The sequence below is a fragment of the Chelonia mydas genome, chromosome 3 (genome assembly GCF_015237465.2).
Source record: "Chelonia mydas isolate rCheMyd1 chromosome 3, rCheMyd1.pri.v2, whole genome shotgun sequence".
Lineage (NCBI taxonomy): Eukaryota > Metazoa > Chordata > Testudines > Cheloniidae > Chelonia > Chelonia mydas.
Window position 1 is genome coordinate 199,911,126 of NC_057851.1, and position 247,026 is coordinate 200,158,151.

General features: G+C 42.9%; 6 protein-coding genes across 13 annotated transcripts in view; 2 read left to right on the forward strand and 4 right to left on the reverse strand.

Moving 5' to 3' along the window:
• MALL (mal, T cell differentiation protein like) overlaps positions 1-8,129 on the reverse strand; it is an 18,634-nt gene extending 10,505 nt beyond the window's left edge. Inside the window, exon 1 of the mRNA XM_037893520.2 lies at positions 7,771-8,129. Coding sequence (XP_037749448.1) covers positions 7,771-7,878 — 108 coding nt within the window. The 5' untranslated portion in view covers positions 7,879-8,129. The remainder of the gene's footprint in view (positions 1-7,770) is intronic.
• A 5,117-nt stretch (positions 8,130-13,246) lies between these two features.
• NPHP1 (nephrocystin 1) lies at positions 13,247-50,389 on the reverse strand. 4 transcript variants are annotated; one of them, XR_006289990.1, is made up of 21 exons: positions 50,098-50,251; positions 49,145-49,218; positions 46,604-46,664; positions 45,452-45,588; positions 44,285-44,513; positions 42,565-42,666; positions 41,633-41,733; positions 41,087-41,129; positions 40,657-40,741; positions 39,955-40,049; positions 38,468-38,596; positions 37,301-37,375; positions 35,519-35,629; positions 32,119-32,201; positions 27,643-27,719; positions 26,021-26,120; positions 24,216-24,328; positions 17,972-18,003; positions 17,500-17,573; positions 15,653-15,697; positions 13,763-13,793 (listed from the first exon to the last, which is right to left on the reverse strand). XR_006289990.1 is itself a non-coding variant. In XM_037896244.2 (20 exons), exons 1-20 carry the CDS (start codon positions 50,275-50,277, stop codon positions 13,515-13,517), a joined length of 2,193 nt encoding a protein of 730 aa, XP_037752172.2. In that variant the 5' UTR covers positions 50,278-50,389; the 3' UTR covers positions 13,247-13,514. The 4 variants fall into 4 exon arrangements, 3 of the variants coding, with proteins under 3 accessions (XP_037752172.2, XP_037752173.1, XP_043400073.1); XM_037896244.2 differs by lacking the exon at positions 17,972-18,003 and having other exon boundaries at positions 13,247-13,793; positions 50,098-50,389; XM_037896245.2 differs by lacking the exons at positions 13,763-13,793; positions 17,972-18,003 and adding an exon at positions 13,247-13,724.
• Positions 50,390-52,218: 1,829 nt separating this feature from the next.
• MTLN (mitoregulin) lies at positions 52,219-58,422 on the reverse strand. Its single transcript, XM_037896246.1, has 2 exons — positions 58,183-58,422; positions 52,219-54,289 (listed from the first exon to the last, which is right to left on the reverse strand). Exon 1 carries the CDS (start codon positions 58,368-58,370, stop codon positions 58,188-58,190), a length of 183 nt encoding a protein of 60 aa, XP_037752174.1. The 5' UTR covers positions 58,371-58,422; the 3' UTR covers positions 52,219-54,289; positions 58,183-58,187.
• A 6,645-nt stretch (positions 58,423-65,067) lies between these two features.
• LOC102945057 (two pore calcium channel protein 1) lies at positions 65,068-96,148 on the forward strand. The gene is made up of 19 exons (XM_007063177.4): positions 65,068-65,222; positions 68,062-68,144; positions 70,582-70,696; positions 72,107-72,235; positions 72,716-72,832; positions 76,847-76,965; positions 77,247-77,348; positions 78,226-78,352; positions 81,872-82,073; positions 83,252-83,396; positions 85,292-85,477; positions 86,604-86,668; positions 87,306-87,393; positions 88,169-88,238; positions 88,967-89,186; positions 89,448-89,538; positions 90,271-90,384; positions 91,359-91,477; positions 93,140-96,148. Exons 1-19 carry the CDS (start codon positions 65,184-65,186, stop codon positions 93,283-93,285), a joined length of 2,277 nt encoding a protein of 758 aa, XP_007063239.3. The 5' UTR covers positions 65,068-65,183; the 3' UTR covers positions 93,286-96,148.
• Positions 94,886-105,533, reverse strand: TMEM178A (transmembrane protein 178A). Its single transcript, XM_037893560.2, has 4 exons — positions 105,121-105,533; positions 99,687-99,800; positions 98,406-98,543; positions 94,886-95,900 (listed from the first exon to the last, which is right to left on the reverse strand). Exons 1-4 carry the CDS (start codon positions 105,482-105,484, stop codon positions 95,659-95,661), a joined length of 858 nt encoding a protein of 285 aa, XP_037749488.1. The 5' UTR covers positions 105,485-105,533; the 3' UTR covers positions 94,886-95,658.
• A 4,470-nt stretch (positions 105,534-110,003) lies between these two features.
• MAP4K3 (mitogen-activated protein kinase kinase kinase kinase 3) lies at positions 110,004-242,367 on the forward strand. 5 transcript variants are annotated; one of them, XM_037896248.2, is made up of 35 exons: positions 110,226-110,261; positions 127,533-127,590; positions 129,928-129,996; positions 136,210-136,300; positions 142,962-143,026; positions 146,660-146,715; positions 149,800-149,847; positions 152,036-152,078; positions 153,592-153,664; positions 156,937-157,068; positions 157,334-157,396; positions 157,483-157,564; positions 157,678-157,788; positions 166,202-166,274; positions 167,584-167,642; positions 169,818-169,880; positions 181,472-181,530; positions 183,163-183,201; positions 183,490-183,543; positions 189,956-189,998; positions 193,496-193,658; positions 200,979-201,091; positions 206,495-206,536; positions 212,131-212,215; positions 213,511-213,590; positions 215,587-215,647; positions 215,733-215,850; positions 218,005-218,063; positions 220,799-220,902; positions 221,828-221,999; positions 226,079-226,147; positions 226,240-226,332; positions 229,300-229,370; positions 235,823-235,878; positions 240,989-242,367. In XM_037896248.2, exons 4-35 carry the CDS (start codon positions 136,245-136,247, stop codon positions 241,074-241,076), a joined length of 2,493 nt encoding a protein of 830 aa, XP_037752176.1. In that variant the 5' UTR covers positions 110,226-110,261; positions 127,533-127,590; positions 129,928-129,996; positions 136,210-136,244; the 3' UTR covers positions 241,077-242,367. The 5 variants fall into 5 exon arrangements, with proteins under 5 accessions (XP_007063224.1, XP_007063225.1, XP_037752176.1 ...); XM_007063162.4 differs by lacking the exon at positions 129,928-129,996 and having other exon boundaries at positions 110,004-110,261; XM_007063163.4 differs by lacking the exons at positions 129,928-129,996; positions 169,818-169,880 and having other exon boundaries at positions 110,020-110,261.
• Positions 242,368-247,026: the final 4,659 nt, after the last annotated feature.

Here is a 247,026-nt window from a genome sequence, read left to right on the forward strand (position 1 = left end):
CATATCCCAGCCCTATGTTCAGAGTTGCGAACACCTGTAGCTCCCACAGGTCCCCTGCTGGGATTCAGAGTGTACAAAAAGGGGCACAGTTGCCAAGGTGTCGTGCGAGGTGAAACACACACACACTACATGGTCTCAACCTGTCCCCTCTCTTCCTTTCAGTGCTCCCCTACACGCTTTATCCAACCCCTCTGCTGTCTCTCAGCAACTCCAGCCGCTAGCAGAGTCCTTCCGCCTTCTTCCCCAGAACGGAAGCATGCCGGCACTGCACACCTCTGTAGCCTTCCTCGTTTCCATGCAGAAAGAAACCCCCCAGCTCACGCACAGACTTTCTCTGCCTCAGCAGCATATCTGTTTGCCGTACCCCTAATAGTTGTTTACGAGGGTGAGTGGGCCCTAGCTTATACCTTCTATTTCTAAGCAAAGGTGGATTTCTAGTGGGTAGAAGCACAGGGCTGGGAGTCAAATGTGGGTTCAATTCTCAGCCCTGCCACAGACACAGTCTATCACTTAATCTCTCTGTGCCTCAGTTCCCCATCTGTACAGTGGGGTTAACCACACTTCCCTGCCTCCCCGGCATATTACAAATGCTTCATGCTGTGGCTCAAAGATGCTCTAGAAGTGCAGGGCAAGATTATTATTGATGCCAGGTCTTCATAAAGCATATGTTTCTCAACCCACACTCAGCGCCTTCAAAAACCAGTTGGGTTTTTTGCGCCACTGCTTTCCTGTTGTATCATTACCCTCCTGCGAAGGAAGGCGTTTCCGGGAGGTGTGCCTAAGGCAGGAACGTTCTCATGCTTACCACTGACTTGAAGGAGGCTTGCAGGCAGGCGGTCCAGGATTTCATACCAATAAATCCTACAGTCGGTGCGTTTGCTACGATTAGCTGATCTGTGACTACAGGAGCCTGTTCTGAACTGTAGTGCTAAAGATGTGCCCTACCCTTGTGGAAGGGAAAGCACGTCACAGAGAAGAGAGTCCGGCTGATGTACAGGGTTTCACACTGTGGGTCGTGACCCCTAGCACAGTCAAGGGACGTCGTGCAAAAATTATAAAATCTGGCAGGGACCATTGCCTAATTTACATAATGACAATAAATGGATACACAACATAAAGCCTAGAAGGACGTGTCCCTTGAAGACCACCCTCTTGCCGTACCTGGGAATCCTGGCCCGTGGCTCAGGGCAGAGTGCAGGCTGTGGGGGATGGCTCTTTAAGGCCACCATAGAGCTGTAACCCATAGGGCTCCCCGGCTGGCCCCAAAAGGGAACCGAGCCTGCCCTCCAAGCTCCAGCTGGCGACAGGTCAGAATCAAGGGATTCTATTCTCAGGTCTGCCCTTGGGTAACACACCTGTACCTCAGCGACGGCAGTGCCGCTCTCAAACGGATCTAACCACAATTGTGCCTCCGGGCTCAGTTACTTGTGCCTAAGGTGCTCGGAGATCTTCAAATAAAAGGTCCCAGAGGCATGCAACAGGGGACTACCAGTCTTTTGCAATCAGCCAGCAGGCACCGGAGTAGGAGGAAGTGAACAATTCTTCCCTCACCGCCAATCCCCTTCCTTAGGAGTTTGCACTGCATGGTCACCAGCCCTGCCGCTGCGGTCACTGTGAGCGCTTGGGTACCACAGCGTGCTGGTAACTGCACCAAGCCCCCTGAAGGCAAGTGCCATCACCACTCCAGCTGTTAGAGTCACGTGGGCACCTCCCACCTGGGTTCACCCAGCCTGGACACTCACCTGCAGGGGGACACGCACTAAGAGGCCCTTGCTGTCCGTCCAGCAGAGTCACGCCATGAGACATGGACAGGGTAGCTCTGGCAAAGCAGCTGTGCTGAACGGTGGATACCCAAAGGGCATCACACAGTTAACCAGCCTGGTCATGACCACATGGTCACAGTCACCCCGTCTGCTCTGGCCTGGCCTGCTGGCACAGGTCCCTGCTCCTCATGTTAGCCCAGTGGATGTTTGGGGATCTGAGACCCACGTCCGTATGAGTCAGGGTTGCAGCACTCTCCCAACATATGCTAATCCCCCCAAAACTAAGTTAAACTGGGGTGTTTCATTTGCGAGACCTCTCTGGAAAGTCTTCACTTTCTTCAGGTCCAGGATTAGGCCCAGGTCATCTGTCACCCTGGGGCACAATGACCCAGCCTACCTGCTCCTTCTGTCTATGGCAACATGACATAAAGACACCCTGTCTCCACCACATGTCCTGGCTTTGAACGGTAATGTCCATTTTCTACAGATGGTTCAGTCTGAATGGGATGGAGTAGGGGGACTAAATGAAACAATCAATAATCACCTAAAGCAGCACTCTGTTGCTTAAAATGGGTATGTTGCTGCCTAAAATATAGGCAGAGCTGGTATTGCCTAGCGTTACGGTGTCCCGACGCTTTCCATTTCCCTGTGTTCATGGGGACAATGAGGATAAAACAAAATATTGACTAGCTGCTCATGAGCTCCGCCCAGCCTGTGCACGGCCTGAGGCAGGGTCCTCTGGAAAAAAACCCAGCATGAGATCGTGTAATTACAGACTGTATCATCATGAATACACACATGGGAGCCAAACTGCACAGACAACCTTAATTCTGGCATTTCCGACTTCTGGGGCCTTGGTTTGCAGCCTTAATGTTCTTTTGATGTAGTTTTTTTGTGTGCGTGTCATTATATATTTAGGGCCTGAGCCAGCTCCCATTGGTGGCCACGGAAAGACTCCCATAGGAGCTGGATCAGGCCCTGAGGGTACATCTACGCTGGGTAGACAGACTCGCGCCAGCTCCACTTGATCGAGCGTGCTAAAAACAGCAGCGTGGCTGTTGCCGGGCGGGCGGCTGAGATGAGCCGCCCGAGCCCGCGCCTGCCCAACCCACTGACTCTGAGCGTGGGCGGCTAGGCCAAGCCACCGCCCAGGCCCAAATGTGCCCACACAGCTATTTTTAGCACACTAGATCGAGCGACGCTAGTGCACACTTGTCGACCCGGGCAGGGAGGCTTGCGCCCAGCTGGAGTGTAAACAGACCCTTAGGGACCTAACTCTAGGCACCCTAGCTTGAAAACCGGGCGAGGCCCGTAACATCCCGTGTTATCGAGACAGCCCTGCAATATCTAGGCACAACAAGATGTCTTAAGGCAGAGCAGTGCCCAGACTGCTAGGTCTGCCAACACTTTCCGCTACGACTCAACCGTTTTACCCTCACTGATTTCTGTGTTTTGCTTTCTCTGCGGTTTTGGAGCAGCAACTAAATAACTCCCCTGGCCCGGCAGGTTAACATTACAGACACAGCCGCCCAGCGCGAGGTCACAAGAGCGTGACGGTCGCAATGCCAAGCCCTCCGAGGTTAGGCAATGCCAGCGTTCCGTGTGCGACCCTGGACAGCAAGAGCACCACGAGCCTGAGGAATAATGGAGGGGGGTGTGCTTCGCTGCAGGGGTTCTCAACCTTTGAGGGCGTGGGAACTATTTGTAAATGCTACTGGCCTGCCGCCACCCAGTACATAGGCCAGGGGGGTGTGAGGGTTGGGTCCTGCCCCTGGGTATGAAGACCCTGGGGGTTTGGGTCCTCTCCCCAGGGGGGAGACAGGAGTTGCAGAGTCCATCCCACGCTCACTGCAGCAGTGGCTCCTGTGGTTCTGGTCCTGAAGGGATGGCTGAGCTCAGCTGTCCAATCCAGGCATTGAAACCTCCAGGGTCTCAGCACTGCATGGGTTTGGCCCCATGCCCTGAATTTGTAGGAGAGACATTGCATCCTGGAGCATGGGGTCGCAGCGCCATTCACTCAGATTTGGCCCGGCCGGCCCCCCTGTCATCATGATGACCCCCGAGCTTGTAGTGATTGGAGCAGGGGCGCTGAGCCCAGCCTGCCACACAGGACCAGAGCTGCAGGAGCCCCCATGTGACTCTTGGAAACATTCTGGTGACTCAATTTGGAGTTGTGACCCGCAGTTGAGAAACCCTTCAGCCCCTATCCCCATCTCTACATCAATCCCTCCAAGCTCCTAGCCCCTTTGCCCCTCCAAAATCCTGTCTTCTTCATCCCCTTCTGCTCCTGTACCTCTCCCCTGAGCGTCTACCCCCGTTCCAACTCTGCTTCTATCCCAAATGCCCCCAGCCCACACTCCAGCTCCCGTCTCTCTCTTTCCCGAGCCCTGCCCCCCGCTCATATCCGCTCCCACCCCCTGGCTTCTGCTGCCATTCTGTCCCCACATGTCTGCTCCTATCACTGCTTTCCTAGCTCCCCTCCCAGCTAGACATCTCATCCTCCTCTTCCCCAGGGCCCCGTATCCAGCAGGGGGCACTGAGAGCACAGCAGGGCTGTCTCCCTGCTCTCAGTTCCAGTGCCTGGGGCCACAGCCGCCTCCAGCTGCCAGGAGGAGCATTTGTACGGAAAGTCCGGCTCAGCTCCTACATTCCTATGATGGTACACGCTCAGTCATCACACATAGGTGCTGGGAGGGGGAGGAACATGCTCAGTTAGGGTTGCCAACCCTCCAGGATTGCGTCTCCAGGAATTAAAAACGAATCTTTCATTAAAGATTGTCATGTGATGAAACCTCCAGGAATACATCCAACCAAAACTAGCAACCCTATACTCACGGCCAACGGAAGCTTTGAACAATTTAGCTGTCCAACTAAAACAAGCCTCTTCTGAGCCTTTATGAACTGCAATTCGCAGGGGCTCATAATCTGGGCCAGTTCTGGCAGATTTTCATAGGGATGGCAATCGGCACATCCCAGACACCAGTGTGGTTCCCCCACCATGTTTCAAGTCCCTGCTGCAAAGCACAGAGTGGCTGGAGCTTCCCAGTGAAATCACTGTACGCTTTTTTTTTTTTAAAAAAACATGGGCAAAACCACGTATTTTTCACTAACCTAGTTCTTGGGAAGGGCAGAATTCTTTTTGCTAAAACATTCCCATAAAAATATCAGCCTGAGGCAGACACCAAGTGTGGGAAAACCTCAGCCCAAATGGTTTGGAAAAGTAACAACTGAACAGAGTCTTATAGTGGAAAATGGTAGGCAACCTTAGCTATAAGCATTGATCCGGTCCCCCAGTTAATGCTTTACACATGTGAAGTAGCAGTTCTGTAGTAGGAAGTTTTGACGTGGCACAATGACCGTCTTATAGCAGCTCAAAAGCAATCGTGATGTGTCCATGTAGGCTCCTTTTATCCTACATAACGTGTAATATCCTCTAATATTATGCATCTGTTACTGGGTATTATTCACACACCAGTTCAACCCCATTGGGCCCAGTTCAGATCTCACACTGAAGTCAGTGGGAGCAACATCAGTTTAAAATTGTTGAGAGGAGACGTGAACTCATTGACTTCAGCCAAGGTCACTCACTTCTGGTTTATGTCTTAGGTTCCTAAAAGCTCATGCTTCAAGGTTTCATCTAGCCATCAGCAGGGGTCAGGAAGGGATTTTTCCCCCTAGTGTATTCTGGGAGGGTTTTTTTTTTCCTCTCTCCTTCCTCTGAGGAATCGGAGTTGGCCACAGCTGGAGATGGGACCCAAGAGGGGGAAGGCTACGGCTCTGAGGTGGCACTGTGCATTCTTGCTCTCAGGTGCTTAGCTGGTTGGTTCTTGCTCATGTGCTCAGTGTCTAAGTGATCACCATACGTGAGGTCGGGAAGGAATTTTCCCCAGGTCAGATTGGCAGTGACCTTGGAGGTTTTTGCCCTTCCTTTACAGCATGGAGTGTAGGTCACTTACCAGGATCATCTTACTTAAGCATTTCTCTGCCCCTGCACTGGTGCACCTGAGTCCCTCCTGTTCTCTGCCTGTCTTACCATCTAGTGTCCTGTGAGCTGTCATACTTTGGTCTCATTTCAGCTGTTGGGATGAGTGGGCAGGGGCTGGATGGTAATGGTGGCCTGTGAGATACAAGAGGTCAAGCTAGGTGAGCTGGAGGCCTTAAACACTATCCTGATCTATAGCAGTGTGAGTGGAATATCAGGCCTTATACATTGTACCAATGAACAGTAAGAATGTATGACGGGTTAGGACTTTAGCTTCTCTCTTCCTGTGTCTCAAAAGGAGAATACCTCCTAAATAGGTATACAATACATAACGTGAGATTTAAGAACTTCAGAGACGACAGCTATTGTGTATACAGAGCACTGGCAGAAGAACATTCTTCGTCTAGAGATACCGTCCTCTCATCTCCATGAAATGGGATCCAATCAAGGGATAAATTTTAGCTAGGCACTCCCACTCCCAACAATATACGGTGCTTGCAAATTTTAGGCAATTCAGGTCATTTAAAATAATTTTAAAGGTGTCCAAAGTCACTAGTTCATACTAAAGAAGCATAACACTGCCTCTGTTGAGACAAAAAAGTACTTAAAATGAAAGATAACACATGCTACAATGAAAGGTATTTCATGATAATGACCTCTTCAGCGTGGGACCTGTGATGAGCATTGGCAGCACTCTGCCAAACACCCAGGTAATGGGAAAACCGCTTTGGTTGTGAGTTCAATCCTTGAGAGGGCCATTTAGGGATCTGGGGCAAAAATTGGGGATTGGTCCTGCTTTCAGCAGGGGGTTGGACTAGATGACCTCCTGAGGTCCCTTCCAGCCCTGATATTCTATGATTCTATGATTCTATGATTTACCTCATCAATGCTCAGACTGAGGTTCGTGAACTGAAAGTGGCTCATTAATGTGTCTCCTGCAGCTCTTTGCAGCACATAATATTAAAACACCAATTTAATTATTAACCAGTCTAAGTAATTAGACAATCAGGATGCCTTTACTATATTATTAACCAATTGTAGTTGATAACATAATAATACTTGGTCAGTCATTGTGCTGTAAGAATTTATATATATACACACATACATACACACACACACACACACTATTTTCCCTCTCATACTGTTTAAATATGAATATATAACACTATAGTAAATGAAAATGAATTCACACTGCTGTGGCTCTTTTGGGTTACGCTGATCGCTAATTTAGCCGTCAATGGCTCAGGAGCTGAGTATCACTCCTTGACATGTTATTTTATCAGTGTTGTGTTCATGGTACCACAGTCAGCCCTCAGTTTCAGCACAAAGCCAACGATAAAGACAAAATGCTGACGTTTCTAATGGAAATGTCAGCTTATCTTTTCCTATGGCTGTCTGAATATGAAGCTGCAATTAACAAATATGTCAAATAATTGTTTGGGTGGGTGGTGCGGGCTCTGTGTTATCGATGTAATGACTATGAACAGACCTGAATGATGTATTGTATATCAAAGTACATCAATTGCCATAATCTGACTAGATACTGGAATGCACGTCCAGGACTCTGTACTCAGGAATATTAAGAAAATCTGCCATTGCTTGCGTATGACAAAAGCCGACTGCATGACTACAACCTTTGAGCCCCAGAAAACTTCAATAAAGCCAGAGAAATACAGCCCTGGAGAAGAAAATGACAGACGCTTCTTTAACTTCCAAGATCTGACTTAATAAAAAGATAAAACAACTTCTACACCATGGAAGGATGACAAGCTGATTTCAGTGCTTTACGTTATTTTGGTTGACTCAAGCCCTGACACAGACCTTATGATTTTTAATGTAAGTAGCTGCAGAAGTAAACTTTCCCCCCACATAGTTTTCTTCTTATCATGGTTGTTTTTTGTGCTAGTTCTGGACGCTCTCCCCCGCCACTGCCACACACACACACCCCCACCAATTTGAAATAGCTTTTAGTTTTTGCCATAGCAATCAATCAATCAAACAAACCAAAACTTTCAGTATACTTACTAGCTCTGGTAGGATAAAAGCATATGGCACGGTTCTAAATATTTTTGCTCCAGATGGCATGTCAGGTTCTGTGTGGGTAACAGATAGAGGTGGATCTTTTGACGCCATCTCTTCTCTGCTTAGACGGGTAGAGGGTCTGCTCCACTATCCTTGGTTATCTGTGCAACACCATTGGCATGCACAGCTTAAAGTACTAGCCACTGACACGCCCATCTGGTTGTAATCAGTAAAACCAGTTCCAGCCTGGCAGGTCATTCCACTCCTTGCAGCCAAAAGAATCATCAGCTACTCTTTGGCTAATTAAACAAAGGGCTCAGGTGAGGCAAGTTGTCATAAATATAAAGGGAACGGTAAACACCTTTAAAATCCCTCCTGGCCAGAGGAAAAAACCCTTTCACCTGTAAAGGTTAAGAAGCTAGGATAACCCCGCTGACACCTGACCAAAATGACCAATGAGGAGACAAGATACTTTCAAGGGGGGGGACAAAGGTTCTCTCTGTCTGTGTGATGCTTTTGCTGGGAACAGAAAAGGAATGGAGTCTTAGAACTTAGTAAGTAATCTAGTTAGATATGCGTTAGATTCTGTTTTGTTTAAACGGCTGATAAAATAAGCTGTACTGAATGGAATGTATATTCCTGTTTTTATGTCTTTTTGTAACTTAAGGTTTTGCCTAGAGGGATTCTCTGTGTTTGGAATCCGATTACCCTGTAAGGTATTTACCATCCTGATTTTACAGAGGTGATTCTTTTACCTTTTTTTTAATAAAAATTCTTCTTTTAAGAACCTGATTGCTTTTTCATTGTTCTTAAGATCCAAGGGTTTGGGTCTGTGTTCACCTATGTAAATTGGTGAGGATTTTTATCAAGCCTTCCCCAGGAAAGGGGGTGTAGGGTTTGGGAGGATTCTGGGGGGAAAGACGTATCCAAGCGGGCTCTTTCCCTGTTATATATTTGTTAGATGCTTGGTGGTGGCAGCAATAAAGGTAAAATAGTTTGTACCTTGGGGAAGTTTTAACCTAAGCTGGTAAAAATAAGCTTAGGGGGTTTTTCATGCAAGTCCCCACATCTGTACCCTAGAGTTCAGAGTGGGGAAGGAACCTTGACAAAAGTACATTCCTTGGAAAGGGAATAAGAGCATGAGTGACAAAGTGGGAATGATTTGTAATATTTTTAGGATTCTGATATGTGCCTCAGTTTCCTCCTATACCTTGCACAGCTACCTGGCAGGGAATGGGAGGATTAACTCTGCTGTCAGGACAAAATACAAGCCATAATGGGTGTGTCACCTAGCTGTCTGGGCTATTAAAGAACATGCTGAAACCAACCCAGATCAACAGAGGATCCAGCAAGACAAAGACACCCCAATGACTGAACAATCTACACTGAACAGCAGGAAAACCCAGCAGATGGGACATGTGCACTGAGCTGGAGAACCAATGGGGAAAGCACTAGGCGATGGGGACAAGGACTGCCCTTTGGAGGGACTCGGGAGCAATCACCTGGGTGGACAAAAGGGACGAGAGAAGGAGCCAGAGAGGGAGACCATCACCTCATGGCACTGGTTTGACCACAATGGACTATGGTGTAACATCTGCCTCTCTGTGCTAACCCAAAGGACTTTCAGACTCTGTAGCCAGGTGACTCATAAACAGTGACCTTGTTTTGCAAAGGCTGCCTGTGTCGCTCTGAATACTCACTGAGAGAATTATGCCCTGAAGGGGCACAGTACGATATTCGCGCAGGACTCCCGCTTGGCTGGATTCGCTGCAGGGAGCCACGGAGACAGGAATCCCAGCTGCCAAAGGCTATAGACCAGACCCTGGGACTCCATAACAGCGTGTACTTACACACATATATGTATGCACCAGGGCCCCAGGAGTTTGCTTGCAAACCGGCAATGCCACGCAGTGTGTAATCAATGCCTTAATCTTCTCCAAGGTTTTGCTGACTCTTAGAAAAGAATAACAAAAATTAGAGAGGGAAATGTATTAAGAAATCCAGTCTATCACCCTGCCAGGGCAGGAATGTTTCCTACAGTGCGTTATCTGCTAACTCTCAAACCTCCCAAGTTCTGGGTCTTCCACTCCTCCCATTAAGAGATTATTTCACCCAGGCCTTGCCCCTCGGAATACCCTAAATAACAGTTCTCACCCTTTGGTGTGTCCAATCTGTTAACTCCCCCCACAGCACTGCCCTCTCCTCTGCACGTTACAGTACATCTGCATCACAAATTAAGGTCTGACTGCAGCATGGGTGGGCATAGCCACGCCAGTTTTAATGTAGCTGGTAGAGGTAGCAGTGATAATGAGGACATGGCAGCATGGATATCAGCCCAGATCAGCTGCCCCAGGATAAGCCTGCCAGGGACCCTGAGTACATAGGTTGCTGGCCCATGCCAGGGGCCACACCGCCATGTCTTTACTGCTCTTGTTACCCATGCTAGCAGGATTAAAGCTGGCACAGGTATGCCTACTTGATTTGCAATGCAGGCCTACCCTGGACAGTGCTTACCCAATATGTAAGAGAGACACAAAAACCTACATTAAAAAAACATTATTGAGGTTGTATCACGGACTTAAAAGTTAGGAAATGCCAGAGTTAAGGGTGTCTGTGCAACTTTCAAACTCTTGCCCATCTTCTCCAACCTGTCTCTGCCCCACCCCTGGTTCCAGTGCAACCCTTTACCTAGCTAGTCCCAGTATCCATTCTCAAGCTACTCATCTCAGCCCCGATGTCCTTGCCTAGCAAACACTAGTCCCACCTCTCTGGAAATACCGTCCCAGGCTCCTCACTCCCGGTCCCACTTTCCTTGCCCAGCCAGTATCAATTCCATCCCCCTTCCCCTCTGGCTCCTCATCCAATCTTCTCTCCATTTCCCCCTCCCCCACTTCGGTCTTTCAGTGCCGCCGAACACACCGGGAGTGAAGGACCCGCCGCCGCTTCTTCTGCTGCGGGTCTTTGGTGGAAATTCGGCGGCGGGGGTCCTTCCGCTCCATGTCTTCGGCGAATCCCTTTCCAATCTCCTCCAAACTGCATTCAGGCCCTGCCCCCAGGCTCCTGGCACTGCTGGCTGCCCCCACCTGTTTCCTGGGCACTCCAGACAGGCCTTGTGCCAGCAGGGAGAGCAGAGAGACTGCCTGGTGCCACTTACTACATCAGTTCCTGGTGACCAAATGCAGCACTAGACTCAGAACAACTCAAGACAATACCAATAACTGATCTTTTCCCAACAAACACATTTAACACCATCTAACAGACTGTCAAGCAAGGAACTTTTCCAGTAAAAGGCTCTATCCAGCGAGAGGGAAAAGAAATAAAAAGTTGTATAAACACTTTTTCTCCTAAGTTTCTAATGCAAGTCTGGGCTTTTCCTTCTTCTTCCAGGAGTTTAATAAAAGATTAAAAGTTGTTAATGGCGGTGGTTACAATAGAAGTAAGTCAGTGATAACTTGACACCAAACCCCAAAACACAAGTATCTGTTTTAACATTGTAAGAGTACAGAGGTTTTATTTATCCTGTTGAGCCCCTGCTTAGCAACAAAACCAGCACACCTTTTCTGAGTGTCCTAAGAAAACACTAAAAATATTCTTCTAAAGTACAGTAGTATCCTGCTGCTCGTTACCTGGGAATGCACGATAAACACTTATTTCTCAGCCTGATTGACTTTGCTAAACTAGTTCCCTAAAAAAAGTATTTTATTGCTGTTTTCTTTGCATACTAATTTACCTGGTCACTTGGGCACTGTGCCTAGATTCCTGCATTTTTCTCATTAAGGAGACGCCCATATTGAAACTGAGAAGTGAACACAGCCATTCTAAATGAACTATAGAAAATATTGTTACATCTAAATAGTTGGCTCAACTTTATGGTCCACGCTTCATTAATATTATTTGTTATGGGATAAGAGGGAAGGCCCTCTCATGGATCAGAAACTGGTTAAAAGATAGGAAACAAAGGGTAGGGAATAAATGGTCGGTTTTCAGAATGGAGAGAGGTAAATAGTGGCGTTCCCCAGGGGTCTGTAGTGGGACCAGTCCTATTCCACATATTCATAAGTGATCTGGAAAAAGGGGTAAACAGTGAGGTGGCAAAATTTGCAGATATAAAATTACTCAAGATAGTTAAGTACAAAGTTGCCTGTGAAGAGTTACAAAGGGATCTCACAAAAGTGAGTGACTGGGCAACAAAATGGCAGATGAAACTGAATGTTGATAAATGCAAAGTAATGCACATTGGAAAACATAATCCCCACTATACATATAAAATGACAGGGACTAAATTAGCTGTTCGCACTCAAGAAAGAGATCTTGGAGTCATTGTGGATAGTTCTCTGAAAACATCCACTCAATGTGCAGCAGCAGTCAAAAAAGCAAACAGAATGCTGGGAATCATTAGGAAAGGGATAGATAATAAGACAGAAAATATCCTATTGCCTCTCTATAAATCTATGGTATGCCCACACCTTGAATACTGCATGCAGCTATGGTCGCCCTATCTCAAAAAAGATATATTGGAACTGTAAAAGGTTCAGAAAAGAGCAACAAAAATGGTCAGGGGTATGGAACAGCTTCCATATAAGGAGAGATTAATAAGATTGGGACTTTTCAGCATGGAAAAGAGACGACTAAGGGGGGATATGCTAGAGGTCTATAAAATCATAACTGGTGTGGAGAAAGTAAATGAGGAAGTGTTGTTTACTCCTTCTCATAATACAGGAACTAGGGGTCACCAAATGAAATCAAGAGGCAGCAGGTTTAAAATAAACAAAACAAAGTATTTTTTCATACAACACAGTCAACCTGTGGAACTCTTAGCTAGAGGATGTTGTGAAGGCCAAGACTATAACAGGGGTCAAAAAAGAACTAGATAAATTCATGGCAGATAGATTAATCAATGGCTATTAGCCAGGATGGGGAGAGATGAAAACCATGCTCTGAAGTGTCCCTAGCCTCTGTTTGCCAGAAGCTGGGAATGGGCAACCGGGGATGGATCACTTGACGATTCCCTGTTCTGTTCATTCCCTCTGAAGCACCTGGCATTGGCCACTGTCGGAAGACAGGGTACTGGGCTAGATGGACCATTGGTCAAACCCAGTATGGCCATTATGTTCTTATTATTTGTATTATTGCACTGCCTAGGACCTCTAGTCATAGACCAAGATCCCAAGTTGCTAGGCATAGAACAAAAAGATTGTCAGCTCTTTGAGGCAGGGATCATCTAAATATAAGTCAAGAGACAACAGATGGATGCAGACAAACCCATATGGGAGTACAAGGAAACAATAAGGCAATATTGGTCTCAGCATGACAGGTTGTGGTCTCAGCACACCAGCAGCCTAGCCGGTTTTTGTAGGCATCACGGCAAAGGAGAGTTTTAAGGAGGGTTTTTGAAGGAGGATAATGGGTTACTTTTGCTTCACAACACTCAGCTACACAAAACAGGAGGAGCAATGGATTTCACTGATAACGGTACTCATTTGAAAATGAAAACAAAGCTTTTTTGTAAAATCATGTAGATAAGGAGATAAAATACTTGTTATACACCAGTAGTATATGCTGTGTAAAAAAAAGTTGGACGTGCAAATATTGTTATGTACAATACAATTTGCTTGCAAAATATGCTTTGGACAAACAATAAACCCAACCCATGTGGTAATATAATCCTCTCTCATTTTGGTAAGATGATCAGTTATGTTTTTAATTTAGTCTTGTACACGCGACAGTGTAAGGGCCTTAAAGTCCACTCAAACTGAGGCACTGCTCTTCCTTGCTTGCCCTAAGAAGTCGTATGTGATCTCTGAAATATCAAAAGCTTTGTGAACATTTTCTGAGGAGAGCAGAGAGTAGAGTGCACTGTCTTTTTCTTGGTTCCGCTTCAGGAAGTCAGCAATCACTTTCCAGCGCGAGGCTTCAGACTCTTCATCTGCCCACTTGTGCTCTGGGAGGAAAGTGGACTGGAGAAGAGGGAAGACACAGTCATGGTACACCAGGAAAAACACAGACTTCAGAAATTCTTGGTCTCTCTAAAAGTAAGAAAATGAAATCGTTCAGAAAGACCCCCGCAAAAGCCTGTGTGGTTTGAAAGCATTTCTAGTGAGTCATATGTACAAAACTAAAATGAGAAGATACAGTAATTCTGCTGACTGTTATTCCCAGTTCTCAGGAACATCTTTAGATACTCGGTGTTGACAAACCCACGATGCTTCAAAAAATTACTGTCATGTAAATGCCAGCAGTGTTGTTATCATGTACACTGATGTTTAGTGTGCCTAATTTGGTTTATTTTAAAATGTTTAACCCTAACTTTTCTTGCACTATACTTTAATGCACTAAAATACAGTGGGACCAACAAGTACCAATTCTATTTCATGACACTCCTGATAAAACTGCCTTGATACAAATGGGCTCCTTTGTGAAAGGAGCTTAACTGAAAAAAAGAAATAACATGAAACTGTTAAGTGTAAAGGGAAAAACTGTGTGTGTCCTTTACTGCTCCTTTAAGATCTACCATATAGAGACAGTCTTAAAGCCCCTTTTCTTTTCCCCCAGAAAAATGTTTTTCCTGTTTGTGTTTTTACATTTGAAATACCAGGGATTTCCAGTCTTGTCTTCACTGGTTTTGCTGGAGGGAAGCTTATTTCTTATGGGAAAAACTGGTGTAATCTTTATACAGTATGTCAAGGACCTGATCCAAATCTCCCATTGACGTCAATGGCCTTTGGTTCAGGCCCCAACAAAACTACAAGGGGTACCTTTTTATTCTTAGCAGTTCAACTTTAAAAGCATGTGGCCTACAGCCAATAAAACATGTATGTTCAGTGTTATTTGTTTATAAAACAAAATAGTCCGTCATACTACACTGACCAAAAACCACTAGGGGATATTTACATTTATGGACTATGAGGGTTGCAAAGCAACCCATGACGATCCTATATTAACGCTGAGGCAAGCTGGCTATAATTACAAGCTAACATCACATCCCTTCTTTGTTGCTTTGATACTATACTACAAGTGTGGATGAAAAAAGATGGGAAGAACTGCATTTATAGTACTTAATTCTTCTCAACCCATTTCTGTTAATGACAGAAATCAGTTTAGAAGTAAGTACTATAATCATTTTAGTGACAGAAATTATTCCAGTTAGTTACAGCACTGTAGCGGGGTCATCACCCCGCTCCTGCCAGGAAGGGGTTAAAAGCAGCCCCGGGGGAGGGCTGTGGCTGGGGAAGACTGAATGGAGAAGCAGCCTCAGCTGTGGCCATGCCCCAATCAGGGCCTAGCTGGCCCTTATAAGAGGGCAGTGGGCCAGGAGCAAACAGTCTCTCTCTGTCTCTAGAGGGAGAAGGCCTGGCTGCTGGGAAGCTGAATAGAGTACCTGAGGGGAGCAGGGCTGGGGAATATGGCAAGGGAGCTCCCGCCTGGAAAAGCCCCAGGCTGCGGCCTTGTCAAAGGCCAGAAAGGTGCAAGGATGCAGCCCAGGGTAGGCAGAGGCAGCTGGTCCAAACCCCCCTTGCCTGTGATGATTGGCTTTTACTGACTGCAGTCGGCCCCAGTGAAAGGGGGCTAGATGGTGACTGGCAGTAGCCACTGAAGCGAGGTGGGGATAGTGGCTGGGGGTTCCCCTGTGTGGAGAGACCCAGAGAGCGGGTGTAATACCAGAGGGCAGCGCCCAAGGACAAAGGTCATCAGGTCTGGGAGGGACACGGGGGCCAGGCGCAGCAAGGCACCAGCCTGCAGGGGGCACTCTGGGTCAAAAGAGCTAATTCCCAGGACGACTGATAGGTGGCGCTGCAGGGGTGAGTCTCGCCCTGTTACAAGCACTGATAGTAATACCTTTGGCTTGGATAAAATTTAATATCGCATAGAGAAAATCTGTTATTACCTTTTCTGATCGCTTTAATGTGCTTTCCTTTTCTGCCCAAGCACTCTAAAATAAAATGCAGAACTTGACATCAGACTGAGTTTGGAAAACTGTGAAGATGCATTTAAGGACATTTTTTGAGCTGCAAAAGACATTTCTTTGACTTGATTCAATCAAGTTGATACTTGGAGTATTGTCCTCGGACATCAAAGAGCAGACGAGGCCACAAAGCAGGATGCAGAGCTTTCTAGCACAAATCTGGGATCTGTCCTCCCTCCACCTATCTTTCTAGTCACTGCCATACATTCTCCAGAACAAGCGTGTTTAGCAGGACAGGACTTGGACTGGAAGGATGAGAGGGAAATGACAGTAGAGAGAAAGAGACCAGGGGGAGGAGAAAAGTTTTTCCTGGAACTTTTAAGTACCTCTGGGAGACCAGAGAGTGACCCCCCCACTCAATACTCTAACATTCTTCTCACCCTCTGGGAAATGTCATGGACCCAAAGAGGACAAGGAGGATTCAAGGAATAAATAAAGGTGGTTTCCATGTTCCTTTTGTCAAGAGGATGCATAATTATGGTCATTTCCAGGAGCAGTGGTAATCTGCAGGGAGTTTTGATGAAGTCAGCTCAGTCTATTCCCAAAATCAATTAGATTTCATTGGGGGAATTTTTGCCAAAATCTACGGTATTTCAATGGGGAATTTTATAAGAGTTTATTTTTTTGTTTAGTTCACATCTGAACTTGGCCTTCCTTATGTTTAAGGAATCTAAATGTGTATTATCATTATTTAAACGAATGACTGCTGGACCAAATTATATAGAAACCACCAGAAGTTGCCCCTAACTAGTTAGAACCCCATTAAAAATGATCTAAGGTCAATCATTTTTTAAGAAAACAATTCTAACACAGTTTGGGCCTTCTTCAGACTGGTTGACCAGTGTTTTAACATTTAACTTTGGTTCCTTAATTTGGACTGAGGTGAGTGTAGACAAGGAGAAAACCTGAACACTGCAAATAATTGAATTTATTTAAATTGTCACTATTTAAATGTTTTAAATTAAAAAAAAGTTGTAAATTTTTAATTTGCAACCTTATTTTTGAAGAACATCAACCATATGGCTGAACAGTAAATGTTTCTGCTAAGACGATTAGCAATCAACTTGCTTAATACCACTTTGAGATCATCATGGCAGCTCACATCTCAGAGTTACTACTACAGTGTGTCTGCAGACTCAGGAAGACAGCAGTGCACTGGTTTACATCTGCAAGGTTATATTCACAAATACACAAGTTTAATATTTTTTATTGAAACCCTACATTTTGCAGATAACATTGGAATGCCAAATACTTTCTGATGCCACAAAAATCTGCATTTTACTTGGTGGGCGTGTCCATTTCTCTGACAGAAGAACACCTGTTGTGTACTGGTTAAATTTAATCTGTTAACAAATTGTGAAGAGCAGTAAATATGAAAAAAAGAAAGATGTTAGTAAATTTAAAGTCTGCTTTTAAACTGTACTATTTCAATTCATTTGTTCAGTTCTTTCCTGTTAAATAGTTCACCCTTGCCCCCCTCCCAAAAGAATCCGTCTCCAGACACTATGGGAAAATTTTGAAGTAGTATTTATACATCTTTCTGCTTTCCTTCTGTCACATGTACTTGATTGCCTTCCTTAATTATGATGTAAATGAGTAAAAAAGGAATGCAGGCTCATTGAATCTGCACATGCTTGAAAGAACTGTAGTTTCTCTGTCATTTGCTTTTTCCATTTACTACTTACAAGACAACAAAAAAACCTCACCAAATCACTTGTAATACCTTAAAAGCCTACAAGTGTCATATCAATATACTATGTATTACATACCCTAAGTGCATCCATAAGGTCAGGCTGCTCCATGAGTTTCGGGAAAGTTGCTAAAATAGGATTACTGATTAAATCTGAAATGGAAAACAATTATCTCTATTATGATTAATGAGATTTTAAATAAGATTACAATTACATCCGCACTAAAAATGACTCAGAATTTCAGCATTAAAAATATCATTGCACTTTCTCATGATTTTGAGTACCCCTGAACACAGTAACAAAGAGGAGTCCGGTGGCACCTTAAAGACTAACAGATTGAACACAATGTAAACTATTGTACTGTTCTATTGTATCCACATTTTAAAGGTGAAATATTCAAGGTTTAGTAAATATTAGTAATTGACCATTTTCAAAATGTATCAGGAAAATGAAACACTGAATTCTTTTTATAGAGTTTAATAGGCATTTTAAACTGCCTAATTCAGGAGTATTTGTTATTTAAAAAAATATACAAATAACTTTTACATAACTCTGAACAACATCCATCTTGCCTGGTTTTCCCTACACAGAAAAAGGTATAATGAGATCCATTGGTTGGAAGCTGAATCTAGAAAAATTTAGACTAGAAAAAAAAGAGTTACTTACCTTTCCGTAACTGTTGTTCTTCAACATGTGTTGTACACGTCCATTTCACTGTAGGTGTGTGCGCACCTCATGCACAGTTGTCAGGGAACATTTTCCCTCAGTTAGAATGGCTTGAGTGCCCTCTGCCACAGTGCACCACTGCAGAATAAGGGAGACGTGGGCTCGCAGTCTACCTGACTAGTGATTGCAAAACGATCTGTCCAAAACTGGCATCATTCCTAAACTAATGGGAAATGGCATAATGAGCAGCAGAAGTGTGAACTGATGATCAGGTTGCTGCCTGACAAATGTCTTGAACAGGAATTTGCACTAGGAAGGCCCCTGATGCTGCTTGCGCTCTAATCAAATGAGTCAATACTCTTGGGGGTGTTGTGACATTAGCTGACTGGCAGCACAACCGAATGCAAAAGGAAATCCATCAGGAAATCTTCGGAGTGGAAACCGATTTGCCGTTTGCCCTGTATGCAATTGCAACAAATAACTGAGGACCAAAATGGTCCGGTGTGGTTGAAGTAGAAAGCCAATGCTTTTCTCATGTCCAACAAATGAAGCTTTTGCTCACCTGTGTGCATATGAGGCTTTTGGAAGAACATTGGCAAATACATTTCCTGGTTCATGTGGAAATTGGAAACCACGTTTGTCAAGAATTTTGGATGAGGACATAGGTAAACTCTGTTCTTATGGGCAACTGTGTACAAAAGTCCTGAGACCAAGGCTCTCAGTTTGCCCACTCCCCTTGTGAGGTTATTGGAACCAGAAACACCACTTTCATAGAGAAGTGGAGTAGGAAGTATGCCACAACAGCTTCAAAGGGAGGCCTCATTAACTTTGTTAGCATGAGGCTGGGATCCCATGGCAGAACAGGTTGTTGAACCAGAGGGCATAATCCGTGCAGCCCTTTTAGAAATATGATAGTTATGGGGCTGGAAAAAAACAGTCTATTCCCAGTGGAGGGTGGAATGCTGAAATAGCTGCCAAATGTCCTTTAATGGAACTAACCGATAGGCCTTGATGTTGTCGGTGCAACAGATAATCCACAATGTGGTTAATGGAAACCTGCCTTAGAGACCTCTGCTGAAACCAGACAGTTTCCATTTGGCCAGGTAAATACACCTAGTTGAAGGCTTTCTGCTCTTCAGAAGCACCTCCTGAATGTTTTTCGGTTGAGTCACTTCTAGTTAGCCATGAAGCATCCATGCCATCAAGTGGAGGGCCTGTAGGTTGGGATGGAGAAGGCAGCTGTGGTCCCGAGAAATCGTATCAGAATCTAATGAGAGAGGTGAAAGAGGCCTCACCAACAATGCTAGCAAGGCCATGCTGGTGCTATTAGAATGAGGCAAGCACGATCCTACCTGGCCTTGAATAGAACTCCGGATAGTAATGGTTTTGGAGGACAGGCATACAGCAGGGAGTTTCTCCATGATAGCTGGAAAGTGTCCATCAAAGATGCAGGGCTGTGACCCCCCTTGGGAGCAGAACTGATGGCATTTTCTGTTGGTCTTTGTTGTAAACAGGTCCACTTGGGGAATTCCCACAGCTGGAAGATGGGCCTGGCTGTGTCTGGATGCAGCACCCACTCGTAGTGAGCGGAGAAAGATCTGCGTAGGTGATCTGCCAGTGTGTTCTACTCTCTCAGGCTGTAAATCACTTTGAGGTAACGGAACTGGTTATGCAGATCTCCCAGAGTAGAACTGCCCCCTAATACAGTTGGGAAGAACGCACCCCTCGCTGTCTGTTTACGTAAAACATAGGTGCTGTATTGTCCATTAACACTAGCACACTTTCCCCCAGAATACTTGGGCGGAAGGCTGAACAGGCTACACAGATAGCACATAGTTCCCTGATGTTTATATCAGCCCTCGGCTCCTGTGAAGACCATAGCCCTTGGGTTTGTAGGGTTCCAATATGTGCCACCCATCCCAGGGGTGGGGCATCTGTGATCAGTGTGAGTGCCAGCTGCAGAAAAACGAAGGGGGTTCCCACACTAACATTCTGAGGGCCTGTCCACCAATCCAGGAAGGACAAAACTACCTCTGGAATGTGAATCGCTTTGTCTAAACAATGTCAACGGGGCATACTTTGACGCTAGCCATCCTTGAGGCCTCCTGAGGTGAAGGCTGGCATGCTGTACCACATACGTACATGCTGCCATGTGCCCCAGAAGTCTGAGGAAAGTGCTCACTGTGGTAATGGGATGCACTTTTCGATGCAATAATAGGTTTTGGAGAGTTTGGAACCTTTACTGGGGCACAAACGCTCTGGCTTGTGTAGCATCCAGTAGTGTTCTGATAAACCCTATTCTTTGCACAGGTTCTAGAATTGATTTGTCCTGAGTAATACTTCCAGTGCACTGAAAGTCGACTGAATGATTGCCATGTGGGACAGAACTTGAGATCGGGACCTGCCCCTTACTGGCCAGTCTACCAGGTAGGAAAAGACATGGATTCCCAATCTCCTTTGATACATAGCTACCGGCACCAAGCATTTAATGAAAGATATTACTTCACCATCTTATCTCTCTAATATCCTGGGACCCAACACAGCTACAACTACACTGCATAAAGCAGTTCTTGGTGAGCCTTGTAATCCTCTGGCGGGGGAGAATCGCTCACTATCTCTACAGCCTCACCTCTTGCTGAGGATGCTGAGGCAATGGCTGATCTGCCTCTGCTGGAGGAGAAGCTGTCTGAGCAACTTCCAGTTGCCTGATACTGGGCATGGGGGAACATTGTGTGCAGTGCCAATGATCTCTGTGCACCCTCGAAGAAGCCAACTCTGATGGATGAGGAGAGGTCCTAGCAGGGGGAGAGACACCTCATGGCATCCAGAACAGCCACTGATATGGTGATGGTGGTGGGCCCCATAGCTGTGCTGGCTATTGCCCCTTACTGGGACTGTTGAGACATTCATGGACCCTACAGCTCAGATGGAGGATAAGCTTCCTGTCTGGTATGGGACACGAAAGATCCCACTTCAGAATCTGATGAAGATGACTGAGTGCCGTGACAATGGTGGAGCTGAATCCATGTGGACCAGGGATATTAACAGTGGCTTTCCCCTGGAAAATATCAGCCTCCTAGGCACTGGAACTGGCATTGGTACCGCATGTTTCTGCAGGGCTGGTGCAGGGATTTCAGTTGCTGATACCAGCTGAAACCCTTCTTGCATTACTAGGGACACTGGAGCCGAGAGAAGGTGTCTAGATCTCTGGCGGCAGCATAGGCTTCCGGTGTCGTCAGTACTGGAACTGGATCCTGGGTTTGATTAATAGAAATTTCAGGCGTTGGCTTTGACGGACCTGACATAGGTTCCAGAGTCAACTAGCCCCCCTTTGCAGGAGAGGAGCACTCTGGGGAATGCTTTCCCTCAGAGTCCCTGGCAGGGGCCTTGCTTTTAGCGGGCCTTGGTACCAAAAGTCTTGCTGAGCAAGGTACCATGTCTTTGGCAGCTCTGTGTCTCTCCTTTGGTACCAGAGACACTGAACGTGGAGCTGAAGACATCTCAGGAGGCGCACTAGCCAGGGCTTTGGAGCTGTGCTCCGGCTCTGCTCCAGCTCCAGGCAAAAACCTGCAGCTCCACTGCTCTGGAGCTGCTCCACGCTCCAGCTCCGGGCTCCGCTCCAAAGCCCTGGCACTAAGTACTGATGCCCCTCTCAGAGAATGCTCTGAACATGACAGCTCCAATGGAGGGCCAAGTGCTGCCTTCACAAGGAGACACTTAAGCCTCACTGCTGTATTCTTTTTTGAGCACAGCTTAAACCCTCTACAAGCGTAACACTTGTCACTGACCTAGGCCTCCCCCAAACACTTTAGGCAGCTGGGGTGTGGATTACTGACAGGCATCAGTCTGGCACAGGACCAGCAGGACTTAAACGCTGGGGAGCAAGGCATGACTCTGGTCCTGAAAATCAAATCTGGTCCAAAACGGACCTAGCAGCTAAAAGCCTACCACTAACTGAATACTAAATAAACTCACTACTAAGCATTAAATGAGAAACAGACTATAAACAAAGAGTGAGCGAGATAAACTTGCGATAGCAAGAGTGGAAGCACTCCTACAGTCACTGGCGATAGAAAGAACTGAGGGATGGCTCTGCCCTCTTATATTGGCACACGGTGGCACGTGGCGACAGAGGGCATTCAACCCACCCCAACAGGTACTACTGAGGGAAAAAGTTCTCTGATAACTGTGCACAAGACTCAATCACTTGAGTGCAATCACTCAAAGAAGAATAAGGCAGAAACTTTTAACAGTAAGGGTAATTGACCACTGGAACAACTTATTAAGGATGTGGAGGATTCTCCATCACTTGGAGTCTCTAAATAAAGAGACCGTGTCTTTCCAAAAGGCATGCTATAGCTCAAACTGAAGTTATTAGTTATTGCAGGAATCACTGTGTGAGATTCTCTGGGCTGTTAAGCAGGAGGTCACATTCAATGATCACAACGGTCCCTTCTGCCCTTAAACTCATTTAGTAGATTATTGGATTTTTATCTTCAGAGTCTAATTTAATAAAATAATAATGAGAGGTTATATATGCTAAAAATTAAAGAAAGGGTCTTATTTTAAGATGTGCTGAGTATCCACAACACAGATTACCTCTCTGGAAGCCATGATGGGAATTATGACTTTGAGCACCTTTGAAAATTAAACGTATTTGGGTATCTAAATATGAACTAGAAATGTTGGCTTCATTTTATTGGTACGAGCACTACAGAAGTCCTTACCCTGGGAGTAGCCTGTACATTATTTAGAAAGTCTAGGGGGGAGATAGAGAAGAAAGCCTCATTCTAAAGTATGAATAAATATCAACCTACTACACCATGGTTAACAATCGTAATGTATTACATTGTGGCTTTTTTAAATAGTCACAATTAGAGAACACAGTAAAATTGTTATACTTTTACTGAAAGGAATATGTCTGAACCTGTATCTATTAAGATTCATTGATTTTATCCTTTCTGCTGTCAGACATAGGTTTTAAGAGCTCCTCTACTCCTCTCCTACCTACCGTCATGATTAGGGAAACATGAGAAGAATTATTAACCATAATGATAGAACCACTCTCCAGTTTGCTTGCAGATATCATGAGAATATACACATCAAAAATGAACAAGTTAGGTTTGGATCCTGACAGTTAAAGGCCCTTGTAAACACTTTCAAGAGTGAAAAAAGCCCTCCTTTAGGGACATTCCCTGTCATGCTGTACACTGCAGAAATGCATACTCAGCATTGTTAAAGCATTGCAGCAGAATTTGGAGATAACCTGGAAACATAGGAAATGCAACATTGTGATTCTGAGCGATGAGGAATTCCTAACTCCTCAGTGAATGTTTGGTGAATAAGGACCACAAGTGTTGCAACAAATACTTCTTTTTCAAAATAATTTTTTACAGTAGACTTTTACACTTCACTGACAAAGCTATGCTTGCAACGTTTGCATTCCACTGCGAGAACTTTAGTCAAATATGACAACTCATTTGATGCAAGTTAAAATATTACTAGCCTGAAATACAAAGAAGTACTTAATAAACTTTAAAAAAAGACTCTTGAGTAGAAACAAGGGACTCTAAAAATGGCTGAAGGAGAAGAGAACAGGAGTACTTGTGGCACCTGTTCCTTTTGCGGATACAGACTAACACGGCTGCTACTCGGAAGGAGAAGAGGTTTCATTCAGTTTCCTCTGGAAACTGCAAATGAAGTTCCTCCAGACTGAATGGTTATAGAATGTCTATACACTCTAGATACGGTGTGCTACTTTCATTCATACTTCTTAAAATTGGAACATGTAGGTTAAACAGCATAAGACGGCAGGAAACATAAGGCAGTTAACACAATGGGCCCCAGATCTTTCTTAAACTGGAGTTAATGACAAATGATTACATTACAAAAACAACACACTGCCATCCTAATTGGCTGAGATCTATTACATTGTGCAAATCTTTAAACTTCTTTTTAGAAAAGTAAAATATATACAAACTTGGGTGCATGTAATTTACTATATTCTGCTAGGCCTAACTTCTAGTAATTCTGGAAACATTCTCTTCCTGAAAAAGTGACCAGAAGCAGAGAGTACCAACACTACCTTTTCCCATCTGACTCTTTTTCACTGGAACAACAATTCTTACCAGCACTTTGCATGCTTATTCTGTCCTTCAGGAGCACATCACTGAGAATTTGTCGATAAAATATCAAGAGATGAATGTAGCACATACTGCCAATTAACGTTTCTGGTAGCAGACTGTTAGAAAGAGAAATAAAAAGTGATAGATTTGTTTTCAAAACAAGTCATGCAATGCAGTCCCATAAGCTGGAAAACATATTACAGCCATACAATGTATGTGAATAAACATATATTATATGAAGTTACAGATTCACAAAGCCATCACTATGACCATGTGTTTTATACATAGACTGTGAGAAGCAGTTCAGTGCCACCAATAAATGACTCAGACTGTTTAGAATCAGGAAAAAATTGAGAGCTAGTCAAAAGTATTGTGAGTTTGACTGTGTAAATGGAAGAACAGTCATTAAAATGCACATCTAATTTCAGATTTTTCCCAGGCAGCAACATATTTAAACCCTACACAGGAGACACTTTGGAGAGACTAAATTGTTCTTTAAAGGGTCTGATTCTTCTTCCGATGAAGTCCATGGCAAAACACCCATTGACTACAAAGGAGGAGGATCAAGCCATAATTGCCAAATTAGTTTATATAGCAACTGCTGCAGTATTGTCAGTCTAAATTCAGATCCCACTCTCAAAGAAGCTTACTCTCCAATACAAAGTATAAATTATGTATGAATCTTGAAATAGTAACCATGTACATTCTAAGGGCCAAAAGAGTTCTCCATGTGCCTATGTTTAATTCACACACATGCCATATGCTGACCTTCACCAAAGCACCAAAAAATATTCTCTTGACTTCCAAAGTCTAGGCCAGATGTTCAGTTGAGGTAAATGCCTTGGCTCCTCTAGCTTAAACCCAATATAAACCCAAAGATTTGTATCAAGTTTGAATCCTTAAGTGCCTTCAGTTTCACACATTTTTTTTTTTTTGCTAAAGAACTCTAGTCCCTCAAAGAGGACACCCCAACTCTGTACATCCAGAGGCAAAGCCGAATGTGAAGCCAATTGTTCTCTATATCATAGTAATGCCACCAAGTAAGCCACAGCATCTGCTGTTTTATAGGAGAGCGTGTTTGGCCATTTTCTTCCATTAATGCCACTCCCATTTTTTAGATTCCTCCACTAAAGCTGTTCTAGGGAAGGAGATCTTGTCTTGAGAGAAAAATCACAGTGGGCCAATAATATGTGATAAGTCACTATCAACATTTGTAGTGTTGCTAAGGAAATGAATCTTAAGGGAGCTAACTTCCTTGCTTTCTCATCCTTTGCAGTGGTCTTGTGAGTTCTTCCTAGTCCTGCTTTCATTAGCAGGAGACTCCGCCAATGATCATCATGTAACCCTGAACCACACATTCAGTTCTTTGAGGGGAACATACATAGCCGTAATGGTCACTGTTTTCTACAGAGGTTACACTTCTGGAGTAAGCACTCTCTCCACTAGGGGACCTATAAAGAGGAAGGATGCTCTTGTACTTAAGGCAGTGGACAAGGACTTGGGAGGCTGGCTTCAGTTTCCAGTTCCAGCAGTTTTCCTGTGTGACCTCAGGGAAGTCACTCAATCTGCCTGATAACAACACTTCCCCAACTCATGAACTGTATGGTTTGATTAACATTTGTGGAATATGTGTTTATACTATGGTAACTGAGGCTATGTAAGTACATAGAGAGCTTTCTAAAACAAAAAACACAGACAAAACTTGGTGATCAACTTTTGCAAGTTATGCATTAAATTAGAATTGATCCACTGACACAAAGTATCATGGACAGATCTTCACTTTATTTTTCCATACGTAGAACACTTACTTCAGGATGCCTTTTGATCGTGTGCTTAATGATCTCAGTTTCACTAGAAGTTGAGGCTGTTTCTTTAGTGTTATCATCTGATGGAAAACACCACTGCTTGCTTAAGACATAAACAGTTGAAATAAACATCAAAAATTGAATCAGATGTTTTGAAGCTAGAGTATTATAAAATGAAAAGGAACATTTAAATATGCACAAGGCAAAGTGAAGCTAAGTTTCCAAGTCCACTTTTCAAGCATGAAAAGGAAACTTCCTTTCTGATATTGAACCAAGAAAAGAAATAATTTAAAATTAGCAAATTCTTAAGTCAACATCTCATAAGTGCACTTGCGTAACCTCATGATCTAGGCAGCAAGTACCAAAGAACTTTTTTCTGATTTGTTTTAAATACATGTGTAGCCTTGGGTGCATCTTATGCTTGACAGATGCATAGCACAGTCAGTGCTTATCTATGAAGGGAAGCTTGGCACCAGTGTATGATTTTTCAGTAAAAGTAGAGACATATGCTCTTTCAGCCTGTTGATCCGACCCTTGAAACAATGGTAAGAAGGGGAGGGGCAAATGAGACAGAACAAAGAGAGAGAAGAGCAGGTCATTTGTTTGGAGGGAGTTGGGAGAGGCCAAGGTTGTCCACGGCCTGCAACAACAAGCACCTCTGGCAAATAGGTTTATCACAGTGAAGGAGGAACACAGGGGGCACCCCCTAGTTAAAATATAGACAGTGCATCATTTGAACCCACTTACGGTGAAATTTAATTTACCGCAATGGAGGATATGCACACACATGCTACATATACCATAACAAGTAACTTATTTAAGGCTGCTAAGTGCAATTCAAGAAACAATACACTATTGTATGCATCCATTTTAAAACAAAAAACAAAAAAACCAAAACTCAACTATTAAAAATCATGAAACTCTTAAGACAAGGTAAGAGTAACATTGGCTGGTGTCATAATTGTTTAGGTCAATGTTAAGATCAAATTCACTCAGACACATAAACAGAAGAATGCTCCTAGCCAGCACTCAAACAACCTCTCTCCGCCCCTTCATTTGTGGTACTATTTAAAGGGATAATTTAATGGAAGCTGGGTTGTGCCCTCCACTGCTAAGGTCTATTTAAGATAATCAGGGCATGGATAGCTTATTTGGAAGGATATGTTATAAAAGAAAAAGTTTGCCGTTTGTCTGAGGTAACCTCATTCTGATGTGAGTTGAAGCCAAGTCTGAATAATGTAGGTTATTACAAAAAAGTGGCAATAAAAACTATCATCATCCAGCCACATATTTGTTTTATTACAAGTCTCTTCCTGCTTATGTCCCTTTGAAGAACATAATTGTAGATACTATAGATAATGGTGATAATACATTGTCATGAATGACGATCAGTAACAAGTTTAGAAAAAAGTCAATTTCCTCATTGTTTGTAAAATAAAGCTGTTTATGAGCTCATGCCTGCTCTTTTTCCTCTCCCTGCAATTTGCCAAGGGAATCTGAATGTCAAGCATTGTTACACACTACACTCAGAACCTCAGAAGATATATAAGCGTGCAAAGGTGCAAAATACAGTACCCAATTGTTATGTGTCATTTCATTTATGTAATGTACATGTGAAACTGTACCTCTTCTTGATATTGATGGGTCCACCTCAATACCTCTCTCATAGGGTGTGCCACCATTCAAAAGAAGCTCATATGTCCTGTAAATAAACAGTAATATACTTTAATAAACATAACCAGGGGGAAATGAAAACAACAGCATCACTTTTCTCTGAAAATAAAGCAAAGATCTCTCTTATTTTTAAAGAAAAGAGATCCAGTTTTTATTATTAATATTTTAATAGGAGCTGATTTTGCTTAATCACTCACAACAGGTGAAACTCAAGAAGCAAACCTGAAGCTTCTCTTTTACAGTAACAAATTAGCCACATTTCAAAATAAATATTAGCAATAATTCTCTTAAATGCAACTCCAACAGTGTGGTTTAAAATGAAATATAACAAAAAATTCATCATGTTTTCGTTCCCAAAAACCTGTATATCTGCAGTCTGAACTAAGGTCTCGTCTCACTCACACATTCACAAATCGCAGTCTTCATCTTGTGTCAATTGTATTTGTTCATTCAAACAGCAACCAAAAGGTATTTATAAAAATACATTTTAATAATGTGAAACTGATTGTGTTGACACTGCTCAATCATTCAGAGATGACATTTCTAATGGACAATTCTAGACTCAACTTTCTGACATATCTCACGTTTCAATAAATTTGGTAACTGAACAGGCTCAAGATTTCTGCTCACTTACTACTTGATACTTCTACTACTACTTGAAAAGGAGGACTTGTGGCACCTTAGAGACTAACCAATTTATTTGAGCATAAGCTTTCGTGAGCTACAGCTCACTTCATCGGATGCATCTGATGAAGTGAGCTGTAGCTCACGAAAGCTTATGCTCAAATAAATTGGTTAGTCTCTAAGGTGCCACAAGTACTCCTTTTCTTTTTGCGAATACAGACTAACACGGCTGTTACTCTGAAAACTACTACTTGAGAAATTTTAAAATTTGTATAACTTAAGTTAGGCTCCTAAATCCACAGTGACTTTGGTGCCTAAAGTCAATCTCCTGAAACCATATTTAATTTAGGCATCTAAATATTAATTCATGAGTCAAACTTTAGCCATCAAAGCTTTAAAGTTTTCAGCCTGAAGATAAACATGTAGTTTCAAAATTCTAGACTCTGTATTTACATCACTGTATTAGCAGCAGGGCAGGACATGAGTCTTATGGAAGGACCACCAATAGAGAAAAGAAAGAGAAGAAAACTGTTTTCTCTTGTGCTGTATGCTTTTTATTGTTAAAAGGAGTATTGACAGAGCAGACACTAGATTTCTTTTTTATTCTTCAAAGCTCACTTCATCTTCTACCCTATTTTACTCCATTTGTCAAAGCAGATATAACATTTATGGGAGACAGAGCAAACAATGCAGTCAGCCAATAAAACATTCATTATGCACAGGAGGAAACTGCACATGTACAAGCAAGATTTTTTTTAAATGGTTTGGACCATTTTAGATTTGAGTCAGGCTAGACTGAGCCATATTTCAAACAGCTCAGTGTATGTCACTATACTTTATACACCCATTTAGCAAGTGTGATATCTCAGAAGCTGCTGACAGAGTGGATACGTAACAAATGACCCCAAGTTTCAGTTCTAATCCCATTCCATTCAGTTATTCCACTATTGGGTCTTTTGGCATAATTTGACTCAACCTAGAAGAACATGTGGCGAGAAAGGCATGCTCTACAGGACACTTCCTTGGGATGAGCCCACGGAGCATAAGACCAAAAGAATGTCAGTGTCTGAAAGTGCTGTTAAATTTGATTAGTCAGTTTTGTCTTGCTTGGCCTTTTTTATTGAAGTACTGAAAGAAACAAACTGTATGTTTACAGCTGTGAATGCTGGGCAACAATATTCATACTGGAGTAAAACCCCAACTCAAAATGACTTCACATCTCACCTATCGTTTTAGGGTTGATACCATTTTGGAAGGAGAAGAAAGGAATGTGCACCTATATGAGAGAAGGACAGAAAGTGCAGGTGTTGATAATGCAACCCAGAGGTGTGTCTGTTTGCACAGTTTTGCTCTTAGAAACTGCTAGTTATTGCATACTTATTGCTAACATTTCAAATCGATATAATTTATTCTCTTTGTAAGGAGGACTAGCCATGGCATTGGAGTGCAGTGAAGTTATAATACCAATACTTAAACTATCCTGAGAAGCAGTGATTCTGAAAAGGATTTGGGAGTCATGGTGAATAATCAGCTGAACATGAGCTCCTGGTGCGATGCTGGGGCCAAAAGGGATAATGCCATCCTGGGATACATAAACAGGGGATTCTTGAGCAGAAGTAGAGAGGTTGTTTTATCTCTGTATTTGGCACTGGTGTGACCACTGCTGGAATACGGTGCCCAGTTCTGGTGCCCACAGTTCAATAATGATGTTGATAAACTGGAGAGGGCTCAGAGAAGTGCCACAAGAACGATTAGATTGGAAAAAATGCCTTATAGAGTCCTAGACCGTAAGACCAGAAGGGACTTCCTTTATATCACAGACCTCTAATCTGACCTCCAGTATATCACAGCCCACTAAACACCACCCAGCACCCGCACACTAAACCCAACAACTGAAATTAGACCGAAGTATTACAGCCCACAGGAGACCAGACCACTATGTGCCACAGGCAGAGAATAGGAGGGACGAAAACCACCGCAATGGCACGAAAATGGTTAAATTAGATAAATCTAGATAATCCTGGCATATGACCCACACCAACACTCTGCAGAGGAAGGCGAAAAAACTCCAAGGTCACTGCCAATCTGACCTGGGGGAAAATTTCTTCCTGACTGTAAGGATCCACAGACTAGAACCTAGGTCTGCAGAGCCTGAGATCACTAACATTCCCACAGTGCTACTGGGAGGCCATGAAGAGCCCTAACCAGGGAGCATGGGGAGTAGGAGCCACAGGAAGTACTGCCCAAGGGACCCAGAGTGACAATACTCTGCAGCCCTCTGACTGGCCAATTGCACTATTTAACCCTGGAGGGTGCCCCAGGAAGCTGTCTGGGCAACCCACACAGACTTCTGGCCTGCTGCATCTCCAGATCTCACCTCATCTCCTGATCTCCAGTCTCTGACCCCAGCTCAACATTGACCCTGACTCTTGCCTCCTGACCCCAGCTGGTGCTATCTCTGATCTCCAGTCTCCGACGCCAGACTGACTCTGACCCCAACTCCTGCTTATGGAACCTGGCCTTAGCGATTCCCCAACCCCTGCTCACCAACTACATTCCTTGATGTGTGAATCCCAGCTCAGCTTTGAGTGCTGAGCCTGATTGCCTATGCCCTGGTCCCCTACGCTAACCCCACTTATGGTGATCAGTTAGCCCCAGAGCACGTGACCAAGAACCAGCCAGCCAAGCATTGAGAGAGAGAGAGAGAGAGAGAGAGAGAGAAATGCTTCGTGCCACCTCAGAGCCATGGCACACCCTGTCCAGTGTTCCATCTCCAGCTGTGGCCATCTCTGATCCTTCACAGGAAGGAGACCAAAAAAACCCAGAATACATGGGGGGGGGGCATGCAGGGGGGAATAATCCCTTCTTGACCCCTACAGGTGGCTGTCTGAAGCCCTGAAGCATAAGCTTTTGGAATATTAGACATAAACCTGTAAACAAAAGACACAATGATAGGAGTTCAATCTATTCAGTTTAACAAAGAGAATGTTAAGGAGTGACTTGATCACAATTTATAAGTACCTGCATGGGGAACAAAAATTTAATAATGGTCTTTTCAGTCCAGCAGACAAAGATTTAACAAGATCCAAAGGCTGGAAATTGAAGCTAGACAAACTCAGACTGGAAACAAGGTGCAGAATTTTAACAGCGAGGTTAATTAACCATTGATACAACTTACCAAGAGCTGTGTGGATTTGCCATCACTGACCATTTTTAAATCAAGACTGGATATTTTTCTAAAACAAATTCTCTAGTTCTAACAGGAAATAATCCAGGGCAGTTCTATGGACTAGATGATCAGAGTGGTCCCTTCTGGCCTTATAGACTATGGATCTATGAAAAAGTTAAAGTGACCAAATTGATTTTCACTGTCTAGGCCAAGAGAAATGCAAAAATATAAACAGAGTGTCAAGGGGATTAATAAATTGGATTTTTAATTTTTTCCCACTTAACCTAATATCTCTGTAGTAATCTAGATAAAAAACAATCATTCTGTAAACAAAGATTTGCAAAATACACTTGCATTCCAGTTTTTGGATACTTAATTTTGAGCCTTTGAAGGGTGGGATAGTTAGGACAAAAATATTCTGATTAGAAGTTCCAGCATCACCTGAATATTAGAATCCCAAATCTGATTAATTTTTCTGCAATTAAATACATATGCCCTTATACATACAGTTAATACATGTGAAATTCCAGCTCTACTGCTAACTGCAACAAGAATTTTTACATCAAAAATGCAAGAAAAAGTATGAGTTTAAAAAAGAATCTTCATACTCTGAGAGAAAATACAGCCAGCTTACTTGGAAGAAACTGGAATTCCACTGGAGTCGAAGAGTTTTAGAAATGTCCAACCACAGCTTAACTCTCCTCTTTCACCAGTTGACTAGAAAGTAAGAGAAGAATAAAACTTCTTATTCAGCCAGCTAAAAATAGAAAACCTAAGAGATGAATGACATTTTGTGGAACCACAGATAAAAGATCTCCCTTAAAAATATAAAAGGTTCCAGAACTATGTAAATATACCTTGAAAATTTCAGAGGATTGAGTATTGATCACAACATTTTTGAGTGTCTTTTGCCCTAACCTTGTGTGTGTTATGTATGTGTTTGCAAGCAACCAAAAAGTTAAATAGAGATTATGGGCCTGATTTTCAAATAAAGGTTGGGCTGGAATTAGACAATTGTGCAGCTATTATCACAACATGAAAATATCTATCCAGTTGTGTGTCCAAAGTTACCCTTAGTCTACGGTGAACTTAAAAAAATACAAACAACAAATCCACTCACCCACAGGCCTTTGAAATTACATCACCAGACAAACAACCACCACCACTAGTTAAACTGGAGTTGAGGTTGAGAATTCATAACAGTACTTTAAAAGTGTCAAAACCTTACAAAAATGTTGTAATTATAAAAAACAAGCTTTAGAAAGCCAGGAAATTCAAAGAGAAGATTAATTCTAAAGAAAGCAAGACATTAAAGACTTGCCTACACAGCACCAGCAAAGCACACTGGGTTAACATGACTAGGTTAACACAAGCTAAGTACCTTTTAGAGCACACTGGTAGGGTCTACATGGGGCGGGTAGAGTGCAACACATTACTAAAAAAAGAAAAGGAGTACTTGTGGCACCTTAGAGACTAACCAATTTATTTGAGCATAAGCTTTTGTGAGCTACAGCTCACTTCATCGGATGCATACTGTGGAAAATACAGAAGATGTTTGTTTTTATACACACAAATCATGAAAAAATGGGTGTTTATCACTACAAAAGGTTTTCTCTCCCCCCACCCCACTCTCCTGCTGGTAATAGCTTATGTAAAGTGATCACTCTCCTTACAATGGCAGGTTTCAGAGTAACAGCCGTGTTAGTCTGTATTCGTAAAAAGAAAAGGAGTACTTGTGGCACCTTAGAGACTAACCAGTTTATTTGAGCATGAGCTTTCGTGAGCTACAGCTCACTTCATCGGATGCATAGCATATCGTGGATATCGTTTCCACGATATGCTATGCATCCGATGAAGTGAGCTGTAGCTCACGAAAGCTCATGCTCAAATAAACTGGTTAGTCTCTAAGGTGCCACAAGTACTCCTTTTCTTTCTCCTTACAATGTGTATGATAAGCAAGGTGGGCCATTTCCAGCACAATCCAGGTTTTCTTCCTCCCCCCCCCCCACACACACACAAACCCACTCTCCTGTTGGTAATAGCTTATCTAAAGTGATCACTCTCCTTACAATGTGTATGATAATCAAGGTGGGCCATTTCCAGCAAAAATCCAGGGTTTAACAAGAACGTCTGAGAAAGGGGAAGGGGGGTGGGGGTTAGAGATGATCAAGGTGGGCCATTTCCTCAGACGTTCTTGTTAAACCCTGGATTTGTGCTGAAAATGACCCACCTTGCTTATCATACACATTGTAAGGAGAGTGATCACTTTACATAAGCTATTACCAGCAGGAGAGTGGGGTGGGGGGAGAGAAAACCTTTTGTAGTGATAAACACCCATTTTTTCATGATTTGTGTGTATAAAAACAAACATCTTCTGTATTTTCCACAGTATGCATCCGATGAAGTGAGCTGTAGCTCACGAAAGTTTATGCTCAAATAAATTGGTTAGTCTCTAAGGTGCCACAAGTACTCCTTTTCTTTTTGCGAATACAGACTAACACGGCTGTTACTCTGAAACAACACATTACTGCACTTCACAAATCTCACTCCTTTGGCATACTTTGCTGCACCATGTAGACAAGCCCTCAATAAGGAAATGCATAGTTGCAAAGCCTCCAAACAACCTCTAATGATATCCTGAGAAAAAAAATTAACTGAGTAAAGCTTATCAATCTATAACAACCATTTTTTATGATATCAGTGACCACAAACACTAGAATATTTTACTTGTAATGGAGGCAGTGTTACTTGGTGGATAGAGCACTGGAGGAGTCCTATTCCCAGCTCCATCACTGGCCTGCTGGGTGACCCTGGGGAAGTCACTTTGCCTCTCTGTGCCTCAGTTTCCTCAAGTGTAAAATGGAGCTAATGATCCCTACCTTCTTTGTAATTTGCTTTGAAATCAACAGATGGAAAGTGCTATACAAGAGCTAGGTATTATTAAGACCAACAGGGTGTTTGCACAAACTCTAGCCCTTATACAACCATATTCTAGCCACACATCCTTAATAAAATCCTGACTAGACAAATAGCATAATGAAGGCCATCATTCCCCAGTAGGTCCCTCCAGACCACCAATGATCAAAAGACACAGAGCTAGTCTATTTATATATACAATTCTCCTAGACCTAGACCATGAGATGATACCGGCTACAGGGGGACGGGGGGGGGAAATCACAGTTAATGTGGTGACTCAGCAGAGCAGGACTATATGACCCATGTGGAACTTGTTATATTCTGCCCTGAAACAATGGCAAAAAGTACTGCTAGACAGAGGAACAAGTGATTCTTCAGAGCCAATATTTCATGAACCTTCAGAAATGAAAGCTAGGAATCTCTGCTTTCCAGCAGTGTAATTATTTGTTTTTATATCTCAGAGTTCATGGGAGCTCATGCCTCTGATAACTGGTTCTCTGCACATCACCCTCTAGTCTCAATCCTTATAAGTACCCAATCAGACAGATAGTAACCACTGGAGCTAGAAACCAGTATGTTATACATTTTTGAAAGAGTTTGCAATTTCAGCTTTCAAATTATATAAAAGATTATTCTTGAATGATTTGATTATGAGCTATTAATCATGCCAAAATTGGAAGGCAATGGGGAAAGCAAGATGATAACCAGAATGACAAGAAATTGGTCCTTAATAATCACAATTAATGTGAGATCTTTGGAAGACCAATAAAAATGTTTTCAGGACAGGTAAAACTTTCTGATGACCAGTGATCAGAAAGAGAAAGTGTTCTGATCACTAAACAAGGATCAAAAACTACCTCTCTATTCCTCCACAGATGGTAGTGGGTGGGGTGAGATGGATATTATACCTTTTCTGTGGAGAAATAGGACTTCAGTTTCCATTGCTGTCAATCTAACATTTGACTAGCACTAAAAATCACTTTAAAAAACCTAGTAAATCCAAGGAAAAATAAAAAACAAAGTTTTCTATTGTACTACAATTATTTGATGTTGAGATTCTGGAAGTAATAATAATAAAACATTCAGTTTTGAAAATGTATCCATCTTTATACGCTTACATTGCGAATATAAGTGATGCCAAGTTCAAATAATATACCAATGTCTGGAGATGAAGAATTGGACCTGATAAAACAGTCACCATCAAGCAAGCTGGGTAAGATGCCTGTTACCTAATAAATTAAAACAAAAATAAGATGTGAGTGTAGATCTTCAAGATTCCAATTTTTAAAAACCTCTGAATACATTGACTCTAGCATCTTCTATAAAAGACTCAATCTCATTATTCATCATTTTCTTTTAACTAAAAAGATTCAATTTAAGGCAAAAATACTGTTCTGTTTTTCCATAAAATGCTGCTAATCTGTAAAGGTAACTCCTTTAGTAATAATCGGCTCTCAAAGCATTTTACAAATAAAGAGACGATTTTTCCCACCAGAGAAACACAGCCACCACTGGAGTTAACATACAGCAGCAATTTGACAGCGCACAGTGATCCTACACAACATCAGTTGAAGGCAGGTTATCAGTCATAAGCTATGATAATGAAAATACAAAGGAAGTTTATTCACAACAGCACTCTCCTCCTTTCCATTGCTAATAACACATTCTAGTGTTCAAGTTTATACTGAATCCAAGCACAGAGTGCCACCTGCTGAATAACTAACATCAGTTCCTCACAGCATTTCCTTGGTACACACAACTTTATCTGTCAGGATTCGATTTAAATTGACAGATGTTGTCAAATGTCAATTTCAACTTCACACTGAAATCGACAAAAAAAAATTATCCATCGGCAACAGACAGCACAAATACGGCCTCCCCCGCGCACCTTGTGCCTGCAAGAATGGCATGTCGCCGGCCCTACAGCAACGCAGAGAGCTCTCTGCTGCCTGCTGTCACATGAGTGAATAAGTGAGCTGAGCCGTGACTGCAGAGCTGCATGGCTACAGAGCTGGTGACAATGAATCCCTGCAGATGCAAGGTGTGGGGGAGGCTATGATCGTGGCCAGCCAGAGCAGAGACCCCCTGGTCAGGACCGGGAAGAGAAGGACAAGCCCTGCTGCTGAATGGCTCCTCCCTAAGCCCAACACTATCCTCCCTTAATTTTCCACAACTGTAAAAATAAAAATAATTAAAAATTGATAAAAATAATAAAAATCAATATTGTTGAAACAAAAAAAAAAATGGAATTCTGCCAAGCAGACACCTAACCCAGTCCTGATTAGCTAATAAAACCTTATCAGTTCCACTCTGAGGTGGTGCAGCTGTGGGTCTTACAACATTTACCGTATCTTCGCTATACTGTACTTGTTACCTTGGGTATGTCACTTCATCTACGCGCATCAGTCTTTCCACAGGTAAAGCAGGAATTACAATGCATACCCACTTTTGTAGAAGGTTTTGAGATCTATGGGTGGAGACTGCTAGGTATTATCATTAACATCACATACTTCCCCCAAACTGAAAATTTATTGGGTCAGATCTGTTGGCCCAGAGAAATTGGAACAGTCTTGACTTAAGTGAGCCAACAGAGACCCTGTGTTAGGGCCCAACCCTGCAAACACTCCCAAGCAGAGTGCTTTAGGGTTACTGGGTACGAAGTGCTATACTCGATAGCAAGTATTTACAAGATACGTCCCTTCATTCAGAGCTAATGCTTTTGAGGGCTAAATGCCTCAGGCACAGTACAATTAGTCCCATTTTTACCTTTCCAATATATGAAGAAAATGTAAGAAGACTAAAATGAGATGAGCCTATTAGCTGACAACATCTAAATACGCTGTATTACAACTAGCAGATACACATACTGGCCAAGGCCATTTGCTATGCTATATACCTACCCGTGGAGAGAAGGTCCATGTTTTGGGATTTTTAGGTTGCCATGTAGCTCTAACTGTATGAATGTTACTCAGTACCTAAAATGAGATAGGAAATTATGGTGGGGAAAATATTAAAAACTAGTTTTCTGGAAAATTATGTAGCTCTAAGAAAATATAGTATCATGCAAGGCTAGTCCAGCACTCTGCATTGCAATGCAGGATCAGACCATGTCTGTCCTTCACCCTTCTTAGCTAGGACGTGTTAAGAGCGCTGCTGAGGAATCACATTCCCTGAAAGAAGAATCACCAAGCACAGCACAGCCTCTCTAGCAATGCTTCTAGCAATTTAGCAGCAGCTGCAGAAGGTGCAATGCGACACTCCCTTGCCATGAACATACATGATTTGATGTAGGGGTGAGAATAGTGGGGTGAAATGAATGAGGAGAGTCCTCTGAACTCTGAGGAATCCACAGAGGTTGGTGGCAGATTATAAAAGATTTTCAGAATTTTGAAACTCTGGATTATAAGATTTTTATTCATCTGGATTTAAGAAACGAATGTTTTGTCTAAAATTTATACAATGGTATAAGTATGTTTGGTGCTTTTTAGACAAACAGAATCAAATTTGTACTGAGAATTTATTTACTAAAATAATGTGAGTTTACATAAAGCTCTTTAAAAAAAAAGTATCTGAAATTGGCCCAGTTATAGTCAGTTTATATATTTCATTTCATATTACTTTTTTAAAGGTGTGTAAACTGCAATTAAGATGAAAGTACAATTGTACTCCAAAAAGTGACTGTAAAAAATAGCACTTACTCAGCAGATCTGTTTCTTGTGTGTAAAAAGCATCATAAATGGGTTAAATGAAATTGGGGATCTAGGGTAAAATTTTCAAAAGAATCTAGGTGACTTAGAAGTTAAGTCCCATTTTCAAAAGTGACTTAGGCATTTAGAAGTCCAAGTCCCCTTGACTTTCAATGAGACTCGGACTCCTAAATGTTTCAGTCACTTTTAAAAATGGAACTTAACCTCCTCCATCACTTAGGCACTTTTGAAAATGTTACCCATTATAAGAGGTAGCCCAAATGTGATCATTTTAAATCCATTCAGAAATCCCTTAAATATATCATGTTTTAACCTCACTGTTTCTGGAACGTTACGTTTTATTGCATCAGAGCAACTCACCCTGTTACCATCAAAAAGACAGAGTCGAACATGTCTACTGAGAACCTGTATGCTCACTCCTGGAAGAGGAATCATTTTACAACTCCATAAAGTTAAAATCAGTGACACTCGAGTTGGTCTTGGCTGAATCTATGAATCAGACAAAATAATAAAAGAGAGAATTAAATCTACATGGTCCTCCTAAATATAGTATTGTGTGTGTGTGTGTGTGACTTGTGACAGGTGTCACAGTGCCATGGAGACTGGAATACTCTATCCACAGAGCAGGTATAGCACAAGTGGCAACAGCAAAGCTTTTCCGCAATATCTCAACCCTTTTGTGGAGAGACCCCTTCTAAGGGACAAGTCAGTCTCCATGCCATTCAGCTCTTGGCCGCTCTGCTGAGACAACAAGTGTGCTAATTAATGTTAAGTGTGATGGTGCTTTTATGAACACAGGTCTACCAGGGTCTGGCTTGAGACCAGCTCTATTTCACCTCCATCAAGTTATCACACAGTATTTTTATAAAAAGCCATCTAACAAGCCCTAGCAAAAAGCACTCTCAAGTTACAGTTAAGGTTGGACACAGGCCACTTATTTGCACAACACAGATTGTTTTTAATAACTACAAACATCTGAAGCTTAACCACCATGCCACAGTGGGCAGGATACACCAACTCCACCCCACTCACCCTTCAGTTTTGTCCACAGACCCACACTCCAGATACAGGCCAAAGTTCAACACTCTTCCATATCCATCCTGAACATGTACCAGGAGTCTGTGTCCTATAATGTACCCTCAGACAAGACACAGGGCTGAGAACATCCTGTCTATCCAACATAAGCTGGAATGGTTGGTGAAGATCATCTCTTTGTCTTACGGCAATGACATTGTACTGTAATTCACATCCATAACGTGGAAGATGAAAGTTAATTTAATGTGACAAACAGTAGGTTCTCCCATTGATAACAAGATAAGCAAAGACCCAGGAGGAAGTCTCGCTTTTCAATTTTCTGAGCTACTCTCTTCTAAATGCCAGGCTTATACACATTTTTGCCACTACAATATTCAAATGATGTTGCAAAGTTATGCTAGAAAATGAACAAAAACCTCACAGTGAGAAACAACTACTTAACTGAACTGAGGGATTTCACAATGTCAGACAAAAGTTTAAGATCTAACTAAAAGATTAGTTCAGCCTTGTACAGCTGTTTCACTTGGAAGACAGGAAAGCAACAGGTATGCTCAGCTGGAATTGGCTCTGATCTGGAGTCTGACATCACATGTTTCTTTTGACGTTCTGTCTGTCAGCTAGTAGGATGAGATAGTATCTACTGCCTGGAATGCCCAGGAGTGACACAGAAGAATGTTAACATTTAATTCACTTCAAAATTTACTAATAACATGACATTTGTTTTGTGGGCTCTGGACCTCTTCATCTAAAGACTCTGGTCATCTATCCTGAAAGTGACAGCGTTCAGAGCTTTATCAACAGAAATTACTTACAGTGTCTTTTTCAGGGTTCCACACTATGTCTTTGAAAGCCAGTTGTGAAGGAGTCAATTCAGGCTGTATGAAGTAACTGGCTTGAAACTGATTCCCTAGAAAAACAACCTTTTAATGTTTTATTATATTGTTTACACTCCCTCACCCATCACTCCTAATGGCATAGATTCAATTTAGTTATAGATTTCATCATTACAAGGAAACATCCATCTATGGAACACAGTGTTTTCTACCCAGACCATCTTATTTCTTAGGACAAAAGGAAATCAAAAAGTACAATTAATAAAAAACATTGCTATCAACATTCTTCAAGTGCCCTCTTAAAGAAATGAAGTCCACAATTAAGCTATGGTTACAGAAATTGTGGCAGGGGAGGGGGAAAAAAGGCTTTTTAGTATTCTTATCCTACACTGCCTACAGGAACTGCCTTGGAGATTTCTCCCCTTCCCGGGGTGAAATCATCAAGGTCACAGGGAGTTTTGCCATTAACTTCAGTGGGGCCAGGATTTCAGCCCAGATGAATAAAGAAAGAAACTAAGAAGACTCCTACACACTACTGAGTCATATACAACCAGTATGGGCAACCAATCATGGATAATTTAAAATGAAAGAGACTGTTCTTAACAGACTAGTAATTTGGATCAGAAACTCATCACAGATGATAATGAATCCTGCACTGCAATTACTGCAAGAAAATCTTACCTTTTTCTAAGAGCTGGGAGAGAGTTGATGGTCGGAATCCTGCAGGAACAGCTCCCATGGTTGCTAACACATCAATGGTATTATTCTGCTCAAAACATAAGATTAGTTTTTTTTCTAAATTTGCTGCAGTTTTCACTAACCACCAACTAGTTTAAGTCCTTATCCGAACTTCCAATCCCAGGGCAGCCAATCACAAAGGAGAACACACAAATCTTGGGATTCAGTCACCTGTTCCCCTAAGTTATCTTAAGAGCTATTTTGGCCTCTCAGCACAAAACATCCTTAGACTGACCTCATGGATGATTACACACAATCTCCCATTTTGCTATACCACACTTTCAGAACTTGCTTTGTCGAGAAACAGTGTAGCCACGAATTACACTGACATTACAACATTAAGGTAATATTACAAGAAATATGGTATACCCACCTCTGTGATAGCTTTTCTAACAGCACTCCAGTGAGAATCTGTTCTGCAGGTAGGGTAGGGAATAAAAGGATATAAAGCAAAACAATATGAATGCATTGCCAACATATGGATGCATAATGAACAATTACTATATCTATAAGACACATGTATCTGTCTCTGAATGCTGGAAGTCTAGTACATCAGGTGGATGTGCCCATCAACAGGTAGCTGGGAAACACATTACTATTTTGCACTCTGTGGAGTGGTTTATGAAGCTAGGACAGGAGTCACTCTTTGGCTGCATGAGGCAAAAAAACAGAAAGCAAAAAAAAAACATAGTAAAGAAAGAAATGACTGGAAGTTGAAAGCAAAGTTCAAACTGGAAATCTACACAATAAATACAGCTGCCCCTGTACTGAAAAAGCCATTGCTACAGACCAAGAGAAACATAACTAACAAAGTATTGCATTTCAAATAATTTACCACCCACATGAAAAAAAAAAAAAAAGATGACAAAGGGGGGAGGTTACATTTCACTTCATTTTCTCCAATGCAATCTCATTTTACCTTTTTTTAATTTCGGTTCTATCTGCTGTTTCATCAACCACCTCTATGTCTTCCTCACTTTCCTCTTCACTTGGCTCTTGGCCAACTCCTTTATTGCATGCCTGTAATTCAGGATTAAAGTTGTCAACTGTTTTACCTACTTCATAGTTATGACTTTAAAAACAATATGAACGCTCATCATGATGTCTCAATAGCTTAGAAGTGGAGCTTAGCTGGTTTTAATGGTCAGTGAACAAAATGACTGACATCTACAGGGTACCATGAGAATATGATGTTATCCTCGGTTCTGCAGCTAAAGTCAATCATTTAAAAATTTTTATGGCAGCAAGTTTTTGCCTCTTAAAATAGTAAACAAGAGAGCTCATTTCCAGAGCAAGCCTCCTCAGAGAGGAAAATGCATCTGAACCTTGAAGTACAAAGTAACCATAGCTACTTGATGTGCTCTGTGATTTGGCCCTACAAGGGTCTCTCACAAGAGAGAAGAACCAGTGCAATGCAACAAGATACAAAAGGTCAGACTTCAGGACAGGACTCAATCTACCCAAGTGGGGTAATTAAACACAAATTTATGCATCATGTTTTCTCATTAGACATTTACCCAATTTAAGTGCACAAATGCCAGGTATGCACCTAAATAAGTCTCATGGGGCACAAAAACTTTGGTACATAAAGTTAAAAGGGGCTTTTGAAAGTATTCTTTAAGCTCTGAATATGAATTACTCTGTAGCACTCCTAGGTATTCACAGCTGCCCTTACATGTCAGACATCATGTTTCAAGGGCTCTGCTTTTGTTTACAAAAAACTAACAGCAATACAATTTATCTTTGTGAAGTGAGAAAAAATGCTTTGCTAACCATCTGTAGCTTTATACACTCTCACCCATCATATTTCTGATGTACAAATACAAAGGAAGAAGATGGAAGCATACTAACCATGAGATAGGTTTTAGGAACAAGGCCTCTCTCCCCTTTGGAATTTTTAGCCATCCACCAACCATCAGGCTTTTTGTCAAGTATGAGCAACACTTCACCTTTCTTCAGTAATGGAGGGTGGGGGGGAAAGAGACAAATGCATTTATATTCAGATGTTTAAAAATTACTCATGGAACAACTGTTGGTCACATTCTGTCTTAGAATAAAATGCAACTGCCTTTTAATTTGTTCTTAAATCTAATATTTATCTAGGACTGGTTTACCCTGATGATTTCAGATTCTGGTTTATCATGAATTCTTTGAAACAACTGCAGTTTTAGTGAACTAGTTTACTTTTCCCTGATATCCTATGGTGGTAAAAGCTCAACTTTATTTTTAGGTAAGAAGAAAAACTTAGAAGGCATTTCAGTAGAGCTACAGGCCAAGCATTCTCTAGAATATGCCTCCAAGGTTTCCTCTTGCTCAGCTGTTCTTGAAGGTAGATTTGGGGGAAATGTAAACAAAGATACTTAACCTTACAGAGTCCGGCCACAAAGACTCCTTTCTGAGCTCATCTATCAAATATGCTCCTGAGTCAAGGGGAATGGTTGCTAGATGGTTCCTCACATTCAAAAGGCCAGAAACAAGAGACGGAGGTCCAAACACCCATGTGCCACATGGTAGCTCATAGCCCCACCATGCTAGTTCATGCTTTGGCATTCTCCAATTTGTTAAAGTGATTTTAAAAGCACGGACTGATTTCACTGTTAAGTGTGCATCTGTAAGGAGTTTTCTTGACTGCTTTGCTCCAAACAGTAGTCTGAAAAAGCTTCATCATAACATTTCCAACCAGATATTACTAACCATTTCTGACGCGCACACACACTGCTCTTTAACAAAGATAAGATACAGCCCAGCCCCAAATAGTTCACAATCTAAGACAGAACATATGACAGCACATCAGATAATGGAGGTTTTGGTGAGTCTTTGTTAAGACCAGTGTAGAAAGGATTCATAGGAAAATGGATATCAAAGGAGTATGGAGGAATGCTTAGTGGACAAAAATAAGAGGCTACCCAAGTTTAAGGGAACATGAAAGGCACAAGGGCAAGAGTGGGAAAAGGAAACAAAGGGAGCAACAAGGAAAGAGAATTAAGAGGGACATAGGAAGGGCTGAGGTTTATGTAGAGATCTGAAGATGTGCATAAGGAGTTTGAATTTGATGTGGAAAAAAAAAAATCAGCAAGTACAGGGAACTGGGTGTGGTCAGAGCAGCTGGATAGGAGCACTACTCCAGAAGCACTATTTTGTATAGACAAAATAGTCTGACAAGATGGCATGCCTAGAACAGTGGTTCTCCAAATTCTGTACTGGTGACCCCTTTCACACAACAAGCCTCTGAGTGCGATCCCCCTTATAAATTAAAAACACTTTTAAAATATTTAACACCATTATAAATGCTAGAGGTGAAGCGGGGTTTGGAGGTGGAGGCTGACAGCTCGAGACCCCCCACCTAATAACCTTACGACCCCCTGAGCGGTCACGACCCCGAGTTTGAGAACCCCTGATCTAGAAGAAGAGATGGGCAATTGGAAAGGAGGGACTGAAGAGAGCAGTGGATTTGCATTAATTTCTTTAATCGGAGTTCTGAGGCGTCAATACACACACAGTCATTTATGATATTCGGAGGATGCAGTATGTGTTCAAACACATTTTATAATGTTTTCAAAGATATATGTACCTTAAACGTGAGATCCCCGTCCTGCTGAGCAACAAAATCACCAACTGTGATACATTCTTTAATTGTTGGTTGATCTTCCAATTCATCATCATCATCCTCTTCTTCATCATTATCATCATCATCATCATCCTCCTCTTCAGCATCTTCCTCCCCACTACTTTCTTCATCCTCCTCCTCCTCTTCCTCATTTTCCTGTTCTGTTTGAGGACTATTTTGACATTTCCCATCTCTGCACAAGACAAACGATACCCCACGTTTACCACAATTTCTTATTTTAATGGGTCATCTCCAGATTATTCTACAGCAGATAAATGAGAATTACTTTCCTTATCATTTAGCATCTCCGAAGTTACCTTGCAGCAGGATTCTCATTCCTGGGTCTCAGCTTCCTAGCACAAAGAGGCAGAAATTCCCAAACTCTAAAGGTGTGCAGTGGTCCCTATGGGCAGGGGTTGCAGTCCAGCAGATAAACGCCCTTTCCCAACCCCTGATGGTCACATTCTATTTTGGACCTAATCACAACCCATGGAATCTTCTAGTCAGATCCTTCTTGTCTGCAGTCAACAAAACTGCTCCCCACAGGAGCTGTGCATCTTCAGCCTGCACAGCGCCTACCTACTTACAGTATTCTTTTATGTGCCTCTCCCTGCCTTTCAGTCAGGTCTGGCCCTTTTAACGTTTTGGTTTATTTTTCTGACCCCACATTCCTGATCCTCAATTTTCCCTAAGTGCAAAGAGGGCTCCAGCCTCCAGGAACCCCAGAGAAACCTCTTTCCCATGGCACTGCTCTCCAGTTTAGCAACTTGTGCTTTTCTTTCTTCTTGGTGCTAGAATGCTTGGGGCATAAAGAAGAAAGTTTTCTCTGAGGGAATAGGTGAGCAGTGGCCCATGCTTCAATGTCTGGAAGGGGCATATTGTAAACAGACAAAAATGAAAAGGATATGAATGCTATAGTGACCACATTTCAGAACAGTTGATATGGAATTTTTTGGTATTTTATCTTCAGCTTCTGTCATATGAGAATGAGTCTGTTTCAGCTGTACAAATGAATACATTTTTATAAGAGTATGAAAACAAGCTCTATGGGTATATAACGCAGCCACCTGTTCCCTAATATTTCTTAACAATAGGCTAATTAAAATGTATTTGCCTGTTTATACTACTTACACATTGTAACCCTTGGTCACACTGTCCTGACTCAGGACTGCAGCAAGTTTCTGTAGCTGCTGAGAGAGTGTTAACAATTGTTTTTCTTCCTCTTCTTTTCTCTGATTATAATTCCCCACAGGTGCAGGCTCATCAGCCTAAGAAAGAAGAATACACCAAACTGCTGAAGGAGTCAAATGACGCTAAACCCTCAATTAAAAAATTGTGTTTTCTAATCATTTATGCCAGAATGCACAAAAGGAGTTAGGCGCCTAAATCCTTGTTTTGGCACCACTGCAATGCACAACCCCCCCGCACCACCACCACCAAATCCTGCAGGTGCCTAAATTCACTCAGCACCTAAGTTTTTGCAGTAAAAGTTCCCTAGGCCCCTAAGTTTCCACCTCTGGGCTTGCACAGTACTGCCTCCCTCTAAGCATCTGGGCACCTATCTTCTGCCTAAGCCCCAGAGCAATTCACAAACCAGGGGAAGATAAGTATTCAGCCACCTAAGTCACATGCAGGGCCTGATCCAGTAGGCGTGCTCAGAGGCCACCTACTGGATCAGGCCACTCCACTGAGTTCACATAAAACAGCCAGAGGTGGGCAGGGGAGGGGGGCGGAGAAGGAGGAGTATAAGGATTGAATGCATTCAGGCCTTAGCGCTCTCAGCTAATTTTAACTTCTTGTTTGATCAATATGTTCTAGCTTCTTGCCTTGATATCATTTAAGTAACTAAGCACAGGGATGGCCATTTTCCCATTTCCTGTTTAGATAATATCAGCCCTGAAATCTATTACTATAAAGTTTCCTTAATATTTTTCTAGATCTTCCATCTAGCCAAGAGGGGGGTGAAAATCTATATTCTTATTCTTCAATTCCATGATATTTTCCTATTAAAAAACCCACTAGAATATTAAGTAATGTTAAGAAACACTTAAACCACAGAACTTTACATTCTAAGGCATACAGAAAAATATATAATTATTTAATATTAGACTAATCCCAAAGGACCTCAGTCAAGATCAGGGCCCAGACAGACTAGCTGCTATATAAAAAGTCAGGGATGGTGCCTGTCCTGAAGAATTTACAATCTAAGAATATTATCGTTCTCTGAACATTCTGTACAATTTATTTTGGGAAAATAGGAAATGCTTTAACCTCAGAACTTACTTTTTTCAAGTTTTGAAGAACAGATGTATTTTCATCCACTGATTTCTTCAACTCCATACATCTATATTGGAAACAAATGACATAGGTTGTATGATCTCTTCTGATGTATGAACAACTAAAACTGTGTATAGTTTCTGAAACATGTAAGTTAGCCCCCTGATCCTGAAAACACTTATGTACATATGTAACTTTACAAACATGAGTAGTCCCACTTAAGTCAATGGGGCTATTTAGTGCACAAAGTTAAGCATGTACTAAGTGTTTGCAAGACCTTAGGCAAAGGGGCTTTTCACAGGTGCAAGGACCTGGATTAATCCAGGATCAGGACCTTAGATTTTAAGCTCCATAGAACAGGAACTTTGCCATCCTAAACTCTCTGGAAGCGTCTATGGTGCTACGTAAATAATAGCATAAGAAACAACAAGTATTTGCCTCGTGGTAGGCTAAAGCCAACATCATCTGACACACAAGCAGAAAGAGATTACAACTTTTTAAAAAACAAAACATTTTTTAAAAGGAGAGCAAGCCACAAGGCATCCATATGTCTTTTTTCACACAATGGAGCCACACACAGAGTGCCTCAGAACTTTGGCTGGAATAATTTCCACAAGAAGAACGGCATTATGATGAGAGGGAGAAATGATGACTGGACTCAGCACATGGCATTGCAATACATGTGAAATTCATTTACTCAAGCTCTCTTTCCTATGAAAAGAGCTACATCTCTCTGCTACAGTTTTGTGCTGCTTTTTCTCCGAGCAAAGTGGTCAATCCACTGCACAGAAGATATACTATGCCTGCCAGGGCTAAGCACCACAAAGTTGAATAGAACACTATCAATTTCAAACTCGTTGTTTTCTCTTGCACAGTATAAACCTGTCAAAAAGACAACATTTTAGCACATCAGAATAAAAGTGCGTTTAAAGGGGTCTCATTGTATTATTAAAAATATTTTGATTCTGTCCTGAGAAAATGAACTGATTTAACAAATATTTTATCTCATATATTTTACCAAAGAGTGCACTGGAAGTGTAGATCCCAGTTCTGCACTGTGTAGCATACAGGCCTGCACCTGCATCGAACCCTGCTGACTCCCATGGGGCTCATGCAGGTGCAGCAATCTGCCTGTGCCCTACACAGCAAGACTGGGGCCTTGCTCTGTTAAATAATAAGAAATAACCTTATACTTGAGCTACAGCCTTTATAGCAGAAATTCTATCCAGCAAGTATCACATTCCCTGAGCATAAAAATATATTTTTAAAGTTAAGTAGCATAAGACCTTTTTGAGACCTGTTCACGTCTAAAAGGCTTGATTTTAAATCTTCACTGCATACGTGAATAGTTCTCAATGACGCTTTCTGGTGCGGAGAGTTGAACAGGTTTCTTTCAAAACTACGCAGTTTTGAAAGAAAAAAAATGGTTTTGTGGATGTATAGAAAAACTCTGTACTAAGTTTTAAGCTATATAATTGGCAGAATTGTACTGATGCAGAATGTGATCTGCACAATACTGCAACTAGGTTGTTTATCAGCACACACAAGGTAAAAACGTCAAACACAGCTGTACTACACCAGTGTCACAGGTGGATTCTCTTCCTTATTTATTTTTAACAGAAAATTAAATGTAAAAGGTTTCTAGTATAGTATTAGTTCACAAACAAGAAGTAAAAATATTAAAAATCTAAGATTCATGGGGCAACCTTAACTCACTCATACACATACAGTATGCCATATTTAAATCCTTTATTATTTATGTAGTACCATAGGTGTCCACTAATAGTGCACACAGTCAAGTACTAATTAGGCCACTGAATCCCTGATCCTGCACATACTTCTGCATGTGCTTAACTTTGCTGCTAAGAGTAGTCCTATTGATTTCAGTGGGACTACACACTGTAGTAAAGTTAAGCACATGCGTAACAGTTTGCAGGATCAGGGCCTAAATGCGTATAATATTTTTGTTTATGCATATGTTGTGTGAGAGAGTTAACATCAACCTCTCATATTTTACCGTTTCCATTGCCTGACTTGGGAGTTCAAATTTGCCACTTCAGAATAGATTTTTATATTTAATGTTTTGATTAACTGAATATTCTAAAATAATTATATTAGGTTCATCAACTGAAGCTTCTGATCCATGGATAACAAAGCAAAGGAAAGGAAGAACAGTATATAATCCTCATTTTACAGGTGGGGAAAAGAGGAACAGAGAGGTGAAACAGCTTGACCAATACTGCATAGGAGGTCAGTGGCAGAACTGGGATTAGAACCCATGTCTCCTGACTCCCAGCCCACTAGTCTACTCTGCCACCCAGTAATTCATTTACATGGGCATCCCTCCACATCACTGAAGATGAATTTATCAGCAAAATAGATTAGGAAAATTTCTATCAAAACCAGCTACAGCTATCTTTCAGTGGCAAATTGCTTAGCCATGAGATAGCTAATAGAGCATCACACAAATGTTACCCCCACAGCCTAGATTTCAGATACAGCAGTGCGCTTTGCCTCTATGCAGCGTGCACTGTTAGGGTTAATTACCTCTGAAAAAGGTACTTCCTTTTCGCAGGGTCTAGGGCCCCCCTCTCCTTGCTGTCAGAAACCAGTGCCTCCACCTGCATGGTAAGAGTCCAGCATTCAGACGTGCACAGCAGTGGGCAGACAGGCTCAGTGGCTCAGATATCAAAGTTGTTCCCAGTCCCCACCCACAACATCAGGGGCAGACTAGATCCCACCGACCCCACCAGGAGGGGGCACCACTCCCCCCCCACAGGATCCCCCCCGCCTCTCCAGCAGGGGGCACCGCCCCTCCTGCCCAGACTGGATCCTCCCCCCCGCCCAGACTGGATCCCCCCACCCGGCCAGCAGAGGGGGCCGCTCCCCCCGCCCAGACTGGATCCCCCCCACCCGGCCAGCAGAGGGGGCCGCTCCCCCCGCCCAGACTGGATCCCCCCACCCGGCCAGCAGAGGGCGCCGCTCCCCCCGCCCAGACTGGATCCCCCCACACCCCACGGGCAGAGGGGGCCGCTCCCCCCGCCCAGACTGGATCCCCCCACCCGGCCAGCAGAGGGGGCCGCTTCCCCCGCCCAGACTGGATCCCCCCACCCGGCCAGCAGAGGGCGCCGCTCCCCCCGCCCAGACTGGATCCCCCCACACCCCACGGGCAGAGGGGGCCGCTCCCCCCGCCCAGACTGGATCCCCCCCACCCGGCCAGCAGAGGGCGCCGCTCCCCCCGCCCAGACTGGATCCCCCCACCCGGCCAGCAGAGGGCGCCGCTCCCCCCGCCCAGACTGGATCCCCCCACCCGGCCAGCAGAGGGGGCCGCTCCCCCCGCCCAGACTGGATCCCCCCACCCGGCCAGCAGAGGGCGCCGCTCCCCCGCCCAGACTGGATCCCTCCCCCGGCCCAGACTGGATCCCCCCACACCCCACGGGCAGGGGGCGCCGCTCCGCGCGCTGTAGCTTCGGGGCGGGGGTGCGCGGGACGGGCGGTACCTGCTGCCGTAGCTCGCGGCCCCGCCGCTGAACCCCCTGCAGCGGGCTGCGGCCCCTCCGCCCGGACATCGCGTCGCTAAGGAGACGAACGCTTTGGACGTCGTCATCGCCGCGCGTCCGGAACATCGGAGGGCGGGGGAGCCCGCTGTGGAGCCAGAGGCGAACTACGCGTCCCAGCATGCAACGGGGGCTGGCGTGCTTCTCGCGGTCCTGAATCACCGGCAAAGACTACGCGTCCCAGCATGCAGTGGGGCCCGAAAGTCGCGCTCCCCTACCCCGGGCCTCGCGGTGGAGCCCGGTGAGCAGTGCATGCTGGGGGTTGTAGTCTGCGCTGGCCTCGCTCTCCGTCTGGGCGCTGTGCGGCCAGGTTCGCTAGGGGCCTGGAGTTGTAACCAGTGGGTGCTGCTGATTGCACCTCCGAGGCGGCTGTGGATGCGCACACGCCAGATACTCCCCCTGATAACTGACGGGTCAAGGGCAGCAAAGAGAAATGCTGCTTGAGCAGGTCTAGGGTCCCTCGCTGAATAATGACTGTCGGCCCCCACAACCGTGACAATTTAGACAGATATCCATTTGACAACACGCCCAGAAATAAATATCCACATTATCCCCCCCAGTTCTACAAAACAAATTCTGCCAAACTTGTTTTTGTTTTTGCCGTAGCACTTACGAGCTCCACTCATGGACCAGGCTGGAGGGACCCACCCTGCTACAAAATGAGTCCGCACAGCAGAGCTGTGTTGCAGGCAGAAATTCTACCCCTGCACCTGCCCGAGTTCTTCCCTCTCACACCCACTGAGCCATGGAAGAAGCAATTTAATTTTCTTCATAGCCTTTTCACATTAATTTGACATATTCAGAAGATTTTTTTTCTAGCAGGTGATCTAGGAGACTGCTTCCCTCTGAACTCTGAACCAGTGGTTCTCAAACTTTTTTTTCACAGACCACTTGAAAGGGTCTTGACGGACACAGGGTGACCAGATAGCAAGTGGGAAACATCGGGATGGGGTGGGGGGTAATAGGAGCCTATATAAGAAAAAGCCCCAAATATCAGGACTGTCCCTATAAAAATTGGGACATCTGGTCACCCTAGGCGGACAACTTAATAATCTTTCCAAATGTTGTTTGTACTGTTAGCTAACTCTTGTAAAGTGCTTTGGATAAAAGCGCTATATAAAAAAGCCCCTTAATAAACTTTTTTTGTTCTACAAATAAAAGCACACAACTCATATTTTAATATCAGTAGCCTTACCTTTCTAATACAATGGATGTGCCCTCTCTCCCCTGCCGCGGCAGCCCCCGAGCTGGGTCTAGGAAGGGAGGGGGGGTCTTTCCCCCGCCACAGCAGCCACAGAACTGAAGCTGGGAAGGAGGCAGCTGCAGCCCTGGAGCTGGGGAAAGTCGCCTCTTTCTCTGGCCGCCATAGCCCTGCACATCCCACATTCCCCCCCTTCCCACCTACCTCCTATTCCCCCCAAGGTCACCACCTCACCTTACATGAGCATCTTCTCCAGGGTCCAAGCACCTAATTAGTGGAGCTATGCTTGCACAGCTCCACTAATTAGGTGGGTGGCCCTTCATTCTCTTGTGTGCAGCCACCCAGCCACGCAACTTAGAGGGAACTATCTGCGGATCACCTGAATGAAGCTCGCGGACCACAGTTTGAGAACCTCTGCTCTAAACAGCTCATGCACTTAAGTATTTGCTGTTTAATCATTTTCCAAGTATTAGATAAGGAAATATAGCAGAGATGTACAGAAATTAATAGTGTTGTCAAGTTACAACCTGTACTTAAGTGGGAGGAGATCAAACTATGATGTGCACTTTTCACATGAGGGTTTACTGTTTTTATTTAATGATTTTTTAAAAACACTTTTAGGGTTATTCACAAGGCGAAAGAAAAAACTCCTTTGTAATTGTACTAAAATGAGTATTTACACTGATATATGCAACACCGGATTTAGAAAAACTATGCTGATGTATCCAAAGAATTATTCAAGCCACTATACAGAAATCCCAAATTGTCATGTCTACCATCTCCCTTTTTTCTTCCTTTTTACCTTTTCCAGAAATAAATACTACGTACACATTAAAAACATAAATAATCCACTGCAAAAAAAATTAAAGCACCCAAGATTTTTTAATAAATATAAGTACAACTGTATTTTAACAGGTCAGTGAGTGCAGACTTTGAGCTAGCACATGAACCATGTCTTCCAATTAATGACATTAAAATACCTGAGCTCAGCTCCATTTGGCACAGGATGCCCACAAATGTATGCCATATCACCACAAAATCAGCCTGATACAGCATTACACAGAAAACTTCTGTAACCAAGTTACATCTCAGCTCTAAAGGACACAAGATTTCCAACTTGGGAAAGTCAACATTTCAAGATTCTGAATGGCACTGTAACACAGCAGCTAGGTTCTTTTGTTGACCCACCATGTTAGAAGGCATTGGAACTCTGATGGGAGATATTAGTTAAAAACCTCTTCATTCATTGTGACAGGTGCACCTCATGAACTATTTCTGGGTACAAGTGAAGTGAGAGTGCCCCCTGATCAGAGGGGGTCTATGCCAGTGTTTCCCAAATGGTGGGTCTCAGGAAGATTCTAGATGGCTCACCGTGTCCAGGACCAGGTTTACGCATCACTGGGCCTTGAACTAGGCAAACGTACACTTTACCAGCCAGGTGCAGAGAGGAGGGGATTGGAAAGCGAGGCTATCCCACACTCACCCCACAGTGGTGGCTTCTGTCCTGCGGGGCTGGTCCTGGGGATTGCAACCAGACACATGGGGTCGCAGAGCCACTCAGGTTTAGCCTGGCTGTCCTCCAAACCTGAGTGGTGCTGTGACACTGTCCACCAGGTTATAACACCTGGAGGAGAAAGCTAGGCCTAGTGCAGCAGAACAAGAGGCAACTCAATGGGGTAAGTGCAGGGTGGGCCTGCTCTCCAACCCCCTTGCCCCCAACTTCCCCTCTGCACTGGGCCAGGATTCAGATTGCAGCACAAAGGCAGAGGGTGCATATATGTAAGAGTGGGTTGCAAAAAGAAGTTAAAATGCAGTTGATGGGTCACTTTAGTAAACTGTTTGGGAATCACTGGTCTAAGTCTCGCCAGTCCTAAGAGAAAAATCCTAAGAACAGCCAAGCTTGGGGAGAAGGCATGGGCAGGAGTCTGTTTTTTTTTCTTTTTGCATTAGCCTATTAATAAAGTCAAAGCTAAGGGCAGGGGATGAATTCTGAACCTACATAGCCTTTAACTATTCTGGCACAATGTGGGATTGGCATCTGCTTATAAACATAAAAGGAGAACAAGACAAACACTTTAAAAATGCACTGATTAGGAGATTTTTTTTGGAGGGGAAAGCTGTGCACGTATGAATGGAAGTAACAGAAAGATAGGGATAGCTGACATATGTAGCATGAGGCCCAGCCAAAATTAATCAAAAGAAGTCCCAAGGATTCTAATTCATGATGTCCAGCATTTTTGCTGGAAGTGATGATGTGGAGTAGTAAGTATAAAGGGCTGATATATTCTTAGTTAGAGAATTCTATGTCTAGATCTCTTACCAACTCCATGAATACTTTTGCTGAATTTCAGACAAGAACCCCAGCATTACTGATTTAATACATGAATTTATCTTATCACTGTACGCTAGTATGCTTTTGCCTTAATCTGTTTGACTGACTCTTTTGGGTTGTATACTTTCAAAGATCTAAAACATTTAACATCAGAATCTTTACGTGTTTTCACTCCCCACTTAACAGACACTTTATTACAAATTACTAGTAAGTAACTTAAATTATATCATTTTTAGTTTATTAAAATATAAGGGTCAAATGTAGCTCAGGATGAGCCTTAAGAGTCACAAAGCAAAACAGACACAAATAACCCTTAAAAACATAATGTGACAGGTTTGCACAGTCATAATGCATATGAATTAATTTAGCTCACCCCATAACATTTTGGTAGATAGGTTATTCTGATACATCTGAAGATAATTTTTGCTGATGTCAGTTTGGGCAAATGAGATTGTATGATACCACAGATGCCTTCTTTTTTAGAATACGGTTGCTTATCACAGCATTTGTTTTTAAAGTCCATCTTTTAAACTGTGTTTAGATACCAATGCAGCAGGGGTCCAATTATTTTCATTCAGTTGTCAGCTTTCATCTGTATAAGGCTGTTAAAAGAAAGTGAAATAAATTACAAATTGCACACAATTTCACGTTTGTTTTGTTTTTTTTAATTTAAATTGCAAAGGTGCTCAAAACAATGTTCAGTCAGATTATAATGTATCAAAAAGAAAAGAAGAAAATCAGAAGTAAGAGAGATACTAAAAGGGGACAGACAGAACATTCAGTAACCAAAGGGAACAGCGCAGAAACAATATTTTATGTCAAAAATATTAAAGTAGAAACACTTAATTAAAAATGTACCCAAAATCATTGGTGTTCCCTCAAAATTTCGTTAACAAAAAATTCCATTATTGGACATTTTTGGGGTGAACAAAAATGTTTCCAGATATGTACCAATACAAGCCCATTGTCCCTAACAGCTACATCTCCTCAGTGTATGCTCACAACCAGAAATCAACATTTATGCAAGAGCAAAGGTAAATCAATCGATTTACAGCACCATTACAATATTTCAGTTATTAAGAGACAAGTTTGTGAAAATTAAGTTTAGTATATGGCGTTAAATAGTAAGTCTCAATGCTGCTAGCACTTTAACTGAGTATTTCCAGATTGTCATTTAGATTTATGGACTACAATACAGCAACCTGGACAGTTAGGAATTTAGAGTGGGCTCTAATAAACTATGTTGTAATAATCTAGAATATATGATCTATTTACATTTAATATCTGACTGAGAAAATTTCACTACATTTTGAAGCAGAGGACAGTCAAAGACAGACAAGACTAGGATATATACAGGAGTGCCAGCAGTGCATTCCCATGTCAGGCCACATGGAAACTTGAAAATGGGAGCTCTGTTGCATTTCAAACCCTTGCTGAGAGAATCAGCTCTGATTTTTCAAATGGTCCCATGTCAGTAACATCTTTGTCCAAATACCAACCCTCCCCTTTCCAGCCCCCTACCCCTGCCCCACACAAAAGCGTATCCCCTATCAGAGGTTCACACAGTTTAAGTTTTTTGGGGGAGGGAGAGGTAGATGTATCTATTTTTAAAATCAGGCTCCCAGTAGAAAACTAGCCTGAACTAGACAGTAACTGAAGTGAGATACAATAGTCTCTCTGTATTCAGTAATACAAAACAAAAACCCACAATGCCCTCCCATATGCAAAGATCAAGTAAAGCAAGTTTTATATATGGGAGAAGTGTAGGGTTGGAGGGAAACAATCCTTCTCCCCCCCAGGAGGCTCAAGTTGATTCATTATTCCTGGTTCCTCTTACGTGGTACCAGTTCCTTACCGTATGGTTACATAGTTCCTTATTCAAAGGTCAAAATTACCTTAAAAATATATCAATGTACGATTACGTTTTTAGAAATGCCATCAAGTTAGCATGATTGGGTGTGATAAAAATTCCTAATTACTTCATTATTTATGAATTAAATAATTAAGGCACTGGGTTTTGACTGGCTGTATGTGACAAAATTAGTCTCAAATCATTCGATGTGACTCATCCCTGCTGCCATTGGACTGTTTTGAAGTAGTTGGGACATGCCATTCATCAACCTGATGCTTAGTTTCTGGACAGTATGCTCTGAGACATCATGCCCTCACTCCACTTCCATAGGGTACTTATGGCTTAAATAAGGAACTGTGTCTTTAATTCACTGTACATGACAAAACGTGTCTCCACTCACCCAACAGACACATCCCTGCGACTGTTAGACTGTTGTGAAGGAGCAGGAACATGCCATTCCCTACCCAAAAAGTTGTTCTTCTGCAATATGCTTCCTCACAACATTTCCCCCTTCCACTTCCATATTGCAAATAGGGCTTGAATAAGGAACTGTATGTGACAGATAAGTCTCAGGTCTGGTAATAACTGGGCCGACAAGTTTACCTTTATTGTTAGCTCAACTGTGAGAAGTTAGTGAAAGTTTGTATGATCTCACAATAATCTATAACAATAAATATTGATGGAAAAAGATGCAAAAAGAAGACAACAATTAAATTAGTCCAAACAAAGCCTTCTAATATAATTCAAGGACTGTGTTAAGATCATTCCTGGTAAACAAAAACCATGTGGAACCAGAAATCAGTGGACGAAAATTCATATGTCAAAAATTAGACCTAACTGGTAAACAAAACAATGAGGGTATGGGCTATTAGGGGGTGATAAAAAAAAAAAGAAAAAAGCTTCTTGATTTCCCCACCAAAGTAACAGCTATCTGCCAACTACCACTGCCACAAGCTTTACTATCATAGCTGCCACTCCCACCATCTCCCAGGATTCTACTGTAACACTGTTGGGGCCTTCATCATCCTGATCCTGAGATATGTCCTGACCAGACTGAGACAGAAAGTGGGACTGAGATCACATTGCCACAGGCATTGGCTCTGGCTAAATCCCAAAACATCAACTGGAAGACTGTCTCCCCTCCCACATGTCCTTTTCCTTCCCACCTTATTTCTTCTCTTTTTCCTGTTCCTCTCTTTTTCCTTCTATCTAATAAGAGCTTGGCTTAGCCACCTAAGACTATGTACAGTAGAACCTCAGCGTTACGAACACGCCTCATTTGGAACCAGAAATACGTAATCAGGCAACAGCAGAGAGACACACACGAAAAAGCAAATACAGTACAGTACTGTGTTAAACATAAATTATTAAAAAAAGGGAAAGTTATTAAAAAAATATTTGACAAGGTCAGGAAACTTTCTGTACTTGTTTCATTTAAATTAAGATGGTTAAAAGCAGCATTTTTCTTCTGCATAGTAGCTTCAAAGCTGTATGAAGTGAATGTTCTGTTGTAAACTTTTGAAAGAACAACCATAATGTCTTGTTCAGAGTTATGAACATTTCAGACTTACAAACAACCTCCATTCCCAAGGCGTTCCTAACGCTGAGGTTTTCCTGTACTTTGCCACACTGTTGTAAGCCTGTTACCAGAAAGAGGCAGCTAAAAGCAATGCCTTCACCCCAATACCCATACAACTTTGCTAGGGTCTCGGAGTGGCTGGTAATTGTGATCAGCCCCTTATTCAAGAAAAAATCCGAGACATTTAAAAACAAACTCTTTGTATGACAAATTGTGAGTGTTTATAGATAGTAAAAAGAACAGGAGGACTTGTGGCACCTTAGAGACTAACCAATTTATCTGAGCATAAGCTTTCGTGAGCTACAGCTCACTTCATCGGATGCATCTGTAGCTCACGAAAGCTTATGCTCAAATAAATTGGTTAGTCTCTAAGGTGCCACAAGTACTCCTGTTCTTTTTGCAAATACAGACTAACACGGCTGCTACTCTAAAACCTATAGATAGTAAATTATTCCCTGGTATTAGGACATGAGAACAAGAGGACCGTCTCAAGGAAACCGGCTCCCGAAGAAGAGGGCTTTGACCCTGAGGGACCAACAGAAATACAGGATACATCTACACTGCAAAGAAAACCATGCAACAGCGAGCCTCAGAGCGCGGCTCAAGTGCCTTGGGATCATGCGACAGGGCTACCAGCAGCAGCGTAGCCATTCCGCTCAGGCTGGCGCCTGGGCTCGGAAACCCAGAGGGGGGTACAGTCTCGGAGCTGGAGCAGGAACCTCTACGGCGTTATTTTTAGCCCTACACAAGCCCTAGCGAGCGGATCCCAAAGCCGAGACTATTGGTTTTGGGCCCTGCAGACGTGCCGCCCTCAGGCCCGGATCTGCGCTCGCTTCCACAAGCGCTTCCCCTCGCTTCACGCTGAGTTGGGGGGTGTTGCCCCACCCGTCAGAGGCTGGCCGCGTCTACACTAGCGAGAGCGGCACGCGGACCGTGTTCACACCCGCCCCGCCCCGGTCTGTGACACGGGCCGGTCACACCCGGGGCCAGCCAGGGCCCCGCCCCCAGCCAGAACCGCCCCCGAGCCGCCCAAGGTCACGGCCCCGCCGCCGCCGCCGCCGCACCCCGCTCAGGCCACGTCCAGCTTCTTCTGCGTGGCCTCCAGCAGAGCCTGCAGCCGCCGCTTCCTCCAGGCCAGGAAGCGCCTGCGCACGCGGTGGGCCTGCCAGCCCAGCAGCACGCCCGAGGCGAAGGCCAGCGCCAGCGCCAGCTGCACCGGCCGCTCCCGCAGCGCCTCAGAGCCCGCCGCCATGCTCCGCCGGCCGCCCTACGGCGGCCCCGCGCGCCCAAACTGCCGCGGCGCGCGCCCCGTGCCTCTCCCAGGCGCCGGCACGCGCCTGCCTGTCGAGTCCCGCGCGCCGCCACGTGGCAGGAGCGGCTCGTGCACACGATCCGCCCGGACGGTCCCGTGCAGCCAGCCCCAAGCTCGGGCCGAGGTGGCTCGTGTGCATGGTGGGGCGGGGGGACACAGCCAAGCAAGCGCGGCAGGCAGGTTGGGATCTGGCCGCTGCTGGGGCTTTTGCTGTGTGGAAGAGGATGCCCTTTTGGGCGGGGGGGAAGGGACTTGGAAATCTGGGGCTGTGGGGGGTTGTCTTGAATGTCTTGCTGCCCACCCTTCCCTTCCTTGGGAGCAACTTGCACCCTGCTGCTGGGCCCTTGCAGAGCAATGGAGCAAGTTACAGCTCTTAGTGCTATTGTATCAGGCTCTCCGCAAATTCAGGCAGACACCACTGCATCAGTTCCACCGGAGTCACATTTTCAGACATGGGAGCTAGAAAGATAAATTTTTAAAAACAAAATGTTTGTTTCATCCCTGTTTTCAAACCGAAAATGCAGACCAATGATTCTTGGTCCATTAAGACCACCCATTTAACACATAAGTAAATCTGGATTACTTCAGAGATGAGCATTCCTTCATTGGGTCAGACTTCCCTTTTCCTTTAGATAGCACATGCAAGGTGAAGGCAATTGCTTTCTAGCTGGCTGTTGCTTGGTCCACCTAAGAAACGTGGTGGGCCAGATTCTCCATTGGCGTAACTCCAGTGGGTGTAATGGAGTAGCATCAGCAGGTAATCTGTTTTAATGTCTGCAGAGGATTAGATCAACACCTATGATTGATGGGATGCAACTGTCATTTTTGATATGACAGTTTCACAGTATAAGATTCTTGTTAGATTCAAGGCTGCTGTTGGATCCAAGGATGCTCAGACAAGCTGGGGCATGGCCCAAAGCACATTTTCTAACATTTTCTCATAGGCTGTGCATTTGCCTTGTCTATTTAGAATTTAAAACTTGGTGGCAGGGACTATGTGTTTGTATAGCATCTAGCACATTTTGGGTGCTGCAGCAATGTAATATATGTAATATATATATATTTTCTGCACTGTCAGGTTCTCCTGCAATACCTACTTTCACATGTCACCAGTATCAGCACCCTATCTCTGTAATATCTGAGCACATCATACACATTAATGAACTTACTCTTGTCAGGGCAGGGCACTGCTATTAACCCCCTTTTACAGAAGGCGAAACTGAGGCAGAAAGAGAGCAAAGTGACTTGCCCAAGGTCACACAGGGAGTCTATGGCAGAGCCAGGAATAAAGTTCTGATTTCCTGAGACCCAGTCCAGTGCCTTCAACACGAGGCCTTGGGCCTCTCTGCCTAGGGCTAAGCATTAAGTCCACATCTACCCAAAAATGTAAATGATGGTCCGTTCCTGTCACATGGAACAGAGAGAGTGTACAGGAACTGGGTGCTCATCCCAAAAGAGATTGCCCAGGAATAGCAATAAGGCTAATTATCCATTGGCATAATTTACCAAGGGTCCTGGTGGATTCTCCATCACTGGTCATTTTTAAATCCAAGCTGGATGTTTCTCTGAAAGATATGCTCTAGTTCAAAATGAATTATTTGGGGGGGAGTTCTAGTGCCAGTGTTATCCTAGATGATGTCAGACTAAATGATCACAAGGGTCCCTTCTGGCCTTGAAATCTATTAAACAAGCCAACTCCAAAAGGAGCAGAGAATAGCAAGCTGGCCAGTGAGGACAAAATGAGATTGCTAAGGAGAGAGTGCAAGAGTAGCGTAATAAGAACGCTATTACCAATTTTAAAAAGTAAACCACTAGAAATAACCTCGCATCACTTTTTGCAAGATTAAGAATGATAATTTGGATGTCCTGGCCAAATTCCAACTCAAGTAATTACCCTCTGCTCAACGTAAGGGTCTGATCCTCTAGCTGGTTGACACTTGGAATTTCCACTATGGTGAACAGGAATCAACCAATAGCTCTAACAATACCTTTCTGTTTTTCTGAGTTGCAGTTGGGCAATATGCTCTCACACCCCTTCACAGTGTCACAGAAACTCACATTGACATCCATGGGGGCCGGATTGGGCCTAAAACGAGACAACAAAAATAGTTAATAGCGTTGCTTCACTTTCTTCAGATACCCCGTGCCTGAGTTTTCAAGGAGATTTAACTGTAAGGAGAAACTGAAGAGATAGTAGCAGGGATAATAGCAAGGTGCTTTTGAGCTCGAGGGATCAAAAACAAGCCAGAATTTCAAACTAAGATAATTTTGTGATCTGTAACTCAGATTGATAACATTTCTTCTCACTTTATGGAAGTATTCTTTATAAACTTTTCAGAGTAAATGTGACAATTTTCAGGCCAAATCTTCTGAACCAAAGTTATAGGAGATCAAAAAATGGGTTTGATAATGGAAGCTGGCTACAACCTTGAGTATAGAGAGTCTGGCACCTCTCCATAATACCAGACCTCTCCAGACTGCTGAATCCAGACACTCCCAAACTCTGGGGAAGTTCAGATTTGTTTTCCAACTTTGCGGCTTGGGCACATCTCTTAGCTAAATATTGTCAAAAGCGGGAAGGGAGAAACCTATTGAGGCATAATGAGCAATTCACTCAATTCAGTTATCTAAAAAGTGTTTCATTTTATTTTGCATTTACTACATATCTGACCCTATATTATCTCTGTCCCTGCATAGATAAATGCTTTCTCAGCAGACCAAAAGCATAGACTGCTTATGGAAATACCAAACAATCACATAGAAACAGGAGGGAGGGAAACCTCTAACTGCAAGCTGAGCTTCCTTTTCCTTTCTGCTGACACCACACTGGCAGAGGGGCCTTCTGAAGAGGAAGGGAGAGCTGAGAGCAGGAACTGATTAAGCCTGAATGTGAACCAGATTTACCACAAACCCAAGACGGCAAATCCACGCATGCATTTCCTCTGGATTTGATGGAGTCAATATAAATAACACCAACAATTTAGGTGACAATTAAGGTTGCATCAGGTCACACTCCAATGACCCAAACCTTCTGATTTCCATGCTTTTAAGGTTAATCATAGAGTCAGAGGTTAAAGCCAGAAGGGACCACAGGTCATCTTGCCTGACCTCCTGCACATCACAGGTCACTAAACCCCACCCAGTTACCCGTATAGTGAGCACAATAACCTGGATTTCACGAAAGTATTACAGCCCTCCAGAGACTAAACTACTGTGTGCCACAGGCAGAGAATAGGTGGGACTGAGGTGCCCAAGCCACCAGTGCCCAAGCCACTGCAATGCCAGGGAATTGATTTGGTGAGATATACTTAAGAGAAATTGACCTGTATTCCTTGCCACCTTTACATCACCTATAATGCTATTGATAATACACTCCAATATAAGGCTGTCACTTCTGTCTCCAACAGATACTGAAGAGCAATACATATCCAAACTTCATCAAGCTTGCAGTCTAAATGCAAAACCTTAATGGTGACCTGATGCACTCTCCTCATATCAACAGATTAGCACCTCTGACCATCACACAGTCCATGCACGTGGGAAGTTTCATAGGTTTATAGATTAAGGCCAGAAGGCACAAAGTATGATAATTCAGTCTGACTGTTTGCATAACACAGCCCACAGAGTTTCAGCCAGTAATTCCTGCATCAAGCCCATAATTTCTGTTTGAGCTATAGCCTGTCTTTTAGAAAGATATCCAGTGTTGATTTAAGGACTCCAAGGGATTGAGAATCGATCATATCCCTTGGGGAGTTCTAATGGTTTAATTACTCTCACTGTTAGATGTTTGTCCCATGTTTCTACTCTGAATTTGTCTCGCTTCAACTTCCAGCCACGGAACCTCATTATATCTTTTCCTCTAGATTCAAGAGTACTCTGATACACAATTTCTGCTCCCGTTAAGGTCCTAATAGATCATGATCAAGTCACCTCTTAACCTTCTCTTGGATAAACTAAATACATTGAGCTCTTTTAGTCTGTCACTGTAAGACAAGTTTCCCAGACCTCTGATTATTTCTTGTAGCATTTATATAGTGGCATTATGATATTTTCTATCTTATCTTTTCCTTTCCTTGTGGTTCCTCACACTGTTAGCTTTTCTGATTGCCGCTGCACATTGAGGAGATGTTTTCAAAGAACTATCCATGATGATTCCAAGATGTTTTTCTTGACTGATAACAGCTAATTTAGACCTCATCATTTGGTATGTATAGTTGGAATTGTTTTTTCCAATGCGCATTACTTTGCAATTATCAACACTGAATTTCATCTCCCATTTCATTTCATTGCCCAGTCACCCAGTTTAGTTAGATCCCTTTGTACCTCTTTTCAGTCAGCTTTGAACTTAACTATCTTGAGTTATTTAGTATTATCTGCAAGCTTTACCACCTCACTGTTTACCCCTTTCCAGATCATTTACAAATATGTTCAACACCACAGGTCCCAGTACAGATCCTTGGGGTACCCTGCTATTCACCACTTTCCATTGTGAAAACTGACCATTTACTCCTACCCTTTGTTACCTATCTTTGAAGCAGTTACTGATCCATGAGAGGGCCTTCCATCTTATCCCAGGACTGCTTACTCTTCTGAAGAGCCTTTGGTATGGGAGCTTGTCAGAGGCTTTCTGAAAGTCCAAATACACTACATCCACTGGGTCAGCCTTGTCCACATGCTTGTTGTCATCCTCAAAGAATTCTAATAGAAGAGGTGAAGCGTGATTTCCATTTACAAAAGCCATGTTGACTCTTCCCCAACTTACCATGTCCATCTATGTATGTGACAATTCTATCCTCTACTATAGTTTCAATCAGTTGCCTAGTACTGAAGGAAGGCTTACCGGCTTGCAATTGCCAGGATCACACCTGTACAAAATTTATATCCACGTCCAATCTGCGATCCACAAACAGGGTCCGCGAATATAAAGCGAATAGCTGCAGATTTGCAGGGCTCTACACATTTGGCGCCTTTTTTCAAAAATACAGATATATACAGCAAGTTCATAGTATCAAGCAGAATTCATAATTTATAGATAGACAGACTTCCCAGATCATCACACCGATACACGTTCAAGTGTTCCTCCTTATTGTCCTTAACTCTACTGGACACAGATTTTTCAGTGATACGTTTAGCTTCCCTATCACTGTCTGCATTTCATAACTCCTAATTGATCATAATTTCTCCTTTTTTCCCCATTTCATAAAAAGTTAATTCCTAGACAGTGGGGTCTAGTGGATAAAGTGCTGAACTGTGACTCAGGAGACCTAAGCCCAGCTTTGTCACTGATCTTGGGCAAGTCACTGCGTCTCCCTGTGCCTTAACTTCCCCATCTGTAAAATGTAAAGTGCTTTGAAATCTACTGATGAAAAGCACTATGTAGGAGATGTAAATAATAATAATAATTCCTATTTCTGTCTTAACATTGCTGATGCCTTTTAAGTTTTGTGTATGCGTTCGATGAAGTTGTACAACCCTGAAGCTGCTCCTACTTAAGGGTCAGCCAGCACCACAAAGTCACAGCTCCAGCACAGTTGATAATGGGCCTATTTGAACACATATGGCAGGATGTTTCCTGGTATTAGTGTGTGTTGCCTTGCCTTAGTGTTTGACTCTGTGTACGTGTTGTGAGGGGAGTGAGAGAATAATGTGTGTTTTGTTGTGTGTGGGTGCTTGTTCTGTATGTGACTGTGTCCTTATCTGGGTATGAGAGTTTGCTCTGTGTGTGTTTCCTCTCTGTTGTCCAAGGTGATTAGGTGGATCGTTGTGTAAGGGTATGTTGTCTTTCTTGTGCCCATGTCAGTATAAGCCTCCTTCATCCTGTCTGCCTGGCTCTCCCCCAGCCTCCGTGTCTATCCCTGGCTCATCTCTGCCTGTCCATCGACTTCTCCTCCCCTCAACAAGCATTTAGTCTCTGTCCTGACCCTGACTGGGATCACCTGTCTGACCATGGCTGCCAGTGCCCCCCTATCTGTCTGTCCAGCCGCTCCTGGCCGTCCCTGGGTGGCCCTTGTCTGTCTGTCTGGCCCTGGCTGAGCTCCTCCCTCGGCTCTCCCCCATCTGTCTATCCCCTGTACCTGGCTGAACTTCCCTTTCCCTGTTTGTTGTCAGTCCGTCTGTGCCTTGTCCGTCTGTCCCGGTCTGCAACCCTCCCCCCCCGAGTCTGTCTGTCTCTGCCTGGCCAGAATCCCCTCCCCCAGTCTGTCTGTCTCTCTGTCCCGGGCCAGGCTCCCCCTTTCTGTCCGTCTGTCCCTGTCTGCCATCCCCCCACCAGTCTGTCTGTCTGTGCCTGGCCAGAATACTGCCCCCCCCCCAGTCTGTCTGTCTGTCTGTCCCGGGCCGGGCTCCCCCTTTCTGTCCGTCTGTCCCTGTCTGCCATCCCCCCTCCCAGTCTGTCTGTCTGTGCCTGGCCAGAATACTGCCCCCCGCCCCTCAGTCTGTCTGTCTGTCTGTCCCGGGCCGGGCTCCCCCTTTCTGTCCGTCTGTCCCTGGCTGCCATCCCCCCTCCCAGTCTGTCTGTCTGTGCCTGGCCAGAATACTGCCCCCCCCCAGTCTGTCTGTCTGTCTGTCCCGGGCCGGGCTCCCCCTTTCTGTCCGTCTGTCCCTGGCTGCCATCCCCTCCGCCCCAGTCCGTCCGTCCCGGCCGGGCTCGGAGCCGTTTCCGCTGCCCGGAGTCACGTGCGGGCGGGGTTAAAGCTCGCGGCGGGGCTCGCCGGGGCTGGAGCTCGCAGAGTCCTGAGCGGAGCAGTCCCGGCCATGTCCGCCGCAGCCCGGGACCCGCCGCTCGCGCAGGAGGTAACGGGGCGGGGGTGCCGGGTCCCCCCGTGGGGTGCAGGGTCCCCCCGGGGCTGGGCTCCGCGCACCCCTCCCTGGCTGCTGCCTTGCAAGCCGGTCCCCGGGCGCCAGGGTGGGTGCTGTGCCCGCTCCCTCCCCGGAGCCTTGGTGGGCAGGTCTGCACCCCCCGTGCACGCTGGGCAGGAGGGAGGGGCTCTTTGGCTATAACCCCCCCTTTTCCCCTTTGCAGAACAAAGCTGGCAGTCTGCCCTTTGCCCCCTGCGGGCATTGCTCATTGCAAAGTGCCCGCCCTAACCTCCTGGCGAGGGGGCCACCTGCAGGGCGTGTCCGCTGGCCACGCTTCCCTGCTCGCCCCTGGCAAGAGGGGGAAGCCCTCTCTCTACCCTTCGACCTCCCTCTAGGGAATCTGGGGTCGCAGGGCTAGCCATGGCGTGTCCGGCTTTGGTTTGCAGAGGGAGAGGGGCCTCAGCAGCTCCAGCTGCTTTTGTAGCTGTATTCCCTGTTAAGAAACTGGATGGAGACCTCCGTGTAAGGAGGCAGTGTGGTCCAGTGGATAGAGCATGGGATTCAGTCAGGAGAGGGACCTGGATTATTTCCCTGGCTCTGCTACTAGCCCTCTAAAGAGAGGGGAAGTGACTCGGTCAGTGGGTGGGGATGCCATACCATTGTATTTTAAAAATCCGTTGCCCATGGGATTGCAGGAAGGTGATGGAGAAGATAAAGGCCCTTTCTACATGGCAAAATGTTTGGTCTTCTAACTGCATATACAAGCTATGTTCTAAGCAACACCTGCACTTGTCTCCTGAACTCGGGAGAGCCGGGTTTTATTTCATAGGGAATGTCTGCGCTGCAGTCATGGGGTGTGATTGCAGCTTGTGTAGACCTATACCGAAACTAGCTTTAATCTCGTGAGCTGGGCACTGATAGCAGTGAAGTCTCAGTAGTATGGGTCTCAGCGTGCACTGTGCGAGACCTGGGGCCCTTGGTAATTACGCAGGCAGCTAGCTTGTGCTTTTCTGCTCCAGAACCTGAGCTAGGTAATGTTTAGCTTGGGTCTGTCTCCATGAGCTGCTGTTACGCCCATGATTGTGGTGTAGACATACCCATAGTGTAGCTGGTGTGCTTTTTTTGACGCGTCTACAGTCAACACAATTCAGCACGTCCACCCAGGGGTGCTTTTTCTGACACCACTGTGTTAACCTGCCTGTTTCTTCCCCCCTGTGCAGCGGTGTTTGTATCCACACATGCTGGGAAGTTCTGTGTGACTATCGCATGTTGCCACGCAAGAGGCAGCAGATGTGTGGGTGTTCTCCGCACGGCCCAGTGTCTTTTGGAGTGGCCTTCTACCTAGGGATGAGCTGGGAGACAGAGGAATGGCTAAGCTGTCTGCATAGGTGTTGATTTGTGGGTCCTGTCTACTCGGTGGAACAGGCTGAGACCCAACTCATGGCCTGAGAGTTATGTTGCAGCCCTGGTCATGAGCAGAGTTGAAATACAGTCCAGAGACCTGGTTAGAAACCATGTGTTCACCATACTCATGTGTCTATGTGTGGACCTGAGCTATGTGTAGTCAACCATGTTACAAACTCACTCGGGGGGGACCCAAAACACCTGTAGAGCCGGTGGATTAAGAGAGCGTAGAAACGAAGAGCAGGTGTCTGGGAGCAAAGAGGCTTCCTTTGGCACTGCTGCAGTTCTTTGTGAGATCCACTAGATGTCAACAGGTTCCTTTAAGCAGTTTCTTGAGAAGAAAGACCCTCAATAACTGCATTTTAATAGTTAAGCCATTAAACTACAGTACCCACAGTGTTCACCATTAAGTCCTGTTACAATACAGACTTGCAGACGCAGCCAAAACTTCCTCTCATGCCCTCTGAACTAGAGAACCTGTGTTGTTGCTCTTCCATGCCACATTAACAAGGCAGGTGACTCAATGCCTGGGTCAGTTGTCAAGTGCAAGCTGCCAACCTGACTCCTCGTTTAAAGGTGACCCAGAATGCTGCTGAGCATTGGCTAAACAAACTCAGTGTGGAGCTAACTCCATCTGTGTGTTAAATACTTACACTGAACTCTTCTTTCTTTTGAGAAGAGCATGATAAGCGAATCAGCCCCCCCCCCCCCCCCCGTTCTGAGTCATTCATGGAATGACATAATTGACAGAAAGTAAAGGGGGTACTGTATTGTAAATAGTGTGTATATGGTACAAACGCAGTGAGATGGTAGGGTGATAATTTACACGTTTCCAGGAAACAGAATTCAGGTGTTTGAAATCTATTCTAGGATGGCAGGAATCCTAGGTAGCTCATCCCTTTGAGAACTCCGCTTCCCCATCAAGAGTACTGCTAGGAATACTTAGCTGTTGGCTACAAGAGAGGGGAAAAAACAAACATCATTTTCTCTGCAATGAGGAAATTAGCATAAGTGCTCTCTGCACACAGCACTTACCCAGCAAAGTATTTCTAAAGTTAGTAGGCAGTTACTAACCACCAGGTGACCTCACCTAAACCTCTCCTTGCATTGTATATTTCTAGCTATTTTAAATGTATAGTAAATAATCTCACAACTTTGGGTTTCTCTTCCAATATGAATAGGGTGAGGAGAAGGCTGTATGTTTGCTTGTGCTTTTATAAATTAGAATATATTTCAGAATCTACATGTCATGAAGTCTCTTTGTAGCACCATTATTCAGAGCACCATTTATATTCACCTAAATGGAATATCTCAAGATAAAAAGATGCTTCCAAGGAAGCACTCTTTGGAATTGCCTCTTTAAAATGTAAGTTTCAAATTCTGACTAAATTAAACTGTGTCACGTTCTCCCCACCCCGATCATCAACAGGACCTTCTCCTGGCAGCAGCTTATGTGTATGATGCTCAATATAACAGAAACATTCCGTTTGAAACCTCACCGCAAGCAGTCAGGTAAGGAAACACTCCAACATCCAGTACAACAATATTCTGTGTGAAGAATTAAAATATTTAGCTGGGAAATATTTTCACTTAATTGGAGTGAGGGGGACACTCGATACAAAGGAAATTTTGATTTAAATCAAGTTAATGTATTCACTAAAGCTCATCTTGCACAAATGTTTATGCACATGCTTAATCTAGCAACAAAGAATGTAGGCCATACTTAAGTGATGGGGGGACTCTATCCTTGAGACGTTGAGAACAAAATTAATCAAGGAACCAAAGGACAGGAAAAAAAGAAATTCTTGAATTGCCTGTACACCAATGCTAGCAGCCTGGGTAAACAAGATGAATTGGAATTACTCATTTATATGCATAAATTCAATCTAGTTGGTATTACTGAAACCTGGTGGGATGATTTGCATGATTGGAATGTTAAAATCAATGGTTATAACATATTGAGGAAGGATCAAGTGGGCAAACAGGATGGGGAAGTGGCAGTCTACATCAAAAATGGCGTTATCTGTTTCTGGGTGACTGGTAACTCGGAAGAAAATTATCTTTGTTCCATAAGCATTAATGTCTGAACAGACAAAGCACATGATGGTGTACTCATTGGTGTCTGCTACAGAACCACTAAATCACACTAGGGAACAGGGTGACCAACTCCTTACACATCTGTCTAGAAAGTGTGTGTGTCGGAGGTGCGGGGGGGGGGGGGGGGAGGGGCAGGGGCAGGAAGGACCTGCATGATCCTGGGGCACTTCAGTTTGAGTGACGTCCTGGAGGTTCGTGCTGCCCTCACTAAAACATCCTTGCAATTTCTAAACATAGTAGATGGCAATTTCCTAACTCAAAAAGTGTTGCAGCCAACATAGGACAAGGTCTAATGTAGAATTCCCCTAACGGATAAAGAGCAATTGATCACACAACTAAAAATTAATAGTAGTTTAGGTACAAGGGATCATAACTGCTCACATTAGTCCAGGCCAGTAACATATGCACACAAATCAACATGGGTTTATGGAAAATAGAGCCTATAAAACATATTTTTATGAGATCAATAGATACAGGTAATAGTGTTTGTAATAGAAGTCTGTAAGGTGTTTGTCATGGTACCACTTGACATTAGATTACAAAACTAAAGCAATATAAAACTGATAGATCTCAAAATGTGATTGTAAATAGACAATCCCCATCAAGTGGCTGTGGTTCCATTGCAGCCCAGCAGGGACCTGTTCTTGGCCCTACCATATTTAATGTTTTTACTAATGACCTGGAAGGAAAAACTAAAATAATCACTGATAAAGGTTGCAGATGACTCCAAAATTTAGGAAGTGTCAAATAACGAAGACAACAGGTCATTGATTCAGAACGGTCTGGATTGCTTGGTAAACTGGCTGTAAGCAAGCACTATGCATTTTAATACAGCTAAATGTAAATGTCTACATCTAGAAATAAAGAATGGGGGCCTCCATTCTGGAAGCAGTGACTCTGACAAAGATTTTGGTGTCATGTTGGATAATCAGCCAAACATGAGCTCTGTGTGACTCTGTGGAGAAAAGGACTAATATGATCCTTGGATACATAAACCGGGAAATCTCAAGTTGGAGTAGAAAGGTTGTTTACTTGATAGTAAAATATGGATCGGTAACTGTTGGCAGGCATGTAGCCTTCCCCGCATCTTGTTCCTGGAGGGATCCAGTGATACCAGCCCAACAACAGTGCAGGGAGCCCTCTGCAGCCTGGCTGTCATGGACCCACACTCTCACTCTTGTGACAGCGGGGCTGTATAGGGTTCCCTGCAGGCGCAAGGCATGGGGAAGTCTGGGGGCCTGGCCTGGCGGAGCAGACAATGCCAGCCAGTGCCATGAGGAGGATGTTGAGCCCAAGGCTGTGTGGGAGGCCACCCTGCTGCTGTAATGCTTCTGCCTTGGGATGGAGCTGGGAGCTCATTCTCCTTCTTGTGGTCCTTGCCATGGGAAGGCATCTCTGCTCCGCCAGGCCAGGACTGCAGCATCCCTTGCACTCAGGTGTTTTGGGCCCTTGGCTGTGCTGGGAGCCCCCTGCAGCCCCCCTGTCTGTGCTGCATGAACCCTTATCCCTGCCTTAACTTCCAGCAACTGCAAAAATAGTTAAAAATTGGTGGGTGGGGGGGAGATATCTTTAATAAGTTATATTAATTGTCAAAATTAGAAAAAAAAATGAATTCTGCCAAGTCTATTTGCAATGTAGAAAGACAAACTCTTCCCAGAGAGTGTGTTCTTGCCCTCTCTTTCTCACCTTAATAATGTAAAGTCTTGATTTTTTTTTTTTCCCCTCCTTTTGCTGGAGAAATCGTCAGAGAATCAGCATGGAACAGCAGTGTCTTTCTACCATGAAAGAATAGTTGTATCAATACACATGTACTAGTGCCCTAATTTGTAATATCTATGGTTTGCCTCCACAGACTTTACTATCTCTATAACCATTGGACTATGCAAGCAGCCACCTACTTCTTCATCTTTGTAGACCTTTTCCTTGCTGTCTTTGAAGATCCTGCTGTGTACCCACTCCCTTTCTTGGTAAGCATTTGGGTAAAAGGGAACAACAGCTTTGTCTTATTGATGGATGGAGAAAGTTCAAGTCTTCTATACTCCAGCTTGCTGTATAAAGGAATATTTCTCTGCTTGCATTCAGTAGAGGAGGCTGCTGGATTTTTTTTTGTAGTAATATCGGTGATCCCTGATACTGCTGAATTAATCTGATCTACAGAACTCTGTGGGAGCATAGCAAATATAATCCTGTGCAAACAAGGAATGGCTCTCCCATCGATGTGTGCAAGCCCTGTTAGTGGTGATGAGTGCTGGGCATCCATCAGCAGTACCATGGAGTGCCCCTCTGCTCCACCACCAGGTTCAAAACATTGTTGGCTCACTTTCCGTATTCTCGGCTTTCTTCCATGCTGCCCCTCTGCACAGCACATCTTCCACTAACCTCACCTCCTGCAAACTCTTCAAGAGAGTGGCCGGTGAAGACACTTAACTATTTTATTCCTTATTTTAAACAAATGTCTGTCTTCCCTCACACTGTGTGCCTAGGCCTTTTTGAGTAACTAGTCTTCTATTAAAACTGGCCCAACACCCTTCCTGCGGTCTCGTCACGTCCAAGGTTGGCTTGTGGCAGGGATTATGTCTCGAGCTGCTTAGCGCACCATTGAGATGATTGTTTAGTGTTGACTTCTGCTCGGGGGTTCTTGTGTGTACATCAGAGGGCAGTGTTGCCTAAGGGATAGAGCAATTAGACTGGGACTTCAGAGACCTGGATTCTGTCCCAGTTTGGCCATTGTCAGGGGACTTGAGGAAAGTCACTTTGCCTCTCTGTAAACTGGGGGTAATGATACTGGCCTCCTCTGTAAAGTGCTTTGAGATCTGGGGATGAAAAGGTCTCTAGAAGAGCTAGGGGTACTATTTCCAGAATAGACTTTGATACCAGTGCAGTATGGTTTACCTTGACAGACATCCGTAGCCAAATTCAGCATACATGAAAATCTACTAACTCCCTAAGATGTCACCCTCTTTAAATTCCTAGTGTTACGTGAGACGCACAAAATAATAGCAGCCAACATCAGACAGGTGACTTTATTTCTTTTTAAATTTTATGGTGAGAGACAGTTCAAAAAATAGCTCAATCATCAGCAAATTCCCAGTGAAAACCAATCTGACATGTCCTCCTTTCTGTGTTTCCTGTGACTCCACCTTCCCTCAGGCTCACTCTCTGAACCTGTCTGGTGGCAGATAGAGAGTAACATAGCTAGGGAGAAAGAAAAGGAGTACTTGTGGCACCTTAGAGACTAACCAATTTATTTGAGCATAAGCTTTCGTGAGCTACAGCTCACTTCATCGGATGCATAGCTAGGGAGAAGATATGGCGGTAGCCTAGAAATACAGTCTTTAAGCCAAAACAACCCCACTTTGTTTGTCCTCCCTTTGTAGGCCACTTCCCTGGTCGAGGTATTGTGCCTTTTGGTGTTCTTCGGGCGACTGGTGCATTTTGCCAAAGTCACCCCTCGCAATGTGTTTTGGAAGGATACAAAGAATATCTGCATCATGATAGCGATACTGGTGAGTTGCGACTGTGGTCACTGTGATGTGAAGGAATTAGGTGTGTGAAGCTAGATCACCTGTAGGCTTTTTTCCTACTTCCACTGTCATTGTGACAAGGATTGTGTGAAATGATGATGGGGCTGGTTGATAGCCAGGTCTACAAACAGCCTGTTGTATGTTCTTCCCATTTGTACAGCTCCAATGTGTCCCCCTCTTCTCTTAATAGATCGGTTTCAGAGCATGACTTGCAACAGAGGCATAGTTTCTGAAATTCTGTTGAAAGTACATGTGGCAAGTGCAACTTTTAAAATTTATTTATGCGTTGTCCGTCTTAATGTCATAACATGGTCTAATCTACTGAAACTTCCATCTCCTGCGGGAGAGAACGCTACCCCGTGAAACTGTCGTCTTTTAATGGTCCAAGAATAGGTCCATGTGTTATAATGAGTAGTAGACCAAACCCTTTCCTGTGATTTGTTGCTGCTCTTTCTTCCACAGGTGACCTTAATTGACCTGATTATCTATGGGGCACTTAAAATCTCGAACGTAAACAGCATTAGATGGTCAAGGTTCCTGAGACCCATTTTCTTAATAAACTTTGCAGAAAGTCGTCAGGTAAGCAACACTTGGTCATCACATGAATGGGTTGGGTTATCTTGGAGTAAGAGCATTGGGCAGAGTGGCCGGAAGGTAGCACTTACGGCTCTGTTTTCTTACCGTGTCTGCCAAGGCCCTCTTCTTCAAAGATACCCTTGTGGTTGGTCAGCGTGAGCAGTGTTGGGTGTGTGCAAACACACCCCTCTTTCCCTTTGGCGTGAATCCAAAATGCTTCTAGAGCTTCATTATCCCTGACAGTTGAGCTTTTGGTGCCTGGCTGTGGCAGAGCAGAGGGAGTGTGACAGGGAACTCTTGTGTTCTGGGCTGTGAGAGAGGGAGCATAGGGTGCATATCGGCAGGGTTTCTCTCCTACGCTGAGTGAAGATCGCTCATTCTCAGCCAGGTGAGAAGAAAGTGACTCCTGCTGGCAGTGGTTCCATGCCTTGGGAATGGTGGAAAAAATGGGGAATTGCAAGTAGCTTCAAAAACAAGGCTCCATCTCCTCCTCTATTAGCAGTAGGGGAAAATCCTTCCCCGCTCATGAAGAGCGAGAGTGCCTTCTACCTATGCGGTGACCTACCTAATCACTGCCGGCTCTGGGAACAGGACTGAAAAGCTTCCGGCTGGAACCTGAATCCTTGCATGGTCCCAAGTTCTTTGGGGTCAATTCACTTTGTTTGGATTCTTAATTTAAGTTTGTGTCCTAATTATTCTTCCCTAATCCTGCTTCTGTTGCCTGCTCTGCTCACTTGTCAAAAATTACTTGTTTCTAGAACCCTTTTAGGCGAGCGAGAGCACAGCTGTGCTAATTACGCTGTCACCTAAACCGCATATGCTGCCCAGACTTGGCTCATTCACTCCTGTGTCATGAACAGACTGAATCATTGCCTCCAACGCTATCTTGGCTGTTGCTTGAAAATCAAGGCACCGCCTTTGCTGTGGGGAGAAAGCAGATTCAAAAGATGAGAGCATGGGACCGGCAGCCTGGAGTTACAGGTTCTAATCCCAGTTCTGCCTCTGAGTTACCATGTGATCTCAAATTGTCTGTGGCTGTGAGAATATGGATGCTACCTACCTTGTAGGGATTTGGAGGGTTAGCTAAGATTTGTTAAAAGCATTTGAACTCTGACGGGGCTCCAAGGTGCAAAGGGATGAGTGTGTATTTGGTGTAGGGGCAATTATCATTCTGCTGTGCTAGGTGAAGGGGTTGGGACATGACTGATTTAGCCATTAGGCTGCCATTGATGGGGCTGGTGGAAACCAGGTGTGGCCAGAAGATGGCACAACTCTTCCTCTTCAGGCAGTGCAGGTGGATTGCTACTGGAGGGCAGCACGGAAGCCATGCTGTCTGTGGAGGGCTGTCAGTGTGGCAGTGACTAACGTGAAAGAAGGGGCTTCAGAGACTTGATGGGCAGCACTGTAGCCCCAGTGGTGAGCCACATGTGACTAGCAGGGCCGGGGGAGGTAGCCTTTTAAAACTTGGCCTGGTCTTGAACTGTGCCCATCACCGTGGTATCTGAGCACTCTCTAACCAGCAAAATAGAAGATGGGAGTATTTCTTCCAATGTGCACATAGCATTGAATTTCCAACTGTACATACAAAATGATGGGGTCTAAATTAGCTGCTACCACAAAGAAAGATCTTGGAGTCATTGTGGACAGGTCTCTGAAAGCCTCTGTTAATGGGCTGCAGCAGCCGTCAAAAAAAGCTAAGTGTTGGGAGCCATTAGAAAAGGGATGGAGAACAAGAGACAAATATCATCATGCCACTATATAAGTTCATGGTACACCCATATTTTGAATACTTCCTGCAGTTCTGGTTGCCCCATATTAAAAAAAAAAAAGATTAGAATTAGAAAAGTTGCAGAGAAGAGCAACAAAACTGATGAGGGGGATGGAACAGCTTCCGTATGAGGAGAGGTTAAATAGACTGGGACTGCTCAGCTTGGAAAAGAGACGACTGCGGGAGGGATGTCCTAGAGGTCCATAAAATCATGGGGTGTGTGGAGAAAGTGAGTAGGGAAGTGATATTTACCTCTTCACATAACACATGAACCAGGGGCCACCCAATAAAATAGATTTAGCAGGTTTGAAAGAAACACAAGGAGGTACTTCTTCAATCAGCACACAGTCAACTTGTGGAACTCCCTGCCAGGAGATATTGTGAAGGCCAAAAGTATAATGGGCTTAAAAAAAGAACTAGGTCCATCAATGACTATTAGCCTAGATGATCAGGGACACAACCCTACACTTTGGGTGTCCCTAAACCTCTGACTGCCAGAAGCTGGGACTGGGTGACAGGATGTATCACCTGATGATTGGCCTGTTCTCTTCATTCCATCTGAAGCATATGGCATTGGCCACTGTCAGAAGTCAGGCTATGCCACGTGCACCATTGGTCTGACCCAGCAAGGCCATTCTTATGACTTACCATCTGTCATGTGTGGTCCCATCTCCATTCCTCTCTCCCCAAAGGGAAATCTCCATGTTTTTTTTTTTGTGTAATCTTTCATCCCTCCTCCTCTGACTTAGAATACAGCTCAGTTCAGCTGTGGCTTATGAAGTGGCCTACGCATGGTTCGAACGTGACTGCCTAATGTTGAACAACTCTTCCTCTGCCTGCCAGGGAACTGTTGGATGAGAGGATGACTTGCTTTACCAGCTTGGTGTATTTAGGGTCTTAGAGCAGGCTTAGGCTTTGTCTACACTAGCACGTTTGTCGGTCAGGGAAGTGGGGGGAGGGGAATGTAAGTTTCACTGACAAAAGTACTGGTGTGGACCGCGCTATGTTGGCAGGAGACGCTCTCCCGCCAACACGGCTACTGCCCCTCACTGGGGGTAGTTTAATTATGTTGATGGGAGAGCTCTCTCCCGCTGGCATGGAGCAGCTACACGGGAGACCTTACAGCGGGGCAGCTGTGCTGCTCTAAGACTTGTAGTGTAGACCTAGCCTTAGACACGTCTGTGCCATGACACAGGCTTCTGGGTAAAAAAGCTTTTCTAAGCAGTTGTACGGAGCAGTGACATGCATGAGAATGATGGTCATGGGTTTAAAGTTGATGCAGTCCAAGACCTTCTGGTGACCGGCAGAGTCTGGCACTGTTTGTTCTTCTTCAAAGACTGAATTGTGCATGGGAACACCTTCGGGCTGGTGTAAGATGAGAACCTTTGCTTGCTTCCCCTTTGCAACAGTGTGTCTCTGCTGTACATAGGTAGGGACTCCTCTTCTGCCTCTCGGGGATGGGGGAGGAAGGCCCTGGTATTTTCCCAGGCTCTACCTACGTGAGATGCCATTCGGATTGTGCATGCTCAGTTGGCCAACAAGCCCATGGAACCCAGAGAAGACTCCTCCCATAGCAGTGCTTGTCTATATACCAAGTGTGAAGTCGTGTCTAACACTGTTAGTTGAAATGTGTTGTGTCCCCATCCCCCCCGGCCAATTTTCCGTGATGAGGCATTTTCCTGGTGGAACATACCCTTACAGCAGACTGTGCAGATCTTCCTAGGATGATTTCCCCCTCCTTCCTTACGCACTTCAATACACCATAAAATAGCTAACAATATTGTTAATTAAATCATTGTCGCGGAACATCTGGGGCATTACCCCATTGAAACAAGGCATTGGGGGCCTCTCAAAGCTATCATCTCAGGCTGCCTGCAGACTCAGGCAGATATTGTTGCACCAGCTTTCACTTGGCTCATCTTTGGACGCCGGAAGGTTTTCTTTGCAAACGTAAGGGCTAGAGACTTAGCTTTGACATTTTGGGGACCAAGATGGCATCTTCCAAAAACCAAGTACCAGACAGCCAACCTGGCTTGACCTGACCCAGCTTGGGCCCTAGAGGAACAGGTGGTGTAAAGTTGCGGAGTGGAGTTTGCTGTTGATTGGTGGCTAGATCCATTTCTCTCAATGGAAAGAACTCCTGTGTCCTGCTTTGCCTGATCATGGGGGAGCTACAAACTCCGGTGTGAAAGCCATGGGGAAAGCTGGCGCAGTTTGGTTTCTAAACGCTCCCTGTTGTGTCTTGGCAGATCCGGAGGGTGTTCCGCAGTATACGAAACACACTGCCAGAGATCACGTATGTCTTCCTGCTCTTCATGTTCAGCGTCCTCATGTTCTCCCTCATGGCTCTGAAGCTGTTTGGTGACAGGTGAGAGCATTTTCCGCCCTGGAGTTCCCCATGTGGGTTTCAAGCTTTGGATCCGAGGGACTCTGCCAGCTCCAAATCCTGCAGATGAGGAAGTATGGCTGGGGTTCCAGAACTGCTGAGCAAACATGACTGTTTTATCATCTGTGGGTACTGGGGACTCCAAAAAATAAGGCCATAGGGGATCTGACTGCAGTGTCAACTGCTCTACTGATGCCCTGCAGTAGCTGTGTGTCAGTGATTTGGTATCTGCGTGTAATTTCATGGTGCCTCTTCCTTTTCAGGAATCTCCGGACAGTGGAAGGATCTCCATATTTTACAAACTACCTAGAAATCGTATTTGATCTCTATGTGCTGGTGACGACGGCCAACAGCCCTGACGTCATGTACGTACCCTGCTCTGCAAATACCAGGCGATCGAGGTGCACGACAGTATCTCTGGGCGACAGAGAAGCGCTGCATAGTGCATAGAACTGGAGCAGCAGTCCAGGGCCCAATTCAGAGCTCGCTGCAGTAGAAGGAGAGACACGCTGAATCTGTCACCATATTTGACATAAAAGGATCTCTCTGTTTTCTGGGTCTTTAAATCACAGATGATAAAATCTAGGAAATCAGGAAGTCTCAAACAGCACAGTACTTCTAAAAGCCTCCGTGTACCGTGTGATCCGACTGGCTTGGGTGGACTTTGCATGTGGGGAGGTGGGAGCATTTAGCCTTGCCCTGATGCTGAGTGGCTTGACTTGCTCCTCACCCTGCACTGCAGTGGGGACTATCCCCACCTCCAGGCAGCACCCAAACCCTGATGAGGGTTTTGTGGCTTTTTAGCCTTTAATTCAGCGTTGCATTTACCAGTGAGAGTATATCTCTTCCCTCCCCCACACCAGCACCTGCATCCCTTGTACAATAGCCTTGGGACCAAGAGAGCTGGAGAGGATTGCAGCATGGGGTGTCCTCTGCTTTCCCTAGAAGGGCCAAATTCTACACTCCCCTTCCCACCCACCCCTATCCACCTCATTAGCAGTTGCAAATGAGCACCCATGGGAAGAATTCTCGCTCAAAGAACATGCTGTCTGTGATTTCTTATGGAGTGATTGACTTGTTGAATTTCAAACTGACCTGCTCCAACACTGCATTCAGTCTCATGCCTAGAAGGTGCGATGTATCCTGAGACAGCATTTTGGAAGCTGTCCCAGAGGTTTTATTGCTCTATATGAATCCCTGCTTTCACTGCAGAATGACTAAAGCCACTCTCTCCCCGTCTAGGATGCCGGCCTTTGACTTCAGTTGGTGGTATTCCCTGTTCTTCATAACCTATGTAGTAATCAACACCTACCTCTTCATGTCTGTCTTCCTGGCTGTTGTGTACAACAATTACAGGAAACATTTAAAGGTAAAGTGTGTGTGTGGAAGAGTATCTCCTGAACTGGGCAGAGCAATAACACGACTATACCTATCACTGCATGGAGTGTTCTGCTTTAACATCTGTTTCCTCTTCCGGTCCTCTGAATCTCAAGTGTTTGTGAATCCAGTGCAGAGTCCGACTCCCAACGCTAGGCCACTAAATCATTGGGACGGTGTGTGTGTGTTTGTTTTTGGTGCTAGAAAACATTAAGTGGGGTTTTGGTTATCCAATTTAGAGCGCTTCTTATGGTACAGCTGTAAGGTGCTGGCATTACGGCAAATCTCCTGTTACTGCCTGGTACTGGGGTTGTACCGCAACGTTGTTCAGTGCAGGGGGTGGAAAGAGGGGAGAGACCCACAGAGCATCTGCGGGGAAAGGATCCTCAAGGCAATGCCCTGCAGCCAGCCACTCCTCCTTTCCAGGGGACAGTACGATTAATCGGCTGCTGATTCTGAACCATCCTTTAGAGCCATTTAATGAGGTTTCCATATGTCACTTCACAGTTATGCTATCACTGAGAGACCCTATGGGATTAGGCTTGGTATAAACCTATGGAAACATGGGCCCTGCCCTGAAGAGCTTACCGTCAAAGACCAGGTGGGGAGAAGAGGGAAGCTCTCTAGGCAGGGACTGTCTCCCTGTTCTGTGCCTGTCTGCCCAGCACCTAGTACCACGGGGTTCTGGCCCATGCCTGGGGCTCCTGGCTGCTACTGCAATAAAAATAAACTGCCCAATGCAGAATGATTTTACACAGATAGTGCCATGACCACCACTTGTGTTGACTTTTCACAGTAAATGTCCCATGTGTGCGCTCATCAGTAGACAGGGTGCAGTGATCTGTGCACTGTTCCTGCTAAACATTAGGCAAACCTCCCTTCTGGAATGTCTCTACAGGGAAGACAGCTGCTATCCAGTAGCAACTCTACATACTGTGTGGTTGCTCTGTAACAGGTCGGCAACCTATGGCACGTATGCCAAGCACAGCACGCGAGCTGATTTTTAATGGCAAGCTGCTCCCTGCCGGGTCCCAGCCGCTGGCCCTGCTCAGCACCCGCTGCCAAACCCAGGCCGGGACCCCGGCAGGCTGTAGCGTGCCGTTAAAAATCCTGCCTGCCCCGGCCCTCTCTTCTCCGCCCCCCCCCCCCACACACACACACACACACACACGTGGGGGCAGGGTGAAGAAGCTTGGTCCTGCCTGTTGCAGGGCAGGCAAGTTCCCCCTCCCCTGCCTCTTCCCCCAGCCTGCTGGGTTCCTGCCCCTCCTCCTCTCCCTCCCTGCCACCGATCAGCTGATGGCCCTTGCGAGGGAGTGGGAGAAGCGGAGCCGCAGCGCTCTGGCTGCTCCGGGGAGGAGGCAGAGAAGAGGTGGGGATGGGGCCTTGGGGAAGGGGGGTGGAATCAGGGCATATCCCCTCCAGCCCCCTGCCGTGAAACCGCTCTGGGCAGGAGGCTGGAAGCACCCCCACGACCCCAGCCCACACCCCCAGCCCTCTGCCCTGATCTCTGCACTCCTCACACACACTCCAGCCCCCCCATGCCCTGACTCTTGCACCCCCCCCCACATTCTTACTCCCCACTGTGAGCACCAACCAGGAGCTCCTGGACCCCTCACACCAAATGGGAGCTGCCCAGGTAAGCACTCCACACCCAAACCTCCTGCCCCAACCCTAAGCCCCCTCCCGCATTCTAGCTCCTGGCCAGACCCTACACCCCAACCCTCAGCCTGCTCCCTCACCCCCAGCCCTGTGCTCAGTGCACTCCCCCCCTCAGCTCAGTGCAGACAGAGGAAGAGACTGGGCTAGAACCAGGGAGAAGGTAGGTACCCACTCTATGCGGGCAGGGCCAGGATCCTAGACTGGCAGCAGGCTGAGGGGGCGGGGACCTTGCCCGGCAGAAGCCGGCGGACCGGCAGGGGGTTGAGTGGCAGCAGGCTGAGCTGCTCAGCCCACTGCTAGTCTGGGGTCCCGGCCGCCCGCCCCACTCAGCCCACTGCTGGTCTGGGCTTCTGGCTGCCGGCCCCTTGCCAGCCAGGGTCCCAGCTGCAGGCCCCGCTCAGCCCGCTGCCGGCCTAGGTGAACAGAACCCCAGGCTGGCAGCGGGCTGAGTGGGCCGGCTGTGTAAGATCAGCATTTTAATTTAATTTTAAATGAAGCTTCTTAAACATTTTGAAAACCTTGTTTACTTTACATAGGACAATAGTTTAGTTATATAATACATAGACTTATAGAGAGACCTTCTAAAAAACGTTAAAATGTATTATTGGCATGCAAAACCTTAAATTAAAGTGAATAAATGAAGACTCGGCTCACCACTTCTAAAAGGGTGCCGACCCCTGCTCTGTAACGTACCCTTAAAGCACTGACAGGAGGACAGAGCAGGGGGCACTATATTCAATAAGAGCGGCGTACATCTTCCCTCTTCCAGTAGCACCCACCAAATTTTGGGGTAACTGAGGACACTGTAAGCATGTCTAGTGCTTGCAATTATAGGGCTAATGCTAAAAGTTCCAGTGAACTTTCATAAATAGACTAACCTTCCTCTCTTATAGGCAAGGTCTCCTGCCATATGCACTAACAGGAGGCCACAAAAACCATCCCTGCATGCTGTCTGCTGGGCAGACTGCCTAGTGGAGGTAGGGCACAAAGTTGGCTGGCTCTTCTGCCCAAATTCCTGGAGCTAGCTGTTGGCAGGATCATCTCCCATCTGGATACCACAGAAACCGGACGGGTAGCTGCCGCTTTCCAAGTCCTCCCTTGTTAGTGTTGATGTGATGTCTAAATCAATTCCCTCTTCTCTTTTACTCCAACTTGAGGGCCTTCCAGTCCATGATAAAGCCCTTGTGACTCACCTCTCCCTGCTGTTCGTTACATACCAACACCCTTTTCTCCCTGCCCCAATTGCACACTATCTTCCAAGGCGTAATATAAGCCATCTAGATTTTTAATCTGCTAAGGGGTGTCCCATGGGAGCAAACTGCTGCAATGGATCCTACCTGGATATGTTTGGGAAGCTTTTGATAGACTGAGCAGGAAATAGGGGCTAGTGACATCTCTGCAGTGGAGGAGAGGGCAGGACTTTCCTGGTAGCCTGCTGCATCTGCTTCACAACTGTCCAGATGAGTCACTCTGGACTATTGAAAAGAATAGGAGTGCTTGTGGCACCTTGGAGCATAAGCTTATGCTCTAATAAATTTGTTAGTCTCTAAGGTGCCACAAGTACTCCTATTCTTTTTGCAGATACAGACTAACACTGCTGCTACTCTCTATCAGTCACTCTCTGCTTCTCTGGCTGAATGTAGCGTTGTCAGCTGGGAACTTTTTTGCTCTTGGCTCATTTCCTATAGAGTCCTTCTTGGCAGTCTGGTATAGAAATGCAAGAACAAATCTGGTGTTCATGAATATCCCAAAACTACATTTAAGTTTAAAAATAAGTGGGAGGTGGGGGAGAGAGAGAGAGAGAGAGAAACCCGTCCTCCAGGTATCTGAAATCCATTGTCTCCTCCAGAATGAGATCCGCAAACTTGCTTACATGAAGCGTCACAAGATGGTAGAAGCCTTCAACATCCTAAAGGTCAAGGAGGGCACAGAGTTTGTTGTTAAAGAAGCCCAGTGGAAGCAACTCGTCAAACTAGTGGCCCCAGATATCAGCACTTCCCATCGAGAGCTCCTGTTGAGAGTATCCGATGAGGAACAAAAAGGTTATGTAGGTGAGTAGCAGTAAACAAACACTTGTTGGGAAGGGGTTACTGAAGTAGGGGAGGACCTTTTTGTTTAAGCAGTGAGATCTGTATTTTTCAATGTGCCATATGTAACCAACTTGAAGTGAATGCTGTAAATCTACCCATCTGGTCACTTGGCTTTGTGTGATTTGGTGACACTGTCAACCAGGCATATCCTGCTACCTCACTTATCTAAGCTTGTAGCATTCAGTTTCTTTTCACACATTCTTTCTACTTAATTCTAACACTTAGGCCACTTTGTTTCCATGCACAGAGTGTCTTAGAGCCTTCATGACCTCAAATTAAACTACATGATAAACGTGTAGGAGAATCTCCAAAGATATTTGGCATTTAAAAAAAAAAAAACTTCTCTTGCCATACAGATGAGGAAATCTGTGATTTTTGCCATGGCTTTTAAGCTCAGAGATATAAATTCTCCTGCTGCCAGGCTGAGCCAGCCTCTCAGTGCAGCGGGTTAAGAAAATAACCTGATTGGAGAAGTTTTCCTGCTGTGGGGTTTCTTGCACCTTCCTCTTGAGCATCTTGTTCTCCTCACTTCTAGAGACAGGATTCTGGGAAAGATGGAGCTCTCATCTGATGCAGTTTGGAAATTCCTATGCACTCTAAACGTGCTTTCAGATTTTCAGGCTCTATCTAGGAACAAACCTCCAATGAGAACTACTAAAAAGCCAGAATTTATTTTTCTGCAAATTCCTCAGTTATCACCTGTTAAATAGAAAAGTGTTATTTGCAACCACTTATGTTAATGAATGGTGATTACTTAACTGTGGATGTGTGATTTGACCACTACATGTTTGCCTAAAGATTGGCCTTCTTGAGATGAGGTTTAAAATTTGGCAAGTAAGGAGTGAAATGAGTCCTACAGATGTGGATTTTTTTTTTTCTTTCTCTTTTCCTTCCAACAAGTCTCTTTACAACTTCATGCCACAGCTCCTTGCACAGGTTAAGAGGGCTCCTAGCTAGTATGGAGCTAGCATGGCTGAAGGAAGCTCCCTTTTTGCCCATGTGGTCAAGTCCTGTGTGTTCTCTGCATGTGGACAGAGTGAAGTACTGCTTTTTCACATAAGGACTGTATTTCTGCAAATATGGAATGCTGCCATTTATTATGCTTGTAGGCTAATGGGCATCTTTCCTGTCCACTGCAGACAAAAAATCTTTTGTGCGTCTGGCAGACCTTCTGAACATCCAGGTGATTGCAATGAGGATACAAACCCACCCCCTAGAGCACTGGATGCCCCACGTGTATAACTCGGCAGTGAGCCTATTCATACGCAGCATGGTTCAACACAAGTAAGTCTGTCTCTGCTCTCACAATGAGCATCTCATAATGATGCTGCAAACCAGCATTTACCTCTGGACCAGTATTCACCTGAATGGCAGGCTGGAAAATGCCAGCACTGCAAGGGGAACACTACAGGTGGGATTTTTTCAGAAGCACTCAGTCTGAGCCTAACTCTGCTCCCACTTGAGTCAACAGGAGTTTGATCCTTAGCTTGAGCAGGAGCAGTTGGACCAATGCTGAATGCTTCTGAAAATCCCCATCTTCAAGTTCCAGTCCTTCTAACTCAGTCGTACGATAAGCCTTGAATGATGTCACAAGTATTATCAGCTTGTAGATCTGCATCAGCTTGTATGTTCTGGCTTGAAAATACAGTCTTGCTCAAAAGGAGTCTGAATTCAGGTATGAGAACCTATAATAACAGCAGTCTCTGTTGTAAAGTGGTGTTACGCTCAGTTTCACCGACGCCTATTAAATCGGAATCAAGAGCTAATTTAGGGATCAGTCTGATGTTTAATTTTCTCCAATTCCTTTCTACTCTTCTGGGCAGTCTCAATCTATGAGTGCTGCTTGATTTGATGCAGACTGAACTTCTAGCTCTCAGTGATGTTTGATCTTGTCAACTGAGTATACACATTTGCGGTAACTGGCTTCTCAAATGTAAGGTTAAATTACATCAACTCTCCTAAATTCTCCATCGGGGGGAAAAGGCTGTTTAAACTGAAACACTGGCTGATGTATGGCAAAGCTGGTTTTGTAACTGGGTAATGGGGATGTGGATGGTAGAGTTGTGAGGCTTTCTCAGGGCATCCAGAACTGTATGTCCCTTTGTTACCTCTCTGCCTCAGCATCAACAGAATCTGCTGGTGCTAAACTCAGTGACCGCTCCCTGCCACTCCCAGTTTAACTGGCCCCACAGATTCCTCGGGACTCCTCCAGGCCTAACTTTGCCTTGCAGGCTAGTCCTTGGTGTGGATCCGTTCTCAAACTCTGCAGCAGTGTCTCCCTGCAACATTGAGCTCCATCAGTGGACGCTCACAAACTAGCAAGTCTGCTGTCTCTAAAGAGACCATGTACACACCAGCTTGCTTGATTTAACCAGGAATTCACACTCTGCTTAATATAACAGCAGTGATTTGTGCTTATGATAAAACAAGAAGCTTATTAACCAAGAACTGAAAGGTGATGCTAAGCAAGACTAATGGACAGAAATGGTTACAAATAAGACAGAGGTATAACACTCCAAGTCACTAAAACTTAACAGGCTACAATCCTTGACTAAGATAAGAAAGTTACCTAAAGCGCACATTCAGCAGCACCCACCCGCATGGTAGGGGATCCACCTTTCATGGATTAAAAAGAATGCTGGACCCCCTAAGTGATGGATAACAGAAACATCTTTTTGCTTGTCCTTGTATTCCCCAAAGTTTGTCTCCAGAGTCAGGATGATGCAGATGCCAGTGTGTTCCCATGCTGATTTCACAACCTCCTATTAATTTGTTCTTCCTGTTTTTATCTCTGATGCAAATGAACTGCCCATTGAACATGGTGATGCCAGAGACCGTTCCCATTAGAGATGGGGAAGTAACTCTTCTCCCTCTTGTCTGGAAGAAAACCTGGTTTTCCGTTTATTTGATCAGACTTTTTAAAGCATAATATCAACAAGCATCCATAATTCCTTATATAGTACGTGTATTTCACAATGATATTAATGACTAGCGTGCCACGGGCTTTCATTTGATATCTTAAACAACATTCAGAACAACACAACAGTGGGCCTCTTGGCCAGTTAGCATTGAAGGGCTCTTAAGGTCACAGGGGTATCTTCTGAGGGATTATTTATTTTATTTTTTAAACCTTCATAAACAGGAGCAAACAAACTCCTTTTCTCTCCCCCTTCTTGCAGGGGCTTTGTTTGGACTTACGATGTAATCATTCTAATAAACGCCGTATTCATTGCTTTGGATGAGGAAAACCCATTGATTTCCTATGCAGAGTGGGTTTTCCTTTCTTTATATATCATTGAGATCCTCTTGAAAGTGTACACTTATGAACCCAGGGCATTCTTTGCAAAGACCCAGTTCTGGAACTGGTAAGTAGGATGCTGAGTTGTGGTGGTTTGGGGGTAGAAGGGATATGGGAAGAATGTCTTGCAACTTTCTTCTCTTCGCAGCCGGAGACTTTATATTCAGCCTCTTACTAGAATTAGATTCTTCTTGTAAAAACACCCAGTGCTAGACTGTTAAAGTTCATACTTGCATAACCAGCATATAACTAAAGCTATTGCAAACCTTAGATGGCAAGAGAAATGCTCTTAACTGAAACTGGAGTGCAGGATTAGAAGACTGGACTGGACTCTGGATTCTCTTTTCATGAAAACATACATTCCTTTTTAAACAATTGGGTTTGTGCTGCTTTTTTAATACTACTGCAGGAAGGTCTGGAAGTGGGGTGGTAGCTCTTGTGTGTATCCTCTTTGCCCTAAAAATATTTGGAATGTCGAGCCATGGCCATCACTGACTTGCTGGCAGACCCATTGGGGCTTGTAGGTATAAGTTTTTTTTATCTTTTAAAATGTGGTGTGGGACTTAAATGCCTGTTAACAGAAACAACCGTTCATTCCAACAGTCAATACAAGAATCCCCTCACCCCTCTCATTAGCTGAGTTCTTCTCCCCCGTGATACTGGAACCCTGCTAGGTCTCCAGTTGTCCAGAGACTTGTAGCACAGACTGGGCCTGAATTTCTATTGTAAACAAACTAGTAAAGAACATTCTAGGTCTCCTTTATCCACTATAAATAAGGGGGGGAGCATAAGCCATTTTCCCCCCCTTGCAGGTCATGTTTGCAAACCACATGTCCAATGTAGAAAATTCGCTTAGTCCTGGATGGCTGTTTCAGTGCATGAAGTAACCCAAGGAGCTTTGACTAGGTCTGTTGTACTAGGCAGACTGTACAAACTCAGAATAAAATACAGTCCCTGCCCCAAAGAGGTCACAGTCCAGCCATTTAGGGCCCAAACCTGCAAACACTCCAGCACATGAATAGTTTCTCTGGCTCGGTAGGAATCCTTGTGTGCTTAACTTTAAGCACGTGTTTAAGTGTTTGCAGATTAAGGCCTTATATTGTGTCCATCACAATTAGTATCTAAATGCCTGCACTGCACTTCGATGTGCACTAGAATCATCCGTGTAATAGAACTCTTTCCCTCAACACTAGGTTTGATACCTCCATCATTATTGCTGCTCTAATAGCTACAATTCTCAACACTTCACTTAAATCAGGTAAGCAGGGCATTACGCTTTAAATCTTCTGTGGCATTAGCAGGCTGTTAATCTACAAGTGCCTGAGAAATTATGTGGTGGGCTTTTTGTTTTTGTTTAAGCTTTATCTCCTAATATCACTCTTGACTCATGGTTTCAATTGAAACTGCATGTTTTGGGGGAGGGGGAAGTATAAAAAGATTTAAATAACAATCCGTGGAAGAATGAATCCATAACCTGTGTCCTTTGCGTAGGTAACCTTGTTTAGATTACAACATATTTGTGTTTGTTCCAGCTAAGTATGTAATAACGATGAAAGGTATCCATTTAAATTAAATACTGCCTCTTATATTGGAGGGGCGCAGAAACAAACCCCTCTATTTTATTTTGGGTTTTGAAATACAAACCCCCCATCCCCGTCAGAATCTGAAGTGTTGTGTATGCAATTCCGGTACACGTCTTTGAGGATGATAGAAATAGAACCTTTTGTGATGCACAACCATCTCGGGGCTCTGTCTCATTCTGCTGTTGTACTGTGACTGATGGGGGACACTTTCTGTGCTTTGCCTAGTGATTGCATTAGCCTTTGTCTTAGGCAAACGGGGAAGCATTGGAGATCATGTGTACTAAAAGCTGCTGGTGCTGCTTTCTTCCTCAGCAAGTCAATACAACAGCCAGCAAGTGCTGGATATTGTCTTCATACTGAGAGTCCTCCGGCTCATTAGGATTGTGGATAGCATTCAAAGGTAAAGAATGTAATGGGGCTGTAGCCCTCTACCACTGCACTGAGCTGATCTAGAGGCTGGCAGGGGACCAGGTCTCCCAGCTAGCTAACGTCTGCTCAGCTGAGAAGATCGAGGCATTAGTGGTGTAGCTGGCTGCATCCACGCCGTATGGCTTTACAAGGGCTGCATGGCTTTACAAAGGGGCTTTGATACCCGTGTAGTTATTCCCATATGGGAAGGAGAATAAGCTGTACTAGAATAAGGCACCTTTATCCTGGTATAAACTGCGTCCTTGCTAAAGGATTTTACCACTATGTTGATGACACATCATCCCCTACCCAGCGTAGTTTGTACCAATGAAACTCAACTGTAGACTAGGCCTAAGGGCCCCAGCAGCCCTTTTCTCAAACAGGAATAAGCCCCACCACTCACCAAGACACCTAAGCGAGAGCCCACTAGAGCAGACACAGCACTGCCCCTGTGAAATTGGAAAGCCACACAAGGCCGCTCGGGGCAGGCAGGCAGACAAGCAGACGGTGTTAAACAGGATCAAGCCTACAGCTCAGCCCCGTTCTGTATTAATGTGGGACAGTGGCAGAGAAATGGCAGGCACCAACAACCAGCAGAGGCAAATGGGCCAGTGATCTCTCAGATCTGCCATCTTTTTTTCTCTCACCCCTGCAAAACAAAATGGGGGACTCCATTGCTCAAAGAGGCACCAACTATCAGGAATTCCTGGAATATCTCTTTAAATAAGTGTCGGGGCATGGGGCTCTCATGACTTGTCTTGTTCTAGATTCCGGGTCATCATGAATACGCTCATAAACATTGTGCCGACAATGCTGACCTTCGGTGGGCTGGCTCTGGTAAGCACCCTGGACACTAACTCTGAAGTGCAGCAGTTCCTGCTGTAGCATGACCTTGTTTTCCTTAGAATTCTGATTTTTATGTTCAAGAGGTGAACTATAAAGCTTCAGCACGGTCACTCTCTGGCCAGAATCAAGGCTGTATGGGTAGACCCGAATATTTTCAGGGTTATTTATGTGTAAAGCTATTTAATGGTCTGGTTCTCCCTAGGTGCCAGTTCAGGACTTTTTTTTTTTTTTTTTTTTTTCTTCTCTCCCTCTCCCTCCCTCCCTCCCTCCCTCCCTCCCTGATGCTGCTGTCCTATGCAGAATCCTGAATGCTGATCTGGGCAAGTAACTGACATGGAAACTCTTGATTTCTCTTCCCCCCCTTCCCCCCCCCCCACCCCCCCCAAATCTCCTGATAAATTGGAAATACTCAACTCCATCAACTTAGATTCCAGTTCAGTATTCTTCTCCCTCTGTTCTTAATTTATTTTTAAACCTTACATGGAATCACTACTTCCTGGACTAAGTCTCTGTTAATCTTCTAATACCAGCCATCCTCAAAGTGTCTCAGAGAAGCCACAGTTGGCTTAAGTGGCCAGAATCTGGGAAGTGCATTGTGAAATGTGCATTGGGGAATTTGATGATTGAATCTTAAATGCTCCCGTACTCTGCTGGGTAAAGCTGTCGCGTGACATTTCAATCTATGAGAATGGGTCTCTTTCTCTCCCCTCCCCCCCCAGGTAGTATACTACATGTTTGCTATCATTGGCATGGAACTATTCCAGGGGAAAATCCAGTTCTTTTCCAGGAATTCCACTGCCCATCATGCCCGGGAGTGCGGAAACCCTGCTTTAAAAGATTCTCTGTTTGCTCGAGCCAAATACTGCAAGAACAACTTCAATGACATCACATCTTCATTCGTTGTTCTGATGGAGCTAACTGTTGTCAATCAGTGGCATGATATCCTTTCTGTATCTATAACACAGGGTCCAATCCAGAGCCCACCAAAGTCAATGGAAAGACACCCCACACCATTGACTTCAATGAGGTCAAAATGGAGAAAGAAATGCGATCTCAATTCCCTTCAGTAAAGTTTTTAATGAGGAAGCATCACCAAGGGAAGCTCAAATGTGTCTTCTCTTGTCATCAGCCTGACTGTCTCAAGCAGGCTGTTCTCAGCAGGGAGAAGTTTCCTATCTGTCCTAGTCCTTAACTTCATACTTCTTGCCAATGGGTTTGCCCTGGTCACGCACCAGGCTGCCAAGCTGTACTTCATTGCCTTCCACGTTGTGGTGGTGATCATGATAATTAAGTAAGTTCAGTGACATTTCTATCTGTTTGAGGTGGGGAAGCATGGGGTTTAGAGCCACAGCAGGCTGAAGGCCTGAGGTAATGAGTTCACAGGGCTCTTCCTGCCTGGGCAGCTGGAGCACTGCTGTGTGCTTGGGTTGATACGTTTGGGCTCTGGGTTACAGTGGTTCCCCTGCAAATGCCTCCTGCTGACGGATGCGTGAAGAGGTACTGAGCCAGGGGATGCCTTATGGATGTAAAGGGTGATTCTCCTCCTTAGAAGATGGAACAGACTAGGCAGGAAGGAATGCAGGATTCTGTGTCCCTTGTGGAGAAAGGATTGGGGATGCTTTAGAGAGGGGAGGGGCATCTAGCCCTAAACAAGTCTCATGGACATCCGTGCTTACCTCTGTAAAGTGCTGGTTGGGGCTGGAATTTTAAAGAATAAGACTTAAACTGTGTCTAGCTGCAAATCTGACTGGGACTCTGCCGGTTCCTCCATTCCTGTTCAGTGCCAGGCCATGAAGACATGTTGGGGGGCTTTGGCAAATAGCAAAGGCTATCTGTTACTGTGGAAATGCCCCCAGAGCATCTATGCACTGACAGATTTGTACTGATGGGCCAGGAATTCCACGGTCTGCTACTGCAGAAATCGATGAATAATGTGAGGGCTTGCTCTGCAAAAACATTGTATAATCCTGCCTTTAATTAATAACATGCCCAAACAGCATGTCTTTCCCCTCCCCCCTTTCAGTATTCTCATAGCATTTATCCTAGAAGCTTTCTTTGTGGAGTACTCACTGGAAAAGAGTGAAGTAGAAACTGCCATTGAGAGGAAAATTCAAGAGCTGGGAGTAGGAATCCAAGAGTAAGTAAACTACAGGGGAAACATGGTACTTTGTGGGTGGGTCTCTCAACACCTCCAGTTATTGATGGACCGTGTAATCAGATTTTCCTTAGTGATGTGCAGTTGAGAGAAATACAAGAGTTCAGGCATCTGATCTAGGTTTCCAGAGTCTCCTGGGTGAGTTCAGTTCCATTTTATAGCCTCCCCACCATTGTGGTGATCAGATGCCTTAGAAAAAGGTGACTCTCTTCTGCATAGGATCTCTTACCTATACACCTCCACTTTCTCTCGCATTTCCCCCTTCCCTCCTGCACACAGACAAAGAGAGAGAGAGGGGCCTTTGGCAGAGAGGGGTGTTCAGGGAGCTACTTTAGTGAAATCAACAAAACTGCCTCGGGCTGCTCTAGACCCTGTATTCAGAGACAGTCCAATTTCCCTCATTAGACCAGCTGAGTGGCTGCAGTGGGCATCTGGACTCTGATTGAAAGGTGTGGTGTTAGTTCCTTTAAACCCTAGCCTAGAACATGGCTTGGGCAGAGGAGTGTGAGCTCAGGCAGCTGACTTGGCCCATAAGGGGCCAACAGCTAAAATGAGACCCTCTCTGGACAGACATCTCTGCTAATTCCCAGTTGCAGGGTGGGAGGCAGACAGGCATGTGCTCCTTGCTGTAAGAGGCCAGCATTTCACTGACCCCACTGGAATACTGTCAATAGCAGTTGTTGGTTTTATGTTTAGAATGGGAAAAGGTTGCTGTCCCCTTCTCTGCTTTCTCCTGCCAGCGGTGTGGGGGTTCTGCTCCTGCATTGCAGGGTCTGCTCCATTGATTCTGAGCCATCCTCTGCTTTGCATGCAGAGGGGCTTTTGGGGGAGGGACTTCTGGGGCTCCAAGCCCCAGTAGCAAGAGTCTGGGAGAGCCAGTCCAATTCATGAACTTGTGGAGAGCACTGGAGTGCATTTTTAAGTGGCTTCATAGGGATATATATTTTTATTTAAAGGGAAGAACTACGTGATGGCAAACTAATAGACAACATGGAAACCAACGAGAATGACCTTGGAGGGGAAGAAATAACCAAGAAAAAGTCTAAAGGGCTGATGTTTAAAATAGCTTCTAAAAGTAAGTCCATTCCCAAAGGCTCTTCTCTGGGGAACGAATCCACTGCTGAATTCTCTGCTGGTCTGTCAGGTCTCTCTTGAGATAACAAATATTCCAGGGTGATGAACTGCAGCTGGAAGACTCCTGGGGCTGGCAAACAGATTCTTACTGAGTTGCTGTGAATTGGCATTAATCAACCCACAGCAATGAGTCAGTGAGTGTACCCTCGCAGGCTATTGTGGTGTGTGTGTTTTAGGTGCAGTGTGCCTCTAGCCAACTGAGCCCCTCTCCAAACGCCTACTCGTGTGCAGTCACTATTACAGGATGGCATGTTCACTTGACCATTTGGAAAAAAAGCTTAGTGGGACTCTAGAAGCCACTCCTGATGAGATGAGCTGTTCAAAACCTTAATTCTCTCCTGATCTCTCAAATACAGGTTTCCAAAGGACTTCAGGTGCCAAGGCAGGGAGGGGAGCACCCCTGTGGAGGGGTGGCAGAGGAAGCTGATATAAGTGTAGCTGTCCCTTCAGCTAAAACCCACCTAGAGACTTCTTCTAAATCCCCTTTAAACAGCAGGCTGGGACCAAGAAGTCTCTTTAGGAGTATTTCCAACCCTCACATATATTCTCGTCCATGAAGTATGATGGTCACTGGCAGGGCTTAATTTTTTCCAGGGCTCTTGGCTTGGCCGTGCATAGCCCTGGCACCTCTATGCTTGCCGTGTCAGCTACGAAAGTAAAAAAAAAATTGCTTGAGCCCCCAGCACCTCTTTCATCTGAGCATGCCACATGTTTGTGATCAAATGTGGCACGATCAAGCCCAACAGAGAATCAGAACTCAGTTTGGGGCTTTTGGCACCCCCCCAGTCAGATTTTAATAGTATTTATGCTGTTTTTATTGTAGCACTTTCTTTGTCAAGCTCCTGGGCTTTACAGCACAAGCTCGTTGCCTGCAGGAGCTACTTACACAGGAACAGTCTTGGTGGTTCTGCTTCTCCAGATGTTAGGAAGCCTCTTTGTTGCTGTTTTCTCCTTGTATCCACTTCACTTTTATCCTGGCTGAGACTCTTTGGTAACTCTTTGCAACTCTTACTGCTTGGTTTAATGCTCATCCTTCCTCTCCAGAAACATTCTCCCTGTATCTTGTTGAATCCAGTTGAAGCTCACTATAAGCCTGGATTTGCTGTTTAACGCACAAACTGATTGAAAGCCTGAGTCTAGGGGCCTCATATGGCGCTCCCTGCTTCTTCCTCAAGTGTTCTATCAAAACAGCTTCATTGGAAAAAATCCCTGAAAAGGCAGCAGTTAATGAAAACTGTTTGCTCTTTCATTGTGGATTTGTTCAGGATGTTCAAATAGTTAGTGGACGACAAAGTGCTAGAAAATGTGTTGTAGGGACCAATCTTACAGAGGGAGGTTCTCGCATGTACATGTTTTTACAGTGGTAAATAACACATGCTGATTGAAAGAGCTGCCTTTGTTTGCTGGGGAATGGGGATGTAAACCAGCAGGGTAGACACCTCAGTGACTTGTCACCCAAAGTGAGGAACATATATCACAAAATGACTTAGCCTTTGAGAATAAAGTAAATTAAGGGAATGGCTAACTAGCCTAGGCCAGTATAGAAACCAATGTTGTGTGTGTGTTGTTTTTTTTTTTGTTTTTTTTTTTTTTCTTTTCTCAGGGTACAGGACAGTTGATGCTTTGCTTCAGCGTATGTTTGAGGCAGAGATACTACCAGAAGATGATGGGCCATCAGTGGATGAAATCTTAAACCTCTCCCCTGCTGATGTTTACCCAAAGAATCCCACCTTTGACAGCGCTGCATAGTGTGGAGAACAGAAGGGAATAGAAGTGGAAACACTAGCTCTGTCTCTATTAATTCTTAAGAGATCTCTGCTCTGACTCTAATTCATACAACTTTGGCACTGTCATGTACAAGATCTTTAGAGTTTTAGAGCAAGTCTGCACAATGATGCTCGTCTGCACATTGGACGGGTTATGTTTAAAGTGGCAGCACCCTGAGGTCAGAGTGGTCAGTTTTACCGGGAGTAAAAGTCCACCTATAAATCAAGGAAAGTATTTTCTAAAGGGAAAGCTCATGGAGTGTCTATCTTAATAGCTCGGTCAGAGATCATGCTACCTAAAACTATTGTAGCATTACATATACTGTTTAAAAGTCTGACCTTATTAAGGAGTATTTAGCTACTTGTAACTGGAAATTTTCTAGCACAGTGACCTTTTAGATGCATTACCAGTCAAGACTATGGATAAATGTGTAAGCTAAAATAAAAATGATACAAAAGCCATTTTGCAGTTTGGCACAAAGCTGCTACTTAGTGTGCTATTTCACTAGCCCTTGCCATGACATGCTTTCAAAGGGCTAATTAACTATGGCAGCTAAGTAGGGGGTGGGCAGAGGTTGGTCAGTACCTTAACCTTTCTCAGCTGCTAATATTCCACAGCTGTGGGCAAATCCAAACAGCTTGAAATGGTGTTCTTCAGAGGGGTGTGTGCAGATGAGCCTCTCACTTGTTTTCTAGACTCTCTGCTTTCATCAAAAAAAGCTCTAGCTGTTCTGGTTGCAAAGAAAGTCATGTCATGGTCTTCAGACTTAACTGATGCAGAGATGTCTGCCTGAGTTTGCAAAGAGCCTCAAACCATTGTTCACTAAAGCATGTGAGGAAGTATCCTGCTGTAAAGAACCACCCAATCTACTCTGAGTAAGCAAGCACTGATTTGGGATAAGCCTGTATCAACAGTGTTGTGAGAAGGAAGGTATAGTTGATTTCACTTTCATACAGGGGCCACGCAGCTTTCCAGGACTAGGGAAACCCTGCCCTAAGGGTAGAAGGAAACAGGAACAGGTTTTTCACCAGTTATTCTTGGAGGGAGTTGCCTGTGTACATACATGCTTGTGGGATGGGGGAGGTGCTCACCACAAGCCAACTTCAGGTTCTGTCTAGCAATACACCGTCTCCCTTTTTTCCACCCCCAAATGTTTGACGCTGAGGTTACAAAAGGGATAGGTGCCCCCTCCAAACACCTCTGTTCCTCCTGCTAAATCACAAAGGTCTGACCCCGGAACAGTGTCTGAGGGTGGGGAGTGAGACTGCGCCATGCCATGCTTTCGCACTGCAGTTGTAAATGAAGGATGTTTATACCTCTGCAGGCGGGGACTGTAGAGCTCATGAGGGGAATGGTGGGAGCACTGGTTCAGAGTCTAGAGGCTTAAAACCTGGGAGCCAGGGCCTGGATTGCCTCTCACAGAAGTCTGGTGAGAACCAAGAGGGGCACTTGACTGGATCTGTGACTACCCTGTCACTAGAAATCCTGCTGTAATGATTCATACTCAGGGTTAAGATGCATCAGCATCAAGAGAAAACCCAGTTCCAAGCCACTAACTTTTCTACTCAACACAAACACAATATTCGTAGAGGGAGGTGTTTTACTACTGAATTGTAGTTTAACACAAAGATGCTGAAGCTTCACAACAGGTGACTTCCAACGACATCCATGGGAATGGTGAATCTCTCCACACTGTGAATCTCTTAGCTATATAAGCAATAAACATTTTTTGGTTACTTATAAAGTACAAAGGGAAATAAAACCAAGGAGGAATCTTGTTTTGACAAAGAACATTCATATGGGGTACATGGACAGAGACTGGGTCTATCTGACAGCAAAAAACAAACACCCCCCCACCCCCAATTTAAAGTTCAGAAGAAGCTGAACTGAAGTGTATTAAGTATGATCCTATGGAAAGAAAAGCATTTTTTCTGACTAAGACTCATTTGGCAATGATTTTTTTTTCCTCTGATAAGTTACTTTATGTACAAACATTTGAAAAATAGAAATAGCCCTAAATTCTCATCACAGCTTTTCCTTCTCTTTTCCTGTGTGAATAGCCTCATCTCCTTTCAGACACATGTATACACAGTATATTGACTGAAGCAGTTAATACCCCCACTATTCTTGTCCTTGGGAAGGTGTTTCCTCTATTTGATTTCAGTCAGCTAGGAAGCAGAACAGAACTCCTCTTGTTTCCTGACTAGTAGATTTTGAAGGATCAGGTAGGTATTTGTGCATGGAATCCTGAATGTAACTTTCCTTTCACTTTTTTCTTTGTTGTGGTAAGTCCTTGAACAATATTGTTCACCTGTCACTGAACAAGGGTAGAGAACACCATCTTCTGAGAAGCAGTCATACAGAAGAGTTTCTGGCAGACTTTAGATGAATAATCTTGGTCCTGTGAACAAATGGATAAGCAGCACAAAGACATCCTGCTGCTACTATAAATCCTAAACTGCACCATGCACAAAATATAGACCAGCTGTATCCATGTTCCACATCATTAGGAAGGCTATATATGAATGTTGGTAGGCGGTTTAGATCATATGATATACTTGCTGCATAAGTGCACAGAGAAATAGTGCAAAATATTCCTGCAAACAAAACATATTCTCAGGGTTAGAAGATTTATACAGTCTGGGATAAATAAAAGAGCAAACACACCCCTGTTAAACATAGTTTTTATAAATCAAAAAACTAGGCAAAAGTTGTTTTCTTACTTGGATAGAACATGTGGTATTAATGCTGGCATTCGCAATGTTTCAAGGTCTTATCTGACTATACAAGTCTTTTGAGCGCTGGCTCTGTATTTTAATTATGAACTTAATATAACTTCTTGTAGTTCCTACTTGAAAAAAGAACAGGAGAACCAGCGTGGGGGGGGACCCTTTTGTAGTGATAATCAAGATGGGCCATTTCCAGCAGTCTCTTGTTGGAGTCTTTTTTTTTAAGTTTTTTTTGTTTTAATATTGCGACTTTTAGGTCTGTAATCAAGTGACCAGGGAGATTGAAGTGTTCTCCGACTGGTTTTTGAATGCTGAATTGGAATTAATTTGCAAACTGGACACCATTAAATTAGGCTTGAATAAAGACTGGGAGTGGATCTGTCATTACACAAAGTAAAACTATTTCCCAATGTTTAGTTTTCCCCCCTACTGTTCCTCACACGTTCTTGTCAACTGCTGGAAATGGCCCATCTTGATTATCACTACAAAAGGGTTTTTTTGGTTTTGTTTTGTTTTTTCTCTCTTGCTGGTAATGGCTCACTTTAACTGATCACTCTCGTTATAGTGTGTATGATAACACCCATTGTTTCATGTTCTCTGTGTATATATATCTCTTCCTACTGTATTTTCCACTGCATGCATCCGATGAAGGGGGTTTTAGCCCACAAAAGCTTATGCTCAAATAAATGTGTTAGTCTCTAAGGTGCCACAAGTCCTCCTGTTCTTTTTGCGGATACAGACTAACATGGCTGCTACTCTGATACTTGAAAAAAAGCTCTCGGTTTTTACAAGCAGTTTAAGGTTTGCTGCAGTTGTTATCCCAGAATTCTTTTAGAGCAGGCGTGTTAAGTGCCCCACCTGTGGATTCATGAGGCCTGTTTAACATATTCAGATTGGAGACTTCTCTTCTTGCACTCCTTAAGACCCAGGGCTGAGAGCAGCCCCTTCACACCTCACAAGATCCATGGTGGGCTGAGGCAATAGTTTTGTATGCACTTGACAAAATCTAGTCTGTACGTGTAATTTACTCAAACATGCATCCCCAGTCAGCCTTCCCCAGCATAGCTCTGATGTGGAGGAATGGGGTCCTCGTCTCTCAGCCACTGCACACCTGTCTGCAGGAGCTCCTCTCCCTGTCCAATGTGTCCCTCCTGGGTCTGCAGCAATCTATGGGGCTAGATTTTTCAGTATGCAGTGAAATTAGCTATACGCATCCAGCCACAATGAATTTTTCCTTAAGCTTGCACTTTACAAGTTTATGGAATAAAATCTATGGTGCATGCTCAGATGTGGTTTTCAGAGGTTAATAACTTGGTCAAATCAATATAAATTTCCTCCAGACCAGGGAAAATAATTGCTTCTTATTAAGGTCTTTTCCCACAATGAATTTAACCTTTCCTACCCTTTTCCATTTTTGCTAGTTACAAATGAAAGACTTTTTTTTTAATAATACGAACCAAATAACACCTGCCTACCTTCACTCTGCAAAAACAGCTGAACACTTTTCCTCAAACTTCCCCAAAAAGTTCATTTTTAGGAAAAGACCAATGATGGAAAACAGTAACGTGAGGGGTGAAAGTTTCAAGAAGTTATAAATGACTGGGACAAAAATAAAATTGTTACACTGACTTAACTCTACAACTGCTGCTTTTGTTGTAATTTAGACTTCTCCTTTGTTGTTTCAAGGACAGAGTTAAGAAGAAGGAATGGGGCGGGGGGAAACCTATTCACTCATCTTCCCCATTAACATGTGAAGTTTAGGGATAGATTTTTGTCTTTAGACCCAGTCTTGTGCAAAAGAGGGGATGTAAACTGCACCCCTCCAGGAATAGCCCTGGCAGACTTTGTAACTCAAACACAATTTAGTCTCAGCCTCCCTCTTTGCTTTGGAAAGAAATCATTTCCCAGCAAATTATGACACTCCCCCCATGCTGTCTTAGGTTTGCTGGCTGGTAAATTGAAGGCAAGGAGCCAAGGCTCTGCCCACTCTTCCTCATCCACATGCTCAAGCAGGGAAGTAAGCAATGGCACAATGCCCACTTGCCCCTGCACGCCCGGTCCTAGAGTTTGCATAGTCTGTGCAAGCGCTGTAACGGAGTGCCCTTACCCCTTCTTTCTCCCAGGCACAGGTATGGAGCATGAAGGACAAACTTTTTATTCCCTTTTTGGAAGAAGAAATTAAATGGTCCCTTTCTGTCTTATAATCTTGCCTGCTTTTCTGACATCTACCTGAATAGCTGCAGTGGAAAGTCAGTTCTAACTGGAAAGATCAAAGGAAGGTGTTCTCTGCTGATGGATAATAAGCACCGTCTACCAAAGAGAAACCTAATCAAGGGCTTCATTTGTAATTAGCACACAAAGATGGCACAATACCTGTCATAAGGAATAGAAGGCCTGCCACGTGCTGCGTGAGGCTTTCCTCCCAAAAGAAACTGACTGCCGCTACAATGCATCCACAGAGAAGAACAGCAGCTGCCATGCCCAGAAAACCAGCCGTGATTCTTCTTAAATCTGCTTCCATATAAGAAGTAGAGCAGAGATTAAACATCACCCTTTTGCTTAGAGCAAAAAAGAGAATGGCAAGGAACTATTTACAAACCCTGTTGGCAAATGCATGTTAATGCATATTAGAAGAATCTTTTGAGCCACTCATAGGCAAAGCTGGGTTCTAAATTAATTGTAACCACTCAGTAAGATGATGTGGGCTCCGGAGTGGATAGCTGACTAAACAACCTCCTCAGAGGACTAAACCCTCCTCAGTGTGTAGCAATGGTTAAAAGAGCAAACAAAATGTTTAGATGTAGATGCAATGGAACAGAAACTAATACTGAAAGTGTTCTAATGTCACTACCAGCACCAATGATGTGACCTGACCTGGAATACCAGTTCTGGTCACCGTATCTAAGAGAACACAGCAGATAATACAAGTGGTTTAGAGACAGACAACAAGAAGGATTTGGGTCATGAAAAAAATTAACTTTCAAGTGAGAAGGAAAAGATTGGGACTGTTCAGACAGGAGAGGAATAAGAGGGGACTTGACAGAGGTATAGAATATAATAAGCAGTACAGAAAAATTAAACCAGGGGTTGGTTCCTATTTACCCTTTCTCATAACACAGAATGAGGGGATATCTAATGAAATTGCGAGGCAACAAATTTAAAATAGATAAAAGCAAATACATTTTTACATATTGTGCAGTTAGCCTGTAGAACTCATTGCCACAAGATATAATTTAGGCCAAGAGTCTATCAGGATTCAAAAAAAGACTGACCAATTATCTGAATAACAAGAACATCCAGAGTTACATCAGATGGGATTTAAAATAAAAAAAAAGATTTAGAAGGGATATAAACAGCCATGCTTCAGGGCATAAGCCAACCTGTAAAGGATGGGGGCTAGGAAGATATTTCCCTGTAGGTAGGTTATTCCATATTTGCTTACTATGGGATTTCTTACCCCTTTCTTCAAAGCGTCTGATACTGGCCACTGGCCAGAGAGAGGTTACTGGACTAGACAGAGTCCTGGTCTGATTCAGGATGGCAAACCCTATCTACAGACCAGCACGTTGTCTTGCTTTTTCATGTGAAACACTGACAGAGTTATGGAGAATCTTGTGCATCCCCAGATGAGAGGCTGACAATTTGTGTACTTACGAAGCAGATGCCACTCATCTTGCTGGATGGTCTTGGTTAAATTGAATGGAATGTTTCGTAAGTGCATTGGCTGGGAGAAGTGGTATTTGATAGCTGTGCATCTCTGAACAATACCTTCAGGAAAGGAAGGAACAAACTTCATTAACCCACCTGCTAAAAACCAAGCAGGTTCCCCCAGAGAATACTGTGTTAAACACTGACAGCAAGGCTGTAAATTGTCTTCTAATATAATTAGTCCACAGTGCATTCTCTCCATTTGCTCTCCCTGTGCCCACAGACTACCTCGCAGCTTCTACCCTGCACTTCCAGTTCCACACCCAACGCCACCTCTCCCTACAAATGGCAGAAGCTTGATGCTAGTGAGAGATGCGCAAGCTCCTCGGGCTGGGAGAGTTCACCCGCGTGTGCACATGCACACGCACACATCCACCTGCTGGTCTGCGTTCACCCTGGGGTCTTTTCTAAGGAGCCCTCTCCCCTCCACAACATGTTGAAGGAAATCCAGCCCCACAAGGTCCCAGGAACTTGGGGACAAATTTTTAAAAGTGCCTAAGTGATTTAGGAGCCTGTCCATTTTTTTCAGAAGAGATGTAGGCAATAAGGAGCCCTAATCTCATTGAAAGTCAATGGAATACAGACAGGACCTAGCAACCAATGACTCTTGGATAAGGACTTCCCCATCTCTCCTTAGAGAACAACAGTCCCCCAGCTTGAGATCAAAGGACTGGAGAGGTACGAAGTGGGGAGATAAGTGTTGGCTGCTGGAAGGAGTCGGGACTCACCTGGGGTCTGATGAAGGAGGTCAGACACAGAGCGAGACCTTGAATCAAGGGGTTCCTTACAGCTTGGCTGGGCTCTGGGTTAACCAGAATGACCTATGCTTTAACCTTCAGTTCTCTATACTACCCTAAGGACTTCCTATGCTGTGTTCCAGATGACTAATAAACCCGACTATTTGGACAAAGCTGGGTGAGTGTCGCTGCAAATAATGGGCAAGGTGCATGAACCCCTGCAGAGTGGACAAGTCTCCATCAGGGATCTGTCTCAGCTGGACTTGCTGAGCTCACGGTGTGAAGCAGAGGTTCTGCAGGCCCAGAGGTCCAGTCTAAGGAGGTAGTGAAGCCACATGGCTTATCCTGGAGGAAAAGGGAGACCCCTAAGGGGTCTGGCACACTGAAGGGGTTCCTCCTACAGACCAATCCAAAGCTGGGGACATAGCACCAATCCTGTGGATCTGTGATGGGTGGGAAAACACATGACGCACCCATGTCACAGTATGTAGCAGCTGCTGCTCCTGTGCGCGCTCCCCCAGCCCATGTAGAGCTGTCTGGCTGTGCTCTCAGCAGAACAAATGCCTACTAGATCCGCCACTGGCGGTGTTCCCCGGCACTCCCCAAAAGGGGCTGTTGCTTTAACAGCCACTACCTGGCCCTGTACGGATAACCCCATGTTTGCTTTGCAATAAGGCAGTCTGGCTCCATTGTAAGGAAGCTGAAGTGCCCAGTGTACTGCCCTGACCGGCAGCTGCATAGCTGTTCTTAGGGGCTGATGGTGCAAGGTGCTGAGCACTCTCAGCTCTCATTGATTTCAGGTGGGGCTTGGGGTAATCAGTACTTGGCAGGATCCAGCCCTTACCCGCTAAGCTCAATGACATTGTGACAGGTTGCCTAGCATCAGTGAAAGGCTTCGTGACAGAGAAACCATGAGCAATTCTGTGGTATTTGTGAGGCAAACCTGCAGCCGGACCAGGGCTGCTTGCTCAGCTGCACTGAAGCATTCCGTAAGCACTCTGCAGTGACACACCCCTAGACACACTGCAGCAGCCTATCCCTGGGCAGGGCCTGGGTCAGATGTGTCTGTCTTGTCTATTTAGATGGTCAGCTCTTTGGGGGGCAGGGAGTGTTTCTTCTTTGAGGGGCCCTGTGCATTCCCCACTTGTGATTCTTGTGGGCTAATGTGCCCTGGCTTCAAGTGCAAATGCCAAGAGGAGAGGGAGTCAATCCCACAGGTGTGACTGCACAGAGGGAACTCCCAAAGAACAAGATACTATTGCAATATAAATAATAATGAAACTAAACTGGTTACATGAGGAGCTGAAAGTGAATCACCCAGGAAGGGGACTGAGTAAGAACTCTCTCCCTCCCTTGCCAAGGGCATCAGGGACAGGTCAGAGGACAGCCAGGCTACTTGGAGAGGTGCTGAATTGTAGGAAGCATGGGAGCTGGATGGAGATGGAGTCAAGGAAGGAGATGGCTGAACCCAATATGTGAACTTTGTCTCACATCCTCAAAGGCATTTAGGGGCCCAACTCCCACTGGTTTCACTGAAAGTTAGGTGCCTAAATACCCTGGAGGATCTGGAACCTTCCTTGTGAACCCTTTCTACCAGCACCTAGCCAGTGCGGTGTGAAGTGACCTCAGCTTGGAGCACTGGAATTTACTATTTTCCACCCACCACAATGGTTCCCTTTCACTATGTTTTTAGTTAAGATACTTTTGGGTCTCGGACCACAGTGAATTTGCCCCAATAACAGTCTATTTTCAAAAGGAAACACTCTTCTGACCTCTAGTGAGATGCACAAGAGAAGCAAACTTGGGACACTCAGTCAAGGTGACATCCAAGAGGTACTGGCTGTGGGAGATCAGCTGGTCACATGGGATGGCAGGAACTGGGGACCAAATGTTACTGATGTCCTTTTAGTTTAATTTACTATTAAAACAGATTAAACCCTTTTTAACTAAAAGGAGACAGCATATGGAAAATAAAGGGATGCAAGGTCGTGATCTCAATTTAACTATGCTGCAAAGGTGTTTTTTCTGAAGTGGTAAGCAACTGTAAATGCATTTGTTACTAACACACTTAATATGAGTCTCAGGAAAGAAGCCTATGCCTGAGAGAGCGGTGATGTTTATGGAAAGGAAAAAGTTACCTGTCTGCAGACACGATTATGTGTTTAGATTAGAGTTCATCTCTATGGGAATATCTATAAAAGGTCCTCTCATGCTAGTCAGGAATTAACGGGATGGACACACCAGTGTAAGACTGGAGAGAGAGAGGCAATGCAGGGTCTTTGTGATTTCTCTCATTGTACATATTAATATATGAAAGATACTCTCTGGGACATTTTGAGATGCATCCTCAGCTGGTGTAAATCTTCATATTTGCACTGAAGTCAATGGAGGGATGCCAATTTACACAAGTGGAGCAGCTGGCCCTTGGACTTTAATCAGAAGCCAAGAATGTTGGCTGCAGAGAACAAATGCCATTTTGGGTATAAACAGAGGCATGGGGAATGGGTTATGAGCAGGGCTGGCCCTGAAAAATCAACATCCATCCCAGGGAAGGTATTTGCATGTGCTCTAGGGTGTAGCTGACTCCAAATCCAAAATGTTATTCCTTAAGGCACAAGCAATGAAATGTCACAATGAGTCTGCTGATTATGAGCATAAGAACACTTAAAGCAATATCTATTTTTGCATTTCTCTACTAATTTGCAAGTGTATTACTTGGCTTAAGATGGTATGAAATGCAGCACTCACATGTGCATCTTCATTGCCATAATGCAAGCCATTTACCTTATTCTCAGGCCAATCTGGTAAACGAAATTTTGTGTCTTCAGAGGCACACCTTTGAAATGTTTCATTAAGTTACAGATATTTTGTGCAACATTCACTCCACCTAATGTTAACAATATAACTAACTACCCTATTCCTCTAAACAAGTGGCTAAAGAAGATAAAGTGATGTCTGCTCACCCTTTTGAGCATGAAATAGTGTATTACACATTATTTGTTGGTGTAATTAAAATGTTTATAATACCTATATAATATCAGAGTTAAATATTAGAAAAAAACAAAACAACTAACCAACCAAACAAAAAACCTGCATTAAGTCAATATGTGTAGTTTGAAAATGTTTAATCTATTGATGCAACATAAAAGAAATATATTATCTTTGTTCCCCAATATGTACTAAAGAAGAACATTAGCCCATATGTATGTGACATAAGGCTTGGCTGTTCTACAAAGGTCTAATTTAACAGATGACAATAAAGGGAGGAAGCAGAAAAGTCACATCTCAGATTGGGGTGACAAATGATGCAAATGTTTGTTGACGATTCCTTTTAATTTCTGAAGAGAGAGAAGTGTTATTATCTGGGCTACATTTGTTTTTTTCACTAAGGAGGAACAGAGGTTCTACTAGATGACCAGTGCATATTTTTACACAAAGAGGAGATCTACAGGAGGCCTGTTGAAGGCTGCTTCAGGTACACAGAGAAGTAACAAACAATGGCCTGCTTAATATTAGGCAACATACGCTCAGACGTACACAGCAGCCTAACTGCGGGAGCAGTAGAAGAGTAGCTACTGTAGGGAGTGGCCAGCTACTCCTGCACATAAAGCACTGGCAGCCAATCCCAGAGGAGGGTGGGTGCTGAGGGCCCTGCCGAAAGGGCCAGAGAACACCCCAGGGTGCATGTGGATTGGTGGGTAAGAGGGTGCATAGTTAAGGGGTGCATAATCCACAGTAGCCGTTCATAGGGGATGTGGGAGCATGGTGCATTAAAGGTGCACAGTGCCAATGCATTCCTAGGTCAGGGGATACATGGTGTTTGGGCAGGGGAATCTTGGATGCACACAGTGCCTGGGCACTGAAGGCACTGGGGGTGTACAGTACCTATGCACTGGGAGTCCATGGTGTACTAAGGGTGCATAATTCACATGCATCTGGAGCGCAGGGGTCTGCGCGAGGAGTGGTCTTGGGGGGAGGCAAGGCGCGCGGGGGGCGACCATGGGGGGGGTGCAAGGTGCACGCTGGGCGCGCAGGGGGTGGAGTTGGGGGTGCAAGGTGCACTGTGGCTGCGCAGTGGGTAGTGTTGGAGGGGGGTGCAAGGCACACAGGGGGCCGCGCAGGGGGGGTGCAAGGTGTGCGGGGGGAGGTGCAAGGCGCGCAGGGGGGTGCATGGCACGCGATGGGGTGCAAGGTGCGCAGGGGGGGGTGCAAGGCGCACAGGGGGCCGCGCAGGGGGGGTGCAAGGCGCGCGGAGGGGTGCAAGGCGTGCAGGGAGCCGCGGGGGGGGTGCAAGGCGCTCGGGGGGGGTGCATGGCGCGCGCAGGGAGGGGTGCAAGTCGCGCAGGGAGGGGTGCAAGGCGCGCAGGGAGCCGCGCGGGGGGGGTGCATGGCGGACAGGGGGGGTGCAAGGCGCGCAGGGGGGGACCAAGGCGCGCAGGGGACCGCGCGGGGGGGCTGCAAGGCGCGCAGAGGGCCGCGCATGGCGCCCGGGGGGGGTGCAAGGCGCGCAGGGGGGGACCAAGGCGCGCAGGGGACCGCGCGGAGGGGGTGCAAGGCGCGCAGGGGGCCGCGCATGGCGCCCGGGGGGGGTGCAAGGCGCGCAGGGGGGGGGGTGCCCGCTGCCCCGTGCCGCGCTCCCTCACCTCTCTCCACCAGGCTGTCCAGGTCCGGGTCGACGCCCAGGGAGTAGCATTTCCTCCACAGGCCGGCGTAGCTGGCGAAGAGCGGGCGGGCGCAGCCGGACTGCAGCACGCCCAGCCCCGGCAGCGCCGGGGGGCGGCGAGCGGGCTCGGGGCCGGGGGGCGGCCCGGCGCGGCGGGGGGCGCGGCGGCGCAGGGGCAGGGGCAGCAGGCGGGGGCGCTGGGCGCGGCGCTCGCAGCCGGCGCGGTGCCGCCGGGGGTCGGTCTCGTACCAGTGGTCGGTGAGGAGGGCGGTGAGCAGCAGCCCCAGGGCGCACAGGCTGAGGCACAGGCTGAGCGCGCTGACCAGCGCCCGCCTCCGCCCCATGGCTCCGCCGCCCCGGCCCCCGGCCCCGGCCCGCTGCCCTCACGCCGCCGGGCGCCCGCCGCCACAGCCCGGCCACATGCCGGCTGCAGCACAAAGGACAGCGGCGCCGCCGCCCCGCCCCGCCGCCGCCAGGGGGAGCCCGGGCCCGCCCTCCGAGCCCGGCTCCGCCCCGCGCCCGCCCCCCGCGGCCGGCCCCTGCCCGGAGCCCTCACGGGACCGCCCCGGTTCCCGCGCTCTGCGGCCCGGGGGGGTCCGGGGCCAGCCCCCCTCCCGCCGTGGGCGTGTGAGGGGCGGAGTCACACGGTGCCCCTCCCCCCGTGGGCCTGTGAGGGGCGGAGTCACAGGTTGGCCCCCCCATAGGTGTGTGAGGGTTGAAGTCATAGGGTCCCCCGTGTGAGGGGGGAGTCATAGGGTCCCCCCTGTGAGGGTGTGAGGGGGGAGTCAGAGGGTCCCCCCTGTGAGGGTGTAAGGGTTGAAGTCATAGGGTCCCCGGTGTGAGGGGGGAGTCAGAGGGTCCCCCCTGTGAGTGTGTGAGGGTTGAAGTCATAGGGTACCCCCTGTGAGGGTGTGAGGGGGGAGTCATAGGGTCCCCCCTGTGAGGGTGTGAGGGTTGAAGTCATAGAGTCCCCCCTGTGAGCGTGTGAGGGGGGAGTCATAGGGTCCCCCCTCACAGGGTCCCTCTCCCTGGGTGTGTGGGAGGGGAGCTCAGGGCTGGGAGGAGTCACAGGGTCGTCCCCGTCCCCCCCCATGAGTGTGTCTGGGTCACTCACAGAAGGGAGAGTCACATGGTCCCCCTCATGCTTGTGAGTGGCCTCAGAGTGGTGGGGGAATGAGCGCGTCCCCCCATCTGCGAGTGTGTGGGAGGTGCTCATGGCTGGAGGAAATCACAGACCTTCCCAGGAGTGTGTGAGGGACGTGTGATGCTGCAGATCAGGTGCCAGCTCATGCCAAGGCCCCCTAGGCATCACTGAACACTGACAGTTGTACCGCTGTAAACCAGTCTGGCTCATCTCTATGTTAGTATTGTTACAATAGTCATTAGCTTCATGGAAATGCGTTTAGTGTTCAGACTTTATGAAATGCTTGTAAGTTGCTGCATGCAGTAATCTCACTTATAATATCTGTGACCCATGCTATAAGATAATATTTAAGTATTTGCTCTGTACCTGTAAAAGTGTTTGCTCTAAAATTGTAAACCCCCATAGTTAGGAGAAAAGCATTACTGAGTTTGAAATACTAGTTTACCACAGGGAAGTGTTATCTCCTGACCAACAAAAGAAGACCCACAGACAAGCCATTGTGGAACATCAGAGGACAAAAACTTTGTTGATTGCTTCCCTCCACACCCATGAAGAGGAGAGGTGTACGGAGACTCATCCCATCCGTTTGAGCTCTGGGGGAACAGAATAAAAATCCCTGTCAAGAAAAAATTGTTATCCCTATGCAGCCTGGACTTCAGGGAGAGGACAAGACTTCTAAGCGTAAACAAGGGATCCCCGGTTGTTCAGCTTGGGTTAGCCCTAAAGGACACATACAGCTTGCATATTACTGCAGCTTCTATTACCTTTTGGAATCTAAGATTGTAACTCATTTGTGTGGTATGTTTACTTGCTTTAACTTTGTAACTAATTCACTTCTTTTTTCTAATTCATAAATCTTTACTTAATTTATTATAGGAGTGGCTACAAGCATCTTTGGTGTAGGATCTAAAGTGCATTGACCCGGTGTAAGTGATTAGTCCTTTGGGACTGGAAGTAACCTGAGTATTATTGTGATTTTTGGTGAAAGAGACCATGTATTGTAATGGCAAGCTTACCTGGGTAACAAGACAGATTGGAGTTCTCATGGGGACCGTCTGTGACTCTGTGTTGAGGTTGTTGTAATGCCTGAGGACTTCACACTTGGTTGGTGAATCGAAGTATAGAAATTACAGCCAACTTAGGGTTTGTGCCCTACTTCTTAATAGTCTGCCCTGAGGTTGGTACTCATGCTCATGAGCCACTCCAGACAGCTTCATAGAATCATAGAATATCAGGGTTGGAAGGGACCTCAGGAGGTCATCTAGTCCAACCCCCTGCTCAAAGCAGGACCAATCCCCAACTAAATCATCCCAGCCAGGGCTTTGTCAAGCCTGACCTTAAAAACTTCTAAGAAAGGAGATTCCACCACCTCCCTAGGTAACGCATTCCAGTGCTTCACCACTCTCCTAGTGAAAAAGTTTTTCCTAATATCCAACCTAAACCTCCCCCACTGCAACTTCAGACCATTACTCCTCATTCTGTCATCTGCTACCATTGAGAACAGTCTAGATCCATCCTCTTTGGAACCCCCTTTCAGGTAGTTGAAAGCAGCTTTCAAATCCCCCCTCATTCTTCTCTTCCGCAGACTAAACAATCCCATTTCCCTCACCCTCTCCTCATAAATCATGTGCTCCAGCCCCCTAATCATTTTTGTTGCCCTCCGCTGGATGCTTTCCAATTTTTCCACATCTTTCTTGTAGTGTGGAGCCCAAAACTGGACACAGTACTCCAGATGAGGCCTCACCAATGTCGAATAGAGGGGAACGATCACGTCCCTCAATCTGCTGGCAATGCCCCTACTTATACAGCCCAAAATGCCATTAGCCTTCTTGGCAACAAGGGCACACTGTTGACTCATATCTGGCTTCTCATTCACTGTAACCCGTAGGTCCTTTTCTGCAGGACTGATGCCAAGCCATTCGGTCCCTAGTCTGTAGCGGTGCATGGGATTCTTCTGTCCTAAGTGCAGGATTCTGCACTTGTCCTTGTTGAACCTCATCGGATTTCTTTTGGCCAAATCCTCTAATTTGTCTAGGTCCCTCGGTATCCTATCCCTATTCTCCAGCGTATCTACCACTCCTCCCAGCTTTGACACACCCCATGTCACAGGGTCTTTCTCATCCATGTGTGAGGGATGCTCACAGCTGGAGTTGGGAAGGGGGAGTCACAGGGATCATAGGGTTTTTTTTCCCTTGCTTCTTTTCTCCCTTTGAATTCAGGTCCCATCTCCTGTTTGTCTTGGGAGACTGTACGGGTGACTGGAGAGCTGCTGTGTTTAACGCTGTGCCCACAAAGGGCTGTAGCATGAGTAGAACTGGGAAAAGAAGTACAGGTAGGCTTGCTGGCCTGTTCCACGCTACCAATTTTCACAGTGTGGCTGTGATCAGTTATGCTTGCTTAGGGGTTCTCAAACTGGGGGTCATGACCCCTCGGGGATCATGAGGTTATTATATGGGGGGTCATGAGCTGTCAGCCTCCGCTCCAAACCCCACTTTGCCTCCAGCATTTATAATGGTGTTATTAAAAAGTGTTTTTAATTTATAAGGGGGGGTCGCACTCAGAGGCTCGCTATGTGAAAGGGGTCACCAGTACAAAAGTTTGAGAACCACTGTGCTTGCTGATGTAATACTGACTGCTGTATACTGGGGCCATGTCTACTTTGCAAAATTAAGCCAACCTAACTTACGTCAGCATACAGCTGCCACAGTAATTACATTGTTCATGCATATCTACACTTTGCTCCTTGTGTCAGTGGTGTGCATCCTCAACAGGAGTGCTTGTATTGTTTGTACTGTCAATGTGGGGCATTGTGGGATGGCTCCTGAAAGCCAGTAACAGTCAATGTAAGTAACACAGTGTAAAACGGACAATGCTGTGACCTAACTATATTGACCTTGACTCTACACTGCTGATGTAGCAGGGTAGTTACATTGGGAGCAACATTTAAGTGTAGACACTTCCAAAGTTAGGTTGATACAAGGCAGTTTACATCGACCTAATCTCAGTAGTGTAGACCAGGCCTGGGGCAGAGCAACCCAGGCTGTTTTAGGGGGAGAGAGTCTTGCTGGGTTTAGGGGTCAACTGCCCAGGAGAGGGAGTGGGGGCAGAATGAAAAAGCTGCAGGCAAGACCAGTGAACAGGGATGGGATGTTGCTGGCCACAGGGGCCAGCACAGATTGGGTTGGCAAGGGGAGATGGGTTGCTGGGTTTACGACCAGGGCAGCCTGGGATGAGTGGGGTCTTATTGGGTGTAGGTTCAGCCCGGCAGGGGGCAATGAGCCTGACAGGGCCTTGTTGGGTATAGGGAAGAGGGTTAGTGCAACCTGAGGCAATGACTGGGACGGGGTCTTGTTGGGAGTGGACGGGAGTCAGTGTGGCCCGGGGAAAGGGACGGGGCCTTGTTGAGTTGGGGGTCGGGGCGGCTCAGGGTTGGGGAGTGGGACAGGGCACTGGTGCGTGCAGGGGGTCAGGGCAGCCTAGGGAATGGAGAGCGGACTGTCCCGGGCTTGTAACGTGTTGGTTTCTCAGTTATGAGACGTGGGTAGCACTGGAGAGCCCACGGGCTCGGCCCCCCTCCGCTGAGGCCTCGCCAGCTGGGAGCCACGTGGGCAGCAGGGGAGGGGCGGAGCCGCTGAGCTTAGGGCGCGCGCCGCTCTCCTCGCCCCGCCCCATGCGCGCGCTGGGCTGTAGCGTCTCCGTCCCGTGCCTCTGGCCTGGGGGGGGGGCGGGGGAGAGGCGCGCATGCGCCCTGTGTCGCGTAGTGCGCCATGTTGGCTGAGCAGGTCGGGGGACGGCGGTGATCGGTCCTCGGTGTCCCCCCCTCCCCCAACCGGCCCCTCCGGTGACCGAGCGGGGCCCTCCGCCTCGGCGGCGCCATGAGCGTGGGGCGGGTGCGCGACCTCTCCCGGCGGAACCCCCAGGAGGACTTCGAGCTCATCCAGCGCATCGGTAGCGGCACCTACGGCGACGTCTACAAGGTAGCGACCCGGGCAGGCCCCGCACCGGGCAGCGCCTGTCAGCCGCCGGGCCCCCCCGCAGCACCGCCGGGGCCGCCCTCCCTCCCCGTCCTGGCTGGCTGGGCCCCCCTCTGGGCGGCCGCAGGGGTGGGGGTCCCTGCCTGGAGAGGCTCTGCCGGCTGCAGGGGGCCTGGCTCCTGTCACGGGGGCCTCCCCCGCGGAGCGCCTCTCGTCCTCGCTCCTAGGCGGGGGGCAGCCCCCGGCACAGCGACACAAGGGGCGGGGGGGTCCCAGTTTGTGTCCAGGGAGCAGAGCCCAGGCTGGCTGGGCTTTCCTCCGCCTGGCGAGCTGACAGCCGGCGGAGTCGCCTCGTCACTCTCGCCTCTCTGGGGAAGAGCCTGGTCGCGGAGGTGCCCGGGATAACTTTCCAACATGGCTGTAACAAGCCCGCTACCTCAAATGTGGGTGGGTGAGTGAGAAAACAATTTCGGGTGGGAATATACATGTCAACGTTTGGAGTCCCTCCGCTTATCCAGAACAGCTTGTCCAGTTCTGGGCCAACACTTCGCCCAGTTCTCTGGGATCCAAGAAACCAGTTCGACTCCAGGTTTTGTCACTCAGGTTCCTTTATTTGGTATACAACAAAGCTACGCTGAGTTAATCAGACTCAAGCTTAGGGCTGGGTCTAGAGCAGGGGTAGTCAATAGGCGGACGGTGGGCCAAATCTGGACACTTTTGTATGGACCCTGCAATCTTTTCATTTACTTATTTTATTATTATCATTTTTTATTTTCTCTGGAGTCTGGACCTTAACTATACGTTGACCAAGAAATTTGAACCTTGACAAAGTAATTGACTGCCACTGGTCTAGAGCATACCACACATCCAAAGTTACACAGAAGCACTCTCCCTTCATATACGTTTAAACATTTCATTGCATTTACGATACCTTAGATCACACATTTTTGGATTGTTTTGGTCACTTTGCAGGAACCAATCTCTGTACCGCATGCTCTATGGGCTGTTTATGTAGAACCTGATCTTTATATAATCTCTACATTTCTAAGTTACCTTGTCCATTTTTAGTAAATGGTTCCCTAGGTGTTCTCCCTCTTATCTTTGTTGGCTCAGACATTCTTTTTAAACTCAATGTTCTGTTTACCTCCCTAATTCTATCTTCCAAGAAATGAGACCTCCTTTCAGGTGTTAATTGCTCATTTCCATCAGGCCTCAGCTACATTCATATGTCAGGATCACATTTTTGTTCAAACAAATGCACCAGAAAACAAGTCTCAGAAGAAAAAGGATAACACAACCAAATATGATATGAGCACAGTAGCGTATGTAGCACTGTATTAATAACCTCTGAACACATGTATGCTAATTTTTAAGAGAATCTGTTAAGCTTTCACCCACATTTCCATTTAAAGCCACATATTACATTATGTAAAGTTTTAAAGAAAAGTCAAATTGATCTGAAAATGGGTAGATCAGGTCAGGATTGAGTTTGTGTGGAAGAACCTGAGTACCTCAAACTAAGCTGTTTTTGAATTGCTCATGCCTAGGAGAAAACTTGTGAAAGGAAAAAAGGTACATTGCTTAAAATATGAAAAGTTAGCAACTTTTTGGAGTTCAGAATAAGATGACAGAGGGGTATTGGTGCACTTATACATTGCCAGCATGGTGTGCAGACCCCTTAACTGCATTCTGACGTAACTTCAGCACCATTTCCACCTCTGAATTTAGTGGCAAACAAGGATCAGACAGATGAATATGTTGCTTGCTTCCTTCAAAATGACCTTTAGCTTACAGAATGTTCACCTGGCTGGGAGCCAGGAGACCATGAGTTCTAATATCACCTGTTCCACTGATTAATTTGTTAAGGTGAAGGTAATTTTGCTGCTGTATAACAGCGTCTCCCACTCCCTGTACCCTTCCAGAACTTGAGACTTCAGAATGTAAACACAGATCTTGGAAAACCAAGAAATACTTGGTTAAGCATACCGCTTAAAAGATTGTCAGTGTTATAAGACCCTCCCTAGTTAAGGCAATGTTAACCAGACAAATTTAACTTTGCTCCCTTAAAGATGCCACGAGGAACTCACTAAGTTAACATAAAAAAACACATATAATCACATTACCATTTTATGTGTGCAGCACAACTACTGACAAAGGCAGTGTTGGCTGCCAGTTCCCCAAGTGGCATTACACATGCATTCATTTTACTTTATCTCCATATGCTTGCATGTGTGGGGGGCAGAACTAAACTTTCTTTGTGTTGTGTTGGAAGTTTTACCTTAACATTTTTTTTTGGTTTTCTTGCAACACTAACGTTCTTTTAAGGTATATGTGGGGGGACCTTCACTAAGCATTTCTGGTTTTCTAATGTTTAATGCTCTGTTGTGTGTGAGCAACACTGATTCCATCTTAACATTTTTCAATTGCATATTCATAAAATCAGTTTAGGTTGGTGTGCGGAATCTCAGTTATACCTGATCTCATTGAAATATTAACAAAGATTTTGGGCCCTTTTCACCAAATCCCCTGCTCTTAATGGTAGCTCTATATAAAATGAGCTTGTTTTTTCCTTGTTCCTGCTCCTTATTAGTATGCTAATTTCTAGTCTGATTAGGTTTGACTTTTTCAAAGTACATTTACTCAGTGTTCAGGTCCTCCCTCAGTGTGCCACTTTGAACCTGGCTGAGCTGTCTTCCAGTGTAGTTCATAATTCTGAAACTGTTCCAGGAACTGGAGTGATTTTTTTGGTTTGTTTTTTGATAAAGTGTTTTCAGCGTTACGAATGAGGTATTAAGATGTATGCAAACCAGCAAACCTGGATCAATTGGTTAACCTTAAAAACCTCAAACTGTAGAATGAAATATTTCCAATTATAATACCATTATTTATGTATGTTACATTTAAGTTATTTTAGATTTGGCAAGGGTTTGTTGGGAGCAGTAGGGCATTGGCTGAGAGTCACCATAACCTTCAGTTCAATGTTCTGTTGGTGGCTAATAAAGTCAGTACCATTCCTGATTTGATCTACCTTCAGACATAGAAATTCCATTCTGAAAAATGGATTCATTTGTGTTCACCATGTACATGCAGTTTCCAGGATAAGATTAAATTAGATTCATTGTGCTGTGCAGGTACGCTGATTCTTTAATCTCTTAGAATTGGAGTTGGCCAGGTTTATAGTTCTGCCATGACTTCAGTATCCATGCAGTTTGTGACTACATGGGGGTTAACTTGGGATCGGCTGCCATTATATTTGTTACCTTCCTATGGGGACAGTCTCCTTAATGTGGACACTTGCTAATTGTTGACCTGACTCTCTCTCTCTCTTTTTTTTTAACGGGTTATAAAGTTGTTGAGAAAGTACAGTCAGGGCAATGTGGTATCTCCTGGAATCCTTAGATTTCCTTGATCTTTTTTTAGTTGGACTTTCAACCTGGATATACCACTGTATGGTTACTGTTTTCTTTATAGCGATAGATGTATTTAATGTGTTACAAAAATAGATATGTAGCTGTGTTTGTTCCCAAAAATGGAGTCCTTGCACTGGATATTTTACAATGTAAAATAAGAATAGGTAGTATGGACAGAGCTAAGGAGAAGGTGAAGAGAGATGAGGACGTGGGTCAAGACAATAAGATCCTGCTGCTGTTTGGGTCAGTTCTGGTATTTATATGGTGTCCAAAAATGTGCTAATGCACATTATTTGAGGAATGCACAGTTTTTCTTAAAGTTAATACATAAGGCTACATTTTATAAGCCCCCTTGAAGTGGGTTTTGAGAGAAGATTTGGAGATGATGATGGAATGTCTGTTTAAAAAAAAAAAAAGGATGTGTGAGGTTTTTTCTTGGTTCTGCAATAGTTTCCATATCAAATGTGCTTGATTTATAGGGAAGAATATATCTTTTCTAACCAGCAGCTATGCAAACTCATTCCAGAATATGCAAATTAAGATAACAAAAGTATTGCACATCAAATTATGAGGAGAGTGCCTTTCTCCATTGAAGCTATATTGCCTTGATGGTTTACATAGGTATAACTCATTAGGTCTGTAAATGGAACTTTGTAAATATTTCTGTGGAGGATGCAAAAGCAACATGAGACTCTTTCTCCCTTTCCCAGAGCTGTGTTGTGTCTGCAGTGCTAACAGGAGTAAAAAGTAATAACTTATTTTTGTTACCAAAGACAGCAGATATGACCTTGCCGAAACACAGAGCGGATCTAATGAGTAAGATATTATCATTTTTAGTCATTTTCAGAGTAGATCTGTAGTTCAGAGATTCCTGCAGGCAGCATCTCAGAGGTACCCTATAGACACTTAATTGTAACTTGTGGTTTCATCATAATATTATATACCTTATAATATTATATAGTTTTATATACCTTAATAAATTTGCCATTCAAACCACTTAGTCTACTCCATCAAAATTGCTTTCCTGGTTGCAGTCACCTTTGCCAGGATAATTTTTGAATTGGAACCTTTTCCATCAAATCCCAGTACTCCACCTCATTTGTGGAATTCCACAAGGATCAAATCTCTCGGGTTCTTTTTAATATCTACATGCAACCACAAGGTGAAGTGGTCAAATGACATGGATTCAAGTGCCAGTAATATGCAGCTCTACTACATACCACCACTCTTCTATCACCAAGATGTCCTGGTGCTTGGACAAGATCAACTCATGGAGGAAGAACAGCTGGCTGAAGCTGAATCTTTGCAAGACAGAAATTATGCTCGTGATGAGGAAGGCATTTTGAAGAGTTTGTAGTCGTTGTGCAGTCCCCTTTGGTGGAAGGTACATAGCCACAGTTGCTCTTTCTTTTGAATTCTAGGAGAACGCTTATATTCCTCACTAATTCTAAGCTGTTACGTAGCAGCATCTGTGAGTAATACTTCCTGTTTTCTCCAGTTGGCTAGGAGACTCGTCCTATCCTGGTGGATGATGACAGTGCCTCAGTTATTTACACCTTTCTGATCTCTCTGTTGGACTATAGCAACACAATGTTTCTGAGCATGATTTAGTACTTAGAAAACTCCAGGTAGTACAGAACACTGTAGCGCATCTCCTACTGCAAGCACATAACCTGTCCTTCACTCTCTACATTATTTTCCCACAGAATTTCAAATCAAGTTCAAGGTCTCAGTCCTTATCTTTGTGGTGTTCCATGCCTGGCCCCAGGGTTTCTAAAAGACCACCTAAAGCTCTTGGATTAAGACTGTGGTTGACAAGCATACTTCTGTGGCACAGTGTTTTACAATAAGAGTAAAATGCATATGTTAGGGACACAGAACTTTCTTGGGAGCTAGCCTGAAGTCCTGCAGGAACTAAGGACTATCCCAAACCTCACCACTTCCAAATGCAAAATGCATTTCTTTGACTGTGCTTTAATATAAATGCATAGCAACCTGTATTTAAAACAAAACAAACCCTATCAAAACAAGACATTCTAATGCACGTGCTTCCTTCTCCTGAGGAGATGAGAATAAACAAGACACAGCAGATGTGTAATTAGGCTCTACTGAAAGGTGCTCAGGTTCTACAGTGATGGGTGTCGTATAAGAAAAGAATAGAACAGAATTCCGTACAGAAACTTTTCTCAAGCCCTTTTTAACTGACACCTATTAGGCAGGGTGAAAAATACTTCTGCGGGCACATGTAAGTTTGTTTTCATGCATCTACTGTTTCTGGGTTTCACTGTTGTAAACATCTCAAAAGAGGAATTAACTAATGATTTTCCTTCTCTGAAAAAACAGTTTCACTTCTCTGTCCTACTGAGTTACAGGCAATGTCCCTTGATTTCAATAAGGGAAAGTTGTGGTTTTGCCCACTCTGCACTGTAGAAAATCTTTGCAAAAAATTTGCTCTTAGTTCTTTTGTTAAATCTCAGAAAGCATCCTATTTGGTAGTTAGTTGGAGCAAAGATGAAACTGATAATTGACAGCATCTTGTTCGTAACAAATTGTGGTGAAAGTGGGGAATAGTGGACCTGAATATTCAAGGAGAGAAAATTAACTTCCTCTAATTTTTTTTGAAGATGATTAACACTAAAAGATCATGTAATTACTTTAAGTGCCTATGTATGTGTACCAATAGGTGCCTTGTAGAGACAGCCCGTGGGCCCCCCCCCCCCCCCCCCCCCCCCCAGTTTCACCCACAGTTTAGTGGGAAATGATCCCACTTCCCTTGTTTGGTGGTACTGTGTATGGTATACAGCCCCCTAAGGAATGTAGAATGACCAGATTGAATCAGACCAGCAGTCCACCTAGTTCAGTGTCCTGTCCCTGATAGTTTCCAGTGACAGATTCTTCCGAGGAAGGTTCAAGAAACCTCACAATAGGGAAACCAGATTCGCAGTAGGGAGGAATGGGATAATCCACTCCACCATGGATGTCTCATTCAAATCCCTAGTAGAGATTGGCTTAAACCCTGAAACATGAAGATTTATATCCCTCCCAAATTTTTCTTACCATTAACTGCTATAACTCTGCGTATTCTTATTAGTATAAAAGTCCAGTTCCTCTTTGAATCTTGCAGCTTGGGTAGACAGACTTGTGCTAGCACGTTAAAAATAGCTGTGTGGACATTGCAGCACTGCGGAGGCTCTGGCTAGCCACTTGAGCTTAAACCCATCCTACCCCTGGGTCTGAGCTCAAGTGATTAGCCTGAGCCTCTGCCGGTGCCATAATGTCCACACAGCTATTTCGAGTGTTAAGCATTCATCTGCTAGCACAAGCCTGTCTGCTCTGGCTGGGAGGCTTGCTCCGAGCTGTAGTATAAGACATACCCAATGACTTCCTGTGGTAGTGTGCCACAGTCTAATTATGCATTGTGTGAAAAAATATTTCCTTTCTCACTTTCGAATTTGTCACTTTTCAGTTTAATTGAATATCCCCAGGGTTCTTGTCTTATAGGACTGGGAGCTTATGTTCTTTCTATCTGTCTCTTAGGCCATTCATTTTTTTATACCGTTACCATTTTCTCTCCTATTTGTCTCTTGAGGTAAACAATCCCAGTCTTCTTAATTTCTCTTCATATTACAATCTCTTTGAGCCCACTCTAATTCTAATTTTTGAGATAAGGTGACAAATGCTGTGTACAGTATTCCAGATGAGGTCTGACCATTGACTTATAATGGCATTATAATATTTCTCTAATTCATCATCCCTTATGCATCCTAACATCTTGTTTGCTTTTTTTGGCTGTTGCTACACAAAGGAGAAAGAAAAGGAGTACTTGTGGCACCTTAGAGACTAACCAATTTATTTGAGCATAAGCTTTCGTGAGCTACAGCTCACTTCATTGGATGCTCACGAAAGCTTATGCTCAGATAAATTGGTTAGTCTCTAAGGTGCCACAAGTACTCCTTTTCTTTTTGCGAATACAGACTAACACGGCTGTTACTCTGAAACCTGACACAGAGGAGAGTTAGTCACTGAGCTGACCACATTGAGTGATGCCCAAGTTCTTTTCCAGAGCTGAAACAGTTACGTTAGAACTCTGTAGGGTGTATGAGTAGGTTAAACTTTTCCTTATAACATGCAGCATTTTGCGTTTATAAACATTGAACTTTGCTATCTTGTTGCCCATTCACCTAGCTTACTTAGATCCCTCTGGTTCCTCATAGTTCTCTCTGGATTTAGCTAACCTAAATAATTGTCATCTGCAAATTGTGCTATCTCACTGCACACCTCTCTTCCAAAAACTGTTGTTAATTAGAGTAAACAACAACAGCTGAACCTTGAGGTACCAGCTGTTAATCTTTTGCCATGGTGAAAATTGACCACTTACCCTGTCTCTTAGCCTGAAAAAAGGTTGTAAAAATTGTCAACCAGTCGCCTTTATTTTCTATTTTATTGATGTGTTCAAACAGTTCTAATAGATTAGAGGTTCTCAAAGTGTGGGTCGCGACTGTATTTTAATGTGATCACCAGGGCCAGAGCCGAAGCCCGAGCACCATGGCCTGGGGTCGAAGCCTGAGAGCTTCAGACCTGGGTCGTGGGGCTCAGGTTACAGGCCACCATCTGGGGCTGAAGCCCTTGGGCTTGGGCTTTGGCCCCGCACACTCAGGGCAGTGGGGCTTGGGCTTTGGCCCCGCACACCCAGGGCAGTGGGGCTTGAGCAGGCTCAGGCTTCAGTCCCCCTCTACTGGGGTCATGTAGTAATTTTTTGTTGTCAGAAGGGAGTCGTGGTGCAATGAAGTTTGAGATCCCTTGGATTAGAGACACACTTTCCCTTTGTAGAAGCTCTGGTGATTAGACCTCATCATGTCATGATCTTCCAGGTATTTTGAGTTCCAACCAGTTTGCCAAGTAGACATATGGCTTTTTGGTGTGTAATTCTCTGGATAATTCCTAGAACCCTTTTAAAAAAAAAAAGGGTATAATACGTGCTGCCCTCCAACCCTCTGGCGCAAAAGTTGTTTCTGATGAAAAATTGCATGTTTTTGTTATCAGCTGAGCCACTTCATAATTAATCTCCTTCAGAACTCTTGGATGTATACCGTCTGGGTCTGGTGACATATTGCTTTTCATTATATGATTATTTCACACCTTTTCTTTTTGACACTTCAATTTCTGATAGCACTTGATCTTTATTACAAGAAAAGGACAGGTCTCTGACAACTTTTGTGATATAGACTGATACAAATAAATCTATCTTCCCAGCAGTGCCTATAGATCTTCCTTAATTGCTCCCTTTAACTTTGGTGATCCAGCAGACCCACCAACTCTTTTGCAGGCTTCCTGCTTCTGAAATAGTTACATAATTTCTTGTGTTTTTTTTTTTTAATGTCATTAGCTATTTGTAAGGCCTCTCATTTTCGATTTTTATTTTTTAAAATGTCCTGGGAATTTATTGGGTTTTATTAAAAATAGGAGAAAAATTGGTAAAAACCAGGAACAGAAGGCGGGTGGGGGGAGAAAGGAAGGATGCCCAATACTTATGGAGATATGGGGTGGAGGGGGAAGAGTGCCTGGTATCCATATGGGGTGGGGATTATTCACCATGTAGTGTTTGAGGAAGCCTTTCACTGCCTGAAGCAGTTGGGCAGTCTCAGCTACCAGGACCCAGCTCCCTGCCTTTCTTACTTCCCCTGCTTGCAGAGGAATGGAAGAGCCTGAATCAGGAGGGGAGTAGAAGTCTTTAACCCACACAGAGTCCTTGTGGTACTCTGTACCTCAGTGCAGCAACTTGGAACCCGCATATGCACCACTGTCATGTAGTTACGATATGTTTTGTACAAAGTATGCCACATAAGGAATCGGAACGTCATGATCTGCTAAAATCCACTGTTCTGTCAAAATATGTATATCGTTAGTATGTATGAAGTTATGAGGCTTAGCTGTATGGTTGTTTCTCAAACTTGCAACATATTTCAGTGTCACTCACTGCCAGTTCTCCAGTGACAATAAAGGAGGTGATCCACTCCCAGGAGGGTGTTAAGTGATCATTAATCAGTAGGGGAGTTGTAAACATGGGATTTACAGTGCCCTAAGAGGGCTGCACAAGCATCACTCAATAGGGGTTTGCTTCAATCTGATTCAGCAAAGCCCGCCAGGACATGTCTGGGCTAGTGTTTTCCAGGCACATGAACTGAGGATATAAAATAGGGGAAAGTGGTATCATGGTTTTGCCTTTCGCCTCCCCCACCCACGTTGAAATTAACAAGAGCACTGCGAAGACAAAGACTTGAACTCGGGAGACTGGTCCCAGGCTTAAAGGGGAAGTCTGTGTATTAAGAACTGTAACCTACCTGCAGCATCCAGTGGGGTGAGAGAAACTGCTTGATCCAAATACTGCCTAGTCTAATAATTTTAGACTGTGTGCTTACGTTTTATTTTCTTTGGTAACTACCATTTATAATCACTTAAAATCTGTCTTTCTGTATTTAATAAATCTGTTTTATATTTTACCTAAAACAGTGTGTTTTGATTGAAGTGCTTGGGAAATCTCAGCTCAGTTTACAAAGGTTAGTGCGTGTCCTCTCCACATCGAGGGAGGGGCAGACTGGATAATAAACTTATATTGGTCAGGCTTCTGATCAGGGCAAGACCACGTATTCTGGGGGTGCAAGGCTGGGGGCTTGAGAGACTTACTTATGCCTGTCTCTGTGTGATCTGGGAGTGGCTCAGGGAGCATTCATGCAATTTAGCTGGGTGTGGGAGTCCACACACCGTTGTGCTAAGTGATAAGAGCATCTGGAGGGTTTTGCTGTTTGTCACTAGCAAAGCATTGTGAGAGATGGCCCAGGCTGGAGAATTAAGGTGGCACAGCAGTACCCCAGTTCATGTTGTACCCCGAGGATCCTGTCACAGTCCCATCCTGGCCCATCTGGGCTTTCAGTGCTGCCCCATCTGCTTCCTGTGTACAGGCCATCTGACAGGGTAACGGAAGGAAAGCAGACGGGGTTCTGTGCCCTGGGGCTGATTGCTGCGGCTACGCAGGACGGCTCCATCGACTCCCATTCTGAAGGGCTGGCTTCGAAAGTGTAGGCTCTGTTCAGCAGGGAGACAGTACGCATGGGGTGCAGCCTTCCGCTCCCAACAGCCCTGTCACTGCAGCAGTCAGGTAGTACTGGCTTCCGGGTTCAGGAGGGAAGTAATAGTCTAGTCCATGAGTACTAAAACCCCTTTCCAGACAGAGACCCCTGCTGGACCCTGCCAGCTTTTCAGCAAAGCCCCATCTTTGTCTCCTGGGAAAAATTTCTGGGTCCCAAAATTCACGTCAAAATCGGTAAGACGTGAATACTGGCTTTTTCAAAAAACCAGTGGGAATATTTCTGGGAAAATTGGTAAATACCAATAATTAAGAGCCTTAGCTATTTGCTCTGACTTCCATTTTAACCCTTCTAATTTCCCTCTTACGTATTGCTTGCTGTAATTTATGTTCTTGTGTATTAGTTTCATTAGGGTTAGATATTCAAACCTGAAGGCTCTATTTGGCTTAATAACTTTTTGTTTTGCCAAATGGGTTTACTTCTTGCCATCCTGATTCCCTTTTTGTTCAAGAATGCCTGCTGTGATTTCCTTAAATAGCATTCATGCTACATTTAAAGATTTCACTTTTACTCTTAACTTTAGAGTCTTTGACTAGCCTCATTTTATTGAAATATATACCCTTCTAAAATTTGGTGTCCCTCTATCAGTTCTTGGTATCTTACTTCCTAGGATGTTGAATCTAATTATATTGTAGTCACGGTTACTCAGTGATTCAGCTACTGTTATTTAAGACTGTAAAGAATAGCCTCTGCTCTTGTGCTCTAGAACTAGCTATTCCAAGAAGCACTGGCTTCAAGTGTTGAAACATTGCTTCTTTAAACTTTGTTTTATAGTGCCATTTGACCAGTTTCTGTTGGTAGCTGAAGTCCGCCATTATTTTTTTCTTAGATTTTTGCAATCTCTGATTTCATAGAATCATAGAATATCAGGGTTGGAAGGGACCTCAGGAGGTCATCTAGTCCAACCCCCTGCTCAAAGCAGGACCAATCCCCAATTTTTGCCCCAGATCCCTAAATGGCCCCCTCAAGGATTGAACTCACAACCCTGGGTTTAGCAGGCCAATGCTCATTCAATATCCTTTTCTTGATCTGGAGGCCAGTAGAATAGGCCTACTAATTAATATTAATATTATTAAAATAAATAAATATTCACACGCACACGCTTTGGGCCTCATGTCCAGAATGGTGCAACTGTGTGGTCCTTTCCATTCAATTTTTGCCTTGCTAAATCCTGCAGAATCTTCTAAGTACAGTGCTACTCCTCCACTTCTTTTGCCTAGTCAGTCTTTCCTGTATAGTTTACAGCCAGGTATTATAGTACCCCACTGATTTATCATTTTACTTTTTTCAATAATGCCTAGTATATTAAGATCCTCTTCCATTGAGAGGCATTCTAGTTAATTTGTTTTTACTTTAAGCCTCTTGCATTTGTATAGAGACGTTGATAGTCTTTGTTTCTGACCAGGTACCTGTTAAATTGAACTTCTTAATCTGGAACCCTGCTGTTTTCAGAGGTTTAAGTGACTATTTTCCAGGGCATGTGTACGCTTCAGACTGAAGTCGACCTATGTTAGGTCAACTTGCAGTCACCGCAGTAATTACTGTGATGGCTGATGTCCACGCTCCCCTCCTTCTGTCGGTGTGTGTCATCCCCTGGAGCTCTTCTACCAACTGAAGAGGGGCAGTGTTGGGGGGCTGAGAGCCAGGGCTCTCAGCTCTGTGCAGCTCCCCACCAGGAGCCCTACTGCTTTCTGGGCTTCTCACCTCCCTGCTCCCCACAAGGAGCAGGAGGCAGCTGCCTGGGCTTCTTGCCCCCTGTTCACTGCTGAGAGCTGGGGGCAGCCACCTGGGCTTATCACCTCTCTGAACAGAGAGCTGTGGGGGCAGCTGGGCTCTAGCTACCCAGCTTTCTTGTCAATTTCAGGGCTCCAGTCTGGAGCCCTGAAATTGGCAAGACAGCCAACAGCCTATGTGCCATAAATATAAAGGGAAGGGTAAACCCCTTTAAAATCCCTCCTGGCCAAAGGAAAAACCCTTGCACCTATAAAGGGATAAGAAGCTAGGATAACCTGACCAAAATGGCCAATGAGGAGACAAGATACTTTCAAAACTGGAGGGGGGAGAGAAACAAAGGTTCTCTCTTTCTGTGTGTTGTTTTTTGCCAGAAACAGAAAAGGAATAGAGTCTTAGAACTTAGTAAGTAATCTAGCTAGATATGCAGTAGATTCTGTTTTGTGTAAATGACTGATTAAAATAAGCTGTGCTGAATGGAATATATATTCCTGTTTTTGTGTCTTTTTGTAACTTAAGGTTTTGCCTAGAGGGATTCTCTGTGTTTTGAATCTGATTACCCTGTAAGGTATTTACCATCCTGATTTTACAGAGGTGATTCTTTTACCTTTTCTTTAATTAAAATTCTTCTTTTAAGAACCTGATTGCTTTTTCATTGTTCTTAAGATCCAAGGGTTTGGGTCTGTGTTCACCTATGCAAATTGGTGAGGATTTTTATCAAGCCTTCCCCAGGAAAGGGGGTGTAGGGTTTGGGAGGATTCTGGGGGGAAAGACGTTTCCAAGCGGGCTCTTTCCCTGTTATATATTTGTTAGATGCTTGGTGGTGGCAGCAATAAAGTCCAAGGGCAAAAGGTAAAATAGTTTGTACCTTGGGGAAGTTTTAACCTAAGCTGGTAAAAATAAGCTTAGGGGGTTTTTCAAGCAGGTCCCCACATCTGTACCCTAGAGGTCAGAGTGGGGAAGGAACCTTGACACTATGTAAGGAAGTATGCATCGCCATAACTACACTGACAAAAGCCCCATGCCTCTTGTGGAGGTGGAGTTATGTCGGTGTAGTAGGGCACTCACATCGGTGGGACAAGGCTGTAGTGTATACACTGACATAATTAGGTTGACGTAAGCTGCCCTCTGTTGACCTAACTGTAGTATAGCCCAGTCCCCAGTTGATGAAGTAATGTGTCTCAAAGGTTACTTAGGATATGTCTACACTGTAGAGACTATAGTGTAGACACAGCCTACATCAAGGGAAAGGGTTTTCCTGTTGGTGTAGGAACACCGCTGCCCTGAATGATGGCAGCTACATTGACGGAAGCGTTCTTCTGTCAACATAGCTGCCTCTGCACTAGGGGAGTAAGTTGGCACAGCTATGTTGGTTGGGTGTGTTTTTCACTCCCCTGACTGAAGTAGCTCTGGTGACCTAACTTTTCACTGTAGACCAGGCCTTAAAATGCTGAGAAACTTCCTCAGATGTGAAGGTTTAGTCTATAGCAGTGTTGATCTCTTAGACTGAATTAGTATAGGTATTTTTGCTATGGTTGTGGAACATATCAAAATTGCCAGTATGACTGCATGCGGATGCTGCAGTTGGTAGAAAGCCATATAGGGCTGCATAAACCAAAGCCAACATCTTTAATTCCATCTGGAAAAAAGATAGCAGTCAACACAGATCATGGAAAATAACTGCAATATACTCATGGTGAGATGAGTCAACAAATGGACAGATGACTTCTGCATCAGTTTGATTTTTCTGGATGGATTTAAGATGCAGCTTTATGTGGAGCACATCACCATAAACCAGCGGTTCTCAGACTGTGAGTTGGGACCCCAAAGTGGCTTGCAGCCCGCTTTGAATGGGGTCACCAGGGCTGGCTTAGACTTGCTGGGGCCCAGGGCTGAAGCCCAAGCCCCACTACTCTGGGTGGCAGGACTCAGGTTGCAGGCCCCCCGACTGGGGCTGAAGCCCTTGAGCTTCAGCTTTGGCCCTCTGCCCAGAATGGTGGGGCTCGGGCTATGGCTGTACCACCCAGGGCAATGGGGCTTGGGCAGGCTCAGGCTTCGGTCCCCCCTTCTGGGGTCGTGAAGTAATTTTTGTCAGAAGGAGGTTGTGTGCAATGAAGTTTACGAACCCCTGCCATAATCTAATCTTGAGTTTAGAAAGGCATGAGCAACAGTAGTGAAGTCTGCATTTGAAAGAAACCATTGCAAGCTCCCACCCATATATAAATGGGGGCGGGGGGGTGGGCAACACACTTGGCCATTGTTATTTCTTGATCATCAGAAGTAACTGGGAGTCAGTTTGACTGCAAGTGCAAACAGAAGATGAATGCAGACCTTCCTATGGAGTGTCTGCATATTTCCTGGTTGCTTTTTTAACCAACAAATATTATATGTCTTATCCTGGTTGACCTTCAGCCATCTATCCCTTATGCAAGCTTTGGTCTCAGCCAAACACTAAGGGCTCGTTTACATTTACAGTGCTTCAGCGGCTCAGTGAAGACGCCACCAATGCCAATGGGAGAGCTTCTCCCTGGGCTAAGTAAAGTCATTGACTGACTTTTTTGCCTGGGGCTTGGTCGATGCTACAACCTTATGTCAGTATAACTACATTGTTCCAGGTGTGGAAAATTCAGACGTCTGGCAGAGGCCGTTGTTGGAAGACAGGATACTGGGCAAGATGGACCATTGGTCTGAGCCAGTATGGCCATTTTTATGTCCTTACAATTGCCAAAACTCAAGTAGAAAAAAGAAAAGGATTACTTGTGGCACCTTAGAGACTAACCAATTTATTTGAGCATAAGCTTTCGTGAGCTACAGCTCACTTCATAAGCTTATGCTCAAATAAATTGGTTAGTCTCTAAGGTGCCACAAGTACTCCTTTTCTTTTTGCGAATACAGACTAACACGACTGCTACTCTGAAACCTGTCAAGTAGAAAAGACAGCCTTTGTTCTGTATGTCATCCTGTCCATCCAGAGGCAGACAGTTTTGATCTATTTCACATGTTTTATAGCAGTGCCAAAAAAGTACTGCTATGCCAAGGAAAAATGAGAAGTTTAAAGTCTAGTAATGGGAACTGCTAAGGGTAGAAAACCAAAGATTGAAATCTGAGATTTTTGTGTTTTCCCACTGCCTTGCAGAATTTATTTCTAAGCTTGGCAGGTTGCCAGGCTCTCTTGTTTCACATATTGATTAACATCTTGCTGTTTTCTCAACGCCAGTTCAAACATGAGTTTACAAGCTCATCTTTCACACCACTACAGTTAGAAGGAAAGGCTTTATACCATTTGATAGGTAGAATTTCATGCTTTCACAAGCATAATGATGGAGATAGCAGCTCAGTTTTTTAAAATCTTCAAAGTCCCATTTTCAAACATGATCTAGTACCCTAAGTTTTATTGTAAAGCAGCGGGACTTAAGCTTCTAAGGGCCAGATTTTTAAAGATCCCTAGGAGCCTAAAGATACAGATAGATGCCTAGAAACTTTTAAAAATCCAACTCATTGATGTCATCTTCTTTAGGCACCTTAATACCTTTGTAAAGCTGGTCTTAAAATTTTCAAGTCACTTATCTGCTAACATCATGTTGTAATTGAAAGGGTGGAAAAGTGAACTGATAATCTAAACGTCGTTTGAAGGAGTATTATTATATTATGACTTGCCAGGGCTGGAAACACACTGGTGGACTTATACAAAATACTTTTAAGGACCAGTAAATTCTTCCAAGCAGTGGTCCTAGATGATTAGTTAAGGGGGGGGGGGGGGGGGGAAGGCTGTTTACCGTATTTGGGTTTCTTTTTAATGTCTTCTTAAAATTTAGCTTCTATTAATTTTTTACTGTAACATAAGGTACATTTTTGCATAACAGCACCCCAGTGTATAATGTAATTCTGATGCTGAGCAATTGCCATGTAAGTTTTCTAGGATGCTGCTCAAAATCAAGTTGCTACATACATATATTGGGCTGGGACAGTGGGAGGGCTGTTTTCATACTGTCTACTAACTCCTTAGCTGATTTTAGTAGCTTCACAGGCAGAAGATACTGTGGGTAGGTGGGGGTAGGGAACTAACGGTATGTAGTAGAATACAGAGCAGAAAAGGTTGAAGTACTGTCTTGAAAGCAACAAGATTCAAGAGCCTTAGATGGAAGCTGCTTCTCATCAAGGCAGTGTGCTTACTACTGCATACCTTCTGATCCCCCAGTTTGGGAGCCATGTAGGCTGAAACTATTTTGTAAGCAACCTGTCCCAATTCCCAGTATGTCACAAATTTATAGAGCATCAGTGCAGCATAATTCATGGCCCTTGCTGCATAATTTGTCTGATGTACCGAAGCGCACACTTTATTCCAAATTAACTTTTAGTGTCCTTGCAAGATAGTTTGCTTTTGTAATTAGAAAATAAATTTCTCTCGACTTTTTCATGGTAAATGTCCATATAAAACTCGTTAAAGATTTCCAGGTTGTGGTTGCAAAATTCAATCTTGTGAGCATGGTTAAGAATTAATGCATAGTTCACCATTTTGTTTGAAAAGATGGCAGGGCAAGAAGGGAGAGAAAAAGCTGAATTTATAAAATTTGGATTATGGTGTGTGGCTTCTTGAAGCCAGCGACTTCTCAACGACGTTTGGCTTATTGTCATCAGTCGGTCATGTGGATCGTACTTTAAAAGAAGTTCTAAATAGTGTAGTAGTGCTAACTGCACAGCAATGCTTATTTAGCTAATCAAAATATATGATTTATGACCAATTACATTTAATTACGGTAACACATTTAACTGAAAACCCCCCCCTAACCTTAAACTAATCATAAATCTGATGTAACACATAAATCTGCAAAATGTTTTAATTTAGTGCAGACTTGTAAAACACCACATTTGTATAAAAAAAAATTAATGTTTAGTTTATGTAGTGAGTTTTTAATTGCTCTGGCATGAACTCTTCACATTACTGAAGAATATAAAATTAAGATATACTTTTCTCTTTTCTTTTATAGGCTCGGAATGTTAACACGGGTGAGCTAGCAGCAATTAAAGTAATAAAACTGGAACCAGGTAAGTGTCCCCTCGTGGTGAAGCTTACCACTTTACAGACTTCAGATATTTTCCATGTTTTAATTGTGCTCATTTTTGTTTGCTCTTATTTTACAAAATTAACGTTTAAAAAAAAAAATGACCAAGAAGGATAGGGATAATTTTTGGTCCCCTCACCGCCAAATTTCCTGCTATGCATCCCCTCTTTCATTGACATGCATTTTTAAGGATGGAAGGATGAACACAAAGAAATGCAAAAAAAAAACCAAACAAAAAAGCGTAGGATTACTTTTAATTTTTTATTGTGTTGCTTTGCCTGCTGTTTTGCATTGCTAACTCTAGCTGTGGTACTCCTGTCTTGCATCTGTCTCTGCATATCGTGCTGCAGAAGGCGTATAGTATTTTGCGTTAGATGTAACCAATAAATATAAGAACAGCATTCTCAAATATTCCCACCATGCAGGTTAGTATCGGGAAGATAGGGGTGGCAGAGTGGAATCAGGGCATCCTCTTAAAGAAAATCAAGTGTCCAGGAATTATGTTTTTGTAAACATACAATCTTTTTAGAATGAGCATCAGATTGGACAAAGTCTGTACTGTGGGCATGTCTATGCTGCATTCGAAGGTATGATTTGCACCTTGGATAGGCGTATCTGTGCTATGTTTAATCTGACATGCTAACAATAGTAACAAAGACACAGTGGCATGGTCTTCAGCATGGGCTCTACAAACCTGCCCAGTCCCTCTGGGTACGTACACACATTCCTAGTCTGTGTTGCCATGTTTTCACTGCTGTTTTTAGTGTGCTAGCTAGATTAAAGGTGTCTGAGCTGCAAATCGCACCTTCAGTTGTAGTGTAGACACAGGTGCCAGCTTCCAACTTTCCCAAGGGATGCTCAATCCCTGCTCCACCCCAGGCTCCGCCTCCACTCCATCTCTTCCCCCAAGGCCCTGCCCCCACTCCGCTCCCGCCCCACCTCTTCCCTGCCTCTTTCCACCCAGTTCCGTCCCCTCCCTTCCCTGAGTTTGCCCTGTCCCCGCTCCTCCCCTTCTCTCCCAGCACCTCCTGCACGCTGCGGAACAGCTGGGAGCGAGCTGGGGGAGTTGATCTGCGGGGCTGCCAGCGGGCGGGAGGTGCTGGAGGGGTGGCCGGGGAGCTTGGCTGCCGGTGGGTGCTAAGCACCCACTAATTTTTTTCCGTTGGCACCTATGAGTGTAGATATAGTCTAAGAAACTGTACTAGAAATGAGCAAACAATGGGTGTGAAACATTTCAAAGGAAACTTTTTAAAGCTTCAGTTTAGTGTAAGGTGTACATTTTTTCCAAAATCATGAAGTATTAGATATTAACAATATTCAGTTAACGCTTTATCAGTCTGTATGAAATGAAAACTATGCACGGTAAGAGAAATGAAGACAGTGAGACAAAAGAGAAGGAGAGTGAGAGAAGGTGTGGAATACTACTCGAGAAAGATAGGAGGAGTAATAGATGACCTGGAAGGGTCCAGGACTTCAATATATTCCATGAGTCCAGAAATACTCATGAAGACCCTGACTAAAACACACTATAATTCACTGAGAAAAAACTTAACGCAGAGTTGAGGTTGTGTGAAAGTATCTCCTGCCCTTCAGCAAAACTCAAACTTCTGAAAACCAGGAAATTCGGAGTTAAGGTTCACCCCAATGCAATACTAAGGGCTTGTCTACACTTACGTTTTATAGTGCTCTAACTTGCTGGCTCAGGGGGGTGAAAAATCACCCCCCTGAGCGCAGCAACTCTGAGCACTTCAAAGCGCTGCCGCAGGAGCGTTCCTGTGGCAGGGCTGTGAAGTTTCCAGTGTAGACATACCCTAATTCTGTCTCCCAGAGCTGGGACTAGCCACTGGAAATTATCTGCACGCATTCCACTGCATTCCTTGTGTTAGGTGTCAGTGTACTGAATGGTGGAGGCATCAGTTGGAACAGCTTGGTAGAGGTGTGATTGTCATGTAAGAAGATCTAGGTCAGAGGCCCTCCCCCCAATGTGTGTGATCAGAGGAAAGAGGTGCATATGTACCTTGAGGGATCTACTGTTCAGCATTCCAGCACTGAATTGTGCAGGTTGTCACTAGGGGGCACAGGGGTCTTCTTGCCATGCAGATTATCAGCAGTGCGGTGGATACGAGAGCAGTTGATGGGTTTAATGATGGGTAAGTGAAAGTGTAGTGTTTGATGGAATATTTTGGATAAGAGTGAAGGGCTGTAAAATTTAACTGTTGGGACTGTTTTTGGGAGCAGACTTAGTGTTTGAGTGTGGAACAGGACAGAGAACTCCTGTTCAGTACAGCTCATCTAAAACAAATTTTGCTTTACCAAACAGGCGTTTGACTGTTGCAGGTGTCATGTGCCCTGTTCCCTGAATGATGTGCACGATCTGCAAAGGCAGAGTGTGAGTATGTGTGCTATGGGATTATTGGATCATTTCTCAAAGAAGCCAGAGTTAAGGTTGCTTTGGCATGTACCTTAGTTCTGTTTCCTGGTTTTCAGAGGTTTGAGTTTGCTTGACTCAGTGTTCTGGAAGGGTATGAGATATCCCTGGGCAACCTTAACTCTGAATTAATGAAGTTTCCTAGTGTGTGTTTGTTTGTTTTTTTTTTTTTTTAAATAGAAAAACGTTTGTTGCAGGAGTTAGTAGTCATTTGGGTAGCTGTAGTTCTCACATAGCTTTGCAGTTGATATGGTACAGGACTGTCACTAATTTAATTAGAAGATGACCTAGCTTTTATATAGTGTGTTGCATCAGTAGATTGTAATGAATTTTACATCCTTATCCCCATTTTACAGATGGGAAAGTGAGGTACAGGTAGGTGAAGTGACTTTCCCAAGGTCATCCAGCAGACCGGTGGCAAAGCCAGGAATAGTGCCAATTCAGTGGTTTCTCCACTAGGCCACACAGTTGTTGTGTGATTCCTCAGTGCTCCTCCCCTTCTGTATCCCCACTGTTGTGGAATGGGGACAATGGTCTTGCTTGGAAATACTTGGAGTGTGTAATTGCTAACAGGGCCGGTAAGAGAGATCTCTGCCAAGGTCGGTGGCCCCAAATCTTGACAGTTTTATCACATGGTGGTTACAATAACTTTAAAGGTGTCCGAGAAGACAGGTGTGTCTCTGTCCTTTGCCATCCCATTTCCCCACCATTTCCCACAACATGTAGCATCCTGTGCAAGATTTACCTTCCCCTTCCCATCCCATTAAGCCATTGTTAGCATAGTAGGAGCCTTTGGCATGCAAGAAGTTGCTCCTTGCTTACTCTTGCCTTCCACTGTTCTGCTGTGGTACAAGCAGCAGCTTAGTGGAGGGTTGCACACTTCCGTGGTTATGTAGCCTTGAACTGCACTAAACTGAGCCCCTCACCCCCACTACCTACCCCCAGCTGGGCTTCCTGCCTCTGCTTCGAGGCTTGCCAGCTCCCCTTATCACCCTCCACACATTGGTGACAAGTATCTTAATTGTTCGTTTCAGTGAATTTCAGATGTTTAAATTTGCATTACATTCTGCCCCCCCTTAGTTCACGGGCCAAGAAGAGGATCTCACACCCCTGCAAAGGGATAGGGCCCCCCAGATCCCAGCTCATGCAGAGGGACATGGAGAGTGGCTCAGACACCCCAAGTGGGGCAGGGTCCCTCAGATCCCAGGACACACATTGGGCAGGGAGCTGGGCTCAAACCCTTGCAGGGCATAGGGCTTCCCCATATCCCAGCACCCACCCGGAAGGGGAGAATTCAGGGCTGACGGGCCTCCACACTCAGAACCCCCAGTTCTTCTGCCACCCCTTACATTTGTCCAACCCCTTCCTTTCCCTACGACCATTCCAAATTTATCCTCTTCCCCGTAATACTCTATCTGTTGCTGCAGGCCTCTTCCCCCCAACCCCCCACTTTTCACTATTCCCACCCACTCTCCCACCCCAATCACCCTCTCCTCCCAGCAAGCATTCATATACGTAATATATTTTCAGACCACCTCGAGGCACAAGAGCCCCCAGATCCAAGCTGATGTTGGTGGGGTTTAGGGAAAGAGGCTCAGACCCCCGTAGATGGACTGAGGCCCCCATATCCTGGTACACACACACACAAGGTGGAAGGACTGAGACACCCCCAGAGGGGTAGCCCCACAAATCACAGCCCATATGGGGGAAGGTGTATGTGTGGATCAGATCACCACAGGGGGGTGGGACCCCCAGTTTCCAGCATATATGAAGGTCGTGAAGAGGGGCTTAGCCTTTCAAATGCTGGCCCACGCAATGGAAGGGAGAATGTGGGGTTGACAATGCCCCTTCCCCTATTTTCCCTCAGTCCTCCTGCCATTCACCTTCATGTTCCTTTCCCATAATCCCTTCACTATAGCCCCAAACCCCTCGTCCCTATTCACTCCTACTGCTTCACCCCCAATTGCTGTTCTGTTCAAGCCAACCTTTCACATGTGATTCCCCCCCACCCCGAATAACTTCGATTAAATTCCTCTTACATAAAATAAACTCCGTCCTCCCCTTGAAAGCTTTGAACAAGATGCCTACAAACTTTTTCCAGATTTCTTCCCCAGGTGGGTTTTGAACTGACACTGATGGGGTTCAAAGGACTACTGCTTATCCCATTGAGCTACCCAGCTGTAACAAAACTTAAAGGACTACAAATCCTGTTGGCTCTTCTGACCTCTGTGCTCAGTGTAATCCACTGAGTTTGTGTGCTAAACTCTTCGGAGAATATTTTACTGAATTTTGCTACCCCAAAGGAGTAGTGGGTGCCAAGAGCTAGTTGGGGCTAACTCTCAAGCAGTTGAGACCCCTGTGCCAGGATCAAAGCTATGGTTTGATCCCCAAAAAAACATTCAGGAAAATGTCAACCTTTAGAAAGCTTTCCACCCCTGTTTAAAAGCTGTATCTCAGGAACCCCTTGGTTAAAATAACCCCAAATTTGATTCTCACCCTAGCCAGAGAGCCCTCATGAGGAGGGATCCTAGTTTTCCATGATTAAAAAAACCCAAAATTCTCCAATAAAAAAGCATAAAAATCCATGTTTCACCATGCTTAAATGAAATGCTGAACTTTACTTTCCCTAGCCACTAATACCATATATATTTATATATATATATTTATCAGTTGACCACAATGTTTTGTTGATATATTTACAATTTTTAAACAAGTTCGAAGCCTACCAGTGCCATCAATCATGATAATAAAATTAATAGAATTGCTCTCCGGCCACCCTGCTCTGAAGGCAGCGCCGCCGCCAGCAGCAGTGGAGAAGTAAGGGTGATAATACCATATCATGCCACCCTTACTTCTGTGCTTGCTGGTGGTGGCACTGTCTTCAGAGCTGGGTGCCCGGCCAGCAGCTGCCGTTCTGCACTCTGCCTTCAGAGCGGGGCAGCCAGAGAGTCGTGGCTGCTGGTCAAGCGTCCAGCTCTGAAGGCAGTGCCGCCACAAGCAGCTTCTCATGCACCCTTCCCCCTCTCGCCCCCCTGAATACATAGTGCATCCCTCCAAGGGGGTGTGCTCCCCAGTTTGAGAACCTTTGGAATAAGTGACACTGGCACTTTCAGTAAAATTTAGTTAATGTTTTTATTTTTTTCACAAAATGTAAAGTAAATGTTCTCTGTAAAAATGCAGATTCCATGTTTTTTTGTGTTTTTCCATGGCAAACAGATTGATAGGATCTCTGCTCACGAGGCATACCAGATTTCAAATCAGTCTGAGTAACCATGCAGATGTTAGAGCACTTAGAAAAGTTCAGCTTTTTAATAGAAAGCTAAAGTAGACCGGGTGGGCCACTATAATAGAGCTATGTATTAATTGTGTATGTAATTGGATTCTACAAGGTGTATCTCATTTACATATCATCATAAAGTGTTTTAGGGCTGAGGACTGATCTGATTAGACTTGTTGAGCGTAACAAATACTGTAAGATGTACGTTTAGTTTATTATTTTTTTAGCTGTTGTGCTGTTTCACTTTAAGGTCCATGTTAGAAGAGAAAATCTTTTAATATTTTAACTGATTATATTTGTAACTGGGTATGTCTTGTATATGTGTATTGCATATACACATCTTATCCTAAATAGTAAAAATCAGTTTAATAGTAGGATAGCCCTAAACAAGACATGTTTGTGAAACTGGAACTATTCTCAGGACATCTTACACAGTAATATAAAGAGTGGACCACCACCACAGTAGTTGGCCTTATGTGATTTATATTGGGTTAATCTTCTGAGTAAGAGGTTCCCCCTGGAGCTATAGAGTAGACAAAGTCATGGGCAGATAGTTACATTACCCGATTTCTCAGCTTTTAGTAGGTGGAAAAGATGTCTTGCAACTCTTTCTAAATATGACCAAGCTTATACTCAAATATACTATTTCTGGGAGAGCGAATTCCAGTCTGCCTTCATTGTCTATGAACTTGACCCTCAGGACAGTGTTCTGGATTAATGTAAGTTGTATGGTGGTCCTGAAATGGAGAGACTCTATTAAAATTCTAATTTTCTTTTATGTCATGCTGGCCTAAATTATGCCTAGTAGTTTGTACTTCAATGTGGGTTTTTGGCAACTGATAGGTAGGGTGATGCATAGCTGTGATAAGTCCCAGCTGGCCTCCCTCCCTTATAGAAGCAGCTATCCAGGGCTTCTGAGTGAGTGACTTTTTGTCCCAAGTAGCAAAAGCCTGGCTCACGGGGGCAAGGTCCACATTTCAGAAGGATCACAGTCTGTCTGCTAGTTGCAGACTGGTTGTGGGGAGGAGAATAATTTCTAGCTGTTTATGCTGTCTGGGAGCAGAAACAGTATCGTGTGACTTAGGTAATCAGTTATACACTATGAATAACACAGCTGAATTTGAGCAGTTAATTTGCAGCCTGCATCTGATGAAGTGAGCTATAGCTCACGAAAACTTATGCTTAAATAAATTGGTTAGTCTCTAAGGTGCCACAAGTACTTCTTTTCTTTTTGCGAATACAGACTAACACGGCTGCTACTCTGAAATCTGTAGATTGAAACTTGCTTTCAATACACAAAATAAATGAACAGTTTTACAAGTCTGATGATAATTGTTTGCAAACAATTTGGAAATTTAAAGGGCTAAATTTGCAACATGTGATCTTCACAAGGAATAATTTAGTCAATTCTATTGGAAGTTCTTTAGCACTATAAGTTTAGTGTATGTCCTCAACTCCTGGACAATGGTCTTTTGTAAAATCTGGCTTATGGTTTACACAGTGCATTGACCAGAGACTTCTGCAATAACTGGTCATAACAGGATACCTTTGAATTTTCTTCATTTTTTTTTCAGTCTGTCTCTTTACATTCTGTTAAAAATATTTTCTTTTTTTTTTTAAAGAAGAAAATTCTTCATAGAGATAAATGTTGGAGGTCCTAGTCTGTCAGACACATTTTTATTTTACCAAGTTCTTAAAGCTATTTTAGACTAAGGAGAATCTGGGGACTCCTTTAAAATGTATTTTCTAATAGATAGTAAATAAGTCCTATAAAACTAGCTTTTCCAAAATACATATGGATACTAATTTGTCCGAATGAGCTTAAGAATCAGCTCAAAGCTGTGTTTGAAATTTTGGCTTGCAAAATAGTATCTGGGGGAAAAAAAGCTTTTTAAAAGGTTAAATTAATTCCTGTCCTATTGCAAACTCCCCCAAAAAACAAACACTGGCAGAACACTTTATTCCTATAGTTTGACCAAGTTTTTATAGCTGTGTAAACCTGGTAATTGGAGTCTGTAATGGAAAGATTGGCCCAACCTAGGTACCAGATAGCAAGGCTCAGATAAATGGCAAAGCAACAACATTGGAGAAATGCCTGAAAATACAACTTAGCACTTTCTGTATAGTTGTATGCTTGTAAGTTTGTTTCAAGGTCATTGAAGAGTGCTATGACATGATTTCTCTGTAGGAAGATAATCCAAGATGGATTTAGATGCTGGTTAGAGGTAACAAGTTTTGCTATATTTCAAGAACATAGATTATTGATAGTACATCTGGAGACCCACACAGCAAGGTGCCAGGGAAAAGAATTAAGCGAGGAACTTTTATATACAGCAGTTCCTGCCAAGGAGAGCAGAGACTCTTGAGCATACAACCAGGAAGCTGTTCACTTTTAGGACTGGCTATAAACGGGAACATTGTTATTAACATACAAAATTATTATTACCAACTTTTAACCTTCGTATAAATGTAAACTTGCTTGGTCTCTACTAGCAGAGCTTTCCACAAGAGAATCTACACAGGTATAAGAGTAAATGATTTTTTAAAAATCATTTTCTACCCTTTAAATAAAGAGTAATTGAATTTAAAAAGGGGTTGAGAAGAGCTGTGGCTACTGTCCTCTAAGTGGTGTCAAGTAGTGGACTAGGGCTCCATCCTGACATAGGAGTCCTCTGATTTTAAGAATATAGTTATCTATTATTCCCTTAGTCTTTTGGAACTTGTGTTGCCTTACAAAGTTCTGTATTATAGAAATGTACATGAATATAAAATGAAGTTAATTACAAATTCTGATAATGACCAGAGCTCTTCAGTTTAAAAAAAAACGTTGAACGCCAAACTCCGAGGGATGGATATTTAAATACAACGACAAAAATATCAATTGTTTTCTTCTTCAGGGGAAGATTTTGCTGTTGTGCAGCAGGAAATCATTATGATGAAAGACTGTAAGCATCCAAACATTGTTGCTTATTTTGGCAGCTATCTCAGGTACAATTTTTGTTTATTTTGCTCATTTCAAAAATGCTGTAGCACTACCTCTCTGAAAAGGAATGATCCATCGCAAAACATAATTTATTAACCACTGTTACACTGCCATATTTTCTGTGTTTCCTTTACCAACAGTACTAATTGCTAAGCTATTTCTCTATAAATAGACTGTTTCTACTGACTGGATCCTTCAGGGACATCACAGTTCAGTGTAGGTGACATTTAATCACATCCTTGGTCATGAATTGAGATTTCACAAACTCTGTATTGGGACAGCACTGAATGAATTCAGCAGGGCAAATATGCCGAATGTAAAGAGAACTATATGCACACAAGTGTCTTTAATTAGGTTTTGCTAGAATAGATTTTTCTCTTATTATAATAGCAATCTTTAACATATATCTTTTAGTTTGCATCAAGTTACATCTGCAAGTGATGTTTTCATGGAGTAAACTAGACTTTGCACCAAAAAAAACCTTGGCTATTTGACGATTGGAAATTGAGGAAAAACTGAGGAGGAGGTGACTCTCTTGCATCTGCAACAGTAGTTCTAAAATAAGTATTAATCAAGGACGTTATATTGTGGTACATAGGAAAACTGAAACTCTTAACATTTCTGAAGGCCACTAATGTTTGTGGTTTGGGGTTCCCTTTGAAATCTGAAGGTGATGCGTATTTCAGTTCTGTATTTTATTTTCATCCTGTCCTCTGATAGCACGGTTTTTAGCATATTAGGAGGTCTTGACGCTGTCACTTGTTAATAAATTGTAGTCAGTTGCTTGACCACACTTTGGTTCATTATGAAGTATATTCAGGTGACTAGCCTGTTGCAGTCAGGATTATTATTACAAGCCATTAATAATATAATACAGGGAAAAGGTTCAATATGATACCAGTCTCCAGAAAGCTGCATCATGCAGCATTGTTACATTCACCATATGCAGGTGTGCTCCCAAAGTTACACGTCTCAGCTGTTAGTATTTGTAAGATGATTTTATAAATTACACATCTCTTTACATGTCATTAAAGTCCAACCCATCAGATTATACGAATTCCTGAAATTATTGCTCTGTTCCTTCCCTTATCTTTGTTTTGGATACTAGCATTGGCCTGTGAGAATAACTCCCTACCTCTTGCTGTAGTAAAATAATCATATGTCCTGGTCCTGACAGCTTTCCTATCTACTTAAGCCAAAGTTTGCTTCTGCTAATGCAAGGTGTTATGGGATACTTAGCATAAGTGAATAGGGTTATAATAAAGATATAGGTAAATGGAGGCTATGTAACTGCTATAATATTTGTGCTTATTGCTATTTATGCTTAATGCGTATTAATATATAGTGTGGATAATACATATTAATATGATGTAGGCACTAGCCAGCATATATTGATCAACATACTCAATAGGTGTCTCATCTTCCCCTGCTTTTGTTTCTTTTGAGTAGCTTCTTGAGTGAGAGATTAATGAGGCCCAATGAGTATTTAATTATTATACAAAGTGAAATAGCTCCAACAGGAAACAGAGAGAGTGTGACTATAACCAGAGGGGCTGGGCACTCAGCTGGGTCATGGGAGACAGATTCAAGTCCCTGTTCCTAACTGGGCAGGGCAGGAACTTGAACCTGTTTCCCACATTACAGATAAATGCACTGGGCTGTTGGCTATTCTGAAGTGTGTGTCTCTGTCTCTGTCTCTCTCTTTCTCTCTCGGTTTTTCACAATTTTTTTTGAAAGATCTGTTTTTTTGTTCTGATGCAAAACAAAAACAAACGTTGAAACTTTGAAATGTATCACAAAACAGAATTTTTATTTTCCAGCCAGCTCTGGTTTATGGTCCTCTCTCCTCTTAAATTTATTCAGGCCTGCATTTGAATGCAGTATTTTAATCTTCAGTTATGGAAATGCGCTTAGACCGCAGGCACACCTCTTTGTGGCTGGACATGGCGTAGCAACTCATTCATCAACTAGTATCCCCTACAGACATCTGCTCCAGCCCTGCAGTTGTGTGCCTGCTCTTATGACTTGGCTCTCCAGCTAAGTCACTGTAAAATCCCTTCCCTTCCAGGGTGACAGTGTCCCACTTGACACTGGTCAGCAATATGGTGTGCTCCTCTTCCATTCCACTCTTCTGCCAGAGTAGTGGCACCAGGACTTCTCCTTGCAGTCTTTTCACTGCAGTCAAAAGCACAACAAGTCACACCAAAAGAAGTTTCTGCCTCTTCCCTGTGCTTGATCATTTAATCCATCCTGAGGCCTCCCCAGCTGTCTGTTCTGCAGAAGGCTGTCAGGGGTTACCTCCTTGGAGTCTTGCCCCAATCTGGATCCTCCACTCCAGGGTGTTGCCTCCCCCCCCAACCCCCCAAAAGGCCATCTGCCTGTCAGTTGGCCTTTTCTGGGGCCCAGTTGAGGAGTCTCATCTCTGCTGCTGTCTCCCATCAGGGTATAAACGCCCTCCTCTCCTCTTTACTGCCCAGAGATTGAGAGAGACCCAGCTTCCTTCTCATTTGGAATTCCTCTCTTTATAGGCCTGGTCTGCACTAGGAAATAAGGTCAGTATAACTACATTGCTCAGGGGTGTGAAAAATCCACACTACTGAGCGACGCAGTTAAACCGACCTAACCTCCAATGTAGACAGCGCTAGATCGACTATAAAATTCTCCCGTTGACCTAGCTACTGCCTCTCAGGAACGGATTACCTACGTTGGCAGGCGAAGCCCTCCTGTCGGCGTAGCTAGTGTCTTCACTACTGTGGCGCAGGTGCAGTGGTGTCACTGCAGCATTTTAAGGGTAGACAAGCCCATAGAAACTAACCAGCTCCTACTCCAGCTAAGACTCCTCTTTAATTGGACCTGGCCCTCCCTCCAGATGCAACCAGATGTGATAATTGACCTCTTAAGTTCATATTAACGTTTTTACCACCTATGCGGGGGTGGCCGCATCATTGTTTTTTTCTCTAAACAAGACTTTTGAAGTATAACTTTTTTCTTATGCTGTTTTTGTATATGTAAGTTTTCCAAAACATAAATGGTCAGGGCAAACTTTTGAAATTACAAATACAGTTATAAAAAGGGGTTGATTATGATGCAGGTAAAGGAATGCCTATTTGTTAGTTGTAATGAAAAGTCCATGCTAGAAATGATGTACATTTATAAAACTGGATAGAAAATCGTGTCGGTACTTTAATATAGTTGTTTCTAAATGTTTGCTTAATTCAGTTTTGATGTGTGTATATTACAACGGCATGTGAATATGCTGCCTGCTGTCCAATATAGACAAACTTTAGTCTCTCACTAATGGCAGATTTAAAAAAAATTTTTTTTTGGTATCTAAAATGGTCATGAGTTTAAAGTCTGTTATCTCCTGCCCCTGCACAGCTAGAAACAGACTTTAAAGCTTAACAATAAAATGGCGTTACTATCTTATTAAAGAGAGACAAGGTGGGTAAGCTGATATCTTTGATTGGTGCAGTAAAAGGTATTACTTCACCCACCTTGTGTTTCTAATATCCTGGGAGCAGTGTGGCTACAACAACATTGCATTACTATTTTTTATTTAATTTTGAGGATTTTATGGGTCCCTCATGAATGTTCTATACACTGCCTCACTCTCCCTAAAGAGCGTACATGTAGGAGCCTGACCCTGCAAACTCCTGATCTGATGGATGAGGGTTTCAGGATCATATCCTAGGTATAGGCAGTGGGTTTAAAACTAACAAAAGGTAGCATTTTTTTTTTCACACAATGCACAGGCAACCTGTGGAACTCTTTGCCAGAAGATGTTGTGAAGGCCAAGACTATAACAGGATTCAAAAAAGAACTAGATAAGTTCATGGAGGATAGGTCCATCAATTAGCCAGGATGGACAGGGATGCTAAACCATACTCTGAAGTGTCCCTAGCCTCTGTTTGCCAGAAGCTGGAAATGGGTGGCAGGGGGTGGATCACTTGACGATTAACTGTTCTGTTCATTCCCTCTGAAGCACCTGGCATTGGGCGCTGTCAGAAGACAGGGTACTGGGCTAGATGGACCATTGGTCTGACCCAGTATGGCCGTTCTTTATGTTCTTAGGTATGAAAGGGCCAAAGAAGACAAGCATCACCCTAAAGACAGAGTTAAGATTGTTGGGGTGTTTTAACTGTGAATGGTGTCCATACTTTCAAATAAATAAGTATAAAAACCTTAACTATGAATTTGGGTTTCTGTTGCTTGTGGGCCTTTAAAAAAAAAAAATTACAGCATTCTTATAAGGCTGATTTTAATCCTTAAATTACTGTGGTGTACTTTCAACCTTTAACTCCATTTTAACAAAACATTTTGTCTGGGAATATATTTAGCTGTTGGGAGCTGCTGCCAGACAAACTACCTGTGAGAATGTAGAGTGGGCAGACGATCTTGTAGTTTGTCAAGAGAAAGGGTGAGAATCCTGTGCAGGAGAAGGCAAGAGAAACTGTTAGAGGTTGAGGGTGGCTTAGAAAAGGATGTAGGAGGGGAAGGTTGGAATAGAGAGGCTTAGCAACAAAATGAAAGGAGAAGATCAATTTCAGTGTTTGAATATTTTCTTCTGATTTGATTTTTGGAAGTGTTTTATCCTTGATTTTTTCAGTCAGGAAACTGAAAGTTAGTATGTTATCACAAGTCTATCCTCTCTCCTTGTCCTCATGTTTGTCATTTTATTAATCTCCGCTATAGTATTTAAAACAGACCTATCTAGAAAATGTAACTGTCACACTGGAGAGACTCATGACCATGAGTGCCTACCTCCGAGCAGACTGTCAAAAACAGTGCAGACTCCCCAAATTGACGGTATGTTCTACAATTAGATTTCGCCAACTCAGTAACAAGTATGAACTCCTGGATCACTGTACTAATCTTAACATGGAGTCACAGACAGACCCCGTGGGCTCTCCTGTCTATCTTGTCACCCAAGCAATCTGGACTCAGTGATAAATGGCCAATTACACCAAAAATCACACACTATTCAGGTTGACAAGAGACAAGTATTTACCCCAGATCAGTTGGTACCCTAGATCTTACACCAAAGAACACAGGTAGCCAATCCTGTAATAAACTATCTAAAGGTTTATTAATTAGGAAAAAGAAATTAGTTATTTATAGGTTAATGCAACCAAGCATATATACACAAATGAGTTACCGTGTATAATTCGTAAAGATGACAGCGATGTAGTAATCAGTCAATTCAAAATGTCTTTCAGGGAGGACCCAGGGGTAACCCCTGGGGATCTCTGCTTTAATTTATTGTCTCTGGTCCTGTGAGAGTGCAAACAGCAAAGAGATGACAAATTTCCTTGTAACCCTGTTTGATCTTTTACATTTGGCCTTGTGGGAGGAGCTCCATTGCACATAGCATTTCTAAAGTGTTGTTGGATCATTCAGCAATCCTTAGTGTTGTCATGTTTCTTAATGGGCTATTTAATCTTGATAGACCTCGTTAATGGGCAGAGGGAGGAGAGGTCGTTGATCCTGTGCTTGGGTTCACAAGTTCAGAGCAAACATTTTCAGAGTTTTAAAGCAAAACTTGCATATTTCTTTATAGCATGGAATACAGACATTACAAGTGAGATTAATGCATGTAGCAATTTACAAGCATTTCATAGAGTCTAAACATTAAATACATTATTATAAGAATAATATCTATTTTGAACAAAATTAACATACAGGTGAGCTCCTTTGGTTTCCAGCTGTGAGTTTCAGTTCTTAGCTAAAGCCTACGGCCTTAGCTAGAGCTGGCACTGGTTTAGCAACAACTCAGTAACTAATTCTAGTTGGGGTACTGAACACACTTATAAACAATTCTTGTACTCTGTGTGGGATGAACCCACTCAGTCAGTTATGGCTCTGGGCCTTACTGTCTTAGGATAGGATGAATCAGATTTTTATAGCCTCTTTTTATCCTCGGATTCATTTGATTCAGTCAGTTTTATTGATAGAGAAAAGAGCATTTCTCTGCATTTTAAATTGTCATTCACTGAAGATAAGTATTCTTTTTATCTTTCATTTCTGATAGTGTTGTGGTGGACGTTACATTGCTTTGTGTTTCTGAAGTGCACCATATTAGACCTGTATCTTCCACAACACTTCTAAAAGTAATTTTTATAAATTTTTAAAAAGTTACATTATCAGTGGAAAAAATTTTTAAAAAATGAAGCTCTGTTTTAGTGTTCAGATTTTCTCCAAATGTGTCTTCTGTAAAGTAAGCCTTTGTGAGAACTAGTTGATCATTCCATTCTTCTGGTTTTTAGAGAGGGAAAATCCTTGGGTTGTGGTAAGCCGTTATCCTGCCAGTCAGATTGAGGGAGTGGTAGTAACCCAGTGTTTGCATTCTCTCAACTGTTACCACAGAAAGCAAATTAGCCATTGAGTAGGAAATAAATTTCCCTTGGTAGTCCATTCTTAGGCATTTTAAAGCACGCACACACACGCTTCATTCTTATTGTTCCCCCAATTTATTGCATTAATGTGAAGTTCTTGGATGTTTTAAGTGCATATTTTTAGTATCATATAGCATAGATACTTTGTTTTCATTTGTACCTGCATAATATGTAGGCTTGTTATATTCTGTTGCCTAATGTTTAAGACTTTTGAATTATCTGTAATAGTCCAAGTTGTAAATATGGAAGCCTAATGAATCTTTTTACTTTTTAGGCGAGATAAGCTATGGATTTGCATGGAGTTTTGTGGAGGTGGTTCTCTACAGGACATTTATCATGGTAAGCCATCACTGCGCATCTGTGAAAGCTAAATATAACTTGTTAGACCAATGTATAGTTACAGTATTTACAGGGTTAAAAATGAAAGTTTTTAAATGGTGAACATTGTTTACTTATGTCTTAGGATCTAATATATATTATAACCATTTAATGACAATTTTAACTTGTTTAAGGACAAATAATAGTTTATATATTAGAAAAGTACCAGTTTGCCAAAACAAACAAAATTAACTACATATTTTTAAAGAAGGGCTGTGCTGGTAAGAGAGAAATAACTTGTGTGTTTTGATATACTGATCCCTTGTTTGTCTTTAATTTTACAGTATTTCTAATGTAAAAAATAAAATGAATATGCTTCTAGTCATGCAATTTTAGCATATATCCACTTTTCTTCCAAGTTCGTATGAGCTTGGCTTTACTATATTACACATTATTACCTGTATATAGCTTGTATATTTGACCTATCATCATGAGTGGTGTTGCTTGCATAGATAGATTATGTACATTGATATTTGTATTAGAGTAGTGCTTAGAGGGTCTAAACAGGAATCAGGGCTTCATGCTGGGTGCTGTAAAGATGCAAAATACAAAGATAATCCCTGCTCCAAACAGTTTACAAAACATGGTTTAAGATTAGATACAACAGTTGGGCAAAACACTTAGGAGTTGGGAGGGGAATGATAAGGTAACAGTGAAATGAGCAATCCTCTGAAAACACCACGTATTGTTGCAAAAGTGAAAGGTTGCACTGATGGACAAGAGTACAGCCCAGTTAAAAAGGGTCTTAGCTGAATGTGGAATGTTAATTGCTAGCTTTATTTGCATTACATTAGTTAAATCTATCGCTAAGGCTGTAAAAAAGTTGATTTTTTTTTTTTTGTTCAAAAATTGTGGCCACAGTTTGTTAAAGCTGTGGTTCAAGGCATAAAGACTACCTTCCAAAGTAGAGCAGCAGCACAGAAGAGATGACTCATGTCCTGGTTGGCTCTCAAAGGCAAGCATGATGACGGGGAGGCTGGGGCAAATATAAGTGAGTGGTGCAATCTGGCACACAGGGTCACAATACCACTGAAATTTGTGATAACTGTAAAAGGTAAAAGTTGTAGTTTCTGCAACAAAATTGCAGCCCGTAATTTTCTTACAGCCCTATCGATCACACAATGGCAAGAATACATTAGTTGATAGAAATACATATTTATGTTAGAAAAGGCTTTGAAAAATGTTCGGATAATGGAAATATAAGAACAAGGATTTTATCACTCTGGCACTGGGACCTGCGTGAAAGGGACAATATTCAAGACAAAATGGGTAGCAAACGGGGATTTAATTGCAGCCCTGAAACAATCTTTCCAGATAAAGATCCACCCTAGGAACCTTCAAGCCACCAATATCTAAATTACAAAGACTTCTGTTGGAATTATTATTTATGCCAGCTATTACCACGACACTAGTTTAACCATAAATTCCTTTATTAAATCCAAAGGTCAAATGGGTATTTATATAACTGCTCTAAACATGCTTACAACGCCTAAATAATAAGCAATTTACTACATCCAAACGGTAATAGAACATTGATAAGTACTTGATCAAGATACTTACAAACAGGCTAAACCGAGAGGTGCATAGACTTATATTGGTCTGCTCCAACTTGGTCATACAGTTTCTAGCAATGAACCCTGTAAGAGTGTACTTTTTTATACCCTTTAACAGACAAGTGATGTCATTGCCAATTACTGTCTTCAGCTAAAATCCAGTTTGAGACAGTCCACCGTTATTTTTCAGTCTTAATCCAGATAAGACTTACAACCTCCTATCTTCCCAAGGCCTTTCTTCCCCTCCTTGTTGACCAGTTTTTCCATTGCACCTGGGTTCACATAGGGTTTAACACTGGTATGCGGGCTGGGATGGTTTATGCTGGATCCCTTTAAGAAAGATTCTTTTTGTCTTATTTAAAACCATCTGCAGTCATCCCTGTCAGTCAGAAGCCTTCTTTTTAGAAAATTTCCCTTATCTCATTAGTTAATCTTTGAACCTGGCATCCTCCCTACTTCATTCCTTCTGGCCTTATAACTCATTATTTTCAAGGCCTGTCTTCTACTTGCTAGTCAAGGCCTTTCTTTACAACACACAGATACTAATCAAACTTAAGCTAACTCTAATTCTTTAATTTCATATTTATCCCACAACTTTCCAGCCAGTAACGTCATCTTCTGCACTGGAAAAGTAAAACAGCATACATAACTTCAGGTTTATCTCATAACAGTAATCAAACTGAAGGATCATTTTACATGCTCCGATCATTATAATGACCCAAGAAGTTATCTGAGTGGCCAAGTCTGTCCTTGGCATTTCTGCTAACATTGATAAGAGCGTCAATTGTGATAATTTTTGTGATGTGGAAGATCTGCTCACTAGGAAATGAGCTCATTTCACATAAGTGGATTGAACAGATGTCCTGTAGTAATGCTTTCCTGTAACTACTGATTTTGGCTTCAACCCTGTTATTTAGAGTGGAAGACTCTGTACTCATTTAACTAATTTCCAAGCTGTGTCTCAGTCCAATCAGACCTCAGGTCTCAACAATTAAATCCTCAGGCTATGTCTACGCTACAATTAAACACCCACTGCTGACTCATGTCCGCTGACTTGGGCCCATGGGACTCGAGCTAAGGAACTGTTCAACTGCAGCGTAGACGTTTGGGCTTGGGTTGGAGCCTGGACTCTGGGACTCTACCCGCTTGTGCGGTCTGAAGCTGGGCTCCCACCCACACCCAAACATTTACACCGCAATTAAACAGCCCCTTAGACTGCACCCTGCGGGGTATGGCTACGCTTTCATAAAAGACCTGTGGCACGGCCGCGTCTGGCCTGGGTCAACTGTCTCTAGATCTGTAAGCCCGTGGGGATGGATATCAGAGCCCAAGCTCCAGCCCAAACCCAAACATCTACACTAAAATTTGTAGCCTGGCAGCTTGAACCCTGTGAGCCCAAGTCCGTTGACCTCGGCTCTGAGACTTGGCGTCGCTGTTTTTCTGTTGCAATGTAGGTGTACCCTAAGAGGTAACACCAAAGGATTTCCGTATACTCTAGTTCCCTGGTAATTAGATTTCTCAAAATACCCATGAATTCGTATCATTTAGTTATCCAGATTTACCTAATTCCAGAACTCCATGCTTCCAAAATGTAACTCCTATTTTATTTGAAGATCCTCAGGAAAGGGAAGACCGATTTAGATTTGTTCTCAAGTTTCATATTGCAAGGTGGTGTGTTTTGTGTGAAGATTGGGAGTTTCAAAGGAGCCTAAGCAAGTTAAGCACCCAGCTTCTAATAGATTTCAGTGGGACGTGAGCACCTAACTCTCTGAATCTCCTTTGAGAAATCCCAGCCTCCATCCATATTTATTCTGTTTACTTCGTCAAATTCGAAAAGTTTGTGAGGAGGGTCGCTATTCTTTTTTAGAATCATTTAGTTTCAGGGTAAAAATGGTACAACTGGAGCCACAGAACATAGACTAGTGCTTCTGTGTATGTCTGCTGAACTTGTGCGAATCACAACACCAGGAAAAAATTAAACAATTTTTGTGTTTAAAAAAAAAAAAAATTAAAAATTAAAAATTTATTTTCTTTCTTGCAGTGACTGGACCACTTTCAGAACAGCAGATTGCCTATGTTAGCAGAGAAACACTACAGGTAGCGAACAGTCTAATTTGTACATAATTGTTAGTCTTCTGGGAAAAATAAAAGGACCAAAAACATCTGATCATCTGGAAGAATCATGTTAATACCTTAGCAGTTACTCTATCTTTTGCTAAAGAGAAGATCCTGTATAATAGCTTTCACAAAATGTAGAATTATTCTGTCATCGGGTTCAAGTTATTGCAGAGTTGTTTAAAAGGAGGTTAGGACCTTCCATCTTCCCTGTAGTCATGAAATTGGCAGTGGAAGATTGAAGACTGGGAGAAGCTGTTAAATTTGAATTAAAAATGAAGCAACTACATATGCATTTGTCCATGTATGCATAATTGCATTAAATAAGATATTTGATTTATTCTATAGATCAGTAGAGAATTTGAAAACTCAGTTTTGGATATGTAAATGAGTTATAGGTCTTTTCTTATAAATATACCCATATGTCTTAGTTTATTTACAGGATACATATTTCTTTGTTTAGAAAACTCCAGGCAACAGTGTGTGGTCTCTTGCGTTTAGTTATTGTTTTGGGGAAACTTTGATTCCATTTTATTCTTCTAGTCTGAGAGTCTTGAGATCTCTCTCAAATGGGGCATTTCTTTAGCTATATAGGATGAGATTTTTGGGGTTATTAATTTTTGATTGTTTGAGAAATAACATGTTGTTGTTCTCCTTTAGTGTGTCTTTATTGCTTTGGAAAAATAAATGAAGTACCTCACACACGTTATTGGAATGTTTTATGAATGAATGTTTTTGTAGATTATGAAATTGTCCCTTAATGCATGTATGATATTAAAACTACAGTATTTTGACAAAATATAACATTCATAGGTTCTAATATGTTTAAAATAAGCAAAATTTATAGTTCAGTCATCCTCATCAATCAAAAGTCTGAGGAAAATATATCTTGTATCACTCCCTAAAAGTCAACAGGCTTAGTCCAAGGCCTCCAAAACCAAGGTGGGAAATCGAGGTCCCATTGAAGTTGATAAAAGTTTTGCCACCGCCTTCAGTGGGGCCAGAGTTTCACCATGGGGTTCCTAAAGTTAGGCTACAAGTCCATGTTTAGGAACCTTAAAAAAGGGAATTTATTTCACAAGTGCTTCCCAGCACCTCCCATTGAAATCAGCAGGAGCGGCTGTGTACTCGTCACTTTTGGAAATCTGTTCACTTAGGTGCCTAAATATGGACTTTTAAGGGTCTACCTTTAGGCATCTGGTTTCTGAAGCCTTGGCCTTGCGTTCTTTTAGATCAGTGGTGGAAGTGAGCGAATTGTTGACCCAGTTCTGCAACAGCCCCAAGACATTCAAATCTAGGGGCTATTAGTAAAACTGTTGAAGCTGATGTCAGCTGTATTTCTATAAGAAAATACCTATTTCTCCAAAGATACTCATTACAGTGAATCCCACGTTTGGGTCCAGGTCCTTGCATGCACACGTGGTGGGGATTCTCATCTCAAAAATCTGAATTGCTGGTTCCAGCTGGTTGTGTTGCATGCCAACCATGCTCAGGAACCTAGATTCCCTTTGGTGCCCCAATGATCAGTTCTTTTCTCTCATGGTCGATTTAAGGAGTTCCAGTCGGGAGCACTGACTAGCTCTCCAGCTAAATTGCATTCAGGCTATTGATGAGCTGACAAAAAAGGGAAAAACACCTCCCAAAAGCATATCCTTGCTAGTGCTCCTATCTGTCTAGGTATTTATGCCATGCTCATCATCTGAGCAGCTAACAAATCTTAGAAACAAGCCCTATCTTTTTGTCCTCCACCAGTCAGTGGTTTGCTTTTATCACTGTGTGAAGGTTATTTCAAAGAAGTGGGGCTTATTTTTGAATATGAAGATGGTAATATTCACAGTAGTTCCAGTTTTTTCAACCATGAGTTCTGTAGTCTTGGTCCACTTGCCAAAGTAGGTCTCTGTCCCACACTTAAGTGCTTCTGTCTTGAGTTCTGGAGAAATGTAGCCATTATAAGAGTTCGTAACTGCCAAGAATGAGACAGTTCAACTGCAGCCAATCTCAGAGGATTCTGGAACCTCGTACTTGATTCTGGCTACTCACTGAATACAGTGCAGAGAGTGGAACACTGAAGCTGGTGTGCTCTCAGTAGCCTGCGTTGTCATCAGGCTCAATTTCTTCCCCTTCATCCCACCACCTTTTGACGTTCAAGTCTGGATGCATTGCTGAGGCGCTGTATGTGGGTCAGCCCCAAGCAGCTTCTCTGCTCGGTGGTGTTTAGACATGAGTGTTTTTAGCTACAGTTCTCTCAGAGCCTTTAGCCGAACTTAGTCTTATGTGCAGTTGATGCTCTCCAATTTTGTATTCTTTATCATTTCAAATATGGACGAAGAAAGCTGGTTCACTGAATTCAGGAATGCCATGATTGTAGTCATACAGTTTCCATTATGGATGTTCAGTATTATGTTTTCTGGTTCAACAAGGACCATGATTGACTGGAGTGCACCATCCGTTCTTGGATATTAACTCATTCAATGTGTCAAATCCTGGAGGAAGCACCTAAAATGCCCCCTACAGAAATTCCACTAAGTTTGATAAATAGACCAGAGTTGAGCTCCTGCATTGGGCACAAAGGCTCTATACACTTGGGGGTTAATTGAAAATCTGTATCTAAGCACATGATCTATACAATAGGTGTATAACTAGTGGACACTGAGATAAAGCAGTGATAGATACTTTAGAAATATCTAAATGTTGCACAACAGAGATGGCACTCTACATGCCCAGGACAATATTCTCACTCTCCTTGTGTTCCTGGTATGAATGTGGTGCTCTTTATATTTATTTACTGATCTTTTCCCCTGTCCCCTGTTCATTCTTTGTCCTATCTCTAAATTGGCTGCTGCTGGATAAGTACAGTTTGAATGTATGATTGTTAAAATCTAGAGTTTCATTCTCATTTCACAACCAGCCAAAACAGTATTTATTAACTTCAGTAAATCACTGAATTGTATCCTAAACCTTATTCTTTTAATCTAGTAAATAATTTTCTGTAAAATGAAAAATGTTTAAGGCTAAATAATGGTGTAAGTATTTTTTTTAACTAAAGACCTTGTTCTTAAACTGCAGGGATTATATTATCTTCATAGTAAAGGAAAAATGCACAGAGACATAAAGGTAAGTCATTTTTTTTTAATTTTTATTCCCTTAAAATTAAAAAAGCTACTCTCACAATTAGCTGAATATTGTTACGTATCCATTTTCAGAGAAATATTTAAGAATCGCTACTAACTAACCTTTTTTTTTACGTAATCTTTTATTGGGGTTCAGTAGTCACTTCTGTAAAAAAGAGGGAAAAAAGTAGGACATTTACAAATGTATACTTGGAGAATAATTCAGTTTTTTTGTCACTTAGATCAAACAGAGCACTTACTTGGGACTAAATTGTGGCATTTAGCCACTGCACTTCCTTGGGAGAAACAGAGACACTTATTACCTTGGGGGAGCATTTTCAGTTGTGCTGGACGAAAGTGGGAGGAGGATTTAATCTTTGATATACGTTTAAGGTGCAACATACACCTCCCTTTGCACCAGCCAGCAGGATGGAGTCATGGCAAGGCCAAACCCAACTTTTGGGGGCATAACTTAGGGCAGGAGCTGCTATTCTGTATGGCACTTATGGGGTGGTGGGTGGCAAGTTGAATTAACCCTTACATCACAACTCATAGCAAAAAAAAAACAAAAACAAAAAAACCCACCACACAAAAAACCAAACAAATCCCCTCAGATACCGTTTTTAAATCTTGAATTTTAAACATTTATTTGAAAATTGACTTTAAATCCTTGTGATATTGGCAAAATATATAGGCAAACTTGTGAGACCTAGGTGCCTTAGTGCAAGTGACCTGCATTTCATACATTGTGACTAGCTCCCATTTATCTCAGTGGGATATATGGGAACTCAGCAATTGTGAAGATCAGATCATTTGTATTTAGGAGCACAACTGGATTGTAGTACTACTTGTGATTAGGCACAGAATTATGTACTATGTTCCAGTCACAAGGTCTGTCAGTTACACATGCACAAAGCTTTTCAAAGCTATTGGGTTGCATGGGTGTACTGAGGGCCTGCTTTGTCCTTTTGTATAAAAACTGGTAATCAGAAAAACAAGCTGTACTTTGGAAAACCTACTTGGCTTTTTCACACACCAACTTGTCTGTGGTGCTAACCTCTGCCGCTAAATCAGTTTATCGCCTCCTTCCTGTTTAGCTCTGCCTTAGCTAGCTTCTCCCTTAACTCAGTTCTACCCTTAGCCAGCCTCTTTATTCAGCTTAGGCTTGTTCCATGTCCTTTGTAACAGGTAATTATAATGGAATCTGGCGTGAAGGATCAATTTTGAGCATATGTTCTGGTGGTTAAATCCAAATACACTGCGTGTAGCCTCACAACAGTGTACTTTCCAAATCCAGCACAAGCAAAATCACTGTTTTCCTAGGCATTTTAATATCAAGGCAGGTCCCTCAGATTACGAGTGAGGATCTCAAAATGGGACAAAACTGTTCTTCTTTTGGAAATATAAATCTGATTGCTTTCCTGTTGGATCTTTATAACTTGCCTATTAATGAGTGTAGATAGAGAAGGGAAAGTAAGATTTAATCAATAGAGGCAAATGGTCACAAAACTAATTCTGCTGTCTGGGAGAGGATTTCATAACTAATGGGAATTTGAGTTGCATAGACATTTACGGCTACAATAAAATTTACAGAGTATTTGTGAACATGGGGGTCCCATAACCTAATGTTGTTGTCATTTCACTTTTACAAATATTCTGTTAATAAAATTTCAGATTCTTCAAACACTTAGTCTTTCGTGGTTTGTCCTCTGCTCTCAATTTTATCTCAAAACATACATATTTTCTTTGCCTTTATATCTTAATTTGTCATTCCTTGCTGCTGTGGTATTTGAGAGCCCAGTTTTGCATCACTTTATTATAGAAATAATGGTTTCAGATGAAGTTCAAACTTTGTAACTGTGTTACAATTAGGTCTCCAGAGTTAAGTAAGGGTGGGAGATTATTTGGAGAGGCAGGGGATTTGACTTTTTTTAGTTGCTGGTTTTACTGAGCGAGGTTTATAATAAATTGTACTGTTGCACCTATGGTATTATTTGTGATTTATTTTTAAATTATATCAAGGGCCTCTAGAACATACAGATAGGTGTTCTCTTAGTAAATTGAAATAAATTAAATAAAATACAGAATATAGGTAATATTTGATGCTAGGGTTTATATTCCAGAGCATAAAGAAGCATAATGTTAAAAAAAAAAATACACCTTTTAATTGAATTCTTTTTCTCTCTTTTAAGGGAGCAAATATTCTTTTAACAGATAATGGCCATGTAAAATTAGGTAAGTACTTCAGAAATCTTTATCAGATTGTACTGCACAAAATACTAAAAAATACTGCAAATTATAAAAACTTTTTTGAATTCTCATCCAAGAACGCCAAAATGTTATATAATACCGGTAAACTTCAGTGAGGGGGGTATTATTAGGACTATTCTTTTCATTGATGAGGTCTCAGTTGTGGTTGAATTGGTGCATAAGTGTGCACGACTGGCTAATCAGACTATAGCTTTGGAAATCAGTTGAAAGGCATACTCCCATAGTGAATTAGTCTGACATTGAAAAGGTGGGCTAAAAATTAAATCCTTTAATAAATTTCATTTTAATAAATGCACCTGCCAAGTCTCAGAAATATGAAAACTACCTCCAAAGGCTGCATAAATATATGAATCTAAAAGCGTATATCAGAAAATCCTTATGAATATACTTACCAGAGTCTATTTAAAAAAATTAAATATTTTTCATAGGTACAGGAATATATTGCATTACATTTCAAATTAAGTTTATACAGTTACTCAGAATTATAGGGAAAATGTTAACTAATAAAACATATTATTGATCATATTAACTGCCTTCTATGTATTGCAAGAGTAGAAAATGAGAACTCTCAAGACTTATTTCTTTTTAATTTATTTTAACTTTAACATGGGTGATATGATTTCCCAGTCAGAATAGGTTAGCAACCAGGAAGGGAAAGAACACTTTTGTTTTAAAAACGAATGAAGAGAAAAACACCATTGTAAAAGAAACAGATTCACACTTAGTCACATTTTATAATTTATTTTATTCAAGCACAATATTAGGGGTTAGGTGTTTTGTTAATGTCTTCATTTGTAGTTTAAATCTGTTTTATTTTTAAACTGATGTTGATTACTTTTCCAGAAGACTTTCTTAAACTTAACCATGTTGTGTTGTTCAAGAAGTGTTAATATCCTTGGTCAGTTACAACTGCCTTTGACTGCCCTTCTATTTTTGTAGTGACAAAGATTATTTTAAAACATTATCAGTATTAATATTTCTGGTCATGTTTTACATTAACAAAATAAACATTTATTTTATGATCAGCATTAATATATGTCTTATTACACGTCTCGTATGAAGACGTATCTCAGTTCTTTACAAAAGTTTCCCAAGTAGCGATATAGCGTGTGCTCTCAGCAGAGCAGAGCGGATGGAAATAACTTTGTTCAGAGGATTTTTAGAGGGTTTATTACATGGACAGATGGTATAAAATTCATAGGTGTACTCTAACATGGGAACATATACATATTTGTGTCTGTTAGGACTTCTACACTGCAATTCCTTCATCATGTTTCTTGTGGTGTGTGTTTGGCAGGATGGCTGGGAGAAAGTGATTCTATGGAAATTTATGATGGATCCTATAAAAACCTCATTAGCTTCTGTGTCCCTAGATATTTAGAAGTTCTTACTACAAAAAAGCTTAACTCTCCTGTTGATAATTAATTACTTGCTTTTGATCATTACTTCATTAATTAATTATCTTCATTTTTTATAGCTGATTTTGGAGTATCTGCACAGATAACAGCTACAATTGCCAAAAGGAAATCTTTCATTGGCACTCCATATTGGTAATTGTTTTACTTGATTGTTAATGTAATAGTAACTTTTACAATACCAAAAATAATAATTTTTATAAAAAGACATTTCTGTACTTAATTTCCTGGTTAGACTAAGCATTTTGAGAGTCTCAGCTTATTGCTCGTCTATTTTATTTTTTTTTAACAACTTATACCAAATATTAAACTTAACTACACACCAGAATGTTGTGGCCAGAGTACTGTGATGCTCTGAAAAACAGTTGTATCAGCTATATACGTCATCACCATTGACTAATATCAGTCATTGAATCTAATTTTAAAGTTCTCCCTGGAGTTTCACCCCTTTAATTCTGATCTTGCAAATACTTTTTCTACCCACCCATTTAGGTTTCAAATGTTTCTTTTCACTGACATGCCTTTCCTGGAACTCTTCACAGTTGGGAGGAGTTGTTTCACTTGTTTGTGTCAACAGATGTGCTTACTATGTCTGGAATGCTCTTCTCAGCCACATCCTCTTCAAATCTTGTTTTAAAAACCTTCCTATTTGCTTTAGTCTATTAAATTAAATCCCACTCACCTTTCCCTTCCACTAGTACTTCACACCCTTTTATTCTTTTCTCAGCCTACAAGTATATTTACTTGCATATTTATCATTTTTAAATTTCAGCTTTTTCTTTTACTCCATCTGTGAACTGGAAATGACTTTCCCTGGCTGCCTTTAAGAGAGTTGTGTATATTTACTGTAAATTATTATTTCTCTGTTCTGTGCTGCTTTGAAAAGTGTTTTGAGATCCTTTGTGTGAAAACATGATGTACAAATATGTATATATTAGCACAAGTCTCTCCATTCAGATTTGTATTCTTGAAATATGCCCATGAACTAGGTGTTCAAACTCTTCCATAGTGTGGGCTATATTTTTAATTTTAATAGTGGACCCACCTTCCTTTCACAGTAATACAAACCACCTTCCACTCATGATTGCATAAATGGATTGTGGCTCTGTTTCCTGGCTGAGGTGCCTGGGTGACTGTAAACCTGATCATATTGGTCTCTAACACAAACCACTATTTAGCTGCCAGGTTTTGTCAGTGTCCTTAAGTAATATTTCAGGTTGACTTGCATAATTGTAAATAATTTACCTATAATCATGAACATCACTTTTGAAAATGCTGTGTGGATTTAATGCTGGTAAGACACCAGTTTTACTTTGGAGGGCTCCATTGAGCAGTGCGAGCAGGTATGGGCAAGTAAGACTTCATTCCTTGTACCTGTTTGAAGAGATGGAAGGGAGAGGAAGGCTTGGGGGGTAGGGTGGGGTTAAAGATAACCAGGGGGTTTTAATGGGGAGAGGGTATAGTTGCTGGGTGGGAGTGGAGGAAGTTGCTATAGGGTAGTACTAGCTCTTTTTGGTACTTGCCTTCCATTTCCACATTAGCTTTTGCTCCCCACACCATCTCCTATTCCTCCCTTAACTCCTGTTTCTCAGTGGTCTCTTCCTTCCAGCAGTAGCCCCTTGCTTTTCTTGCCTTTGGGGCACTAATGCAACAAACATAACCTTCCCTGCTCCAAACGGCTTGGAAAAGGGCAGGGGGATTAGAGAACAATCGGCGAGACAGAGTGGCTGTCTGTTCAGTGTGTGCCACAGTGGTCTCTAGTGGGAGCCAGGCGTAACTGCGGACCGGATTCCTTGCTTGTTCAGGACCCAGCTGAATGTATGCGTCATACAAGATGTGTAACAGTACACAGGTCTGCAACTAAATGTTCAAGTGATTTTTCTATTTTGATTAACCTTTTAATTCTGAGAATCGCTTTTAAGGTAGTAAAGAGAAAAATAATGGGAGGAAAAGAGACACACATTCATCTCATCCTCTTTTAGCCAAACTAGCAAACTTAGTGCTTTTTGTACGAGTTTTGTAATAACGTAAGACCTCACACTTACTTAGTACCCATGTTCCTAAAAAGATTACAAAATGCTTTACAAATTTAAGATATACGACAGTCTCTTTAACTACCTCGAGTGAAGTTGCACAGTGATTTAGGACAGGAAACATAGACGAATGTACCCAATTGAGATGGAAGAAGAAATTTAGGTAAGCAGACAGTAATTATCCATATTGGAACATGTTCAAGTCACCAAGCTTAACAGCACAGCTATGCAAGAAACATACCTTTCTTGATCACAAATGGTAAGGATATCTGTGTTTAGAGCAGTTTTCATTTTTCTCTTGCTACATAGTGTCACCTACCACTGTTCTGGGGCATTGATTCATTACTGACTGGGAGGGAAGAGTATCATCTACTGAACTCCTACTCCAGCTGGGGGTTTTTCTTGGTGGTCTTCCATATTAATGAGACCCAGCCATGCTTGGATTGAGTTCATAGCCTGATATGGCTATAACATGTAACCGTGTCTGTAACAAACCAAAATAGGTGTTTTCACATTACATTAGTTAGTCAATAATTTTAAAATGTATTGGGTGTGTCTGTTTATGAATATCAATTGAGTGTGTGTAGTACTTTTGCATCTGAGCATCTCAAAGTACTTGCGAATTTTAATGAAGTCTCTCAGCACCCCAGTGGAGTAGATAATTATTTCCATTTTACAGATGAGGAAACTGAGACACAAAGTGGTTAAGTGTCTCACAGGACATATGTGCAGAGCTGGGAATAAACCCCAGGTCTGGTGACTCAAGGAGTGAAAAAGTTAGATGCATTTTCCTATAGAATTCTCCTAACCTTCAATTTATCACTTTCCAGGGTGATGTTTTTAAACTTTTTTTATAGTTAGATTGTACTCCAGTTTAATCATAAAATGTAGGGCTAGTTTAGTAGGCCAGTGGTAGCTCACTTGTGCTATGGCTAAGAAGCCAACACTAGCTGGTTTTGTCCATTTGCTGCCAGACTTTGGGGTATTTGGGAGGCATATACTCAGCCCTGGGAGGATATAGACAGAAAATTGCACCTCACTGTTGCAGTTCCTCTGACTCAAGAGTGTTAACTGGTTTTGGAATGACTTGCAGCCAGCTCTTCTCGGTTGAGTGAGTGAACGCCACAACACTAATGCCATAGAGTGGAATGGACAAAGTGGAAAAAAACCTGAAATACCATTGAAGCTCAGTAGATCACAGGATTTCAAATGCTTACAAATAAGTCAAATTAAATAAAAGGTTGTGTATACAATGTGCTCTAGAAAAATGAATAATAAAACACTGACTCACACTGAAAAGTGTTTGAGTTAGATTTATCTCTCTCCACAACTAACAGAGAAATGTCTTTTCTCTTAAATACGTATATATTTTAGGATGGCTCCAGAGGTTGCTGCAGTTGAAAGGAAGGGTGGCTATAACCAACTGTGTGATCTTTGGGCTGTTGGAATAACTGCTATAGAACTTGCAGAACTTCAGCCTCCTATGTTTGACTTGCATCCCATGAGGTTGGTAAATAAAAGCTGTTTATGGCAGGCTGTGAATAAAATTTTTTAAATAGTTGGCTAGACATGTTTGTAATATGAGGAGTTATTGCCAGTAGTATTGTCTGCAAGTTTTCAAAATGTACACATGAAAATTTGTAATGGCTGCATTTTGCATAAACAAGTTCCCTCATCTCACCTTTTCTGGGTTGATGGATTTTTTTTATTGCAGCCAAAAATAAAAATTTGTAAAGTAATGGTTAATCACAAAAATGTTACCGGTTTTCAGAGCACTCTTTTTAATGACGAAAAGCAACTTTCAGCCTCCCAAGCTAAAAGACAAAATGAAATGGTAAGCATATTTTGCTTTCTTATATTATACTAATCACGCATTTCACTAAACTACTGAATTCTAATGTTCACTATTTCATTTTGCAGGTCAAATAATTTTCATCACTTTGTGAAAATGGCACTTACAAAAAATCCTAAGAAGAGACCTACAGCTGAAAAATTACTACAGGTATGATTTTTGTTTGTATTTTCTGAAGTAGTTCTGAGCTAAAAGTACCTTTAAACTTACCGGGTTGAAGTTTTAATGTAATCTTCCTCTTTTCCCTTGTCTTTATCTTTTAGCATCCTTTTGTTACACAGCCCTTAAATCGAACCCTTGCTATTGAATTATTGGATAAAATGAATAATCCTGATCATTCCACGTACCATGATTTTGATGATGATGATCCTGAGGTAAGAATACATGCTAACCATAAAAGTAAATGGGTTTTGCTAATAAATTTTTTTTTTAAAAATGTATGGCACTTATAGATCTAAAAGCATTTACTATAACGTCTATTCTGAGATCTCAAAAGCTTTTAAAAGGTCATTTTAATCTCTGTGTAACCAGAGTATGGCTGGTTTTGTTACAAGTGCAGTAAATATCAGAATTTGTTACAATTGGGAAGGAAAACCTAAAGAAGCAGAAAGCAAGGGTGAAATGATAAGTTCAGAATATCTAACTGTGATATTTTAGGTTCTTAATTATTGTTTAGACAAAGACCAGGTCGTGTATGGCACTATAAAATAATAATAATAATAATAATTAATAATCCCCTAAACCCATAGAGGTACAAGTGTAGAAATTGTTTATAAAACCTACTTGTATTCTTTTGTTAATAGATATTCAGGTTCATGAGTATGGAGTCCTGAGATACTGTAATTGTGTTCCTGTATGTTTGTGTTTGATTTCTTTTGTGAAAAACTAACTCTCAAAATGTCTGCAAATGGAAATGATCTTTCAGGGTGCGACCAGGCTAAACTATTGAATTCCAAAATTTATTCAGTTTTGACTTCGTAGACTGCTTGTTAGACAAAAGTTAGTCAGATGTGATAAGAAATAAAACTTGCAGATGACAGTAGACTAACACATCTCGTTGGAACTTGAAACAAGCCAATGTTATATTATTTGTTTGTTTCTGATAATGCCCACAACGTGCTGAGCACTATGCAATAGTATGTGGGCTCTTAAGAGCTTGGGAAATAAAATACTGTACACAGACAGAAGGACAAGGGGTGGGAGTAAGCAGTACATAAATGTAATGTTCTTACTGATTTTTATAGTACCAGACAGTATGCAGGCAATTCACAGAAGAAATATAGACCCTATTTTTACACTGAAGATCTTACAATCGAAAGACAATAAACAAAACAGCAAGGGAGAGCAGCACCTGGTGGAAGGGGTCTCACTGCATCTTTGCTAAAGGAGATGATCTGTTGAATGCTAAGCCTACTGGACTGGAGTCTCTAACATTTGGGTTTTCATAATCCAAATGATTATGGTAGGGGAAACCCCCTCATCAAGACGAAAAAATAACCACATATGGACAGATAGTGAAACCAGTGACTTGTCTGCATTTCTGATTTGTAGTTTAATTCTTGTTAAATACTGTTTGTACAGGAAAAAAGAGGGGGATGTTGTGAGTATGCATATACAGTTCCTTCAAAATTGTAGCAGGAAATTAGGAAGGAACGGTCCTAAGAGTTGCTCTCCCTATGGGATTGTCCCTGGTTCCTTAGCAGTTGGACTGAATAATTGATGTGCAGTCTCCTTCTGCCATTTGCCAGTGGAAGGATCCCTCGTATGATTTGCACCTTCCTCATTTTGAATTCTCTTCTCAGGCCCTTGAAAAGTGATTGATGTCAAATTTTCCTTTACTGGAGCCATTTCATTCCACAGGGATTATAATTGTGCTGGAGGGCTCTTTAACTCTTAAAGAAGGGCTCACTCTTCGGTGTCACTTTTGGCTTACTACTAACCTCTGCTGCCGAGTGTGCTCCTAGTTCTTGTCTGTCCCACTACGTGCAATATGGTGACAGCAATGGCGGTATCCTATCTCTAGAGAGAGGAAAAAATAAAGGAAAAAAAATCAATGAAATTCCACTACCATGAGCAGGGAAAGTTTATTTTCCTTATCCTCAAGCACTGTAACAGCCCTGGTTCTGATGTCAGGGCTAAACTTGGCAGTGGGGGCGGGGAAGAGAGAGACTAAATGCCCGAAGGAGGCTGGAGGGCAAGAAAAACTCCTACCCAAAGGAGAGGCCAGAGAAAAATATATTTTCCTCAGAAAGGAACATAGAGAAGAGACTCTCTCAAGAAACTGGGCTGTGGGCAACATACCGGAACAGCTTCAGCAGGGTGTCCCAGACCCACAGAAACAGAAAAGGATGGGAGGCATCGCCACTGGAGAAGTGGGAGGGGGTGGAGAAGATGCCTTAAAGGTACGGAAGGAGCAGGATAAAAAGTAGTAGATTGTAAAAGAAATAAGTTTCTTCAAGAGCAATGAAGCTAATATTTTCTGTAATCATCTCTCCAGAAGGTTTTTCCCTTTGCTGATAAATCAGCATGGTCAAAATGGATAGGCTTTGACAAGCAATTTTGCATTGTTGTGTGGAAAGTGAGAAATACAAAGTAAGCTGTTTCATATTTATTATGGCAAGTGACCTACTTGAATACATCCAACCTAACCTCCAGATCTAAATGACATAGTGAAGAAACTCTCTGATGTACAGTTTTTTAGGAAGTCTGAAAAACTCACAGATAAAATCAAAGGTGAACCCAAGAATACAAACTTTTAGTGACACTTTGCAAAAAGCACAAAACTCAAGCAGAAGATTTGGAGACAGTCTACAAAGAATGGGAAACTACTTGTGGAAGATACAGAAAAAAAAAAAACCCATTCTTGGCCAGTGTGTCCAGCCTGTAAAGGGGAGTGCACTAAATGTCATAAGAGACATGAATGCAGCATTACTTAGATCTTATGTGAAGCATGGGGGGGGTGGGGAGGGGGTAGAGAAAGGAGAATAACATTTTCTAAGTGAAGTGTTCTCAGTAGACATGGTTGCAGAGCTGCTGATGTCTTCACAAGGAAATGTGGAGACTGAAGATCAGTGAGCAGCTCTTCACTAGAATGTGATGACAGTTTACAGAAGATAACTAAAGTGAAATAGTGAATCCAGAGCAAAATTAACATACTTACACACACATCATATCTTTGACACTGGGCAAGCAGATTTAATTATTTCATATTCAACTAAATTGGTCCTTTGAAGAATAGCCTTCATTTCAGTAATCCCATAAGTGACCCACAGTTGTTCTGATATTTTACTCCTCTGGAGGGAAAACCCTCAATTGCTTCAATTAGTGCATTTTTTTCCCCCTGCATACTCTGTTATTGATTAGTCAAAAGTCCTGTTATCAGAGGGGTAGCAAAACTTAAGAGGTCGATTACCCTCTCCTCCCCCGCCCTGACTGCTTCACCAGATGCTCCCCCCCCCCCCCCCCGTGAGATACTTTTATTACACAGTTCTTATACATTTCCATCTTTTTCAGCACATGTACTTAATTGTGTGTCAAAGGTACTTTTCCTGTTAAGGTATTGAGTGCTATTTCTGAGATGGGCACTACTACATTATCAGAGGCAGAACACAATATGCCCTTCCTTTTCTGCAGGGGTGATTTGCTAAGTAATTTTAAAAGGACCAGGTTTCTCTTCACGTAGTCAGATGTGCTTGCAGTTGGCAGCCTCGGCTGTTAAAAAGGACCTACCAAAAATTAATTTCTTTTTATACCCAGCTGTTGTTCTTTTCAAACTATAAACTGTGGGCCAGTCTGAACAGAAAATCCTAGTTCTTAATCTATAAACCTCTGGTGTAGAAGTATTTAAATCCCCCATCAGATAGCCATAAGTTCTTTTGGTAGCATCCTCAATAGCTTCTAGAAAGAATTTTGCCTTGCTAGCGCACATTTGCAGAGCAAGCATAATAATTTGTAATTTATCCCTGGGGTTTTTTAACAGAATCATGTACTTTGTGTTTAGGTTAATTGTGCAACTCTTTTTTTTCCCCGACAAAATACGTTTTGAACTATATACATAATGCACATAGTTGATAAAGGCTTTCTGAATTTCATCACTTTTTCACAAACAAAGTTAATCTAATAGTCTACAATAATCTTATTTGCTTTATTGGTAGGAAACAACTGGTAATCCTTAAAAGCATCAGACCCCGCCACAAAATTGTAAAGGTTATTTACAAAGCAGTTCTTTATACTGAGATTGCCCACAACTGTAACACTACACATTAGTCTCAGACATAACAGATATTTGCTGCGTGTTATCCAACACATTTTTTATAAAGTGACTTTTTAATAGTTTCTAGGCCCTGTAAGAATGACCAAAAAAAAAAGGATGTTTCCACCGTGTATCCATTTTCAAAAGCTGTAGTGCCGGTTTTAAACCTTTCTCTGATGACCCTCATGTTGTGACTGTCTGCATTTTCTTAAGGATCTTTGTCTCTTGTTTGCTACTGATTTTTGTTCCTTACAATAGAGGACTGCTGCACTTGTATCTTCTTTGGGTTATACTTCCCTAGGTCTGTGCTATAATCTAGGACTAGATCTGTCAAATTGTCAACGTTGATCTTATCACAGTTTGCTATGTTGAGGGTAATCTCTTTGACTTTCATGTAGGCCTTCCCTCCTGACAGCTTGTACCCATACGATTTTGGACTTACTGACACAAACTCTGTGATGTGTTGATCTGGCAGGATCTTGCTTGTGAGGTCCCTTAAATAATCTGCTGGAGGGGGGTTCCAGTCTTCCTCCCTTTTCACAAATATCACCGACTCAGTGTCATGGTACAGGCACCTCTTTGCAACCTGTCTAGCAGGTTATATAGTTCTAAGTGGCCATAAGTGGTGGTGAAATAAGCCCTAAAGATGTTGGTATTGCCAGAGACCACACAGTGTTCTTTTGTATGCTTCCAAGACATACAAGCTGTTTCATCATTGATAAACTTGGGAGGATGAAACCTCGTAATTGGGAGAAAATAGGTACTGAAAGAGTTCGTCAAGCGTCTCATGATGTTGGCATTGGGTAGGTTTGTTTTCGCCTAATTCTTCCCCCCCCCCCCCCCCCCCCCCCGAGAATTTAAAAACAGTTTAGCAATTGGTGCTTTGTGGGGTGCAGCATAATCCTATGTTGGCATAAATGCACACCTTCTTTTAGAAATCATTATTTATTTTGTTTGTGCGGCAGCTGAGATACCCTGAAGTCTCTCTTGTTTGACAGAAATGTAATTTTATGTACTTGGAAAAGAGTTTCAGATTTTTCTTCAAAATGACAGATTTCTTAGGTTTTTTCTTTTCTTTTTCTTTTTTTTTTTTTTGCCACACTGAAATAAAGATGTATCATTTAGTAAAGACAGCATGTACAAAGAGTAAGATTATATAATATATATTTTCAGATTTATAAAACAAGCAAAACTCTTTGTGCTTCAGTACAGCAGTAATTTTTGAAAGATGGTTTGTTATAAGAAGTCTCCAAACAAGCTCTTGTTTTTTTATGCCAACCTAACTGTTTCAAACAGTCTGTAGTTAGCAGATTGATTTGATCACTACAGCTCTGAAATTCCTTATGTATGTATTTATTAATTATGCACCCCTCCTCAAATACTTCCTTTTGTTTAATTTAATATTAATCAGAGTGCACCACCTCCCTTTCCATGCATGAATGCCTGTCAGCCTAATTACTGATTATTTTTCCAGCCCCAACAGGACCTAGTATCTTTAACCCTGATGGAGCATTAAGGAAACATGGGTGTGTGATTATGAAGGATATAATTCTGTCATGAAGGTCACAGATTCCATGACTTTCCAGGATCTCCAGGATTACTTCTGGGGCAAGGCTGGAGCGGCTGCCAGCCCCGGGGTCAACGGAACAGCTGACCTGGTGTTCAGCTCCAGGCTGCTGGAGGAGCAGCCCCCAGCCAGCCCCAGGGCTGCCAGAACAGCTGACCTGTGGTCAATCTCAGGGATGATGAAGCAGCAGCCCCAGGCTGCTGAAACAGCTGGGCTTCTGTGAATATTTGTTTGTTGCCTGTGACCTGTCCCTGACTTCTACTGAAAATACCCGTGACAGAATCTTAACCTTAGTGATTACATCTGAAGGCAATAGTTCCACACAACCTCATTTTTTCAGTAAGTTATGGTTAAACCAATATAATTCAGTGGTGTTGAGTCAGCTCAGTTGTACGTATGTACACGTCTCAAATAAGAGTATAGGAGCTTTTTTGGTTTATTTGAAACATGTTTTTTTATTTCTCCTGAACGCTACTACATGTATTTCAGCTTTTTGCTGTAAATAGATCTCTTTTCTTAAAGACACAATAGCTGGGTTCTTTGAATCTATTTTTATTTAAAAGACGTACAACCCTTGAAAACAGAGATGCCCCATCAAAACTTTCATCTTATTTAACTGCCACACGGACCTTGTAACAGAAACACGTATAGTCACAATTTTTAATAGACATTTTTATTTACAGGTACTAAGTTTTATTCTATTTATATCGCATGGTTGTCCCCTTGCCGTTCTCTAACTTAGTCCTTTTAGACTTTTTATAATTTTCCTAAGTGGGGTTCTGTAACTTTTTGTGTAGGTCAGGCAGTCAATATCATGCACTAGGTGGGTATCCTTCGATATGGTAATTTTCTTTAAACACTGTTAGGATCTCGAGCGCTTTGCGTGGCATTTACCAAGGTCATCCCTTGTGCTAAATTTTCTTGGGTTAAGCACAGACATTGCATTGCATAACCTATGGCCATAAAAGCATTTAATAGGCTTTCCAAACACAGGTCAGTACACAGGGCGTGGAGCTTGCAGCTTCTATCCTCTGAAGTCCAAGTCACGCAGTCATGATACTGCTGGCCTACGTTGTCTATAACACAGTCCTCACAATCTTCAAAAAGCTTCTCTCGAAGACAGTGATTAAGGATAGCACAAACAGAAATGTGTACAATAGACTGCGTAACATTTTTATGCTCAAGACATGGCACTGGCTCAGCTCTATGCCAAGGGCCTTCTTCAATCCATATAGCCGTAATCCTCTGCCTGCTCGGTTTCCTCTTGTCTTGGTGTTGAGCAAAAACAAGTTGGGCTTGATTCACCGTGTCTCTAGGATGTAATGCTGTCCGGGGCCTCTGGTCCTCTAGAAAGGCATTGAGAGACTTTCAGGAAAAAAAACACAAACAGCTGTCAGTTTGCAGTTTTTAGATTTACTCAACCCCAGGTTGATTCCTAGCCTATTACACCCCATCCTCAATGATCACTTTTTATAGTCTAGTTAAATGTCTTCTCCGTTCACCTTGTCTGACTCCAGCAAGCTACGGTCACCTTCCTCCATTGTGGGGGGGGGGTAGGGAGGGACAACACTGGATGGCCATTGTGCTTGTTAGCCTGCCTCACAAGTGCTTCGGTCTTGGAGTCAGATTCTGGCATAACCATCAACAGCTGGGCCAAAGGGCTCCCCTCGGCAGTTCGCACCTCCTCAGAACTGTCACTGATGTAGTGCTTTCTTCTCGGGTGACCAAGTGACTCAGAGCTAAAATGAATTCTGTAATTCTCATGGGGGTGATGGAGACAAGGTTTCCCCTCAGCATTTCCACGATTCTTGAAAAACGCGCTCCTAAATCAAGATGGCCTGTCTCACACAGCAGCGGGTCTTCTAGGTATGGGGTTGCCATCTGTCCAAATGTTGAGCTCTAGAGATTGAGGGTTCTGGCCTATACCATCATGTTTCCCTTCCAAGAGGGCCTATGGGAGTGAAAACCATTCTGATTGGTAGAGGGCAGTGGGAGGTGGTGGTAGAGATGTCATATGACCCTCTTCAAGATGGATCACCCTGACCTGAAATTTGCCCTGATTGGTCAAACCTGCTGTCAGGGAGGTCCTATTGGACTGAAACCCAGTCTGATTAGGAGAGGATAATGCGGGGAGTTCGCAGAGGGGTCATATGCCACTCGTTTTCAGTCATATGTCAATCTCGACCCTGGAAGTAATAACCATGGGAGAAGGCCTTAAGCTGACAGGCGGGCGGGACCTTGGGCAAAGGGGTGGGAACATTTGATTGACATACCCCTAGGCTACTTGAGCTGTTGTCTTGCTGTATTTCTTGGCTTCTGTAGTTTCATCATAACTATAACTTGATATATTTTTTAAATATGCCTATTCTCCCCTCTGAAAGCCCTGTCTGTTTTTTCATCTGAGGAGGGCTGGCTGCAGGTCCCTAATGATCCTGTTAATGCCATTTAGGCATACTTCTCCTTACCAGTGGTTGTCTATGTTGCCATTGCAGTTCCTGTAGCTTGAGGCGCTTGACACCAAGCTCAGGAGCCAAACTTTGACTGGCGGACTAGATTGATGCTTTAGTTGGTGTCCTATTTATCTTGAAAAAATCATTCAGGTATTTAGATTTTGCAAGTATAAGAAGGAATCAGACAAGTTAGGATAAATACAGACCTACCACTGTCCCTTTAAATTCAGAATGACATATGTAACAGCTATAAAACCATTACACACACAACTAGACTGGCACAAACTGTATAGATATAATGGAAATATATATTGTTAGTACATGGATAGCAGTCTAATGCAGTGGTGTGTCTTTTAAAATGCAAAACATACTCTTTATATCGTTTTTAGACTTTGCTTGTATCATATATTTAAAAATCTTCGAAGGAGATGAGTAAAATATATATAACAGGACAACTGTATCTTCACATAATAGAAGGTATACTTTTGGTGGTAATGCTTTTTTCTTTTCTTTTCTAGCCCCTTGTGCCTCATAGAATTCATTCAACAAGTAGAAATGTGAGAGAAGAAAAAACACGCTCTGAAATAAACTGTAAGCATGTGTATACTTCATTAAATTAAGAATATTAAAGGTTATAACTTGAAATTAGCTTTTAACTTAAACTGAGCTTTTGTCTATCTACCATAACTAGGAATATTCTTCTTTTTTTAAGAGGCAACACGGAGTGAATTTATACGCAATTTCACTTATTGTGAACATAGGAACAGATTATACAAAACAGTGTGATTAAATATATATACTCTTAAAATATGTAGAGGTCCGTACCAATTTGTTTTCCAGCACTGCTTCAACTCCCTCTACTACTACAGCCTAGTGAAATAGGGCTTGACATAGGTTCCTCTCAAAGACTTTCAATGCCACTTCATGCTGTTCTTTAGAGTGGGTTTCCAGAGAGTGATGCAAAATTCTGTCTTCGCCCTAGGACTGAGCAAAATGCCATCATAATAGTGCTATGCATTGCAACTTGGTACTTTACTTTGAATATTGCTGGTATTAAACTTTTGGGCCAGCTACTCAGAAAATGTTCCATTTTAAAGTTGGAGTGAAAGCCCCCTGAAACCTTATGGTGATGGTAAAGAAACCACTGTTAAGAAAACCATGAGCATAACACTGACATTTCTCATTCAACTATTGTTTTAAGATCTTCAGTTTTATTTTCAAACTAAAATGATCACACACAACTTGGTGGAGGGAGAGTATGACGAGAGGTTAAATCAGAAGGCAGGACTTCCCCTTCTCCAAAAAAAAATGCAGTTTAAATTTTGGGTTTTGTATCTTGGGATCCATAAACTAATAGTAACTTTGGAATTCTTGAACTTCAAGAACATTGTATCCAACTTTTGGTACAATGGCAAATGTCTCTTGCGGAAGAGCAGTGGAAAATTTAATTAGTACTCCTCAACCCTTCAACAGGGATTTTTACTGCTAGTTAAATCTCCCAACGGTACGGATCTGAAAAAGCAATTCACAGAAAAGATTTACTCACCTGTAACTAAAGTTACGAGTAAGTTGCCTCACAGAGTTATGTTCCCCTACCATGCTGCTTCTGAATCCTTTTTGTGATCCTTCTCATGGGTGGATGACAAGGACCTAAGGGCAATCCCTTGCATAGCTCTGAACAGAAGCAAGGATATGCAGCCCCCAGAGTTTGCTGCTTTCTAGAGGGCTCTGAGCTCATGGCACTAAGGGCATGTGTGTGTGTCATAAATACAGATCAATGGAAGTATAATGTACGCATAAAACTGATTTATGCTTAGTTAGTGGGCAACTGCTACTAGAAACTGAATCCTTTCTTACCGTAAGCGAACCATATCTTGACTTTATTTTTTTTCGTCTATAGTTGGTCAAATAAAGTTCAATCCTCCATTAAGGAAGGAGACAGAGCCACATCATGAGTTTGTGAGTAACATGTTGCATGGGTTTTGTGCCTCACGTTTTGCATCCTGCAAATGAGAAAAAAGGTTGACTTGTGACATAGTCCCTTCTCTCTCCCCCCAAGCAATTTTATTAAGGAGCTCCTCCCCCTGGTTCTCAGGAAGGGAGCATGCCTGGAGCTGCATTCCTTTGACGTAGGAGCCATGCAAGAGCAGAGCTGGCACACTTCTCCTTCAGTGCGCTACAAGAGCACCTCCTTCCTCCCCTCCCTTGACCCTTTCCTCTGGAAAAGAGCCAGCTGGCTTTAGCGATGTGAGTTGATGTGTGCACACACTCTTCCACAGCAGCTGGCTTGGGCAGGCAGACTGCAGCCTGTAGTATCCCAACAGGACAGAGAGGAGTAGCTTATCTAACATAAACAAGAATTTATGCAACAACTTCAGAGAAATTATATACCCATGTATGTAGTTGTATAATCACATCACTTATTGCTATGCTGATTAGAGCATATTATATATAAAAATAAAATTAAACAGAGGACCAGCAATTCTAAAACTGGCAAGAAAAATATGTTAAGAGTGGGTCTTACCAAAATCACCTTACAATGTCAGTACTCTTACTCCCCTTTTTCTGTAGTCTTCCTCACTATAATATACATTGTGGAAAATATTATGATTAGCACAATCTTTATTTCTACATGCCTTTAAATATTTTCTCACTTGTGTTCTTTTTGTTCTTTGAGAAGTGCTTGAATATGTGGCATGACAATCACAAAATAGATTTTAAAGAAGAAAATGGAGCTTAAAATTAACCAGGAAAAAAAGCAGCCCTTTTTAGATTTTAAAATTCCTGTGGCTGGGTGTGTGTCCCCGTCACCCAGCTGGACAGCTTTAAGGACAACAGTGTTTCTGAGGGGAAAGTTTTTTCTTCTGGGGCTTAGGGCACAGCCATAGGGAGCGTTTCTTTGGCAGATGTTCTTGGAAGGGAGGAGTTGAAGATCGCTCCACATTGAGTTGAAACACACAGGAGTATTGCACTTTGGAATCTTAGTTGTCTCTCTGGCTGCAAGAAAGGATTAATCCTGCTGATAGGGAAAACCAGCACAAAAGATTCCCTGGCTAGAAGGGAGAACCAGAACTCTTTGTTTTGACTCTGTCAAAAAGACAGACAACAACCACCTAAACCCCTGTGTTTATCTTCCTGCCCATGAGGAGGAGCTAGAACTGTTTATTTGGATATTTCTGAGGGGGGAAAGGGAGTGCTTAATTGCCTGCCTAATAATGAGAAGAATGAAGGACTGTACTTTGCTCTAACGGTAAAGGAATTTCTTTATTTAAGACATCTTCAGATATTTGTCCTTTAAAAGATTTTTGAGCACCTTATTCTTGAGGGCATGGCAGCAGCTTTCCTATAATACCCTACAAAATTATTTGAGCACATGTTCAGTCTGACCATAGATGAAGAAAAAATGTGTACAAGTGAAACAAAACCGTTATTTTGATATTTATGGGGTTACTTTGAAGTACATAGAAATGTAACGGTAATCTGGAAAAAAACATTTACACTTAAGTAGTTCCAATACTTTACAGGTACCTGCTTTTATTAAATTAAATACGAATGGCTTTAATGGCTGATTCATTAATATACTGCACAGTGGAAAAGCCAGGTTGATTCTTGGAAGCTAGAGAATGGTTCCTTGTAAGAGGATGAGAGGATTGTAGAGGAAAGGAGGATTATATCATTAAATTTAGATCATTCCGGTCAATTGAAGTCAGAATTCTAACTGGCTGCAAAAGAAGTCCTGTTCATTCTAAGACACATTTTGATGAAAGGCCTTGTAGGAAGAGAGATTGAGGGTAGAAGTTTTCCTTAATCTCCAGTATTCCAACTGGTGACAAAAAAATCCTGGAATGGGGGGTATTGAGAGATGGGAATAAATTGATAATTGCTAATTCCAGTTTATTAAGGTAGTTCTTCAGCTCTTTTTGTTTTTTGGCTGTTAAGTAATGTTTAATCTTTATACTAAATTAATTATGATGTAATATGAAATGTAAGTTTTGTCAGAAGCTGTTTAATATGGTGTAACTTTGCATTTGCATTAACAAAATTGTGTTGGCAAGACAATTTCCCTTTGTGTATATCTGGCTTTCAGTCTCAAAGTAAATAACCTGAGTTTCTTGGTCTCTGTCTAATGAACAGCCCAACAGTAACGATTTTTTGGACAGTTCAGAAGAAATGTACTACACTGCAAGATCTAATCTGGTATTTTTCACCTTCTGATTTTCTTTGTCAGCGTTGGTTTTGTGTCTTTATTTTTGTTTTTCAAAGCTAAAGTTTTGTTCAGTTGCTGTACTTTTGCCTCTGTAGAACAGTTTTTCAGTCTAAGGATAAGTTGTATGAATATTTCTAAGTAATGGAGGGAAAATATATATAAAGTAGGTCAGTATTATGTATTAACTGTAATGCCTTTAACTTTTCTCACTGTCTAGGAGAGATTTCTTAGCATTTTTTGTTTGGCAGTTCCTTTAAACATCCATTTGAAAGATTAGAAAATGTGTATGTTTTTAATGTTTTAATATCCAAAATGTAATTACAGTATAGAATGAATACAAACATTAACGTGCATACTGACAAAACCACAAACATTCAAAGAGCTAGGTCAAAAATGTGATTCTCTTGGCATTTGGTACTGCCCATACTGTACCTGTTCTCTTTTCCAACCGTTCTCTGCTTTAGCAATGCAGTGTGAAAATCAAGCCTGCAAGCTTTACTCTGTTCTGCTTCTGGGTCATCAAATGGCCAGAGATTCCTGTATCTGTTAGTGATGATTGCTAGTTATGTGCAAAGTAGCGAGAGCACAGTTTCATTTTTTCAGACTCTATACTAGGTGGAACATGCTATGCTACCAACTAAACCCAAGTCTTGGTTTGGTTTGTAAACGAAGCATTTCATGTGGAAATCCGTTGAGGAATAATAAATATGGAACAAAACGATGGCTTTTTACATCAGCTTCTCAGAAACTGTATCTGCCAATACATAGCTACTGATAACTTAAGCTGTGCTGACTCCAGTTTTGGAGGCAGTCCTATGTAGATTTTCTCCTTAACACACACATGTCCTTTAACAACTTTCTTGGGACTACAGCTCCAGTTTCTCTGCCTCCAGCAGCATTGTCCTGCACTTCAGCTCTGCTTTTCTTTCAGCTACTGACTCTCTTCATTTTCTCACTTTTTTTTCTGCCATTTTCGTCTCCGCTGCATGCAGACTGTTCCTGCTGTCCTCATGAGTGCAGCTCCAGCAGATCTTTCCATGGTCATTCCCAAAGGGATTCCTGCAGCCCCTCACAGGTTGGCATAAGCCCATTACAGTAGCTGCTCCATGTGTTGCCCTCTAGCCCACTGAGTGTAATCTGGCCTAAGATACCATCTAAGATGCACTTACACCATGTATCCTGACCAGACCTCCCCTTTGGCATCTCCTCTGCCCCATGGTTTTAAACTTGGGTCAATAGTGATTGCTACAGTGAAGAAAGAAGGAAATAATGTTAGTTTTAAATAGGAGGGGGTTTTCTAGGCTGTGAACACTTTCCAGACATCTCAACTGTATCTGCATCAGGCACTCTCCATTCTGCAATTCCACAGGCTCATTGTGAAACCGAGAGAAGTGCTCTGACTCAGTCACAGGATCTCATTCATTTTTGAGGTTTGGTTTTGTTTTCTCACCAACCAAGGTGGTTCTTCTGGAAAGCCCAGAAACTGAAGGAAGTTGTTCTCTTGTCTTCTGTATGAGACCATGCTAATCAGGGTCTCCCTCCTCTAGATCTGTTAGTCACAGCTGCTGCAGACACTGTTCACTGGACAGTATATGGTTTCTTCAAGCCTTCATGAAGTGGGATTGAAGAGTCCTCCCTCATCAAGAGGCTTTGACTTCCCATTTCACTTGGGTCCAGAAATTGTTCCACTGTGGAACATATATCTGATGAGGGACAAGCCTTTGGCAAACCCATGAATCTTCAGGATCATAACCAAAACAAGCGTCAAATGTTGGAGAGCCTTCACGGGGCACATAGATGATGACAGGGAGTATAGTCCAAGTTGGAATTTCAGATCACCATCACTCTCTGTGGCACTCTGGGCACTGGATCTAGCCATTGAGCAGCCACTTCCCCCATCACTACACAGATTATATTTAAGAAGTTTGACATTTGAACTATGGCCACTGGTAAAAATGGACAGGGGAAAAATGAAACTTGTCTCTGACACAGCCATCTGGATCTTCTGGGAGATAGAAAAGGTTCAGTGGTTGACTTCTCAGCTATATCTAGGGAAATTCCAGCGCCCAAAAAAACTGACTAGTACAGCCGCCATCTTCCATGGCAGATGCCAAACTAACAAGATGATGGTATTGTAGTGCCTTCCACAAAGAGACATGTTTGCTTCACACCTAAACAAACTTTGGGTCTGTCTTGATCTAGACACAGGGATCTTCACATTGAGAGGGTGGATGCTTTTTCTTCAACTGGTCAGCCCCTAAACACATGCCTTTCCTCCATTCCCTTTTTTGCCAAAGAAATGCATATGTATTTGCCAGAAGGCCAAATTCATCCTCATGCCCTGTCACTGTCCCATAAGGCCGTGTTTCCCTAGTTGTCTTCAGCCTGTCCATATCAGAACCATGGCAACTCCCTCAAACAAGGAACCTTCTTCATCAGGATCCAGTTCTGCCCCTGGACCCACACAATGTGTGTGTAGTAGCTTGAGATCTACTTTTTTAAAAAATGATTAGTGATTTTTTGGTGTTTCAGTACTGGGTGCCCATCGAAACACATGATTGTCAGAAAGCAAGCGTACTCAGCACATTCCGAATATCAGGTCCCTCGTATGTGTTTCAAATTGGGCACCCAAAATCACTTGTCATTTTAGAAACTTCAGGCCTGGATGCTAACAAAATAATTCTTCAGACCTTTGGATTCTCTTGTCATCTGATTGACGTTTTGCTTACATCCAAGGAGGACTCTACAAATCAAGCATATTGGAGCAATTGGCTGTTTCTTTAGTGGGTGCTACACCGGAAGTGTCCCTCCCCTTCAAGCACACCTCTCCTTCCTTTTGGAGTTTTCGTTAGAGGGCTGTATCAGAGAACTGAGTTATAACACCCATGAATGTCACATACCAACTTTCAGATCCTGACTAAATGATGACAACCTCATCCTGCATTCTGACATCACTTGACTTTTTCCAGTGTGCTAAATGCTGTCAACCTCCAGTCAGAACCAGTTAGCAGAATGGAACCTCAATTTCATTCTGAATGCTCTCAACAAATCTCCTTTCAAGCCTCTGGCAAAAGCTGCCTTCTGTTCTCTTTCTATTAAACCAATGTTCCTCACTGCTACCACCTTGTTCAAAGAATTAATGATTAGGGAGATCTCTTGTGTAAAGAACCCTTCCTCCTGTTTTTCACAGATAAGCAGTTCTTAGAACTGTTCCCAAATCATTCCTTAGGAAATTTCCTTCCCTTCTGTCTGAACACATCCTGCCCAAAGGAAGTGAATTAGTATTCCCTAGGTGACATTAGAGCCATAAAATATTGCCCAAATGGAACAACGCTTTTTCATAATGCAAAGATCCTTTGTTTTGTATGTGGTCCATCCTATTTTTCTGGAACCAGTTTAAATGCCACTGTTTCCCCATAGGTCATAGCAGCTATTAAGGAATCCTGTATTCATTTCCAAAAGGCTCCCCATAGAGGAATAAGTGCACTCACTACTTGGTTAGTAGCTATATTGTGGGCCAGAAGAGACTGTCCATCATGTCAGGAAATCTCCACGCCTTCATTAACACTGTAAGGAATGCAGAGTCCTCTAGAAGTGCAGCTTTTGGTCACTGGATCCTGGAGAATGCCCTGCCTTACTAAGCTAGTACCCTTCCTAATTATTAGGGGTTTTCTGATATCTAGTTTGCTTGTTTGTTTGGAGGTTAGTATTCTTGTATTGGTCACTGTACCGTTATGACACTTCGGGGTTTACCAAGGGGTACAGGGTGAATCACTACTGCCTTCTTATAGCACGAGGGAGCCTTGTCTGTGCTCCCTGGGGGAAACTTGCCCAAAACTACAGGTTGCTGCCTGCTGGCAACACAAGCATCCCACTCCAGGCTCTGCAAGCCCCTCTCTTTCACTCCGCAGACTAGCAATTTGCATATCCCAGCCCTTATGTCCTATGAAGAGACCAATGTACAGTTTAAATTCCCCCACTCCTTTTCTTTCATTATAAGTCAACAAGACTCTTCTCCCTAGAATAACCACAATTTTTGTTTACATTACATTTCAAAAGTGAATTGGGAAGGGAGGTTCTTGAGATTGTTCTCAGTGGAAAACATAAATATGAACATTATTCTTAAGATCCAATGGAAGTAAGTAGGAAAGGGGGAATGAGTCCAAGGGATTTTTCTTTCTCTGCCAAAGAGAGTGAGATTTTGAGACAGCCAGTTTTGTTTCTGGCAGACCATTTAAAATATTGAATCCAGTAGCCTACAGAGGGATTACAGTAGCTAATCAGGATATATTTCTCTTTATTGTATGGGTGCTAAATAACAATAGTGATTATGCCCCTCAGACAACCACAGACAGAGTGCAAGAAATCGCAGAACAAGGGGAGAGGGAAAACTGCAGATATGCAACAATAAATTACAAAATTCCTGCAGGCTGATTAGCTTAGACTGTTTTATTTGGATGTTTAGTAAAATCCCAAAATATTTAATTCTCTCTTTTTACAAAAAAAAAAAACAAAAAAAACCTACCAACATTATCTAAAAAGTTAAGGAACACATTTTTAATAAGATAAGGACAATGGAGTTTGGTGTATGACTTAAGTGTTATTCAGTAAGCATTCTCCTTTATGGGGGAATGAAATGCTAAGAATCATTAGTCATTCCTTCCACTGGGAGACTGGGAAAAATGGTGATACTAAATTAATGGAAGATGTAAACGGTTATATGATTGTCTTTGAACAACTAAGGTACATTTGTATTGCCAACAGATCAGGAGTTACCTTATCAGCAGCTAGTAGCATTTAATATCGAAATGTTAAACTTCCAGATTATATTACTGATCACTTAATTACAGTTTCAGGAATAGCAACTGCAATATCCAATTGTGAATTGTTGGTTCACTGTGCATATTCAAATACACTTTTTGAAAAACTATGAAAAGTATTTGGGAAAGTGAATTTCAAGTACAGCTCAAGCCTACACAATAAATTTGTTCTGAATTAAGAGTATAAAACTAGCAGAAAAGCAAAGCTGCAATTATAGCTCATGCATGATGAGATACTGCCTGACATACAATAAAAGCTATTTTATCAGGCACTTCACCAGCTGGAAAGCTCTATAAACCAGCATTTCTGATCTTCATTGAAATTCCAGTTTATAGTGCAGTTGGCGCGGGGCTGGCAGGGGGTTGGGGTGCGGGAGATGGGGTGGAGCATGGGCTCTGGGAGGGAGTTTGGATGCGGGAGGGGTCTTGGGGTGCTGTATCCCAGGGCTGCTCATCTCGGGCAGCTCCCCGCAAGCAGCAACCTGTCCCAGCTGCTCCTAGGCGGAGGTTCGACAGGCGGTTTCACATGCTGGCCCCGCCCCACCCTGAGCACTAGCAATGCAGCTCCCATTGGCTGGGAACCATGGCCAATGGGAGCTGCGGGGGAAGTGCCTGCGATCAGAGGCAGCATGCAGAGCTGCCTGCCGCGCCTCCACTTAAGAGCAGCTGAGACGGATTGCTGCTTGTGGGGAGCCACCTGAGGTGAGCAGCCCCCTGATCTGGCACCCCAAGCCCCCTCCTGCACCCAAACTCCCTCCCAGAGCCCTAATTTAGAATAAAAAGATTTTCCCCTGGAATGCATGATTCGTTCTCCCGCTTGACTTTTCTTTAATATTATCCATTACACTGAGATTTTGTATGTTGCTGTCCACACTCTTATCTTGTGCAAAGTGGTGTGGGTTTTCACCCAAGTAGAACTCTAGTTATAAACAATATCAGCAGTTCAAGACCAGTTCACTGTTAACTGACCTCTTGTAATAGAGTGTAATTTGGGAAATTTTGTGGATCATATTAAGATAATTTAATACTTTTTCCATATTCCACTGATGATGAGTGTATATCTTGCAATATTATTTTGAAAAGCAGGGCTCAGTCAGATTTATTTAATTTAGTGTTTTTTACATTCATGTGCGGCATATTAATTCAAATCAACTAATGTTACCACCTTGTATGTGTTAGATAACGGTATAAAGATAGCGCGGTGTGTATATATATATGTGTGTATTTGTTCATCAAATATGTATCTGAAAGTTTTATAAAACTTTCAAACTCAAAGCATTTGGATGGAGATGAGGGTACAGTTTTTATCCAAATCTCAGTCTTTACAAACTCCCTTACTCCCCACTGATGGATTTTAGTGTACATAAGGAATTACTTTACCCAGCAATGAAGAGCAGTCACATTTGGGTGAAATACAGTAATGTTTGAAAAGCAAACAGGAACACAATACAGCAGTTTAGAACAGGAAGTGAAGAACATAAATGCCCATTTGAAAACATAGTCTAGTAATGCTAGCAGACAGCATGGTAGTAAACTGGATAAAAACAAAGGTTTTGTCCTTTTAAAATATATAAGCATAAGTAACACTGACAGATGTCATCTTTCATAAAAAAAAATAATTGCAGGGCATATAACCATCAGTGACAGATAAAGAATCTTTTATATTTTGTAGAGGATTACTTATTTTCTCTTATTAAATTTTCTGTCACTCCTGCAGAATGTACACTGTCATGTGCTATAGAATGTGTAAATTAAAATAGACAGACACTTTAGCTCTGTCCAGCATAGGACCTTTGCTTTCCATTTTTATAAGAATTTGTGTCTTACTTTTTTGGAATTTATATTCAGAATGCTTTTCACTTAAGGTGGGAAATTTCTCTGTCTAGATAGCTGTGTAGTGTCTAAAGGGAAGGTGTCACAATTCAGGGCAACTGCCACCTGTGTTTCCCTCTTGTGGTCCAGTGGTTATAGCTGGCTGCTGTGTCCTGCATAACGTATGTGAAGCAAAGGGGAAAAACCTTTCCACCAGGATGGAGGTGGAGCAGCTGTCTGCTGAGTTTGAACAGCCAGACACAGCTATTAGAAGAGCTCAGTCTGGAACTATGCATCTTCTTTTGGGATGAGTAAATTAATGAAAAGTCAAATGCTCTCAGGGAGGGGGGCATCCCTGTAAGGGAAAATTTTATGTACACTTATCCAAAGGTCTTTCCCCTGCACTAGGCCCAGGGAGGCTTTGAAAGACCGTTTTAACATTGAGCCACAGTAACACTTGTTGTTGTACTGTACACTACCTGGCCCTGCTCTTTTGTGGCCTGTTAGGAATTACGTGGTGATTGCTGTACATATAGGAATATAACATTGTCAGTACATCACTAGCTTCTGTTTACCGGAAGCTGGGAATGAGTGACAGGGAATGGATCGCTTGATGATTACTTGTTCATTCCCTCTGGGGGACCTGGTGTTGGCCACTATCAGAAGACAGGATACTGGGCTAGATGAACCTTTGGTCTGACCCAGTATGGCCGTTCTTATGTTTTTATCTATTAATTTTGTTTGTGGTTTATCCTGAGAGTTGTCACGCTATCAGCAACAGGTAATTGGTTGCTTACAGACCTGTTAAGCACTTGGTAGCAGATGTTGCAAACCAATAAAGATGAGTTAAGTTTTAAATAAGACATTTATTTTGTAACAGAATTTAGTGCAACACTTCCCTCCTCCATGAAATTTTAAAATATATTTTAAACTTACTCAAACTTAATAAATTAGAGGACCAAACTTATGAAGGGGAAAGAACATTCATGTCCATTTCAGCTATACCTACACCAACCGTGGCTTTCACAGGTCAACGTGTGTGAAGCTGCGATTGTCTTTTAATGTCCACCAGGATGGAGTGGTAGGGGATAGTGCAGCAGCCCCTGATTCCACCTGGAATGTTGATGTGGCGGGGGGGGCAGCACAGGAAGGTCCCAATATTGAGTTTTCAGGGGGCTTCAGAGGGAGACGAGCCTGGGATTGTTGAACCTGCAGGTCTACCAGAGTCTGCAGCATCTCTGTTTGTTGCCTGAGAAGCCTCATTATGTCATGGTGCATCTGTCTCCTTTGCCTGCATTTTTCTTCTCTCTAGTCTTTCCTACTCCAGGCTGTCCCTAGTGTTCACCCTCCAGGCCCTTTGCTTACTGTTTGATGCAGCACTGGCTTGCAGGATCTCATTGAACATTATCATCCTGAGTCCTCTTCTTTCGCCGCCTCATCTGGCTCAGGTGTTCTGCAGATGTGGAGGGGAAGGCCACAATGGCAGCAGCTGCAGATAAAACGCAGAGATCACATTGTTAGTATATTCAGTATGGAAAGTGAAACTTAAGGTGCAGACCTCACTCACTCACTCCCCTTGCTCTCCTAAAAGCTCTTCATGCTCATTCTCACTCGTGCTTGGATTGCTCATGCATGGTGTCAGTCACAGTACCAGCCATGGCCCACCAGAGGTTAGGGAAATGAGGAGGGACTTGCTCGGTGGCATAAATCTAGGTGTAGCGCATTGGCACCAAATACGGGCACCGTTTTCCACAGGCGGCAGTGATTTTATTTGATATCTCATTCCTGAGGGTAACAGAGCCCAGAAAATACAGCTGCTGCTGGCATCCCAAAGCCGCCCGGGCCCGTATTCTGCTAGCCGGTGTATTGCAGTTGTGGCTGACTGACGTGGGAAAGCGTCCTACTGCAGAGGAAGAAATAAGGCAGCTATCCCTTGAAACCTTTTGGCAGAAGATTGCAGAGTACCTCCACGAATGTTTCATCGAGAGATCTCCGGGTATTCAAGGCGCATCCCTGTGCACATAAAGAAACTGCTCTGCATGGTCCCCACTGCCTAACTCTAGAGGGGACTGAAAAGCCGATAGCATCTCTACCTCTCTTGGTTGTAAAACTACCTCTTCTTGGACAAGTAAATTAATGAAAAGTCATGGTCCTGTGGGCAGGGGACATCCCTGTAATGGAAAAGTTATGCACACACTTACCTGAGGTTCCTTCCCCTGACCTGGGCTCACCTGTGCTCAACTAGTTGGACTGGTGGAATCAAAAACAGAGCTTGGCTTGCTGCACAGCTGGATCCCCCAATCAGCAGTCCCCCATCCTCCTCCTCCCCCTCGCTGCTCTTGGTAGAGGCCTGTGACTTGGACTCTTGGGAGGTATCGTCGGTATTGTGCAGGGTGGTGGTGGGGTTTCCGCTGAGTATGACAGGCAGCTCGTCTTAAAAGCAGCAGGTTTGTGGCTTAGCACCAATCGATCGTTGGCTTTCTGGTATGCCTGGCACAGCTCCTTGGCTTTCATGCAGCACTGTTACTGGTCTCTGTAGTACCTCTTCTCCTGAATCCCCTGAGCAATCTGCTTGTAGGTGTCCACGTTTCTACGGCTGGTCCATAGCTATGCTTGCACAGCCTCTTCTCTCTACAGGCCCAGGAGACTCCATGTCTCTTGTCGGAGCACATCTGGAGCCCGTAGCCAGCATGGTCAGCTGGACAGTTGCACTCAACGGTGGAGAGCTGCTTGGTGTGCTTGCCAAGCCGGGCAATCAAGAAAAGGAATTCCAAAATTTGCAGGGCTTTAAAAGGGAGGGAGGGCTCCTAGTTTACATGACCTCTTGGCAGTGGAGTTCACAGTGGTGACCAAAGCGGTCAGTGTGGCGCATTTTGGGACAGCTGCTGGAGAATTGTTAGGGTTGACATAGGTAACGGTGTCTACATGCATGCTGTATTGGCCTCTGTACATTGACCTTGGCTTACAGCCGCTTGGGGAGGGGATAGTACTATGTTGGTGTATCAGGAGACTTACGGTGGGGGAAAAATTTAAGTGTAGACACATGCACAACTAGGTTAAGAACATAGGAATGGTCATACCGCGTCAGACCAAAGGTCCATCTAGCCCAGTATCCTGTCTTCCGACCATGGCCGATGCCAGGTGCACCAGAAGGAATGAACAGAACAGGGAATCATCAGGTTGATGCAAGGCAGCTTATTTCAACATAACTTTGTAGTGTAGACCAGGCCTTAGAGTTTCTCCTGTCCTCTCAGTGACCCCTCTGTTGGGCCCAGGCAGCCTGGGAGAGGAAGCTGTCCGGTTTGAATGTAAAGGGGATAAAAGGTGGACTGGGAGAGAGAAAGGTGTAGCTTAGGGTTGGGGAGACTGTAGGGTTGGGGAGAGAAACTGTGACTGTCACTGGGATTGGGAGGAATGGAAGGACTGGGAGGGCAAGGAAACTGGAACTGGCAGGACAAACAACGTTGGATGAGGCATGAGGAGGGTGGGCAGATCTGGAAAGGAACTTGGATGTCGGGGAGAATTGGACCTGGATGGGCGAAGAGAATGGGACAAGGAATTGAGGGGTGGGGAGACTAAGACTCAATGAGAAGTCTGAGAAGATAGAGGGTAGTACTGGAAGTCTGGGGTCAGATGAGCTGGGAACTGGGACTGGCTGGGCACAGAGACTGGGTGTGTGGAGAGAGAGACTGGGAGTTGTGAGGACACTGGGACTTGGACGTTGAGCCTGGAGGAGGAGATTAGGACTGGCTGGGCTGGGAGACTGGGATGAGAAGCCTGAGGAGTGGAGTAACCATTTCTTCTTTGTGAGGATGTCCTTCATATGGGAGAGTGAGAGGCTCAGGCTATGGAGTGCCCCTTCACTGTGGGGTAGTTGCCTGTCTAATCGATCTGTACTAGTCTCATCACTGTGTTACCTGGATATCCTTTGGAATGGGGTACACTTGAGAGAGTTCTGTTCTATACAAGTTGCTAAGTGGTATCTAAAAATGTTAATGTCTTAAAACATCACTCATTTCCCAGTGTAGGTGCACCTCAGGTGTTTAGGGGAAGGAGTTTGTGTACATACCTCTCCAGTCCTGACCTAGCTGAGGAGAGACAAACATCCCATAGCTTTAATAGCCTTCTCTTTGGACATGCTAGTATGTTGGTTCTTCAGGGTGAGCTCTGCCTATTCCCACGATTGAGATAAGCAGCCTTCTGCTACATGAGCTCAGAATTTTTGAGAGTAGTGCCTCCTGGGGTTCCTTGCCACCTCATACTTAGTCTTAAGGTTACCTAGCACTTTGTAATTTGTAAGTGCTTGATTTTGCAATTTTAATGTTTGGTTAATGTAGTATTTCATACAAAAAAACTATAGGTAAAATAAGTGAGTGTATAATAGTTGTCCTTAAAATATTTGTTGCCTTTATAACTGAAACAAACAAAATATTTGCAGTATTCCCTACATATTATTTATTTGGGTAGCGCCAATTGTATACTACAGACATTACAAGATCTTCCCTGAAGAACTGACAATATAAATATATACAATTAAAATGAACGCAGAGATTGGGCGGAGTCCGTAAAAAGTAGTGTGACTAATTGAAGGGTAACACACCATTTGCTAGTTCCACAAGTTTGTTGTTTTCGTAGTTCGGGTTTTTTTGAGTGGTCAGTGGAAAGGCTCTTCCAGCTCAGTATTTCCCTGAGGAGGGGACTGTGGTTGAATGGCTTTATCATTATGTTTTATGGAGGAATTTTGAGGAGATGTGAGGTATGGCAAAGTTGGGGCATGGAAGAGACCCAGGCTTAAGGGACCTCTGAATGAGGGTTTAGAGCCAAGAGTGGCAGTAGGGCAGAATTAGTTGTGTGGCTTGGGTACAGTGAAGAGGGTGAGGCAAGCATGTGACGTGTTTTTAACTCTCTCTTGTCTTTTCATCTTAAAGCTCTTTCTCTTATATTTATAGGATCTGCAGCTAGAATATGGTCATGGTCCCCAGAGTGGCTACTTCTTAGGTGCAAATAAGTGAGTAAAAGAGGGCATTTTTCCTTTTTCTTTAAATTTGAGACTTAAATTCATTGTTTAAATTTAAAACAGCAGGTAATGTAGTAGTAAAATGTAATTTTATGTTTATGCAGTAAAACATGATAAACCTTTGGTTATTTACAGTAGTGCAGTTTTTCAGCTATTGACTTCTAACTCTCTCTATCAGCTGGAGTGATTATTATTGTAGAACAGTTTTCAGCATAATGAGGTGTACTCTCAAGATACTGAGACTGTCACTCCCATCAACTCTAGAATGTACCAGCCAGTATCAGTTTCAGATATCAGAGTCTGTTTAGTGACAAACTTTCCCTTATAGCAAGATATCGCCCTTCTGCCCAAGTCATCTGGCCAGTTATGGGGATGTACTTACATGTGGTGTGTGTTTAAAAAAAAAAAAAAAAAAAAAAGACAAAAGAACTTAAAACATTTACACATCTATAGAGATCTTGTTGTTCATTACAGTTTTATGTCATTAAGTTCTTTAGAGGTTAAACTTTACATTGTGAGTTTTAATGTAGTATCTAGATACACGCACTGTGTGAAATGAGATAATCGTCACTGCTTCTCTCCAGCCTCAGATACTTTAAGTGGTTTAGGTGCTTTTATATTTAAAATGAAAAGGAGTAGTTGTGGCACCTTAGAGACTAACCAATTTATTTGAGCATAAGCTTTCGTGAGCTACAGCTCACTTCATCGGATGCATCTGATGAAGTGAGCTGTAGCTCACGAAAGCTTATGCTCAAATAAGTTGGTTAGTCTCTAGCTCATGAAAGCTTATGCTCAAATAAATTGGTTAGTCTCTAAGGTGCCACAACTACTCCTTTTCTTTTTGTGAATACAGACTAACATGGCTGCTACTCTGAAACCTATATTTAAAATGACACTGTCTGTACAAGTCAAACTCCTGACATCTAGCTTTATTATAGATAAGTTGTATAAATATTTTGATGAAAGTATAGGCATTGCATTTCCTTCATTCTGTAGATCTTTTTTATTTTTCAATAGGGAATAATATTGATATTTTCAGGAATCCTCCGTTCTGGAAAAATCCTGCTGCCCTCTTGTCTGTCGCATGGATGCATGCAGATGTTTGCATGACAGCCAGCACGTAGTGGGCTTAGTTTCATAGATTGGCTTAAAGTTGTAATTTTTTAGCATGTTGAAATCTGCATTTTGAGGGGAAAACATAGTACTGTGAAAGATGTGAATTTTAAGATAATAAAATTGGGACTAGTGGTCTCCTGACAATGATAGTTTAATCTTTTTGTCACTTTTACTTTTTATGATAACGTACTATTTAATCTTAAGTATCTTGGTTTCAGTTTAAACAGGTAAATTTTGAAATAAGCCAAAATAGCCCTAGTTTGCAGTACAGAGGTAATGGCCAGGTACAGTAATTAGGAGTACGCTGATAAGTGTAGATAAACACTGTTTAATAGTTCATGTAGCTATATAGAAACCATGAAATTATTCTTCAGCAAAAAAAATCAGTGTATTTTATTAGACTAGAATAACTTATTTTGAATTGAGAACTTTTATTCGTGTCTTATTTTCCAAGTGCTTTCTTCCGTTTGTGTTCAGTTATTAATTGTATTCTTATTAATTTTGAAGGAGTCTTCTAAAATCAGTTGAAGAAGAACTGCATCAGCGGTAACTTTTTAATTTTTTTCTTGTGTGTTTCAAAGGGTTTTTTACATTGATTTCTTGCACCTGTTACCTTCAAATGAGCATTAGTAGATTGTATGGGAGAGGTCTCATTTGTCTGGGCTGAATCTGTGGTTTAAAGAATAATGAAAAAGAAAATAAAAATACAAAGCAACATAATAACATTCTGTATAGAAGGAGCCCCTGAGGTATTGCATACCAGAATTCTTTCATAGTAGCTAGAGTCATTTTAATGAAGGGCACTCAGCCATGGTACCTTGTTCGTTTCCTTAGGGGACATGTGGCACATTTAGAAGATGATGATGATGCAGAGGATGATGCTAAACAGTAAGTAATTTTTTATTTTGATGTATCCACTCTCTGATTCATGGGTAGCTGAAAATTTAATTCTGTTTGAATTGTATTCTGAATGTGAGAACACCTTGATTTTTTTTTTTTTTAATTTTTATTTTCCTTCTGATATATTTTTAAAGTAGCAAAATCACAGTAATCTCTGTTTGGATCACATCACTGGTGTTTTGCTTTATTCTGCTTATTGATTTGCATTAATATTGAAATATTTTAATGTTCAGCTCTTTGTACAGCTCATTCCCAGTATCTTTTAATTATTTTCTTTAATTTATTATAATTAAATTAACATAAGAACAGCCATATTGGGTCAGACTAATGGTCCACCTAGCCCAGTATCCTCTCTTCTGACTGTGGCCAATGCCGGATGCTTCAGAGGGAATGAACAAAACAGAGCAGTTATCGCATGATCCATCCCATCATCCACTCCCAGCTTCTGGAAGTCAGAGGCTTTGGACGCTCGGCGCATGGGGTTGCATCCCTGACCATCTTGGCTAATAGCAGTCGGTGGACCTATCCTCCATGAACTTATCTACAGTAAAAGCTCTTTTATCCAGCACTTCGCCAACCAGCAAGCTCTATAAACCAGCATTTCTGATCTGCACTGAAAGTCCGGTTTATAGTGCAGTTGGTGCAAGGCCGGCAGGGGTCTAGGGAGTGGGCGTGGCTGCGGGGTGCGCTCTGGGCAGGAGTTTGGGTCTGGGAGCAGGGAATTGAGGTGTGGGACGGGTGCGGGGTGCTGGATGATGGGAAGTGCTCACTTCCGGCGACTCCCCAGAAGCAGCTCCATGTCCCTGCTGTTGCTGGCAGAGGCGTGGCCAGGTGGCTCTGCAGGCACGCTGCTTCCATCCCCCCTCCCCGAGCACTTACTCTGTGGCTCTCAGCCTATTGGCCGGGAACTGCGGCCAATGGGAGCTGCAGGGGTGGCGCCTGCAGACGGAGACTGTGTGTCTGCTTGCAGAGCTGCCTGGCTGTGCCTCTGCCAAGAGCAGCAGGGACGAGGCGCCGCCGGAGGTGAGTGCTCTCCCCATCCAGCACCCTGAGCCCCTTCCCATGCCCCAGCCCCTGCCTCAAGCCCCCTCCCGAACCCAAACCTCCTCCCAGAGCCCGTGCCCCACAACCCCTCCCATGTCCCTGCTGCCCCACACTCCTCCCCTGCGCTCCAAACCCCTCCCTCTGAGTTAACTGGTATTTTTAATTTACCGGCACTCCCTGTTACTCCAGCATGCTGGTTTAAAAAAGCTTTTACTGTACTTACTTACAGTTCTGGCCTTCTCAACATCCCCTGGCAACAAGTACTATATGTTGACTGTGCGTTGTATGAAGTAGTATTTCCTTTTGTCTGATAATTTAATTGGATGACCTCTGGTCCTTGTGTTATGGAAGGGGTTAAATAATGCTTTCTTATTCACTTCCTCCTTGCCATTCATGATTTTATATAAATATCCCCTCTTAGTTGTCTTTCCAAGCTGAATATTCTGTCTTTTTAATCTAGCCTCATATGGAAGCTGTTCCATCACCCAGTGATTTTTGTTGCCGTTCTGTGTATCTTTTCCATTTCTAATATATCTCTTTTGAGATGGAGCAACCAGAACTTCACACAGTATTCAAGGTGTGGGTGTACCGTGGATTTATATAGTGGCATTATATTTTCTGTCTTATATAGACCACTTTCCTAATGATTCCTAATATTCTGTTAGCTATTTTGACTGCCACTGCACATTGAGCAGATGTTTTCAGAGAACTATCCACAGTGACTCAGATCTTTCTTGAGTGGTAAGAGCTAATTCGGACCCCATCATTTTGTACGTATAGTTGGGATGATGTTTTTCACTGTTAATTACTTTGTATTTATCTACATTTAATTTCATCTCACATTTTGTCACCCAGTTTTGTGAAATCCCTTTGTAACTCTTCGCAGTCTGCTTTGGACTTAACTATTTTGAGTAATTTTGTATAATCTGTAAATTTTGCCACCTCGCTGTTTACCCCGTTTTCCAATTTTAGTGTAGTTACACTGAGCTAATGAAATCATCTGTTGCAACAGAAACCCTGGTGTATTATTATTTACAACATTAAAAATATCATACTGGAAAGTTTTAGTTCATATTAAATTTCAGTGGGACAAATAATATGACTATTCTAAATCTAAGTTTAATTATAATAGAGACAGAGGAGAAGTGAAAAGGAATATTAAATATACTTACATTTGTGGTACATGATTGCAGAGGCAGATGGTATCTCATTAAACATGGTTATTTATTTATTAGTGACCTTTTCAAAATGGGGCATATATGCTATTTGAGATGAGTGACACATGTAGAAAAGTTCTTAATTTTTCCTCTAAACCTTTTTTTTAAAAAAAGCCATCATTTACAACTTTTTTTTTTTTTTAAACCTGCATTATCTTCAAAGATAAGATTGTGATAGAACTTACTCTTGGATCCATGCCCCTACATGTGACCAAGGAACTTGGTTTGCTCAAAGCTGTTTGTTCGAGTGGGATAGCTCAGGCCACTTATGCAGTGGAATGTAGGTGTCCCCATAGCACTTCATTCCACCAATTCCATTTTGATTGCACTTGATGAAGAAGCTGTGTTGGATAGCTGCAATGCTGTTGTCTGTGCTGCAACCCAGCTCAGTTTGATGCCTCTTCTAATGCTCAGTTCATGTCTCTTAAGTTTTGTTTAACATTTTTTCCTCCTTATATCTGTCTGTAGTCAACGCCACCTACTTAATGTCTCAGGACTTTGAACCTCTTGGCTCCTGCTTTCCTGAAGCACTTTGCACTGGCTGCTTTGCTTGATACGCTAGGGATCCTTACTCCTAGCTCCTGCTCATTCAGAAGTTTCACATCAATGTTTTCATGTGCCTTTTGTGTTTCTATGGTTTGTTTCATTATTTCTTTCAGGATATGTAAGAAAGTGCCCAGTAGTTTCGAGAGATATTTTGAGTTCAGTCTGACCATGTTCCTTATGGACAGACACATCTGGTGTGTTCTCTGCCTCCAAAAGGACCATGATTTGCTCACAGACTTCACCACAAAGAGTCAGGTCCTAGAGAGAGAACCAGAAGGTCTGTATTGGCTTTCTCTGAAACTTTCTATAAGTCTGGCAAGAAGCCTTGAAGGCATCAACCGTGAATGAGCCAGTTCAGTCCCAACAGCTCAGTCTTCTACTTGTTCTTTTGGCAACTTGGATGTCAGCCTTTAGTGTTGCTTTTCAAGTTTGTCATGCACTCTGTGGCTTCTGGTGACATGGATGAATCAAGGCTGTCCCTCCAGAGAAGGATCTTGAAGGGCACTGCTTCACTAGATGTTCCATGGTTTGGGTGTCTTCTCCACATTCATGGCTGTCATCTGGTCACTAAAGCTCTGCATCCGTCCTTCTGATATCAGCTTGATGGAATGAGTCTACAGCTCTGATGGAATGAGTACCGTTGAGGCATTCAGCTGAACCCCTGGTGTCTTTCTCTAGAGCACATTGAGGGCTCAGCACTTACATTATTTCACACAAATTCCACAAGACCAAGTCATTGTTGAAGAGTGCACTTGGCACTTGACATGCAACCACCTTTGCCCTCGATGGAAGCAACCAGAGTGTCAACCTACCCCAGCCACGTTCAAGTTGATGCAATCCACAATCCTGAAGATAGGAAAGGATTCATGGGTCTTATATCTTGAATGCTTGGGTACTCTGGTGAATCGAGTCTTCCTTCAATCATATCACTTTGGCTGTGTTGAAGTTTTTTGCATCAACTCAAGCGCATCAAAACTGTGTCCCAATGCTGATGCTGCCTGGACCCCTCAAGGAGCTCTGTATGCACCAATATCCAGGATCCATACCCCATGCCTTCAGTTCTGATACTTTCTGTTAGCCATTCTGTTGGTGCCACTGACACAATCCAGGCCAGTAGCCTCTGTGCAACCAGTGTTGATAGCTAATCCAACATCTTTGATCTATCTTCCAGCAATGACATAGCATCCTGTGATGTCTGCCTGAGATGCAGAGAAGGATGTAAAGGAAAATTTTCAAGATTTTAACTTTGATATATGATACAGAGGATTTGAGTGAGGGTAAATGAGAGAGAAGGTAGTTACTTTCATTGTTAAAGATGAAACAAGGTTCCTAGTATAAACTGGATTTTGAACTCCTCTTCCAAATCCTTTTCCAACTCCCCTCTCCAAACCAAAATAAACCTGATCTTATGCTGGGATAGAACTTCTTTGGAAGGTCTTAGGGAAACCAGGCAAGGGAAGATAAGAGTGTTCCAAAATAGTTCTCACTTCTTGGATATTTTCTTAACCCTTTTTTTGGAGCAGCATAATTCAAAAGCAGTTAAAACTCTGTGCAAGAATTCAAGATTACAGGGCTGCATTCTCAAAATTGTTCACACAAAATATTTTATACTTCCGAAAGATAAGAAAAATATTATTTTTAACAGAACAGGCTGTACAACAGTGTAGGAATGCAAGACCAAAAATACAGCAAATCCTTTACAACACAGTGCTGGGAAAAAAAACTTGAAATAGCTTTTCGTTTTATGCTGATATATTTTTCTCCAAGAACAGGCTGTTGAATATTTGCTTCGTGAGAACTCGGGTCCACACAGAATTCTTCAAGGAAATGGAAAACCTGAAGATATTACTGATCACATTACCGAATAGTAGGTTAATAGTATGCTGTGAGCAGATTTGCTGCTTTGCATATGGTTGATATGAAGAATCCAATGGTCAGGTCCATGAGCCGTCCAAGGAATGATGTTTGCTGCTTTCATCATCATTTGCAAATGCACAGGTCGTACAGTAAAGATTGGAAAAAAGTTCAAAATACAAAATATAAAATAGATTAAACAGTGATCACAGAATGATAGAATCATAAAAATGTAGGGCTGGAAGGGACCTCAAAAAGTCATTACATCCAGCCTCTTGTGCTAAGACAGGACCATCCCTGACAGGTGTTTTGTCTAACCTGTTCTTAAAAGCCTCCAGTGATGGGGATTCTACAATCTCCCTTGGAAGCCTGTTCTAGAGCTTAACTGTCCTGAGAGTTAGAAAGTTTTTCTTATTATCTAACCTAAATCTCCCTTGCTGCAAATTAAACTCGTTACTACTTGTCCTACCTTTTAGTGGACATGGAGAACAATTGATCCCAGTCCTCTGTATAACAGCCCTTAATATCTTTGAAGACTTTATCAGGTCCCCCATCAGTCTTCTTTTCTCAAGGCTAAACATGCCCATGTTTTTTAACCCCTCCTCAACCTCAGAAAGCTTTCCTAAACCTTTTAACATTTTTGTTGCTCTCCCTTGGACTCCCTCTAATTTGTCCACCCCTTTCCTAAAGCGTAGCCCCATGAAATGGACACAGTACTCCAGGTGAGGCCTCACTAATGCCTAATAGAGCAGGATAATTGCCTCCCCTGTCTTAAATATGACACTCCTGTTAATACACCCCAGAATATAGCCTTTTTTGCAACTACATCACCTTGTTGACTCATATTTAGTTTGCAATCCACTATAACTCCCAGATCCTTTATAGCAGGACTACCACCTAGCCAGATATTCCCCATTTTGTGGTTGTGCTTTGATTTTTCCTTTCTAAGTGTAGTACTTTGCACTTCACTGAATTTCATCTTCTTGATTTCAGCCCATTTCTCCAATTTTGTCAAGTTGTACAAGTTTTAAAAAAAAAATCAAATGTGTCAAAAGGGCTTTGGTAGGCATCACATGCTTTCGGCATTCAGTAGCCTCAGGATCAGCAATGTGGAGTTTGGAAATTCTTCCTGATAGGCCAGTATGAGGTGAGCAGCCATTTAGTAGGTGTGCACTGTCCTCAGCCACAGCCCAGCTATGTGGAGTCCCCAGGTGTGGTCACTTGCCGCACACCTCACCACCCTATTGTAATCTGATATAATCATCATCATTCCACATGACCACAAATAATTTTTTAGTAAATCCAACTAATATCCTCTATTTCGCACTTAAGTGTTAAATTCCCTCCTCTTTCTTTCAACACATGCTAGACTCGTGCTGTGTCCTCTCTAAGTCTCCCTGTTAAGAATCTCTCCTCTCTTCTCCTGCACAAGTCCATATAGCCTCAACAGCTGAGCATTTCAAAATAGTAACTTATGACTTCAGGGGAGTTCTCCGGGGGCACTTGGGTTCCTCCTGCTTGTATCTGGGGCAAAGGAGGGAGCAACACTGAAAATATACGTAGTGTAAGTATTTAGAAATAACACTGGTATTGATCAAAAAGCTCAGGATGTTTCAATTATTTGTATAGTGTTTTAAAAATAAATCCTACGTGACCGTATGAAGAATAAAGCATTGTGAGGATGTCAGAGATCTGTATTTGGATAACTTCTAAATGATCTGTACTTGTTTTCTTTGTAGCGCTACAATTAAACCTAAAGTACCACCTCCTTTACCACCGAAGGTAAGCAGGTTTTTCCACTGTATTACATAAGGGGAGAAATATGCTAAAAAGATTTTTTTTTTTTTTAAAGTCATAAGTGCCTAAATGATTTAGGAGTTTCATTGACTTAAGCACTTTTGAAAACTTTGCTCAAAACTTCTTTTGGTCCCAGATTTATCAAGGTGAGATTTGACCTTTCAAATATTTGTGTACATCTCTAATTTGGGAAAATATGTATAATATAATCTGTGGTATTCAGCAATACAGAAATGGTGTTTATGATTGTACCATTAATATTTAGGAAGGGATTAGATTGGGTATTAGAAGGATTTGGGGCTGGGGAGACAGGAATTCCCACCACAGGGGCCGCCACAGCAAAAGTCTGACTACTAACTTCAGATGCAATGATGGGATACTTAAATGGTTGTCTGCACACATCAGATCTCAAATTCTGTCACTTACATGAAAACTGATCTACAATTTCATTGTACATTCAAAGTAAATTAAAAGATGCAAAAAAATCCTATATCTTATTCTGAGTGTGTCAGTTCACTAATTCTGGGTAGGTTAATCATGCCTGCTTTTAGCTGTGCAGAGAGGTCTATAGGAATCCTGTGTTTTGGCATCAAAACTTTGCCCTTTAAGAGTCTGTTAGATGCCATCTTGCCCAGTCTCTTGCAACCATATATCTGCAGCTAAAAGCTGCAGTCTACACTTGTGCTGTCTGCCTCTGCTGTTTTCTTCTTTCCAGGTTTTTTTCCTTTCATACTCTTCTGTTGGATCTCATTTTTATTTCCTCACTCTGCAGATTCTGGCCCTAGAGTAGCATGTGCACCAGCCCTCTCCTTGGGCTCGATGAAGTCACAGGCCCCTGGAGCCTAGTGTTACCCTTCCCCACTGCCCAGCCAGTTCTGAGGCTCAGTGGGCCCATGGGGTTCCTGGCTCCAGTGGATTCTAGCCTAATGAGCCTGCTGTTACATTTGTGATTGCTCCCTTCCTCGGCAGGGAGTGCTGTACCTTTCCATTTTACAGCTGGGACCTTTGCGAGCCTTGCAACTAGCACAATCTGACCTTGCCAGTTATGGCTGCCTCCATGTTCTGTAGATATTAATTAACCATGAGTCTTCCACTTCTCATAATTGACCACAGAATAGCAGACACAAACTCTTGTGAAATGTCCTATGGATGGCACTCTAGGGCAAGAAAGCTGCATCAGTAAAGGTCACACATAAGCAGGGTCTTCCATCTCTGCACCATCTTCAGCTGGTGCTGCGAATGCTGAGGTAATGAGCAAGAGTGATAGACAAACTTGGACTTAAGGTTCCAAGAGTAGGACAGTCAATAGCAATAACAAAAATGCAGAACAGACAATTTAGTTGCTTTATAGTGCCGAAGCCATAAATGGGAACAATGTTTGTTTAAAAAAAAAAAAAGGCAGTTTAAGACTTGATTCGATGTATTTTGCCTGCTGTGGAAGAGTAATATGAAAGCCAGCAAGTTCTAGGTATCTGAGGCAAGCATTGAAGATTTCTCACCTTTTTTAATCTTGGGTCTTACTCTGACTTACTATGTGTTGGGGGACACCAACTTCCCTTTGTGTCTATTTCCCGATCTATAAAATGGAAATTATATATGTATCTGTTTAAGCATTTGTACCATGCTTAGCACTGTTATCCAAGCACCTGACATGGTGAGGGTTAATTAATGTTTGAGTAGCATTTTGGAAAATACAAAACACTGCTGTGTAAGTCCATTACGTGTTTGCTGGAACCCAGACTCGAATGCAAAGTGGCATTCTGTTATTTGTTATAATAACAAGGTGTGGTAGAAAAGAAGAACTAGAGCAAGGAGAGATGCATGCCTGATGCCTAAGAAAACTTTTGTACTTAATGCATTGGAAAAAAAGACAAAAGAAAAGGGATTAGTGGGGCAGGAGAACTGAGGTCACTGCTACTCCAATTTGCCTGTATACAGGAGGGAAACAACTAAGCGAAAAGGCACAGACTAGGTTTAAGAACTGTCGATGATTTGCAGATCTTTCTACCTGCTCCTTGACTGGGCTAGCTATATAAAGTTGATAGCCAAGCTGTTTCCAGAAAAGATGGGATGAATGGATTACCCTTTTCATGCCTCTCTGCAGTAGTCCTCCTGTGCAACTGAAGTGCCCATGTCTCTGTCAGAGTTCACAGAAGAACCAACGCAGCTTCAGGTGGATGACTGGGAGGGAGCTAGCGACAGGTTTAGTGCCATCATTGTGTGTCTGCTTGACACCGCCCTCTGCAGCCATGTACTGATTTGGGGTCCTCCCAAAAACATAGACCTGTGGTCATGTTTCCAAGTCCCAAAGGTCAGCTCAGGTTAGCTATGATATCCAGCCTCCATTCTGATAATTCAGCTCTATACTTTATCTTAAATACCTCTGGTTTGATTGCCTGTTGGACATAAGCTGGGGGCCAAACCCACAGCCAGCTTACTCTGCTGCCATGCCTCACCCCTCGGGGTCCCCCTCTGGATCCCTATGTTTGACCCTGTGACCCTCAGTCCTGTCACTGTTTTTTATCATTTGTTCTCCCCCGTAATCTCTTGATGTCTGAGTCCAGTGGCTCCTCCTGTTAGACTGGTGGTGGGGGGGTGACCTTTAGATCCCCCAGAGCCTCAATAGGTGTCATGACTCACTCCTCCAACAGAGCCTGCTGCAGAGTCTTATAGCTCAGGCATGCTGCAGCAACTCCACTGCACTGATTATCCCATAAGCAGAGCCTGCAGTGATTCAGCCCTCAAGAATGCTGCAGCAGCCTATCCCTGAACAGGGACCAGGTCAGATGACCCCCAGGCACAGGTATTTCACGGACCCTGTCAGAGCTGCAAGGCAGTCTGTGCAACAGCACTCCTTGTCCAGGAACCCGCCTACTGCCTCGCAGTCTTAGACTCCCTAGGCTTCCAGCCTGCTCTCGATCCAGTTCCTGTTCCTGCCCCAGCCTTGCCTGAGCCTTGTTCCAGCCCGCTTCAGCCTTGTTCGTGCCCTACCCAGCCTCTCCTCCAGCTCTGCACCTGCCTCCTGACCCTTAGACTGATTCCAGCCTGGCTTTGATTGTTGGCCTGTTTCTGACTGTGATCATGATTTTGCTTGTCCACAGACTCTGACCCACGGCCAGTCCCTGGACCCTGGTATCAGTGATACCCTTGGCCCGGTCTTGACCCTATGTCCAGCTATGACCACTGCTCCAACCACCAGGCCTGACCACCTAGAATGCAGAGCCTGACATGAGTAGTGACATTTCAGCAGACCAATCATGATTTCAGTGCACTGCTTAATAATTTGAGTTTTCTGTTAGTACAAGAAACTTTTTTTATTGCTAAGCATTTTTCTGCAGTAAGCGTTGTTTTGCTTAACGGAGCATACAGTTTTCTTTATCAGTACACTCATGGGATACGTACGATACAGAGCTCTGATGAGTGTGGTATAAATGCCTAGATTACTTTGTTTGTATTCATTGATATAGTTATTTATTTTTCAGCCTAAATCCATCTGCATACCACAGGAAGGTCATTCTTCTGAAGATGATAATCAAGGAACGATCAAGAGATGCCCTGTTTCAGACGGTCCAGCAAAGTCAACATCACAAGTTCCACCTAGACCACCCCCTCCTCGGTTGCCTCCCCCGAAGCCTAATCCTATAGGTAATACAAGTGACACCAAGCAGTGTGTGGGGATTTCTAAAAAGAATGTAATTCAGCTTATTTCTACATCCTTAGACAAGTACACATAACTCATCCTGTGGCAATGTGTACTTTTGTGGGCAAGTAGCAAAAGTAGTACAGGAAAACCAGTTGCAGTAAAACTGTACATGACAACTTACCTGGGCCAAATACACCTCCCATTGTAGTCATTGACAAAATTCCTCTTGATGTCAGTGGGGACAGGATTGGATCCTTAAGCAACATATGCAAGGTGAAAAAATATGCTGAAACTGTAACAGTGGGCAGCATTGTATGTTTTCATAGACCTAAGTGTCAAATTCTGCTGTGCTGTGCAAACTCCCATTTCAGTCAATTGGAGTTGTGTGGACATACCTGAGAGTAGAACTGGGCTTCAAAGGTTCATAAACAAACAAATGAATTGGTTTCAGTAATTATATAGCAGTTAATTGTGCTTCCTTCCTATTTGTTTGTAAGCATTTCTGTGGTGTTTGATATGGAGTTTAAGGCCTGATCTGACAAATGCTCTATTAGTTTGCCCAATATTAAACATATGCAGGATCAGGCTTGTCAAGGTTCCTTCCCCACTCTGAATGCTAGGGTACAGATGTGGGGACCTGCATGAAAACCTCCTAAGCTTATCTTTACCAGCTTAGGTCAAAACTTCCCCAAGGTACAAAATATTCCACCCTTTGTCCTTGGATTGGCCGCTACCACCACCAAACAAATACTGGTTACTGGGGAAGAGCTGTTTGGAAACGTCTTTCCCCCCAAATACTTCCCAAAACCTTGCACCCCACTTCCTGGACAAGGTTTGGTAAAAAGCCTCACCAATTTGCCTAGGTGACTACAGACCCAGACCCTTGGATCTTAAGAACAATGAACAATCCTCCCAACACTTGCACCCCCCCTTTCCTGGGAAATGTTGGATAAAAAGCCTCACCAATTTGCATAGGTGACCACAGACCCAAACTCTTAGATCTGAGAACAATGAAAAAACATTCAGTTTTCTTACAAGAAGACTTTTAATAGAAATAGGAGTAAATAGAAGTAAAGAAATCCCCTCTGTAAAATCAGGATAGTAGATACCTTACAGGGTAATTAGATTCAAAACATAGAGAATCCCTCTAGGCAAAAACTTAAGTTACAAAAAAGATACACAGACAGAAATAGTTATTCTATTCAGCACAATTCTTTTCTCAGCCATTTAAAGAAATCATAATCTAACACGTACCTAGCTAGATTACTTACTAAAAGTTCTAAGACTCCATTGCTGGTCTATCCCTGGCAAAGGCAGCATAAAGACAGATACAGACCCTTTGTTTCTCTCCCTCCTCCCAGCTTTTGAAAGTATCTTGTCTCCTCATTGTTCATTTTGGTCAGGTGCCAGTGAGGTTACCTTTAGCTTTTTAACCCTTTACAGGCGAGAGGAGTTTTCCTCTGGCCAGGAGGGATTTTAAAGGGGTTTACCCTTCCCTTTATATTTATGACAAGGCTCATTCTTGGTTCGTAGTGCATCTTACTGTTTCCCCTGTGGCATTACTGTTACATTACTGTAAACACACCTTTATGTAATACATTTAAACATTTAGCTGTTAGAAACAAAGTAACGCTGCATTAAAAAATTATTAACTTTGAGTTAACATCTCCCACCAACAGAGACAAAATACAAGGGAATAAGCAACAGTTATTCAACATCTGTCTACACTCCACTTATTATTTCCTCTTCTTAACTACAACTACATCCCTTCCTCTATCCATAAAAACACATTTTTGTCTGTCCTCATGCTAAACAGCCAACATGCAGCCTTTACTCTGACCATGTATATTGGTTATATGTTCACATGTTTTGATGATTAATATAGGGTTGGTGTGAATTTAATCAGTATATGGTGGTGTGTTTGAGTGTGAGAGACATGGTATCAAATTGCAAATTGTGGTTGAAATGTTTTTCAGTAATATTTAATTTTTCTTCGAGTGCTTGCTCATGTCGATTCCACATTAGGTGTGTGTGCTCGCCACATTCCCCAGTGCCGGAAGTTTTTCCCTCAGCAATATCCATAGGGGAGTGGCTCTGGCGCCCTCTGGAGTGGCGCCCGCGTGGCGTGATATAAGGGGTGCTGCTGGCTCCCCCCACTCAGTTCCTCTTGCTGCCAGTGACAGTGCACAGAATGTTCGCTGCTCTTACTAGCATTGCTTAGGCTTCGTTCGTATGAACTAGAGTTCTTGTAAAGTTACTGTACATAGTTAGTAGTTGACTTAGTTAGTCCTTAGCAGTAGTTAGTTTTGTTAGTCCCATCGGGGACTTAGCCGCGGGACGGGGCATCCCCCTGTCCCCAGGCTTTAAGCCCTATGATCGCTGCAAACAGCCCATGCCTGTGAGCGATCCGCATAATAGCTGTCTCAGGTGCCTCGTTGAAGGGCACATAAGTGATAAGTGTCGAAACTGCAAGTCCTTTAAACCTAGGACTAAGAAAGAGCTTGAGATCAGACTCAAAGTGCTCTTGATGAAGTTGGCGCTCACTCCAGCAAGGGGAAGGACAGGGTTGGGGGCGAGTTAAGACCCGTGCTGGGAGGCTCATCTCCCCCGTCGGGAAGTCAGGCCTCAGCTCATGTCGAGCAATGCAGCCCACCCCATTCCTTGCCTGGAAGGCCGGACACAGAGGCAGGCCTTCATCAGTTTCAGGTGCCCTCCACTTCTTAAGCGCTCCAGGCCACGCAGGAAATCCTGACTGTCCTGATGCCTCCCACACCAGCCCCAGCAGTGCCCAGACCTTGGGGTAAGCCCGCCTGGGGACCTTCCAACCGTCCTCACCCCAACGGTACCACTCCCCATCATTGGGGACGTCCTGCCTGCTACTGTTCACCCGCTCGAAGCTATCATGCCTTGGAGTGAGAGAGGCAGATGCATCGGAGCCCTCTACAGTCACCAGACCTTGGGCACCGGCAGTGGGATTCGAGGTGGACCTCGCCAGTTACCTGGCACAGACCCACGGAGGCACGTGCTTCCCAGTAGGAGCATCAGGACTGGCCCTTTGCATCACCAGAACACCATTACAGATCCTGGGAATGATCAAAGGACTGGAGCTGCGGGCCCCTCCAGCGATCCCCAAGATGAGTGTCACCGTACTCAGGGAGATCACGCCGGCGCCCAGCCCGCGATACCTCCAGGTCCCGCTCCTCGTCCCAGTTACGGTCTCGAAGCGTGAGGTGTGGATCACTGGCCTCCTGTCGCGGATCCGCTGAGCGCTGCTGGTCACTGAGGTCCCCATGGAGGCATGCGTTCCGCTTGGACTGGTCCTCCCCTAGACGCGACCATGATTATCGACAGGCATGGAGTCGCCGCTCCAGTGGTTCTGGGTCACTGGGTAGCAATCGCTCCAGTTATGGCTCCACATCGGTGGGGCAGTCTCCCAGACCCTTGGTGCTACCTGCATTGTCGGTACTGAAACCTTCCCAGTTGCCAGCACTGTGGTACCCTGAAACCCGTGGGGGTTCTCCCAGCCTGCTCACTTGGCGTCAGGAGCCTCTGGCAGGCCTGTGGCCTCAACAACCCAACTCCCTCCGGTGCTTGAGGCCCCAGGGGATAAGACCCCCACAAGTACATGTGGACTAAGGTGAACAGCCTGCTGGACCACAAATTGGTGCCATGGAATCCGCGGTACTGGCCTTCTCCTTGTCACCGGACGAGGCCGTCACGGAACCGCCTCACCCGGTTCCTCAGGATGATGCTACGGTGCACCAGGAGCTGTTGAAGAAGGTCATGTTCAACCTTGGCCTGCAGGCGGAGAAGTTGGAGGAGCAAGCAGACTCCCTGTTCGATGTCCTCTCCTCCACGGCCCCTGCTAGGGTGGCCTTGCCCCTTGACGAAGGGGTATTGAAGATATCCAGTGCCTTGTGGCAAACCCCCTCCTCTCTGCCCCTCATTTCCAAACGGGCAGAGCGTAAGTTCTTTGTCCCGACTAAGGGGCACAAATACCTTTACTCCCACCCTTCCCTGGTGGTCAAGGCAGTTAACCACAGGGAATGCCAGGGGCAACCCGGAGCTACCCCCAAAAATAAAGACTCCAGGAGACTGGACTTGTTTGGATGGAAAATTTATTCCTCGTCTAGCTTACAGTTGAGGTTGGCCAACCACCTTGGCCACTATGACTTTAATATGTGGTAATCTGCAGCTAAGTTCGAGAATGCCGCCCCTGCCCCCCAAAGGTTCCTGTAAAGAATTATGGGTGCTCTTTGACGAGGGCACAGCTGTCGCCAACCCTTCAAGCGGCATCTGACACAGCAGACTCCACCGCCCGCACCATGGTGTCCTCCATCTCCATGCGGTGAGTGTCCTGGCGGCTCCTCTCTGGGTTGTCCTCCAAGGATCAGCATTTGATTCAGGACCTCCCCTTTGATGGCCAGGCCCTGTTTGCAGAGCAGATGGACAACAAATTACATGGGCTGAAGGACTCCCGAACTACCCTAAAAACCCTAGGGCTCTACTTTCCGAGCCCGACATGTAAGCGGTTCAAATCGCAACTTCCCCAGGGGCAAGAGAGCCAGCCCCGGCAGGACCCACTGTACAAAAAGCCCAAGGGCTATAGATGGCGCACGAGCCACCCACCCCCACTCTCTGCCTGGTTGGGCTCGACCCATTTCAAGCAAGGAGCTAAAAAGTCGTTTTGAGGGTACGCCCAAGAGCGAGCTACCAGTCCATTTCCTGGATCTGATTTTGCCCAATTTTTTGCACCCACCTTTCCTTTTCCCTCCCAGCAAGGTCGGGGATAACTTTGGACTGCTGGGTACTCAGTACGGTGGCACACAGCTACACCCTCCAGTTTAGGTACACGTTCCCTCTGATACCTGTGGTCAGCCAGGTCCTAGTAAAGATCAAGAGGGACAAGGCACAGGTTATCATGGTCGCCCCTGCGTGGCCTTGCCACATGAGCCTGTCAGCGTCCCCTCCCTGGCCCCTTCCCTGCTGTCTGTACCTGCTGTCACAAGATCACAGTTGGCTCCTACACCCCAACCTTGAGTGTCTACACCTCTTGGCATGGATGCTCTGTGGTTAAATCCAGAGGAGCGTACCTGCTCGGAGGAGGTCCATCCAGCAGGTTTTCTTGCTGGGCGTTGGAGCACAGCGTTTCTCCCTCGCGTTCTTCAGTGCAGTCCATCTTGGACTACTTACTGCAGCTCAGGAACCGGGGTCTGGCACATTCTTCCATCAGAGTGCACCTTGCGGCCATCTCTGCGTTCCACCAGCCTATCCAAGGTCAGACGGTCTTCTCTCATGACATGACTGTCGTGTTCCTGAGGGGCCTCAGGTAAGGTCCCCTGTCCCGCAGTGGGACCTTAACCTGGTCCTCTCCAGGCTCACCAGGCTGCCTTTCCTACCTGTCCTGGAGGTCGCTTTCCTGGTGGCGGTGACATCGGCAAGACGAGTCTCAAAGATTAATGCCTTGACCTCTGAACCGCCTTACACAGCGTTTTATAAGGACACGGTCCAGTTGCGGCCTCACCCAGCCTTCCTACCAAAGGTGGTATCTTTCTTCCACGTGAGCCAGGATGTGTTCCTGCCAGTGTTTTGTCCCAAGCCACACAGGCGGATGAGGAGAGGCATCTGAACACACTGGACATCCGGAGGGCCTTGACTATTGAAGTGTACCAAGACTTTCTGTAAATCGACCCAGCTCTTCATCGCTACGGTGGATAGGATGAAGGGCCTTCTGGTTTCTTCGCAGAGGATTTTCCGCTGGATCACCTCTTGCATAAGGACCGTGTGAGCTAGCAAAGGTCCTGCCACTGTCTATTGTCAGGGCCCATTTGATTAGAGCGCAGGCATCTTCAGCGGCCTACCTGGCACACATCCCGATCCAGGACATCTGTAGAGCTGTGACGTGATCCTCTATCCACATGTTCACTTCTCATTATGCCATCACTCAGCAGGCCAGAGACTACGCTGGGTTCGGTAGAGCTGTATTAATTACAGTCTGCGCAGCTGTGAACTCCTACCCGCCTCCACAGGAACTGCTGGAGTCCCCTAATATGGAATGAAGATGAGCAAGCACTCGAAGAAGAAAAGACCGTTACCTGTTCCATAACTGGTGTTCTTCGAGATGTGTTGCTCATGTCCATTCCATGACCCACCCTCCTTCCCCACTGTTGGAGTTTCCGGCAAGAAGGAACTGAGGGTACGGGGAGCCAGTGGCACCACTTATACCGTGCCATGCAGGCGCCACTCCAGAGGGTGCCAGAGCTGCTCCCCTATGGATACTGCTGAGGAAAAAACTTCTGGCACCAGTGCATGCGGCAAGCGCACACACACCTAATGTGGAATGACATGAGCAACATATCTCAAACACCAGTTACAGAACAGGTAACTTTCTTACCTCACATTCACATAACTTTTTCTGTTAGTGACCAAAATTTGGTAGTAATTTTCATGTAGAACTTGTAGAATAAAATTCTATGTGCGCGTGTGTGTTTTTATATATATAATATAATGGAGGCACCATACTCACGTCTTAGGTAAGGTTGGAGTGTGTTTTGCACTTGAAGTGGGAGTCCATCCATTATTTTGTAGGAAAAACCCCTAGTCTATATGCTTCAAATGTTCAGCACATAACCTGAGGAAAACTCAATTTACTCAGAATATTCAAGTAAATCTGTTAATTAGCTTGAGTTCTAACCAGTTAAAATGTGGCCTTTTAAAAATTCACATTCTTGAGACTCATAATTTTTCAGGCTCCTTTCACTTAAAAAGTAGATGGTATTAACTCAGAAGGGAGAGAGTTGGGGTGGGGGAGGAAAGTTCTGTGGCTATATAATTTTGTTGATTAACAGAAAATTAAAAATAGCTAGTTTCCCAAATGTAGAAGGTTAATGAAGATATACATGTGATAAGCTTATCTTTTCAGAGAATGAGCTTTTGCAACTCCTGATTTTGCTTTAAAACAGCTACAGTGACTGGGCTGAGCTGGGCTGAGAATGACAGTCATGTTTGTAAAGGAAAAATCTGTGAATATCCTCTCTCCACATGTGCTGTAAATACAAAGAGAGTCAGTGAAGATGACTCTGTTTCATACTATCTCATACTGAAAACCTTTAGAAGTTTTATTGATCCTCGTTTAGGGGCTTGAAAGGATTAAAATGATTACAACTCCTTTTCCTGTTATAATGGGCCAATTTTTTTGCTGGTGTACAATGGAGTTAATGCCCACAGAGAATTTGACCCATCAAATTCATGTCTGTAGACTATTACATTTTAAGTTGAATGTAGAGAAAATGTTTATGTAACTTTAAACGTTTGTTTTGAAGGTAATGGAGTGAGTTCTTTACATTTAAATGGTGACAGAGAGGGATCGCCACATCAACAGCCAAATGAAAATAGAGACACTAATTTTTCAAGGAAAGAAAAGAAGGAAATACTGGTAGGTAATGATTTCAAATCTATTTTTATACTTTTTTTTTTTAACAAATTCCTTAGATTGAATTGCACGGTGCTTTATTGAAGACCAAGGACAGGGTAGACCCATTACATAATAAGGAGGGAAAGACAATAATAGAAAATGCAACAACGGCAGAAGTGTTAAATACCCTTTTTGTTTCAGTTTTCACCAGAAATGTTAGCAATGACTGGATGACTAACATAGGAAACATCAGTGTAAATGGGGGTAGGATCTGAGGCTAAAGTAGGAAAAAAAACAGGTTAAGAATTATTTAGACAAGTTAGATGTCTTCAAGTCAGCAGGGCCTGATGAAATACATCCTAGAATACTTAAGGAATGGGCTGAAAAGGTCTCTGAGCCATTAGCAGTTATCTTTGAGAACTCTTGGAGGATGGAAGAGATCCCCTAGGACAGAAAGGGGCTAATATAGTACCTATCTATAAAAAGGGAAATAAAGACAATCCAGGGAATTATAGAACAGTCAGCTTAACTTCGGTACCCGGAAAGATAGTGGAGCAAATAATCAAACATTCTATTTTGTAAGCACCCAGAAGAAAATAAGGTAATAACAGTCGACATGAATTTGTCAAGAACTAATCATGTCAAACCAACCTAATATCTTTCTTTGACAGGGTAACAAGCCTTGTGGATAGGGGGAAAGCAATAGATGTGATGTATCTTGACTTTAGTAAGGTTTTTTATACTGTCTCATATGACCTTCTCATAAACAAACTAGAGAAATATAGCCTAGACAAACCTCCGATAAGGTTGGGTGCACAACTGGCTAGAAAACAATTCTCAGAGAGTGGTTATTAATGGTTCACAATCAAGCTGGAAGGGCATATCAAGTGGGTTCTTGCAAGGATGTGTCCTGGGTCCAGTTCTATTCAGTATCTTTATAAATTATTTGGATGGTGCCATAGTAGAGAGTATACTCATAAAATTTGTGGACAATACCAAGCTGGGAGGGGTTGCAAGCACTTTGGAAGACAGAATTTAGAATTCTACAGGATCATGACAAACTGGAGAAATGGTCTGAATAAATAGGATAAAATTCAATAAGAACAAATGTGAAATACTACACTTAAGAAGGAATAATCAATTGCACAAATACAAAATGGGAAATGACTGCCTAGGACTGAGTACTGTAGAAAAAGATCAGGGGGTTATAGTGGATCACAAACTAAATATGGATCAACAATGTAATACTGTTGCAAAAAAAGCAAACATCATTCTGCAATGTATTAGCAGGAGTCTTGTAAGCAAAACGCAAGAAGTAATTTTTCCACTCTATTCAGCACTGATAAGGTCTCAGCTGGAGTACTGTGTCCAGTTTTAGACACCATGTTTCAGGAAAGATGTGGACAAACTGGAGAAAGACCAGAGGAAAGCAATAAAAATGATTAAAGGGCTAGAAAACATGACCTATGAGAAAAGATTGAAAAAATTGGGTTTGTTTAGTCTGGAGTAGAGAAGACTGAGGGGGAACATAAGTCTTCAAGTATAAAAAAGGTTGTTATAAAGAGGAGGGTGATAAATTGTTCTCCTTAACCACTGAGGTCAGGACAAGAAGTAATGGGCTTTAATTGCACCAAGGGAGATTTAGGTGTTAGACATTAGAAAAAACTTCCTGTCAGAGTAGTTAAGTACTGAAACAAATCACCTAGTGAGGTTTTGGACTCTCCGTCACTGGAGGCTTTTAAGAACAGGTTAGACAAACACCACTCAGGGATGGTCTAGGTAATACTTAGTCCTGCTTCAGTGTAGGTGATTGGACTAGAAGACCTATCAAGGTCCCTTCCAGTCCTACATTTCTATGATTATTGATTTGTTTCATATATTCAGGTTTTGATATCTGTTGAATGGATTTTGTCTTACAAGTCTGAAACATTTTGGCTAAACTGTTTAATCATGCTACAGTTTTTATCTAAATTTAAGCAGTCGACATTAATATCAGTTTTATTTTTAAATGCTACTAGGAGCTGTCATTTATTACAAGTAATAAATATTGTGCATTCAAGATTTGTGTCTATGTAAAACCTTAGTGATGTGTCCTGTCTATCAGTACAGTAGAACATCAATAATTCATATTAATGATGAGAGATTGTGTAGTGAATTTTACTGACTAGTGGGTATGAAAACAAAAAAAATTGGGAACCCAAGGAAAATGTAATGCAAAATGTAGTTTAATTTACATTGATAATTGCAGTTTAGGCTTTAATTATTTGATACTGAACGTGTAAAAATAATTTTAGGAATTTAACGTTTCACTGCAACACGGTCTGGTATAACATCTTTGCTGCGAGATGGGGAGTTTTTTGTGTGGATTATAAAATGATGTGGATTAGCAAGGTTCTGTTGTACTTTCTGAAGGACTGCCTGCTAGAAGCAGATTTCATTGCAGCATAGCAGATATGGGGTTCTGAATACATGCAAATCCTTAATTCTGTCTTCCTATCAATGTGCCAAGGATTGCCTTGAGTAATTTCCATTAGTTATTCAACATCCAGGGCTGGATACATCTAGGGCTATATATAAACTGTATTAGAGTTAAGAAGAAATATCTGCATAAATCCTCTGCAGTTTGTGGGGGCTATTGCGGATCATATTGCCCAATTAAGGTCATATACAGTCATAGCATTTTTCTCCCCAGACTAGTTAGCTTTGGATTGCAGTTTAACTGCTGCTTGACGATGAAGAGAAGTGTTCTTAACAGGGATATAATCAAGCCACTTCTACAGTAAATAAAATGGATCTTGTGGGGAAAAGGTTAAAATCAAAGTGTCTGTTTACTGAGGCTAAACTGATTATATATGACACTTCATTACCAGCAGTTATTCAGCAAAGAGAAATGGCAGCCCCAGATCCAGCAGAGAAGGCATTTTAGGGTGGGGAAGCTGACTTGGCCATACTGCGGATGGAGTTGAAGAAGGAACTGAAAGAGTGACAGGAAGGATGCAACAGTAGGTGGGGAGAGAATGTGGAGATATGCAGGAGTTAACAGTGAGGAATCAGGATGGAGGGTGAGCTGGAGCGCTTAAGGTTTTTTTATTGTTGCAGACAGATTTTTAGTCCTAAGGGTTTGTCTTCACTGCAGAGTTTACTCAGGTTATCAGTACTCAATTTACTCCTCGCACGCACGGTAGCCTAGCTCGAGTGAGAGTGGCCACAGTGAAAAATGACACAGTAGATGCTATGTCCATACTGGCCCTGCAATTACTTGTTCTGGGGAAATTCGCAGGGTTCTTTGCTGTGTTAATGGTTTCCCTGCGAATTGTGGAAGAACTTGTCTGTCTTTTCTGGACCCAGGGGAGGAATTGCAGGAAGGCATTGGAGGCCTAAGAGTATGCAAGTCGAGCTAATCTCTGTCCATGCTGCAGAGTGGTTCTGTGAGCAGCTGACGAGTTGTGCTAACTCCAGCTTTATTCTGTACCCCTGGATGGGCTGCCAGCTCCGGTTAAAAGCACCACCACACCTGAGTTAAGGGTGTTTGTATGTGGACAGGACTCGAATTATAATTTGAGGTAACAGTAATGAAGACAAAAATCTAGAGTGGTGATAGAAACAAAAGTTTTTTAAAAATTGTTTAAACAATATGATTTTAAAGTTGTGTGCCTTTATGTATTTTGACATACTTGGACCTAATTCCATTTTGAAAGCTTCTATCTATAACAGTGTGATTTTACCCCTTAGCAATTAATGAACTTCTGAGGCTCTCAGGCCTACAGAATAAAATCTTTAATTACAAACTACAAAACTGATGTCCCACAAGAACTCAGTAACACAATGTATTTAGCTGTTCATAAATATACCATTCAAATTAAAATACTGTATATGCACAACTTTTACATTATTGACATATATAGTTCTCTTAGCATCCTGTTTGCTTTCAGGTTTAACTCTGTTAATTTTGACTTAAGTCCTGTGTGGTTTGGACTACAGCTTACTGAGACCCCTTTGAGCCCCTACAGCAGACTAGTTGTCAACTGTCACAGATTTTCTGTGATTTCCTGTATTTTCCGAGGATTTTTAGACAAATGGATCCAGGATTTGCCCATGGGCAACACCTTATATTGATTCTACTGCTCTGTCTGGGCAGAAAAATACTTTTTTTAGTTTGCTGTCATGGTGCATTTTGACAGCTTTTGGTGTGTAATAGTCAATTTCATTATTTCTCCTGTGTAGTCATTTAGATCAAAATTTTCAGAAGTGGCCGCTGATTTTGGGTGTGTCAGTTTCTGCATCCCAGCTTGAAACCTTGGGCTTGATTTTCAAAGTGGCTCAGGACCCAGTTCTGACTCCAGTTGAAGGTAATGGGAGATGAGTGTTCAGCATCTCTGAAAGGCATGTTCAAGATGTCTCAATTTGTGCCCTAAAATCAGGGGCTGCTTCTGGAAAATGTTGCCATTAGTCAGTTTTTTGTGAGAGTGGGGGGAGGAGAGGAGTTATCAGAACAGTGAGGGGTGGGGAGAGAACATATTTTAAAGAGTTAAAATGTGATTTTAAAAGCATAAATATTGGGGGCGGGGGAGGACTCGGATAAGTATAGCTCCTGAAACCACTTGTAACTCATCTTTTGAAATCATCTAGACTTACAGCTGACTGTGTCCCTTTCAAATTTTGTAGTTGAAGCAGCTTACAGTTTTAAAAAGGAGATAATTGTCTGTTGAAATATCTCTGCACTGAAGGAAATAAGTATTCTTGATGCTTATGAAATGGTTCTGGTATAGAATAAACAATGTGTGGAGTGCTGAAACATAATTTTAATAAAGCAGGGTTTACATTAAGCAACTGTTTGGAATGGTGAACAGCTAATTATAATACTACAGCTTATATAAGCTTTGGAATAATGAATGATGACTCTCTAGTGTTCTTTCACATCTCTAGTTGAAAATTTTATTATGTAATAAATTATGTAAAAGTTAAGCTATGGGATATTAAGGAATCATAACAGATAAATTTCACTAGAACAGTAATTCCTCTGTGGGGTGGGGGGGGGAGTTGGCAGCATCAACGGACAAGGAAGGTTAGCAAGTTCACATACCAAATTCTGTAAAAACTGTGGTATTCCTGTACTTATTTAGTGCATCTCATTAAATGAGTGCAGTGTTAAATCTGAAAATGTACAGCATGTCTATATTTATTGTGTTTAACAAGTTGCATGGAGTTTGCCGCTGGTGGGTGTCTTTTATGCAGATATATGAATAAATATTGGCTTGTCAGTTTCATCTAATATAGTTGTACTCACAATTAGTAAGTTAATCATGCACTATGTCTGACAGTTCAGCAAAGATATTTCAATGTTTAATCTGTACACTAATTTTGTTTTTAGTGAAATGTGTATAGCTGTTAAAAGAATAATCTAAGTTTGATATTTTTTTCTAGAAACCAATTAGTAATGGCCTTCCACCCACACCTAAAGTGCATGTAAGTATATAATACTGGACCATCCAAACTAATTTTGAAGTCAGTATAGAAATGTTTTTGTATTAAATAAAAAAAAAATCAAATTTGAATATTCAGTGAAGTTCTATGCCTTCTTTTAAAAAAAAAGTCTAATTGAACAACTGGTTTAGATGTCACAATGATTTTTTTAAAATAAAATATTTGAAAGCCAATATGAACAATATCTATCATTTAAGATTTCAAAACAGATTGAGTTTTAAGAAAGTTCTTGAAATAAAAATGTGAGTGATGATTTTTGTGTGTGTGCACGCGCGCATGCACAGAGAGAGAACTTTTCTTCCTGCGCCAAGGCCATAAACTAATTGTACTAGACCTGAAAGGATTTATACGTTCGTCAGCCAAGCATTTTAACAGCAGTCTTTTCCAATAGGATTCTAATAGCTGATATCTCATAAACTACTAGAATTAAAATGTATACCATTTCAAATCTGGGATTCAAAACTGAGATGGGATTCATTGATTCTTAAGGCTAGAAAGGACAATTGTGATCTTCCAGTCCAACTTCCCTGCATATTACCTGTCCTAGGATTTCACTCATTAATCCCTGCATCAAGACCTGTAACTGAGATAGGACTGCAACATAGTTTTTTGAACAACACCCAGTCCTGATTTTAAAGAATTCAAGCAATAATGAGCCCAAATAATGTGGTGGTTTCTAGTAGCGATTCTGAGAGCCAATTGCAGAGTGAAGCAGCAAATCTGTCAAATACTGTTTCACTTTTCTTCCCTTTTAGGGCTAGTTTTGTCCTACTTTCTGCATAATAGTCTAAAACACCGGATTTAATGGGCCTTGTAAATTGTGGGAAAGAACTGTGTCCTCTCTTTTGATGAAATGCTTTACCTCTAATTTCCTTCCTCATCTCTTTGAAGGGGTCTGTCTCATGAGTAAGTCTTGATAGACACAGTCACCACCCTTTTGCAGCTAAGATGATAAAACTGCTATTAGAACCATATAGATGCAGATGGTTTTATTCCTGGTACTTATTCATTCCAAAGGAGCAGCATTGTTTAAGACAAAAATTCTTGATCTCCAAAACCTCCACATCTCTCTAGGCACTGTAATCCCCTTCTCAAACAGTCAGGATTGCTTCAGAGCTCTCAACCTTTCAGATGTATTGACCATACCTCACTAAGGTAGATTCACAGGAAGTAACTCAAGTTACTAAATTGGCGCTAGAAATCAATAATTTGTGCTACAAAGCTACTCCCATTTGGACTAGCCTTGCTTCTTGGAGGTGGTAGCTGTCTGCGTCTGACAGGAATTATGCATTGGCAGGGATTTTCCTTACCTTAGTTGTCTCCTTCTTTAAAACAGGTTATTTGTTGTGTTAAGGTTCACAAACACATCACAATGGGTACTTCAGCCCGTTCGCAGCTTGGGGTCAGCACCAGACCTTTCTGCCCCATCTCCTATCCAGTTTTATCTGTCTTGGCAGCAGCAGGTGGCTCACCCAGACCTCCTCGCTGCAGAGCTTCTTTGAGAAAAGTTTCAACCTTTGACTTCAAATTCCAGACTATCAATGTGGTCCAACAATGTGTGTCTGTAATTCTCAGCCATGTCCTGTGGCTGCATTAGATTTTTGGGGAAATTGTCCCCTCAGCTCTGGTTCCCCTTCTGAGGTGTTGGCAACTGTTGGTGTCCTGCAAGCTTCAGGGAGAGAGCTAGGCTGAGAAAGGCAAAAGGAAGGGTCTTTGTCTTCTGCTTCACCCCCCTTTCGAGTGTCACATTGGGGGGGCTTGGCCAGTTCTGTGAGCAGGTACAGTTCCCCTTCACAGCCCAGTCTGAGTGGGATTGCCTCAGCCACTCTCCCCTAGGCAGGATTGTTGTAGCTGGCTTCGAGGACAAGCAGCTACTTGTTTCCATCATCTCCATGAGGGAAGCAACACCAGAAAGACAGTGCACCAAATGAAAAATCACACCCTAGAAACCCCACAAAGACCCCCTCTCCTGTCTGCAGAGTTCAGCTGCTGGCCCTTCATGTGACCCCTTGCACTGTGAATAAAGGGCACTGGGCATTGCACAGATGCTGCCAGTGCAGGAGAGTGCAGTAAGGGGCCTTCAGGCCCAGCTCTCTGCCCCTATTAACACCTCCGTAACAGGCCTCCCAGGCTGGAGCCTCCAGGGGAAATACAAACCTATCTGGCCCATGTGGAGCCCATACAGCAGAAAGGGGTAGAGTCTGTTCTTGAAGCTCAGTTACTTTCCCAGAGAAACCCAGAAGGGGCCCCTGTTGAAGAGAGAAGACAATATGCCCAACATCTTTAAAAGCAAGGAGATCCCTAGCCACTTCAAATATTTTTGGAGCAATGTCTGAGCCCAGTCTCCCCCATCCCACCCACGCAGTATTACGGGGACAAACTCCCAAAGAAGAAATAAATTGAAATTAGCATTGGTTTTTCTGATCATCTTTACTAAGTACATCCTGACAGATTAACAAAGAAAACTGTGTACTATGATGTTCACAGAATGTTCAAGAAAAGGAAGCTTTATACAAATGCTGATATTAAGTGTGACTTTAGAACAGCTACCATGATTCCAGCCTTACAAGGTCATAGAGCGCAACTTTGGAACCTTATTTTGAACCTTACATCCCACTTGAACTGCAGTTGGAGGTGTCATACTTCCTATATATTAAAATAACCTTTCTTATAACAGTTATCTCCAATCAGGTGAACTTTTGAAGATGGGAGCTTTCTTGGGTGATAGCCAGGATTTTATTTTAATTCAGAAAAGTAGTCCTCACTATCATAGCATTAATTTCCTAAATAAACTCATATTTTTCCTTTTGCCAAGCATCACTGTTCAGTGTAGTGAGATTTGTTGGCATCCATATCCATCAATACATAAAGTCCCCAGATTTTACATGTTGGTCATCAGTGTTTAGCCAATCCCCCCCCCGCTTTTTTTTTTTTTTTTTTTTAACAGAAGTCTTCTCTACATCCTCATTTTGGATGTCCATATTTAAAGGATAATTCTGCTTCTGACCCCTGAAAGCGTGCTGCTTTGAAAATCCCATTGTAACAGAGCTCTCAGTTTAGCATGATGAATAGGAAAATGTATCTGTGCTTATCTAAAAGTTTTCTTTTTTCACGTAATAAGGTCCACAGATCAAGTCTACCCTGGGGACAAATGGATCATCCAGAATATGTATGGAAATTAAAATTCCGGCTTTTCATTAAAGTAAATTATCCTCATACTCTGCAGTAGGAAAAGTTTTGTGTGCTTTTTCTTCAAAGTATAGTCAACACAATCTGTAATTTTGGAAATTAGAATGGTGTTTTTCTGGCTGTGGAAGTTAGTTTCAACTGGAAGAAGCTTCAAAGAGCAAGGCATTTCCCTTCTGCCAGTGATTGATAGGTCTGGGTTCTGCTTTTAAACTGTAGTACCCCAGAAGTGGATATGTGGACTTTATTACTTGAAGAAAGGACATTTTCAGGTAAGTACAGGTAAGCTTTTTGTATTCTACTCAAGTTGTGCCTTGGGCACTGCAGATTGCCTTCTCACTTTTCCAAAATCTAGTTTTGAGTATTAAAAGTCTGGGTTGCAGCCAGTGTAGACTTTAACTTTTGGACTAATCTGGATTCAAGGGTAGCAGCTGCTTTTCGCCTTTAGGATTGCTTTCTGGTATGGCAGAGATAGCAAAAAGTCAGCCAGTAGGGCCAGGCAGATTATACCCTTGGGTATTTGACACCCTTTGCAAGGGTAAGAATGGAAACCCTTCAGTCTTGGCATACCTATGGTCTGTTCAATGCCACCAGGGAGCATACAAGCTCAGTGTGCTCTCATCCCTCTACTTACCCCATGCCGGTCTGTTAGCGATTCAGTGATTGTGGTCCATTTCTAGGAATGGCAAGGAGGCAGTACTGAAGACAACTGCTCTTAAAAAAAGTGAAAGCATATGCTCATAGGCGTGCCTGCCACACTGCTGCTCAGACTCAGACTCAGGTGTCAGATTTCAGTCAAGAAGTCTACTTCAGCTATCTCATCCCAAGACTTTCATGCTATAGAAATTGAAGGAGGCTAGGTTGCCTATCAGTGTCTTAGCTCTGAGAACCTTCCTGCTATCCAGCAATGGAAGGGTGGAACATGTTCTCACAAGCAGCACTGCAGTGAGGTACTGTCTAAACAGGCAAGGTGTTGCTCATGCTCCTCTCCTGGGTAAGAGGTGGTCTTTTGTCTCTGTGTTGTGCTGCAGTGGCATAGGTAACATTGCATAACAGTTTGTGCTGTGAACTCCACTTTTAATTGCTTAATTTCTGAAACTTCCAACATTTGGGTTCAGAATTTCCAGGCTTGGTTTTAACTGGATTGAACAATGAAGAAAACACTTTTCCCATTATAAATATTTGCATCTCAAACAGCTGTAGCACTGAAGTTGTTGGAGGTAGAAAGTTGCTATTTGGCAGGGGGATAATTCTCAGGGAGAAGAGATTTTTAACACGTATACATGCTGGTATAATTTTGGTGAGTCTTAAAGTCCTCAAAGGATGCAGTGATTGATACTTATTGCTATTTACTGCATCCTGGAATTACTGTGGATTGAATGAAGCAGGGCTGGTTTTTTGCTTCGTAGCTTCGACTCTCTGCAGTTTTGTAGGATTTTTTTTTTTCATTCAAAGAAATAGGAGATTTGAGGGATTGGAGAAATCAATTAAAATTGTCTTACCATTTAATCAAAAACTGTTCCATAACCAAGAAAGCAAGAAACCATTAGAAAAACACATTAAGTTGAATTTTACTTCTCCAACTTAATTGAATCCCACCAGGTCAGTACTAGATGCTGTATTGAAAAGGAATTATCCGTGTTCTGCTCTTACTTAGCAAGAGAGGATGAACTGCCACCGTATGGTTGTGGGAATGGAAAGGAGGAACCCCTGGTTTCTATTCTTCCTTCAGCTGCTGCTGGCTGGGAATGAAGACATGACCTTATTAAAGGCTTTTTGACATACCTATGGCTTTCAGAACTGCTTTCAACTGCAGGGGGTGGAGAGGAGAGAGTATTATGCTATGGAAGATTCTCATTTTATGGTAAAACTCAGTTTATCAAGATTTGTGTGGGGATAAAAATCTTCACTCTAAAAGGGTTCTACTTTGTGAAGATGTAAATATTGCAAACAAATGCATTTTAGAACAAAAGTTTAACTTCAATTTCCTTGCTGCTTAGGTACCAGGATGGAGTTTATGCAACAACTGATGATATTTCAAATTTGTAAAATATTTCAGAAATAAGAGGGCACTCTTGGGACTACTGTGATTTTTATCATACTCCCATATTTCACACAGAGCCTTTTTCAGTTTCCTCTCATGCTGCAATGAGTAGACATTATTGTAATCAGTTACCAGAACTGGCAAAAGCTTCCCTTTCTCTGGAATGTTTTATGGGGATGAAATTACTCCAATAGAAGAATTAAATAAACTGGTCCCTAACGCTTTTACCCCTTCAATTAGGCAAAAACGGTGCCATTTGAAATACATAATTAGAATTTTTCCTAATACCTGTTGATGTAAAGTATCAAATTCACTGTTCTAAATTACTTATATTTTACTTTCACAGATGGGTGCTTGCTTTTCAAAGGTTTTCAATGGGTGCCCATTAAAAATTCATTGTGCAACGTCATGGATTAATCCAGATACAAGAGGTAGTACATTATGTATTTTCATCCTATTTATTCTCTCCTGAAGGTTTTAAGAACATAATCTATCCAGTTTAGATATCAAGAGAATTATTTATAAAAGTGTCACTTGTGTATATAGGAATTTTCTCTTTATTGGATTGCTTAAACACAAACCAACTATTGATTTAAAAAAAAAAAAAGTAAATTCCCTTTACTTTTAAGGTATGTGATATAGATTTTAGTTTATCAATACTTGATAAAATAAGTTTACCATGCAGATGAAAGTGAGGTACATGTATTCTTCTTTTGGTTGAAGTGTAAAACACACTCTGCTTCTGGGAATCAAAAATCCCAGGTTAGGAGGTAATGCTGTTATCCCTAGTGTCCTGGTCAAACAGCCACATCCTGACTTCCTCAGTTCCCCCTGTAGTTTCGTTGGATATATTATTGTTCACTTAACTTCTCAAATCTGGTGTGGGCAGAGAGAGAGGCTGCCACCATTCCCATCATAGGTAAATATATTTCAGTGTGGGATGAAGTGATCTATGCTACAGGGGTCAGACTATAGGGGAGGGGCGAATTGGTGATATGGGACTCAAGTTTTGCCTGAAATTGTAGCAAGCTGCTACTACTAAAATGACCAGCAACAAAATACTTTTCTGAAATTTAAGTGATCAAAAGCAGTCTTTGGAGTTGACACTTCATTTAGATGAGACCATTCCAACTTCTCAGCAACCAATGGTTTTAACTCTGTCTTGCTTGGAAACTCAGAGGGAAAATGCTGTGGTGGCCAACATTTAGAAGGTTGCCTTTGTAACCATGAGGGATAGATGTGGAATTATCTTAATTTTTGCAGAAACAGATGGGGCCCCCAAAGAAGAGCTGATATAACATGTATGTCAGTACCATCCTTGATAAACACCCTATGAAGCGGTTATGGGTCCTGCAGAAAGACTTATAGAACTGTTAAGTAATGTATATTAATGTGAGTTAAGCGTCATCTTTATAGCAGGAACTTACATAAATTATATTGTTCATATAGGTCCTTCCAGCAGTAATTCTTATGGCCAGTATTTTGAACTAAAATAAGAGGAATCCCTCTGCTTCTTTTGTTTTTTTTAAATTTAAGCTGCTGCTGCTTCCTACTATTTCCTGATATAAGGAAACTTAAACAAAGTAGATTGCTTACTTTTGATGAATGTGAGTGCCTCTGTTACTCATAGTGAAACACTGCTTTGCTAAACCAGCTCCATGTTCATATGATTTTAACTTTCCTTAACTCCAGATTTGTTAATTTTAATTTCCCTCTCCCTTTACAGATCAATACTTGATATTTGGTGCAGAGGAAGGTATTTACACCCTGAATCTCAATGAACTTCATGAAACATCAATGGAACAGGTATGTTTGTTCTGAATTTTTGAAAATAAAGTCCTTGTCATTTTTCAGCAATTAAGGTTAGTGTTGCATAACATAAAATATCTCCTTTGCTTTAATGCATCTATACATGCTGGAGCTGCACTTAAGGTTACCTGTTTCAGTTCTAAAGAGTCGCTTTCAGTTACTTATAACCTTGTCAGACTTTCACCTTTCAGGCTGATATTTTTCCAGGTGTAAATTTTCATTTGGTTTCTATACTACTTACAGCTCAGTGTTCGTCTAACACTTAAAACCAAGCACAGAGTCACAATGGAGAATATACTTACACGATTATAGAAAATTAATAAAACTACTTGTGAACTGAACTAAAGTAAAGCTGATCTTTCATTTGCCTTACTGACTAAAAATTTGAGGCAAAAGATAAAGAAAAGCTAACCTCTCTGATTATACTTTGCCATTACTCCAATGGACAAAACAGAGATCATAAATACATAACTTTCCAGGAGCTAATAGACAGCCTTATTTAAAATACCCTGAGAAGAATGTGGCAACTCTTCTAGGGTAATATCTTTAGATCAATCACCATCACTCTACAGACAGTGGGGGGGAAGGGTGTGTCATAAAATATTTTCAGTATTTCCAGATGAGGCATTGGGCCTGTTTCTTGATGTATTGAATTTGTTAGACCTCTACTGAAAATGAAGCTCGTGTTTTGGAACCAGATGGATGTAAAGGGGCTGTGTCTGGGATTTTGGAAGGTCTCGTAGGGTGTGCCTGTCCATTAGCATCCCCTTCTGACTGAGCATTGTGCTGCAGGTAGTCCCTGCTTTAATTTCCCCTGACCCAGGTTTTGTCTCTCCCAGAGATTCACACAACTCAGCCCTTCAACAAGGTCACTCTGTGGGTTCAGTCCCCTTCCAGGGTAGCAAAAGTCCAAACAAACAAACATTTTCATCCCACTTGGGCTCCTCTTCTCCCTGTCTTCTGGGCTCCCCTTATGCCTCTCCACTCTGGGAAAGAGCGCTGACACTCAGGCTGCTTCTTTTGAGTCCCTCTCACAGCCTCTGGGCTACTGGTGTCTTTCTCTGCTCTGGGATAGAGGGCTGAATCCCAGGCTACTTCCCTGGAGTCCTCCAGACCCTATGTCAGGGCCTTCCACAAGAGCCCCCCTTGCTCCTCTCTTCATCTCCCTAACTGAGTGCTCTCAGCCCTTTTATGAGGTCCAGGTGATTATCAGACAGTCACCTGACCCCTACTGGCCCTGCCTCCTTAGGCTTGGAATACTTAATTATGGCATAGATGGGGCTGATAGAATGAGGTTGACTAGTCCCAGGCTTCCTGGCCCTTAACGGGCAGGCCACCCTGTTAGAGGTCAGTAAGAGTATTTGGATCTTTAGGATTGCAAAAACAGATTTGCTTTAGCTATCATGGGTTTTTTTTGTGGGGGGTAGGTCTTCTTTCTGGTACACCAGAAGTCAGTTTGTTTAATTATTGAGGCAAAATGCGTTACCACACAGGAATGGAAGGTTCTCTCAGCCCCCAACCTTAATATTTGCCAAAGGATTTGGCATGTCAGTCTTAAAAGAAATGTTGTTATATTTTAATGACTATGCATTTACTGGGTGTTACCCCATTTGGTACTCTTTCTTTGAACTAGTAGAGGAGTATTACATGCTAAATCTGATGTGTATTTTGAAATTTAAATATAAAATATAAAAAGTTTAGGTCAACCTTAACTCTGAGTTAGGGGTGAGTTATAAAGCATACTAAAAGTATGCATATACAATACATTTGTGTGTGTGTAATATAAAGGTTGTAAGTATTATGACTTTATCCTGTGTATTAACTCTAAAATCTGTGAAAATACTATGTTTAACTTATCTAAGGCCAATTTCTACTATAGAAATCATAGCAACGTTACTTGTTGTATTGCCTGTCCAGATACTAACTTATACATTGATTTATTGTACTACACAACATTTTGTGTTCAGTAAATTTTGATTTTTTTCTTTATCAGCTATTTCCCCGAAGATGTACGTGGTTGTATGTAATGAACAATTGCTTATTATCAATATCTGGTAAGTCTTTCAACTGTTTTTAATGTAAATGCCTGAGAATCGTAAATTTTGTGTATTAAGCTTTATTCTGTTTTTTAATTTCCAGGTAAAGCTTCTCAGCTTTATTCCCATAATTTACCAGGGCTCTTTGATTATGCAAGGCAAATGCAAAAGCTGCCTGTATCTATTCCAACACACAAGCTGCCTGACAGAATACTCCCCAGGTAAATATATATTAATCAAATGTACTAGCAATATTCTGTAGAAGATCTTGTTTCTGAGAGTCCAGGACCCTCTCCTGAATGGGGACCCCTAATAATTTGAAGTTTTTGGAATTTATAGTCTCATCTCCATGAATAACTTCTACTAGCCTTAATTAGAGTTCAGGCACTTAAATTCACATGAATCAAGATGAGAATATACGCTCTGAAAGGAAAACTCCAATTGTACACATTTCGCTTTCTTCTTGGGATAGACTGTGTTTGAATCTGATCTCACAATTCCATTTTACTTCACTTGAATTATTCTTGAGTTACTGAGAACAAGTCAGACTGCTTGTTCCTTAAGGGAAGTTCTGGTTGTCTCTGTTGTAAACCAGATCCCAGGGTTAGGCTCAGGCATGTTTATCTAAGAACCAGAAGAGAGATTGAAGCCTAAAATAAACTGTTCTTATCAGCCCAGAGAATGAGGGTAGGGAAATATTTATTCAGAATGAGAACATGGGGCGCTGGAGGCTGTGGACATATTACCTGAGGTGTGTCCACAGCAAGTTCTGTATGCAGTCTCACCAAATATATTTATCACCAAGGATCATACAAAACATGAGAGATCCGAAGTAATATTATATTTGTTGCCACCCAAGCCGTAGAAGACAGATCCTTAAAAATAGTCTGGATGTCAGACTCAGTACCAGATAACTTGCTGACTGCACCAAATCTGCTATAGCAGAGGCTATAGGACTATTTTGTCCTCCATGAGCCATAGTACCCTTGCTGCTCCAAAGAAAATACTTGAAAATAGAAGTGTTCTAGACATGTAATTAATTTTGCTAGCATCAGAGGGAAATGGTAACAGTAAGAAACCTGAGGATTCAGTGTGGAGTCAACATTCAGTGCATAGAAGGCAGAATGAATCACCAGAACACTTCACAATACATAACTTCCTAAAGAACTATCTTATCAGTGGGCCTGATTCTTAGCTACCTGGAGGTACAACTAACAGCCATAGCTTTATTCATTACATGATGCAGAAAGGCCTCTGTGCAATCATCTGCATGCATAGCTGTGTTACACCCATCAGACACTGTGATCACCTTGGAACCGAAATATGGTCTTAGAAGATCTAGCACAGCCACCTTTCAAACGATTACACTGTATATCCCTATGCAGTTTGTCTGTTCCCGCCCCATACTGTAACTTTGGCCAGCAGGCTATGTGAGTTGGGGACACAATCAGCAGAGGACCAATACTGTAAATTTCACAAGGTCAGGTCACAAGGTCAATTTGCTATGAAAATTCCAAAATACATCAAGCCTGAGATGACAACTCATACACATTCTGGAGGGCCAGGAGATTTCCTGCCAAGTCCCATCACATCCCAAGGAAAATGTTAAACAACCTGAAAGTGCAAAGGGCAAGCAAAACATACATAGGCAGGACAGAATCATTTAGATATTCCACATTTCTCTTTGCTGCTTTCTTCCCTTTGCGTGACAGGCATCAGAAGGACACAGTAGCCAAGAAGATTACTAGATGCATATCTAAAGTACGTAAATAGCAGGATAAATTATTTCCACCAGATCTCAAAGCACATTCTTCAAGAGGTTCTTGAATACCATGATGATGAGTGCAATATAAAAATTGATGTAAAATTAAAGCAAAATTCTCTTCAGAGAAAAGTTCATGCACCAGCAGAAAAAATGGAAAGCAAAGAAAAATTCAAAGCAGCTACATGAGCATCAGTACATAAATCTGCAAAACATTATATGCTTGATTTGGGACTTAGTTGACACAGCATTTAGTAGCAGAGCCTTACAATGTATGGAAGTCATAATCTCCAATCGTTTCTGCAATGTGAACTCCACTGAAGCAATCCTTGACAATACCTCTAATAAACCTCTTCCTGGAACAACTTGGAACAATACTGCATTCTCCTTCTCGACCTGTCAGTCATCTTTGGAACTCTCGATCACATGCTTATTGATTATCTTATCCTCTGTTGACTTCCTTAACTCAGGCCTTTCCTGCTCGTCCTCCTGTCTTTCAAATTACTCCTTCAGGGGGTCATTCTGAGGGGGTCATCCTTATTAACAGTCTTTATAAGAAGCAGATTGATTGTCTGTTTTATTGAATTAATAATTCTGTATTTATATCCTTTAGGAAGTTTGCAGTGTCTACAAAAATTCCAGAAACCAAATGGTGTCAGAAGTGTTGTGTTGGTAAGTAAAGATGTACAGTGAAAATGTCAGTAAGAGGAATAAATGTCTACAGTTTTGAGATATTTGTAACGAGTCACTACCTGGGGAGGAACAAAAGGAGAGAAGAATATTAGGCTGTCACGTTTCTCCTGTCATCAGAAAGAAGCTGTAGACATCTACAGGTAGTAAACTCAACCAGATTAGCCCTCACGTTTATAGGAAGTGAAAACTTCCTCTTTTTCCCCTCATAATTAATCACATTTCACAACAAATTCAGAACAGCAGAATACATGTCCGGTTTCTTGAGAAACCTCAGTCTCTCCGGGGGAGTGACATACAGGAAGCATCAGGCTGTGGACCATGACTTCTAATACTGGCCATTGTGAGCCCACCATAGTTAATATTATTATTGACTGATACTGTGTAGTTCGTTTTAAATTCTCGCTAGAAAGATCTACAAGAGCAGCATTGGTTCTCTAAAAATAGTACCATACAAAAGTACAGTAAGGGTCCAGTGCAGCAACCACGGAGTCAACACTGCAGTATAAGAGAGATACAAACAGTGAAAAGTTACTGTTCAATAAATGTGCATAAAAGGCAGGAAAATTATTTGCTGCATGAGCTCTCCACACAAGCTGTAGAGTGTGGAGGTGGGATGGGGTCTTCTCGAATCACTAACTGCAACACCTAGGTCCCTGTTATATAGAACACAGGATGTAACATTTTCAAATTCTCTGACGTAAGTAATCACTTGTTTCTCTCATCTACCTGTTTGTCTTGTCATTTAGATTGTAAACTCTTTAGGGTAGGGACTGTCATTTACTATATGTTTGTACAGTGCTTAGCATGAAAGGGCCTTGACCTGATTGAGGCCTCAATATAATGTTAAAAAATAATCTGCTGAACTGCTGAAAGGTGTAGTTTCTGACCTGCTGGCAGAAGAATATTAGGGAAAAAAATCAGAGTAGATAGGAAACTCTATAGGCTCTTCATGAATATAAATGTAACATTCAGCCTTTTTACAAGGTTTCTCTTCCAGTGCTGAACAGCGAAGGTGTTAGCATGCTGCACTGTAATCTTGTGGTGGTCATGGTAACCCGGCCTAGTTTGTCAGAAGGGTGCATGCACAATGCAGCAGATAGCTAGCATGTGGCCATGCTGCTTTCTGCAGCACTCAAAGAGCTTTATCACCACCAAATGAATTACTAAGCATCTAAAAATTACTAGACCCTACAGAATCTCCCATGTGGTAGGAACAGAGCCTGTGATGGGACACGAGTGCTGTACCCTTTGGCCTAGCGGAAGCAGCACTGAAGTGGCAGTCAAAAAGGGACTGAATTCTAGTCTCATCTTTTCCACTTACTGGTGTTAGTAATTATGTACACTTCACAATTTGTATTACTGAGTTGAACCTTACTTTAACTGTCAGGCAAGTATCATTGTCCCCATTTTACAGATGGGTTAACTGTGATGTTGCGCAAGGGACCAGATTTATAAAGGTATTTTTAGGTGCCTAAAGATGCAAATAGGCCCCTAGTGGAACTTCAAGAGAGGAGGGTGGTCCTAGTGGATTTCATCCACATTGAACCACATTGAAAGTCAGTGAGTCAGGCAGTTCTGTAAACTGCAGTGGACACCTTTCTGTGTCTTTGGGCCCCTAAATGCCTTTGTAAATCTAGCCCAAGATCACCTCAGTTGGCTTTGAATCAGACCCTTAGATTTTAAGTTCTTTGGGGCAGAAACTTTATCATTTCATGTCTTGTACAGCTCTAATCATATTGTTGATTATTTAATGATGTGATCATGTAATTAGCCTTTAATGTAATGAATTTGCAGAGTTCAGGCAGTGCATGCAACTTTAAGCATTTTCTGACTTTTCAGTGCCTAGCAGCCCACCTTCTTCTCTTTTTAAATATGTTTTTAATTGAGTAGTGATAAAAGCTATAAGAAGAGCAGTTTTTAATGAAAATGATGATGACTGATACTTTTTCTATTTCATTTCAGTCAAGGTATAAGATTAAGTAATGTGTTAATTGAATTTTAGGTACTGGGTGCAAAATATACTGAGTGTTATATTTTTAGGCCAACTTTGTCATTAAAATTCAGCTTCCTGGGCAGTTTAAAGAATTGACAGTGGATGTATGGAGCCTTTCATTTCCTATCACTTGCTAGAACCTGGTCTAGGACACCAGTGACTGAAAGGCTACTGAGCAACTATGAGTTGGTAATGACTGATAAATTGTTAAATAATTGCTGGCCTCTGTTCAGTTCATGTTGGAGAGGTGCCACTGTCATAAGAACAACCATTATAACTGGCACCTTTCTTCAAAATCTTAACACTAGAGGAGGTTTCTCAAGATAATTAAAAAATAGTTGGGGCACACCAACATTCTGAAATGGGAAGCTTTGACTGTCTGTGTCCATGCTATAACTAGCCTGTAGGCAGCCCTAAAGTATTAAGTCCTGTTTATCAGTCAAAAACCTTCAGTCAGCTGTATTAAAACAAGCTAGGTATATAAAGTATGGTTTTATTATGTTTGTGATAGCACCTACTATATGCTGTTTTTTCCAAACCCTTAAGAGATTCCTAGGAGCCAAAAATCTAAGGGTTGTATGTAGTTTGAAAACTAACTTTTCAGAGTCCCTTTTCAGATCTGACACTTTCAGAATTGCAAAGGCTGTGTTAAATTAGATGTGAAATGTTTATACTAAGTAAAATGTGTTACTAACATACTTTACCTTTTCTTTCTTGGCAGTGAGGAATCCTTACACAGGCCACAAATACCTTTGCGGAGCACTACAGTCTAGCATAGTCTTATTAGAATGGGTTGAACTGATGCAGAAGTTCATGTTAATTAAGGTAAACATTACAATAAGATGTCCACAAGCAGGAACTACCTTCTCTTTAGGACTCAACCTCTTAATACAAAACGTTGATTTTCAGATGCTTTTATCTTGAAAAAAATTAGTTGAGTAACTAAAATGTAAATAATTTCTTATGTTCCTATATGATTTTCTGTTCATTTCTGCTTAACTCATTTTGAAAAATGAAATTCATTTTATATCATTTGAAAAATACCAGTTTAAAATGTCCCAAACATTTGCTAGATGCTAACTAAACATTATTTAGAACCTTTTCCCCTGCACATATCCAGTCTAAAGGTTGATTATTTCTATCTGTAAGTGTTGTCTTATAGTTATACAGTAAGAATGCTCTGGCTAATCAATGGGCAGAGCCTTGGGAGAATTGAGGGGAGAACATTGCTAGTTCTCACTTATGCCAAACGTAAAGGGAGAAGATGACTCATTTGTTTTGGACTGCGTGACTCTTTGGGTGCTTCAAAATCAAATAGTTGTTGTTCCCAGCTGACATCTGCAGGACAGAGGCCACAGTGCTTCATGTTTCTTGGACAGGCAGCACCCACAGTCTGGTCAGCTGGGGAAACAAACTTTTTAAACCTCCCCAACTAGTGATGTCACTCAGAGGATCTGGGTTCTCTCTTGCAAGCAGCCATAAGAAAAATGATAGTGAAAGTTCAGATTCTGGATATTAACAAAATCTGCATGAAGAACCTAAATCTTCATAAATCAGATTTTCCTGCATCTGCCAAGTAGTATGATTTTAGGAAACAAGCTTGATGTTACATAAGTGGACTAACTATGAATGGTAAAACTACTTTATCCAACTTACCATGCTGTTTAAATGACTAATCATGATGTGTACTAAATTGTTTGCTTTTTAACTTGTTTGCCTTTATCTAACAGTTTTTTGTTTCTTAATCTAGCACATAGATTTCCCTGTACCTTGTCCACTGAGATTGTTTGAAATGCTGGTAGTACCTGAACAAGAATTCCCCTTAGTTTGTGTTGGTGTCAGTCGAGGGAGAGACTTCAACCAGGTGGTGAAGTTTGAGACTGTCAACCCAAATTCTACCTCTTCATGGTTTACAGAAACAGGTTTGTGCATTATGATTGGATTCCCAACGTTATTTGCTATCTTACTTTATTATAATTAGAGCACCAGTAACAGCTAGGTTCCATAGTTTCCATGGAATGTCCCATAATTAGTTACATTGGGTTTTCCACGTAAAGTGGTCTCCCAGTTGTCCATAACTCTCTCTTATGTTCACCTTCCATGCTAAAATTTTTGACTGAGTGAATTTTTTTTTGAATGTTTGAGTGGAACACACAGGGGACAGAATAAAAGTTGCTTGTGTTTCCAGAAGTTAGGCCTTTTCTGAATTGTGCGCTTCACTTTGCAACTTCAGTGTTCTTGACATAGTGTTTTTAATGGATTTTAATGGAATTTCAGGCTGACTGCCTTCTTCTCGGGCAGTTGGTATGAGATGTTGTGGGCCAATGCAGGGAGCGTGTTTCAGCATGGCAGTTACCTTGCTGTTGCTGAGAAGGAAGTACTTACCCCTCCCTCTTTCCATGAATATTGGGAGGAGGGAAGGCATGTGTGCCCTGTACTCTGCATCCAGAAGCCACCCCTTATTTTTGATCCTCATGGCTGGCATGAGTGCCATTTGGATGAGGAGCTAGTGCACGGAAGCAGCAGCAGAAACTCTTAAGATGAAAATTGGGTGGTGGAGAGACAGCCTTTCTGGATTGCGCCCCACCCTCTTGAAAACCAGTTGCCATCGTGAGCCTGGTCCCGGTCCCGGTCCCACAATGCAGAATCAGTAAGTAGCTCTGTCTCAGGGCTTTAGCCATCCCCCCAGTACTTTTGCACAAACCTCACTGATTCGATTCTGTGGCGCTCTCTAAAAAATGCTGTTTTCACTAGAAAGATTTCTGCTGATTTTCTTGCTTCTTAAAAGAATATCTGAAAAACTTCTGCTGTAAATAGAAGTACAACTACATAAATGACTGTTATCAGTGGTAGTGCTGCAGTGTCTGGCCAGTTAATACTGTAATACTCGTGTGTGTGAACTTTGAGTTCCATTTTCAGATTGGTACATAGGGTTATGTAGCTCCTAATATAGTCATTGAAAGTAGAACACTGAAAAGCAACTCTTTAAAAATGTACCCTTTGTATTCAGTCTTATTTCAGTATTGTCTGCATCAGTGATATATCTCTGTAAATGTAAAATCTTTATTCCCTTCTTAATACTCTCTGTTTTTTAACTTGGACAGTTTAACACTTCTCTGAATTACTGCATCTATCCTCGTTAGAATTCTTTTTCAGTCATTTGTATGTCCTTCTGGTGCATCTGTATTGTTGGCAGGTCTTCTTTCCTTTATTATATTGTTAGTGCTTTAAACCATGTGGTTAAATCTCTCTCTCCTGTCCTCTGTTGACAGGACATTGAGAAGTCAAAAACACTCTCTGAGAAGAGAGAAAAGTGTACAGTATGTGGTGGTCATAAATAGCTTGCACCAAATGGTTATTATTTTATATATTTGGCATTTGTTTGGAAATGTTTTGAAGTGATTGTCTTTGCTCCATTTGTGTGATGATCATGAGTCAGAAAATGCATACACCTTCTTGTGGCTGACAGGCCAAATTATTGTCTCTGAAAGTGCATTTTTCTCCAGAGACAATTATGCCTGATGGCATGTGAGTGAGACTCCCATGTGACATACTGCTGCACTGTGTGTGGTCTTAGGCAGAGCCAGCTCAATTCCTATGAAATGGCAAAGAACGCACGCCCTGGAGGTGGTGGTGAAGAGGTAGCTCTCTTAATTTCTTTCTCCCCATCCCTCTGGTTCTGGCAGATAAGTCACAGGGAGGATGGTATGTATTACATTTTCAGTAGCTCTCTCTGCTGCTCTCTACACTCTCAAGTAAGAGCACCCAGTGCCTGACAGGCACCGAGAAAAACAGCAGCCGCTCAACCTGCCATGTTCCCTACATGGGTAGAAGGCTGAGAATGGAGTTCTTTGTCCAAAAAATTAGAGAGGAAGACAGAGTGAGGAGTCAAGGGGGCAAAGGCAGGAAAGAGAAAATGAAGTTCCCAGCCTCCTCCTATACTGACACCAAAGACAGAACCACAGTGGGTTCTGGTTATGGTGTCATCCCAGGCTTGTTGCCACAAAAGGCTGTTATGCACTGTTGTGTGTTTTCCCCCTTTTTCATCAGATGTGAGAATGCTTTAGATGAAAAAATCTTTTGAAATATGAAAGAATAGATTTTAATATTGTTGAACTGGTACTCTTTTGCTCTCTATACCATAACTAGAAAAATTGCCCATGAAAATACTCACATACATTGTACTGTACATTTCTTTCCACCATTTAATTTGATTTTACACAGATATTATTACTGTTTTAAACTCTTTGGGCCTTTTCTACACTAAAGGGAAAAGTCGATCTAAGCTACGCCATTTGAGTTATGTGAATAGTGTAACTCAAATCGACGTAGCTTAGATCTACTCACCACAGGGTCCATACTACACGACGTCGACGGGAGACGCTCTCCTGTCGACTCCTGTTACTCTTCTCAATCAGGTGGAGTACAGGAGTTGACAGGAGAGCGATCGGCAGTTGATTTAGCGGGTCTTCACTAGATGCACTAAATCAACTGCCGATGCATCGATCGCCACAACGTGGATCCTCAGGTAAGTGTAGACAAGCCCTTGGTCTAGGCTGAATCATTAGTGGTTTAACTCATGTGCAGGGATGTACTCCAGGCCTCACAGAGGCTTGTCTGTTCAGCTTTGTGGAGAGGAGGGTAATGTCTTGACTCACTGTAGTGACTCCTCCAGCTGTTTTAAGGGTGACTGCAGTTCACTGGAGGGGAAGTCACAGCTCACCTAGCTGAAGGGACAGTTGCTTTGATGACTCTTGCAGGTGGAGTGTTAATACAAAAACGGGAGTAATCCTTTGTGATCAGAGTACAATTCCTCTGTGCAAGAGTAAAAGAGGAAAGTACTTACAATAAAATTGTATTGTACTTCTCAACTATATAGGAGCTCAGTATTGCCAATTATTAATAATACCTTAAAATAATGGGCCCCAATCCCAGAATCCAGTCGTGAGTCAGGGAGCCAGGCTGAGGGGATAGAAATGGCAGAAATATTCTGAGACCAGTTTTTCACCACTTTAGTTCAGATGCCAGATCCAGAGTGCTGTAAAGGTTCTGATAAAAATCTAAACCTCACATTTGAACTCAAAAGTATCCAGGTCAAGAGACTGCCTGAGTGAGCACATTTCTACTGCCCCATATGTGGAGTTTTTTTTGTTTTGTTTTTTTAATCTTATGCAGGATTTGACTTTTTTTTTTTATGGGGTTAAAATGTTCTTAATTAAGAGCTGCTTTTAGTATTTTATGTAACGTTTTAATTTCAGTTTCTATTAAATATGAGAATTAGTTTCTCTCTTGGTTATATGAAAGGTTCCTAGAATGCTGTAGTATAGATACCAGATTAGCAAGAGTTGCTTTTTGTCATATCTTGCTAAAAGGAATTATATTTTCTCTTTTGAGTTGGCATGTCCACTGATCTGAGCTTGTGGGTCAGATCTCCCCCATTAGCTGTGATGGAGACAGCTGCAGCTCTAATGTGGAAGAAAGGTTACTGTCTCACTCCTTTGTTCGAACGGTCTTCATTAACAATTTGTAAAGAGCTTATACAATGTGAAGATGAAGGAGAAATTGCAAACAGTAGCAAGGACTGAGAAGAAGTCCAAAAGTGCTAGCAAGATTTAGAAACAATGGCAGAAAAATTAGAACAGGATTCCAGTTGGAAAAATGCAAACCAACACATCTGAAGGAAATAATCTGAAACACGTATATTTTATGGAAAGCAGAAATACTGAAAGACAGAGGTGATGGTGGACAGCAACTTAAACATAAGTTTGCTTTGTAATATTAATACTTTAATATTACAGCTTCATTTGCCTCCATCACAGCCAACAAGTTGGGTAAGTGGACATGTCTTTTTAAGAGAACAGAAATTTCACTGGTTAGAAAATCTTTCTGTAGTTGAAAATACAACAGTACCTTAAATTCTTTTGAACTTCAGAATCTCCACATTCAAATTTGATGGTAATTTGTGTTGTATATAAATTAACTGTTATTATTTGTGTTATAGACACTACACAGGCGAGCGTTGTACATTTAACACAGCTGGAAAGAGATACCATTTTAGTGTGTCTGGATTGTAAGTTTTAGTTATGAACTAAATATACATATTCAAATTAGGTCACTTGTTTGAGAGGAATGGCTAAGTGACACCTCTTGTTTATTCTCTAGGCTGTATAAAAATAGTAAATCTACAAGGCAGATTAAAATCTAGCCGAAAACTGTCATCAGAGCTCACGTTCGATTTCCAGATTGAATCAATAGGTGAGTGTGGTTTTGGACTCAACTTGGTGTAGCTCGTTTAATTTATTAATTAATTAATTAAATTAATTAATTTAATTTAATTACTACTAAAGATAGTAATTTTCAAGACTTTGCTGACATAAAATGTATCGATTCCTATGTTTTGTTGTGTGGTGATAAGCTGGGTTGAGCATTTAGTGGATTGATAGGCTTCCAAAAGAGGGACCAGAATGGAAGAGTGTCCTCAGAATTCCCTCCGATTAGGCTAAATGGTCTGGTAATGTTATGACCTCTGTTTCTACAGAAAAGTCTGTACTCGGGCCACTCAAACTCATTGTGAATTATTCCTGTTACTAATTCGTTCTTTTCATTTATGCATGCAGTTCATTTGTTTACTTCAGTCGCAACACTGCAAATGCAGGAATGTGAACTAAAATTCATTGCTAACTTTTCTCATGAAAATAAATTTAACTCCTTAGTTGGAGGCAGTGTGGGCTAGTGTATTGGACTGGGACTCAGGAGATCAGGATTCTTGGTGACCTCGGGAAAGTCACTTCCCCGCTTTGTGCCTCAATTAACCTATCTTTAATGGGGATAATGATACTCTCCTATGTAAAGTGCAAGGAGATCTATGGATGAAAGACGCTATATAAAACCTAGATACTATTAGTATGGTTATGGCATAGTGGATTAGTGCAACTTCCTCACTTCTCTGCATCATCCTCTCCCCTTTCTGTTCCTAAACGGGGTTCATGAAAGCACTGTACCATTTTTCCCCCCCAGTTTCTACCAAAAGCCTACTGTGGTAACACACAGATGAAATGTGTACCCCTTGGAAGATCTCTGGGGATTTTTATTTGAGACCGCATATTATGCCATGTCTGCCACAAATCATTTTGGGCTATATGGTGACGTGCATGATATGTTGCCTGGCAATAAAGCTACCATCAGTCTCTCTTATACTTAGTCAGTTCTATCAGGTTCCAGCAGAATTTAATCAAGGAGAGTCACATAGAATTTGTTCCACAATAGATAGAAGAATTCAAAATTGTCAACTCTCATAATGGGTGCACTTATTTTACACACTTCATTCCCACTCTTGGGAACTGAAAATGCACTTCACATTATTGTGGCATTCTGTTCATGACACTCAGAACTACAAGCCACTGTGTTATCTCTCAGCTTCAGCAAGAGTGAGCTTTGCTAGAGATTAGACCGGATGTCAGCTTCCTGCCACACCTGTCTTTCTACTCAGAGGCAAACTCCTCAAGGCTCTATGGATATGTCTACACTGCAATAGAAAATCCATGGCACGGAGTCCCAGAGCCTGGGTCAGTTGACTCAGACTCATGGGGTTCAGAGCTAAAAAGGTACTGGAGATGCTCAGGCTCAGACTGGAGCCCAGGCTTAGAGACCCACCCCGCCTGTTAGGTTAGCTGAAGACTCTCACTTTAGTTTAATATACAGCACTGAGATGGTTTTGTAATAAAACAAGAATAAATATATTAATAAAGAACAGATGTAAGTGATACTAAGCAAGAGGAAAAAAGAAAGGTATGGTTACAAACAAAATAAAACACACTTTCTAGTATTGGAATCTTAACAGATTACAATCTTGGTCTCAGGCAATTTCTGTTGCTTATAGTCAGTTCCCAGAGACTTCAACCCCCATGTTGTTCAAGGATCCACCTTTCACAGATTCCAAGAGCTCTGGCCTGTTTTGTCCCTTAAATGATTGATAAATAAGGCCTGTTCTACACTAGAAAATTTAGGTTGGTTTAACTACATCTGGGGTCAGGGGTCTCAGGGAGGTGGATTACCTTTGCTGGTGTTGGCATAGGTAGTGTCTACCCTGGTAGCATTTTAAGTGTAGACGGGCCCGAAGTGCCTTTTTGCTCCCCTTATATTACTTAGAGTCCATTGTCTTTGCTTCCAGAACCATGAAGACTTCCTGGATTTGCAGACTTTGTCTCTGGAGTGCTTTCTAAGCTGCTTGTTAGCGTGATTGCTTTGTTTACCTTATATGTAAATGTACTTTTATTGTCCGATGCCTGTAATCAAGCCAGTCAGACAAGGGAATCCACATTCCTTTGTCTGACAGGCTTGATTTATACACTGCCTCCAAAACACATTTTAAGAACATAGTTCCAGCACACACTCAATTCTTTATACACAACCAGTGCATACATTGCAGAGTGATATTCATGACCGGCAATTAACCGGTTTACATATGATATCTTACAAGATAGCTTTTGGATACATATTACCACAGTGTGTTGGGATTAGTGAGTGTGTCAGGCCTGATATGAGTTACATTATAGTGGCCCTCTGCCAGTGAGCACTAACTGGCTGTGAGGGTAAAAAAGAAAGTCATTCTGTCTCTTGAAAATGAATTTTAAATCCTTAACATACTATAACCCAGTAGATTTATACAACTCTCTTTTGAAAAAGCTAGCACTTTGCTGCTTCTGTAATTAGAATTTAATTTAATTTAAAAGGCAGTTGGGAACTATGATGTAACTGCCTTTTTTTAAGACAGAGAAAATGAGGGGAGGGGGATGGGAAGGGAAGAGGAGGGTAAAAAGAAAAAAGGTTTTAGTTGTAGACTATTTTCAGCTGTTCTCTTGAATTTGGGAGGAAAAGGCAGAATGCAAGTTTTTGTAAAGTTCCAATGCTTATGTACCTGGAAATCTTGCACATTTTCTAAAGATTTAAACTCTTGGAGAGAATTAATATTTTACAAGTAACACAGGGCTCATATTAACTAACAGTTTTAAAAAAAAAAGCCCTTTTTTGACCAGTTTGAGGTGGGTTAAGTCATTCTGGTGAAACATTTTGGGATCTTTTGTGAGGGAATTGATGTAATTATAAAATGTCTACAGACAGAATGTAAAATTGCCATGATAGGAAGGTAATAAATATTCTTTGCCTTGCGAGAATAAATTGGGGTTGTCACCAAAATTAACTCAAGTGTTCTTTTCCTTCTAGTTTGCCTACAAGACAGTGTTTTAGCTTTCTGGAAGCATGGAATGCAAGGAAGGAGTTTTAGGTCAAATGAGGTGAGTGCACTATCCTCCCTACAATTTTTTTGCTACTAATTCAGTTAAAATGTAACAAGAATAAGAGTAAATGAATATTGTTTTATTGAACTGAATAAGTGTAAATAGGATTCTGTGTTGGACATAACAGCTAGATATTTTAAGCACTGTTTCAACAATATCTAAATTTCAGGATAAACCAGAAGAATTCAGCTTGTCATCCCAAGATTAAACTTTAAATGTTGAAAACCCTCACAGAAAACAATGGACCTTAGTTTACTGTTCCAAGGAACAGAATGCCAAGGTGCAGATTCATTGCTTGTGGAATATTGTGGAATCTACATTCGGTATATTGGAGGCATTACATTCTGGTGTGGTAATGTTATACACTCACTTTGCACAAGTGTAAATGGCCATGTGGGGAGAAAAGCAGTGGAGAATCAGGTCCAAAAAGATGAATTAGCACAGACCAGGAATTCACCTCTGTTGTTAAAAGAGCTGTGTATGCTTTGAAAAGGCAGTGAAACCTCTATCCCTCCAGCCATGAAAAGAGAAGCTGCATGGCCTGGGGAGAATAGTGCCTTCTCACCTCTCTCAATCATGAAAAGAGACAGTTGAGTTCACATGCTGCAGGGCCCAGGATCTGACACCACCTAACATAAGAAGAGGCAGAAAGAAGTAACAAAGTAAACCATGCTCCTGCAGCAAAATATAAGGAGTACACAATGCTACTGACTTGAGTATTCAGTTTGGAATGGATACTGAGGGAACCTTTAGCCAAAAATCATCTGAATATTCAAAGAATCACTTCAATTTCCCTAGTTATTAACTCCTTGACACCAGCAGCTGAGATTTCCCAACAACTGGGTGCTCATGCATTCAACTTTAGCATTAAGAGTTAGGAAATTCAAGTTCCTATTGCCAAAGAGTAAACATATCAGTGGAGAGAGTGAGCAAGTCACCTTTAAATACAATTAGTCATCTATATACTTAAATCATATCAAACTTAGATCTTCCATTTCGTTAGTCACAGTATTTATGTAGAATATCCAATGAATGACCATGCTGAAAAAATGCTGTTACTGTTTTGAATGATGTTTAGTTTGTCTTTGTGAGCTGCCAAAAACGTATTTTGTACAATTTATCAGACTATTTTTAATTCTTTGAGTGCCTTCTGCATATTTTTACTCATGGGTTGTGCTGGCCTCTGCAGCCTAAATGCTGAAACTATCTCCAAACAGTGTCCATAGGAGTGCTCACGCACCCCCTCCTATATCTCTCATCAGCATTCCCTAACGTTCTGAGGGCAAGGCTATAAAAGGGAGCATGGTACTATCTGCCTACCTCCATTCCTTCCAACCACAGCATCAGATGGAAGCAAACCTTTTCAGATCTCTGATATGGAGCTTTTCTCCTAAAAATGCGATTGATAATGATTAGTGTAGTTTATTATATTGGATTATTATAACTGTGTATTAATGATAGTTAATTGTTTAGTTGAGTTAGTGTTAGTCATGGATCTGACGAACAGAAGATTGGGCTTTAAAAGATGTGCTTGTTTTCTGGCAGTGTTTCTTGCATTGTACTTCCATGTAAGATGTCTGGCGTGTCTTGGTGAGGGACATTCTCTATCCAGATGCTCTGTCTGCAGTACGTTAATTCCTACAGCATGTAAGGACAGAAAAAGGCTACAAGGCTCTCATTCAACAGAAAGCATTGGCAGCAAATCTGTTGGATCTTAGGTGTCCCAGAGCTCAGAATATAAGGCAAAAAACATGTCAGCTCTAAGTTCAATGGCTGCTAAATCTAAGATGCTTATGAAGACTCCAGAATTGGCACTGAAATTCCCATGTGCCTACAGCACATCTGGTACTCGGGACATAGGATTTATTGATTAAAAACCTGCAAAAGGTGCCATTGGCACTGGCCTCTGAGACAAAGGCTAAGCCATGAGAAAAGCCATCTAATCCATCTGTAGTGGTTTTGAAGAATATGACTAAAGAGAAGATGACAACTGTTAGCAGGTCAGATCCCATATGGGATATTCGACATTGGGTCTATCAGACTGGGATTTGTCTACTTTAGTTCCCAGACTAAAAATGAAAGCAGCTCAAAGAGAGAGATCTAAACCGAGACCTCAATTTGTGGATCCATTAATTCTGCTGGATCCAAAGACGGGGTTGAAGACGCAGCCAGAACTGGCAATGGTGGAGTTATTGGAACTGCAAAATATAGATACAGTAATAGCAGAAATTCATCCCATTGGAGTGGATAATGGTCTGGATCCCTGGGAGAGACCCTCTATGGAAAGGAAAAAAAAGATTCTGTCAAATGTCTTCACTCAGGTTCCTACAGCTGAATGGATAATAGAACTGCCATGTGTTACGTCAACAAGCAGGGAGGGGCTTATTTGTCATAGTTATGCAATGAAGCAATCAGGCTATGGGATTGGTGCATACAGCACAACATTTATCCAGTAGCCCTGCGACTATCAGCAAAGGACAACTGCACAGACCAACTGAGCAGAGAGAGACAACACAGTTACATGAGTGGTCGGTAAAAGAGGAAGTGATACACAAGGTCTTCAGCAATTGAGGATATCCTGTCACAACACAGTGTCATCAGTTCTGGACAAGGGCCGAAAAGGATGTGCAGTCCATATTGGACTCATTTATACTGAATTGGGGAAAAGGTGTGTTGTCTGCTTTCCCCCCTTTCCATTAATACAGAAAGTAGTGAGGAAAATAATACAGGTTAGGGCAAGAAATGGCTTTAGTTTCTCTGGTGTGGCTCAGACAGCAGTGGTACATGCATCTACTTGGGATTTTACAAGATGCTCCCAGTATTATTGGATCTATTTTTCCAGGAGCAGAGCAAGATAATTCTTCCAGATCCCCTATCTCTGCCTCTGGCAGCATGGGCTGTTGGACTTTAACTGACCTTGAAAGATATTATCCTTTAGATGTCCATCAGGTGCTCATTAACTCTAGAAAACAATCGACCAGAAGATGATACCAATTTAAATTTTCATGGTTTGTGAGTTGGATACAGAACAAACCTGAATGTTCGGAACTGGCTCTAGTGTATTTTGGAATACTTACTGCATTTAAAGACTGAAGGTATTTCAGATTCTTTGCTGAAGGTTGATTTAGCAGCTATATCAGCATATCCTGTGTTGAGAGTTGTTAAATCAGTATTTGCACATAGTATGGTCAAAAAATTTATGAAAGGACTTTCAAATCTTTGTCCATCTGTAAAGGACCCACTTCTGGGATGGGACCTCAATTTAGTTTTAGCACAACTCATAAAGCTACCCTTTGAGCCCTTGGCAGTGTTCTTTATTTCATGACTGTAAATATGCCTTTGTAATAGGTTATAACTTCAGGCAGGTGGGTTAATGAATTATGCGCGCTGATGAAAATTTGCTGCCTTTACTTCTTTCTTTCTACCCTCAAGGTAAGTTGGTCTGCAGCTTTGGGGTCTGTTTGACTTCTCACTGCTGTTGGATACCCAAATAGCCACAGTCATTAAAATTTTTTAATCTGCAGCTGCCCAGAACACTACACCTGATCCAATCAGACACCGACCTTGGCCATGTTGATCCATACATTAGTTACCTTCTAGTGATACTAACAAATCGTATCAAAGAATGAACCCACATACCATGACAAAGCTCTAACTTGGGGTGGGCAAACTATGCCTGTGGGCCGGATCTGGCCTTTCAGATTGCCACCCTTGTGGTGCCGCGGACCCCGCACCACTCCCAGAAGCGGCCGGCACCATGTCCCTGTGGCCCCTGGGGTGGGGGCAGAGGGCTCTGCGTGCTGCCCTTACCTGCAGGCACTGCGCCCCGTAGCTCCCATTGGCCGGGAACGGGGAACCAAGGCCAATGGGACCTGCGGGGAAGGTACCCACAGGCGAGAGCAGCGCACGGAGCCCTCCGCCGCCCTCCCACAGGGGCCGCAGGGACATGGTGCCGGCCGCTTCCAGGAGCCGCGCGGGGCCAGGGCAGGCAGGCAGGCAGGGAGGGAGGGAGGGAGCGAGCCTGCCCTGGCCCCGGTGCGCGCTGCTGCCACCCCAGAGCCACTCCAGGTAAGCGGCACTGAACCCCTCCTGCAGCCCGCACCCCAACCCCCTGCCGCGAGCCCCCGCACCCTTCATCCATCCCAACCCCTTGCCCTGAGCCCCTTCCTGCACACCGCACCTCCTCCCACACTTCCTCCCGCACCCCAACCCCCTATCCCAGCTCTACATTCATGGCCCAGCATGCAATTTCCCCACCCAGATGTAGCCCTTGGGCCAAAAAGTTTGCCCACCTCTGCTCTAACTGGTGCAAAACATAGCAAGCCCATCTGCTTAGCAACACAGGTCACTCTGAACACATCATCAGCTCAAGTTCTCTGTTCTGACATTTGAATCTCAGAATGGGATTGTTTTTAGCTACTTAAAAAATCACCACAACCATGACCTCCCATTGTTGCTACCTTCTAGTGGAGCAGTAAAACTGTTGACTAATAGGGAGAGATGTGTGAGTTGAGGAGACAAACTTTCACAGGAAGTTGACTTACATTTATGTGTTTACTGCTACAAGGGGCAAGAATGACTTTTAGAACTAAATGCAGAATTTACTACTTTGTATTAACTTTCTCCCAATAAGTCCTAAATGCAAATAAACAAATTAACCTTCAAAAACTATTCAAGCTGCTACTCCATGAGGCTGAGAGAGAAGCTAGGGAAGAATTGTTTATATTCCCAGAAGTAGGTAGAAATTTGTAAATGACCCACACAGGCTGAACTATAATCAGCTGGTGAATTTGGGAGTATATTTTGACTTTTTTTTTTCCCCTCTGTTGACCTCACTCATGCACCAGCATTTTATGCAGTGCTCTGGTGCTCACCTAAATGAAAGCTTATTACAATAGTATGATTTCTCTGTAACACACAAAACTCTATTTGTAAGTGTTGGCACCCTCTAAAGCAAATACATGTTGGAATATTAAATTTTCTGTTTACCGTGGTTCTATATTCAACAGATTTTATTGTACTCCCATAATTTGTTTTCAGAATAGCAGTATGCTTTTGTTTAATAGTGCTTTTGTCCAGTACATGTTTTCCATACTTTCTGTTGTTGTCTCTTTGCACTATTTTGGTTAGTGGTATTGGTCTTGATCTCCACAGTATAATGAGCCTTATCCAAAGCCCCCTGAAATCATTGGAAAGACCTACTTTGAGTTCAGTGGGTTTTGGATCAGGCTCTGTAGGCATAGCTCTATTCCGTACAATCCATCTGAATACCTGTGGCAAACCTAAGACTTCAAAATGACATTCTTGCCACAAGGTAGTTTCATACTACTAGCTGGAAAGGCAGGCTTACCATTCCCTCTGTGGGTATGCGTGTACTCCAACTGGGGGTGTAATTTCTAGGTTGGATAGACATACCCATGCTAGCTTTGACTGAGTTTGTGTGCTGAAAATAGCAGTGTAGACGCAGCTACATGAGCAGTGTTTTGGGCTAGCTGCCCAAATATATACCCAGGGGTTGGGCAAGATTGTACTTGGGCTGCTAGCCACTGCAGCTGCATTGCTATTTTTGGCATGCTAGCTTGGTTAGAGCTAGCGCGAGTCCATCTACCTGAGGAAAAAGTTACTGGCATCTGCAGTACTGCACACATCCTCACATGCCCTTCCAGTCTGAGCACTGCTTGCCGATCAGCCATGTGTGGAATAAATACAGGGACCATGACCCATAGAAGAAATGGAGGTTACTTACTGTAACTGGTTTCAGAGTAACAGCCGTGTTAGTCTGTATTCGCAAAAAGAAAAGGAGTACTTGTGCACCTTAGAGACTAACCAATTTATTTGAGCATAAGGTTTCGTGAGCTACAGCTCAAATAAATTGGTTAGTCTCTAAGGTACCACAAGTACTCCTTTTCTTTTTACTGTAACTGGACATTCTTCCAAATATGTGGTCCCTGTCTGTATTCCACTACCCGCCCTCTATTCCCTCTGCTCTGGATCTGGTTGAATTTGTGGTAAGAAAAGGAACTGAGGGGGCGTTGACCCACAGTGCCTCTCATACCTTCACTGAGGAGCATGAGATCTACTGTTCGTGTGTGGGCCCATAGATACTGCTTGTTAGAATCTCTGCACTCAGGCACATGGTTCACACGTGTACCCGCCTGTGGAATACAGACAGGGACCACACATGTCAAAGAACCTCCAGTTATAGTAACTAAGCTCCATATTTTGCATAATCTGGCAGAAAGTTCTGGAAAATGGCCCTCTCTTTTGGCCCTTATTTAAAGGACAGATTTAAAGAATTCTCAGACTCTGACTTGGACTGGCAATTACCCTAAATGGTTAATTCAGTGAGCATTAATTCCTTTCTCTAGCTACAATAAATGCTATGATACAGTGGTCAAAAATAACTGCACTTGCTACATGAATAATTATTGTATGTTTTCATTAAATAGATCACACAGGAAATTTCTGACAGTACGAGAATATTCAGGCTTCTTGGATCTGACAGGTATGAACGGTACCAGATATGGTCTATTAAAATGAAAGAGTAATATATATGTTCTCTTCCTCCTATTTCTTAAGGGTATTTTCTCACTCGTACTTCATCCTTCTGTGATTCCTTTGTGGGCTTCTTTTAGTCTCCTTATTTTTCCCCCTTATCCCTTTCCTTGCATATGTTCCTTCTCTCTTTCCCGAGGAGTAATAAAACTTTGTTTCTGAGTTTATCCTGAGAGTAAATACTGCTAAGCTTATATTTCAGAAGTGCTCGTATAGCTCCAAAACTTTTCTCTTTTGGGGTTTTAACATATAAGAACATAAGAATTGCCATACTAGGTCAGACCAAAGCACCATCTAGCCCAGTATCCTGTCTTCCGACAGTGGCCAATGCCAGGTGCTTCAGAGGGAATGAACAGGGAGTCGTCGAGTGATCCATCCCGTCGTCTGCTCCCAGCTTCAGGCAGTCAGAGGTTTAGGGACATTCAACCATGGGATTGCATTCCTGGTCATCTTGGCTAATATGGCTGTCAATGGACATATCCTCCATGAACTTACTTTAATAGATTTCAGGTTTTGCATTCAGTTGTTATGCTGTATTAGATCATGGGATCTGCACCTCAAAATAAATTAAAAATATTAAAAACATACAAATTCCAATACTGTTACAAAAGCGAGGGGATCTGCCTGTTCTGCCAACATCCATGGCCCAGGAGGTGTTTTCAGAACCCCACAAGGTCCTCCGCTTCTGTTGTTTTTTGGAGCCTGCTTTGCATGGCCCCAAATCTCTCTGCTTCTCCCTGTCCTGCAGGACTAAATAGTGAAGTATGGTAGGATGCTCAGCTCCTCCAACCACTAACTGTCCTGCAAAGTTTTGGAGCTTCACAGGGACCAACACCTTCCTACTTTCTCTGCCCGGCTTTGGAGTGCTGCAGTTTTATGAAGGCAATTAATGAAGTAAATGTTGTATGTTTTAGGTAATATATACTGAGAGCAGAGTTTCAGCCTTTGCATGATACATGTACTGTACAATGTTAAACCTTAGTTTTCCTTTGAGAACTGCCTATGTCTGTCTCCACTTGTGGGAATTTCACCCTGGCACTGCTTCTCAGAACCATCAAAAAGAGCAATATCTTTTGGGACCTTGTAAGCACCCACTCACAGGTCTGAATTTGCAAGCATGATGTTAATCTCACAACCACCCATAGGTCTTCTGAACAACAATGATTTGCAGGTGAAATATTGCACTGTGCCTTTACAAGCTACATTTTAGCTGTCTTTTGGACAGAGTTCCCTTAGTTTGTTTGTAATTTTTTGGCTTAGTGGTGGGTAGCTGTTTAGCAATTGCACAGCCTCCTTTTAAGAGGGCGTTTTAGTCCCTCATTCCCATTGGGGTGTTTGCTGCAGTTTGTTGTTATTAGGCCAGTTATTTCTCATAGTTATTGAGAGCCAGCACAATCAGATTTTAAAAGAAATAAATCAGATTTTAAGACCAGAGCATCATACTGCTCAAAGATCAGCATGCCCATTACATCAAGAAATATCCTATCCCCAATTGCTGTTCCATCTGAATTGGGTTTACGCCATGTTGCAGGGCAGTGACTCACCACTGCGGTGCCTCCTGCTGGTTATCCAGGGAATTAGCTCTTTTCAGCCAGGAGCACCCTCTGCCGGTCGGTGTTTCGCCTGCCACTGGCCCTATGCCCGTCTAGATTAGGGTTCTGCCCCCTGGAAGTACCCCCTCAGTCTGGGTCTCCCCCCTTATCCCTCCCTTTCCTCAGTGGCTACTGTCAGTCATCGTCTAGCCCCCGCTCCCAAGGGCAGACTTCAGTATTACCACTCATCATCTGCAAGGGGGTTGGACCAGCTGCCTCTGTCTAGGTCTGGGCTGCTCCTCTGCAGCCTTAGTACCCTTCTGTGGGCCTTTACCTCGGCCTGGGGCTCTGCTAGGCTGGAGCTCCCCAGCTCCCTGTACCCTTCCCCAGCACTGCTCTGCCCTAGGTACCCTCCTCAACTTCCCAGGTAGCCAGGTCCTCCTCTCTCCATGTAGCCAGAGAGAGTCTCTCTCCTTCTTGCCCACGGCCCCCTTATAAGGGCCAGCTGGGCCCTAATTACACAGGCTACAGCTGTGGTGGCTGTTTTCCCAAACAGCCCAGCTTTTTCCCTCTCAGCCCTCTCCCAGGGCTGTTTTAAGCCCTTCAAGGCATGGCAGAGGGACCACCCTGCCACACGCCAGCACCCGAATGGATCTGAGACAACTGCTTGAAGACTTTGCATTGCAAAAAATAAAAAACTGAGCTTGTCAGATGTGGTTTTATTTCAGGTCTCTTGAGTGAGTTCTTCAGCTTTAAAACCTTCCTCAATCGCGCTTGTCATTTCCAAGTCAGTTTTTATCTGAAGTTATTGTCAATTCTGTGACCTTCCACAGACTTGAAGGCTTCTGAAAGGTATCGTTCTAAAGCACTGTTTATGCTTAGACTGCCTGAGTACTGACTACAGTAGAATCTTTTCTGAACACCAGTCTTGCAAACAACCAGTTATACGAACCATTTTTCCCACGGGGAAGGCAGAGGAATTGAGGGGAATTGATGTTTATGAAGAGCAGGTCAACATTCCTTCACATTCCAGTGCCTTCAGTGCATTGGAAATTGTTTGCAGCAGTCTGAGGGACAAGAAGAAGGTGATGTAATGCAACTTCTGCACCTACTGTAATTGAGATGTTCCATTTTATGAACTCAATCCTCAGTTTAGGGGTTCTGCTGTATCTGAGTCAGATAGGGAAAATATTCTCTCACGCGTTGGGGGCCTCCTTTAGCTGTTCTCAAGAGAAAAGAGTTGTCTCAGCACCAGGCATTGGAGCTGTGACTAAGAATCCGAAGAAATGGTACCAGTCCAAGGAGGATTTGATTCCTAAGGAGTCCCTCTGATATGAAGATTTCATAAGTGCTTGATTGCCCTTTCCCGAGAGTGCCAAGTAGACTGGGCAGACTGTCTGTGGGTGTCAGGTATGAGGCCTGCACCAGTTACTCTGCCTGATTGAATTCAGGATATTTGGATAAGCCTAAATGGGCCTGATTCCCCTGCAATTTCTGTCTTTTCTCTTAGATGTTGGTAGGAAGCCTCTGTCCTGAGGCCTAGAAAGAACCAAGAGCTGTCTGGGTTAGCATCTATAGCTGCAACAGATGGATCAAAGGGCTGGTTAGCTTTTTCCATCAGCTGATAACCTTAGAGGCTCATTTGGCACAACTCTCCATTCTGTGAGGTCCCTTCTACTTATAGGGGTACAGGAACGTTTTGAGATCAATTGAGAGACATCACATGGGCTTCCCGACATTCTGGTATTCTTGTGGCCAGAACCCTTTTCTGTGTAGGACTTTTAATCCTTGACCTGTGTGGCCATTCTTTCAACAACTTTAAATAGCTTTGTCCTTGCCGTTAGGAAGCATTCACAATGATCTCTCTGACAGTGATGAGAATGTTGAGAAATGAGCACTCTGATTAACCTAATTCTTCCACATTTTCCAGTGAGCATCATAGTCCGTTGTATCTCCTCTCCGATGACAGTAACTAGGCATTGCATCCTATGGGGCACATTAGGCCTAAATTTAAGCAGTACAGACCCCAGATTTATGCATTTTGTGTCAGTGGATTGGAAGGCAGCAGGCCAGTGAGGCGAGGGTAGTAATTTAAAATTTAAACCAATTTGGCAACCAGGAAGTATTACAATTAAACCCTGTTTAACACACTGAAAACTTTATGTACTAGATGTTTTCAACGAGGAAAACAACCCAGCTTTAATTGTAACTGCTCTTGGCTGCCAACCTGGTTTACATTTTAATGTTTGCCCAGCCACCCCTAAGCTCCTTCGTTCCCTGACTGGCCCTCCATGCATATACCCGCCTCTCACAGACCTTTGCTCTCCTGTCACAAGTCTCCTGTAATTTTTGCAGATACTTTGGGCTCTGAGTCCATAACCCCCAACACCACAGACCCATATGCAGCCTTCTGCTTAGCGGAGCTGCTGAGCTTCATAAAAACAGATAAAAATGACAGGTGCTAAAGCAATGACAACAAAACAGTGGAGTTGTGTGTCAGACACAGGAAATTTTTAGCTGCATAATGGCATAGCAACCAGCACCCAGGTTACCAAAGCATCCAGGAGTTAGTGGGAGAAATGTTTGACTCTTTAGATCTGGAGATAACCAGAAGACTTGCTGTTTTTTCAGTACCATTGATTTGAAACGCAGAAGCAGTATCATTTTGTGAATCGCTGAAGGGCTTCTCAGAACTTCAGAAGAGGGCTAGCTGTCCACAGCTACAACTCCTGCTGTGTCCAGAAAAGCTGATCAGCTATTTCAAGTGCAAGAGCGGGGTTTCGAATTCCTCCCCACCCCCACATATTGGGTTCATTATTTATATCCGCTGCAGTAGATAGATCAGAAGACTAGTTAGTTCATCTCCATCAGACAAACATGAGCTAAATTGATGGCTTGGAACAGTATTGTATACTTCTTAATCAGGTTGGCAGTCAGAATAGTCAGCTGACAGACAATTATGTCACCATAGCAATTCTATCTTAGGGATTGTCTGCTGCTTCTACTAGAGCACCCACCTATTACAAGGGCAGTTCAAGAGGACTGAGCAGTTGGAGGTTGAAGGTCAAAGTGTGTCTCAGTGACACTGTCCAGGTTTGCACAGGAAGCCTGTGGCAGAGCTGAAATGGACGGAGGAATCCTTACTCCTAGTGCTGCGTCTTTAACCACAAGGCTGTTCCTCCTCCTCGTGAGTGAAGAGCCAGTAGATTTGTTTGCGGATGGGGTAAAGTGGATGTGCTGCTTGTATGTGTGAAAAACTGAGACGCAGTGTCTGAAGAGCAGGAGGATTTGGGGAAAGTAGAGAGGAGAGGTGCAGTAGTCCAGGCAGTAGGGGATGAAAGCATGAGTGAGGAGTTCAGCAGTAGTGAAGGAGTTCAGTAGTGAAGTTGACTCATTGGTGATAGCCAAATTTACAGATGAGTCATGAAGGAAAGTTAGAGTAGAGGATGACTGAGTTTACAGACAGGGAATTTGAAATTGTATTTCTTATCATTGTTCATTAGATTATTTAACTTTTTTTAATTCTAGGGTTGTGGTATTGGAGAGTAGGCCAACAGATAATCCTATGGCCAACAGCAATTTATACATCCTGGCGGGGCATGAAAACAGTTACTGAGAATCATACATGGCAGTTAACCATGACGAGAAAACACTACTGCTGCAACGTTGATGGATGATTGAAATTGCACAAAAACTGCAGTAACCTGACTTCAATTACTTTGTAATTTATTGTGGCATGAGAGAAAAGATGATAATGTGGTATGGACACACTTAGCATATTATACCACAGAAGTGCTTAATAATTCACTCTTATGTAATCTTTGTACATATATGCAGTATTTTTCAGTGAAACACATTGCTGAAGACCTACACTGACTTAATGTAGATAGTGATCCTTCAGTTATGTACAAGTGTCTTAGCTGTACAGATGTAAAGGTTGCTGAGGAAGCAGAAATGCAATCGGGGTACTATTTTAAGGACTTTTCACGTGTAGTTCTTATAAAATGGGATGTTAGCAATGAACACAGTGCATTTAACATCATATTGTATTTTATTATATGTAATTTACTAATACAAATAAATCAACTTTTAGAAATTGTAACCAAGGCTGTAATCAGATTACAATCTTGTTTTAATTTTCATGCAACTACACTGGTGTGATTGTTTGTTTTGCACAAAGTATTTATCTGTGATGTATTTAGTCACAAAGGTAAGCTGTGACTTCGTGGATATGACTTGGGCTTCAGAGTATCTTTTTTTTAGTTTATTTGGGTAGTTTTTTTGTGAAACAAACCAATTAAACACCTGTATTTTTATATTTAAGTAAAATTCTGTAAAGATTACTTCTCTATGCTTGAAAACAATACCTTCTGGAATGGATATGAATCCCAGAATTTGGTACCTTAATGTAACACTGCAATAGTTGTCTGAATTACTAGTGTATGCAATGGTAAAATTAGCATTATTACAAGTCTTCACTAAATGGTTTTATTCCTATCATGAACTACAACATTCCACACTGTGGAAATGGTTCAAAGATCTTGTCATATTTTGACTTTTTTTGGCCTTATTATGACCATTTTCTTGATTTAGGGTGTTAACACATGGCCAAAATAATTTAGTTACTACCTCATACAAACAATGTAGTGGTTACTTCATATTGCAGGAACATAGTCTGATCAAAAGTATTTTTGATTGCTATTTTCCAATGGAGTATGTAAATGCCAAGTTTTAGCAAAATGCACACATTTGGCTCTGTTTTGTATATGTTCTTTATATTTTATTATGATAATATACACTAAGAACAAACTAAATTTAAAGTGATTTATGGTCTACGTTATTGTGATTGGTAATGCTTTTGAATATGTTCCCTAATGTACATAATGTAAAATAAACTTTTTTTAACATGTTGTTGTACAAATAGCTTACCACCGGCACTAATTTCCATATAAGACTAAAAAAAAGCTGATGGAAAACATCCATTTTTGAATTGCTATTAAATGTTTATGTACCCTAATATATAAACTGGGCATTCTGAATGTATGAATGGTCAAGCTCCTAGGAATGTAATTTTGCCTATTTTTGACCTAACACCTGCATTTTGCGGGATATGTATCTTTACAGAGTCATTGAATCCTAGAAATGTAGACTGGAAGGAACCTTGAGAAGTCATCAAGTCCAGCCCTTCATGCTGAGGCAGGACCAAGTATACCTCCTTTACATAGGCGCCGACTCCGTGGGTGCTCTGGGGCTGGAGCACCCACAGGGAAAAATTAGTGGGTGCTCTGCACCCACTGTCAGCCAAGCTCCTCTCCCCCTGAGCATGCCGTATCCCTGCTCCTCCGCCTACCTCCCAGTGTTTCCCGCCCAGCTGCTGTCAAACAGCTGTTTAGCCACTCCGGGGGGGGAGGGGGGGGGGCTCAGGGGAAGAGGCGGGGCTGGGGCAGGGATTTGGGGAAGGAGTCGGAATAGGGGCAGGAAGGGGGCGGAGTTGGGGCAGGGACTTTGAGGAAGGGCCTCATGGAAGGGGTGGAGTTGGGGCGTGGCCGGGGGCAGAGCGGGGATCGAGCACCCACCAACGGGAGCAGAAGTCTGTGCCTAACCATCCCTGACAGGGGTTTGCCCAGTCTGTTCTTAAAATTTTCCAATGATGCGGATTCCATTGGAGGTTTTTAAGAACACATTGGACAAACACCTGTCAGGGATAGTCTAGGTTTACTTGGTCCTGCCGCAATGCAGGGGGCTGGACTTGATTTCTCAAGGTCCCTTTCTGCCCCACATTTCTCTGATTCTGTAAAGATCAATACATTATATCATTTATATACTTATCAATAATATACTCAAATATATATCAATACATATTACTTCCATGATCTACTCAAACAAGCCTACAGGACTGTATCTCCAAGGATCAACATGTTAGTTTGAAGTCACTGTTTCTTAAACCCCTGTCCACTAGATATACATCAGACAGGTATGTCTACCGGTGACAGAATTCACACTGGCCCTAGCATGTCCTTACTCAACTTCTATGGGACAGGCCCTACTACAGAGGAAGACGATACTGGTAAGTGTCTCACACTCTTTCAGGGCTGGTCTAAGACAACTGGGCACTTTGTTGGCTGACCAATAGCTTCCTGGATTCTTCAGGACTGCCCTTCATCCCCTGATTTTCCTAGGGCACATATTTTAGCTTCAGCTAAATTCCTTTTCAGTAGGGGCTGCCTCTGTCTGTGGAGCCGAAGTGGGTGCCCTCTTCTGGCTGCAGTTCCTCTGTTGCCTGGGTCGACACTGAGCTTCACCACCCAACAGCATCCTCCCATGTTCCCCTTCAGGCCTAGATGTGGAAAGAGGGAAACTCTCAGCTTCTGATTCCTCTCTGGGACTGGCAAAGAACTATCAGCTTCCTCCTGAGAGCATCAGAGAAGACCCCAGGCACCCTCTCTGTTCCCAAGCTGTCCAGGGATTCCTGCCTGCTTTCCCACTTCCTTGGTCTAAGAGCATATTACTATTGAGAACACGTCTGGAAGGATGAGTGAAGAGAGGTGTGGGTGTGAGATTTGGAGGTGGGATTTTGAGAGGTTCTACGGGGGACAGTAAAATGAGGAAGATTTAGAGAGATGGGGAGTTTAAAAAAGAACATGGAGAAGGATGGAGATAATACAAATGAGCAGAGAGGAAACAGGATGTTGCCAAAAGATGCAATAGAATGGGATGGAGGTGGGGGGATAAAATCAACATGACCATAGAGCCTCATATTATCAGGGTCATTTTGCAGCTCTTACAATTAAATATATGCAAATTGGATTTTTTTTTCCTAATAATTAAGGGGGATTGAGCTTTCCCTGCTTCTGGTGGAAGTCATTCCTCTCTGGATAATGCTAATAAAGAGCACTTCATAGCATTTAGAATGCACTAGAATAGATGCATGAAATACATATTCAAAATTATTCTTCTGGAGGAGAGAGGGAGGATATGCCTGAACTTCTGGGAAAGGCTTCAGTTGACTTCCAGCTATTGCTCAATAGTTTGTTGGATACGCAAAAGAGAGTGGCGGCTGGACTCTTTCACTTGTCACTATTCCTTATTCTTTTAGCTCTGGTGAGGATAGTTTTTGGAGGCAGCTAGAAATTTCCCTGCCTTTGTAATTTGAAATCCTGTTCTCCAGCACTACTGCTAATTTCAGGAGATAAGACTAGGAAAGAGTGAGGGTATGTTTGTTTTTTTTTTTTTAAAGGAATTGGGGAATCTTCCTTTGCTGAAAGTTCTGTCATGCTCTTAAGCCAGTATTAGGTCTTGTCTTCACTAGCTAAAGGTATAATTTGAGTTTTGTCTTTAACCCGACTCTCATCTGCACACAGTAATCTCTAGATTGAATTAAATGGTGCTTTGAGATCGAGCTAGCTGGGCTGGGGGTGATGGGGGAAGATTTGAAGCTGGAGCATCGCTGATGCTTGAGCTAGTGGGGGACACAGCAGTTGGAGTTACAATTTATCAGATGCTAATCCTACCATTGCTTGTAGCTCAAGTGGTTTGTGATGTGGACACTGCTCTCGCTCACCAGGCTAGCTTGAGTGGAATAACTCAAGGATGCTAACTGTTGCAGTGAAGATGAGCCCTTAAGTGCATGAGTGAGCCCTTCACATACAGAACATTTCATGCTAATAGGGTTTGGAGAGAGAGAGAGAGAGAATATCTCACTTTCAAATGAAGCAGGTTCAGACATGTATCTGTTAGATTAGGGACTTGCCCGTATTAGTGGATGCCTTTTTGTTGCCACAAAAATAGCAGATAATTAATTTGAGGTTCAAGGGATTTTGGCCTATTTATTACAAGCAGCCAAGCACAAAGTTGTTTTTAATGTATTAAGCACAAGAGAAAATTACTTAAAATATCTGAAAAACAAAAATTAACATTCTAGAAAAATCCTCTTCTCTACGTTGGGGCCTGTGGTTACAACTGCATTCTTGCTCCTTGTCCTCCAGATGTGGAGGCCCTGTGTAAAACCCCTGTCTAGCTCCAGTGTAGTGCAGCACATAGGTGTTTAGAGATCTCACTGCCTCTCTATCCTCCAGTGTCTCACATCTGCTTGAAGAAGCCAGGGGTTCCTCTAGACCTCTCCTTTCTCTGGCAGGAGCTTTTATTCCAATGGGTTTTGATTTTTCTCCCCCTGTCTGGGAGAGGATTGAGAACAAGAGGATCCCTACCTGTACCACACACAGTCTAGAACTCCATCATTTAGACTATTTTGTGCTTGTTTTCAATAGCATCTTTATCAAGAAGTTTATAAAGCAAAATAATTATCGGGGAGTGAGGGGGGGGCTCATTAAAACTGCATTAGTTGGGGAACAGTTCACTTACCCAGGAAGGGGCTAGTCAATAATTTCATAGTGGAAGACCATTATTAACTAGTTTGGGAGTATATTATTGGAGTGCTTCATTAGGAGCAGCCAATGAGTGGTTGGGAGATGCGTTTGTTAACTTGCTGATTTGGTTCTGTCAATGGTTGATGGCACTTTGCCCCAGGTGAAAGGAGTATGTGACTGTTGGTGGTTGCTGGTGAAGGGTGACAGCTGCTGACAGTTGGTGGCAGGCAGTGAGAGATCAGTCAGTTTAGTAACAGAGGGCGTGTGGAGGGAGTTGATGGCAACTGAAAGTTCATGGCAACTGCTGTCAGTGGTGGCAGCAGTTGGCCCAAATCCATGACTCTTTTGTGGTGGTGGTGGCAAAGGATGGCAGGGAGTAGGAGTTTCAAGCTGTTGATGTCCGTTCCAGTCAGTTGGTGATGACCATGATTGATTATACTTGGTGGACGTGAAATAGAGTTTAAGGCGCGAAGGGACCATCAGATCTAGTCCAACGTCCTGTATGGCACAGGCCTCTATAGCTCAGCACCTGCACGCTAAACCTAATAACTGTAATTAGACCAGGCTATTACACATTAGACTATTGGGTACCACAAGCAGAGAATAGGAAGGACCGAGATGCCACCAGTGGCTGAGGCCCCTGCAATGGCAGGGAAACGATTGAAGAGATTTACCTAGATAATCCTGACAAGTGACCTGCCTGAAAACCCCCCGAAAGTCCCTGCCAATCTGACCCAACCTCACACATGGCAAACAGTTAGACCCTAGGCCAAGCACCAGCCAGCCAAGCACCTAATAAAGAGATTGCTTGGTTCCACCTCAGAGCTCTGGCCCTGCCCATCCAATGTCCCATCTCCAGCTGTGGCCATGCCTGAAGCTTCAGAAGGAGGTTTAAAAAATCCTCTCAGAATACACTGGGGACTGGGAAAAATCCCTTCCTGACCCCTGCAGGTCATCAGCTGAAGCTCTGTCATGAGTTTTTTAAGAACATAAGACATAAACCAGAAGTGAGCCCAGGGGTTTTGAGCCCTACCCTCACAAACAACCTCCTCATACAATTGCACTCCCAAATTTGTCCAGCTCTTAAAACCAATTAAGTTGTCTGTTCCCACAACTCTTATTGGGAGGCTGTTCCAGAACCTCACCTCTCTGATGGTTAGAAACCTTCCAATTTCCAGCTTGAATTTGTTCCTGGCCAGT

What these genes read in the sequence shown, in the direction of transcription:
- TMEM178A (XM_037893560.2), bottom strand. Translation starts at nt 105,484, where the DNA reads ATGGGGCGGAGGCGGGCGCTGGTCAGCGCGCTCAGCCTGTGCCTCAGC. An exon ending in AGATGAGTGGCATCTGCTTC is followed by an intron (nt 98,544 to 99,686) that starts GTAAGTACACAA and finishes ATATGGAAGCAG; the next exon opens with ATTTAAGAAGAATCACGGCT. An exon ending in CCTTCTATTCCTTATGACAG is followed by an intron (nt 95,901 to 98,405) that starts GTATTGTGCCAT and finishes TTTTGTTTGCAG; the next exon opens with GAATATTTTGCACTATTTCT.
- NPHP1 (XM_037896244.2), bottom strand. Translation starts at nt 50,277, where the DNA reads ATGCTGGGACGCGTAGTTCGCCTCTGGCTCCACAGCGGGCTCCCCCGC. An exon ending in TTCCTAAAACCTATCTCATG is followed by an intron (nt 41,734 to 42,564) that starts GTTAGTATGCTT and finishes CCTGAATTACAG; the next exon opens with GCATGCAATAAAGGAGTTGG. An exon ending in GGAATTCCAGTTTCTTCCAA is followed by an intron (nt 27,720 to 32,118) that starts GTAAGCTGGCTG and finishes GTTTATTTACAG; the next exon opens with GACATATGAGCTTCTTTTGA.
- MAP4K3 (XM_007063162.4), top strand. Translation starts at nt 110,160, where the DNA reads ATGAGCGTGGGGCGGGTGCGCGACCTCTCCCGGCGGAACCCCCAGGAG. An exon ending in CACCTCCTTTACCACCGAAG is followed by an intron (nt 189,999 to 193,495) that starts GTAAGCAGGTTT and finishes TTTATTTTTCAG; the next exon opens with CCTAAATCCATCTGCATACC. An exon ending in TTTCCAGATTGAATCAATAG is followed by an intron (nt 226,333 to 229,299) that starts GTGAGTGTGGTT and finishes TTTTCCTTCTAG; the next exon opens with TTTGCCTACAAGACAGTGTT.
- MTLN (XM_037896246.1), bottom strand. Translation starts at nt 58,370, where the DNA reads ATGGCGGCGGGCTCTGAGGCGCTGCGGGAGCGGCCGGTGCAGCTGGCG.
- LOC102945057 (XM_007063177.4), top strand. Translation starts at nt 65,184, where the DNA reads ATGTCCGCCGCAGCCCGGGACCCGCCGCTCGCGCAGGAG. An exon ending in ACCTCACCGCAAGCAGTCAG is followed by an intron (nt 68,145 to 70,581) that starts GTAAGGAAACAC and finishes TTGCCTCCACAG; the next exon opens with ACTTTACTATCTCTATAACC. An exon ending in TGTTGTCAATCAGTGGCATG is followed by an intron (nt 89,187 to 89,447) that starts ATATCCTTTCTG and finishes TTAACTTCATAC; the next exon opens with TTCTTGCCAATGGGTTTGCC.